General features: G+C 42.2%; 2 protein-coding genes, 2 long non-coding RNA genes and 7 pseudogenes across 9 annotated transcripts; 6 read left to right on the top strand and 5 right to left on the bottom strand.

The window, feature by feature from the left end:
- The first annotated feature begins 24,745 nt into the window (after positions 1–24,745).
- On the top strand, positions 24,746–40,026 carry LOC131834307 (uncharacterized). Of its 2 annotated transcripts, XR_009354818.1 has the most exons (5): positions 24,746–25,289; positions 25,671–25,871; positions 26,121–26,258; positions 27,041–27,347; positions 39,050–40,026. It is a non-coding gene; the product is annotated as an uncharacterized LOC131834307 (long non-coding RNA). The 2 variants fall into 2 exon arrangements; XR_009354817.1 differs by lacking the exon at positions 24,746–25,289 and having other exon boundaries at positions 25,347–25,871.
- Positions 40,027–43,222: 3,196 nt separating this feature from the next.
- LOC131834690 (CREB-regulated transcription coactivator 2-like) lies at positions 43,223–47,318 on the top strand (annotated as a pseudogene).
- A 1,956-nt stretch (positions 47,319–49,274) lies between these two features.
- Positions 49,275–50,267, top strand: LOC131834691 (CREB-regulated transcription coactivator 2-like; annotated as a pseudogene).
- A 14,010-nt stretch (positions 50,268–64,277) lies between these two features.
- Positions 64,278–109,944, bottom strand: LOC131834692 (CREB-regulated transcription coactivator 2-like; annotated as a pseudogene).
- A 14,225-nt stretch (positions 109,945–124,169) lies between these two features.
- LOC131834301 (endogenous retrovirus group K member 19 Env polyprotein) lies at positions 124,170–142,653 on the top strand. Of its 3 annotated transcripts, none has more exons than XM_059178786.1 (2): positions 124,170–124,330; positions 141,227–142,653. In XM_059178786.1, exons 1-2 carry the CDS (start codon positions 124,185–124,187, stop codon positions 141,726–141,728), a joined length of 648 nt encoding a protein of 215 aa, XP_059034769.1. In that variant the 5' UTR covers positions 124,170–124,184; the 3' UTR covers positions 141,729–142,653. The 3 variants fall into 3 exon arrangements, 2 of the variants coding, with proteins under 2 accessions (XP_059034769.1, XP_059034770.1); XM_059178787.1 differs by lacking the exon at positions 124,170–124,330 and adding an exon at positions 126,172–126,221; XR_009354813.1 differs by lacking the exon at positions 124,170–124,330 and adding an exon at positions 126,228–138,678.
- A 3,183-nt stretch (positions 142,654–145,836) lies between these two features.
- On the top strand, positions 145,837–154,063 carry LOC131834693 (H/ACA ribonucleoprotein complex non-core subunit NAF1-like; annotated as a pseudogene).
- Positions 154,064–155,775: 1,712 nt separating this feature from the next.
- On the bottom strand, positions 155,776–161,208 carry LOC131834694 (CREB-regulated transcription coactivator 2-like; annotated as a pseudogene).
- Positions 161,209–165,778: 4,570 nt separating this feature from the next.
- Positions 165,779–189,296, bottom strand: LOC131834299 (butyrophilin-like protein 1). Of its 2 annotated transcripts, XM_059178784.1 has the most exons (8): positions 189,008–189,296; positions 176,411–177,117; positions 176,096–176,296; positions 175,830–175,850; positions 175,712–175,738; positions 173,344–173,451; positions 166,229–166,358; positions 165,779–165,918 (listed from the first exon to the last, which is right to left on the bottom strand). In XM_059178784.1, the coding sequence occupies exons 2-7, from the start codon at positions 177,012–177,014 to the stop codon at positions 166,255–166,257; spliced, it is 1,065 nt and encodes a 354-aa protein (XP_059034767.1). In that variant the 5' UTR covers positions 177,015–177,117; positions 189,008–189,296; the 3' UTR covers positions 165,779–165,918; positions 166,229–166,254. The 2 variants fall into 2 exon arrangements, with proteins under 2 accessions (XP_059034767.1, XP_059034768.1); XM_059178785.1 differs by lacking the exons at positions 165,779–165,918; positions 166,229–166,358 and having other exon boundaries at positions 173,343–173,387.
- A 42,940-nt stretch (positions 189,297–232,236) lies between these two features.
- On the top strand, positions 232,237–234,035 carry LOC131834696 (CREB-regulated transcription coactivator 2-like; annotated as a pseudogene).
- A 15,181-nt stretch (positions 234,036–249,216) lies between these two features.
- Positions 249,217–255,091, bottom strand: LOC131834697 (CREB-regulated transcription coactivator 2-like; annotated as a pseudogene).
- Positions 255,092–258,299: 3,208 nt separating this feature from the next.
- LOC131834306 (uncharacterized) lies at positions 258,300–275,255 on the bottom strand. Of its 2 annotated transcripts, XR_009354815.1 has the most exons (6): positions 275,081–275,254; positions 266,442–266,543; positions 265,860–266,060; positions 265,473–265,610; positions 264,395–264,701; positions 258,300–259,251 (listed from the first exon to the last, which is right to left on the bottom strand). It is a non-coding gene; the product is annotated as an uncharacterized LOC131834306 (long non-coding RNA). The 2 variants fall into 2 exon arrangements; XR_009354816.1 differs by lacking the exon at positions 258,300–259,251 and having other exon boundaries at positions 263,674–264,701; positions 275,081–275,255.
- Positions 275,256–288,358: the final 13,103 nt, after the last annotated feature.

Below are 288,358 nucleotides of genomic sequence, written 5' to 3' on the forward strand. Positions count from 1 at the left end.
ATGATACATATCACATTTTGGTAAATCTAATTCTGTAATAAAAGGGTTTTCTTTCCCACTATCTGTGTGAAGGAAATTTCTCAGAGATTTCCTTTTAATTATATTTCCACAACATGACTGTAAGGACCTATTTAGAAACTGTCCCTGCTCCCCTTCCCCCAGGGGATTTACAGGTAACAAAGCCCAGATACAAAGGTGTGTCAGGCCAGGTGGAGACATCCGAACAGTGGGGGTCATGCATACTGTCTCCCTGGTTACCAAGGAGTATGGGCCCCGCCCTTTGGGAGCCCTTTTGGCGCCAATCCCAATCAAGGTGTAATAGGCTGGTTCAAATGTCTACTAGGGTAAGTTATAACTCAATTGGTCACCTAGCATCACTGTGGAGTTTCCTGTGTGTGTTACAATCTCATTGGCCACCTGTGCATGGCCAGGCCCGACCACATGGCCTTTGCCCTTAAAAGCTAGCCTGTGAAACAGAGAAGGGTCGCCCTCTCTTGGAAGAGGTGTGGCCCCGAACATTCGGTTAGATTCTTGATGCTTGGCGCGAAATAAAGCTTTGCTTGACCTTAGTTTTGTATCAGTCTCGCTTCTTTAATCACAGACCCATTATTGGGGCATAACAATGACCAATGATGTATGACCAAACCCAGCTAAGAGTAGATAAATACTGCTCCAAATGGCTAACAGACACATGAAAAAGTGTTTAACATCAATAGCCATCAGGGAAATAAATACCAAAATGACATTCAGGGGTGCCTGGATGGCTCACTGGGTTAAGCCTCTACCTTAGGCTCAGGTTGATGAAGTTCTTGAACCTAGGTGAGGTTCTGATGAAGTCCCAGAAACCAAGTCAGGTTCGGTGGGGTGAGGAGGTTCGGAGCCGACGACTAAAGAAAGAATTCTTAAGACGTCATTGGTGCAAAATGGTGGTTTATTAAAGCACGGGGACAGGACCCGTGGGCAGGAAGAGCTGCTGCCCCGGGTTGTGAAGGTGGGCATGTTATATACCCCACGGTTGGGGGGAGGTGGTGAAGGGATGGGAGATTTCGACAGAGTTCTCACATGCTAGGGAGGGTCTACAAGGTGCGGGGGGGGGGGGGAGTCTTTGCCATTATGGCTTGATTAATGTCGTCTTTAGGTCAAGCACTAACATCAAGATAATGGGGGATTCTTGGTGGGGCATTATGATCTGGCTATCATTTATATTCCTTTCTACCCCAGTCTCCTCCAGTTTATGGTGGGAGGGGGACATTAGGGCTTCAGGAACCAAGAGTTATTTGCCTCTGGAAATTTGTGCTATTGATAAGGTAACCTCCCTGTTCAGGTCTCTAGGACATCTTGTAGGGCAAGGGAGATTCCTGTTCTGCAGGATTGTGATCCCTGCAAGTTAACTATTTATCGTTTTATGGCAGTCATGGGTGCCTGAGGAATGCTACACATATGGAGGGGTGAAGAGGGGGTGCAAGGCACCAGCTTTTGTTTTGTCCTCAGCCACCCTCCTGCTCCCTCATCATTCCCCCCTGAACAATTTTGACCCTTGAATCTTTAAGGTGGTTGAAGGTGGAAGGTCTCATCTTCTGTAACTTCTTCGTGCTGAATAGGGGCGTAGAGCTGTCCCTACCTGCTCGGGTCAATATTGATCAGGGTAGGAACGTATAAGGGAGTTACAAAGGTGGAGGCAGCTGAATCCAGCGCTGACAGTGAAGAGGCGTCCTCACACGCAACAAGGATCGTCTGCTTGGTGTAGTCATTGTAGCAATGGAGTCTCGGCACCAAGTAGAGAAACATGGAACAAAGCAACATATTAAGATTAATAAGGCGATAAGAATAAGAAGCCCTAAAAGGAGATTTGGCCATAGTCCTCCTTCAAATTAGGAACTTAACAATTTACTGAGAGAGAAAGAGGGATCTTGTAGGGCCTTAATCTGGGTGTTCATATCCTTTATTATTCCTGTGACATTTTTGTGATAGTCTGGGATGTATACGCAACATTCTGTCTTGATAATTGCACATGTGCCACCCTGGGCTGCTGTCAGGACATCCAAGGCCATCCTATTTTGTAGGACTGCCTTGCATATCTGTGACACTTCGGTATTAAGCTGGGAGATGCCATTTAGTGGATCATTGAGTGCCTTTGTAGTATATTTATTAAGGGCTTCTACATGCCACATGACATCCTCTAGTCCCGCAGATGGAACAAAAATGGATGCTAAGTGATTATACCATTTAAAAACAGATCGTGTCCATCTTTGTTTCAAGTTGGGGAGATTAGCTGGAGTTGTAATGGTTTAAGTAATGCGCCCATGAATCCAGGCAAATCCTAAGGTACAGCGACCTATCTACCCTGGAGGAAGCCAGGGCCACAGGTTGGTTCCACATATCCAGTGGGTTCCGTTTGGAGCTGGCCACCTGATGCCAGGTCACCTTGCCCAGTCAGTAGCAAACCAGTCAGTAGCCTGGAGTACTATTACTTGGGAACACATTTCTAGTGAGCCATCCTAGACATCGTGTGTTATTTGCCCAAGTACCACTCGTATGATTCCTTTGTTCCCAGCATAAAACTGCCTTTTAACTGAGCTGTCCAATCGTGGGTGTGAACCACAAATATGTATCCCGGATCTGATATATGCCATCTTCAGTATAGCGATAAGGAGGGTTTTGTAACTTAGGCCCATATTTGATTGGGGAGTTATGGCTTGATAGCAATCCCCTTTCCTTCCAAATAGCTCCATGGGCATGTAGTACCAGGAAAGCATATTTGGAGTCAGTATAAATGTTAATTCTTAGACTTTGGCAATTGCAAAGTGCTAGTGAGCACTATGCCACACCTAGCTTTTCTTATTTTTTTCTATGAAAACTACTGTCATCAGAAAACCAACTGTCATTCATATTTTTAACAGGGGCATCTTAAATCTGGCCAGATAGAGTAAGCAAGATCAATAACCTTTTTTGCTCTATAGAGAAAGAAGTACAGTGGTCAGGTTCAGGCATACAGGTAACTAGGTTTAAAGTTTGACAAGTTTTAAGTATTATTTCTGGCATATCTGTTAGTGTAGCCCAGTATTTAATAAGTTGGCCTCCATCATCCATTGGTGGTCTTTGGCTTCTAAGACAAATCTGGACCTGATGTGACATCATTACAGTCAAGGACTGTCCCATAGTGAGCTTTGAGGCTCTTTTATAGGAGGGCTGTTCCATAGTAAGCTTTGAGGCTCCTTTTATTAGGGCTGTTCTATGCTTAGCTAAAGCATCTGTTTGCAATCACACCTCAACAGAGGAGGCCTCTAGGATAAATATGACTATGGGATGAAACCAATAAGAAGACCTTTGAGTGGTCCAGCCTTAACAATATCCTGATTACATAGGATCACTGGCAAGTGAGAAAACTTGTCAAGAGATAAGGGGAGTCCCCCAGGCATCATCGAATCCACTCATAAAGAAAGTGGGGTCATCCATTATCTCCACAAGTCCATAGTTAATCCTATGGAGTGTGGTATGGTGGCTTTTAGGCAATTTCATTATCCCAGCCACACATAAGGTGTTAGTTAAGTTATACAATTGTAGGGGAATCAATCCCATTTTCCAGTTGTTTAATCATGTGCTACGGGGTTCTGCTAATATCCCCACAAAATAATAAGATCGACTAAAGAAGCTATTGTGCAACTTCTCTGAAGTTTACCTCAAATTGTTTAGCTTAGGTAAACATTTAAAGACAATCAAATCTAGAATTTAACATCCATAAAGGTGTGTTACTAAAACAATTTTTCTCTCTAAAATAACCCTAATTTCCAGAGATAGCCAAATCAGGACTAATTCACTTGTGAAACAAGTCCAGTTTTAACAAACTTGGCCCATTATTTACATAAGCTCAGCAAGAACAGTGAGTGTGGTCAATAGATCTTTTAGAATCTGCTTTGCTGGAACTTTGTATAAGGAATCTCTAGGTTGAACTCTTTGTAGCCTCTCCAGGCCAGAAGCCAAGTCCTGTACTTGCCATGGGGCATGCCTGCAATACCTTTGGGAGAATTCCTCTTCCTGAGACTGCACCTACCAAGGAGTGACATTCTTTACTCACCTGGTGAGGCTGCTGGGAACTCTGTAAGCAAGGTATCAGGCCATCAGTCCCAAGGGACTTTATGGCTCCAGGTTTCATAAAGTCAACCTTAGTTCCTTAAAGCTGTCTGGTCATATCTGAGTCTTTTCAAATATGACATCCCAGTCAAAGCCTTGCTAAAATAACCAGTTTCCCATGCTTTCCTGTTACAAGGAGAACAGATTCTTATTGAACTTATGCAAATGACTGATTGCCATGGAAAATGAATACTTACTGAGACCTTTTGGTTTCAGAGGGTTCAGATAGAGAGAAAAGTTGAATGCTTTGATTTGTTTGCAAATCAATACTTTTACATATCTGTAAGTTACAGATAACTTAAGGAAAAGTATCCCTAGTTTGGAAGAGCAAACATTAAAGAACCAGCAATGTTTAAAGTAAGACAAAACATTAAGAGACACAACACTATAATATTTTAGTTCATTTAGTCCCATGTTACTAATTCTGGTGAATGCGGCTTTAGTCAGTTCTGGAAATTCTTACCCATTTCAGTTTTAGGATTTTCAAGTATATCAAATATCTGTATTTGTCCTGAAAGTCCTTTACAGGAATCTCCTTGAAGATAAAACTCATTTTACCAGAGAATTAAAACAATTATAAATGACAAAAACTCAGAATGGATATGGTTAGAGCTAAAGAGACACGGGAGTTTACAATTTAGCTGCAAGGAAATCAGGTTATTTCTGTGATACATAACATTTCCATAATTACAGTATCAAGTGATGATCTCTCAAAACGTTAAAACTTTAGGAAATGCGTAGAATCTCTAGAATAGTTATAGTATTTTCCCAAATGTAACCCAAGGTTTATCATTGGTTCAGTAGTACTTCATGAGCAACTTCACATACCAAGGAAAAGCCTGAGTTAAAGAGATTTACAATTTAAATCTTGTCAACATTTGCTAAAATCTTAGAAAGTTTTAAAGCACATGCCTAAATATAATTAGGGATGTTAAACACCTGATAAACAAAACATAGAAACTCGTTTTTCTGGGCAGGCAAAGAGAAAACCATTTACATTTTCTTAACAGATCAATTGATCTAAGAAAACATTGTCCTTTTGAACAGAGAATTTCAGTTTTGTACCAATGTACCTTTAAAACCCATTCATTTCAATCTTAATCCATTCTTGACCATAGCTAAAATTCCTTTTCTGAAGATTTCCCTTCACAAACTTTCTACAACTTTCCTTTTCATTCAGGTTTTGTCCCAAGTCATTTCCTTCCAAACAACCGTCTCATTTAGGACAAAATTACCTTCCTTTACCTTCAACAAAATGTATTCCCATTCCTTAAATCTTTCTTACATACCTCCTACTTTCCTACATACAGAGTTTCCCTTTATTTCCATCAGTCTTAGTTACACTAAGCAGAACTTCGTATTCTTAGAAACACCTTTAGTTATTAACCAATTGTGAACTGTTACAACAGAATTCTTCAGGTGGCAATTTATGAATCAGTTAAGTAGAAAACAAGCTTACCAGCAGATTTAAATACTCTTAGTTTCTTTGCAGTAAGAAGTCAAAAGCACAAACCTACATTCAGTAATTAACGACTTAGCATTTTATCCTGTTTGGTTAAGACCTAGATGTCCACAATTTAATTCCATTTGTCATCCAAGCAAAACTTTAAAACTTTCAGGTTACCAAAGACTTTGAAAGCTACTTCAGCAATTACCCATTAGAAATTTGAGATAGACAATTAACCATCAGTTTAGTCATTTCTTTGCTAACAAATTTTAACAAGTAACACAAGCTTATTTGACTTTCAGTAAACTTTGATAGAATAAAGCTTCACATTTACTGCTGTAAACTTAAAAGACAGGTCTTAATTAAACCAACAAACTTAACTTAGTTCCAATAGTGATTTATGTTCCACCTGGGCCCACTCCACTTTGAATGTTTACCTGAGACATGCGTGGGAAGATCTGGAGTGGGGGTGTTAGGTCCAGGGGGTACTCTTCTTGCTCCTTGACAGTGAAGAAAGAAGGAGCTGTCGTGCATGATCTAGAAGCTAGTCATGCAGGCTGCACGCACCTTGGTGCAGAAACAGAAGGGGAAAACAGAGGAAACAAAGTGCTGCCAGGAGGCAGAGAAGGGATTCCCGGTTTCAGAGCTCATAAGCCCCAACAGAGGAGCAGACACCATGCTTTCCCACCAGCAAGGGGGGAGGGTTTAGGCAGTCCAAGTCATGCCAGAGAACACAGGGAAGCTTCCCCAAAACAAAGAGAGTTTAGGCAGCTGCTTGGGAATATTCCTTATGGTCTCTGTCTCGAGTTAGACCAACCCCAGTTGGCTCCAGTTATAGCCATTAACACGGGAAGTGAGTGAGGGAGAAGCCCCCACATCTATTAAGAGAAACAGAGAAATAAAGCCAGAGTCCCCTTTGCTAGGGATGGCCCAGCAACCTGGGTTTACTAGAAGAAGGCTTATTTACGTAATTTCCATCCAATATGTCAGGAGAAAGTTTACTAGCTGACTCATTTGGGCAAACACATTCTGCAAAAGCCCCTTAGTCCAGGGTCCTGGTGCAGAGCAATAAAGGCCTAGGTATGAGCAGTGAAGGTATCCTAGGTCCATTTGCCCTGTTTCCTGCAGAGATCTAACTGATAGATCCCACTGAGGCCATGCAGTGTTACAGGAGCTCAGTCCTTTCCTAAGTTTTGCAATCCAAATTATTTCCAGTGGGTTAAAAGGCACCCCAAGGTAGAGTCCTTGGGAACTGAAGAAGCCTACTGAGGCCATGCTTCCAGAAAAGTAATGAAGGTCCATTACCAAATCCCCCGACTCCTGGGTGGCGTCCCACACAGGGTATGTCAGAGGTTTTAGGTGTCAAAAGCGACCAGAGGCGTCCCTCAAGATATCGCTATTGATCACCATCCTGCCTTCCCCAGAAGGCATTCCTGCCGTAAGAGGCCCTGGAGGGGTGCCGGCGTCCCTCCACTTCCCCATCGCATCCTAGGCTACAGATGGGTGCCTGGTGAATGGACTAAAATGCTTGTGCCATGCTATCATATGTCCTGAAGACTGCATACTGTTTTGCCATATTAACCCACAAAAACGCTAGAGAAGTTTTGGCAAAGGAAATTACTCAATTTCATAGCCTTAGGCGGTTTGCAGAAGACACTGATGAGAAACAGTAAAGATTGAAATCCATCATGGTCTATGCGACATTCCAACACATGTGGTCCTTACAGCCAACTTCCCTAGGAAACGGTCCCCGGTTGCGTTTTAATTCAATCGGGTACTGGTTTCGGCCGGCTCCCAGTGGAGGTCTCGCGGCCAGAAGTGGCTAGACCAGGGATGTGGAGGGGATCACATTAGATCAATCAGGAGGAAACCTCACATGGGAGTCTTAAGATTGGCAGCCGTCCTGGTGACTTAGGTGGCTGTCCCGTGCCCAAGAGAGACAACTTTCTATAAGAACAGGAATAAAGAGAGGCCATCAAGTTTCTGGGTCTTATTGCCATTCTGGCCAGGGTACTAGCTTACAGCCAAAAGGCAGACGCTCTCCTCCCCGTGGAGTAGCCACGGGCTAGAGGATTACAGCCTGAGCAATTGACATGCAAGTGTTCCAATAAGACCATACTCCTTGAAAAAGCCCTGGAATGAGAGTACAGGAAAAGGAGAGAAAGTACTCACCAATTTTGCACCGAAGCTCAGAGTCCAAATGTAAAGACTCACAATCCTCCTGGCTGGCTTGCCAAAAATGATGAAGTCCCAGAACCTAAGTCAGGTTCGGTGGGGTGAGGAGGTTCGGAGCCGACGACTAAAGAAAGAATTCTTAAGACGTCATTGGTGCAAAATGGTGGTTTATTAAAGCACGGGGACAGGACCCGTGGGCAGGAAGAGCTGCTGCCCCGGGTTGTGAAGGTGGGCATGTTATATACCCCACGGTTGGGGGGAGGTGGTGAAGGGATGGGAGATTTCGACAGAGTTCTCACATGCTAGGGAGGGTCTACAAGGTGCGGGGGGGGGGAGTCTTTGCCATTATGGCTTGATTAATGTCGTCTTTAGGTCAAGCACTAACATCAAGATAATGGGGGATTCTTGGTGGGGCATTATGATCTGGCTATCATTTATATTCCTTTCTACCCCAGTCTCCTCCAGTTTATGGTGGGAGGGGGACATTAGGGCTTCAGGAACCAAGAGTTATTTGCCTCTGGAAATTTGTGCTATTGATAAGGTAACCTCCCTGTTCAGGTCTCTAGGACATCTTGTAGGGCAAGGGAGATTCCTGTTCTGCAGGATTGTGATCCCTGCAAGTTAACTATTTATCGTTTTATGGCAGTCATGGGTGCCTGAGGAATGCTACACATACGGAGGGGAGCGGGTGAAGAGGGGGTGCAAGGTGCCAGCTTTTGCTTTGTCCTCAGCCAGCCTCCTGCTCCCTCATCAGTTCGATGGTGTGAGGTTTGGAGCCAACAGCTCAGAAAGAATTCTTAAGACGTCTTTGGTGCAAAAGGGTGGTTTATTAGAGCACAGGGACAGGACCCGTGGGCAGACGGAGATGATGTGCCAGGCATGTGAGGAGTGACAGATTATACACACAGGAGTTTGGTAGGTGAGGACAAAGGGGTGTTCAGAAGGGCTATTGGGATAAAGAAAACTATCAGGATATTGAAGTCCTGGTTACTATCAAGCCAAGGCCACTTTCCCTCTAATGAGGCACTAACATAAAGACAATTGGGAGTCTCCTGGTGGAATGTTACATTCCTGCTATCAAGCATCCTTGTTAGTGAGATTTAGGTTTAGAAAAAATTTAACTTTATTTACTTTTCCTTCTACCTCAGCCTCCTTCAGTTTTGTTAATGGCAGGGAGGGTAACATTAGGGCTTGAGGAACTGAGTTATATGCCTCAGGAAATTGGGCTATTGATAAGGTAACTTCTTTGTTGTAAATCTCAAGGACATTTGTAAACCAAGGGAGACTCCTGCCTTGCAGGATTGTGATCTCTGCAAGTTAACTATTTGTTTTTCTTTTAGGGCAGTCAGGGGTGCCTGAGGAATGTGACACATATTACTGAGGGGAGTGGGTGGGGAGGGGTTGCAAGGTGCCAGCTTTTGCTTTGTCCTCAGCCTGTCTCCTGCTCCCTGATCAAGGTCATGATCTCAACGTTCTAGGATAGAGCCCTGCATCTGGATTTCTGCTCAGTGAAAGGGTCCATAGACAAAAGGATGAGACTGATACAAAGCGAAGGTCAAGCAAAGCTTTATTTCACGCCAAGCATAGAGAATCAAACTGACCGCCCAGGGCCGTCTCTTGCAAAGAGGCGACCCCTCCCAGTCTCACAGACTAACTTTCATAGAGTAAAGGCCATGTGGTTGAGCCTAGCCACACACAGGTGGCCAACTGAATTACATTCTACCCCATGATAGTCTTCTAATTCAGCCTATGGCCTTGGCTAGAATTGGTGCCTTTGTCTGGTGCCTGATAGGCGGGCTCACACTCCTTGGCAGGTAATACGTGCGCTTTCCCTTGATTGAACGTTTCCACCTGGCCTGGCTCATCCTTGGCAAGTAGGGAGGTAATACATGCGCTTTTACTGATTGGACGTTTCCACCTGGCCAGAGACATCCTTGTATGTGGGCTCCGCTATCAGGGGCTGGTCAGTCATATTTCACCAGTTCTGTTTCTAAGCGCTTTTCTCTTGGCGGGAAGGGGGAGGTTCAATCTAAGTTTACTGCATAAACAACAAAATGGCTCGCTCTAAGTAGGCCCTTACACTCAGCAGGGAGCCTGCTAACCCACTCTTACAGTGCAAGGTGCCAGCTCTCTCTCTGCCTCCTGTTCTGCCTACTTGTAAACTCTCTCTCTCTCTCTGTGTCTAATGAAAAAATAAAATCTTTAAAAAAAAACCACATTGAGATACTACCTTATATCAGTTAGGATGGCAAAGATTAACAAGGCACGAAACAACAAATCTTGGAGAGGATGTGGAGAAAGGAGAACCCTCTGAGACTGTAGGTGGGAATGCAAGTTGGAAAAGCCACTTGGGAAAATAATGTGCCAATTAATGAATTAATAACAAAATAAGTGGTTAGATACCAATAGATTGAGGGAACAAGAAATGAGGGGAAATTCATTTTCATACTTTTCATAGTGAAATTCACATTTTTTACTTTATAAGACATACACTCCTCATTAGAGAACTGTCGTGCTCCTCTGCCCTTATTTTGCAGTTCTGGGATTCTTCTTATGCTATTCTTCAAATAGCAGTTGGGGATCTCCAGAATCTGTCCAGAGCCCGGGCCTCCACCAATAGCCATCTATCCTGATGGAGACACCAGCAGAGATCCAGGGGCTCTCACCCACACCAGGGACACACAGGGAGGGGGAGGGGACACACTCACCTGCAGAGGCCCCAGCAAGCAGCTGGAAGAGGAGAAGCAGGGAGGGGAGATGGGAGACCAAAGAGCCCCTGCAGCAATCCTCCATTTCCTCAGAGCTGGGGAGACACAGGGCAGGGGGCAGGTGACACATCCAGAGAGGAAGCAGGGCCATCTCAGAGCTCTGGGCCTCAGAGCAGATAGCAGGGCTCAGGGCTGGCAATAGTCCCCAGCAAGAGCACAGCCTTTCCTACTGTTCAGTATGCTGATAAAGTGGGGGCACCACAACCGTAATGCCAAGAAAGCCCACCCAGCCCTTTGGAAACATTCCCAGCCTGCTCTGCCCACAGGACCAGACCCTTCCCACCTCAGCACAGCGGCCTCCTTCATGTCTGCATGAGTCACAGGACACCTCGGAGGCACAGGGTCACAGGGCCCAGACACAGGCCCCTCCCCATGAATGACATGCCAGCTTCTGCATGCTTTTCTTCTCCTGATCCCTCAATATGACCAGGGAATCACTGAGAAGTATAAGAGTCAGATTACATTCTCCTAAAGGACACTGTGGATCCCACCACATACACCCTGTCCTGCAGCTCCCTAGCATTTTCCTGCTTGGGACCAATGACCTGGCCTTGCTCCCAGCAAAGTCTCTCTCAGCCTGTGTTCACTTTGGATTGTTCTGAATGATCTGCTACATTTGTTTTAATGAAACAAAGACTGACCCATCAATGCATGCAAGTTTCTGCCTAGATATCTGGTCGGACATATTAAAACTTTGGGTAACCCCAGGACTTCTAGATATACCTGAACACATCAATGCTTTTATCGCCAAATGTGCATTTCTGCCAATATCCACTTAGAGTCAGGAGTATTGGGAAAACCCATCTTAAATGAAAAAACAGAAGTGACTCTTAATCTCACAAAACTAACTGAGGGCTGCTGGGGAAGGGGGTTCTGGAGACGGGGGCGGGGTTATGGATATTGGGGAGGGTATGTGCTATGGTGAGTGCTGTGAAGTGTGTAAACCTGGCGACTCACAGACCTGTACCCCTGGGGATAAAAATGCATTATATGTTTATTAAAAAATAATTTTAAAATTTAATAAAATTTTTAAAAAATCCTTTTATTTCAACATTAGTCCTGACCATACATAAAATTCTTTCCCAATGATTTCCTTTCATAATCCTTCTATAGCTTTTTTTTTTTTTTTCCCTTATTCAGCTTTGGCCTAAGCTTTTCTCTCTAAACTACAAGTTTTATTTTAGGACAAAATTACCTCCCCCACCTCAACAAAATAAATTCCCATTCCTTATATCTTTCTCATCAAAAGCACATTTTTCCCCCTGCAAAGTTGCTTTCATTATCTCCGTCAGTCTTTTTTTTTTTTTTTTAAGATTTTATTTATTTACTTGGCAGACAGAGATGACAAGTAGGCAGAAAGACAGGCAGAGAGAGATGGGGAAGCAGGCTCCCTGCTGAGCAGAGAGCCCATGTGGGGCTGGATCCCAGAACCCTGGGATCATGACCTGAGCCGAAGGCAGAGGCTTAACCCACTGAGCCACCCAGGTGCTCCTATCTCCATCAGTCTTAATTACATTTAGCAGAATTTTAACACTTAGAAACCTTAGTGTCTAATGAAAACTAAGTAGTAACCAGTTGTGAACTGTGTGTTACACTGGAATTCTTTAGACCTGAAATTTATTGATACATTTTCTACTTTGTAAAAATGTGTTTTTCTATGGTACAGTCTTTTGATAAAGCATCAAGTATGTTTACCGATACACCCATGTGTCGCTCTCGCCAGCAAGAATGACCCGGAGACAAGGAGTGACAAGCTTGCGAATCTTTATTGTTCTCTCCTTACCCGGATCTTTACCCCTATTTGTATCCCCTCCCCTCCCATCAGCAGACTGGACATGTGAAAGGAAGCCTGATAGCATGATAAAAAGCACGCAGCGACCTAGGGCTTCCTGTTCTGGGCATAGCCAATCATCTTTCAGGTGGTGTGCAAGTCCTCTGTTTAGCCGCAGGCGCAAGCGCCATGTTGTCTGCTATGTACATAGCTGCCCCCGACAGGAGGGAGGTACTCAGTCCCGGAAAAGGGTTTTTTCCTGTTATGGAAGATCAGAACCAGCAGAGGTATCATCAGCCCTTAGACTTTAAACTGGTAAAACAGCTTAAAGAGGCGTTTATGCAATACGGGCCACAGGCTGCTTTCACAATTTCCCTGGCAGAAGCTGTGGGGAGCCTTTACCTCACTCCTGAAGATTGGGGAAATTTAGCTAAAGCTGTACTATCAGGGGGACAGTATTTGGAATGGAAAATACAAAATCAATCCTTGTAAATTCCAATGATGACTGGGCTATTTTAGTGACTTCTTACCCTGTAAAGTTTGATAATCACTATCCCTCTCATCCTCTAATTGACTTCTGTAAAGAAACATATTTCATATGGCCAAAGGTATGTCGCTTAGAACCTTTAGCAGGAGCTACCACTGTTTTCACTGATGGTAGCAAAGCTGGAACGGGTGCATATGTTATAGATGGACAAGTAACACCTGTGGTGGTACCGGCAGACACAGCACAAAGGACAGAATTGCTGGTAATTACTGTGGTCCTACAGTCATTTGCAGACACACCCCTCAACATAATATCAGACAGTAAATATGCAGTCGCTGTTACTCGCTCAATAGAAACAGCTATTATTTCTCCATCTCAGTCTTCCATTTCCTTATTATTATCAGACCTAAGAAATGTCATAAGAGCCCGATACGCACCCTTTTATATTGGCCATGTTAGAGCTCATTCGGGGCTGCCCGGACCTTTGACAGAAGGTAACAACTTGGAAGATGCAAATGCTAAGTTTGATCTCTGTTGTACTATAGAAGAAGCAAAGAGCTATCATCGAAAATGGCACGTGAACGCTGATACCTTGAAAATGCGTTTTAACATATCCAGAGCAAACGCGCGGGAGATTGTGCGAAGTTGTGGTAATTGTTCTGTACATCTTCCAATGCCCTCATGGGGTGTTAACCCTAAAGGCCTGCTCCCCAGTCATTTGTGGCAGATGGATGTGACACATGTTCCATCCTTTGGACTTCAGACATACCTGCATCTGTCCATAGATACTTGCTCAGGAATAGTAACGGCCACACCACTAAGAGGAGAAAATGTTAAAAATGTAATAACCCATTGTATACGAAGCTTTGCATGCTGGGGTGTACCTAAAAGTTTAAAAACAGATAATGGGCCTGCTTATACATCTAAAACATTCAAGAGCTTTTTAGCCTGCTATGGTATTCAACATAGCACAGGAATCCCTTATAATCCACAAGAGCAAGGAATAGTGGAGAGAGCCCACTTAACCTTCAAGACCACATTACAAAAAATAAAAAGAGGGGGAGTAGGGGAAGAATACACCACCCCCAGAGATCTCACCAATTTAGTAACATTTATTTTAAATTTTCTGACGCTAGATACGGATGGCCTGTCCGCCACAGAAAGGCACTGGGGCCAGCATAAGCAGTCACAGATGATGGTTAAATGGAAAGATATCCTTACCGGGATATGGAAAGGCCCGGACCCGGTGCTCCGGTCGCACCGAGGATCTCTCTGTGTTTTTCCACAGGATGCTGCAACTCCAGTGTGGGTTCCTGAGAGGCTCACGAGGATGGTGGCAATGGAGACTGTGGATGACGATGGTGATGATCCTGAGCCAGGACAGCACGATAGAGGCGAGCCAGTGACAGATGTGGGCGCTGGTGAAGGCCTGGCCTATCCCGATGCCACTGACAAATGAGTCGGAGATCCTCCCTCCTATCTTCGCCACCAATGCTACTACCGGCGTGCCTTGGGTGACAGGTGCTGGTTGTCTGAATGTTGGAACAGCTTGACAGGGGACTCTGCTTTGATAACAAGAATACCAACATACATTCCTATGCCGGTGTTGGTTAACACAGACGAGCTGCCTGTGTTGCTGCAACCTAGAAGGGACTTTGGAAGTGTCCCTAGCTTCTGTGGGAGACTGGGTAAAATTTTTCCAAAGCTCATTGTCCTTCTTGAAGGAATGGGCAGGCATAGGCGTATTTTGTGCCCTTATGGTGGGAGCGTCTATATTTATGCTAAGATACCTCTGCCGTCTAGGCCGCCAACAACGACATCAACGAGAAATGATTGTACAAGCTATGATGGCCCTCGAGGCTGGTACCCCCCCAAATATGGCTCAGCATGCTGGACCGGTAGTCAAAGACAGGTAAGACTGGTCCCACATCCATAGCAACCTAAGACAGGGGCTCCTCGACCAGGGGGACGGGTAAGCATGGAAGGTGAGGATCGGCAACCTAAGACAGGCACGATCCCTGCAATATATATAAAAGAAAAGGGGGAGCTGTTGGGGGCAGCTATGTACATAGTAGACAACATGGCGCTTGCGCCTGCGGCCAAACAGAGGACTTGCGCACCACCCGAAAGATGATTGGCTGTGCCCAGAACAGGTAGCCCGAGGACACTGCGTGCTTTTTATCATGCTATCAGGCTTCCTTTCACATGTCCAGTCTGCTGATGGGAGGAGGGGGATACAAATAGGGGTAAAGATCCGGGTAAGGAGAGAACAATAAAGATCGCAAGCTTGTCACTCCGTGTCTCCGGGTCGAAAAGGTATTTGAAATATCTCACCAAAAAGTATTTGAGGAATAGCCGTCTACGTGACTGTGTGAACATAATTGCTAACAGCAAAGAGAGTTGCTAATTTTATTACCTTCCAGATTAACCAAGGTGAGGAAGGGGAAGATTAAAACTCATTTATCTGGAATATTTCATAGGCGTTCTTATAAAATTTGGGAAACAAAATGGTAGTTTTCCATGTGTCTCTGCAGTGTGGGTTAACCAGAAAATTGGACATTGTAGTAATAGAACTTTATTCAGGAAAAATTAAAAAAAAAAAGAAAATTAAAAAAGGAGAGAACTTGACTCGGGCTGCCATTCTCTTATTTGTGATTACACCTTATTTTTCCAACTTGAAAATTTTATTGTGGTAATAATACCAAAATATTAGTAGAGTCTTTCTAGAGAATTGCTAGCAATTTGACCTTGATCAGATGGATATTAGGTCCCCCCCCAAAAATGGGTACCCCAATAATGGGTCCGTGATTAAAGGAGCGAGATGATACAAAGCAAAAGTCAAGCAAAGCTTTATTTCGTGCCAAGCATCAAGAATCAAACTGACCCTCAGACTGGTCGGGGCTGCCCCTTACAGAGGGGACAACCCCTCCCTGCTTTCCAGACTAACTTTCATAGAGTAAAGGCCATGTGGTTGGGCCTGGCCACACACAGGTGGCTAATTGAATTACAATTCATCCCACAATAGCCATGGAAACTAGCCATCACCTTGTTAGCTAGGAGACAGTATGCGCTCCTACTGATTGAATACCTCTACCTGGCCTGACCCACTTTTGTACTTGGACTTTCTTACCTGGGACTGGTTTCCAGAACTTGTTTTTAAGTAAGTTGCAGGGGGGGGGGGGCAAAGTCAATTGAAGTTTTACAACAAAATGGCAGTTCAACCTGGGTGGGGCTGCTCTGGCTGAATAGGCCCTTACAGATAAGGGTGTGCAGCTGCATGCTCTGTAGTTAGTCACTTATTTACTTTAAAAAGTGAGTTTCATCTGGTGTTTTTCTCAGAGAATCAGTTATACAGCCATGGCGAATCCTAATTGACTGAAAGCAAAAGCAGTGACTTCTTTGAGGTTCTCTTCTTGCAGGAAATTGCAGGGTTGATAAAAATTCAGGGTTCTGGGGCACTTCAATTTTTTATTACAATTTACTCGATGTACACAATTATTATGTATGCTAAACCTTTTTCTTCCTGTGGAAATAAAGTGTTGTTTTGTGATGCTGTATATTCTACTACCCTCCAGAAAAGACTCTGAAGAGCAGTTGTAGAAGTGCCTGGTGTGGGACCGGCAGTTGCTGTGGTGAATGAATATGGCCAAGGCAGGACACAGGAAATAAGGACTTTATGGAATGCACTGCAAGGGAGCAGTGGGCAGGACAGCAGAAGAGATACTGTCCGCCAGGGGGCAGTGGTGGTGTAGCTACAGGGAACTCAGGGAGTGAGGAGGTATGGAAAGGTATGGATTTTTCCTTTTTAGGTACCTGTGCCCAGCCATAAGTAGTCCATTGGTCAGAAGCTAGGGCGACCTCCTGTTTCCAGATCGGTTTCCTGATGTGCCTGTTTGTCCTCAGCCTGGCAGTCTCCGCGGGCCTTTCTTCCTTACTCAGAGTTCCAGGGCTCAAGCCTGCTGCCTCAAGGCGCCCTCTACACCAGGTTTTAAAGTACGTGAAAGTGCACAAAAATGAATTTATAAATAATTACTGTTTGTACAATTCTTCACAACAAACTGTTGCTTTAGCTCCCAGCAGGGGAGCTGGAGATAAGCAATAATAGAGCTTCCAGCGTGGACATCTGTGCAACTTTCGGGGATCCACTGGAGACTTTGACGGGGGATGGAAAGTGAAGGAGAAATGATTGAGAGACAGTTCATGCTGAGGAGATGGAAACAAAATGTGGACATGTCCAGGAAATAGTATCTTCTGTGCCAGTTAGGCCATGGATTGATTTAATGTTAAGTCTTTCTACAAACAGACATTAAGTTGGACCAGACAGAAAGTGGGATTTTGTCGCCTGTGTTACCTGAAAAGGTATTGACTTGTAAAGATGTCATTGCTGCTAACCGAAAAACAAGAGTACTTGAGAATGACTTTGAAAAGAGACCCTGAGACCTTATGGTGCCCTTTTAAAATCTAACCATTGCACAAACACCTGCCTTGTATTAAAACTAAAGAGTATAAACTAATGTTTTTTTTTAAGAGCTTGCCTACAGCTAATTTGCACACCTGAAATTCTTGGCCTCTGTTAATAGCATACCTGGAAATGAAAAGTTTGAGTTCTCCCTTTGCTTCAATTTAATATTTGGCGCTCCTTGGATTGAATTTAATATGTTAAATGTTTTCACTTTGATTTGTGGTAGAAGCTTTAGCATTTTCTACTTCTATGCAAATTTCTTACAGCAGAATTATTTGCATGTTTTTCTGCCTTCACAGAAGGCAAAGTTTCTTTTCTTTCCTTTTCTTTTAGTTTTTTTTTATAACAAAGTAGTCATTCAATTATTTATTCACGTCCTCCACACTAGATGTGGACCCGTGTTTATGTATTTCTCATTCATCATTATATTCCCAGCACTAGGTCAGTGTCTGGATTATAGTCACCACTCAAGAATATCTGTTGATTGAGAGATAAACAAACTTCATAAGCACAGAGAAAAATTTGGTGGTTGTCAGAAGGGAGAAGGTGAGAGGAATGTGTAAAATAGGAGAAGGGGATTAACATTTTAGGATAGAAGCAGATTTCTTAAACAGGACACAAAAAGCATCAACCATAAAAAAAGACTGATGAGGTGGACAACATTGAAATTAAAAGCTTCTGTTCATAAAAAAAAAAAAAAAAAACACATTAAGACAATGAAGAGGCCAGGCCAGACTGGGAGATGATGGTTGTAATACATACAACTGGCAAAGGACTCACATCCAGATATATAAAGAATGATCCAAATCAGTGAGAAATAAAGATTGGCAAACCAAACTTAAAAAAATGGCCAAGAGGCTAGAAAGTACTAATGAGGGCAGCAGAAAAGCCTACTGACAAGTAGACAAATGCTCCACCTCCTTTTTAGGGAAACATACTAGAAGCATGAGGAGATGGCCCTGAGCACCACCAGAGTGGTCAAAACTGCAAAGCTGACCAGGATGTGAAGCAGCTTTCTGAAGCCTTGATGGTGTGTGAATGGAAGAACATTTCTGAGCACTGCCTGCATTTGCTGCACAGCTAAACACTGGCATACCCAGTGATTCCAGAACTAGGCGTGCCCCCAGAAAATGCATTCACATGTGCACCAGAAGACACATACAAGAATCCTGCAATAGCATTATTCATAATTCCATTTGTATGAAACTTAAAAATCAAGAAATACTAATCAGGACAGTGATGACTTTGGGGGAGAAGTAGTGTACTTCAAAGGTACTTGGTCTAGATGGTGGTCACCAAGGTGTGTTTATTTTGTGATAATTCAGTAAGCTGTAAAACTTGTGACTTGTATACATTTATATATGTGTGTTATATTTCAATAAAATGTTAAGAAAAGTTTTAAATACTAATTGAATAATGAATGGATTAACAAATGAATATTAAGCAAGGTTTCTTTCTGATTTAACTGGGCATCAGCTGGACTTTGGCACTGTCCCTTACCATGATTAGTGAGGTTGTTAGTAAGTGCATGACCTGGGTTTGTAAATTGTACTTGTTTGTTGCATTGATGTTTGCCTATAGTGATTCTTCGTTTGTTTGTAAAATATTAACCTTGGGCTGAAATTAGCAGATACATTTTTTGCAAACTACTCCTAGATTTTAAAGCTTAAAAAAAATTGAAATGTATGGTTTTTTAATGTCTTCTTGAGCTCTCATGATTGAGTTTTGATCACATTTTAGAGTAGGTAACACATGGTTTAAAAAAAGACAAAAGAAAGAAGATTCCCATTCTTAAAGCTCATCAGCTCAGACAGAGGAGCAGATGTCCATTTCAGGCCAGAGAAGATAGGGAATGTCCTTGAAACAAAAGGAGTTTTGGCACCTGCATGGGAATATTCTTTCAGGGCCCTGTTCTGAGGTAGACTAACCAATAATTGGCTCCAATTATCATAACCATTAACCAGTAAATGAATGAGGAAGAAGGCCCCACATATAAGAAAAATAACCTGGGTCTATTAAGAGGAAGAACAATGAAAGAGTCAGTGTCCCCTTTATTAGCGTCATCTGGCAAACTGTGTTTATTAGGCAGAATACGCTTATTTAGATATCATCATCCAACATGTCAGAAGGGGGACTATTAGCCCCGTGAGTGGCCAAACATATTCTGTCAAGGTCAGAATCCTGATTTAGGGTCAGGAAGGCCTCGACATAGGGTACCTCAGTCAATTTGCCCTTTTTCCTGCAGAACAGATCTAAATGGTAGATTATACTGAAACTCAGCATCTCATGAATTGGCCATTTTTCCTCATCTAATAAGGAGTACGAAGGCCATGAACGGTTACAGAGAAAATCAGTTTTGTCTTTCTTAAATCTTGTGATCTGAAATGATGCTAGTGGGTTAAAAGACATCCCAAGGGAGAGACCTTGGGGACTGAAGAAGATCCCATGTTCCTAGAGAAGCAGAGAAGGTCCATTAACAAGAAAATACCCCATACTCCCCTGTAACATCCTATGCAAGATATATGTCAGAGGTTCCCAGTGTCAAAGTGACTAGAACAAAACTGCTGTGAACACTTACAGACTTGTAGGAGGGATGCTGTTGCCCCCCACCTCCCCATAGCATTCTAGACTACAAATTGATGCTGGTGAATTCACTGAAATACCATGACATGCCATGAAGAACCTGCCATTTTTAACCTATGGAAAACAATAGATGTTTTATGAGGAAAAATTACCCAACATTGTGATTCAAGCTGTGATTAGAGGACACTGATTAAAAATTGTAAAGATAGAAATCCATCATGGTCTAAGTAACATCCCAACGCATGTAGTCTTTACAGTCAACTTCCCTAGGTGTGGTCCAAAGTGGGTGAAGAGAATGGGAGATAGGCTCCCAGTTAGATGATAGGTACACTTTTGGAGAGCACAGAATAATGTTTAACTTGTTGAATCAGTGTATTGCCATCTGAAAAATAACATTGTCAATTACACTCATAAAAATGAGTCATAAAAAATTAAAATAAATTAAGTTTTACCTTATTAGAGGTTTTTAGGAAGTGGGTTTAATACTTTCTACCAACCGGTACATTAGAAATTCACAATTAAGGGCACCTGGGTGGTTCAGTTGGTTGAGCAACTGCCTTCTGCTCAGGTCATGATCCTGGAGTCCTGGGATCGAGCACTGTATCAGGCTCCTAGCTCCACAGGGAGTCTGCTTCTACTTCCTTTTTTTTTTTCCCACATTTTTCTTTTCTTTTTTTTATTTTTATTTTTATTTTTTTTCATTTATTTATTTTCAGCATAACTATCATTATTCTGCTTCTACTTCTGACCTTCTCCCCTCTCATGCTCTTTCTCACTGTCTCTCTGGCAAATAAATTAAAAAAAAAAATTAAAAAAAAAAGAAATTCACAGTTACTTTTACCTTACCATTGTTTTAAAGCCTAGTTTTTTGTCTGGAAGTGTTTTGAAAGCACTTGAAGGTATTATGTGCTATTATATTGTATGCTAACAGCTATTATATGGCTGTTAAAGTAAAGCTAAGTGCAATCTTAACACCCCACTAGATAATTTATATTTTAAGCGAGAAAAATCATTCATGGCCAGTGAATAGTGTTTGTTAAAAAATAGCTGGACTGTGAGCCTGAGTGTGTGGGTGGGGGGAATGAAGTTTGCTCTTTGGTGTCTTTCCTGCAATGTCTCCAGGTGTTTTTCCAGTGTCCTTCAGGAAAATCTTCCCTATGCTTTGTCATTCCTTCCCCTCCTCTTCCAACATGGGATCCAAGGGCCAGCATTCAAGGGAGATAAGCTTTCTGGCCCAATCATGGGGGGCCACTGTTGAATCCAAGGTCCCCTTCCTTCTCCTCTTTCATCCTGAGTTGTGTGGAGCTGGGGGCTGGGCTGGGCCTGAGGACTGGGGTGTGTGTCGGGGGCAGTGCTGGTGCAGCTCCAGCACTCCTACTTCTAGAAAGTTCCTGGAATAAGGATTATTACATGGTAGGGCTCATGTCTTCCTTCATCTCTGTTGCATGTGTGAGAATGAAGTGTCATAAAAACAACTTGTTTTGTTTTGTTTTGTTTTGTTTTCCCCTCTGTTCTTGTATAGAATTCCCCTAATGTCCCTCAGGCCTTGAAGAGTCTCCCTGTTAGGCAGGGAAAGTTGGTGGCACTGGGGAATGGACCTGGAGGCTAATATTGGTCCTTGTTCATTCATTATTTTTTCAATTAAGATGGGTTTTCTCAATATTCCTGACTCTAAGTGGATATTGGCAGAAATGCACATCTGGGGATAATAGCATGGGATGTGTTCAGGTATATGTAGATGTCATGGGTTTACACAGAGTCTTAATATGTCCAACCAGATATCTGGGCAGAAACTTGCATGCATTGATGGGTCAGTCTTTGTTTCATTAAAACAAATGTAGGAGATCATTTAGAACAATCAAAAGTGAACACAGGCTGAGACACTTTGCTGGGAGCAAGGCAGTGTCATTGCTCCTAAGCAGGAAAACGCTAGGGAGCAGCAGGACAGGGTGTGTGTGGTAGGATCCACAGTGTCTTCCCTGTTCCTCTTCCAGCTGCCTGCTGGGGGCTCTACAGGACAGTGCATCCCCTACCCCTCCCTGTGTCTCCCTGAGGTGGGTGAGAGCACCAGGGAGCTCTGCTGGTGTCTCTATCTGTCCTATTTTGGAGGCCCTGGCTCTAGAAAGATTCTTATGATCTTCCAACTGCTAGTAGTATCTAAATTTTAAGAAGATTTCCCAAATGTAAACAAGAACAAGGGACCATGATGCTTGTCTAATGAGGTTATGTTTTAGAAAATGAAAAATGTGAATTTCACCATGAAAAGTTTGAAAATAAATTTGCCCCAATTTCTTGTTTCCTGGCTTTGTTGGTATCCCAGCAGTAACTCTCCAATAAATTCAATGCACCCACAGCTATTTACAGGGTATGGAGTATGTGTTAGGAGCAGTCTATGTACAAAGCTGACAGAATCCCTATCTTCACAGAGTTTACATTCTGTCAGGAGACAGCAAACCACAATGCCATATAATCTACATGTATTAGAGAAGTGAGGAGCATGGGACAAAGAAGTAGAGCAGGTGGGACAGTTGTGGGGACAGGAGTTGCTGTGGGCAGGCAGTGGTGCTCCATAAGGTGACCAGTGTAGGCAGTGAGGTAGGAACACAGATGTGGAGGAGGTGGGGTACCAGCCTGTGAGGATCCCAATGGAAAGAGTGTCTCCACAGGGAAGAAAATCCTGGGTAGAGTTGGCAGAGTGCTTGGATGATCAAGGAGCAGAGGAGGCAAGTATTGGCTGGAGCAGACTGAATGAGAAGGAGAGAAGCAGGAGTAGAGAGTCAGAGAGCTCTGTGAGGTCTTCCTCTTGGGATTTCAGACCATGTGGGGAACTAGGGAGCCATTGCAGGGCTTTGAGTCAAGTAAGGACATGGTTTTACCTATAGGTTAAAAGGGTCACACACATGGGGTTGCAGAGAGCATAGTCCCAGGGAGACTAGGCACTGTCATCCCCCAGGTGAGACCGATAACTCAGCCACATTTGAGTAGCACAGGAGGTGATAAATTGCTCTTCAGAGGTCCAGAAGGGCTGGTCCTACAGAAGATTGTTTCATGGCTTGTCCACCCCTCCTCAGAAGGCCAAGGGCTGTCAGGGGTGGTGGTGGAGGGAACCTTCTGCTGTAGCTAGTACTGATTTGCTGCCTATCACCTACAGAATAGGGGAAGATTTTAATGGAAGCAGCTGTGGGCTCCAGTTTTCATTGCACATGGAATTCAGTAGAGGAAAAACACATGTACAGAAATAATGAACTTGGGAGCAGGTGTGGGGAAGTTGCTGGGTGTGGACCCATGAGCAGAGAGTTCCCACCTAGGCAACAGTAGTGCTCTTTGGTGCATTTTCAGTCATGTACCAAGAGGAGGCAGGTTAGAGCTGTGGTTCCCAGAATGTGGTCCCTGGAACACCAGTATCAACACCCCCGCCATCTCCTTAGAAATGCACATTCTTGGACCCACTCCAGAACTACTGAAACAGGAGCTCTGAGGGTGGAGCCCAGCAGTCTGTGTTTCATAGGCATTGCTGGTGATTGTGATGCCTGTGGAAGTTTAGAACTATTGCGTTGGAGTCCTTCATGGAAGGACCTCCTGGAACCAGAAGCACAGGCTGCTGAGGAGTCTTGTTGACACCATTTCTGGGTCTCAAAATTGTAAGATGATCTTTCCCTGATTCAGAATGGTCAGAGCTGAGTCCCTGCCTGACACTTAACTCCTCCTACCTGGGACTCCCAACTGACAGTTTGTTCCCTGCCCCTGGCCTTTCTCACTCCTATGTCTGTGTCTACAACAGAGTTCATGGCCTCACTGGTGAAGACCTTCCTCACCAGGGAGGAGGCAATCTTGCACATCCATAATGTCCAGGCTATCAACAACAGGCTGTGTGCCTGCTTCTTTCGACAAGGAAACGTCTGTGAATCTGTCTGTTCGGAGGTGAAGGTGACAGATGGGCTGTTGACCTATATTAGGTCCTGCAGTATTAGAGTTAGGAGCCACCTCAGAGCCAAGTAAATCAGCCCCTTATTTTTCAGATAAAGGAAAGGAAGTCTTTCACTTATTCAGATTCAGTTATTCAGTATAAATATAGAGAACCCGTACTAAGTACCAGGTTCCCTTTTAGATACCTGGACACATCAGTGAACCAAAGAACGGTCTCTGCACTGCAGCATTTATATTCTAGAGGCAAAAAAACAGATGCATGGATGGGGGCTAAAGGATGTTAGATGTTAATGAGTAGGCATTTTGAAGAGTGGATATCTGAGGGTGAGAGTTCCAAGAAGAGGAACATGCATGTGAAACACTTGAGGAAGGAGGGTGGTTTCTGAGTCTGTGCACACACAGAGTCCACATAGTTGGTAAGAAAGGTGAATGGGAGGATGGGGAGAAGTGACAATCCTGGAATAAAGAGGTGTTCCTGGTCCATGGGCACAGAGAAGAGATTGATCATGAAAAGCTCATGAGGAGGTCACACTTGAGCAGGTACCTGAGTGAAGCACATAGTGTTCCAAATAGTCCTGCAGGTTGATGAACTGGACTGTGAGGGGCACAGAGAGCATGGTTACTGTGGTTATTACAGTTAACCAAATAGTCCAGAGACTGGAATGCATGTGCTCTGTGGGGCACAGGTATGGAATTTAGGCTAGAAGTGCACAGGGATTTTGTTGGGTAGGGGTGGAGGCAGACATCAGCGTAGAGAAGTCTTTGTGTGCTGTGTAATGGAGTTTCGATGCAGACCTAAGGAAAATTTAAACAGAACTGTGCAGGAGTTTGCTTTAACAGCATGAAGGATGGAGACTGGAGGCATGGATGTAGTTACATAGAGGAAGTTTGGCTGTCTGACTCTGTGTAGGGGCAGCTGGGTAGAAGAGGAGGCGACTGGTTTCACAGAGGTTTGGAAAGCAGACTCAACTGAGTGTGAAGGTTTGGGGACAGAGTTTAGAGGTGGGACAGAAGACTACAGAGAGTCAGAGGGCTCACAGAATGTAAGGAAGGCTGAAGGATTGGGGATATTTTAATCATTGTCCTATCACAGATGGGTCCAATCATGAATTAGTTCAGGATTTGAGTTGGAAGTATCTGTGAGGAATGTCAGAGCTAACCCCCAGGGATGTGGATGTTAGGGAAACAGCTCAGGAGGTATGTAGGGTTGTCAATGGTGGAAATGATGACCAAGTGGCAGTGGGTGTGCAAGAGTGTGTGAGGTGAGAAGAGCAGAGAAGGATGGATCCTGGGACCAAATTCCTCCTTCTGTCACTCCAAAGGATGGACCGCTACCCTCATGTTCAGGGAGAGGAGCCCGCACTCTGTGCCTGCAGCAGTCCCTGTGCACTTTCCTTCTGTTCCCTGAGTTAGGGCTACTGTTTTGCTCCCTGTAGAGGCCACTCCTCAAAGAGACCCCAGAATGCAATGCTGTCCCTGGAGCTGTGCGCAGAAAGACTCTGCTGGGATTCCTGGATTCTCCAGCTTCTCTCTTGCAGGTATGGGCTCTACTCCTCAAGTGCACATCCAAGCAGCAGAGGAGGATGGGGTCCAAGTGCTGTGCATGGCCTTGGGGTGGCTTCTGAAGCCTCAGATATAGTGGAGAGTCTCAGAAGGTAGAAGTTCCTGATATTCTCTGAGATATATGCCCAAGACAGTGGGAGGCTGTTTAGTTTGGAGGCTTCTCTGGTGGGTGAAGAACAGCTCTTCAGGCAATGTGATCTGCCGTGTCTTCAGCCTCATTCTGGGCCAGGAGAAGGCAATGGCTCTTTTCATTTCAAGTCAGTGCCCTTTCTAGGAGGGAGGGGCAAGTGTTCCTGGGTATGCTTGGCTGGTCTGTTCTGGTCCGTGTCCCTGACAGGGTCTCTGGCTGGGCACAGAGGCCTTCTTTCCTAGGGCCTCTCCTTGGAAGCCAGCTTTCACAGTGAGCCTGAACTTGCTGATGTTCTTAACCCTTGGGACTGCCTACCACACCAAGAGAGAACATACCACAAAGTGGCAGGAGGTGCAGGAACAGGAGAAACTGCATGAGGACAAGCAAAAGGACCAGAACACAAAGGAAAGTGTTCTGAATGCCAGAGGTAAGGCAGGAAAGGGGCCATGGTCTGTGAATGTGGAAGCTGGTATGGAGGAAAAGTGGACAGGAAGGCCCTTGGCCTGAGTAGGTGGCCAAGTAGTTTCATAGAGGACAGTTGGGGCTGTGGAGGCTGGAGGGGTCTGGAGTTAGATCTTATTATAGGATACAGAGAGATATTCTGGTGGGTTCTGCAGGTGCAGTCTTTGCTGTTCTTAGTGATGGGAGTTCATGCCTATCTTTCAATTTCTTTCAGATGATCTGCAAGCAGTTCTTGGAAAGTTCTGTTCTTTCTCCAGAACTTTCTGCATCCCCTTTGTAGGAGGTGTTCTGGTTCTCACCTTCTGTTTCCTGTGTTACCTTTAAGACTGGAGGAAATCTATTTACCTGGCTGGTGAGTGACTTTCCAGATATCTTTTGTCTTCCATCTTAATTAAGCCAAGAGGTATCCCCTCTCCTTGTTTCATGCAGAGGCATGTGGACCCTTCCCTGGGGGCAGAAGTGGAAGCTGGTGGGAGGCAGACCCCACTCCGTGAGCTTTCCCGAATCTATGCCAGTGTTTCCTACACAGTGCTTGGGAATCTGGGGGTGATGGTGGTCCCTGGAGTCTGTTGTACATCTTGGCTTTATTCTAATACTGACCTACCCACCATATTGATTGCTTTTTAGCCTTTAATATAACTAGTTCTGTTAGCACGTGGAATCTGAAAGCCAACTGCTCTGAAATTTCATTAAAGAAGGTATAAAAATAAATGGGGTTCATTAAACAAAGGAGTGGTCCTGACCACATAATACCAACTGGGTAGAGTGTGTTTTCTCCAGTTCCTGGAAGTTGTGGTCACAAAGTGGTGGGTAGAGGACTGGAAAGACTATGTGTGAGAGTGCGGTGGGATGAATTGTCAATGCCCCCAAATAGCGATGTGTTATCTAAGATTGGCCACCTTTACCCCAGAGCTCACCTCACATCCCTGTCCTGAAGTCATCCTCCCTTTTGACTTCTTTCTTAAATATCTCTGTTATCGAAATCACTGAATGTAGTAATAACTTTTTTACAATTATGGAATAATGTATATTTTATTCCCTCAAATATTTTCCTATATTGTATAATTCTCAGTTAATAGGTGCAAAATCCAGTGCAAGTAGAATAAGTTTTTTTTTTTTTTTTTTTTTTTTAAGGTTTTGAGGCAAATGAGAGCTAAATGACTTGGCGAAGGACTCAAAATGGCTGTGGACAGGAGTGAAACTCAGCCTGCAATGCAGACTTCCTGACCTGTGGTCCAGGGACTTTCCCTCAATACCCTGCTGTCAGCACGTGGCAGGAGGTCATCTCCTCTCCAGATTTTCCCTGCTCTGCAGCTAGTGTCACCTATATTCCAGAGGGCAGACAAGGGTCTGTAGATGAATGCTGAGCAGGCTTGTTCTGACTGAGTTCTCACCAGGGTGTGCTCCCTTTCAGCCAGGAGGAAGGCACAGCTATATGCAGGTAAGTAACTCTGGGGTTCCTGGTGGCCTTACCTCCCCAGCCTCAACTCTGCCCCATTCTGTGTCATGTACCCCACATCAGGACAGGGTTGGTGTATATGCTGTCCTTGTCACTTCTGTCTTCTTCCTCTGGAAGACTGCAGGGACTGTTCTTGGGAACACAGATCTGCCTCCATTCTGACCCATTCTCTACTATAGGTGGCTGTTGGGGTTAGCAACACCCTCTGAACACACATTTTTAACTGATTATTTTGGTTTGTTCAATGTCAATAAAGGGGTCATTTATAAGGAGAGTCTGGAAAAGGGTAGTGATTGTATAGATTAGAAATTCCTATGTCAAAAGATTTCAGAAATCATGTTTGCCTGCTTAGTACTTAGGTCTTCCTAAGTGGATTCTTGGTCCTGAATCCATTTTCCCCTGAAATTCCTACTTTTCATAGATCTAAGTTTGGTTTTCCTGCTTCTTGCTGGTCCCATGTTCTTCATTTCACTTTCTCATGCACTGACTCCTTGTCCAAGCTGGGTTTTTTCCTTTAAACTTCTTAGTTGCTGAGGAATTAAATGCTTTAGAATAGGTGTTCTGAATGTGAGATCTAGAACCCCCTGGACAGTTATGGATTCCTGGGAGTGGGGTCTGTGAACCACCCTCAGTATATACAAAATCTTGTATATATATTTGTGTAGCTTGAAGAATAACATATTTTAAAATATATTACACTGCAATCTATAGTACATGTTTAATATATAACATTATGATAGATGATGTGTATAGATTTCAAAAACAGTCACTAATGATTGTTCCCAACCATTGTCATTCCTTTTAGGAAAATATTGCACTTGCCTGATGGGCTCCACCTTGTTTGGGTCTATTAGGGGCAATGTGTGAAGTTTGTAGAAGGACACATCTAGAGGAGTGAGAATTGTTTACCACAGAAAGGTGGGGAGCAAATCAGGGAAGGGAAAGCTGGTAGGGAAGAGAGGAGGAGATAAGAAGGAAAGTAGAGAGCCTGTGATTCCTCTTGGAGAGATTTTGGGCAGCTCAGAGCAGGGGAAGTGAGACCAGAAATCGCAGTCACAGTTGTTAAATTGGGAAGTACTACAAGGGTGTGCAAGGTATTTGGGTGCATGAAAAGTAATAAACTTTGACATCTGTCTGAGACATTTCTAAAAAGACATATTTATTTTAATTATCTGAGTTTGCTTCTGATAATGGGACCATCTCAATCTTCTAGTGGAATTGGGACCAGATTATGATCAGGGTGATCCTAATGCAATGAGAGTTTATCTAGAGCATCTTTTAACAATGGGGTGGGTTAAGATCTGGGCCCTTTGAACCTGTGTAACATGTGGTCTTCTGTGTTTGGCTGTTTGTGTTCAGCCTCAAGGATAATGACTGTGACAGCAGAGAAGGGGGAGCCATGGGTGAAGGAGGCCTGGGGGCCAGATGTATGAGGAAATCCCTTCACAGGGCCTTACTGGTTCTTGGGATTTATTTGTTAAAAATGGGGATCAACTATTCTTCTTTTAGCATCTCTCCCTTCTCTATTGAACTGAAGCACATGTGTTTCAAAGTATACCTTGTAACAGACTCTTAACTCTAGAGAAGAAAGTGAGGATTACTTTCTAGGTTGGCTAGATGAGGGACAGGGATTAAGGAGGGCACTTGTGATGAGCGCTGGGTGTTGTATGTAAGTGATGAGTCACCAAATGCTCCACTTGAAACTAATACTACACTGTATGGTAACTAACTGGAATTTAAATAAAAACTTGGAAAGAAAAAGAAGCCTATATGGGAAAATAATGTGAACTTTGTATACCTTTTTATTTTGTCAAGAGAGACACCCTTACAGTATATCAACATTTTCACATTGATGGGCTCATAGTGTGAGGTGAACTAATGTCTGATTTCATCTTATTCACGAAATTGGGAAAATAATCCATAATGAAAGACTTGCTATGGAATTGAAGTGAAGAATGCTCTTAAGCCTCTGAAATGGATCGCGTAGCTCTGGATGCATTGTAGGGTCTCAGAATGGAATGCCAACTCCCTTTTTTTCTTTTTCTTCTCCTTCTCCTTCTGATTCCTCTTCTTTGCTAATGTGTATCAGTATTTATATAGAAATGTGTTCACTGGGAGTCAACTAATCTCTCAGTGAAGAACAAGTAAACAAAGTTTTTTTTTCTCAGGGTCTCAGGGGTCAGCCCATTTTAAGTGATCTGTTTCCATCAAGCAAATCAACACAGACAGAAAAGCCCATTTATCTGAATAAATCTGTGTAAGTGGGAGTGGTGCTCACAGAATTACATCCCAAGTGTTCAAGAAAATGGCATTTCCTTATTTTTATGAAAGTTCTAATTTTGTTGCGGAATCTTTGCCCTATTGGAGGTAACAGCTCTCCCAGACATGTCTCCCAGACATTTCAGTCTTCTGACATTCGGAAGTTTTGCTTTGATCAGTTAGCTTCCTTTGTCTTCCCAACAGGGAGTATGAAGGTTTAAAGAGTTTATGTGTCCTTGGGCCACTGGGGGAAGAGGGCCCTGTGGTCTCCTCTTGCTCAACTCAGGACCTCAGGCTACAGAAGGTAACTTGATCTGGTCATAGGACACTTGGGCTTGGGGTTCCATTTAGGTGTTTGGGGACATTGTTTTCTCCCTCTGTCCCAACCCTATCTCACGTTCCTTAACTGTTATCACATCTCTAATGTTCTCATTTTTGCAACAATTTCATAACTTCTGAGGCATTGGACATGGCCATATTTGGAAACTATCACATAATGTGTCTCCTGGTGCTTTTGATCTCTGTGAGGTATTACAGAGAGAAATAGATGAGTAAACCCAATACTTCTGGGTTTCCCCATACATAGAGTGATGATATTCCTCTCAATACTCCATTGAAAAGGGAAGCAAATTCATTAGTGTCTGACTTCTCATTGTATGTATGTCATTCCTTCTTTGAACTTCTTTCTCTACCTTCCTTGACATCTCTCTGTTGCCTCCTGACAGGGCCAGATTTCTCTAATGGAGTATCCAGAGTTCTCCTCACCCATGGCTGATAGTCATCCTCAAAGTGCAGCTCCACCAAGGAGCATTCTCTGTATATTGTCAGCCTACAAGATCAGTTCATTCAGTTAAATAAATGGAGGCCTCAATAATTTTTTTTTTAGCATTGATATCTTTTTTTATATTTTTGTTGTGTTATGTTAGTCACTATACAATACATCATATTCTTTAATTTATTTTTTATTTATTTGTATCATAACAGTATTCATTATTTTTGCACCCCACCCAGTGTTCCATGCAATCTGTGCCCTTTATAATACCCACAACCTGGTACCCCAATCTGCCATCCCCCACCCCTTCAAAACCCTCAGATTGTTCTTCAGAATCCATAATATCTCCTGGTTCACCTCCACTTCCAATTTCCCCCAACTCCCTTCTCTCTAACTCCCCATGCCCTCCATGCTATTTGTTAGGCTCCACAAATAAGTGAAACCATATGATAATTGACTCTCTCTGCTTGACTTATTTCACTCAGCATAATCTCTTTCAGTCCCGTCCATGTTGCTAAAAAAGTTGGGTATTCATCCTTTCTGATGGAGGCATAATACTCCATAGTGTATATGGACCACATCTTCCTTATCCATTCATCTGTTGAAGGGCATCTTGGTTCTTTCCACAGTTTGGCAACCATGGCCATCATTGCTATAAACATTGGGGTACAGATGGCCCTTCTTTTCATGACATCTGTATCTTTGGGGTAAATACCCAGGAGTGCAATGGCAGGGTCCTAGGGAAGCTCTATTTTTAATTTCTTGAGGAATCTCCACACTGTTCTCCAAAGAGGCTGCACCAACTTGCATTCCCACCAACAGTGGAAGAGGGTTCCCCTCTCTCCACATCCCCTCCAACACATGTTGTTTCCTGTTCTGCTAATTTTGACCATTCTAACTGGTATAAGATGGTATCTCAATGTGGTTTTAATTTGAATCTCCCTGATAGCTAGTGATGATGAACATTTTTTCATGTGTCTGATAGCCATTTGTGTCTTCACTGGAGAAGTGTCTGTTCAGATCTTCTGCCCATTTTTTGATATGATTGTCTGTTTTGTGTGTGTTGAGTTTGAGGAGTTCTTTATATATCCTGGATATCAACCTTTTGTCAACCTTTGTACTGTACAACCTTTGTACAACCTTTTGTACTGTCATTTGCAAATATCTTCTCCCATTACATGGGTTGCCTCTTTGTTTTCTTGACTGTTTCCTTTGCTGTGCAGAAGATTTTGATGTTGATGAAGTCCCAAAAGTTCATCTTCGCTTTTGTTTCCTTTGCCTTTGGAAACATATCTTGAAAGAAGTTGCTGTGGCTGGTATCGAAGAGATTACTGGCTATGTTCTCCTCTAGGATTCTGATGGATTCCAGTCTCATGTTGAGGTCTTTTATCCATTTTGAGTTTAACTTTGTGGATGGTGTAAGAGAATGGTCGAGTTTCATACTTCTACATATAGCTGTCCAGTTTTCCCAGCACCATTTATTGAAGAGACTGTCTTTTTTCCACTGTATGTTTTTTCCTGTTTTGTCGTAGATTATTTGCCCATAGAGTTGAGGGTCCATATCTGGGCTCTCTACTCTGTTCCACTGGTCTATGTGTCTGTTTTTATGCCAGTACCATGCTGTCTTGGTGATCACAGCTTTGTAATAAAGCTTGAAATCAGGTAACGTGATGCCCCCAGCTTTATTTTTGTTTTTCAACATTTCCTTAGCAATTCGGGGTCTCTTCTGATTCCATACAAATTTTAGGATAATTTACTCCAGCTCTTTGAAGAATGCTAGTGGAATTTTGATCGGAATGGCATTAAAAGTATAGAGTGCTCTAGGCAGTATAGACATTTTAACAATGTTTATTCTTCTGCTCCAAGAGCATGGAATGGTCTTCCATCTTTTTGTGTCTTCTTCAACTTCTTTCATGAGTGTTCTGTAGTTCCTGGAATACAGATCCTTTACCTCTTTGGTTAGGTTTATTCCCAGGTATCTTATGGTTCTTGGCGCTATAGTAAATGGAATCAATTCTCTAATTTCCCTTTCTGTATTTTCATTGTTAGTGTATAAGAAAGCCACTGATTTCTGTACATTCTGTACATTGACTTTGTATCCTGCCACCTTGCTAAATTGCTGTATGAGTTCTAGTAGTTTGGGGGTAGAGTCTTTTGGGTTTTCCATATAAAGAATCATGTCATCTGTGAAGAGAGAGAGTTTGACTTCTTCATTGCCAATTTGGATACCTTTTATCTCTTTGTTGTCTGATGGCTATTGCTAGGACTTCTAGTACTACGTTGAACAAGAGTCGTGAGAGTGGGCATCCTTGTCGTGTTCCTGATCTCAACAGGAAGGCTGCAAGCTTTTTCCCATTGAGGATGATATCTGCTGTGGGTCTCTCATAGGTAGATTTGATGAAATTCAGAAATGTTCCCTCTATCCCTATACTTTGAAGCGTTTTAATCAGGAATGGATGCTGGATTTTGTAAATGCTTCTTCTGCATCAATTGAGAGGACCATGTGGTTCTCTCTTCTCATATTAATTTGTTCTATCACATTGATTGATTTGCAAATGTTCAACCATCCTGTATCCCAGGGATGAATCCCACCTGGTCATGGTGGATAATTTTTTTAATGTGCTGTTGGATCCTGTTTGTTAGGATCTTGTTGAGAATCTAGCATCCATATTCATCAGTGATATTGGTCTGAAATTCTCCTTTTTGGTAGGGTCTTTGTGTGGTTTGGGCAGGGTAATGCTGGCTTCATAGAAAGAGTCTGGAAGTTTTCCCTTGCTTCAATTCTTGAAACAGCCTCAGGAGAATAGGTGTTATTTCTTCTTTGAAAGTTTGGTAGAATTCCCCAGGGAATCCGTCAGGCCCTGGGCTCTTGTTTTTTGGGAGGTTTTTGATCACTGCTTCAATCTTTTTATTAGATATTTATCTATTCAGGTTGTCAATTTCTTCCTGGTTCAATTTTGGGAGTTTATAGTTTTCCAGGAATGCATCCATTTCATCTAGGTTGCTTAGCTTCTTGGCATATAACTGTTGATATTAACTTCTGATGATTGTTTCTACTTCCTTGGTGTTCGTTGTGATCTCTCCCTTTTCATTCATAATTTTATGAATTTGGGCTTTCTCTCTTTTCTTTTGGTTTAGTGTGGTCAATGGTTTATCGATCTTATTGATTCTTTAAAAAAAAACCAGCTTCTAGTTTCATTGATACGTTCTACTGTATCCCTGGTTTCTACCTCATTGATCTCAGCTCTAATCTTGATGATTTCCCTTCTTCTGTGTGGAGTTGGTTTGACTTGTTCTTGATTCTCCAGTTCTTTAAGTTGTAGAGACAGACGCTGTGTTCTGGATTTTTCATTTTTTTGAGGGAGGCTTGGATAGCTATGTATTTCCCCCTTAGAACTGCCTTTGCTGTATCCCATAGGTTTTGGACCAAAGTGTCTTCATTCTCATTGGTTTCCATGAATTGTTTCAGTTCTTCTTTGATCTCCTGGTTGACCCAAGCATTCTTAAGCAAGGTGGTCTTTAGCTTCCAGGTGTTTGAGTTCCTTCGGGACTTTTCCTTGTGATTGAGCTCCAGTGTCAAAGCATTGTGATCTGAGAATATGCAAGGAATAATCTCAGTCTTTTGGTATCGGTTGAGTCCCGATTTGTGACCCAGTATGTGGTCTATTCTTGAGAAGTTTCCATGTGCACTTGAGAAGAATGAGTATTCTGTTGTTTTAGGGTGGAGTGTTCTGTCTGTATCTATGAGGTCCCTCTGGTCCAATGTGTCATTCAATGCTCTTGTTTCTTTATTGATTTTTCTGCTTCGATGATCTATTTCTGAGAGAGGCGTGTTAAGATCTCCTACTATTAATGTATTCATATCAATATGACTCTTTATCTTGATTACCAGTTTTTTTATGTAATTGGATGCTCCCATATTGGGGGCATAGATATTTACAATTTTTAGATCATCTTGGTGGGTAGTCCCTTTAAGGATTATGTAGTGTCCTTCTGTATCTCTGACTACAGTCTTTAGTTTAAAATCTAATTTATCTGATATGAGAATCGCTACCCCATCCTTCTTTTGAGGCCCATTGACATGAAAGATGTTTCTCCATCCCTTCACTTTCAGTCTGGGTGTATCTTTAGGTTCAAAATGGGTCTCTTGTAGACAACATATGGATGGGTCCTGTAGTTTTATCCAATCTGCAACCCTGTGCTGTTTTATGGGTGCATTTAGGCCATTCACATTGAGAGTGATTATTGATAGATACGTTTTTATTGACATCAAGTTACCTTTGAAGACTTTCTTTCTGTAGATTGTCTCTATATTTCTGTTCAATGCTATTCCTAGGATTTTTCCTCTTTTATAGAACCACCCCTTAATATTTCTTGCAGTGTCAGCTTGGTTGTCGCATAGTCTTTTAAGCCTTGCCAGTCTTGGAAACTCTTCATTTCTCCATCCATTTTGAATGTCAGTCTTGCTGGATAAAGTATTCTTGGCTGCATGTTCTTCTCATTTAATGCCCTGAATATATCTTGCCATCCCTTTCTGGCTTGCCAGGTCTCTGTGGACAGATCTGACATTATTCTGATGGGCTTTCCTCTGTAAGTAAGGAGCCTCTTTGTCCTAGCGGCTTTCAAGAGATTATATGTACAATTATGATTCCTCAATTTGACTATCAGGTGCCTTGATTTTTTTTGGAATGTATAATCTTGGGAGGAGATCTTTCAGTCTCTAGTACATGAATGCTGGTTCCATTCGCGTGATTGGGAAAATTTTCATGAAGATCTTGTTCCACTATATCTTCTAGACTTCTTTCTTTCTCTTCCCCTTCAGGGATTCCAATAATTCTGACGTTGGAACCTTTCATGGTATCATTTATTTCCCTGATTCTGTTTTCATGGTTTCTAAGCTGTTTGTTCCAGGCTTCCTCCTGATCTTTTCTCTCTATCTGTTTGTCCTCCAGATCACTAATTCTATCTTCCGTCTCAGTTACCCTAGCTTTGAGAGAATTTAGATTAGATTGGAACTCATTGAGAGCATTGTGAACCTCACCCCTGGTAGCTTTTAACTCTGCCCTAACATTGTGAACATCATCTCTGGTTGCTTTCAGCTCAGCCCTAATCTATTCCGTTTGGTCATCCATGGCTTTCTCCAACCTAGCTATTGCCTGGATAATTGTTAGCCTGAATCCTCTTTCCGACATATTGTCTATGTTGATAGCCATTAGCTCTGTTGCAGAAGGTCCATCCTCTGTATTTTTCTTCTGTTAGGCATTTCTCCTCCTAATCATTTTGGTGAGAGACGACTGAACAGATGTAGCTGGATGTATCCACCATGGTGCAGTCAAGGTGCACCCTGGAACACTTCTGAATAATCAGGATTCCCCACCCATATGAGAGACAAAAGAAAAGAAAAAGAAAAAAAGAAAAAAGAGAGAGAGAGAGAGAGAAAGACAGGAAAGAAAGGAAAGATGAAAGAGAAAATTCAGCCCAAATGGGCCCCAAGGTAAGATTCATGACGTATACAAACAAAGACAGACAAACACAAAGACTGATAAAAGTATATGACAAGAGAAAAAAAAATATATATGCAAATAAAATAAGAACTTTGTCAAAAAGAACCCCAAGTGTAAGATTTATATACTATCAGGACAAACACAAAAACACAGAAACAGTGGTGGATGAAAAAGATGGGAGAGTGGTTATAAATTCTCAATGTGGGCAAGGAAGGTTGTTTTGATTCTTCCTGGATGTATCTTGATATCTTTGTTAAATGACTCAACTTTCCTAAGATAAAGGGGGATTAAAAATTGGCTTACCTATAGGGGTAGTATTGATAGGGTAACAGGGATTACTTTGACGTTTAACTCTATATGAATATTAGAAAATAAAAATAAAAAGGAATAAACTAGACTAAACTAAAGTGAAAAAAATTTAGAAAATAGAAATACAAAAGAAAAACACAGGTATATGTATCAAAAAGTTCAGGTTAGAAGGTTATTAAGGAATTTGAGGTACTGGACAGCTCACTGTGATGGTAAATAAGTTAAAAAATTATCTCTATAAAAAAAATGAACCAGAATAGTGGGAATGAGTTAAAAATTAATGTTGTCCTATGAAGTAGTGGTGGTTGTTCTCTTGTGGTCTTTTTTTTTTTTTTTTCCCTTTCTTAGTTGGTTTTCTGGGGGAGGGGCCTGCCACGTGCGTTTTCAGTCATTGATGTTCCCTGAGTTAAGTCCTCCCGCCCCCCTCAAGGGGGTGGGCTCTGAGGAAACTGGTTTTTTTTCAGACTTTTGTTCTCTGGCAGTTTTTATGTTTGTTCCTTTTTTTTTTTTTTTTTTTTCTCTCACCTTGACCGCTTTTGATGGTTTTTGTAGTTTTAGAGGAAAACAAACTGAACCCTTACCTCCCTCTCAGAGAGAAGCCTGAGTCTGGCTGCAGAGCCCAAATAAGTTCCCCTTTGGCCACTGGCAGAGCAGGTTCCAAGTCGTGGTCCCTGGGGATGCAGGATCTTCTGCTTGTACCCCAAACCACGGCAGCTGCGGCTGTCTGGGAAACTCCAGACCGCCAGAGAGGTTACAAGCAGTGATCACACACTGAGATTTTCCTGCTGGTCCGGGCTGGGAGTGCCCGGTCTTTCTGGGTCTAAGAGCGCCCGGCTTGCACACACCTCTTTCAGGGGAGGCTGTGGGTCATGCACGCATTTCAGGCTCTGAGAATGGGGCGCAGGTCCGAAAGCACCAGACTGGGCGTTCGCGCACCTCTTTCAGGGGAGATTTTGGGGCGCACGTCTTAAGCTCTGAAACAATGGTGCAGGTCGTACCTCTTTCAGGGGAAGATGAGGGGCATGCGCATCTCAGACTCTATAGCAGGGCTTTCACGTTCTGCCATCAGGCGTGGCTCCCATCCCCTCACAGGAGCCAGACCCCACGCGTTCTTGGGCGCTCTGGTGGCTCAGGGACCAAGACCTGGTTTCTCCACCGCACTCTCTCAGGCTCAGCACCAGGGGAGGCTGTCCTGGTCCACTGACTTAAGCCCCTGTCCCTAGCCGCCCTGATTCCCACAGTTTCCCCACTGTGATCCTTTGCTCTTTTGGAGTGCTTTCAACCAGTCTCCAAGTTAACGCTGGTCCCCAGATACAGGGCACTCTCACTCCTATTAGGGGTGTTACTTTTCAACCGGTCCCCTGGTGGCTCCCTCCCCCTTTTGTTTATCTTTCAATTTCAGTTCACTGTTCCCACTCTGCTTTACTGCCCACTGGTGTCTTCTGCCCCTGTAGAGATCCAGACGTGTATAATTCCGATCTCAGACTGATGTCATGGGTGATCGGAGTTCTTTGGTAGGTAATCACCTCACTTTAGGGTACAGGTTGAAAAGGCACCTTCTCCTACTTCCCCGCCATCTTGTCCCCCTGGCCTCAAGAATTTTAAAAGAAGTTTATTTATTTATATTAGAGAGACAGACAAAATGAGTGGGAGGAGGGGCAGAAGGAGACAGAGAGAGGGCGAGAATACTCGAGCAGACTCCCCACCAAGGGAAGAGCCCAACACAGAGCTTGATCCCATGACTGTTTGAGATCATGACCTGAGCGGAAATCAAGAGTCAGGTGCTTAACTGACTGAACCACCCAAACACCACCGAGAACTCAGAAATTTTGATTCCTCCAATTCTTTCTTAAGAAAACTTAGCTTTCAGGGTGGATGTGTAGCTAGGGATTAAGAAAGCATGAATCATGAGAGACTGTGGACTCTGAAAAACAATCTGAGGGGTTTGAAGTGGCGGGGGGGTGGGAGATCGGGGTACCAGGTGGTGGGTATTATAGAGGGCACGGATTGCATGGAGCACTGGGTGTGGTGAAAAAATAATGAATACTGTTATGCTGAAAATAAATAAACTAAAAAAAAAGAAAGCATAGTTTGATACTGAAAACTGGGAATAGAATCTTATTTTCAGATTGTTACCCAAACTCTCAGTGGTGTTAAGTTTTATGGCCTGTCTTTCCTGGGAAGGGTGTAGTAGGATGGCTCCAAGTGTGTGTGTGTGTGTGTGTGTGTGTGTGTGTGTAAAAGAAAAAAATTCATTGGTGGAATGTTTCCAAAGTATATTTCCCTATAATTCTTGCATCACTGTATTTCAGATGCCTAGATATTGACATTGTTGTGTACAATCTCCTCAAATCTCTAGTTTTTGTTCACTTTTGGGAAATGTGCTTCCCTTGTAGATTGGCAGAAGGAGAAGTTCCAGGCCTGTGAGTTACCTTTATTTCTTTCTGGGTGTTTTTACTGCTGCCCGATGGCTGCTGACATGTCCTTCAGCTTGCTGATGATACAGATGCTGGCACCATCAATGGTGGTGGGCTTGAATGGGGCAGTGAAAGTCATGTAGCTGAGACTGGTGAGTGTGAGTGATATTGGATGCTAAAGAGATATCCCTCAGTCCATGGAATATCATCTGATCCTTAAGTGTTCTGTGACATAGCTAACCCCCTAATCATTCTCATGGTTACTTCTCTTGTTTGGAGGGCTATGGGCTTGAGTCACAATGCTCTAATCTCAGAAGACTTAGACCTCCCTGCAGCTAGGTATCTTGGGGGGTGGTGGGGGTGGTGGTGTGCCTTCTTATAGGGCAGGGGAAGGCCTTGCATGATTGGCAACTCTCTCTGCAGTATCTGGCACTCTAGATCCAGAGTCTGCACATCCTGACCTTGATGTCTCTGATAAAAAGACTAATATGATCTGAATGGACACATTTGAGGATATAGGAGAGACACAGCATCCTGGACTGTGAGCTCCAAACATCACAGTGATGTTACTGGGAGGTGAAAATCAAGAGTAGAAACAGAAATGAGTGGGCTCTGGGGGTCTGTAGGGAAGGTGTGAAGAAGTAGGACTGGCACAAGAGTTCCCAGAAAAGGGGTTCTGGATTGTGGGCACTTTGCCAATATATATTATTCCTGCACCATCACTGTGAATCAACTAATCCTTGTGCAAGTTCTCCACAGGGTAGGGGTTTTCCTGGACCTCAATAAAGGTGTTGTCTGCTTTTATAACATGACTGATAGCTTCCACATTTTCTCCTTCTCTTTAGCTTCCTCCACTGGCTCTCTGTTTCTATATATCATGTCTCGGTCAGGAGATGTGTCCCTGACATTTTCTCTGTGGTGGGTGGGCCTGGAGAGGACCCTGTGCTTTATCCTTCTTTGGAAGAGACTGTGAACCTTTCAGGGCAGGGTTTTAGTCCAGGCTCTGGTGTTGATGGTGCTTTCCAAGGAGCCAAATCTTCATTACTTTCTTGTAGCCCAATGTTATATCCCCCTTACGGCCCAACATAGTCTCAAACTGCTCATGGTGGTTCTTATTGAAGCTGCAGACTCCCTGAAGCAAAAGGATTGAGGCTGGTACTGGGTGAGCTGGTGTCCTGCCCTCCTGTTCTGGATACAGACTCCTGGTGTGGTTATGAGAATAGTTAGTTTATACCTTATGCTCAGGTAGCAGAAGATAAAAGTTGACTCTTGTTTGAGCTGATTTGGGGTAGGCTGAATTTTACTGCCAGAGGTCATGTTTCTTTTGGTAATGAAAATTATTTCTTTTAAAAAGATTTTAATCATCATTTATATTTCATTTATATTATCAGTGCCCTTATGTAAATTCAGCAAAAAATGAATTTACAAAGTGTCCTAGAGTTTATTTCTTATTTATTTATATTTAAAAAAATTGTTTTCTAAATTCCAGTAGAGTTAATGTACAGGGTTAGATTAGTTTCACGTGTACCATATAGTGATTCAACAATTCTATACATGTCTCAGTTCTCATCTTGGTAATTGTACTCCATAACCCCCCTCACATATTTCACCCATCAGTCACCCACCAACCACCACTAGTTTGTTCCCTATAGTTGAGTCTTTTGTGTTTCTCTTTTTTTCTTAATTAGTGTGTGTGTGTGTGTTTTTTCATGGAGCCTTTATCCTGTTTGATATGAAGGAGATGAGGGCTGAATGAGTCTGCAAAATTTTATTTTCTCCACTTGATTTTTTTTTTTTGGTTATTTTTAAAAATTTATTTATTTTCAGCATAACAATACTCATTGTTTTTGCACCATACCCAGTCCTCCAGGCAATCGATGCCCTCTCTAATACCCACCACCTGGTTCCCCCAACCTCCCACCCCCCGCCCCTTCAAACCCCTCAGATTGTTTTTCAGAGTCCATAGTCTCTCATGGTTCACCTCCCCTTCCAATTTCCCTCAACTCCCTCTCCTCTCTAACTCCCCTTGTCCTCCATGCTATTTGTTATGCTCCACAAATAAGTGAAACCATATGATAATTGACTCTCTCTGCTTGAGTTATTTCACTCAGCATAATCTCTTCCAGTCCCATCCATGTTGCTACAAAAGTTGGGTATTCATCCTTTCTGATGGAGGCCTAATATTCCATAGTGTATATGGACCACATCTTCCCTATCCATTCGTCCGTTGAAGGGCATCTTGGTTCTTTCCACAGTTTGGCAACCGTGGCCATTGCTTCTATAAACATTGGGGTACAGATGGCCCTTCTTTTCACTACATCTGTATCTTTGGGGCAAATACCCAGTAGTGCAATGGCAGGGTCATAGGGAAGTTCTACTTTTAATTTCTTGAGGAATCTCCACACGGTTTTCCAAAGAGGCTACACCAGCTTGCATTCCCACCAACAGTGTAAGAGGGTTCCCCATTCTCCACATCCAATACAGAAAGGGAAATTAGAGAATCAATTCCATTTATTATAGCACCAAGAACCATAACATATCTGGTAATAAAGCTAATCAAAGAGGTAAAGGATCTGTACTCGAGGAACTACAGAACACTCATGAAAGAAATTGAAGAAGACACAAAAAGATGGAAGACCATTCCATGCTCTTGGATCAGAAGAATAAACATTGTTAAGATGTCTATACTGCCTAGAGCAATCTATACTTTTAATGCCATTCCAATCAAAATTTCCACCAGTAATCTTCAAAGAGCTGGAGCAAATAATCCAGAAATTTGTATGGAATCAGAAGAGACCCCAAATTGCTAAGGAAATGTTGAAAAACAAAGATAAAACTGGTGACATCACGTTACCTGATTTCAAGCTTTACTACAAAGCTGTGATCACCAAGACAGCATGGTACTGGCATAAAAACAAACACATAGACCAGTGAAACAGAGTAGAGAGCCCAGATATGGACCCTCAAGTCTATGATCAAATAATCTTTGATCATAGACTTGAGGGAAACAGGAAAAAATATACAGTGGAAAAAAGACAGTCTCTTCAATAAATGGTGCTGGGAAAACTGGACGGCTATATGTAGAAGAATAAAACTCGAACATTCTCTTACACTGTACACAAAGATAAACTTGAAATGGATAAAAGACCTCAACATGAGACAGGAATCCATCAGAATCCTAGAGGTGATCATAGGCAGTAACCTCTTCGATATCAGCCACAGCAACTTCTTTCAAGATATGTCTTCAAAGGCAAAGGAAACAGCAAGAAAACAAAGAGGCAACCCACAGAATGGGAGAAGATATTTGCAAATGACAGTACAGACAAAAGATTGATATCCAGGACCTATAAAGAACTCCTCAAACTCAACACACACAAAACAGATAATCATATCAAAAAATGGGCAGAAGATATGAACAGACACTTCTCTCAATGTGGTTTTAATTTGAATCTCCCTGATGGCTAGTGATGGTGAATATTTTTTCATGTGTCTGATAGCCATTTGTATGTCTTCATTAGAGAAGTGTCTGTTCATATCTTCTGCCCATTTTTTTTTTTTGATATGCTTATCTGTTTTGTGTGTGTTGAGTTTGAGGAGTTCTTTATTGATAGATCCTGGATATCAACCTTTTGTCTGCACTGAATGACTCTGCAAATTAAACACAGCTTGAGTTTTGCAGAGGAGCCAGAGGCTATGGGTGGGTCACTAGCTCTATTTTGGGAAATGTGCACTCTGGCCAGAGCCATTAGCCATCCAAAAATTTCTGGAGAAATGATGGTTGTTGGGTGTTTAAGAGGAGAACAGTCTAATATTCTACTTTATATACTTCCTATGCTGGAATGGATGAAACACACTTACCTGTCTCTTACATGTGAAACTTGTGCTAGTTACTTCAGGGAATGAAGGATGTGGGTCTGAATTCCCTGGTGTGCCAACAGCAGTTGGAAAGAACAGAACTGCTACAAGAATTAAGATGTATATGAAGAAGAGAATTTCAAACCCTTGGTGAACTGCCAAAAGTTTTGACCTTGAACACTGTACTATTTCTCAGTATTTCCAACTCCAAAGGTATAGGTGCATAGAAAACTACAGCAAATATAAGGAAATCAGACTATTGAGGACTCAGACTTTCAGGTGAAGTTGTGTTCACTTCCAAGATAGAGAACGCTGACCTGCTGTGGTTCTGGGAGAAATGAGAAGACACAGAATTGGAAGTGGAAGATGGAAGTCACAGATACCAGTTCCTGCATGTGACCAATAACAAAAAAAGAACTGTAGAAGCATTGCATATTTTCTCCTTCTTATCATGTAGATGTGTTATTTGTCTTTATTATCTACTTTCTTCCTGTCTCTTCTTATTAGGAATGTGATTTTATTCAGGTTGCTGTTGGTGATACTTAAAATATTGTCTCTATGTAACAGAATAGTCAAAGGGATTTTGGCTGAACTTGAGGAATAAATAATATAACAGTGTTGGATTCAATGTGTGTTTCATTTTGTAGAAAGAGAGAACTTCTTCATTTGTAGTGGTAGCTTTGTAGATGGGTGAAAATGTGGTTTTGTTGTGTTGTTATATGAAACTTCCAATGTGGGTAAATGGTGCATGTGGAAGCTGAGGAACTAAAGGTACAGACTGTGCCCATTATCAACTTATTGCCTTTTGGATTCAAATATGCCCTGTATTTGCCCTACTTGTTGATACTGGTGCTGGATCCCATAACAATTTCACTTTTGTCATGTGGAATAATACTGTTAGCCATGGTCAGTATAGTGCACCAGAGGGGAAACAACCAGACATAGCAGAAGAAATAATATGGGACCTCAACACCCCACTGTCAACAATGGATGGATTGTCCAGACAAACAACAACAAAACAAACAAACAAACAGAAAACCAACAAGGAAACATTGGAATGAAACCACCTTTTAGAACAAAAGACATATTTACAGAACATTCTGTCCAACAACAGATGTATACTCCTCTTACACACACATGAAATATTCTCCATGTTAGATCATATGATGGAGCACAGAAATCGTAGCAAATTTAAGAAGATTGAAATCATATTAACCAACTTCTTTTACCACGATGGTATGAAGGTAGAAATGAACAAGAGGATATCAACCCTTTGTCTGTAATATCATTTGTGATATCTTCTCCCATTCTGTGGGTGGCTGCTTTGTTTTGTTGACTGTTCCCTTTGTTTTGCAGAAGCTTTTTACCTTGATGAAATGCCAAAAGTTCATTTTCACTTTTGTTTCCTTTGACTTTGGAGACATGTCTTGAAAGAAGTTCCTCTGGCCAATGTCAAAGAGGTTACTGCCTATGTTCTTCTCTAGGATTTTGACAGCTTCCTGCCCCATGTTGAGGTCTTTTGTCCATTTCAAGATTATCTTTGTGTATGGTGTGCGAGAATAGCTGTCCAATTTTCCTAGCACTATTTATTGAAGAGACTGTATTTTTTCCACTGGATATTTTATCCTGCCTTGTTGAAGATTATTTGACTATAGATTGAGGGCTCATATATGGACTCTCTACTCTGTTCCATCATTAGCCATCAGGGAAATTGAAATCAAAATCACATTGAGATGGGGCGCCTCGTGGCTCAGTGGGTTAAAGCCTCTGCCTTCTGCTCAGGTCATGATCCTAAGGTCCTGGAATCCAGTTCCTCATCTGGCTCTCTGCTCAGCAGGGAACCTGCTTCCCCTTATGTCTCCACCTGCCTCTCTGCCTACTTGTTATCTCTCTCTCTCTCTCTCTCTCTGTCAAATAAATAAATGAAAACTTAAAAAAAAAAAACCCATTGAGATACCCCCACCTTATACCAGTTAGAATGGTAAAAATTAACAAGATAGGAAACATTAAGTGTTGGATGTAGAGAAAGGGGAATCCTCTTACACTGTTGGTGAGAATGCAAGTCAATGCAGCCACTTTGGAAAACAGTGTGGAGATTCCTCAAAAAATTAAAAATAGTGGTACCCTATAACCCTGCAATTGCATTACTGGATATTTACCCCAAAGATATAGATGTAGTGAAAAGAAGGGCCACCTGTACCCCAATGTTCATAGCAGCAATGACCACAATCACCAACCTGTGGAAGGAGCCAAAATGTCCTTCAACAGAAGAATGAATAAAGAAGATATGGTCCAAATATAAAATGAAATATTACGACTCCATCAGAAAGGATGAATACCCATCTTTTGTATCAACATAGATGGGACTGGAATTATGCTGAGTGAAATAAGTCAGGCAGAGAAAGTCAATTATCATATGGTTTCACTTACCTGTGGAGCATAAATAATGACAGGGAGGACATTAGGAGAAGGAATGGAAAAGTGAATTGGGGGAAATCAGAGGAGGAGGCAAAACACGAGAGACTGTGGACTCTGAGAAACAATCTGAGGATTTCAGAGGGGAGGGGTGTGGGAGGTTGGGTGAGTTTGGTGGTGGTATTAAGGAGGGCACATATCGCATAGAACCCAGGGTGTGGTGCATAAACAATGAATCTTGGAACACTGAAAAAAATAAAATTAAATTAATATGTTTAAAAAAAAAAGGAATGAACAAAAGGAAAGTGAGTAGACTAAAAATATGTGGAAAATAATTCTAAACAGCTGAGCGTGGACCCACGGTTTCTGGACTTGTTTTGTAAGCATATGTAGAACTATAGTTGCATTAGTTGCATTATCACTTTAGCTTCACATTGTGTTTTATTCTGTCCTTAATTATGTTTTATGTACCTCTCAACCTTACACATGATCAATCATTAACTTTTTTTTTTTTTTACCTCTGCTCCCATTCTCTTACTGATTATAGAAACTGAATGGGAACCAGATGGAAACATTTGTCTGGAAACTATGTGACATACCTAATCACACCAAGTCCTGAAGGTGCCTCATTTTCTGGAAGAACAGAGAGCTCCAGATGTTTCAAGACCCACGTTCCCAAGGTTTTTAGAAACACCTCACACACCTCTCATATATTCACCTCCTTCTCCAAACATATAGAAGCTGTCCCTCGGCTCCACAGGGGCAAGGCAACTTCGGGAAGGATCCCAAGCCTTCTCATTGGGCTGTCCTTGTGATAAAGAAACTTTCTTGGCTTCAAAGCCAGTGTTTCAGACATTGATTTACTGGGCATTGGGTGCTTGAATAATGTGATATTGGGGAAACAACCAATATGTCAAAGAGGTAGTTAGGTGATAGGTATTAAATTAAGGAGGCACATGTTGGATCAAGCACAGGGTGTTATATGGAATTAATGAGTCTTTGAACACCACCTCAAAAACTAATAATGTATGGTATTGTGACTAACATAAGATAATAAAATATAAATAAATAAAAGTGAAATAAATAATTATCTCTAGGAAGTGAAAATTAAAATGCAACATACCAAATTCTATGGCTTTTAGCAAAAGCAGTTCTGAGAGGATGTTTATAGCAATAAAAATTAGAAAGATCTCAAAGAAAATATTTAACTTTACAACTCAAGTAACTAGAAAAAGTGGAGCAAATTAAACCCAAGTCAACAAAAGGAAGGAAATATCATCATCATCATCAGAGTGGAAGTAAAAGAAATAGAGACCAGAAAAATAACAGGAAGGATTAATGAAATCTAAGGTTGTTCTTCTAAACGATGAAGAAAATGGCAAACTTTTACTTAGTCTAAGAAAAAAGTAAGATTTGAATAAAATTAGAAATAAAAGGGAGTTATTACAATTGAAGAGTCAGAAATATATAGAATCATAGGAGACTATGAACAATTAAATACCAATAACTTCATACCTAGAGGAAATGGGCACATTTCTAGAAACATGCACCAACCAAGACTGAATTAGGAAGATGTACAAAATCAGAACAGACCGGTTCCACCATCTGTAAGGTGCAGGTGGAAGCTGACGGGCAGGAAGACAGGCTTGCTGAGGTAGGTGGAGATGACAGAGAGCCTCGGGTTATGACATGTGGGGGCCTACATGTCCCCAAATTGTGACAGGCATACACAAGGATCTCTGGTTATGGTGGTTTTCTGCCCAGTGATAATGAGATTGGCTTTGGCCTGGCTGAGTTCCAGAGCCCCCTCCACTTGCCTCCATATTCATCCTGGAGCTCTGGACACCAGGGCTGTGGAACAGGTGCAGCAAGAACCCCAAAGAATGGTGTCCCCACTTCCCGCTATGCCCAACACAATGATTGCTGTCTCTGTGGTCCTGCCTATTTGTCACTTCCCCTGGAGTGCAGCTGGTGGAGAATGGTGCCCTGGGGCAATTTCCATACACAGAAGGATTGATTGTTTTGACTACCATCTGCACTGAACAGGAATCCTGCACTCTGCCCTTCACACCAGTGTGACAAAACCAGCCCTTAGGACACTTATCCAGACCCAAAGCCTCCCTGCACATGCCCAGCCACTGTGGAGGTTTTCTGAATGGTGAAGTGGACTCAAAAGTTCCTGCTAGGAGGAGAACTTGCTAGAGACAAACATTTGCTGAAGCCATAGGATGCTAGGAATCTATCTTCATGCTCCTCCTGACCTCAGTCCTGTGAATTTCCTGGATTTATAAAATACATAAAGAAAAACAGACAAAAAGACCGATAAAAGTAAAAGACAAGAAAGAAAAAAAAAAGGGAAAATACAGCCAAAATGAAGGCAAAGAATAAGATTTATATAGTACAAAAAAAAAAATACACAGAAGCAGTGACAGAAGAATAAATGGGAAGGTGTTTATAAAGCTTTGATGTAGGTGAGGAAGGTTATTTCAGTATTTCCTGGGTGTATCTTGTGATGTTTGTTAAAGGATTCAACCTTCCAGAGATATAGGGAAATTAAAACTGGTGTATATATATATGGGTGGTATTGAACAGGGAAAAAGGATTACCTTGATGCTTATATCTATATCTATCATGTATCTCTCTCTCTCTTTACCTATAAAGAAAAAGAAAAAGAAACATGGGTGTATGTTTGAAAAAAGTTCAAGTTATTATGTAGTATGCTGTATTAAACATCTAGTTGTAATGGTAAGTAGATTAAAAAAATAAAAGAAGAAGAATCGTGAGAACAAATTTAACTCATATAGCAATTCAGCAACGTGGCAGGAGAATGAATTAAAAAAAAAAGTTGTATCTATGAAATGTACAGGTTTGTGACAATACCAGAGGCTTAATATATTGTTTTCTTTTTCCCCTGATGTTGTGGTTTTATAGTTTAATGGAGACCCTGTGGTTATTGTTCTCTTATTCTTTGGGCTTGTCTTCTGGGGAAGGGACCTGCCTCCTTGTTTTTCAGTCAGTCTTGCATGGGCTGGGCTGTGGAAAACAGTTTTTCAGGCTTTGGTTCTCTGGAGGTTTTTGTTCTTCCGGGTTTTTTTTTTTGTAGCTTTTCAGAGGGTTAGTGCAAATAAACAGTCTGCACCTAGTCCTTGGCTTCAGAGAGAAGCCTTAGTCTGCTCCCCAATGTGTGGTCCAAAACACACAGGCTCCCCTTCTGCAAACTCCGCTGAACAGCACAACCTCCCACAGGTGGTGCTCACCTCCAGCCATCATCTCTGTGGTTGCCTGAGGCCCCCGATTGTCTCTGCATCCTTGTGCCACTAGAGCCACAACCGATATTGGTCTGGGCAAGCCCAATCCTGGTAGCTCCTGTGGCTGAGACTGCTGTCCGGGGTCCATGCCCACAGTGAGTGCACTTACACCTAGCAGCAGTGCAGGTCGCAGAAGGGTGTGGGTCCAGGGACCTATGGCAGGAGCCTGAGCCAAACTCTGTCAGGCGTGATGAGGGTGTGCCCAGTCTGTGCAGTGGTGCAAGCAGAGGAAAGCAGCAGGCTCAGGGACCACCAACTGGGGCCCCTGCCGGGCTCTCTCCGACATGAGTGGGTACTGGCTGTGACTTTATGTCCATTCCTGTGGCTGCCCAATTCCACCAATTGCTCCTTAAGACCCTTTGTTCTTTTTGAGTGCTTTTAACCAGACTCCAGGTAAAAGCTGGTCCCCAAGCACAGGGCACTTTCATATTGGGGTATTACTTTCTAATACATTGCTTCTGGTGGCTCCCTCCCCTTCTGTTTATCCTCCGATATCACTCCCAGCATTACCAATCCACTGACCTCTCCACTGATGCTCTTCTGCCCCCGTAGAGATCCAGAAGTGTATAATCTTACATCTCAGGCTGATTTCATGGGTGTTCACAGTGTTCTGGTAGATATTTAGCTCAATTCAGGGGACCTATTGAAACATGGTCTCCTACTTCTCTGCCATCTTGACCCCCTGGAACTTCATGGAATTAACATCTTTCCATCTCCTGACCAGCTTGCCAGTGTGCCTGTCCTTCCACCTGCCATGACCACAAGAGGCTCTTCTACGTGATCTCACCAACCACACTTTCCCCTGGCACTTTCCACCTGACAGGACCCTGAGGAGATGGCCTATCCCAGCCTGAGTGGGGCAATGGTACCTCCAATTTGAACCATAACATGATTACCCCTTGGCATCAGTGGGGGGCAGTGTCTGGGTCTGAGCCTGGGCTATGATGATTCATGACTTTATTCCCTGATCAGCGACTCATCCTGAAACACTTTGCCAGCAATCCTGACCTCTAGACTTTCTTGACCAGTCTCCCACCATAGGTCCAAGCTCCTACAACTATTGATCACTGTCTGACTCCTCCCTCTCATTCAGTGGATTAGCTGTCTCCTCCGTCAATTCCTCCTCCACTTCTTCATCTCCTATGCTGGGTTCCTCCTCTTACCCCGGTTCTACAACTGGGACCTACCCCCACCATCATGTGCCCCTCAGCCCCCTCAGTTTGCTCATGGACCCACCTGACACGAGAAAGTCCCAACAGTAGCTGCCCAAACAGTTTTTGCCAATAATGTAACCTACATCATCCTCTTTCACTCAGGATGCTCCCTAGATACCTGCAAACTACCCACTGACCAATGGCTGCCTCTATACCCATTTGGCCCCTGAGTATGGTTCTGACCACCCAGCCACCCACCCTGAAGCTTCTACCTCAGCTAGGGAAGTCTTCCAAGCCTGATCAATGCAGCTTTCTAGTGAGCAACCCCTGAGCAGACCATGGCACTATGGGACACTACCCATACAGCTCCATGGGTATAAGGAACAATCTTACCACCGGCCAATGAGTGACTTCAGCCTGGGTACTGTTTCCATATAGAATGCTCTCTGATGACTGCTGCTCTGACTCAAACTCTTCCTGGCATGCACAACTTGGACCCTGCAGCTGGATCAGTTCAGCAGGGAGAGCCCAGCAATTAGCCTTGTGCAGGATCTTCCATGTTTTCCTAAGGGCCTGGGCTTTTATGAGGTGAGGGACTAGTGAATGGCCTCAAGGACTCCCATGCTCTCAACCACCAGAACTTGTCCCACTATTCCTGCCATGGCTCAGGACCCAACATGATCCTCCCAGGAGAGTCCTCCCTAGGTTTCTCTAAGGAGATTGTGGCAGAGTTGGCTAGAGTGCCTGACCTGAGGTGTCCACAGCCTGGCTGTGGCTTATTTGGGGTTAGAGGAGGAGCTGGGCATGGAACAACTGGGACTGGATGGGCTCCACATGCTGAGCTAACCTTGTGCCCTGCTCTGTGATCCTGCTGTGTAGGATTTATTCTGCAGTGAGTAGCTGCAGTGAGGGGTTTCTCAGTATCATTCTTCTTGGACATGTCCCATCACTGTCCCTTTTCTCCCTTTCCCCTGGACAGTAGAGACTCCACTCTGCCTCCAGATCCTCTTTCTAACATGAACAAGGGATCCCAAGAATGAGAAAATGCAAGGGGTTTGTCCAGGTGGCACCTATTCCACACAAGGGGTGGGCCCGGGGAGCTCAATGGAGGGCCTAATGCACTTTTTACTTGTAATTCAAGATTTGAGTCAGTAACAAACAAACATAAAACCTCATAGTCAAATCACTTCACTAGTGAATTCTAACAAACATTTATAGCTATTTATTTTTATTTATTTTTAATAAGAACAATAGTTTTATTTTTATATAAAATCAGTTAATGGGACTGGAAGAGATTCTGCTGAGTGAAATAAGTCAACCAGAGAGAGTCAATTATCATACGGTTTCACTTATTTGTGGAGCATAACAAATAGCAAGGAGGACATGGGGAGTTTGGGAGGAGAAGGGAGTTGGGGGAAATTGGAAGGGGAGGTCAAGCGTGAGAGACTATGGACTCTGAAAAATAATCTGAGGGTTGTGAAGGGGCAGAGGGTGGGAGGTTGGGGTACCAGGTGGTGGGTATTATAGAGGGCACGGATTGCATGGAGCACTAGGTGTGGTGCAAAAATAATGAATACTGTTATGCTGAAAATAAATAAAAAATAAATTTAAAAAAACAAAACAAACAAAAAAATCAGTTAATACACATGTAGTGTATTATTAGTTTCAGAGGTAGAGGTTAGTGACTCATCAGTTGCAAGTGACACCCAGTGCTCATTACATCAAGTGCCCACCTTAATGTCCAACACCCACTTACCCCATATCCCCACACACCTTGCATCCAGCAACAGGGTTTGTTTCCTATAGTTAAGAGAGCCTTATGGTTTGTCTCCCTCTCTGATTTTGTCTTATTTTGTTTTTCCTTCCTTTCCCTACGTTCATCTGTTTTGATTCTTAAATTACACATATAATTGAAATCGTATGTTATTTGTTTTTCTCTGACTTATTTCACTTAGCATAAACCCACTAGTTCCATCCACATCACTGCAAATAGCAAGATTTCATTCTTTTAATGGCTGAGTAATATTCTATTCTTTTATCTACAACCACCTCTTCTTTATCCATTCATCTGCTGATGGACATCTGGGATCTTTTCATAGTTTGGTTATTGTGGACACCACTTTTGTAAACATTGGCGTACGTGTTCCCTTTCAGATCACCATGTTTGTAACGTTTGGAGAAATACCTAGTAGTACAACTTCTGGGTAGGGTAGGGTTGCTATATTTTTAACTTTTTGTGGAACCTCCATGCTGTTTTCCAGCATGGCTGTACTAATTTGCATTGCCACCAACAGTTTAAGAGATTTCCCCCTTCTCTGCATTCTCACCGACATCTGTTGTTTCCTGAGTTATTAATGGGATCCATTCTTGCTGGTGTGAGGTGGTGTCTCATTGTGGTTTTGATGTGTATTTCCCCAATGCCAAAGGATGTGGAGCAATTTTTCACATGTCTGTTGGCCATTTGTATGTCTTCTTTGCAGAAATGTCTGTCCATGTCTCTTGCCCATTTCTTGACTGGATTTTTAATTTTTGGGTGTTGAGTTTGATAGTTCTTTATGGACTTTGGATACTAGCCTTATATCTGCTTTAGTTAGCACAGACATTTCACAATATTTGTTCTTCCAATCCATGAGCATGGAACATTTTTCCATTTCTTTGTGTTTTCCTCAATTTCTTTCAAGAGTACTTTATAGTTTTCTGAGTATATATTCCTTGCCTGTTTGGTTAGGTTTATTCTTAGGTATCATATGGTTTTGGGTGAAATTATAAATGGGATTGATTCCTTAATTTCTCTTTCTTCTGTCTTGTTGCAGGTGTAAAGAAATGCAACTGATTTCTGAGCATTGATTTAGATACTATCCTTATATCTGGTAAGACATTTGCAAATATTTTCTCCCATTCTGTATGCTGTCTTTTAGTTTTCTCAACCTTTTCCTTTGCTGTGCAGAAACTTTTTGTCTTGATGACATCTCAATAGTTTATTTTTGCTTTTGTTTCCCTTGTCTTTGAAGACATGTCTAGCAGGTTGTTACTATGGCTGAGTATAAAGAAGATCCTACTTGTGTTCTCCTCTAGGATTTTTATGAAATCCTGTCTTACATTTAGCACTTTACCCGTTTTGAGTTTATTTTTGTGTATGGTGTAAGAAAATGGTCCAGTTTCATTCTCCCAATGTGGCTGTTCAATTTTCACTGCACCATTTAGTGAAGAGACTATCTTTTTTCCATTGGATATTCCTTCCTGCTTTGTCAAAGATTAGTCGGCCAGAGAGTTGAGGGTCCATTTCTGGGTTCTCTATTCTGTTCCATTGGTCTATGTGTCTGTTTTTGTGCCGATACCATGCGGTCTAGATGATGACAGCTTTGCAATACAGCTTGAAGTATGAAGTTATGATGGATGCCACCAGCTTTGGTTTTCTTTTTAAACATTCATTTGGCTATTCGGGTTCTTTTCTGGTTCTGTACAAATTTTAGCATTATTTGTTCCAGTGCTGTGAAAAATGTTGATGGTGTTTTTAATAAGGATTACATGGAATATGTAGATTGCTTTGGGTAGGATAGACATATCAACAATATTTGTTCTGTCATGCCTGGGTGGCTCAGTCAGTTAAGCATCTCCCTTTGACTCAGGTCATGATACCAGGGTCCTGAGATTGAGTCCCACATCAGGCTCCTTGCTCAATGGGGAGCCTTCTTCTTCCTCTGCCTGCCACTTTCACTGCTTGTGCTCTCTCTCTCTCTCAATTAAATAAATAAAATTGTAAAAAAGATTTTAAAAAAGACAAAGTAAAAACCAATATTTGTTCTTCCAATCCATGAACATGGAATATTTTTCCATTTCTTGGTGTCAGTCTCAATTTCTTTCATGAGAGCTCTATCAATTTCAGAGTACATATTATTTACCACTTTGGTTAGGCTACTTAGGTAAAATGATTTTTGGGTTTTGGTGCAATTGTTAATGGATTGATTCCTTGATTTCTTTTTCTTATTTCTCATTGTTAATGTGTAGTAATGCAACTGACTTCTGTGCCATGATTTTATATCCTCCCATTTTGCTGATTTGCTGTATGAGTTGTCATGATTTTGGAGTGGAGTTCTTTGGGTTTTCCACAGAGGGGATCATGTCATCTGTGAAGAACGAGGGTTTGACTTCTTTGCCAATTTGTATGCCTTTTATTTATTTATCTTTTAACTTTAAAACTTAAAAAAAAAAAACCTATGGATTTATTTATTTATTTATTTTAATTATTTTGTGTTTTTCTTGTCAGATTGCTGAGGCTACGATTTCCAGTACTATGTTGAATGGCAGTGGTGAGAAGGGACATCCCTGTTGTATTCCCAAGGGAAAAACTCTCAGTTTTTATCCACTGAGAATGATATTTGTTGTTGATTTTTCATAGATCGCTTTTATGATATTGAGGTATGTTCCCTCTATCACACCACTGTGAGAGAATTTTAATCAGGCAAAGATGCTGTATATTGTCAAATACTATTTCTGCATCTATTGAGAAAATCATATCATTTCCTGCCCTTAGTTTTATTAATGTAGTGTATTACATTGATTAATTTGCAGGTGTTGGACTACTCTTGTAACCCAGGAATAAATCCCACTTGGTCATGGTGAATAGTCCTTTTAATGTACTGTTGGATCTTGTTGGCTAGTATCTTGGTGAGAATTTTTGCATCACATTCATCAGGGATATTTGTCTGTAATTGTCTTTTGTGGTGGGCTCTTTGTATGGTTTTGGGATCAAGGTAATGCTGGCTTTCTAGAATGATTTTGGAAAATTTCCTTCCATTTCTATTTTTTTAAAAAGCTTCAGAAGAATAAGTATTGATTCTTCTTTAAATGTTTGATAGAATTCTGGGTGCATCTGGACTGAACTCTTGTTTATTGCTAGATTTTTTATTACTGCTTCAATTTCCTTGCTGGTTATGGGTCTGTTAAGTTTTCTTTTTCTTCCAGTTTCAGTTTTGGTAGTTGATACATCTCTCTTGAGACTGCATCTCAGTAATAGCTTTTTAAATTTCAGCCTGATTATATTTTTGTTGTTTTATTTCCCCAGTAAGAGATTCTCTACTGTCTTCTATGCTATTACCTTTATAATTGTTGTGTTGATTCCAGTTCTGACAATTTACTTGTATTCATATTGATTCAATCCCTGGCAGTGATTACTGTCTCCTGATCTTTCTTTTGGGTGAATTTCTCTGTCTAGTCATTATGTCCAGGGGAAAATAGATGAAAGACAGAGAAAAGACAAAAATAGCAATAAGTCAAGCAGAGAGAGTGAATTATCATATGGTTTTGCTTATTTGTGGAGCATAAAGAATTACACGGAGGACATGGGGAGATTGAGAGGAGAAGCGAGTTGGGGGAAATTAGAGGGGGAAATGAGCCATGAGAGACTGTGGACTCTGAGGAACTAACTGAGGGTTTTGGAGGGGAGGGGAGGGGGTTGGGAGGTTGGGTGAGCCTGGTGGTGGGTATTGTGGAGGGCACAATTCTCTCTTCTCAGCAGGGAGCCTGCTTCCTCCTCTCTCTCTGCCTGCCTCTCTGCCTGCTTGTGATCTCTTTTCAAATAAATACATAAAACCTAAAAAAAAAAAAAAAAAAAGAGCGAGCAGCAATGTATACAATAGCCAAACTATGGAAAGAACCTAGATGTCCATCAACAGATGAATGGATCAAGAAGATGTGGTATATATACACAATGGAATACTATGCAGCCATCAAAAGAAATGAAATCTTGCCATTTGCGACGACGTGGATGGAACTAGAAGGTATCATGCTTAGCGAAATAAGTCAATCGGAGAAAGACAACTATCATATGATCTCCCTGATATGAGGAAGCGGAGATGCAACATGGGGCGTTAAGGGGGTAGGAGAAGAATAAATGAAACAAGATGGGATTGGGAGGGAGACAAACCATAAGTGACTCTTAATCTCTCAAAAGAAACTGAGGGTTACTGGGGGGAGGGGGTTGAGAGAACAGGGGTGGGGTTATGGACATTGGGGAGGGTATGTGCCATGGTGAGTGCTGTGAAGTGTGTAAACCTGGCGATTCACAGACCTGTACCCCTGGGGATAAAAATATATTATATGTTTATAAAAAATAAAAAAATTTTTAAAAAGAGTCCACTTTAAAAAAAGAAGTGAAGAATTTAAAAAGAACTGATAAAACAAGAGAATGGATAAATAAATCCCCAAGACTACATCATCATCATCATCATCATCATTATCTTCATTGTCATCAAATACTCGCAGATGCTATGAACTGTTTTAGCCCAGGCTGAAGTTTTGGAGTTCTCTATGATCCATAACCTTGGTCTTAACTGGAAGTTCCTGCTGGTCTTCTGGGGGAGAAGCTTCTTGTGCTGATTCTTAGTGAACTTCTGGGGGGACGAATTTCCCCTCCCTTTCCAGGGGGTTGGGCTCAGTGCTGGTGGCTCCAGATTGCAGTATGTGCTCCTTGAAGGCTTTCAGCACCAGGTGGGAGATGAATATGACGGTGCCCCAATCTATACCTGAAGTTGAAAGTTTGCACCCTCCCCCACTCTTCAGTGAGCCCTCACGGATGAGTAGTCAATCACTTTTGTCAAACTGGATTCCTTACAAACTTTGTGTTTACCCACCCTATGACTGAACATTTTTATCTCAGGCATGAAATCCTGTTTTAAGTCTCAAACTTTACAGGCTCCTGTGGTGCATACCTGTGCTATTCCTCTCAGGGGAAGGAGGTGCATCTTGGCACACTTCTGCCTTTGCTGGGCCCCTGCCCAGAGAGCAATAGTAGGACCATGTAGCAGTTTGTAATTTATGACAAAACTGAGCAGAAAGCCAGTGCCTAGACTTGTTATTTTCAGTCATTTTCTCTAGTGTGATGCCTGGGAACTCTGCTGCACTCAGGCACCCCTGTTCTTGTAACCCCAGGGATCCTGAGGCCAAACTGTCCTACCTGGGATTTCCCAGCGTCCTTGACCTGAGCGTCTTTAAGCCAGGGACAGTCCCAGTCACTGTAGCAGACCTCTAAATGTTCTGATTTTGTGTTCTGCTGCTTAAAATGCTTTGTGGTACCTCCTTCAGCATCAAACAAATTGCCCAATCTCTTCCAAAATATTGAGGAAGAGGCAATGTTTCTAAACCATTCCACAAAATGAGTATTACCTTGATAGCAAACAAGATAATGATACTTTAAATCAATACGTTTGATGACTATAGATGTTAGCAAACCAAGTTGAAACACATTAAAAGGACCATACACTATGACCAGATGGGATTTATCAATGGGATGCAAAGATAATTCAACATATAAAATCTGCAAGTATAATTCAATACACCAATAAGATGAGGGATAAAAATCACATGGTCCTCCCAATAGTTGCCTAAAGAAATTTGACAAAATACACCATTCTTTCATGATAAAAACTCTTGATGGATTGGGTATAGAGAGTGAGGGCAGGTGATGTAATGAGCACTGGATATTATGTAAGACTGATGAATCACTGACCTCTACCTCTGAAACCAAGAAATAACACATTATATATTAATTGGATTTAAATAAAATTAAAAAGACTGTATCTCATCATAATAAAGACCATTATGAGAAATCTACAGCTAACATTGTACTCAATGAAGAAAAAGTGAAAACCTTTCCTCAAAGAACAGGAACATAACAGAGAAGGCTACTCACCCTTATTCAGTATAGTAGTGGAAGTCCTAGCTAGAACAATTAGGCAGGAGAGAGAAATAAAAAACATCCACATCAAGAAGGAAGAAGTAAAATTGTCACTATTTGCACATGATGCCATTTTGAGTATAGAAGAACTTAAGAAGTCAATCGAATTCTATTATAATCAGAGATTTGATAAAGTGAAATGTTACAAAATAAACTTACACAAATACATGACATTCATTTACACTAATGATGGAGCATGAGAAAAAGAAATAGAGAAAACTATTCTACTCATAACAGCATCAAAATACCATCCCTAGAAATATATGTAACCAAGGGGCTCAAAGATCTGTACAATTAAAACCACAACACTTTGAGAAAAGAAGATGAAGCCACAAGCAATTTGGACAGACAGCTCATGTTTTGGGTTGAAAGAAATTGTATTGTTAAAATGATGATATTACCCAAAGCCATTTACAGAGTTAATGCAATCTCAGTCCAAAAAAAAAAAAAAAAGGCATTCTTTTAGCACCACTCTGATAAAAATTCCACCGGTATTCCTCAAAGAGCTGTAGCAAATAATCCAAAAATTTGTATGGAATCAGAAGAGACCCCAAATCGCTAAGGAAATGTTGAAAACAAAAATAAAATGGGGACCATCTCGTTACCTGATTTCAAGCTTTATTACAAAACTGTGATCACCAAGACAGCATGGTACTGGCATAAAAACAGAGACATAGACCAGTGGAACAGAGTAGAGAGCCCAGATATGGACCCTCAACTCTACGGTCAATTAATCTTTGACAAAACAGGAAAAAATATACAGTGGAAAAAAGACAGTCTCTTTAATAAATGGTTCAGGTAAAACTGGACAGCTATATGTAGAAGAATAAAACTCGACCATTCTCTTACACCATACACAAAGATAAACTCAAAATGGATAAAAGACCTCAACGTGAGACAGGAATCCATCAGAATCCTAGAAGAGAACATAGGCAATAATCTCTTCGATATCAGCCACAGCAACTTCTTTCAAAATATGTCTCCAAAGACAAAGGAAACAAAAGCGAAATTGACTTTTGGGACTTCGTCAAAATCAAAAGCTTCTGCACAGCAAAGGAAACAGTCAAAAAAACAAAGAGGCAACCCACGGGATGGGAGAAGATATTTGCAAATGACAGTACAGACAAAAGGTTGATATCCAGGATCTATAATGAATTCCTCAAACTGAACACACACAAAGCAGACAATCATATCAAAAAATGGGCAGAAGATCTGAACAGACACTTCTCCAATGAAGACATACAGATGGCTATCAGACACATGAAAAAATGTTCATCATCACTAGCCATCAGGGAGATTCAAATTAAAACCACATTGAGATATCACCTTACACCAGTTAGAATGGCCAAAATTAGCAAGACAGGAAACAACATGTGTTGGAGGGGATGTGGAGAAAGGGGAACCCTCTTCCACTGTTGGTGGGAATGCAAGATGGTGCAGCCTCTTTGGAGAACAGTGTGGAGATTCCTCAATAAATTAAAAATAGAGCTTCTTTATGACTCTGCCATTGCACTCCTGGGTATTTACCCCAAAGATACAGATGGAGTGAAAAGAAGGGCCATCTGTACCCCAATGTTTATAGCAGCAATGGCCACGGTCACAAAACTATGGAAAGAACCAAGATGCCCTTCAACGGACGAATGGATAAGGAAGATGTGGTCCATATACACTATGGAGTATTATGCCTCCATCAGAAAGGACGAATACCCAACTTTTGTAGCAACATGGATGGGACTGGAAGAGATTATGGTGAGTGAAATGTCAAGCAGAGAAAGTCAATTATCATATGGTTTCACTTATTTGTGGAGCCTAACAAATAGCATGGAGGACATGGGGAGTTAGCGAGGAGAAGGGAGTTGAGGGAAATTGGAAAGGGAGGTGAAACATGAGAGACTATGGACTCTGAAAAACAATCTGAGGGGTTTGAAGTGAAGGGAGGTGGGAGGTTGGGGTACCAGGTGTTGGGTGTTATAGGGTCACAGATTGCAGGGAGCACTGGGTGTGGTGAAAAGAAAATGAATACTGTTATGCTGAAAATAAATTCAAGAATATATATATATATATATATATATAATAAAAAATAAAAATAGAGCTTCCCTATGATCCTGCCATTGCACTACTAGGTATTTACCCCAACGATACTGATGTAGTGAAATGAAGGGCCATCTGTACCCCAATGTTTATAGGAACAATGGCCACGCTCGCCAAACAGTGGAAAGAACCAAGATGCCCTTTAACGGACAAATGGATAAAGAAGATGTGGTCCATATACACTATGGAGTATTATGCCTCCATCAGAAAGGATGAACACCCAACTTTTGTAGCAACATGGACGGGACTGGAAGAGATTATGCTGAGTGAAATAAGTCAAGCAGAGAGAGCCAATTATCATATGGTTTCACTTATTTGTGGAGCATAACAAATAGCATGGAGGACAAGGGGAGTTAGAGAGAAGGGAGTTGGGGGAAATTGGAAGGGGAGGTGAAACATGAGAGACTATGGACTCTGAAAAACAATCTGAGGGTTTTGAAGGGGTGGGGGGTGTGAGTTTGGGGGAACCAGGTGTGGGTATTGGAGAGGGCATGGATTGCATGGAGCACTGGGAGTAGTGCAAAAACATTGAATACTGTTATGCTGAAAATAAATTAAAAATTAAAAAAGAAGAAAAGAAAGAACAGGAACCATGTGATCCTCTCCATAGATGTTGAAAAAGCATTTGACTAAGTATAGAATCCCTTCCTGATCAAAACTTATCAAAGTGTAGGGATAGAGGGCACATAACCCAATATTATCAAAGCCATTTATGAAAAACCCACCAGAAATATCATTCTCAATGGAGAAAAACTGAAAGCTTTTCCGCTAAGGTCAGGAAGATGGCAGGGATGTCCAGTATCACCACTGCTATTCAACATTGTACTAGAAGTCCTAGCCTCAGCAATCAGACAAGAAAAGGAAATTAAAGGCATCAAAATGGGCAAAGAGGAAGTCAAACTATCATTCTTCGCAGATGATATGACACTATATGTGGAAAACCCAAAAGACTCCACTTCGAAACTGCCAGAACTTGTATAGGAATTTAGTAAAGTGTCAGGATATAAAATCAATGCACAGAAATCAGTGCATTTCTCAACAACAACAAGACAGAAGAAAGAGAAATTAAGGAATCAATCCCATTTACAGTTGCACCCAAAACTATAAGATACCTAGGAACAAACCTAACTAAAGAGGTTAAGAATCTATACTCAGACAAATATAAAGTACTCATGAAAGAAATTGAGGAAGACACAAAGAAATGGAAAAATGTTCCATGCTCCTCGATTGGATGAACAAATATTGTGAAAATGTCTATGCTACCTAAAGCAATCTACACATTTAATGCAATCTCTATCAAAATCCCTCCCCCCCTTTTTTTTCAACGAAATGGAACAAATAATCCTAAAATTTATATGGAACCAGAAAAGACCTTGAATAGCCAAAGGAATATTGAAAAAGAAAGCCAAATTGGTTGCATTACAATTCCAGACTTCAAGCTCTATTACATAGCTGTCATCATCAAGACAGCATGGTACTGGCACAAAAACAGACAAATAGATCAATGTAACAGAATAGAGAGCCCAGAAATAGACCCTCAACTCTATGGTCAACTAATATTCGACAAAGCAGGAAAGAATGTCCAATGGAAAAAAGACAGCCTCTTCAATAAATGGTGTTGGGAAAATTGGATGGCCTCATGCAGAAAAAAAAAAAAAAATTGGACCATTTCCTTACACCACACATGAAAATAGACTCAAAATGGATGAAGGATTCAATGTGAGAAAGGAATCCATCAAAATCCTTGAGGAGAACATAGGCAGCAACCTCTTCCACCTTCGCTTCAGAGAATTCTTCCTAGAAACATCACCAAAGGCAAGGGAAGTAAGGGCAAAAATGAACTATTGGGAATTCATCAAGTTTAAAAGCTTTCACACAGCAAAGGAAACAGTTAACAAAACCAAAAGACAAATGACAGGATGGGAGAAGACATTTGCAAATGACATATCAGATAAAGGACTAGTGTCCAAAATCTATAAAGAACTTAGCAAACTCAACACCCAAAGAACAAATAATCCAATCAAGAAATGGGCAGAAGACATGAACAGACATTTCTGCAAAGAAGACATCCAGATGGCCAAAAGACACATGAAAAGGTTCTCCACATCACTCGGCATCAGGGAAATACAAATCAAAACCACAATGAGATATCACCTCACACCAGTCAGAATGGCTAAAATTAACAAGTCAGGAAATGACAGATGCTGGTGAGGATGTGGAGAAAGGGGAACCCTTCTACATTGTTTGTAGGAATACTAGCTGGTACAACCGCTCTGGAAAACAGCATGGATGTTCCTCAAAATGTTGAAAATAGAGCTACCCTAGGACCCAGCAATTGCACTACTGGGTATTTACCCTAAAGATACAAACGTAGTGATCAGAAGGGGCACGTGCACCCAAATGTTTATAGCAGCAATGTCTACAATAGCCAAACTATGACAAGAACCTAGATGCCCATCAAAAGATGAATGGATAAAGAAGGCACGCCTAAAGTGCCACAGATAAAGGCATGGATAAAGAAGAAGTGGTATATATACACAATGGAATACTATGCAGCCATCAAAAGAAACGAAATCTTGCCATTTGCGATGATATGGATGGAACTAGAGGGTATCATGCTTAGCGAAATAAGTGGGAGTAAGACAACAATCATATCATCTCCGTGATATGAGGAAGCTGAGATGCAACATGGGAGGTTAAGGGGGTAGGGGAAGAATAAATGAAACAAGATGGGATTAGGAGGGAGACAAACCATAAGTGACTCTTAATCTCACAAAACAAACTGAGGGATGCTGGGGGGAGGGGTGTTGGTAGACAGGGGTGTGCTTATGGACATTGGGGAGGGCATGTGCTACGATGAGTGCTGTAAAGTGTGTAAACCTGGCGATTCACAGACCTGTACCCCCGGGGATAAAAATACATTATATGTTTATTTAAAAAAATAAATAGATATATAAATTTTATTTTTTATTTTATTTTTTATTTTTCATTTATTTTCAGCATAACGGTATTCATTATTTTTGCACCACACCCAGGGCTCCATGCAATCCGTGCCCTCTATTTACCCACCACCTGGTTCCCCCAACCTCACACCCCCCGCCACTACAAACCCCTCAGATTGTTTTTCAGAGTCCATAGTCTCTCATGGTTCACCTCCCCTTCCAATTTCCCCTAACTCCCTTCTCCTCTCTAACTCCCCATGTCTTCCATGCTATTTGTTATTCTCCACAAATAAGTGAAACCATATGATAATTGACTCTCTCTGCTTGACTTATTTTTTTAAAAAAAGGGAACTTCTATTATAAAAGCTTTGAACTTAACTTTCTTAACATGTTTGAATTTCTTTTTATAATCTGTATCATGTCTGTACATATTTATTAGCTGCATATTAAAAACATATTCTGAAAGGAGTAGATGATCCAAAGAGTTTATTGATCTGCTTGTGTTTCTCCAGTGTTCCCAGCACCATTTCTTGAAGGGACTATCCTTTTCATTGAGTGTTCCTGACTTCCTTACCTATTATTGGTTGGCCACATTGTTGGGATTTAATTCTGGGCTCTCTATTCTGTTCTATTGGTGCACATGTTGCTTTTTGTGCCATTACCATGTTGTATTCTGTTACTATGCCTTTGGGGTATGGTTTGAAAGGAGGAAATGTGCTACTTCCAGCTTTGCTCTCTTTTTGCAGGATTCCTTTGGCTATTTGGAATCTCCTATGTTTCCACACAAATTTCAGAATGATTTCTTCTATTTCTATAAGAAACTCCTTTGGTATTTTGATTGAGGTCACATTGACTCTGTAATGGCTTTGTGTAATATGGTCATTTCAACAGTATTAATTCTTCGAATCATAAACATGGACTGTGTTTCCATTTGTTTGTGTCTTCAACTTCTTTCAGAAAAGTCTTGTAGTTTTCATTGTACCAGTTCTTACTTCCCTGGTTTCTTCTGTTCCTATTTTGTTGCTTTTGATGCTGTTTTCATTTTCTGATGCTTGACCGTTAGCATACAAGGATGCCACTGATTTTTGTAAGTCAATTTGTATTATGTCACTTTATTGAATCATTGATTACTTTCAACAGATTTTTTTTATTGACTCCAGACTTTTCTGTATGTAAGATGATATTTGCAAAGAGTGATATTTTCACATCTTCCTTCCTGATGTGGAAGGCTTTTGTTTCTTTCTCTTGCCTAATTGCTCTAGCTAGGACTTCCACTACTATATTGAATAGAGGTGGGGAGTGTCCTTCCTTGTTATGTTCCTGTTCTTAGAGGAAATGCTTTCAATTTTTCTTCATTGAGTAGGATGTTTGCTGTGGGGTTCCTGTAGGTGGCCTTTATTATGTAGAGGTATGCTCCTTCTATAGCCAATCTATTAAGAGTTTTTATCATAAAAGAATGGTATATTTTGTCTAATTTCCTTGGGCAACTTTTGAGATGATCATGTGATTTTTATCTTTCCTTTTCTTGGTGTATTGAATTACACTTATTGATCTTTGTAGGTTCAACTACCCTTGCATCCCACAGATAAATCCCATTTAGCCATGCTGCCTAATTTGTTTAATGTGTGAACTCAGTTTGATAACATTTTTTGAGAGTTTTCCCATCTGTATTCATCAAGGATACTGGTTTATTGCTTTTTTTTCTTGTGGTGGTGTCCTTATGTGGTTTGCTATCAAAATGATACAGCCTTTGTAGAATGAATTCAAAATTGTTGCCTCTTCCTTAACATTCTGGAAGACTTTGAGGAGTATTGGTATTAGTTTTCCACTGCATGTTCATAGAATTCACTAGTGAAGCCATGAGACTAGTGACCATGAGATTTTCTTTTGGGAGTTTCTTGATTGCTTACTCCATCTCTTGAGTTACAGGTTATAAGTGTTAGGCCCCCCCTTGAGCTTCACTGGACCCAACCCTTATGCAGAATTCAGGGGCCACCAGGACAAACCCCTGACTTTTCCTCATTCTTGGGATCCCTCATTCAGGTTAGACAGAGGCTCTGTGGGCAGAGTAGAGTCTCTCCTTGCCCAGGGGAAGGGAGAAAAGGAACAGTGATGGGGCAGTGCTAAGAAGAGGGAGGTTGAGAAGGCTCCTCACTGCAGATGCTGACTTTGAAATGAGTCCTCCACAGCAGGATCACACAGCAAGCCATCGGGGTCACTCAGCATGTGGAACCATTCCAGGCCCAGTGTTGTCATGTGCAACAACTCCTCCAGCCCCAACCCGACCCCAGCTAGGTTGATAACCCCTCAAAGCCAGGCACTCCAGTCAGAGTTGCCACAATCTCCTTACAATAACCTGGGGAGGACCCTCCTGGGAGGATGCTTTTGGGCCCTGAGCCATGGCAGGAACAGAGGGTCAAGTTCTGGTGGTTGAGGGCATGGGGGTCCTGTAGGCCACTAATTGGCCCCTTGTTTCCTAAAAATAAAGGCCCCTCAAAAAAGCTGGGGGATCCAATATCAGGATGGTTGATGGGATTCCATGCTAAACCGTTCTTGCTGCTGAGACAGAGTGTGTGCATGCCAGGGGGCGAACAAGTCCTAGCAGCAATCATCAAAGAGCACGCTGTGAGGAAACAGGTTCCCCAGGCTGAAGTCCCTCACTGGATGATGGTGAAATTCTTGCTCACGCCCATTGAGCTGGGTGGGTATAGTGTCCCACAGTGTGGTGGGCTACCCAGGGGCTGCCCACCTGAAGGTTCCTTTAAGCAGGCCGGAGAGGACATCACGGGATGTTATAGAGACTTTGGTGTAGGTGGCTGGGTGGGCAGAACCAAATTTGGGGGGCTGTATGGGTATGGAGGAAGCCTCTGGTCAGTGGACAGTTTGCTGGTATCCAGGGGGACACCCTGAGTGATGGAGGACAAGGCATGTGGCATTGTTGTCACAAATTGGGCAGTTGATCTTGGGTGTCAGCTGAGTCCTTGGGCAATCTCAGGAGGCTGAGGGGAACATGGTGGTGGCAGGAAGGGATTCCAGGGGAAGAAGTTGGGTAAGGGGGGTACCCAGCACAGGAGATGAAGCAGAGGGGGAGGAATTAGAGGATGAGAGAGCCAGAGCACTGAATGAGGGGTGGCCCAGGGAGGAGGCTGACAGTGAGGGGTGGCTATCAGAGCCTTGAACACTGGGTTAGGGACTGCTCCAGGAGGCCCAGGGGTTGGGATTGCCCAGAGAAGACCACAGGATGGGTAGCTGAGCAGGGAGTAAAGTCCTGCCTCATCATAGCCCAAACTTGGTCCGGGCACTGGCTCCCACTGATCCTGAGGTGGATCATGCTGTGTCTTAATTTGGAGGTACTGATAGCCTCACTCAGGCTGGGATAGGCTGTCTCCTCATGGCCCTGGGGGGTGGGAAGTGCCAGGGGAAAGTGCAGGTTGGTGAGATCAGGTAGGGAGCTTCCCGTGTTCATGGCTGGTGGAAGGACATGCACATTGGCAGGCTGGTCAGGAAGCACATTTTGCTCTGATTAACATCAGAAAGGTGTTCATTGCAGGGATTTCACAGGACTAAGATCAGGAAGAACATCAGGACAGCTTCCAAGCATGGCATGACTTCAACAAATTTTTGTCCTCTAACAAGTTCTCTTCAATAGCAGGGACTTTGGAGTGCACATTGCCATTCAGAAAAGCTCCCTGGTGGCTGTGCAGGATGCTAGGAGGGGCAGGGCCTGGATAAGTGTCCTGAGGGCTGGGGTTCCTCACACTGGTGTGAAGGCAGAGTCCCTACTTGTCCTATTCAGTCAGATGGTAGTAGAAAGACCTGCCCCTTTGCAGCAGCGACATTGTCCCAGGGCACATCCTCCACCAGCTGGGCTCTGGGGGAAGAGACAAATAGGCAGGTCCACAGGGAGAGCTGTCTTTCTGGCAGGGATAACAGTGGAGAGAGGTCGCCATTTTTCTGGAATCTCACTGTAACTTTTCCAAAGCTCCTGGTGCCCAGTTCTCCACAATGAAAACAGAGGCTAGTTGAGGGGGCTCTTGGAACTCAGCCAGGTCAGAGCTTATCTGGTTATCAGATAAATGGCCATAAAGAGAGCTCCTTGTGTATGTCAGTCACAATGTGGGGGCCTGTAGGCCCATGTGTTCCTCAACCCCAGGCTCTCTGGTGTCTGTGCCTCCCCTACAAGCCTGTCTTCCTGCCCTTCAGCCTCCACCTGTGCCTCTCAGATGACTAGACTGATCTGTGCAGGTTGTCTACATCTTCCTAAGTCAGTCTTGGTCAGTTGTGTGTTTCTAGGAATGGACTCATTTCCTTTAGATATATAATTGGTTGGTATGCAATTATTCATAGTCTTTCATGTTTCTACATATTCCTGTGCTACCCGTTGTAATAACCCTCTTTTATTTCTTCTTTTTTAATTATATTATATTAGTCACTGTACAGTCTATGTCTCTTTTTTTCTTAGACTAGCTAACTTTTTGCCAGTTTGTGTTCATCATCTTCTAGAACCACCTTGTAGTTTCATTGATCCTTTTGATTGTTTTTCTGGCCTCTATTTCATTTAATTCTGATCTGATTTTTTATTATCTCTTTCCTTTTGTTAACTTTGGGCTTAATTTGTCCCTCTTTTTTTAGTTCACTGAAGTGTAAAGGCAAATTGACATCTTTGTAAGAATGTTTTGTTGCTCTAAACTTCCTCTCAGAACTGCTTTTACTGCAACCCACAAAATTTGATATAATGTATTTTCATTTTCACTTGTTTTGAGACCATTATTTTATTTCCCTTTTGATTTCCTCTTTGACCTATTGATTGTGTTACCAAACTCAGACTAGTTGAGCACCCAGTGCCCAGTAAGCCAATGTCTGAGACATGGGTTTTGAGGCAAAGCAAGCTTCCTTATCACAAGAAAAGCCTAGTGAGAAGGCTGGCTATCATTCCCGAAGCTGCATTGCCCTCTGGTGGAAAATGGACAGCCACTACTTGTTTGGGGAAGGAGGTGAATGTAGGTAGGTGAAGGAGGGCAATGAGGTGTTCCTGGAAACCTTGAGAGAGTGGGCCTTGAAAGAATCTGGAGCTGTATATTCTTCTGGAAAATAAGGCACCCCATTAGGGACATGGAAAGATCAGGTATGTCAGATAATTTTGAGACAAATGTTTCTTTCCACTCCCCATTAGGTTTCTATAATCAGTGGGTAAACTGGGAGTAGGGGGTAAAAAGCAAAGTAAATGACTGATCATGCATGAGGTTAAGACATGCAAAAACATCCTTAGTAGGGAATAAAACGTGACATGCAGCTAAGGTAATATTGCAACTAATACAATGTAGTTCTGCATATGCTTTCAAGACTAGTCCAAGAATCTGGCCTCAGGTGTCTGGCCTCAGTTGTTTAAAATGTTGTCACCTCTTTCCCACATATTTTTAGGTCTACTCAGTTTCCTCTTGTTCATTTTTACTTTCATACCAATGTAGTCAAAGAAGTTGGCTGATATGATTTCAATCTTCTTAATTTTGTTAAGATTTCTGTGTTCCATCAGGGATCTATCCTAGAGAACATTCAAGGTACACATGAGAAGAATATGCATTCCTCTGCAGGTGAACAGAATGTTCTGTAAATGTCTGTCATTTTTTTTTTGAAGTGTGGTTACATTCTGTTTCCTTGCCAATTCTGTATCTAGATGATCCATCCATTGTGGACCATGGAATACTGGGGTCCTTATTACTGGATCATTGTCTATTTCTCCCTTATGATCTGTATTTGTTTAATGTATTTCAGTGCTCAGGTGTTGAGGGCACATGTATTTACAATTGTTATATCTTCTTTCTGGCTTGAAGTCTATCTTGTCTGAATGTACATACGGTTGCACCTGCTTTCTTTTTGGTACTATTTGCTTGGGTTATCCACATCCATTCCTACACTATAAACCTACATTTGTCCTTACAGCTAAAATGAGCCTTCTGAAAGCGTCACAAACTTGGGCCTATGTTTTTAATTTATCAAGGCACTCTCTGTCATTTGATTGGTAAAGTCATCCATTTACGTTTAAGTGATTATTGATGCTATTGTCATTTTATCTTTTCTTTTCTGGTTGTTTTGTATCTTTATTATTTCTTCTTCTTTGTGTTTCTGTCTACTTTTGTCAGTTGCTGGTTTTCCATGATGATTCCCTCAGTTTGCCCTTTTTCAATGTTCTCTCTGCTCTAGATATTGTTTTGTCTTATCATGAGGTTTGTATAAACTGTCTCATAGATTAAATGGTGCTTTTCCTGCTGTTGGCAACTTTTCTTCATATGCCTACATGGCTATTCTCATTTTTCTCCTCCCCTTTTGCATTTTTGCTGTCGCAAACTCTTTTTTTGGTATGGGTTTGTTACCAACTGTAGTAGCTCTAGTTATTTTTAATAATGTTAACCATTGCCATTATCATAAAGTGTTTAGTGCCCTATTCTAAAATAAGGTTACAGTTTCTGACTCTGTCTGCCAGCTAACTCAGAGTCTCATCTCATCTGTTCATTACAGTATTAATTTACCTTCCTCTCTTCATTACAGTATTAAAGTTCTGTTCAATATGTCTTGGAGGCAGGACTAGTGGTGGGGAATTCCCTCAAGTGTTCTTTGTCTGGGGAAGTCTTTATTTCTCCTTCATGTCTGAAAGATAAATCCTGGATACAGATTTCTTGACTGACAATATTTATTTTTCAATGCTATGAGTATGTCATTCCACTCTCTCCTGGACTGCAGAGTTTCTGCTGAGAAATCTGCTGGTGTTCTCTCTTATGGGGACTCAGTTTTAGGTTACTTTCTTCTACCCTTTCAAGTTTCCTTCTTTATCATTGACATTTGACAGTGTCATTGGAAAGTGTCTTGGAGATGGTATTTTTGTATTGAGATAGGAAGGTTATCTATTAACTTCACAGACTTCTATGTCCACTTCTTTCCCCAGGATTGGGAAGTTCTCAGACAACACTTTTGTGATAACAACTCTGTCCCTCTTCTCCTTCTCTTCTCCTTTTGGTATACCCACTATTCTTAACTGGCTCTTCTAATGGAGACTGGTAGCTCCTCCAGGATTTCTACATTTTCTTTTTTTTTTTTTTTTTAAGACTTTATTTATATATTTGACAGAGAGATCACAAGTAGGCAGAGAGGCAGGCAGAGAGAGAGAGAGAGAGAGAGGAGGAAATAGGCTCCCCGCTGAGCAGAGAGCCCGAGGCGGGACTCAATCCCAGGACCCTGAGATCATGACCCGAGCCGAAGGCAGTGGCCTAACCCACTGAGCCACCCAGGTGCCTTATTTCTACATTTTCTAAGCTTGCTTTTCTTTATCTTTTTTTTTTAATTTATTTTCAGCAAAGCAGTATTCATTATTTTTTCAAGACACCCAGTGCTCCATGCAATCCGTGCCCTCTGTAATACCCAACACCTGGTACCCCAACCTCCCACCCACTGCCCCTTCAAAACCCTCAGATTGTTTTTCAGAGTCCATAGTCTCTCGTGGTTCACCTCCCCTTCCAATTTCCCTCAACTCCCTTCTCTCTATCTCCCCATGTCCTCCATGCTATTTGTTATGCTCCACAAATAAGTGAAACCATATGATAATTGACTCTCTCTGCTTGACTTATTTCACTCAGCATAATCTCTTCCAGTCCCGTCCATGTTGCTACAAAAGTAGGGTATTCGTCCTTTCTGGTGGAGGCATAATACTCCATAGGGTATGTGGACCACATCTTCCTTATCCATTCATCCGTTGAAGGGCATCTTGGTTTTTTCCACAGTTTGGCGACCTTGGCCATTGCTGCTATAAACATTAGGGTACAGATGGCCCTTCTTTTCACTAATCTGTATGTTTGGGATAAATACCCAAGAGTGCAATGGCAGGGTCATAGGGAAGTTCTATGTTTAATTTCTTGAGGAATCTCCACACTGTTCTCCAAAGAGGCTGCACCAACTTGCATTCCCACCAACAGTGGAAGAGGGTTCCCCTTTCTCCACATCCCCTCCAACACATGTTGTTTCCTATCTTCCTAATTTTGGCCATTCTAACTGGTGTAAGGTGGTATCTCAATGTGGTTTTAATTTGAATCTCCCTGATGGCTAGTGATGATGAACATTTTTTTCATGTGTCTGATAGCCATTTGTATGTCTTTATTAGAGAAGTGTCTGTCCATATCTTCTGCCCATTTTCTGATATGATTGTCTGTTTTGTGTGTGTTCAGTTTGAGGAGTTCATTATAGATCCTGGATATCAACCTTTTGTCTGTACTGTCATTTGCAAATATCTTCTCCCATTCCGTGGGTTGCCTCTTTGTTTTCTTGACTGTTTCCTTTGCTGTGCAGAAGCTTTTGATTTTGATGTAGTCCCAAAAGTTCATCTTCGCTTTTGTTTCCTTTGCCTTTGGAGACATATCTTGAAAGAAGTTGCTGTGGCTGATATCGAAGAGAAGGAGCACAAGTTTTTGGTTGCTCTTTCCAGAGTAGCCCTGGTGTCTGTATAGACCAGGCTTAAAGAAAAAAAAAAAAAGTAGGAGGCTGGCACACTGGAGGGGCCAGTATGTATTAAGCCCTTGGGCTTTGGGTGTGTCCCACACTCCAGGCGGAGGATCCTCAAGTTCAGGAATCCCTCAGACCTGGGAGTTCTCTTGTTGAACTCTCAGGTCAGACAGTGCATAAAGTGTTGCTTCTTGTCTGCCTCTCTCCCTTGCCTTTTCCTTCCCCCCACTGTTCCCTCCAGGTCACAGATACCTTACCTCAGAGGACACTGCTCTGTGGCTTCATAACTAGGGGGTCCTCCAGCCACAGCCCACAGGGCCAAATAGACTTTCACTCACCCCTTTCCAGCCCCACCTTCTCCACCACAGGAGTCACTGGTGAGCATTACCACCACTGTAGAAGCCAAGGTAACAGACCTCACCAAGCTGCCTGGGCTCTGGTCTCCGTGAGGCACAATCCACACTCCTTCAAATGTAAACATGGATGGATCTCTTTGGTGTCTCATGTGCTGTGCAGAGGAACCTTTGTTGGGTTTTGGAATCCTACTAGTTGTAAACAGAAAGGGGGAGACAAATGGAAGGACTCATTCTGCCATGATGCTGATCTCACTCCTCCCAAGAATGATGGTTTTAACCATTCTTTCTGGAATTACATGGGCAGCTGGTGTATTTGTTTCAAAGGATACCTCTTTTTTTGTGTGGATAATCATATCCCATCCATACCTTCCTTTCCTCTCCATTTCAATGCAAATATACCCATCGCCCATCTAAAAGTAATCCACTGTCATAAAGGCACAAGCCATACGGAAAGAGGAGATGAACATGTCATATAATGTATTATCATGTAAAGTATTTAAAATATATGCACAGATACCAACGAGTATATTTATGGCTTTATTTTTTTTTTAATAAATTTGAACATTCCTCCATTACTGTTTCCCATATACTATGAGAACATAGAGTTCAGTTTAGATGTTTGTATCACTCAGTGTCCGGTCAGAAGGGAGAAACCATATCACTCATTTTAACATGGATATAAAGAATTATTAAACAAAGGTTTTAAAGAAGTAAAAGAAAGCTCTAAGGAAACCAGAAGTAGGAGATACAGGAAGTAGACGCTACCTCTAAAAACAGAAGACATTTGAGAGAATAAGTCTGATACTCTGTTTATTGGAGAAGGTGGAACTGGGGTCCTCAGGTAGGGAAAGAAGTTCACCAACATGCCACAGACCAAGGCTACTGGGCAGGAAAACTCTCACTAGAGTACTGGCAAGATTCCCTGGGAGGCAGCCTTCTAGAACTGCTACAATGTACAATTGTAGCCTGCTACAATGCCATACCCTTTTACTTAAAGGCGAGAGAAACTAGGTCTCCTCCAGGCCACTGGCAGTAACACTGTAAGATCAATGGGTGAAAACACTGACAGTGGGACATCTGAGTGGCTCAGTGGGTTAAGCATCTGACTTTGGCTCAGGTCATGATCCCAGAGTCCTGGGAGCAAATCCCACATGGGGCTCCTTGCTCAGTGGGGAGCCTGCTTTTCCTCTGCCTGCCACTCCCCCTGCTTATGCTTGCTCACTCTCTCTCTATCTCTGAGAAGTAAATTAATAAAATCTCTTTAAAAACACAGCAAAAGAAGAAAGCTTTTTCCCCAGCTATGTCTTGCTGTATTCCCTCTGGTGCCCGCTACGAATTCACAGTGCTGACACAGCCAAAATCTGACTTGTATATGCCTCCATGGATGAAACCAACTGAAAAACAAAGAAGGAATGCCCAGAACGCAGGCCTCCTTTGAAGATTCTTGGGTGAAAGCAGTCAGATTCTTACTTCGACTCAAGGTTCTCATGTAGGAAATAAATGTTTAAATTTCGAGGAGAAACAGGCACAAGTGGTGCTCACGTAATTCATGAACTCCTAGCCTCCTTGACCTTATCACCCACTGACCCATATATTATTGTCCTGACCCTTAAGGTTACACTGTCCTCCTTGCTTTGTGATTGTGCTTGGTGTATTGATGTGACCCCAGTGAAAGTGGAGTCAAAGCTTGGCATGAGGCCTTTTGCCACTAAAGTGTCTGGTCCCCAGGCCTCTCCTTTCTCCTAGGAAGGTGTCTGGAGAAATTTTTTTCATTTGCCATCTCAGGGTTTGCTAGCCAAACCCAGCAGTGCACTAACTGACAAAGGCTGTGCCAAGTGTGCCACATATCAAAAATGAAACATTTATGACATCCAGTATCAGCAAGTAGGGCACATACAGGGTAGATTTGAATCAAAAGGCAAAGAACAGATAATGGGCAGATTTCACACCTTTAAATCCTCAGCTTCCCCATACACCATTTTACTCATATTGGAGCTTTTTTTTTTTTTTTTTGATTTACATTTCCAGTTTTATTTTATTTTTTTTTAAATTATTTATTTTTTATAAGCATATATTTTTATCCCCAGGGGTACAGGTCCGTGAATCGCCAGGTTTACACACTTCACAACACTCACCAAAGCACATACCCTCCCCAATGTCCATAACCCCACCCCTCTCTCCAGACCGCCCTCCCCCCAGCAACCCTCAGTTTGTTTTGTGAGATTAAGAGTCACTTATGGTTTGTCTCCTTCCCAATCCCATCTTGTTTCATTGATTCTTCTCCTACCCACTTAAGCCACCATGTTGCATCACCACTTCCTCATATCAGGGAGATCATATGATAGTTGTCTTTCTCTGCTTGACTTATTTCGCTAAGCATGATACGTTCTAATTCCATCCATGTTGTCGCAAATGGCAAGATTTCATTTCTTTTGATGGCTGCAAAGTATTCCGTTGTATATATATACCACATCTTCTTTATCCATTCATCTGTTGATGGACATCTAGGTTCTTTCCATAGTTTGGCTATTGTGGACATTGCTGCTATAAACATTCCAGTGCACATGCCCCTTTGGATCACTACATTCGTATCTTTACGGTAAATACCCAGTAGTGCAATTGCTGGGTCATAGGGTAGCTCTATTTTCAACATTTTGAGGAACCTCCATACTGTTTTCCAGCGTGGTTGCACCAGCTTGCATTCCCACCAACAGTGTAGGATGGTTCCCCTTTCTCCGCATCCTCGCCGGCATCTATCATTTCCTGACTTGTTGATTTTAGCCATTCTGACTGGTGTGAGGTGATATCTCATTGTGGTTTTGATTTGTATTTCCCTGATGCTGAATGATATGGAGCACTTTTTCATGTGTCTGTTGGCCATCTGGATGTCTTCCTTGCAGAAATGTCTGTTCATGTCCTCTGCCCATTTCTTGATTGCATTATTTGTTCTTTAGGTGTTGAGTTTGCTAAGTTCTTTATAGATTCTGGACACTAGTCCTTTATCTGATATGTCGTTTGCAAATATCTTCTACCATTCTGTCAGTTGTCTTTTGATTTTGTCAGCTGTTTCCTTTGCTGTGCAAAAGCTTTTGATCTTGATGAAATCCCAATAATTCATTTTTTCCCTTGCTTCCCTTGCCTTTGCCGATGTTCTTAGGAAGATGTTGCTGCGGCTGAGGTAGAAGAGGTTGCTGCCTGTGTTCTCCTCAAGGATTTTGATGGATTCCTTTCTCACATTAAGGTCCTTCATCCATTTTGAGTCTATTTTTGTGTGTGGTGTAAGGAAATGGTCCAATTTCATTTTTCTGCATGTGGCTGTCCAACTCTCCCAATACCATTTATTGAAGAGGCTGTCTTTTCTCCATTGGATATTCTTTCCTGCTTTGTCGAAGATTAGTTGACCATAGAGTTGAGGGTCTATTTCTGGGCTCTCTACTCTGTTCCATTGATCTATGTGTCTGTTTTTGTGCCAGTACCATGCTGTCTTGATGATGACAGCTTTGTAATAGAACTTGAAATCCATTTCTTTGTGTCTTCCTCAATTTCTTTCATGAGTACTTTATAGTTTTCTGAGTATAGATTCTGTGCCTCTTTGGTTAGGTTTATTCCTAGGTATCTTATGGTTTGGGGTGCAATTGTAAATGGGATTGACTCCTTAATTTCTCTTTCTTCTGTCTTGTTCGTGTAAAGAAATGCAACTGTTTTCTGTGCATTGATTTTATATCCTGACAATTTACTGAATTCCTGTACAGGTTCTAGCAGTTTTGGAGTGGAGTCTTTTGGGTTTTCCACATATAGTATCATATCATCTGCGAAGAGTGATAATTTGTCTTCTTCTTTGCCGATTTGGATGCCTTTAATTTCCTTTTGTTGTCTGATTGCTGAGGCTAGGACTTCTAGTACTATGTTGAATAGCAGTGGTGATAATGGACATCCCTGCCGTGATCCTGACCTTAGCAGAAAAGCTTTTTCAAAGCTTTTCTCCATTGAGAATGATATTTGCAGTGGGTTTTTCATAGATGGCTTTGATGATATTGAGGTATGTGCCCTCTATCCCTACACTTTGAAGAGTTTTGATCAGGAAGGGATGCTGTACTTTGTCAAAGGCTGAAAAAGCATCTATTGAGAGTATCATATGGTTCTTGTTCTTTCTATTACTGATGTGTTGTATCACATTGACTGATTTGTGGATGTTGAACCAACCTTGCAGCCCTGGAATAAATCCCACTTGGTCGTGATGAATAATCCTTTTAATGTACTGTTGAATCCTATTGGCTAGTATTTTGGTGAGCATTTTCGCATCTGTGTTCATCAAGGATATTGATCTACAGCTCTCTTTTGATGGGATCCTTGTCTGGCTTTGGGATCAAGGTAATGCTGGCCTCATAAAATGAGTTTGGAAGTTTTCCTTCCATTTCTATTTTTTGGAACAGTTTCAGGAGAATAGGAATTAGTTCTTCTTGAAATGTTTGGTAGAATTCCCCCGGGAAGCCGTCTGGCCCTGGGCTTTTGTCTATTTGGAGATTTTTGATGACTGTTTCAATCTCCTTACTGGTTATGGGTCTGTTCAGGCTTTCTATTTCTTCCTGGTTCTGTTGTGGTAGTTTATATGTCTCTAGGAATGCAACCATTTCTTCCAGATTGTCAAATTTGTTGGCATAGAGTTGCTCATTATATGTTCTTATAATAGTTTGTATTTCTTTGGTGTTAGTTGTGATCTCTCCTCTTTCATTCATGATTTTATTTATTTGGGTCCTTTCTCTTTTCTTCTTGATAAGTCTGGCCAGGGGTTTATCAATTTTATTAATTCTTTCAAAGAACCAGGTTCTATTTTCGTTGATTTGTTCTATTGTTTTTGGTTTCTATTTTATTGATTTCTGCTCTGATCGTTATGATTTCTCTTCTCCTGCTGGGCCTAGGGTTTCTTTGTTGTTCTTTATCCAGCTCCTTTAGGTGTAGGGTTAGGTTGTGTACCTGAGACCTTTCTTGTTTCGTGGGAAAGGCTTGTACCACTATATATTTTCCTCTCAGGACTGCCTTTGTTGTGTCCCACAGTTTTTGAACCGTTGTATTTTCATTATCATTTGTTTCCATGATTTTTTTCAATTCTTCTTTAATTTCCAGGTTGACCCATTCATTCTTTAGAAGGATGCTGTTTAGTCTCCATGTATTTGGGTTCTTTTCAAACTGCCTCTTGTGGTTGACTTCAGCTTCAGAGCATTGTGGTCTGAAAATATGCAGGGAATGATCCGAATTTTGATACCTGTTGAGTCCTGATTTAGGACCGAGGATGTGATCTATTCTGGAGAATGTTCCATGTGCACGAGAGAAGACTGTGTATTCTGTTGCTTTGGGATGAAATGTTCTGAATATATCTGTGATGTCCATCTGGTCCGGTGTGTCCTTTAAGGCCTTTATTTCCTTGTTGATCTTTTGCTTGGATGATTTGTCCATTTCAGTGAGGCGAGTGTTAAAGTCCCCTACTATTATTGTACTATTGTTGACGTGTTTCTTTGATTTTGTTTTAATTGGTTTATATAGTTGGCTTCTCCCAAGTTGGGAGCATAGATATTTAAAATTGTTAAATCTTCTAGTTGGACAGACCCTTTGAGTATGATATAGTGTCCTACTTCATCTCTTATTATAGCCTTTGTCTTAAAATCTAATTGATGTGATATAAGGATTGCCACTCCTGCTTTCTTCTGATGTTCCATTAGCATGGTAAATTGTTTTCCACCCCCTCACTTTAAATCTGGAGGTGGCTTCGGGCTTCAGATGAGTTTCTTGTAGGCAACATATCGATGGGTTTTGTTTTTTTATCCATTCTGATACCTGTGTCTTTTGATTGGGGCATTTAGCCCATTCACATTCAGGGTAACTATTGAGAGATATGAATTCAGTGCCATTGTATTGCCTGTAAGGTGACTGTTACTGTATATGGTCTCTGTTCCTTTCTGATCTACCACTTGTAGGCTCTCTCTTTGCTTAGAGGACCCCTTTCAATATTTCCTGTAGAGCTGGTTTGGTGTTTGCAAATTCTTTCAATTTTTGTTTGTCCTGGAAGCTTTTAATCTCTCCTTCTATTTTCAATGATAGCCTAGCTGGAAATAGTATTCTTGGCTGCATGTTTTTCTCGTTTAATGCTCTGAAAATATCATGCCAGCTCTTTCTGGCCTGCCAGGTCTCTGTGGAGAAGTCTGCTGCCAATCTAATATTTTTACCTTTGTATGTTACAGACTTCTTTTCCCAGGCTGCTTTCAGGATTTTCTCTTTGTCACTGAGACTTGTAAATTTTACTATTAGGTGATGGGGTGTGGGCCTATTCTTATTGATTTTGAGAGGCGTTCTCTGAACCTTCTGAATTTTGATTCTCATTCCCTTTGCTATGTTGGGGAAATTCTCCCCAATAATTTTCTCCAATATACCTTCTGCTCTCCTCTCTCTTTCTTCTTCTTCTGGAATCCCCATTATTCTAATGTTGTTTCATCTTATGGTCTCACTTATCTCTCGAATTCTCCCCTCGTGGTCCAGTAGCTGTTTGTCCCTCTTTTGCTCAGCTTCTTTATTCTCTGTCATTTGGTCTTCTATATCACTACTTCTTTCTTTTGCCTCATTTATCCTAGCAGTGAGAGCCTCCATTTTTGATTGCACCTCATTAATAGCTTTTTTGATTTCAACTTGGTTAGATTTTAGTTCTTTTATTTCTGCATAAAGGGCTTTTATATCTCCCGAGAGGGTTTCTCTAATATCTTCCATGCCTTTTTCAAGCCCGGCTAGAACCTTGAGAATTGCCATTCTGAACTCTAGATCTGACATAATACCAATGTCTGTATTGATTAGGTCCCTAGCCTTTGGTACTGCCTCTTATTATTTTTTTTGTGGTGTTTTTTTCCACCTTGTCATTTTGTCCACATAAGAGTATATGAGGGAACAAGTAAAATACTAAAAGGGTGGCAAAAACCCCAGGAAAATATGCTTTAACCAAATCAGAAAAGATCCCAAATCGTGTGAGGGGAGAAAGGGGATAAAAAGAGATTCAAAAAGAAAGAAAATAGAAAAATAAAAGAAAAGAATTAAAAAAAAACGAATTAAGTAAAGTATAAAAAAGAAAAAATATATATATATTAGATAAACTAGTTAAAAAACTTTAAAAACGAAAAGGGTAAAAGTTTAAAAAAATTAGCAGAAGAAGGGAAAAAATGAAAGAGAAAAAATTTAAATTAACTCCAAGCCTAAAAAATCAGAGGGAGAAAGCCATTAGTTCCGTGCTTTGCTTTCTCCTCCTCTAGAATTCTGCTGCTCTCCTTGGTATTGAAACCGCACTCCTTAGTAGGTGAACTTGGTCTTGGCTGGATTTCTTGTTGATCTTCTGGGGGAGGGGCCTGTTGTAGTGATTCTCAAGTGTCTTTGCCCCAGGCAGAATTGCACCGCCCTTACCGGAGCCCAGGCTGAGTAATCTGCCTGGCTTTGCTTTCAGGAGCTTTTGTTCCCTGAGCGCTTTCCGTAGAGTTCTGGAGGACGGGAATACTAATGGCGGCCTCCTGGTCTCTGGCCCGGAGGAGCAGAGATCCCGGGGCCCCACTCCTCAGTGCGCCCTCAGAGAACAGCGACCAGTAACTCCCAACCCCGAGCTGTGAGCTTACTCTCGGCTCTGTCTCTGTAGCCGGCTTTCCCTTTCCAATACCTGCAAGGTCTGCGACACTCAGACAACCCGATCCTTCTGTGACCCTGCGGGACCTGAGGCCACGCTGACCCCTTGTGGGCTTTGCCCCGGTTTAGCCTCTGGAGCGATGTCCCTCACCAGAACAGACTTAAAAGTCCTGGTTTTGTGCTCCGTTGCTCTGCCATTTGCCGGGAGCCGGCCCCTCCCCCCAGGGTCTATCTTCCCATCGCTTTGGATTCACTTCTCCGCCAGTACCTTTCAGAAAGTGGTTGTTTTTCTGTTTTTGAATTGCTGTTCTTCTTCTCCTCGATCTGCCGATGGATTTGTAGGTGTTTGCAATCTTTCGATAAGCTATCTAGCTGATCTCCTGCTAGCTGAAGTAGTCTCAGCCTGCTACTTCTCCGCCATCTTGACTCCCCATATTGGAGCTTCTATGTGACAACACAACAATTCCACCTTTCACCTATCTACATGGCTACACTTACAAGTGAAAAACTTCTCACTCTTTCCCCAAAATGGAAAAGACAGGCAGTCCCAAGCATTGAATTAATCAGTTATATTTAGTTTCTTCAGTCCAGACACAATCATTTGATTATTCTGTTACCTAGAGATTATATTTGAAATATTACCATGGACAACTTGCATAAAATCACACTTGTAAGAAGAAGGAAGAAAGAAAATACATAATTAATACAAATGACATGACCAGAAACAAAAAATATACAAAACTACCACAGTCCTTGTCCTACTTTTGGTTACAGGCAGGAACTGAGATCTGTGACTTCCTTCTTCCACTTCCGATTCTGTGTATTCTCATCTCTCCCAGAAACACAGCAGGTCAGAGTTCTGTACCTTGGAAGTAGACACACATTCATTCCTGAAGGTCTGAGTCCTCAAGAGTCTGGCTTCCTTGCATTTCCTGTGGGTTCCATCCACCTTTGAAATTGGACTAGAAGTACTGAGAAGCAGTACATAGATCCTGGAACTGTGCTCATGGTCAAAGCTTTCTTCAATTCATCTGGGGTCTGAAAACGCTCTTCTTCATTCACATCTTTATTCTGGCAGCAGTTCTGTTCTCTCCAACTGCTGTTGACTCACAAGGGAACCCAAATTCTCATCTTCCCTTCCCTGAATTAATGCAGCACTAGTATTTCAGAAATAACAGATATTTATTAAGGTTCATTAAGATAAGTAGGTCTTGGGGTGCCTGAGTGGCTCAGTTGGTTGGGCATCTGCGTTTGGCTCAGGTCATGATCCCCGGTCCTGGGATCGAGCCCCACATTGGGTTTCCTGCTCAGTGGGGGACCTGCTTCTCCCTCTGCTCCTTCTTCTCCCTCTGCTCCTCCCTGACTCATGCTCTCTTAAAAAAAAAAAAGGTAAGTAGGTCTCGTCCATTCCAGAATAAGAAAGATATACAAGAGAATATTACACTCAACTCTTCTTAAAGTCCACCAACCATACATTTATTCAGAAATGTTGAGACAGAGAACATTTCTAGTCAGACTCCACATTTCCTAAAATAAAGCTGGTGACTCACTCATAGCCTCTGGGTTTATCTGCACAACACAAACTGCATAAAATAAACACCATTTAATTCTTCAGAGTAATTCAGACCTCATCTCATTTAATATCAAAACAATGTAAAGATTCCATGAAATAATGTTCATGATCCAAAGAAACACGACTTTCAGTAGCAAAATTCAGTCTATCCCATATATGCTCAAACAGTCAACATTTATCTTCTAATACCTGAGCATAGGCATGAATTGCCTATTCTCATAACCACACCCCAGCAGTCTATACCCAGAAGAGAAGGGCAAGACACCAGGTCTTCCAGGACTAACTTTAGAGCCATTAACCTCAGGGATTCTGCAGCTCTGGTAAGAGCCACCGTGAGTAATCTAGAACCCTGTTGGGACCCTATGGGGACATAGCTTCATGGCCCCAGGGGAGGAATGGGGATTTGGCCCCTGGGAGAGCACCATCAACACCACAGCCTGAACTGAAGCCCTGCCCTGAGAGGCTCACAGGCTACTCTGAAGAACAAAGAGGGTTGTTAAGGGGTACAGGTGTCTGCACAGGCCCACCCACCCCAGAACAGATGGGCAGGGATACATCTCCTGAACTCAACCTGAAGTATAGAAACAGAGTCCCAGAGGCTAGTGGGAAGGAGAAAAGGTGGGAACCATCAGTCATGTTGTAGAATGAGACATCCCCTTCCTTCAGGTCCAGGAAAACCCCTACCCTGTGGGGAATTGGCACAAGGAGTCCTGAATTATCAGGCAGGGAATAGAGTTTATGTTCATACATCCCCACAACCCAGAACCCCTTTTCTGGGGATTCCTTGTACCAGCCCTTCCTCTCCACATCTCTCCTACAGACCCCCAGAGCCCACTCACTTCTCCATTCCTCATCTCCACCACCCAATAACAGCGCCCTGATTAATACCCTCCTGAACTAAGATGCTACACTGTTTTCTGGGTCCTTAGTTGTATACTTCCAGGTCAAACAAGACTTTTCATCAGAAACGGCAAGGTTTGGATCTGCAGACCCCAGATCCAGAGTGACAGACACTGCAGAGACAATTTCCAATCATTTGAGGTCTCCCATTGCCCTATAATAAAGCACACATCAACCACCTCCACCACCAGACACCTAGATGCATTTGGGTAGGGTTAAGCCTCGTGAGATTAGAATCTTGTGACTCAAGCACACACCCCACCAACCTGGAGAAGGAACTAAAGACTGATCTGGGAGGACAAGACTGGACTCCAACACTGAAGGGTATCTCTTTAGCATCTGAAATCATCCACAACCACCAACCCACCTACGTGACTTTCACCACCCCATCTGCACCCGCCACCACTGATGGGGCCTACATCTGTGTCACCACAGCAAGCTGAGGAGAGGTAAGCCACCCTGGAGCAGCAGTAGGAGGACCCAGAAAGAACTCAAAGTAAGTCACAAGGCAGGAACTTCTCCTTCCACCAATCTACAAAAGAACCACATGTTTCTTGTTAAGGCTTTGAGAAGTCTGAATACACTGGAGTCTGTATCTAGTCTTCTGAAATACACTGATGCAAGGGTTACAGGGAAATATGTTTTGGAAACATTCCCTGATGCATTTATTACACACACACACACACACACACACACACACACACACACGGGCATCACCCTACAGACTTCCCATAAAAGCCAAGCCATAAAGCTTAACACCACTGAGAGGCTGTGTAACAACCTGAAAAGAAGAATTTATGCCCAGATTCCACTCAAATTATGTTTTCTCAATCCTTAACCACATATCCATCTTAAAAATTAGGTTTTATTGAAAAGGATGGGGGAGATCAAAATACAAGTATACAAGGCGTACTTTAAAACACATACTTTAAACAATTGCACCTGCAACAGTCAGTTGAGCATCTGGCTCCTGATTTGGGCTCAGGTCATAATCTCAGAGTGGTTGGATTCAGCCCCCCTATCAGCCTCCAGATTCAGCATAGAATCTGCTTGAGATTTTCAACACTCCACCCACTCCAATGGCTCTAAATAAATAACTAGATAAATACAATTTTTTTTAAAGATTGTATTTATTTGAGAGAGAGACAGAGATAGTGAGAGACAGCAAGAGCAGGGAGGAGTGGGAAAAGCCATGTCCCCATTGAGCAGGGAGTCCAATGCAGGGTTCAATCTAAGGAACCTGGGGTCATGACCTGAGCCAAAGGTAGCTGCTTAAGAAACTGAGTCACCAGGTGCCTGGGTGGCTCAGTGGGTTAAGCCGCTGCCTTCAGCTCAGGTCATGATCTCAGGGTCCTGGGATCGAGTCCCGCATCGGGCTCTCTGCTCAGCAGGGAGCCTGCTTCCCTCTCTCTTTCTGCCTGCCTCTCCATCTACTTGTGATTTCTGTCAAATAAATAAAATAAAATCTTTAAAAAAAAAAAAAGAAACTGAGTCACCCAGGGGCCCCTAAATTCTTTTTTTTTTAATTCAAGAAAAATATAGCCAAACTGTGGAAGGAGCCAAGATGTCCTTCAGCAGATGAATATATAAAGCAGATGTGGTTCATATATACAATGAAATATTATTCGGCCATCAGAAAGGATGAATACCCACCATTTGCATTGACCTGGATGGAACTGGAGGGGATTATGCTAAGTGAAATAAGTCAAACAGACAACAATCACATGGTTTCACTCATATGTGCAACATGAGGAATACCATGGAAGACTTTAGGAGAAAGAAGGGAAAACTGAAGAGTTGGGGGAATAAGAGAGGGAGACAAACTATGAGAGACTATGGACTCCAAGAAACCATCTGAGGATTTCAGAAGGATGGGGGTGGGAGAATGGAGTAGCCTGGAGATAGATATTAAGGAGGGAATGTATTGTGATGAGCACTGGGTGTTACATGCAAATAATGAATCACAGAACACTAAACTAATGATGTACTGTATGATGACTAACATAACATAATAAAAAATATTTTTTAAGACTTTGTTTATTTGACAGACAGAGATCACAAGTAGACAGAGAGGCAGGCAGAGAGAGAGAGGAGGAAGCAGGCTCCCTGCTGAGCAGAGAGCCCGATGCGGGACTCGATCCCAGGACCCTGAGACCATGACCTGAGCTGAAGGCAGCGGCTTAACCCACTGAGCCACCCAGGCACCCAATAAAAAATATTTTATTACTATGCTTCATGGGAAAAATATTTTTAAATTAATTAATTAATTAAATCATGCACATCAATTCAGCAGAGAAGAGGAAATGCTAAATATGATTATTTAATCATCACTTTTCACATACATCCCAAGAATCAGCTAGGCTCTCTAAGGAGCCTCACACATCGGGGCCCCTGGTTTCCATCATCTCTGGCTTCCCTTTCTCTACATTGACAGTTTATATCCCTGATCATAAATACAAATAGCCAAAAAGAAAAAGCACATATTACACAGGTTCAAAGGGCCCAGATTCTTAATCTACCCCAGTACTAAAGGAACCTCTGGATAACTTTTCATTGCTTTAGGATCCTCAGACCACTCTCATGTCCCCACACCACTGGAAGATCAAGATGATCTCATTATCAGAGGCAAATCTGGTTACATGATTACTTTCAAACAGCTTAAAACACGTGTAAGTCCTCTCAGAAATCTCTCAAACAGGTATCAGGAGTTTATTACTTTTCATACATGCAAATAACTTGCACACTCTCTTGTATAATGCCTCTGTATACTTCTACCACTCACAGATTTGTGGTCTCACTTCTACCACTCTTATCTGCCAATAATCTCTCCAAAGGAATCTCAGTCTCTCCACTTTCCTTCTCCACTCTTCTTTTTTTCCTAACACATTTTTTCTTTCCTGATTTGAACTCCACTTTTCCCTAGTAAAGTATTTTAACTCTTCTCGTTTTCTCCTTTTGCATCTTCACACTTGGCCTCCAATATTCTTCTTAAAAGAGGGATAACGGTTGTGAATAATTATCAGTAGCTGTTTTTAAAAACACATACATATCACATATCATAATGTTAAATATTTAATATATAACATATGTTAAATAATATAATATTATTATAACATATGTAAGTTTTTGCTCTTCTTATTTAACAATATACAAAAGATGTTGTATATAATTTCAGGTGGTTCACAGATCCCACCCCAAGGAATCCATAAATATTCTGGTAGCTCTGCATCTCAGATTCAGATCACCTGCTCTAAAATATTTAATTCCTCAACACCTAAAGAGGCTTAAAGGAAGAAACCCAGTTCCAACAGGGAGTCAGAGAATGAGGAAGCAAAATAAAGACCAACATACCAGAGGTTTAGCAAGAAACGGGAAAATCAAAACCAGAGACCAAAAAAGTAGGAATATCAGGGGAAAATGGATTCAGAACCAAGAATCCACTAGGAAGACCTGAGTTCTAAGCAGGCAAGCTTGTTTTCTGAAATCCTTCTCACACAACAGTTTGTGATTTAGAAAGTCACTATCCTGTTCCAGACCTCTCTGTTGTCAATGCACCAATTAAAAGTATGAATTGAGCAGTGGGTTCAGAGGGTGTTGGTAACCCTAACAGTGACCTGCAGTAGAGAGTGGGGCAGAATGGAGGCATATCTGTGTTCCCAAGGACAGTCCTTACAGTATTAAGAGAAGGAAGACAAAAGTGACAAGGATAGCAGGACACCAACCCCATCCTGGTGTAGGGTCTGTGACATAGAAGGTGGCTGGGTTGAGCCTGGGGATAAAGGTAACAGGAAACTGAGTAGCTTACCTTCCTCCAGAATGAAAGGGAGCACACCCTGGTGAGACCTCAGTCAGAACAAGCCTGCTCAGCTTTCATCTACTGACCCTTGCCTGCCCTCTGGGCTACAGGTGACACTAACTCCAGAGTGAGGAGAGGCTGGAAAGGAAATGATCTCCTGCCATGTGCTGACATACACTGTATAAAAAAATTATAGGGATAAAATATATAAAATTCCATAATTATAAAAACATCATTACTATACCTGGTGATGTTGAACACAGAGATCTTTGAGAAATAACCCAAAAGGAGAGATAATTTCAGGTAGGGATGTGAGGTAAACTCTAGAGTAACAGTGGCCAATCCTTCTCAGATAACACAATCACTATCTGGGGACATTGACAGCTCATTCCACCACATTCTCACACATAGTCTGTCCAGTCCTCTACCCATCACCTTGTGATCACAACTTCCAGGAACTGGAGAAAACACACTCTCCCTAGTTGGTATTATGGAGCTAAGGTCACACTCCTAAACTTGGTGACCCATTAATTTATATAGTTCTTTTCTTGAAATCTCAGAGCAACTGGCTTTTGGATTCCAAGTGCTAACAGAACTAGTTGCACTGAACGCTAAAGAGCTAGCAATATGGCACGCAAGTCAACATTGGAATAATCTCAAGATGCATGACAGACTCCAGGAACCACCATCACCCCCAGGTTTCCAGGAACTGGGTGGGAAATAGTGGCCCAGATTGGAGAAAGCTCATGGAACAGGGCTCTTCCTCCCACCAGCTTCTGCTTCTGCCCCAGAGAAGGGTCCACATGTTTCTGCCTGAAACAAGAAGAGACACCTTGACCTAGGTGGAACAAAAACACAAGGACACCTGGACAGTCACTCACCAGTCAGGTAAACAGATTTCCTCCAGTCTGAAAGGCAACACAGGAAACAGGTGAGCTAAGAACCAGAAGGTCTCCTTCAAAAAAGACACGGAAATGTCTAGAGAAAAAGCAGAGCTTACTGAGATCTGCTTGGAGTTCTTCTGAAAGAAAGTGAGAAATGAGCATGAACCCCCATCTTTAAGAACAGCAAAGATTGCACCTGACAAACCCACAAATGCACATGTCAGTATCCTAGAAGTCATAGATCCAGATCCATCGAGCCTCCACAGCTCCATGTCCTCTCTCGACCTCCTCAGCCACCTGCTCCAGGGCAAGGGCCCTCTGTCCACTTTTCCTCTGCACTGGCTGTCACACTCACAGACCATGGCCACTGCCCTGCCTTACCTCTGGCTTTCAGTGCCTCCTCCTTTGCCCGCTGGTTCTCGTCCTTTTCCCTATGGAGTTTCTCCCATTCCTTCATCTCCTGGCACTTAGCAGTTTGTTCTCTCTTGGTGTAGTAGGCAGTCCCAAAGAGTAAGAATATCAACAAGGTCAGGATCACCATGAAAGCTAACATCCAGGGAGAAGTCCAGGGAAAGAAGTCCTCTGGGACCGGCCAAAAACACAGTCAGGAGCATGGCCCAGAACAGTCCACCCAGCACACCCAGGGAATCCCAGTCCCTCCCTATGGCCCTACTGGGAGAGGGAAACAGCACACCTGGAATAAAAATGGCCATTGCTTTCTTTTGGCTCAGGATTGGGTTAAGAAGGAAGCAGGTCACATTTTCCGAAGAGCTATGTTTCACCACCAGCGCAACCTCCACACTGAACAGCCCTTTAGCATTTTGGACATGAGTCTCAGAAATGTCAAGAACTTCTCTCCACTGAGGGCTCTCCACTGTACCTGGGGCTTTGGGAACCACCCCGACGCCTTACACTTGGACCCCATCCTCCTCTGGCCCTGTGATAAGCACTGGAGCGGCAGAGCCCATACCTTCAAGAGAGTACAGGGAGGCCTCCTAGAGCCCAGGGATGCAAGAAAAGCCTTCCTGTGCACACCTCAAATGGCAGCATTACACTCTGGGGTCTGCACTGGGGAATGATCATGGCAGGGAGCAAAGCAGGGGTCCTACCACAAAAAAAGAAAAAGAAGGATCATGGGGACATGTGGTAGGCACAGAAGGCAGGTTTCTTCTCCCTAAACATGAGGGTGGGAAGTGTGTTGTCCAGAGTGACAAAAGGAGGAATTTGCTCTCAGATTCCATCCTTCTCTGCTCTTCTCACCTCACACACTCTCTAGGTCATATGCACGTACACTGCCACTTGGTACATCACTTCATCTTCAAAAAATCTAACTACCTGCTGAGCATCCCCCCTAATATCCACATCCCTGAGGGTTACCTCTGCCTGAATTCCTCTCAGATGCTTCAAAATCAAATCCCGAACAGGTTCATACTTGGTCCCATCTTTGATAGCCTGATGATGAAAACATCCCAATCCTTCAGCCTTCCTCACAGCCAGCCTACCCTAGGCTACATACTGTTAGTGCCTTCATACACTGCTTCTAGGCTCCATCAGGTGACTTGGCTCAGCCACTGAGAGTCCAGGGAATATGACTCCAGCAGTGTTTGGAAACTGCTTTTGCCATTTGCCTTGCCCTCTCCCATAAAATGGACACGTTCAGGCTAGCACTGCCTTCCTAGCTAAAGTTGTCCTAGACCAGCCAAGAGCCAGCTAAACAACACCCATGTGAGCAAACCAGTCAAGGTCCACTGTCAGGACAAATAAAAATTAAGGCAAAAAGGCTTAATAGTCCCTGTTGAAAATAAAGGAAGGAAGTCCCTTCCTTTTTTTTTTTTTTTCATCATTTTTTGAGAAAACCTGTGACTGTGGGTGCCTTCTCTCCTCTTTGAAATGTACATAAGTCCACTGAAAAGCACAGATAGGCCTTTTGCCAGCTTTGTGATCCAGGAATGTCTTTCTCAAAGATCTGGGAAACTTCTCTTTGAACGGCTCACTCAAGGAAGACAACACCCCTCTCTCCTCCTTCCTATGCCAGGGTATGGGCCTTACCTCAGTGGGAAACAGGATCCTCGTGTAAAACCACTTCCTGTTTTAAAAATGGGAGACTTAGTTTTTCTTCTGGATGAGGTCAACTAGCTAACATAGATCGTCACCCTATTACTATGTAAATCTAGGGTGAACTGTTTGTGACAGATGATGCTGTCATGTCCACTTACTTGAGAGCTAGTAACCATCTATCCTGAGTATATATGTGTAATGAGCTGTGTCTGCATGGCTATGGAAAAGAGTGATTTTCTTTGTCTTTGCATCTCTTCAAAGATTGCCTATGAAACACATCACATTTTGGTAAATCTAATTCTATAATAAAAGGGTTTTCTTTCCCACTATCTGTGTGAAGGAGATTTCTCAGAGATTTCCTTTTAATTATATTTCCCCAACATAACCAAAGATGCATGAGCAAGCCCATTTAAGGTAGGCGAATACTGCTACAAATGGCTAACAGACACATGAAAAAATGTTCAACATCACTAGCCATCAGGGAAATAAATATCAAAAGAACATTGAGGGGTGCCTGTGTGGCTCACTGGGTTAAACCTCTACCTTCAGCACAGTTCATGATCTCAGGGTGCTAGGATCCAGCCCTGCACCTGGATTTCTGCTCAGTGGGGAGTCTGCTCCCCCCCCCCCCGTTACCTGCTGCTCTGCCTACCTATGATCTCTCTTTCTCTGTGTCCAATAAATAAATAAAATCTTAAAAAAAAACACACACACACACATTGAGGGGGAGGAGTCAAGATGCGGAGAAGTAGCAGGCTGAGACTACTTCAGCTAGCAGGAGATCAGCTAGATAGCTAATCTAAAGATTGCAAACACCTACAAATCCAACAGCAGATCGAAGAGATGAAGAGCAGCAATTCTAGAAACAGAAAATCAACCACTTTCTGAAAGGAAGGACTGGCGGATAGGTGAATCCAAAGTGATGGGAAGTTAGACCACGGGGGGAGGGGCCAGCTCGCAGCAAGCAGCAGAGCAACAGAGCACAAAATCAGGACTTTTAAAAGTCTGTTCCACTGAGGGACATCACTCCAGAGGCTAAACGGGGTGAAGCCCATGTGCAGGTAGTGTGGTCCCAGGTCCCGCGGGGTCAGTGAAGGATCAGGGGTGTCTGAGTGTTGCAGAGCTTGAAGGTATTAGAACGGGGAAGCTGGCTACAGAGACAGAGCCGTGGAGTGAGCTCCCAGCTCAGGGTTACCTTGAACCAGTCACAGGCTCGGTGAGCTCAGAGCATGGCTGGAGGCCAGGGAGACGGGAGTAATTGGGTGATGTTCTCTGAGGGCACATTGAGGAGTGGGGCACTGGGCTCTTGGATCCTCAGGCCAGAAACTGGGAGGCCGCCATTTTTATTCCCGTCCTCTGAAAATCTACAAAAAGCGCTCAGGGAACAAAAGCTCCCGAAAGCAAATCCAAGAGGATTACACAGCCCGGGCCCTGGTAAGGGCGGTGCCATTCCACCTGGGGCAAAGACACTTGAGAATCATACAACAGGCCCCTCCCCCAGAAGATCAACAAGAAATCCAGCCAGGACCAAGTTTACCGACCATGGAGTGCAGTTTCAATATCAAGGAGAGAAGCGGAATTCCAGAGGAGGAGAAAGCAAAGCACAGAACTCATGTCTTTCTCCCCATGATTCTTTACTCTTGCAGTTAATTTAATTTTTTTTCTTTTTCAATTTTCTTTCTCCTGCTAAATTATTTAAACTTTTGCCTGTTTCTTTTTTAACGTTTTTAAACTAGTTTTTCTAACATATATATTTCTTTTCTCTATCTTTATTCGTTTTCCCTTTTCTTTTTTTAATTGTTTCTTTTTTTTCTTTGTTTTTTTTCTTTTTTTTGTCTGAACTGCTTTTTTCTTTCTCACCCCTCACGACTTGGGATCTCTTCTGATTTGATTAAAGAATATTTTCCTGGGGTTGCTGCCACCCTTTTAGTATTTTACTTGCTCCTTCATATACTCTATCTGGACAAAATGACAAGGCTGAAAAATTCACCACAAAAAAGGGAACAAGATGCAGTACCGAAGCCTAGGGACCTAATCAATACATACATTGGTAATATGTCAGATCTAGAGTTCAGAATGACAATTCTCAAGGTTCTAGCCGGGCTCGAAAAAGGCATGGAAGATATTAGAGAAACCCTTTCGAGAGATATAAAAGCCCTTTCTGGAGAAATAAAAGAACAAAATCTAATCAAGTTCAAATAAAAAAAAGCTATTAATGAGATGCAATAAAAAATGGAGGCTCTCACTACTAGGATAAATGAGGCAGAAGAAAGAATTAGCAATATAGAAGACCAAATGACAAAGAATAAAGAAGCTGAGCAAAAGAGGGACAAACAGCTACTGGACCACGAGGGGAGAATTCAAGAGATAAGTGACACCATAAGATGAAAAAAGATTAGAATACTTGGGATTCCAGAAGAAGAAGAAAGAGAGAGGGGAGCAGAAGGTATATTGGAGAGAATTATTGGAGAGAATTTCCCCAATATGGCAAAGGGAACAAGCATGAAAATCCAGGAGGTGCAGAGAACCCCCCTCAAAATCAACAAGAATAGGTCCACACCCCATCAGATAATAGTAAAATTAACAAGTCTTACTGACAAAGAGAAAATCCTGAAAGAAAAATCCCGGGAAAAGAAGTTTGTAACATACAATGGTAAAAATATTAGATTGGCAGCAGACTTCTCCACAGAGACCTGGCAGGCCAGAAAGAGCTGGCATGATATATTCAGAGCACTAAACAAGAAAAACATGCAGCCAGGAAGACTATATCCAGCTAGGCTATCATTGAAAATAGAAGGAGAGATTAAAAGCTTCCAGGACAAACAAAAACTGAAAGAATTTGCAAACACCAAACCAGCTCTACAGGAAATATTGAAAGGGGTCCTCTAAGCAAAGAGAGAGCCTACAAGTGGTAGATCAGTACGGAGCAGAGACAATATACAGTAACAGTCACCTTACAGGCAATACAATGGCCCTAAATTCATATCTCTCAATAGTTACCCTGAATGTGAATGGGCTAAATGCCCCTGTCAAAAGGCACAGGGTATCAGAATGGATATAAAAAACAAAACCCATCTATATGTTGCCTCCAAGAAACTCATTTTAAGCCCGAAGACACCTCCAGATTTAAAGTGAGGGGGTGGAAAAGAATTTACCATGCTAATGGACATCAGAAGAAAGCAGGAGTGGCAATCCTTATATCACATCAATTAGATTTTAAGCCAAAGATATAATAAGAGATGAGGAAGGACACTCTATCATACTAAAAGGGTCTGTCCAACAAGAAGATTTAACAATTTTAAATATCTATGCCCCCAACCTGGGGGCAGCCAACTATATAAACCAATTAATAACAAAATCAAAGAAACACATCAACAATAATACAATAATAGTAGGGGACTTTAACACTCCCCTCACTGAAATGGACAGATCACCAAGCAAAAGATCAACAAGGAAATAAAGGCCTTAAATGACACACCGGACCAGATGGACATCACAGATATATTCAGAACATTTCATCCCAAAGCAACAGAATACACATTCTTCTCTCGTGCACATGGAACATTCTCCAGAATAGATCACATCCTCGGTCCTAAATCAGGTCTCAACAGGTATCAAAAGATTGGGATCATTCCCGGCATATTTTCAGACCACATGCTCTGAAGCTAGAACTCAATCACAAGAGAAAAGTTGGAAAGAACACAAATACATGGAGACTAAACAGCATCCTTGTAAAGAATGAATGGGTCAAAAAGGAAATTAAAGAAGAATTGAAAAAATTTATGGAAACAAATGATAATGAAAACACAATGGTTCAAAACCTGTGGGACACAAACAAAGGCAGTCCTGAGAGGAAAATATATAGCGGTACAAGCATTTCCCAAGAAACAAGAAAGGTCTCAGGTCCACAACCTAATCCCACACCTAAAGGAGCTGGATAAAGAACAACAAAGAAACCCTAAACCCAGCAGGAGAAGAGAAATCATAAAGATCAGAGCAGTAATCAATGAAATAGAAACCCAAAAAACAGTAGAACAAATCAACCAAACTATGAGCTGGTTCTTTGAAAGAATTAATAAGATTGATAAGCCCATGTCCAGACTTATCAAAAAGAAAAGAAAAAGGACCCAAATAAATATAATCATGAATGAAAGAGGAGCGATCACAATTAACACCAAAGAAATACAGACAATTAGGGGGGAGGAGTCAAGATGGTGGAGAAGTAGCAAGCTGAGACTGCTTCAGCTAGCCGGAGATCAGCTAGATAGTTTATCTAAAGATTGCAAACACCTGAAAATCCACCAGCAGATCGAAGAGAAGAAGAACAGCAATTCTGGAAACAGAAAAACAACCACTTTCTGAAAGGTAGGACCGGCGGAGAAGTGAATCCAAAGCGACGGGAAGATAGACCCCGGGGGGAGGGGCCGGCTCCCGGCAAGAGGCGGAGCAACCGCGCACAAAATCAGGACTTTTAAAAGTCTGTTCCGCTGAGGGACATCGCTCCAGAGGCTAAACTGGGGCGAAGCCCACGCGGGGTCAGCGTGGCCTCAGGTCCCGCAGGGTCACAGAAGGATCGGGGGTGTCTGAGTGTCGCAGAGCTTGCGGGTATTGGAACGGGAAAGCTGGCTACAGAGACAGAGCTGACAGTAAGCTCGCAGCTCCGTGTTACCTTGAACCGGTCGCAGGCTCGGTGAGCTCGGAGCGCGGCCAGAGGTCAGGCAGACGGGAGTAACTGGGCGCTATTCTCTGAGGGAGCACTGAGGAGTGGGGCCCTGGGCTCTCGGCTCCTCCGGGCCGGAGACCAGGAGGCCGCCATTTGTATTCCCGTCCTCTGGAACTCTACGGAAAGCGCTCAGGGAACATAAGCTCCTGAAAGCAAACCTGAGGGGATTACTCACCCCGGCCCCGGGTAAGGGCGGTGTAATTCCGCCTGGGGCAAAGACACTTGAGAATCACTACAACAGGCCCCTCCCCCAGAAGATCAACAAGAAATCCAGCCGAGACCAAGTTCACCTACCAAGGAGTGCGGTTTCAATACCAAGGAGAGCAGCAGAATTCCAGAGGAGGAGAAAGCCAAGCACGGAACTCATGGCTTTTTTCCTGTGATTTTTTTTAGTCTTGCAGTGAATTTAATTATTTATTTTTCATTTTTTTTTTTTCTCGCCTTCGGGTAAAATTTTTTTTAACTGTTACCTTTTTCTTTTTTAACGATTTTTTACTAGTTTATCTAATATATATATATATATATTTTTACATTTTTCTTAGGTGTTTTCTTTTTTTTTTAAATTCTTTTCTTTTCTTTTCTTTTTTTTCTTTTTCTTTTTCTTTTTGTTTTTTTTTTTTTCCTTCTTCCTTTTTGAACCTCTTTTTATCCCCTTTCCCCCCACTCACGATTTTGGATCTCTTCTAATTTGGTTAAAGCATATTTTCCTCGGGTTGTTGCCACCCTTTTAGTATTTTACTTGCCCCTTCATTTACTCTTATCTGGACAAAATGACAAGACGTAAAAATTCACACAAAAAAAAGAACAAGAGGCAGTACCGAAGGCTAGGGACCTAATCAATACAGACATCGGTAATATGTCAGATCTAGAGTTCAGAATGACAATTCTCAAGGTTCTAGCCGGGCTCGAAAAAGGCATGGAAGATATTAGAGAAACCCTCTCGAGAGATATAAAAGCCCTTTCTGGAGAAATAAAAGAACTAAAATCTAACCAAGGTGAAATCAAAAAAGCTATTAATGAGGTGCAATCAAAAATGGAGGCTCTAACTGCTAGGATAAATGAGGCAGAAGAAAGAATTAGTGATATAGAAGACCAAATGACAAAGAATAAAGAAGCTGAGCAAAAGAGGGACAAACAGCTACTGGACCACGAGGGGAGAATTCGAGAGATAAGTGACACCATAAGACGAAACAACATTAGAATAATTGGGATTCCAGAAGAAGAAGAAAGTGAGAGGGGAGCAGAAGGTATACTGGAGAGAATTATTGGGGAGAATTTCCCCAATATGGCAAAGGGAACGAGCATCAAAATTCAGGAGGTTCAGAGAATGCCCCTCAAAATCAAGAAGAATAGGCCCACACCCCGTCACCTAATAGTAAAATTTACAAGTCTCAACGACAAAGAGAAAATCCTAAAAGCAGCCCGGGAAAAGAAGTCTGTAACATACAATGGTAAAAATATTAGATTGGCAGCTGACTTGTCCACAGGGACCTGGCAGGCCAGAAAGGGCTGGCATGATATTTTCAGAGCACTAAACGAGAAAAACATGCAGCCAAGAATACTATATCCAGCTAGGCTATCATTGAAAATAGAAGGAGAGATTAAAAGCTTCCAGGACAAAAAACAACTGAAAGAATTTGCAAATACCAAACAAGCTCTACAGGAAATATTGAAAGGGGTCCTCTAAGCAAAGAGAGAGCCTACAAGTGGTAGATCAGAAAGGAACAGAGACCATATACAGTAACAGTCACCTTACAGGCAATACAATGGCACTAAATTCATATCTCTCAATAGTTACCCTGAATGTGAATGGGCTAAATGCCCCTGTCAAAAGACACAGGTATCAGAATGGATAAAAAAACAAAACCCATCTATATGTTGCCTCCAAGAAACTCATTTTAAGCCCGAAGACACCTCCAGATTTAAAGTGAGGGGGTGGAAAAGGATTTACCATGCCAATGGACATCAGAAGAAAGCAGGAGTGGCAATCCTTATATCAGATCAATTAGATTTTAAGCCAAAGACTATAATAAGAGATGAGGAAGGACACTATATCATACTCAAAGGGTCTGTCCAACAAGAAGATTTAACAATTTTAAATATCTATGCCCCCAATGTGGGAGCAGCCAACTATATAAACCAATTAATAACAAAATCAAAGAAACACATCAACAATAACACAATAATAGTAGGGGACTTTAACACTCCCCTCACTGAAATGGACAGGTCATCCAAGCAAAAGATCAGCAAGGAAATCAAGGCCTTAAATGACACACTGGACCAGATGGACATCACAGATATATTCAGAATATTTCATCCCAAAACAACAAAATGCACATTCTTCTCTAGTGCACATGGAACATTCTCCAGAATAGATCACATCCTCGGTCCTAAATCAGAACTCAACCGGTATCAAAAGATTGGGATCATTCCTGGCATATTTTCAGACCACAATGCTCTAAAGCTATAACTCAACCACAAAAGGAAGTTTGGAAAGAACCCAAATACATGGAGACTAAACAGTATCCTTCTAAAGAATGAATGGGTCAACCGGGAAATTAAAGAAGAATTGAAAAAAATCATGGAAACAAATGATAATGAAAATACAACGGTTCAAAATCTGTGGGACACAACATAGGCAGTCCTGAGAGGAAAATATATAGCGGTACAAGCATTTCTCAAGAAACAAGAAAGGTCTCAGGTACACAACCTAACCCTACACCTAAAGGAGCTGGTGAAAGAACAAGAAAGAAACCCTAAGCCCAGCAGGAGAAGAGAAATCATAAAGATCAGAGCAGAAATCAATGAAATAGAAACCAAAAAAACAATAGAACAAATCAACGAAACTAGGAGCTGGTTCTTTGAAAGAATTAATAAAATTGATAAACCCCTGGCCCGACTTATCAAAAAGAAAAGAGAAAGGACCCAAATAAATAAAATCATGAATGAAAGAGGAGAGATCACAACTAACACCAAAGAAATACAAACTATTATAAGAACATACTATGAGCAACTCTACGGCAATAAATTTGATAATCTGGAAGAAATGGATGCATTCCTAGAAACATATAAACTACCACAACTGAACCAGGAAGAAATAGAAAGCCTGAACAGACCCATAACCAGTAAGGAGATTGAAACAGTCATTAAAAATCTCCAAACAAACAAAAGCCCAGAGCCAGACGGCTTACCGGGGGAATTCTACCAAACATTTAAAGAAGAACTAATTCCTATTCTCCTGAAAATGTTCCAAAAAATAGAAAAGGAAGGAAAACTTCCAAACTCACTTTATGACGCCAGCATCACCTTGATCCCAAAACCAGACAAGGATCCCACCAAAAAAGAGAGCTATAGACCGATATCCTTGATGAACACAGATGCGAAAATACTCAACAAAATACTAGCCAATAGGATTCAACAGTACATTAAAAAGATTATTCACCACGACCAAGTGGGATTTATTCCAGGGCTGCAAGGTTGGTTCAACATCCGCAAATCAGTCAATTTGATACAACACATCAATAAAAGAAAGAACAAGAACCATATGATACTCTTCATAGATGCTGAAAAAGCATTTGACAAAGTACAACATCCCTTCCTGATCAAAACTCTTCAAAGTGTAGGGATAGAGGGCACATACCTCAATATCATCAAAGCCATCTATGAAAAACCCACCGCAAATATCATTCTCAATGGAGAAAAACTGAAAGCTTTTCCGCTAAGGTCAGGAACACGGCAGGGATGTCCATTATCACCACTGCTATTCAACATCGTACTAGAGGTCCTAGCCTCAGCAATCAGACAACAAAAGGAAATAAAAGGCATACAAATCGGCAAAGAAGAAGTCAAATTATCACTCTTCGCAGATGATATGATACTATAGGTGGAAAACCCAAAAGACTCCACTCCAAAACTGCTAGAACTTATACAGGAATTCAGTAAAGTGTCAGGATATAAAATCAATGCACAGAAATCAGTTGCATTTCTCTACACCAACAGCAAGACAGAAGAAAGAGATATTAAGGAGTCAATCCCATTTACAATTGCATCCAAAACCATAAGATACCTAGGAATACACCTAATCAAAGAGACACAGAATCTATACTCAGAAAACTATAAAGTACTCATGAAAGAAATTGAGGAAGACACAAAGAAATGGAAAAATGTGCCATGCTCCTGGATTGGAAGAATAAATATTGTGAAAATGTCTCTGCTACCTAAAGCAATCTACACATTTAATGCAATTCCTATCAAAGTACCATCCATCTTTTTCAAAGAAATGGAACAAATAATTCTAAAATTTATATGGAACCAGAAAAGACCTCGCATAGCCAAAGGGATATTGAAAAAGAAAGTCAACGTTGGTGGCATCACAATTCCGGACTTCAAGCTCTATTACAAAGCTGTCATCATCAAGACAGCATGGTACTGGCACAAAAACAGACACATAGATCAATGGAACAGAATAGAGAGCCCAGAAAAAGACCCTCAAATCTATGGTCATCTAATCTTCGACAAAGCAGGAAAGAATGTCCAATGGAAAAAAGACAGCCTTTTCAATAAATGGTGCTGGGAAAATTGGACAGCCACATGCAGAAAAATGAAATTGGACCATTTCCTTACACACAAAAATAGACTCAAAATGGATGAAGGACCTCAATGTACGAAAGGAATCCATCAAAATCCTTGAGGAGAACACGGGCAGCAACCTCTTCGACCTCTGCCGCAGCAACATCTTCCTAGGAACAACGCAAAAGGCAAGGGAAGCAAGGGAAAAAATGAACTACTGGGATTTCATCAAGATAAAAAGCTTTTGCACAGCAAAGGAAACAGTTAACAAAATCAAAAGACAACTGACAGAATGGGAGAAGATATTTGCAAACGACATATCAGATAAAGGACTAGTGTCCAGAATCTATAAAGAACTTAGCAAACTCAACACCCAAAGAACAAATAATCCAATCAAGAAATGGGCAGAGGACATGAACAGACATTTCTGCAAAGAAGACATCCAGATGGCCAACAGACACATGAAAAAGTGCTCCATATCACTCGGCATCAGGGAAATACAAATCAAAACCACAATGAGATATCACCTCACACCAGTCAGAATGGCTAAAATCAACAAGTCAGGAAATGACAGATGCTGGCGAGGATGTGGAGAAAGGGGAACCATCCTACACTGTTGGTGGGAATGCAAGCTGGTGCAGCCACTCTGGAAAACAGCATGGAGGTTCCTCAAAATGTTGAAAATAGAACTGCCCTATGACCCAGCAATTGCACTATTGGGTATTTATCCTAAAGATACAAACGTAGTGATCCAAAGGGGCACGTTCACCCGAATGTTTATAGCAGCAATGTCCACAATAGCCAAACTATGGAAAGAACCTAGATGTCCATCAACAGATGAATGGATCAAGAAGATGTGGTATATATACACAATGGAATACTATGCAGCCATCAAAAGAAATGAAATCTTGCCATTTGCAACAACATGGATGGAACTAGAGCGTATCATGCTTAGCGAAATAAGTCAAGCAGAGAAAGACAACTATCATATGATCTCCCTGATATGAGGAATTGGTGATGCAACATGGAGGCTTAAGTGGGTAGAAGAAGAATAAATGAAACAAGATGGGATTGGGAGGGAGACAAACCATATGTGACTCTTAATCTCACAAAAGAAACTGAGGGTTGCCGGGGGGAGGGGGTTTGGGAGAAGGGGGTGGGATTATGGACATTGGGGAGGGTATGTGATTTGGTGTGTGCTGTGAAGTGTGTAAACCTGGTGATTCACAGACCTGTACCCCTGGAGATAAAAATATATGTTTATAAAAAATAAAAAATTAAAAAAAAAAAAGAAATACAGACAATTATAAGAACATACTATGAGCAACTCTATGCCAACAAATTTGACAATCTGGAAGAAATGGATGCATTCCTAGAGACATATAAACTACCACAACTGAACCAGGAAGAAATAGATAGCCTGAAAAGACCCATAACCAGTAAGGAGATTGAAACAGTCATCAAAAATCTCCAAACAAACAAAAGCCCAGGGCCAGACGGCTACCCGGGGGAATTCTACCAAACATTTAAAGAACTAATTTCTATTCTCCTAAAACTGTTCCAAAAAATAGAAATGGAAGGAAAACTTCCAAACTCATTTTATGAGGCCAGCATTACCTTGATCCCAAAACCAGACAAGGATCCCATCAAAAAAGAGAACTACAGACCAATATCCTTGATGAACACAGATGCGAAAATTCTCACCAAAATACTAGCCAATAGGATTCAACAATACATTAAAAGGATTATTCACCACGACCAAGTGGGATTTAATCCAGGTCTAATAGCATGGTTCAACATCAGCAAATCAATCAATGTGATACAACACATCAAAAAAAGAAAGAACAAGAACCATATGACACTCTTCATAGATGCTGAAAAAGCATTTGACAAAGTACAGCATCCCTTCCTGATCAAAACTCTTCAAAGTGTAGGAATAGAGGGCACATACCTCAATATCATCAGAGCCAATAATGAAAAACCCACTGCAAATATCATTCTCAATAGAGAAAAACGGAAAGCTTTTCTGCTAAGGTCAGGAACACGGCAGGGATGTCCATTGTCACCACTGCTATTCAACATAGTACTAGAAAACCTAGCCTCAGCAATCAGACAACAAAAGGAAATTAAAGGCATCCAAATCGGCAAAGAAGAAGTCAAATTATCACTCTTCACAGAAAATATGATACTATATGTGGAAAACCCAAAAGACTCCACTCCAAAACTGCTAGAACTTATACAGGAATTCAGTAAAGTGTCAGGATATAAAATCAATGCACAGAAATCAGTTGCATCTCTCTACACCAACAACAAGACAGAAGAAAGAGAAATTAAGGAGTCAATCCCATTTACAATTGCACCCAAAACTATAAGATACCTAGGAATAAACCTAGCCAAAGAGGTTAAGAATCTATACTCAGAAAATTATAAAGTACTCATGAAAGAAATTGAGGAAGACACAAAGAAATGGAAAAATGTTCCATGCTCCTGGATTGGAAGAATAAATATTGTGAAAATGTCTATGCTACCTAAGGCAATCTACACATTTAATGCAATTCCTATCAAAGTACCATCCATTTTTTTCAAAGAAATGGAACAAACAATCCTAAAATGTATATGGAACCAGAAACACCTCCAATAGCCAAAGGAATATTGAAAAAGAAAGCCAAAGTTGGTGGCATCAGAATTCCAGACTTCAAGCTCTATTACAAAGCTGTCATCATCAAGATAGCATGGTACTGGCACAAAAACAGACACGTAGATCAATGGAACAGAATAGAGAGCCCAGAAATAGACCCTCAACTCTATGGCCAACTAATCTTCGACAAAGCAGAAAAGAATATCCAATGGAGAAAAGAAAGCCTCTTCAATAAATGGTGTTGGGAGAATTGGACAACCACACGCAGAAAAATGAAATTGGACTATTTCCTTACACCACACACAAAAATAGACTCAAAATGGATGAAGGACCTCAATGTGAGAAAGTAATCCATCAAAATCCTTGAGGAGAACACAGGCAGCAACCTCTTCAACCTCAGCCGCAGCAACATCTTCCTAGGAACATCGCCAAAGGCAAGGGAAGCAAGGGCAAATTGAACTATTGGGATTTCATCAAGATCAAAAGCTTTTGCACAGCAAAGGAAACAGCTAACAAAATCAAAAGACAACTGACAGAATGGGAGAAGATATTTGCAAATGACATATCAGATAAAGGACTAGTGTCCAAAATGTATAAAGAACTTAGCAAACTCAACACCCAAAGAACAAATAATCCAATCAAGAAATGGGCAGAGGACATGAACAGACATTTCTGCAAAGAAGACATCCAGATGGCCAACAAACACATGAAAAAGTGCTCCATATCACTCGGCATCAGGGAAATACAAATCAAAACCACAATGAGATATCACCTCACACCAGTCAGAATGGCTAAAATCAACAAGTCAGGAAATGACAGATGCTGGCGAGGATGTGGAGAAAGGGGAACCATCCTACACTGTTGGTGGGAATGCAAGCTGGTGCAACCACTCTGGAAAGCAGTATGGAGGTTCCTCAAAATGTTGACAATAGAGCTACCCTATGGCCCAGCAATTGCACTACTGGTTATTTACCCTAAAGATACAAACGAAGTTATCCAAAGGGGCACGTGCAACTGAATGTTTATAGCCGCAATGTCTGCAATAGCCAAACTATGGAAATAACCTAGATGTCCATCAACAGACGAATGGATAAAGAAGATGTGGTATATATACACAATGGAATACTATGCAGCCATCAAAAGAAATGAAATCTTGCCATCTGCGACAACATGGATGGAACTAGAGCATATCATGCTTAGAGAAATAATTCAAGCAGAGAATGACAACTCTCATATGATCTCCCTGATATGAGGAAGTGGTGATGCAACATGGGGGCTTAAGTGAGTAGGAGAAGAATCAATGAAACAAGATGGGATTGGGAGGGAAACAAACCATAAGTGATTCTTAATCTCACAAAACAAACTGAGGGTTGCTGGGGGGAGGGGGGTTGGGAGAAGGTGGTGGGTTATGGACATTGGGGAGGGTATGTGCTTTGGTGAGTGCTGTGAAGTGTGTATACCTGGCGATTCACAGACCTGTACCCCTGGGGATAAAAATGTATGTTTATAAAAAATAAAAAATTAAAAAAAAAAAGAAAAGAAATGGGCAGAGGACATGAACAGACTTTTCTGCAAAGGAGACATCCAGATGGCTAACAGACACATGAAAAAGTGCTCCATGTCACTCGGCATCAGGGAAATACAAATCAAAACCATAATGAGATATCACCTCATACCAGTCAGAATGGCTAAAATTAACAAGTCAGGAAATGACAGATGCTGGCGAGGATGTGGAGGAAGGGGAACCCTCCTACACTGTTGGTGGGAATGCAAGCTGGTGCAACCACTCTGTAAAACAGCTTGGAAGTTCCTCAAAATGTTGAAAATAGAACTACCTTATGACCCAGTAGTACCATGCACTACTTGGTATTTACCCTAAGGATACAAATGTAGTGATCCAAAGGGGCACATGCACCCGAATGTTTATAGCAGCAATGTCCTCAATAGCCAAACTATGGAAAGAACCTAGATGTCCATCAACAGATGAATGGATAAAGAAGAAGTGGTATATATACACAATGGAATACTATGCAGCCATCAAAAGAAATGAAATCTTGCCATTTGCAACGACATGGATGGAACTAGAGGGTATCATGCTTAGCAAAATAAGTCAAGCAGAGAAATGCAACTATCATATGATCTCCCTGATATGAGGAAGTGGAGATGCAACATGGGGGGTTAAGGGGGTAGGAGAAGAATCAATGAAACAAGATGGGATTGGGAGGGAGACAAATTATAAGTGACTCTTAATCTCACAAAACAAACTGAGGGTTGCTGGGGGAGGGGGGTTGGGAGAAGGGGGTGGAGTTATGGACATTGGGGAGGTATGTGTTATGGTGAGTGCTGTGAAGTGTGTAAATCTGGCCATAGAGAGACCTGTACCTCTGGGGTAAAAATATATTATATGTTTATGAAAAATAAAAAATTAAAAAAAAACACATTGAGATATTCTCTCCATCCGGTAGAATGGCAAAGATCAACAAGGCAGTAAACAACAAATCTTGAGAGGATGTGGAGAAAGGGGAATCCTCTGACACTGTTGGTTGGAATGTAAGTTGGAGCAGCCACTTGGGAAAATAGTGTACCAATTCTTCAAAAAATTAAAAATACAGCTACCCTATGACCTCACAATTTCACTGCTGGGTATTTATCCCAAAGATACAGATGTAGTGAACAGAAGCCAATATTCATAGCAGCAATGTCCACAACAGCCAAACTGTGGAAGGAGCCGAGATGCCTTCAACAGATGAATGGATGAACAAGAAGTGATTCATATACAAGTGGAATATTACTCAGCCATCAGAAAGGATGAATACTCACCATTTGCACTGACATGGATGAAACTGGAGGGGATTATTCTAAGTGAAATAAGTCAAGCAGAGAAAGACAATTATATAGTTACTCATATGTGCAACATAAGGAATAGCATGGAAGACATAGGGGAAGGAAGGGAAACCTGAAATGGGGATATTGTAGTTGAAGATGAACCATGAGAGACTATGGACTCTGGGAAACAATCTGAGGGTTTCTGAGATGAGAGGGTGAGAGGATGGTTTAGCCCAGTGATGGGTATTAAGGAGAGGATGTGTTGTGATAAGCACTGGGTATTTTACAGAAATAATAAATCACTGAACACTACATCAAAAACTAATGATGTACTATCCATACTCGAGGAACTACAGAACTCTCATGAATGAAGTTGAAGAAGACACAAAAACCGGAAAAGCATTCCATGCTCATGGGTTGAAAGAATAAACATTGTTAAAATGTCTATACGGGGAGTGGAGTCAAGATGATAAAGTAGCAGGCTGAGATTACACCAGGTAGCAGGAGATCAGCTAGATAGCTTATCAAAAGATTGCAAACACCTACAAATCCAACAGGAGATCGAAGAGAAAAAGAATAACAATTCTAGAAACAGAAAATAAACCACTTTCTGAAAGGTAGGACTGGCAGAAAAGTGAATCCAAAGTGACGGGAAGATAAACCTTGGAGGGAGGGGCCAGCTCCCAGCAAGTGGCGGAGCAACGGAGCACTAAGTCAGGACTTTTAAAAGTCTGTTCCACTGAGGGACATGGCTCCAGAAGCTAAACCAGGGTGAATCCCACGTGGTGTCAGTGAGGCCTCAGGTCCCGCAGGGTCACACAAAGAAGGGGGCATCTGAGTGTCCTAGAGCTTGCAGGGATTAGAGCGGGGAAGCTGGCTTCAGAGACAGAGCCAAGGAGTGAGCTCCTAGCTCGGAGTTACCTTGAACTGGTCCCAGGCTCGGTGAGCACTGAGGGCGGCCGGAGGCCAGGGAGACGGGAGTAATTGGGTGCTATTCTCTGAAGGCACAGTGAGGAGTGGGGCCCGAGCTCTCGGCTCATTCGGGCTGGACACTGGGAGGCCGCCATTTTCACCCCCACCCTCCGGAATTCTACGGAAAGCATTCAGGGAACAAAAGTTCCTGAAAGCAAACCCGAGCGATTACTCAGCCCAGCCCTGGTAAGGGCGGTGCAATTCCGCCTGGGACAAAAACACTTGAGAATCACTACAACAGGCCCCTCCCCCAGAAGATCAACAAGAAATCCAGCCAGGACCAAGTTCACCTACCAAGGAGTGCAGTTTCAATACCAAGGAGAGCAGCGGAATTCCAGAGGAGGAGAAAGCAAAGCACGGAACTCATGGCTTTCTCCCCATGATTCTTTAGTTTTGCAGTTAATTTAATTTTTATTTGAATTTTTTTTCTCCTTCTGCTAAATTTTTTTAACATTTACCCTTTTCTTTTTAAACATTTTTTAACTACTTTATCTAATATACATATTTTTTGTTTTTTATATTTTTTCTTTATTCATTTTCTTTTTTTGTTTCTTTTTTTTTCTGAACCTCTTTTTATCCCCTTTCTCCCCATCATGATTTGGGATCTCTTCTGATTTGGTTAAAGCGTATTTTCCTGGGGTCTTTGCCACACTTTTAGTATTTTACTTGCTCCTTCATATACTCTTATCTGGACAAAATGACAAGGCAGAAAAATTCACGACAAAAAAAAGAAAAAAAAGAAAAAAAAGAAAAAACAAGAGACAGTACCAAAGGCTATGGACCTAATCAATACAGACATTGATAATATGTCAGATCTAGAGTTCAGAATGATGATTCTCAAGGTTCTAGCCAGACTCCAAAAAGGCATGGAAGATATTAGAGAAACCCTCTCGGGAGATATAAAAGCCCTTTCTGGAGAAATAAAAGAACTAAAATCTAATCAAGTTGAAATAAAAAAAGCTATTAATCTCTAAAGGGGAGTTAGAGAGGATAAGGGAGTTGAAGGAAATTGGAAATGGAGGTGAACCCTAAGAGATATGGACTCTGAAAAACAATCTGAGGGTTTCAAGAGCCGGGGAGGTTGGGGGAACCAAGTGGGAATTAGAGAGGGCACGGATTGCATGGAGCACTGGGTGTGGTGCAAAAACAAGGAATAGTGTTATGCTGAAAATATTTTTAAAAGTTTTTTTTTTAAAAAGCTATTAATGAGGTACAATAAAAAATGGAGGCTCTCACTGCTAGGATAAATGAGGCAGAAGAAAGAATTAGCAATATAGAAGACCAAATGACAGAGAATAAAGAAGCTGAGCAAAAGAGGGACAAACAGCTACTGGACCACGAGGGGAGAATTCAAGAGATAAGTGACACCATAAGATGAAACAACATTAGAATAATTGAGATTCCAGAAGAAGAAGAAAGAGAGAGGAGAGCAGAAGGTATACTGGAGAGAATTATTGGAGAGAATTTCCCCAATATGGCAAAGGGAACAAGCATGAAAATCCAGGAGGTGCAGAGAACCCCCCTCAAAATCAACAAGAATAGGTCCACACCCCGTCACCTAATAGTAAAATTTACAAGTCTTACTGACAAAGAGAAAATCCTGAAAGCAGCCCGGGAAAAGAAGTCTGTAACATACAATGGTAAAAATATTAGATTGGCAGCAGACTTCTCCACAGAGACCTGGCAGGCCAGAAAGAGCTGGCATGATATATTCAGAGCACTAAACGAGAAAAACATGCAGCCAGGAATACTATATCCAGCTAGGCTATCATTGAAAATAGAAGGAGAGATTAAAAGCTTCCAGGACAAACAAAAACTGAAAGAATTTGCAAACACCAAACCAGCTCTACAAGATATATTGAAAGGGGTCCTCTAAGCAAAGAGAGAGCCTACAAGTGGTAGATCAGATAGGAACAGAGACCATATACAGTAACAGTCACCTTACAGGCAATACAATGGCCCTAAATTCATATCTCTCAATAGTTACCCTGAATGTGAATGGGCTAAATGCCCCTATCAAAAGACACAGGTATCAGAATGGATAAAAAAACAAAACCCATCTATATGTTGCCTACAAGAAACTCATTTTAAACCCGAAGACACCTCCAGATTTAAAGTGAGGGGGTGGAAAAGAATTTACCATGCTAATGGACATCAGAAGAAAGCAGGAGTAGCAATCCTTATATCAGATCAATTAGATTATAAGCCAAAGACTATAATAAGAGCTGAAGAAGGACACTATATCATACTCAAAGGGTCTGTCCAACAAGAAGATCTAGCAATTTTAAATATCTATGCCTCCAACGTGGGAGCAGCCAACTATTAAACCAATTAAAACAAAATCAAAGAAACACATCAACAATAATCCAATAATAGTAGGGGACTTCAACACTCCACTCACTGAAATGGACAGATAACCCAAGCAAAAGATCAACAAGGAAATAAAGGCCTTAAATGACACACTGGACCAGATGGACATCATAGATATATTCAGAACATTTCTTCCCAAAGCAACAGAATACACGTTCTTCTCTAGTGCACATGGAACATTCTCCAGAATAGATCACATCCTGGGTCCTAAATCAGGTCTCAACTGGTATCAAAGATTGGGATCATTTCCTGCATATTTTCAGACTACAATGCTCTGATGTTCGAACTCAATCACAAGAGAAAAGTTGGAAAGAACCCATATACATGGAGACTAAACAGCATCCTTTTAAAGAATGAATGGGTCAACCAGGAAATTAAAGAATAATTGAAAAAATTCATGGAAACAAATGATAATGAAAACACAACAGTGAAACCATATGATAATTGACTCTCTTTGCTTGACTTATTTCACTCAGCATAATCTCTTCCAGCGTAACAAATAGCATGGAGGACAAGGGGATTTAGAGAGTAGAAGGGAGTTGAGGGAAATTCGAAGGGGAGGTGAACCATGAGAGACTATGGACTCTGAAAAACAACCTAAGGGTTTTGAAGGGGCGGTGGGTGGGAGGTTGTGGGCACCAGGTGGTGGGTATTATAGAGGGCATGGATTGCATGGAGCACTGGGTGTGGTGCAAAAACAATGAACACTGTTACACTGAAAATAAATTTTTAAAAAATTTTATAAAAACACAATAGTTCAAAATCTGTGGGACACAGCAAAGGCAGTCCTGAGAGGAAAATATATAGCAGTACAAGCCTTTCTCAAGAAACAAGAAAGGTTTCAAGTACACAACCCAACCCTACACCTAAAGGAGCTGGAGAAAGAACAAGAAAGAAACCTTAAACCCAGCAGAAGAAGAGAAATCATAAAGATCAGAGCAGAATTCAATGAAATAAGTCAAGCAGAGAGAGTCAATTGTCATATGGTTTCACTTATTTGTGGAGCATAACAAATAGCATGGAGGACATGGGGAGATGGAGAGGAGAAGGGAGTTGGGGGAAATTGGAAGGGGAGGTGAACCATGAGAGACTATTGACTCTGAAAAACAATCTGAGGGTTTTGAAGGGGCGGAGGGTGGGAGGTTGAGGGAGCCAGGTGGTGGGTATTATAGAGGGCATGGATTGCATGGAGCACTGGGTGTGGTGCAAAAATGATGAGATTTTTTGTATTTCATCTTTGAAAATGTCTTTTCACAAAGAAAGGACTGACAGATACTATTATAAATCAATGAGGATATGATTTTAACTAAGCTTATTCAAGACTTGGAAGGCACATACCAAATACTCTTAGGTTCTTCTATTGATTTTTGCTTTTTAGCACATCATTATATTGCAGATTAATCACTTTGGATTACAAATTAGGTGCAAGCATTTCATTTGAATGGTTAAATGTATTTTGAATTATGGAAATTTACTTTGCATTTTCATGCATATCTGAAAAAATAAAGCTTTAGTTTGAGCTCAAAAAAAAAAAAATAATGAATGCTGTTACGCTGAAAATAAATAAAAAACAAATTTAAAAAAAGGATCATGGTTTGGTTCAGTAATGCCTCCAGGTATCCAGAAAGGGAGCTGACACTTCATGGGGATTCTATATGCACACTGAATTAATGAATAAGTGAAGACACCTCCTTTCCTTCAGCTGTAAAATGAGGGGCTGATTTACTTGGCCCCAAGTTCGTTCACAGCTCCAATACTATAGCACTCTAAATATAGATCAATGACCCACCTGCCACCTTAGCTCTAAACTGGCAGATTCATAGAAGCTTCCCTTTCTGAAGAAGCAGGTATATAGCCCGTTGTCAAAAACCTGAACCTTGTGGATGTGAAGGATGGCCTCTCCCCAGGTGAGAAATTCCTTCACCAGTGAGATCCACCCTGTGTACTGGGCCAACTGCGCCTCTCTCTGCTCCTGCTGGTTTTGACAGATGAACACTGCTTCTGAGAAATTTGAGCAGAACCACCACAGCTCCATGTTCTCCACATTCATGGCTGGGAACACACGACATGACAGCATGATGTCCCCACCCAGAGCTGCCGCAATAGGTTCTGAGGAGCCAATCACCACAAACTCCTCTGTGGACACAAACATAAGGGTGAGAAAGCAGGAGAGATGCAGGACAGGGAAGGGAACACACTGTCAGGTGGAAGGCCCAAACAAGTGGGGTAAGTGTCAGATAGGAGATCTTAACCTGAAGGACTCAGCTTTAACCACTCTGTACCTGGGCAAGATCCTTTTACCACATACTTGAGACCCAGCAATGATGTCAAAGAGACTTCCTCAGCGGCCTGTGCTCCTGACTCCAGGCCCTTCCATGAAGGACTCTCTAACTCAGTGGTTCTAACTTTCCACAGGCATCAGAATCACCAGAAAGTCCTGTGAAACACAGAAGGTTGTGCTCCACCCCCAGAGCTCCTGGTTCAGTAGTTTTGGGTGGGTCTAAGAATGTATATCTCTAAGGGGGTGGTGGGGACTCTAACTAATGCTCCAGGGACCACACTCAGATCCATAGCTCTAACCTGCTTCCACTTAGGACAGGACTGAAAACTGACCACAAAACACCTGTTGCCTAGGTGGGAACTCTCTGCTCATTCAGCCAACTCAGGAACTTACCCACACATACTCCTAAGTTAGATATCTGTCCCCATATTTTAGTACTCTGGTGAATTACATTTGCACTAAACCTAGAGTCCACAGCTATTTATGTTAAAGCCTGCCCCACTCCATCACCTATAGGACAAAAATCATGACTTCTTACAACAAGTTTCACTTCAATGCTGCACCCTTTCACAGTCTTTGGTCTTCTGAGAACTGATGGGCATGTCACAACAGGACACTTCTCCAAGAAACACCCATGCTGGACCTCAGAAGAGTGACTTCTCACCCCTTGTGCCACTCAACTTTGGCTGACTCACTATATGCCTCACCTGTGGGATAAGAGTGACTACACTCCCTGTGACTATTCTCTCCCAAACCTCTGTGCGTGACTTTCAATCCACAAGCAAAACCATGTCCCTCCTCTGCTCAAAGCCCTGCAATGGCCCCACAGTTCCCCACATGGCCCATAGGCCCTATAAGGATGACCTGCCAATGCTCTCTGACCCCCCCCAACCCTTGCTTCTCTCCCTCACTCTGATACAGCCAACACTAACTTCCTTGGCTCCCTGAACACACAAGCACACTTCCAGGTTTGCTCTGGCAGCTCCACATGATAGAATCCCTCAATCCTGGGTGATCCTCACAGGATGACACACTGCCTCCACCCCGCTTCATTCCCATCTCACTACCTACATGAGCCACCTTATAGAGCATTACAGCCTGCCCACAGCCCTCCTGCATCTCTCCCTTCCACACTCTCCTCTATTTCACTGTCCCATGCTCTCTACTCCATCAGTCATACATAGTACAGGGTTGTGGTATTTACTACTCCCTGTCACCTGCAGAATGAGCTCTGTGAAGACAGATACTCTGTCATTTTGTACGTAGAGTAGCACCTAACACACACTGGACACCCTGTCAGTATTCGTGGATGTAATCAATTAATAACAAAATAAGTGGTTAGATACCAATAGAGATAGGGAACAAGAAATGAGGGGAAATTCATTTTCTACTTTTCTTAGTGAAATTCACATTTTTTACTTTATAAGACATAAACTCATTAGAGAGCTGTTATGCTGCCCTGCCCTTATTTTGCAGTTCTGGGATTGTCCTTATGTGTTTAATTTCAAATAACAGTTGGGGCATCTCCAGAATCTGTCTAGAGCCAAGGCCTCCACCAATAGCCATCTGTCCTGATGGAGACAGCAGCAGAGCGCCAGGGGCTCTCACCCACCCCAGGGACACACAAGGAGGGGGAGAAGATACACTCACCTGCAGAGCCCCCAGCAGGCAGCTGCAAGAGGAGAAGCATGGAGGGGAGATGGGCGAGCAAAGAGCTCCTGCAGCAATCCTCCATTTCCTCAGAGCTGGGGAGAAACAGGACAGGAGGCAGGTGAACACCTCCAGAAAGGAGGCAGGGCCATCCCACAGCTCTGGGCCTCAGAGCAGACAGCAAGGCTCGGGACTTGCAACAGTCCCCAGCAAGAGCACAGCCTTTCCTACAGCTCAGTATGCCGATGGGTGGGAGCCCCACAACCCTGATGACAAGAAAGCCCACCCAGCCCTTTGGAAACATTCCCAGCCTGCTCAGCCCACAGGACCAGACCCCTATCACCTCAGCATAGGGGCCTCCTCCATGCCTGCGTGAGTCATAGGCCAGCACAGAGGCCCAGGGACACAGGGCCCAGACACAGACCCCTCACAATGAATGACATGCCAGCTTCTGCATGCTTTTCTTCTCCTGATCCCTCAATATGACCAGGGAATCACTGAGAAGTATAAGAGTCAGATTACATTCTCCTAAACGACACTGTGGATCCCACCACACACACCCTGTCCTGCAGCTCCCTAGCATTTTCCTGCTTGGGACCAATGACCTGGCCTTGCTCCCAGCAAAACCTCTCTCAGCCTGTGTTCACTTTTGATTGTTCTGAATGATCTGCTATATTTGTTTTGAAACAAAGACTGACCTTGAAACAAAGACTGATGCATCAATGCATGCAATTTCTACCCAGATATATGGCCAGAAATATTAAAACTCTGGGCAAACCCAGGACTTCTAGATATACCTGAACACATCCCATGCTGTCATCCCCAAATGTGCATTTCTGCCAATATCCACTTAGAGTCAGGAGTATCGGGAAAACCCATCTTCATTGAAAAATAATGAATGCACAAGGACCAATATTAGCCTCTAGGTCCATCCCCCACTGCCACCAAATTTCCCTGCCCAACAGGGAGTCTCCTTGGGGCCTGAGAGACATTAGGGGAATTTTATATAAGAACAGAAGGAAAAAAACTAATTTATTGAGTACCTAGTAAGTGCCAGGAACTGGGCTACACAAGTTGTTCTTATGACACTTCATTCTCACACGTGCAACAGAGATGTAGGAAGACATGAGCCCTGCCATCTAATAAGCCTTCATCCAGGAACTTTCTAGAAGAAGGAGGTCTGGAGCTGCACCAACACTGCCCTGCACACACCCCAGTCCTCAAGCCCAGCCCAGCCCCCAGCTCCATACAACTCAGTGAGAGAGATTAGAAGGAAGGGGACCTTGGATTCAACAATGGCCCAGCATGATTGAGCCAGAAAGCTTATCTCCCTTGAATGCTGGCCCTTGGATCCCATGTTGGAAGAGGAGGGGAAGGAATGACAAAGCACAGGGAAGATTTTCCTGAAGGACACTGGAAAGACACCTGGACACATTGCAGGAAAGACACCAAACAGCAAACTTCCCTCCCCTCACCCACACACTGCCAGCTCATCAGGCTCACAGTCCAACTATTTGTTAACAAATACTATTCACTGGCTATGAATGATAGTTCTTGCTCAAAATAAATTATCTAGTGAGGTGTTAGGATTGCACTTTCTACTTGAACAGCCATATAATAGCTGTTAGCATATAGTATAATAGCACATAATAGCTTCAAGTGCTTTTAAAACACTTCCAGACAAATAACTAGGCTTTAAAACAATGGCTAAGGTAAAAATAATTATGAATTTGTAATGTGCCACTTCGTAGAAAGTATTAAACCCACTTTTTAAAAACCTCTAATTAGGTAAAGCTTAAATTATTTTAATTTTTTATGACTCATTTTTATCTGAGTGTAATTGACAGACAATGTTGTTATTTTTCAGATGGCAACACACTGATTCAACAAGTTAAACATTATTCTATGCTCTCCACAAGTGTACCTATCATCTAACTGTGAGCCTAGCTCCCATTCTCTTCACCCACTTTGGCCCACACCACACTCCATCTCCCATCTGGCAAGCATGGGTTTGTGCTCTGTGTTCACAGGTCTGGTTCTACCTTTTGTTTGTGTACTTATTCATTTGGTTTGTTTGTATTCCAAATATGAGTAAAATCATGTAGTATTTGTCTATCCCAGTCTGACTTCTTTCACATAGTATAAAACCTTCTAGATCCATCCATGTTATCGCAAGTAGCACAATCTCATTCTTTCTTCTGGCTGCATACAATTCTATTCTGTTTATGCATACTGCCTCCTCCTTGTCTGTATGTCAACGGACCTGTAGATTGTTTTCATATCTTTGCTATTATAAATAATGTTACAATAAATATGGGGGTGTTTATGCCTTACCAAATCCATATTTTCATTATCTTTGGATAAACATTTGATGATAGAAAACAGAACAAAGCATAGAATTTGCTGTGGCTCATAGGTTACAGGTGTACATATTACAAGACTTCTGCAGCACCCTCAAGGACTTCCTTTCACGTTTGACCACTATAGCTTTGTTCTTTGTAGTTTTACTTCCCTGTGATAATCATAAGCAGCCCACCCAAAATATGGTAGCAATTACCTTGTGAACTTTGGTCCACTGATATACATCCCAAGGGTCTCACAATTAATGTTTTTCTAGAAAGTAGTAAATAGCTTTATCTTTTTGTTTTGTATTGTTTTGTTTTTTTTTCATATTTTTTATTTTATTTTATTTTTTTATTTCTTTTCAGTGTAACAGTATTCATTGTTTTTGCACCGCACCCAGTGCTCCATGCAATCCGTCCCCTCCCCAATACCCACCACCTGGTTTCCCCAACCTCACACCCCCCACTCCTTCAAAACCCTCAGAAGGTTTTTCAGAGTCCATAGTCTCTCATGATTCACCTCCCCTTCCAATTTCCCTCAACTCCCTTCTCCTCTCCGTCTCCCCATGTAATCCATTTTGTTATGCTCCACAAATAAGTGAAACCATATGATAATTGACTCTCTCTGCTTGACTTATTTCACTCAGCATAATCTCTTCCAGTCCCATCCATGTTACTACAAAAGTTGGGTATTCATCCTTTCTGATAGAGGCATAATACTCCATAGTGTACATGGACCACATCTTCCTTATCCATTCATCTGTTGAAGGGCAACGTGGTTCTTTCCACAGTTTGGCAGCCAGGCCATTGCTGCTATAAACATTGGGGTACAGATGGCCCTTCTTTTCACTATATCTCTACGTTTGCGGTAAATACCCAGTAGTGCAATGGCAGGGTCATAAGGAAGTTCTATTTTTAATTTCTTGAAGGAATCTCCACACTGTTCTCCAAAGAGGCTGAACCAACTTGCATTCCCACCAACAGTGTAAGAGGGCTCCCCTTTCTCCACATCCTCTCCAACACATATTGTTTCCTGTCTTGCTAATTTTGGCCATTCTAACTGGTGTAAGGTGGTATCTCAATGTGGTTTTAATTTGAATCTCCCTAATGGCTAGTGATGATGATAGTACCAAGAACCATAAGATACCTGGGAATAAACCTAATCAAAGAAGTAAAGGATCTGTAATCAAGGAACAACAGAACACTCATGAAAGAAATTGAAGAAGACACAAAAATATGGAAAACAATTCCATGCTCTTGGATCAGAAGAATAAACATTGTTAAAATGTCTATATTGCCTAGAGCAATCTATACTCTTAATGCTATTCCGATCAAAATTCCACTTGTATTTTTCAAAGAGCTGGAGCAAATAATCCTAAAATTTGTAGGGAACCAGAAGAGACCCTGAATCACTAAGAAAATGTTGAAAAACAAAAATAAACCTGGCAGCATCACGTTACCTGATTTCAAGTTTTACTACAAAGCTGTGATCACCAAGACAGAATGATACTGGCATAAAAACAGACACATAGACCAGTGGAACAGAGTAGAAAGCCCAGATATGGACCCTCAACTCTATGGGCAAATAATCTTCGATGAAACAAGAAAAAAATATCCAGTGGAAAACAGACAGTCTCTTCAATAAATGGTGCTGGGGAAATTGGGCAGCTATATGCTGAAGAATGAAACTGGACCATTCTCTTACACTATACACAAAGATAAACTCAAAATGGATAAAAGACCTCAACATGAGACAGGAATCCATCAGAATCCTAGAGGAGAACATAGCCAGTAATCTCTTCGATACCAGCCACAGCAACTTCTTTCAAGATATGTCTCCAAAGGCAAAGGAAACAAAAGCGAAGATGAACTTTTGGGACTTCATCAACATCAAAAGCTTCTGCACAGCAAAGGAAACAGTCAAGAAAACAAAGAGGCAACCCACGGAATGGGAGAAGATATTTGCAAATGACAGTACAGACAAAAGGTTGATATCCAGGATCTATAAAGAACCCCTCAAACTCAACACACACAAAACAGACAATCATATCAAAAAATGGGCAGAAGATCTAAACAGACACTTCTCCAGTGAAGACATACAAAAGGCTATCAGACACATGTTCATCATCACTAGCCATCAGGGAGATTCAAATTAAAACCACATTGAGATACCACCTTACACCAGTTAGAATGGTCAAAATTAGCGAAACGGGAAACAACATGTGTTGGAGGGGATGTGGAGAGAGGGGAACCCTCTTCCACTGTTGGTGGGAATGCAAGTTGGTGCAGCCTCTTTGGAGAACAGTGTGGAGATTCCTCAATAAATTAAAAATAGAACTTCCCTATGACCCTGCCATTGCACTATTGGGTATTTATCCCAAACATACAGATATAGTGAAAAGAAGGGCCATCTGTACCCCAATGTTTATAGCAGCAATGGCCAAGGTCGCCAACTGTGGAAAGAACCAAGATGCCCTTCAACGGACGAATGGATAAGGAAGATGTGATGCATATACACTATGGAGTATTATGCCTCCATCAGAAAGGACGAATACCCAACTTTTATAGCAACATGGGCGGGACTGGAAGAGATTATGCTGAGTGAAATAAGTCAAGCAGAGAGTCAATTATCAAATGGTTTCACTTATTTGTGGAACATAACAAATAGCATGGAGGACATGGGGAGATGGAGAGGAGAAGGGAGTTGGGGGAAATTGGAAGGGGAGGTAAACCATGAGAGACTATGGGCTCCAAAAAACAATCTGAGGGTTTTGAAGGAGTTGGGGGTAGGACGTTGCAGTACCAGGTGGTGGGTATTATAGAGGGCACTGATTGCATGGAGCACTGGATGTGGTGCAAAAATAATGAATACTGTTATGCTGAAAATAAATAAAAAATATATATTTTTAAAAAGTGCAGAGTCCAGGGCCCCACATCAACTAAATTGCTTGGGAGTGGGGCCAGGAAGCAGCTTCTATGATCCTCACTGCTGGTGCTAAGGTACCGACATCTAAGAGCCTCTTTTTTTTTTTTAATTTATTTTTTATTTATTTTCAGCATAACAGTATTCATTATTTTTGCACCACACCCAGTGCTCCATGCAATATGTGCCCTCTATAATACCCACTACCTGGTACCCTGACCTCCCAACCACCCCCCATTCCTTCAAAAACCCTCAGATTGTTTTTCAGAGTTCGTAATCTTTCATGGTTCACATCCTCTTCCAATGTCCCCCAACTCCCTTCTCCTCTCCATCTCCCCATGTCCTCCATGCTATTTGTTATGCTCCACAAATAAGGGAAACCATATGATAATTGACTCTCTCTGCCTGACTCATTTCACTCAGCATAATCTCTTCCAGTCCCATCCATGTTGCTACAAAAGTTGGGTATTCATCCTTTCTGATGGAGGCATAATTCTCCATAGTGTATATGGACCACATATTCCTTATCAATTCATCGGTTGAAGGGCATCATGGTTCTTTCCACAGTTCGGCGGCCATGGCCATTGCTGCTATAAACATTGGGGTACAGATGGCCCTTCTTTTCACTACATCTGTATATTTGGGATAAGTACCCAGTAGTGCAATGGCAGGGTCATAGGGAACTTCTATTTTTAATTTATTGAGGAATCTCCACACTGTTCTCCAAAGAGGCTGCACCAACTTTTATCCCCACCAACAGTGGAAGAGGGTTCCCCTCTCTCCACATCCCCTCCAACACATGTTGTTTCCCGTTTCGCTAATTTTGACCATTCTAACTGGTGTAAGGTGGTATCTCAATGTGGTTTTAATTTGAATCTCCCTGATGGCTAGTGATGATGAACATGTGTCTGATAGCCTTTTGTATGTCTTCACTGGAGAAGTGTCTGTTTAGATCTGCCCATTTTTTGATATGATTGTCTGTTTTGTGTGTGTTGAGTTTGAGGGGTTCTTTATAGATCCTGGATATCAACCTTTTGTCTGTACTGTCATTTGCAAATATCTTCTCCCATTCCGTGGGTTGCCTCTTTGTTTTCTTGACTGTTTCCTTTGCTGTGCAGAAGCTTTTGATGTTGATGAAGTCCCAAAAGTTCATCTTCGCTTTTGTTTCCTTTGCCTTTGGAGACATATCTTGAAAGAAGTTGCTGTGGCTGGTATCGAAGAGATTACTGGCTATGTTCTCCTCTAGGATTCTGATGGATTCCTGTCTCACGTTGAGGTCTTTTATCCATTTTGAGTTTTTCTTTGTGTACGGTGTAAGAGAATGGTCGAGTTTCATTCTTCTACATATAGGTGCCCAGTTTTCCCAGACAAATTATTGAAGAGACTGTCTTTTTCCACTATATATTTTTTCCCGTTTTGTCGAAGATTATTTGCCCATAGAGTTGAGGGTCCATATCTGGGCTCTCTGCTCTGTTCCACTGGTCTATGTGTCTGTTTTTTATGCCAGTACCATGCTGTCTTGGTAAACACAGCTTTGTAGTAAAGCCTGAAATCAGGTAGTGTTGTGCCCCCTGTTTTTTTTTTTTTTTTTTTTTTTTTTTTAGTTTTTCAATATTTCCTTAGTGATTCATGGTCTCTTCTGATTCCATACAAATTTTTGGATTATTTGCTCCAGCTCTTTGAAAAATACCAGTGGAATTTTGATCGGAATGGCATTAAAAGTATAGATTGCTCTAGGCAGTATAGACATTTGAACAATGTTTATTCTTCCGACCCATGAGCATGGAAGAGTCTTCCATCTTTTTGTGCCTTTTTCAATTTTTTCATGAGTGTTCTGTAGTTCCTCACATACAGATCCTTTACTTCTTTGGTTACGTTTATTCCCAGGTATCTTATGGTTCTTGGTGCTATAGTAAATGGAATAGATTCTTAATTTCTCTTTCTGTATTTTCATTGTTAGTGTATAAGAAAGCCACTGATTTCTGTACATTGACTGTATCCTGCCATGTTCTGAATTGCTGTATGAGTTCTAGTAGCTTGGGGGTGGAGTCTTTTGGATTTTCCATATAAAGAATCATTTCATCTGCGAAGAGAGAGAGTTTGACTTCTTCCATTGCCAATTTGGATACCTTCTATTTCTCTTTGTTGTCTGAGGGTCGTCGCTAGGACATCTAGTACTATGTTGAACAAGAGTGGTGAGAGTGGGCATCCTTGTCTTGTTCCTGATCTCAGTGGGAATGCTGCAAGCTTTTTTTCATTGAATATGAAATTTGCTGTGGATTTTTCATAGATTTTATGAAGTTCAGGAATGTTCACTCTATCCTTATACTTTGAGGCGTTTTAATCAGGCACGGATGCTGGATTTTGTCAAATGCTTTTTCTGCATCAATTGAGAGGACAATGTGATTCTTCTCTCTTCTCATATTAATTTGTTCTATCACATTGATTGATTTGCGAATATTGAACCATCCTTGTAGCCCAGGGATGAATCCCACCTGGTCATGGTGGATAATCTTCTTAATGTGCTGTTGGATCCTGTTTGCTTGGATCTTGTTGAGAATCTTAGCATCCCTATTCATCAGTGATATTGGTCTGAAATTCTCCTTTTTGGTAGAGTCTTTGCCTGGTTTGGGGATCAGAGTAATGCTGGCTTCATAGAAAGAGTCTGGAAGTTTTCCTTCTGCTTCAGTTTTTTGAAACAGCTTCAGGAGAATAGGTGTTATTTCTTCTTTGAAAGTTTGGTAGAATTCCCCAGGGAATCCGCCATTTCCTGGGCTCTTATTTTTTGGGAGGCTTTTGATGACTGCTTCAATCTTGTTACTAGATATCGGTCTATTCAGGTTGTCAATTTCTTCCTGGTTCAATTTTGGGAGTTTATAGTTTTCCAGGAATGCATCCATTTCATCTAGGTTGCTTAGCTTATTGGCATATAACTGTTGATAATAACTTCTGATGATTGTTTCTACTTCTCTTCCCTTTCATTCATAATTTTATGAATTTGGGCTTTCTCTCTTTTCTTTTGGATTAGTGTGGTCAATGGTTTATCGATCTTATTGATTCTTTCAAAAAACCAGCTTCTAGTTTCATTGATACATTCTACTGTATCCCTGGTTTCTACCTCATTGATCTCAGCTCTAATCTTAATGATTTCCCTTCTTATGTGTGGAGTTGGTTTGATTTGATGTTGTTTCTCCAGTTCTTTAAGGTGTAGAGACAGCTGCTCTGTTCTGGATTTTTCAATTTTTTGATGAGGCTTGGATGTATATGTGTTTCCCCCTTAGGACTGCTTTTGCTGTATCCCATAGGTTTTGGACTGAAGTGTCTTCATTCTCATTGGTTTCCATGAATTGTTTCAGTTCTTTGATCTCCTGGTTGATCCAAGCATTCTTAAGCAAGGTGGTCTTTAGCTCGAGGTGTTTGAGTTCTTTCAGGACTTTTCCTTGTGATTGAGCTCCAGTGTCAAGGCAGTGTGATCTGAGAATATGCAGGGAATAATCTCAGTCTTTTGGTATCAGTTGAGTTCTGATTTGTGACCCAGTATGTGGTCTATTCTGGAGAAGTTTCCATGTGCACTTGAGAAGAATGAGTATTCTGTTGTTTTAGGGTGGAATGTTCTGTATATATCTATGAGGTCCATCTGGTCCAAGCAGTCATTCAATGCTCTTGTTTCTTTATTAATTTTCTGCTTCGATGATCTTTCTGTTTCTGAGAGAGGTGTGTTAAAATCTCCTACTATTAATGTATTCATATCAGTATGATTCTTTATCTTGATTACCAGTTTTCTTATGTAATTGGCTGCTACCATGTTGGGGGCATAGATATTTACAATTGTTAGATCATCTTGGGGGATAGTCCCTTTTATAATGGTGTAGTGTCCTTCTGTATCTCTGACTATGGTCCTTAGTTTAAAATCTAATTTATCTGATATGAGAATCGCTACAGCTTTTTTTTTTTTTTATGGATTGTCCAGTTTTCTTTCTTTTTTTTTATTTTTATCATTATAATTTTTTTATTTTTTATAAACATATATTTTTATCCCCAGGGGTACAGGTCTGTGAATCACCAGGTTTACACACTTCACAGCACTCACCAAAACACATACCCTCCCCAATGTTCATAATACCACCCCCTTCTCCCAAACCCCCACCCCCCAACAACCCTCAGTTTGTTTTGTGAGATTAAGAGTCACTTATGGTTTGTCTCCCTCCCAATCCCATCTTATTTCATTTATTCTTCTCGTACCCACTTAAGCCCCCATGTTGCATCACCACTTCCTCATATCAGGGAGATCATATGATAGTTGTCTTTCTCTGCTTGACTTATTTCGCTAAGCATGATACGCTCTAGTTCCATCCATGTTGTTGCAAATGGCAAGATTTCATTTCTTTTGATGGCTGTATAGTATTCCATTGTGTATATATACCATATTTTCTTGATCCATTCATCTGTTGATGGACATCTAGGTTCTTTAACTGACAGAATGGGAGAAGATATTTGCAAACGACATATCAGATAAAGGACTAGTGTCCAGAATCTATAAAGAACTTAGCAAACTCAACACCCAAAGAACAAATAATCCAAACAAGAAATGGGCAGAGGACATGAGCAGACATTTCTGCAAAGAAGACATCCAGATGGCCAACAGACACATGAAAAAGTGCTCCATATCACTCGGCATCAGGGAAATACAAATCAAAACCACAATGCGATATCACCTCACACCAGTCAGAATGGCTAAAATCAACAAGTCAGGAAATGACAGATGCTGGCGAGGATGCGGAGAAAGGGGAACCCTCCTACACTGTTGGTGGGAATGCAAGCTGGTGCAACCTCTCTGGAAAACAGCATGGAGGTTCCTCAAAATGTTGAAAATATAACTGCCCTATGACCCAGCAATTGCACTATTGGGCATTTACCCTAAAGATACAAACGTAGTGATTCAAAGGGGCACGTGTACTCGAATGTTTATAGCAGCAATGTCCACAAGGGCCAAACTATGGAAAGAACTTTACTGAATTCTTGTATAAGTTCTAGCAGTTTTGGAGTGGAGTCTTTTGGGGTTTCCACATATAGTATCATATCATCTGCGAAGAGTGATAATTTGACTTCTTCTTTGCCGATTTGGATGCCTTTAATTTCCTTTTGTTGTCTGATTGCTGAGGCTAGGACCTCTAGTACTATGTTGAATAGCAGTGGTGATAATGGACATCCCTGCCGTGTTCCTGACCTTAGCGGAAAAGCTTTCAGTTTTTCTCCATTGAGAATGATATTTGCGGTGGGTTTTTCATAGATGGCTTTGATGATATTGAGGTATGTGCCCTCTATCCCTACACTTTGAAGAGTTTTGATCAGGAAGGGATGCTGTACTTTGTCAAATGCTTTTTCAGCATCTATGAAGAGTATCATATGGTTCTTGTCTTTCTTTTATTGATGTGCTGTATCACATTGACTGATTTGCGGATGTTGAACCAACCTTGCAGCCCTGGAATAAATCCCACTTGGTCGTGGTGAATAATCTTTTTAATGTACTGTTGAATCCTATTGGCTAGTATTTTGTTGAGTATTTTCGCATCTGTGTTCATCAAGGATATCGGTCTATAGCTCTCTTTTTTGGTGGGATCCTTGTCTGGTTTTGGGATCAAGGTGATGCTGGCCTCATAAAACGAGTTTGGAAGTTTTCCTTCCATTTCTATTTTTTGGAACAGTTTCAGGAGAATAGGAATTAGTTCTTCTTGAAATGTTTGGTAGAATTCCCCCGGGAAGCCGTCTGGCCCTGGGCTTTTGTTTGTTTGGAGATTTTTAATGACTGTTTCAATCTCCTTACTGGTTATGGGTCTGTTCAGGCTTTCTATTTCTTCCTGGTTCAGTTGTGGTAGTTTATATGTCTCTAGGAATGCATCCATTTCTTCCAGATTGTCAAATTTATTGGCGTAGAGTTGCTCATAGTATGTTCTTATAATAGTTTGTATTTCTTTGGTGTTAGTTGTGAGCTCTCCTCTTTCCTTCATGATTTTATTTATTTGGGTCCTTTCTCTTTTCTTTTTGATAAGTCGGGCCAGGGGTTTATCAATTTTATTAATTCTTTCAAAGAACCAGCTCCTAGTTTCGTTGATTTGTTCTATTGTTTTTTTGGTTTCTATTTCATTGATTTCTGCTCTGATCTTTATGATTTCTCTTCTCCTGCTGGGCTTAGGGTTTCTTTCTTGTTCTTTCTCCAGCTCCTTTAGGTGTAGGGTTAGGTTGTGTACCTGAGACCTTTCTTATTTCTTGAGAAAGGCTTGTACCGCTATATATTTTCCTCTCAGGACTGCCTTTGTTGTGTCCCACAGATTTTGAACCGTTGTATTTTCATTATTATTTGTTTCCATGATTTTTTTTCAATTCTTCTTTAATTTCCCGGTTGACCCATTCATTCTTTAGAAGGATACTATTTAGTCTCCATGTATTTGGGTTCTTTCCAAACTTCCTTTTGTGGTTGAGTTATAGCTTTAGAGCATTGTGGTCTGAAAATATGCAGGGAATGATCCCAATCTTTTGATACCGGTTGAGTCCTGATTTAGGACCGAGGATGTGATCTATTCTGGAGAATGTTCCATGTGCACTAGAGAAGAATGTGTATTCTGTTGCTTTGGGATGAAATGTTCTGAATATATCTGTGATATCCATCTGGTCCAGTGTGTCGTTTAAGGCCTTTATTTCCTTGCTGATCTTTTGCTTGGAAGACCTGTCCATTTCAGTGAGGGGAGTGTTAAAGTCCCCTAGTATTATTGTATTATTGTTGATGTGTTTCTTTGATTTTGTTTTAATTCGTTTATATAGTTGGCTTCTCCCACGTTGGGGGCATAGATATTTAAAATTGTTAAATCTTCTTGTTGGACAGACCCTTTGAGTATGATATAGTGTCCTTCCTCATCTCTTATTATAGTCTTTGGCTTAAAATCTAATTGATCTGATATAAGGATTGCTACTCCTGCTTTCTTCTGATGTCCATTGGCATGGTAAATTCTTTTCCACCCCCTCACTTTAAATCTGGAGGTGTCTTCGGGCTTAAAATGAGTTTCTTGGAGGCAACATATAGATGGGTTTTGTTTTTTTATCCCATTCTGATAGCCTGTGTCTTTTGACAGGGGCATTTAGCCCATTCACATTCAGGGTAACTATTGAGAGATATGAATTTAGGGCCATTGTATTGCCTGTAAGGTGACTGTTACTGTATATTGTCTCTGCTCCGTACTGATCTACCACTTGTAGGCTCTCTCTTTGCTTAGAGGACCCCTTTCAATATTTCCTGTAGAGCTGGTTTGGTGTTTGCAAATTCTTTCAGTTTTTGTTTGTCCTGGAAGCTTTTAATCTCTCCTTCTATTTTCAATGATAGCCTAGCTGGATATAGTATTCTTGGCTGCATGTTTTTCTCGTTTAGTGCTCTGAAAATATCATGCCAGCTCTTTCTGGCCTGCCAGGTCTCTGTGGATAAGTCAGCTGCCAATCTAATATTTTTACCATTGTATGTTATAGACTTCTTTTCCCGGGCTGCTTTCAGGATTTTCTCTTTGTCACTGAGACTTGTAAATTTTACTATTAGGTGATGGGGTGTGGGCCTATTCTTATTGATTTTGAGGGGCATTCTCTGAACCTCCTGAATTGTGATGCTCATTCCCTTTGCCATATTGGGGAAATTCTCCCCAATAATTCTCTCCAGTATACCTTCTGCTCCCCTCTCTCTTTCTTCTTCTTCTGGAATCCCAATTATTCTAATGTTGTTTTGTCTTATGGTGTCACTTATCTCTCGAATTCTCCCCTCGTGGTCCAGTAGCTGTTTGTCCCTCTTGTGCTCAGCTTCTTTATTCTATGTCATTTGGTCTTCCATATCACTAATTCTTTCTTCTGTCTCATTTATCCTAGCAGTGAGAGCCTCCATTTTTGATTGCACCTCATTAATAGCTTTTTTGATTTCAACTTGGTTAGATTTTAGTTCTTTTATTTCTCCAGAAAGGGCTTTGATATCTCTCGAGAGGGTTTCTCTAATATCTTCCATGCCTTTTTGAGCCCGGCTAGAACCTTGAGAATTGTCATTCTGAACTCTAGATCTGACATATTACCGATGTCTGTATTGATTAGGTCCCTAGCCTTCGGTACTGCCTCTTGTTCTTTTTTTTTGTGTTGAATTTTTACGTCTTGTCATTTTGTCCAGATAAGAGTAAATGAAGGGGCAAGTAAAATACTAAAAGGGTGGCAACAACCCCAGGAAAATATGCTTTAACCAAATTAGAAGAGATCTAAATCGTGAGTGGGGAGAAAGGGGATAAAAAGAGGTTCAAAAAGGTAGAAAGAAAAAAAAAGAAAAAAGAAAAAAAAAGAAAAGAAAAGAATTTTTTTTTAAAGATTTTATTTATTTATTTGACAGGCAGAGATTACAAGTAGGCTGAGAGGCAGGCAGAGAGAGAGAAGGAGGAAGCAGGCTCCCTGCCGAGCAGAGAGCCCAATGCGGGGCTCGATCCCAGGTTCCTGGGATCATGACCTGAGCCGAAGGCAGAGGCTTTAACCCACTGAGCCACCCAGGCGCCCCAAAAAAGAATGTTTAAAAAAAGAAAACACCTAAGAAAAATGTAAAAAAGAAAAAATATATATATTAGATAAACTAGTAAAAAATCGTTAAAAAAGAAAAAGGTAACAGTTAAAAAAAAAAAACTTTTTACCTGAAGGCGAGAAGAAGAAAAAGAAAAAAAAATGAAAAAGAACAAATTAAATTAACTGCAAGACTAAAAAAAAATCACAGGAAAAAAGCCATGATTTCCGTGCTTGGCTTTCTCCTCCTCTAGAATTCTGCTGCTCTCCTTGGTATTGAAACCGCAATCCTTGGTATGTGAACTTGGTCTCGGCTGGATTTCTTGTTGATCTTCTGGGGGAGGGGCCTGTTGTAGTGATTCTCAAGTGTCTTTGCCCCAGGCGGAATTACACCGCCCTTACCTGGGGCCGGGTTGAGTAATCAGCTCGTGTTTGCTTTCAGGAGCTTTCGTTCCCTGAGCGCTTTCCGTAGAGTTCCGGAGGACGGGAATACAAATGGCGGCTTCCTGGTCTCAGGCCGGAGGAGCCGAGAGCCCAGGGCCCCACTCCTCAGTGCGCCCTCAGAGAACAGCGCCCAGTTACTCCCGTCTGCCTAACCTCCGGCCGCGCTCCGAGCTCACCGAGCCTGTGACCGGTTCAAGGTAACACCGAGCTGTGAGCTTACTGTCGGCTCTGTCTCTGCAGCTGGCTTTCCCATTCCAATACCCGCAAGCTCTGCGACACTCAGACATCCCCGATCCTTCTGTGACCCTGCGGGACCTGAGGCCACGCTGACCCTGCGTGGGCTTCGCCCCGGTTTAGCCTCTGGAGCGATGTCCCTCAGCGGAACAGACTTTTAAAAATCCTGATTTTGTGCGAGGTTGCTCCGCCGCTTGCCGGTAGCCGGCCCCTCCCCCCGGGGTCTCTCTTCCCCTCGCTTTGGATTCACTTCTCCGCCGGTCCTACCTTTCAGAAAGTGGTTGATTTTCTGTTTCCAGAATTGCTGTTCTTCTTCTCTTCAATCTGCCGATGGATTTTCAGGTGTTTGCAATCTTTAGATAAGCTATCTAGCTGATCTCCGGCTAGCTGAAGCAGTCTCAGCTTGCTACTTCTCTGCCATCTTGACTCCTCCCCTCGCTACAGCCTTTTTTTGAGGCCCATTGGTATGAAAGATGCTTCTCCAATCCTTCACTTTCAGTCTGGGTGTAACTTTAGGTTCAAAATGGGTCTCTTGTAGACAACATATAGATGGGTCCTGTTGTTTTATCCAATCTGCAGCCCTGTGCCGTTTTATGGGTGCGTTTAGGCCATTCACATTGAGAGTGATTATTGATAGATACGTTTTTATTGACATCGAGTTACCTTTGAAGTCTTTCTTTCTGTAGATTGTCTCTATATTTCTGTTCAATGCTATTCTTAGGATTTTTCCTCTTTTATAGGACCCTCCCCCCCAATATTTCCTGCAGTGTTGTCTTGGTGGTTGCATAGTCTTTTAAGCCTTGTCAATCTTGGAAACTCTTTATCTCTCCATCCATTTTGAATGTCAGTCTTGCTGGAAAAAGTATTCTTTGCTGCATGTTCTTCTCATTTAGTGCCATGAATATATCTTGCCAGCCCTTTCTGGCTTGCCAGGTCTCTGTGGATAGGTCTGACATTATTCTGATGGGCTGTCCTCTCTAAGGAAGGAGCCTCTTTGTCCCAGCCCCTTTCAAGAAATTATACGTATAATTATGTTTCTTTAATTTGAAAATCAGTTGCCGTGATTTATTTTGGAATGTATAATCTTGGGTGGACACCGTTCAGCCTCTAGTACATGAACGCTGGTACCATTCGCGCGATTGGGAAAATTTTCATGAAGAACTTGTTCCACTATATCTTCTAGACTTCTTTCTTTCCCCTCCCCTTCAGGGATCCCAATAATTCTGACACTGGAACGTTTCATGGCATCATTTATTTCCCTGATTCTGTTTTCATGGTTTCTAAGCTGTTTGTTCCAGGCTTCCTCCTGATCCTTTCTCTCTATCTGTTTGTCCTCCAGATCACTAATTCTATCTTCTGTCTCAGTTACCCTAGCTTTGAGAGAATTTAGATTAGATTGGAACTCATTGAGAGCATTGTGAACCTCTTCCCTGGTAGCTTTCAGCTCAGCCCTAACATTGTGAACTTCCTGTCGGCCCTAATCAATTCTGTTTGGTCCTTCATGGCTTTCTCCAACCTAGCTATTGCCTGGATAATTGTTAGCCTGAATTCTCTTTCTGACATATTGTCTATGTTGATAGCTGTTAGCTCTGTTGCTGAAGGTCCATCCTCTGTATTTTTCTTCTGTTGGGCATTTCTCCTCCTAGTCATTTTGGTGAGAGATGACTGAACCGATGTAGCTGGATGTATCAACCGTGGTGCAGTCAAGGTGCACCCTGGAATACTTCTGAATAATCAGGATTCCCCACCCATACGAGAGACAAAAGAAAAGAAAAAGAAAAAAAGAAAAAAAGAGAGAGAGACAGGAAAGAAAGGAAAGATGAAAGAGAAAGTTCAGCCCAAATGGACCCCAAGGTAAGATTTATGATGTAAACAAACAAAAACAGACAAACACAAAGACTGAATAAAGTATATGACAAGAGGAAAAAATATATATATATGCAAATAAAGGAAGAACCTCGTCAAAAAGAACCCCAAGCATAAGGTTTATATACTATCAGGACAAACACAAAAACAGAGAAACAATGGTGGAAGAAAAATACGGGAGAGTGGTTATAAGTTCGCATTGTGGGCGAGGACGGTTGTTTTGATTCCTCCTGGATGTATCTTGATATCTTTGTTAAATGACTCAACTTTCCTAAGAAAAAGGCGGATTAAAAATTGGTTTACCTATAGGGGTAGTATTGATTGGGGAAAGGGGATTATTTTGAATTTTAACTCTATATGAATATTAGAAAATAAAAATAAAAAGGAATAAACTAGACTAAACTAAACTAAAATTTGTTTTAAAAAATTCAAAAAATAGAAATCCAAAAGAAAAACACAGGTGTATGTATCAAAAAGTTCAGGTTAGAAGGTTATTATGAAATTTGATGTACTGGACATCTCACTGTGATGGTAAATAGGTTAAAAAATTATCTATATATAAAAAAAAAAGAACCAGAATAGTGGGAAGGCATTAAAAATAAAAGTTGTCCTATGAAGTAGTAGTGGTTGTTCTCTTGTAGTCTTTTATTTTTTTTCTCCTTTCTTGGTTGGTTTTCTGGGGGAGGGGCCTGCCATGTGGGTTTTCAATGACGTTCCCTGAGTTAAGTTCCCCTGCCCCCCTCAAGAGGGTGGGCTCTGAAGAAACTGTTTTTTTTCAGGGTTTTGTTCTCTGGCGGTTTTTATGTTTATTCACTATTTTTTTTCCTCTCACCTTGACCGCTTTTGATGGTTTTTGTAGTTTTAGAGGAAAACAAACTGTATCCTGGCCTCCCTCTCAGAGAGAAGCCTCAGTCTGGCTGCAGAGCCCAAACAAGTTCCCCTTTGGCCACTGGCAGATTAGGTTCCAAGTCGCGGTCCCTGGGGACGCAGGATCTTTTGCTTGTACCCAAAACCATGGAAGCTGTCTGGGCAGCTCCAGACCGCCAGAGAGGTTACAAGCAGCAACTGCACACTGAGATTTTCCTGCTGGCCCGGGCTGGGAGTGCCTGGTCTTTCTGGGTCTAAGAGCGCCCAGCTTGCGCGCTTCGATTTCAGGGGAGGTTGTGGGTCACGCATGCTTTTCAGTCTCTGAGAATGGGGCGCAGGTCCAAAAAAACCAGGCTGGGCCTTCATGCACCTCTTTCAGGGGAGATTTTGGGGTGCTCGCCTTAGGCTCTGAAACAATGGCTCGGGTCAAAGAGCAATGGCAGGGCCTTTGTGTACCTCTTTCAGGGGAGAATGAGGGGCATGCGCAATTCAGGCTGTATAGCAGGGCTTGCGCATTCTGTCCTCTGGTGAGGCACCCAGCCCCTCCCAGGAGCTGGACCCCAGGCATTCAGGGGCGCTCTGGCAGCTTAGGGACCAAGACCTGGTTTCTCCACCGCACTCTCTGGCTCAGAGGCAGGGGAGGCTGTCCTGGGACCAAGGACTTAAGCCCCTGTCCCTAGCCGCCGGATTCCCACAATCTTTTGCTCTTTTGAAGTGCTTTCAACCAGTCTCCAAGTTAATGCTGGTCCCTAGACACAGGGCACTCTCGCTTGTATTAGGGGTATTACTTTCCAACCGGTCGCCTCTGGTGGCTCCCTCCCCCTTTTGTTTATCTTCTGATATCATTTTGCCATTCCTGATGAAGTCCCAAAACCTAGGTCAGGTTCAATGGGGTGAGGTTCAGAGCCCACGGCTAAGAAAGAATTCTTTAGACATCTTTGGTGCAAAACGGTGGTTTATTAGAGCACGGGGACAAGACCCGTGGGCAGACGGAGATGCTACTGCCCAGGGCCTGTGAGGAGTGGCTGGTTATATACACAGGAGTTGGGTAGGTGAGGACAAAGGGGTGTTCAGAAGGGCTATTGGGGTAAAGAAGACTGCCAGGATATTGAAGGCCTGGTTACTATCAAGCCAAGGCCACTTTCCCTCTAATGAGGCACTAACATAAAGACAATTGGGAGTCTGCTGGTGGAATGTTACATTCCTGCTATCAAACGTCCTTGTTAGTGAGATTTAGGTTTACAAGAAATTTAACTTTATTTACTTTTCCTTCTACCTCAGTCTCCTTCAGTTTTTATGGAGGGGAGGGTGACATTAGAGCTTGAGGAATTGAGTTATGTGCCTTTGGAAATTGAGCTATTGATAAGGTAACTTCTTTGTTGTAAATCTCAAGGACATTTGCCATCCAAGGGAGACTCCTGCTTACAGGACTGTGATCTCTGCAAGATAACCATTTGTTCTTCTTTTAGGGCAGTCAGGGGTGCCTGAAGAATGTCACACATATTACCAAGGGGAGTGGGTGGAGAGGGGGTGCAAGGAGCCAGCCCCTGCTCTGTCCTCAGCCAGCCTCCTGCTCCCTCATCAATTCCCACTCTGCTTTACCTGTCCACTGGCATCTTCTGCCCCTGTAGACATCCAGACGTGTATAATTCTGATCTCAGGCTGATTTCATGGGTGATCGGAGTTCTTTGGTTGGTAATCAGCTCACTTTAGGGTACAGGTTTAAAAGGCGCCTCCTCCTACTTCCCTGCCATCTTGTCCCCCTAAGAGCCTCTTTTTATTCACATTTGCTTCAATAGGCACTGCCAAGATGCTTCACTTCCTCTCACTTACCATGTCCACCAATTATGCTGGCTTCAATACATAGCTATAGCAACACAATGAATACATGCCATGCATTTGTACACATACATTTTCTAGAGCCATGAGACACAGGCTAAGCCTCTCAGGTGCCACTTGAAAGAGATCACTGGTTTGGTTTCACAAGACTTTCAATGTTATGGGTCTGGACACTGGTTCCAGTTCCCCAGAGAAGGTGAGGATGATAAAATGCAATAGCATATTTAGAGTGAGGTCCCCACACTTTGGAGATCATAAAGGAATCAAAATGGGAAGTGGTAGGCTAAGCATGAGGTGGTATCTGGGAAGCCATGTGACTTCAGAGCACTCAGATGCTGCAATGTAGACTGACACCCAGCACGATGGAGGCCCAGCTGAGCTGGCCCAGGTAGGTAGGGATCCTGTAGTAGGGTTGGCTGAGACCCCACTGTCCCTCAGAGCACCGCTGTCCATCATCCTGTGCTTTAGAACTGCTGAGGAATGGGACCAGGTGCCCTATCTGTAGGAAGTAGTGTCCTTTTTCAACCTGGATTCACCAGCTGAGGATAGATGTTGAGGCAAGAAAAGGCTGGCGTTATTTCCCGGCCACTGCCCATGTGGAAGCAGTATCATGCGCTTCTCTACAAACCATGCATGTTTTGCTCAGTGCCAGGCCAAACTATCCTTGGCTGATGATGTCTCTTAACCACAGGAAAGGCTTTCTGATTTTAACACTTCTCACAGGGCAATGTCTATGGTGCCTCTGGGACCTCTAGCAAGTGTGGAGGAATGGACTCTCATCTTTGCAGCAGATTGGGAGCTGCAAATGGGAGAAAGCCCATTCTTCCTGCTGCTTCAAGCAGCTCTGCTGACTCATCTTTTCATGTGACTCTTGATAGCTTGGTCACAAGCCTAGGGTGCACAGCAGAGCCCTTACTGACTTCACTGGGAGAAAAAACTACAAGGTGAGAGTCCATTATCTGGCCTGCTAGGGGCTCCCTAAGCTGCAGTGAGCACTGGGCTGTGGCAGAGCCAAGGGCGCAGGGAGAGCCTGTCAGGAGGATGAGCTGAGGGGAGGTGCTGCTGTCCTGAGGAGCCACTGGTGCCACCAGGCTAGAGGCAAATGTTCCCCACCAGCAGGGCTGCTGATGTCCCTGCTCAGAGCTGTTGCACATGAGGCAGCTAGATCCCACCACTCTCTCTGCTCAGGGACCGGTGCACTCCCAAGTTCACTTTGGAGCGAAATGATGACTTCTGTACCTTCCCAGAAACAGAAATCTTAATATGAAACATGCACATGTAGAAACAGCTTGTTGTAGGAAGGAGGGAACATCATGCAGGAAAGTCCCCTGTTCAGGCATGTCCCATTTACTTAGTGAGGAGAGGGAGGGGCTTGGATATGTCCTAAGTCTAGTACCACCTCTTACAGATGAGGGACAGGAGCTTGCAGAGACTGGGGTCCAGATAGAGTCATACGGCTGGTTAATGGCAAGCCCAGGATTAGAACTGAGGTCTCCAGCCCTCTCCCGTGGCCTAGGAGAAGGTGAAGGTACCCATGGACATTGCCAGAACTGAGAGATCACATTTATTTTATTGAGGAAGTACTCATGTTTCCTATGTGAGTAAGGCACAAATATTGGCCTGGGAGAACTCATGAAACGCTTTTCTAACCTGGAAGTTCAGGATCTCCCAACTCAGCTGTGACTAGCCTGATCAGGGCTGGGTGGCTAGCTGGTATGCCTACTTGCAAGCACCAAGTCTTAACACAATAAAGAGTGTACCCATTTCCCCTGCAGGCAAATTTGGAGGATAGTGGACTTCCTAGTCCACAAGAGGCAGGATGACTGGCCAGTGACTCCTCCAGTAAGAGAGACCCAAAGCCCTGGATCCTAAACAGGCAACAGCTTCAAATGAGGACTGACTCACCAGTTTGCAACTGCTGCTTCAGAATGATTTATGGGGGCTGGGCTTCCACTATCCTCTAGTCTCAACCAACATTTGGAGACAGGCACTAACTCCCCAGGCCTAGAGGGCCCTGACACCTATGGTCTGCTGAAGGTATGTGTGCTGGACATGTGCTGCTGTGCAGATTGGTGCTGTCAGGGATCCAGAAAGACAAGGGTCTGAAGAGCCCAGGTCACAGGATTCAGCTCTTTGCAGGACCCAGTGTGTGCCTAATTGCAAGCTCTACTCTGCACAAATGTGCATAATCCCCCTGAAGGCAGAGATGGAGGAAATGGTTCTGCCTTCGCAGGATCAGCCCAGCTGACTGCCTAGAGTATCCTTCACAAGAAAGTTGATTACTGGTGAGCCCAGGACACCATCAGGCAGCCAGTCCCAATTAGGACTGATGGTCCTCAGTTGAAAATTGCCACCTCAGGAAGATTTTGGGGGAGTAGGCTCTGTCTACTCTGGATGCTATGCAGTTTTGGGGTCCAGACTGAGCTCAACAGGCCTGGGGGGCCCCAAGAGCCAAAGGCCAACTATCAGAGTACAGACCACAAAACCATGGGTGACACAGTTCAGAAGAGTCTGGAATCTGAACCAGGCCATCTGTAGGGAGAGGCTGGGTTCCAGTAGTGGGATATTGGGTGTTCCTGGCCACTGCCTCATTCCAAGAGCTAATCTACACAAATGTGGTTATTTTTGTTCCTGAAGACACACCTGGAGGGCTCTGGGTTGCCTTGTCAGAGCAGGGCAGTGCAGGATGGTTTGAGATATTCTCTAGTAGGAGATAGCCACGAGTCTTGATTATAGAATGCCCAGAACTTCATCAGGGAGCCAGTCCAAGTGGGGAGTAACTGTGCTGGCTGAAAGCTGCCACCCCAGAAAGATTTTCTGGGTATCAGCCTTGTCCACACTGGTGACCCTGCAGGTTTGGGAATCCAGCCTGAGCCCAGCTGGCATGGAGGTCCTAGCAGCCCAATGTTGCTGGCTGACACAGTACAGACCCTCTTAGAACACACTGCTTGTCCCTCCTGCTTTAGTATTTAAAGGGCTGACTAAACTCCCATTTCCTCTCCTATTGTGTTATTAGTCACCATTCAGTGCACCATTAGTTTTTGATGTAGTGTTCCAAGATTCATTGTTTGCATGCTATACCCAGTGCTCCATGCAATCCTTGCCATCCTTAATACCCATCACCAGGATAACCCATTGCCCCATCCCTCACCACCCTCCCCTCTAAAATCCTGAGTGTGTTTCCTGAAATCCATAGTCTCCAATGGTTCATCTTGCACTCCAATTTCTCCCCCTTCATTTTTCCCTTCTCCTGATGTCCTCCATGCTATTCCTTGTATGTTTCACAAATAAGTGAAACCATATGATAATTGATTTTGTCTGTTTGACTTATTTCACGTAGCATAATCCTCTCATATCTTTACCAGATGGACCTAAATGGTGATCATCTGCATGTCTCCGTACTTATTCTCTGTATTATATTATGGGTACAGCTTGGATTTAGGGACTCTCTGGGTTTTCCTTCTCACCTCCTGCTTTTCCTTCCTCCTTGCCTGCTAAGTTGGTTCTGTCCACTCCTCATCTACTCTTCCATCATCCCCTCCACACACATCAGCTCCGTGCCTGTTGTGTGTAGTCAGCATGACAGGCACTGAGCATACTGACCTCTAGGAATACCTGTTTACCATTTTTTCTAACAGCCAAGTTGGGTATCTAGGCTTTCTACCAGTAACTAAAACTAATTGAATTTAAGCTAGAAAGTTACTAACATTTTCATTTAGGTCGAATTAATTAATTTAATTAAAATGTGACAATCAGTTGTCAAGCTAGAATGATCTTTTTATAGAACTTGTGTTGGTAGAATACCAATTCCTATTTTTGTCCAGCTGATTTCAAAATAGAAATGATAATACAGTAACCCTGAGCTTCTAAATAGACATTTCACTGAAAAAGATACAGGAAATAGAAAATTTTACTACTCTGTTCATTCCTGTTTTTGCATTATAAATAATAACCTGATGCTAATAAAATTTATTATTAAGGAACCATTAGGGAAGAAACAAATAAGTATGGCTTATGACTTGACAGCTGTAGGAAATAATTTTAGTAGCTGAAAGTGTCCTAGGTCTTTTTTATATTAAAAAAATAAGTATGAGGGCACCTGGGTGGTTCAGTGGGTTAAAACCTCTGCCTTCAACTCAGGTCATGGTCCCAGGATCCTGGGATCGAGCCCTGCGTCAGGCTCTCTGCTTAGTGGGGAGTCTGCTTCTTCCTCTCTCTCTCTCTCTCTCTGCCTGCCTCTCTGCCTACTTGTGATCTCTGTCTGTCAAATAAATAAATAAGATCTTTAAAATATATATGTATAAGTATGCTTAAAATATGACTTCTAACCTTTTGAAATGTGTGAGAGGTGAAAAGAAATGGGGTCACTTATGTTGAGAGGTTTTAAAATGGAGCCCAAGACCATTAAGGAGGTGGGTCTTACACTTGTCGTCACTGAGTGGAAAAATGAACTTTTGAACAAGGCCAAACCAGGAATATTCCAGGGTCTCTGTAGGAACTTCTGCAACTTGCAGCAGTAATGGACTTTTGCTCAATGATGGCTCTAGCCATCAGAGAACCAGTTCTGTTTAGCTGAGATTAGTTTTCTACCACCAACACCAATCATAACTATTTTTAACAATGTATATAAGCATTCCTTGTTGTTGTAAAAACCCTCAATTTTTTTGTTCCCTAGTGGGACACAATTTGGGTTACTACCTGAATCTATATTCCTGAATTGCAATTCTTTTTTAAAAATTTATTATTTATTTTCAGCATAACAATATTCATTATTTTTGCACCACACCCAGTGCTCCACGCAATACGTGCCCTCTATAATACCCACCACCTGGTACCCCGACCTCCCACACATCCCCCGCTCTTTCAAAACCCTCAGATTGTTTTTCAGAGTCCATAGTCTCTCATGGTTCACCTCCACTTCCAATTTCCCCCAACTCCCTTCTCCTATCTCCCCATGTCCTCCATGCTATTTGTGATGCTCCACAAATAAGTGAAACCATATGATAATTGACTCTCTCTGCTTGAGTTATTTCACTCAGCATAATCTCTTCCAGTCCCATCCATGTTGCTACAAAAGTTGGGTATTCGTCCTTTCTGATGGAGGCATAATACTCCATAGTGTATATGGACCACATCTTCCTTATCCATTTGTCCGTTGAAGGGCATCTTGGTTCTTTCCACAGTTTGGCGAGCGTGACCATTGCTGCTATAAACGTTGGGGTACAGATGGCCCTTCTTTATTGAAATTCTAAGACCCCAAATAAGTGCTTTTGTTTTATTTCAATTTTGCTTCTTTTTTCAAGTGACAAGGGGTAGTTAGTAAAGCAAGGTATTATTACATCCAAGCTTTAACTGCAAATAGAGTTATTGAGTGCTCTAAGAGGATGCTAACCATCCTGGAGAATTGTTACCTTTGATACCTGCTCACTGTGGATGAGAGACAAAGGAAATGTATGTCTTCCTCCTTTCCAAGCATGTCCTTGGAGGTGTTGAATGGATAGGAAGGGAGCTGCCACTCTACTGTGATCTGGTGTCCACACACCCTGGGCCCACTGCAATATTTGTTATCTGTGATGCCAGACCTGCAAGGGGCTGAAAATAGTCCTTATATTTTTAAGGGGACAGAATACTTTGTTGAGATGAGTAAGCCTTAATGGTGTTTTCAAATTATGCCTCAAAATGCTTACACACTACTCTGTTGGGTCTTTGAGCAGAAGGGTTCTTTGTTGTAGTATGCAGTGAGGGAGTGGACATGTATGGAAAATAATTTTGTGGCTTTACACAGAATTATATACAGAGAGTCAAAATAATGATGTTTATCAGTAAGTCTATAGCAAGGTTATGGCAATAATGCAGGCTTACAGTCCTTTGACTTGCCTTTCTTTTAAGGTACCCCCCTGATCTCTTCTTAGTACCCTGGTTTCCCAGGTACAAAAGTGAATCCAGTCTCACTAGGAAGCTGCTCCCTCCACATCTCATCCATCGGTGACTCTACAGAAATGTCAGTTGCAGCAACTACCTTTTCTCCTAGTAGTGATACTCTGCATCTTTAGAGCTTTTCTTTATCATTAGAGCTGAAGAAAATCCCCATGCTGCAGGATCCATCCATACAGTGGTGTGAAGGTGCTTTGGGTGTTCATAATAGTTGCTGCTGAGAACAGTGATTTTTGTTTGTTTGTTTTGGTTTGGTGTTTTGAGAGAGAGGGAACATGCAGGTAGTGAGAGATAGAGGGAGAGAGAGAATCCTAAGCTGGCTCCACACTCACCATGGAGCCACCACAGGCCTCCATCTCACAACCTGGAACATCATGACTTGGGTTGAAATCAAGAGTCAGATGCTTAATCAACTGAGCAACCCAGGTGCCATAAGATCTTGATAGTTCTGATCAATCATTATTTGTTGCTGAAGGGGATTTGGATTTGTTGCTGAAGGGGATGGACTGCCAATACCTGATGTGAAATTGGAAACTTGTGTTTATGAACACTAAAACGGTGGATGTTTGTGCAGTGGATGGTGACTTAGTTTATGTAAATACAGGGAAGGGAAACCTGTGTTGCACAATGTGTGACCCAAGGCTTTAGAGTATATGGAGTCCTTCCATAGGACTGAACAAGATCTGTTAATTCATTATGTATGATATAAGTCACCTCCTCTTCTTGCATGGATTATAGAATTGCATTTTGGGGAGGGAGGCAAGATGGCAGAAGAGTAGGGGACCTCATTTTATCTGGTCCCCAGAATTTAGGTAGATAACTATCAAATCATTCTGAACACCTATGAATTCAAACTGAGATGTAAGGAAAGAATTACAGGAATTCTACAAACCAAAAAGTGACTACTTTTTGAGAAGTAGGATGTCTGGAGAATCTGAGGGGATATCTCAGAAGATAATCAGTGGAGGGAGGGAGCCTCTGTAAACTGTCTACTAGAAAGTGATATAGCCCCAGAGCCCAATATTAGAACCTTTATAAATCTGCTCCAATGAGAGACATCTGTGCCTGAAAGGTGCTCAGGTTGGGAAGCAGGGCAGAATCCTAGGTGTGACAGTATGGTCTTAGAATCTCCAGGGTCACAGAAAGAACAGGGGTGCATGAGCAGACAGAGTTCCTAAGCATTGGAATGAAGAAAGAAGTGAGGGTCAGCAAACCCGGGAGAGGACCCTCAACTCAGTTCGCCATAAACCATGAACTGCAGCATGATCCGGTGACAGCACTCCTGCAGGCGTCCTGCAAAGGAGGGAAAAGTGGCAGCCCTGTGACTTCCTCCAGCAGGGATGGCATGGGAGTGTGCACAATTGGGCAATTCCTCAGAGTGTAGGGGTACTGAAAAGGACAGAAAACCTGTAGCCATATGCATTCCCCAGGAAGGACAGCATGGAGGAGTGCATGACCAGGTGACCACTCTCTGTGTGGAGATCCTACAAAGGACAGAAATTCAGGGAGCTTTTGCATTCTGCTAATATGATCCGAGCAAGCACACACCACAGGAGTCTCTAGACTTTGGCACACACAAAAGTGAAGACTACTTATCCCAGAGGGTTTAGTGAAGAGAGGGGACTGCCATCTCTTGGCTCCAGGACTCAAAATCAGGCAAGGCCTTACTTGTTTTCATCCTCTAGCGAGACGCAGAACACCTTTGGGAAACAAAAGCCACACAGAGCAATCAGTAACAGCTCAGCCCAAGTCCAGCCCCCTGACAAGGGGCTGTGCAATTCTGCCCAGGCAAAGGCACCTGAGATTCAGGGCAGCAGGCCCCTTCCCCAGAAGACCAGATGAAACAACTGGGAACACCAAGTTTACAGAGCACACAGGACTGCAAAACTCTAGGACTAGGGGAAAATAATACAGAGAATTTAAGGTGTTTTTTCTTTTTTTTGTGATTTGTTTACCTTTCATTTAAAATTTTTCCTTTTCTTATTTCTTTTATTTCCTTTTCAATTAGTTTCTTACTTTATTGATCCTTTGTTTTTGCCTTTTTTTTTTTAAAGGCAGACTGCCATGTGCAGAGCCTCATTTGGGTGTGTCTGGGGTGTTGGAAGCTTGACTACCCTATGTTCTCCTACAAATGGACCTTGAGAGCTTGTTGGAGGTTCTAGCAGGGGAGCGCAGCTACTTGTATACCCTTGACACAAGAGCGGTCCTCTCCTCTATTGGGAAAGGTCATCCTCTTTGACTGCATGCACAACTTTGGGAGGGATGTACATGGAGTGGTGAGGGAGAAAGGGGACACCCGCCTAGCCAGCCAGATCAGCCGAATCAACTCTGGCGAACATTGGGGTGACAGATGCTGTAGTCAGATCGCCCTCACATCTTTAAGTTTTTTTAATGAACATATAATGTATTATTTGTTTCAGGGGTACAGGCCTGTGATTCACCAGTCTTAACACAATTCACATCATTCACCATAGCACATACCCTCCCCAATGTCCACCACCCAATCATCTTACCCCTCCCAGTGTCCACCACTCCAGGAACCCGCAGTTTTTTCCTGAGATTAAAAGTCTTTTATGGTTTGTCTCCCTCACTGGTTTCATCCCATTTTATTTCATTTTTTCCTCTCATCCCCCATGATCCTCTGCCCTATTTCTCAAAATCCACACATCAGCGAAATAATACAATAGTTGTCTTTCTCAGGTTGACTTATGTCTCTTAGCATAATACCCCCTAGTTCCAGCCATGTCATTGCAAATGGCAAGATTTCTTTTTTTTATTGGCTGCATAATATTCTAGTGTGTGTGTGTGTGTGTGTGTGTGTGTGTGTGTGTAGATATATAGTTAGATAGATAGGTGAATATAGATATAGATGATATAGATATAGATATATCAAGCACATCTTCTTTCCCCATTCTTCTGTTGATGGACATCTAGGCCCTTCCCTAGTTTGGTATTGTGGACATTGCTGCTATAAACATCAGGGTGCATGTGCCCCTTTGGGTAACTATGTTTGTATCTTTGGGATAAATACCCAGTAGTACGATTGCTGGGTCAGAGTAACTCTTATTTTCAACTTTTTGAGGAACCTCCATACTGTTTGCCAGAGTGGCTGCATCAGCTTGCATTTCCACCAACAGTGCAAGAGGGTTCCCCATTCTCTACGTCCTCGCCAACATCTGTCGATTCCTAAATTGTTTGTTTTAGCCTTTTTTTTTTTTAACCATTTTTGACTGGTATGAATTGGTATCTCATTGTGGTTTTGAATTGTATTTCCTTCATGCCAAGAAATGTTGGGAATTTCTTCATGTGTTTGTTGGCCATTTGGATGTCTTCTTTGTACTTCCTTCACCTCCTTGGTTAGGGTTTTTGCAAGGTAACTTGTGGAGAGCCATTCAGCAGATGCAAGGAGTCACGTAGACGGCAGTGCCTGTAGATTGAGGAAATGAGAATGATTGGTTTAGGAGGATGTGGGTGCGCTCGTGGCTGACGCATGAGCAGCACCAGGAGCCAAGAGAGAAACGCATGATCACCGCTAGAGAACAATAGAGTCCTGTATGGTTACATAAGAGTGCCACGAGGACGCTGCGTGCACGGCATTGTGATTGGGCGAGAGGGGAGGGGTGAACGCGCGTGCATAAATATCGCTGTGTGCTTGGTTTGCGCGCGGCCGCCATTATTAAAAAGAAGCTTGCCACTCACCTCGTCTGTGGGTCGTTCTTGTGGGCCGAGAGCGACAACTGGTGCCGAAACCCGGGATCCCTACCTTTAGACGCAGAACGAGGATCGAGGTAAGAGCAACGATAAGGTAAAGAGTGCACCAATAACTGTCTGTTGACAGGGAAGTTCCCCGTAGACGATCGGACGTTAGGTTGCTTGTGACGTTCTACAGGGATGATAAGGTAAGTTTCCTCGGAATGGGGAACGATCTTGCTCGCTTGGAGGACTCCTTAAAAGATGTCCTCAAGACGAACGGTACCCCCCTTAAAGGCAAAAACAGCGAGGGCCTTTTTGAAAGAAGTAGAAGAGATTGCCCCCTGGTTTATAGAAGAAGGGCTCCTAAATGTGCCACAATGGGAAAACCTGGGTGAGGACTTAAAACGCTGCCCCTCTACATCCCCAGGGACTCTAGCTGTGTGGTCCTTGGTGAAGGTATGTTTGCAATCCCCCCGAGGGCCCTTGCAGCGAGCTGTACAACAGGGGGGCAAAGTCCTTGAGCAAATGAAGGAAGAGTCCCGTAAGGGCTCCTCCCGAGATTCTGAATCCGAAAGCGAAAGCTCAGAAGGGATGTCCGAACGCGAGTTACAGGAGCTAGGAAAGATAGAGGCAAGTAACAAGAAAAGGGAATCTCCCGGTCTCCAGACAGACTTGGAGACCGTGAGGCAGCAACTTGAGGAAAAGAAGGCGGAATTGCAAAAGGCATTAGGAGAATTAAGAGTGCAGGGAGAAGTAATGGCGCAGCTGAAAGCAGGGGCGGAAGCTGCAGTTGTGGCGCAGTCGAAATTAAAAACAGAAGTTACACCGCTTCCGCATTCTAGCCCCATGGCGCCACCCCATGAGTGGCCCCCGCCTTATAGGCCCAGTTGCACCAAGACGTGCTATTGTTCGGGCTGTACCGCGGAAAATTGGAGAGAGGTCCTTGGCCCGGGAAAAGGCTTTTTTCCAGTGTTAGAAGATCAGAATCAGCAGAGGTACCACCAGCCACTAGATTTCAAGTTGGTAAAGCAGCTTAAGGAGGCAGTCAGCGCCTATGGACCCCAGGCAGCTTTCACTGTCTCCCTTGTGGAGTCGCTGGGAACACTTTACCTCACTCCTGAGGATTGGGCTAACTTGACCAGAGCGGTATTAAGTGGAGGACAATATCTAGAATGGAAAATACAGGAGCACTATGGCAGGGAGAACCCCTGTTATGGATTTACCTGCCCCATAATCTTAGCCGTGTCATCACCCCGTATGCTACAGCTGTAGCTATGATAGCAAGCAAAATATTCAAAGCTAGCATACAGGTCCTCGGGAGACTGCCCGATGCGTGTATAGTCCCTTATGACAAAACCCAAGTGAACATTCTAACACATGAAAATGATGATTGGGCCATTTTGACGATCGCTTATCCTGTCACATTTGATAATCATTATCCCTCACACCCCCTAATTGGATTTTACAAAAATACACCCCTCATATGGCCTAAATCCTGCCGATTAGAGCCATTGGTTGATGCCCTCACGGTGTTTACAGATGGTAGCAAATCTGGAACTGGTACCTACGTGGTGGAAGGAGAGGTAATTCCGGTTGTTGTGCCATCAACCTCAGCTCAAAGAACAGAATTGTTGGTAATTATGTGTGTTTTACAAAGGTTTCAAAATCAGCCTATCAATATTATTTCAGACAGTAAATATGCAGTTGTAGCTACCAGATCTGTTGAGACTGCCATTATCTCAGCCAGTCAATCAGAAATTTCCTCCCTGCTGATTGAATTGCAAGACCTCATTCTCTCTCGTGGTGCCCCTTTTTATATCGGACATCTCAGAGCACACTCAGACCTCCCAGGGCCTATGGCTAAGGGAAACCAAATAGCTGACACGGCCGCACGCTTTCATGTCTGTAGCGCCTTGGAAGACGCGAGAACCTATCATAAAAGGTGGCATGTCAATGCCCAAACTTTAAAGATGCGTTTTAACATCTCAAGAGCTGATGCACGAGACATCGTGAAGTCTTGTGGTAATTATGTAACATATTTGCCTATGCCCTCCCTAGGGGTAAATCCCAAAGGGCTCTTACCTAACCATCTATGGCAAATGGATGTAACACATGTTCCTTCCTTCGGACAACAAAGATACGTCCATTTAAGTGTAGACACTTGCTCGGGGATTGTTAGCGCGACCCCCTTGCGAGGGGAAAATGTCAAAAATGTGATGTCCCATTGCCTGTGCAGCTTTGCCTGCTGGGGAGTGCCAAAGCACTTGAAAACAGACAATGCCCCTGCTTACACTTCTGCAGGTTTTCGCAGCTTCATGGCCTGCTACAATATCCAGCATGTTACAGGCATACCATATAATCCTCAAGGCCAGGGCATTGTGGAACGCGCGCACCTGACCTTTAAGACTACCTTGCAAAAAATACAAAAAGGGGGAATTGGAGAGGAGTATCGTACACCCAATGACCTCACCAATCTGGTCACCTTTATTTTAAATTTTCTCACGGTTGACAAGGACGGCACTTCGGCCGCGGAACGTCATTGGGGCCAACAGAAAATGCAGCAGTCAATGGTGAAATGGAAAGATGTCCTTACTGGCTTATGGAAGGGACCTGACCCGGTGCTTCGATGGCACCGAGGTTCCCTTTGTGTTTTCCCACAGGATGCGCCTGCTCCACTCTGGGTGCCGGAATGCCTCACCAGGCTGGTGGCCGTGGAACCTGTGGAGGATGCTGGTGATGATGATGATAGCGACGACGACTGTCCTGCAGCCTGTTCCCATGAAGGCGGAGCCAGTTCAACTGTGGCCAAGACAAGAGACTGCCCAGCTTCAGGCCCTTCTTCAAATGGCTCAGCATAGAGTGCATTCTTCTCACCCGAACTCATGTTTGCTACTGACGCTTATTTTAATGCAACAGGTGTTGGCAGCCCAGGGCTCATTATATTGGGCATACGTCCCCGATCCACCCCTGTTACAGCCCGTGGGTTGGGATGTGAGTTCTATTCCTGTATATGTTAATGATACTGTCTTGCTAGGCCCTCCCTCTTCTGTTCATCTCCGGCCACAGCAGGCTGCCATATCTTACAAGGGCTATTCTGATGTATATCCCATATGCTTTGCGATGAAGCGCACAATACCACACTGTTTAAGTGTTTCCCCGTGATCTGGTTATAGTGATGTGAGTATAGCTGGCGTGACGCATGGTATGTTGTAGGAACAATTATAGGAGTGCTAGTGGTAATTGTTCTTTTCATGTGCCTCTTGCCTTGTGCGGTTAAAATTATACTCGCAGAAGTTTATAAGTTAAGAGCCATCATACGTAACCATCAGCTAATCAACCGCGGTGGGCTCAGAATGTCACCTTGAACACCACCCAGGTATCTCTTGGCTCCGTCAGTGATTTGGTTAGTATGTTATAACAATCAGCCTCATTCCTCAAAAACTGGGCAGGCATAGGAGCCCTGATTATGTTGATGATTCTGGCTCAAGTGCTCCTTCTACAATGCATCGCGTGACAACAACGGCTACAGCAACGGGCTTTGGTCTAAGCCATGATGGCTCTGGAGGCTGGCACCTCCCCCCCCAAATATGGCTTAGTATGCTGGATCGGTAGCCAAAGACGGGTAAGACTGATCCCTCACCATAGCAACCTAAGACAGGGGCTCCTCGGCCAGGGGGAGTACCCGATGATGGGTAAGCATGTGTGCTGAGGATTGGCAACCTAAGACAGGCACGATCCCTGCCATATAAACAATAAAAAAGGGGGAGCTGTGGAGAGCCATTCAGCAGATGCAAGGAGTCACGTAGACGGCAGTGCCTGTAGATTGAGGAAATGAGAATGATTGGTTTAGGAGGATGTGGGTGCGCTCGTGGCTGACGCATGAGCAGCACCAGGAGCCAAGAGAGAAACGCATGATCACCGCTAGAGAACAATAGAGTCCTGTATGGTTACATAAGAGTGCCACGAGGACGCTGCGTGCGCGGCATTGTGATTGGGCGAGAGGGGAGGGGTGAACGCGCGTGCATAAATATCGCTGTGTGCTTGGTTTGCGCGCGGCCGCCATTATTAAAAAGAAGCTTGCCACTCACCTCGTCTGTGGGTCGTTCTTGCGGGCCGAGAGCGACAGTAACTTATGGTTTTTGGTGCTCTTATAAATGGAATGGATTCCTTAAATTCTCTTTCTACAGTTACATTGTTAGTGTATAGGAAAGCAACTATTTTTCTCTGCATTGATTTTGTATCCTGTCATATTACTGAATTGCTGTATGAGTTCTAGCAATTTGGGAATAGATTCTTTTGGGTTTTTCATATAAAGTATCATATCCTATGTGAAGAGAAAAAGTTTGACTTCTTTGCCAATTTAAATACACTTTCTTTCCTTTTGTTGTCTGATTGCTGAGGCTGGAACTTCTAGTATTATGTTGAACAACAGTGGGGATAGTGGGCATCCTTCTTGTGTTCCTGATCTTAAGGGAAAGGATCTCAGCTTTTCCCCATTGAGAATGATATTCTTTGTGGACTTTCCATAAACGGTTTTTATAAAATTGAGGAATGCTCCCTCTATCCCCATACTCTGAAAAGTTTCAATCAGGAAAGGATGCTAAATTTAGTCAAATGCTTTTTCTGCACCAATTGAGAGAACCATATGGTTCTTCCCTCTCCTCTAATTAACGTGTTCTATCACATTGATTTGCCAATGTTGAACCACTCTTGCATCCCAGGGATAAATCCCACCTGGTCCTGATGGACCAGAAGCTTTACTTCTGTTTCTATGTTTTGAAACAGCTTCAGGAGAATAGGTGTTATTTCATCCTTTAATGTTTGGTAGAATTCCACAGGGAATCCATCATGTCCTGGACTCTTGTTTTTTGGGAGGTTTTTGATCACTGCTTCAATCTTGTTACTGGTTATAGCTCTCTTCAGGTTGTCCATTTCTTCCAGCCTCTGTCTTGGTAGTTCATGGGTTTCCAGGAAGGCATGCATTTCTTCCACGTTGCTTACTTTATTGGCATGTGTTTGTTGATAATGATCTCTATTAATTGTTTCTATTTCCTTGGTGTTCATTGTGATCATCCCCTGTCATTCATAATGTTATTCATTTGTGTCCTTTCTCTGTTCTTTTAGATAAGTCTGGCCAGTGGTTTATTGATCTTATTAATTCTTTCAAAGAACCAGTTTCTAGTTTTGTTGATCTGCTCTTGGCATTTCTGGTTTCTAATTCATTGATCTCTCCTCTAATCTTAATTAGTTCTCTATCGTGTGTGCCTTAGGCTTCATTTGTTGTTTTTTCTTCAGTTTCTTAAGGGGTAAAGTTAGGTGGTGAATTTGGGAATTTTCTATTTTTCTGAGTCTTGACTGGCTATGTATTGCCCCCGAAGACTGCCTTTGCCATATCCCATATGTTTTATAATGATGTGTTTTCATTCTCATTGGTTTCCATATTGTTTAATTTCTTCTTTGATTTCCTGGTTGATCCCAAATTTTTGAGCAGGATGATCTTTAGCTTCCAAGTGTTTGAACTTTTTCCAAACTTCTTATTGTGGCTCAGTTCCAGTTTCAAAGAAAGCATTGTGGTCTGAGAATATGAAGGAAATCAACTCAGTCTTTCAGTATGGGTTGAGACCTGATTTGAGACCCAGTATGTGATCTATTCTCAAGAGCAGTAATCTCTTCGATATCAGCCACAGCAACTTCTTTCAAGATATGTCTCCAAAGGCAAAGGAAACAAAAGCGAAGATCAACTTTTGGGACTTCATCAATATCAAAAGCTTTTGCACAGCAAAGGAAATAGTCAAGAAAACAAAGAGGCAACCCACGGAATGGGAGAAGATATTTGCAAATGACAATACAGACAAAAGGTTGATATTCAGGATCTATAAAGAACCCCTCAAACTCAACACACACAAAAAAGACAATCATATCAAAAAATGGGCAGAAGATATGGACAGACACTTTTCCAGTGAAGACATACAAATGGCTATCAGACACATGAAAAAATGTTCATCATCACTAGCCATCAGGGAGATTCAAATTAAACAATGAGGTATCACCTTACACCGGTTAGAATGGCCAAAATTAGCAAGACAGGAAACAACATGTGTTGGAGGGGTTGTGGAGAAAGGGGAACCCTCTGACACTGTTGGTGGGAATGCAAGTTGGTGCAGCCTCTTTGGAGAACAGTGTGGAGATTCCTTAAGAAATTAAAAATAGAGCTTCCCTATGACCTTGCCATTGCACTACTGGGTATTTACCCCAAACATACAGATGTAGTGAAAAGAAGGGCCATCTGCTCCCCAATGTTTATAGCAGCAATGGCCACGTTCGCCAAACTGTGGAAAGAACCAAGATGCCCTTCAAGAAACGAATGGATAAAGAAGATGTGGTCCATATACACTATGGAGTATTATGCCTCCATCAGAAAGGATGAATACCCAACTTTTGTAACAACATGGATGGAACTGGAAGAGATTATGCTGAGTGAAATAAGTCAAGCCGAGAGAGTCAATTATCATATGGTTTCACTTATTTGTGGAGCATCACAAATAGCATGGAGGACATGGGGAGATAGGAGAAGGGAGTTGGGGGAAATTGGAAGTGGAGGTGAACCATGAGAGACTATGGACTCTGAAAAACAATCTGAGGCTTTTGAAGGGGCGGGGGGTGGGAGGTCAGGGTACCAGGTGGTGGGTATTATAGAGAACACGGATTGCATGGAGCACTGGGTGTGGTGCAAAAATAATGAATACTGTTATGCTGAAAATAAAAATAAATTTTTTAAAAAAAGAAAGTTCTTTTTGTGCTTGAGAAGAATGAGTATTCTGTTGTTTCAGGGCATGTTCTGTATATATCTATGAGGTTCTTCTGGTGCAGTGTGTCTGTCATTCAAGACTCTTGTTTCTTCTTTGATTTTCTGCTTAGATGCTTAGATGATCTGTCTATTGCTGAGAGTCGAGTGTTGAGGTCTCCTACTATTAAGGTGTTATTATCTATCTATCTATCTATCTATCATATATATATATATATACACACACACACACACACACACACATATATATATATGTGTATATATATGTAACAGTTGGCTTATGTAGTTGGCTGCTCCCATGTTGGGGACATAAATATTTATAATTGTTAGATCCTCTTGTTGGATGGACACTTTAAGAATCATATAGTGTCCTTCTGTATCTCTAACTACAGTCCTTATCTTAAAATCTAATTTGATAAGAGAATTGCTACCTCAGCTTTCTTTTGAGTTCTGATGGCATGAACAATGGTTATCAATCCCTTCACTTTCGATCTAGAGGTATCTTTAAGTTCAACCGTAGTCTCTTATAGAAAGCATATGGATGGGTCCTTTTTATCTAATCTGCAACTCTGTGCCATTTTATGGGAGCATTTTGGGCATTCACGTTGAAAGTAATTATTGAAAGATGGGATTTTATTGTCTTCAGGCTGCCTGTCCTTGTTTCTGTAGATTGTCTCTGTATATTTCTGTTCTATATCACTCTTGGGGACTTTCTCCTTTTATCTAATTGCCCTTAGTATTTCTTGCAGGGTTGGCTTGGTGATCACATATTCTTTCAGTTTCTGCCTGTCCTGGAAGCTCTTTGTCTCTCCATCTGTTCTGAATCACAGCCTTGCTGGATAAATTCCTCTTGGCTGCATGTTTGTGCCACCAAGACCATGAGTGATCTCAGTCTGGGTGGGTGAGGGTGGCAGCTGCAGAAGCTGCCCTGGCGAAGGTCAGACCCCCAGATCCACAGGCACAGGTCTCACAAGTGCCTCTCCTGGTCCAGCAAGTTCACCTTAAGCTCCTGGATTCTGTTTGAATGCTGTTATATTGGGCACTTTCTGTCCCACCACCACCCCTCTGAAAACACTCATTGGTCCTCAGTGCAGGATGTTTTTGCACTGGGATATTAATTTACTTCCCAGTGGGTAGCTTCTGGTGGGTCCTTCCCCCTTCTGTTTATCCTCTGATATCGGTCTGCACAATCACAGCTCCATCCTTTGTACTTCACGACTGAAGATTCTCTGTCCCCAGAGAGATCCAGACATATAATCTTACATCTCAGGCTGATTCCATCGGTGTTCAGACAGCTTGGTAGATATCCAGCTAAATTCAGGGCATCTGTTGAAATGGAGTCCTCTACTCCTCTGCCATATTGCCCCCCTCTATCATGATGGCATTTTGACAGGGACTGCATTAAATGTGTAGATCGCTCTAAGTAACATACACATATTAACAATATTTGTTCTTCCAATCCATGAGCATGGAATGTCTTTTCATTTTTTTTGTGCCTTCCTCAATTTTTTAAGTCTTTTTCTATTTTCATTTTTCATGTTTACATTTTATCAATATATTCTGCCTTTTTTGTTTCCTTTCACTGTATTCATTTAATTTTTGTGTGTATATAAGTTTTGTTTTCTTCACAATTTTGGGATTTAGTGTCTTCTAACAAATGGACTAAAATACACCCAGGAGAAGTGGATCGTCCTGTTTTGTCCATCTGGGAAATTATATTGTCTTCTCTTCCTCTCTTTTGTTTTCTTTATTTCTTTTTTGTTTGTTTGTTTTGATCTCTTTGGATTTGTCTGGTGTGTATTTCACATGGCTCATGGTTGATTTTGATTTATTTCACTTGTTCATCCATTCTTCTCTGAACAAAATGACTAGAAGGAGGAATTCACAACAAAAGAAAGAACCAGAGTTAATGCTGTCATGGATCTAATCAATATGCATATAAGTAGAGTGTTGAAGATGGAATTCAGGATAATAAGTAAAAAGTTACTAGCTGGGCCTGAAAAAAAGAATAAAAGACACTAGACAGTCTCATAGTGCAGAAATGAAATCCAGTAAGGCCTAAATTTAAAATGCTTTAAGTAAGATGCAGTCTAAACTGGATGTCTGAACAGCTAGGATAAGTGAGGCAGAAGAGAGAGTAAGTAACATAGAAGACAAGTTGATGGAAAGGAAAGAAGTTGAGGAAAAGAGAAAAGAACAACTAATGGACCATTAGGGGAAACCTTGAGAAATCAGCCAAGCCATCAAATGAAACAATATTAGAATTTGGGTGGGGGACCTGAGAGAGAAGAAAGAGAAAGAGAGGGCCAGAAGGTATATTTAAGCAAATCATAGCTGAGAACTTCCTGAATCTGGGGAAGGAAATGGGTATTCAAGTCCAAGAGATAGAGAGGACCCTCCCAAAATCAATAAAAATAGATCCACACCCCAACATGTAATAGTGAAGCTTGCAAATTTCAGAGATGAAAGCAAAATCCTGAAAGCAGCTTAAGACAACAGGTTCTTTTTTTTTTAATTTTTTTTATTTAAAAGATTTTATTTATTTATTTGACAGAGAGAGAGATCACAAATAGGCAGAGAGACAGGCAGAGAGAGAGATGAGGAGAAGCAGGCTCCCTGCTGAGCAGAGAGCCCTATGCGGGACTCGATCCCAGGCCCCTGGGATCATGACCTGAGCCGAAGGTAGAGGCTTAACCCACTGAGCCACCCAGGAGCCCCAAGACAACAGGTTCTTAACCTACAATGGTAGAAACATTAGGCTGGCAACAAACCTACCTTAATGCAACAGAATACATGTTCTTCTCAAGTGCACATGGAGCATTCTCCAAACAGATCACATCCCAGGTCACAAATCAAGTCTTAAGCAATACCAAGACTGGGGTAATTCCCTGCATGTTTTCAGACATCAGTGATCTTGAATTCAATCACAGGAGGAAATTTGGAAGGAAACAAAACACTTCGAGGTTAAAGAGCATCCTACTAAAGAATGAAGAGTCAACCAGGAAATTAAAGATCTTTAAAATTTCATGAAAACTAATGAGAATGAAAACACACTGTTCAAACCTTTGACAAACAGCAGAAGCAGTCTTAAGAGGGAGCTGTATTTCAATACAAGCCTCTCTCAAAAATTAGAAAAATCTCAAATACACAAGCTCTCCTTACACCTAAAAGAACTGGAGAAAGAACAGCAAATATGGCTTAAACCAAGCAGGAGAAGAGAAATAAGAAAGACTAGAGCAGAAACCAATGAAATAGAAACCAGAGGAATAGTAGAACAGATCAATGAAAGTAGAAGCTGTTTCACTGAAAGAATTAATAAGATTGTTAAACTCCCAGCCAGACAAAAAAAAAAAAAAAAGAAAGAAAAGAAAAGAAAAAGGACCCTTGAGCACCTGGGTGGCTTTGTCAGTTAAGCACTTGCCTTCAGCTCAGGTCATGATCCCAGGGTCTTGGGATCAAGGCTCTAGGCTTTGCAGAGTCTGCTTCTTCCTCAGCCCCTCCCCCTGCCTTGTTCTCTCTCTCACTCACTTACACGCTCTCTCTCACAGAAATGAATAAATAAAGCCAAATAAATTTGTTTAAAAGAAAACAGAAAGGACTCAAATTAAGAAAACCATAGGTGAAAGAGGAGAGATCAAAACCAACACTAAGGAAATAGAAACAATTTAAGAACTTATTATAGCAGCTATATGCCAACTAGCAAGGAAATTGAAATAGTAATCAAAGATCTTTTGACAAACAAGAATCCAGGGCCAGATGACTCCAGGGGAATTCTACCAAACATCTAAAGAAGAACTAATACCTACTCTTCTGAAACTGCTTTAAAAAAAAAATAGAAATAGAAAGAAATTTTCCGATCATTCTATGAGACCAGTTTTACCTTGATCCCAGAACCAGATAAAGATCCCACCAAAAAGGAGAGTTACTGACAAATATCCCTGATAAACAGAGATGCCAGAATTCTCACCAAGACACTACTCAATAGGATGCAACAGTACATTAAAAGGATTATTCACCACGACCAAGTGGGATGTATTCCTGTGATGCAAGAGTGGTTCAACATTCACAAATCAATCAATGTGATAGATCACATAAATAAGAGAAAAGACAAGAACCATATGATCCTTTCATTTGATGCAGAAAAAGCATTTGATAAAATACAGCATTCTTTCTTCATTAAAACTCTTCAAAATGTAGGGATAGAAGAACCATACATCAGTATCATAAAAGTCATTTATGAAAAGCCCACAGCAAATATCATTCTCAATGGGAAGAAACTTAGAGATTTTCCCTTAAGGTCAGGAACATGACAGGGATGCCAATCTCACTACTATTGTTCCACATAGTACTAGAAGTCCTAGCTTCAGCAATCAGACAACAAAAACAAATAAAAAGCATTCAAATTGGCAAAGAAGTCAAACTTTCTCTCTTCCCAGATGGCATGGTACTTTATGTGGAAAACCCAAAAAACTCTACCCCAAACTTGCTAGAACTCATACAGCAATTTGGCAACACGACAGGATACAAAATCAATGCACAGAAATCAGTTGCATTTCTATACATTAATAATGTGACTGAAGAAAGAGAATCACACACCATACCCAAAGATAAACTCAAAATGGATGAAAGACCCAAATGTGAAGCAGGAATCCATGAAAATCTCTGAGAATAAAGGCAGTAACCACTTCAACCTTGGCCAGAGCAAAGTCTTGCAAGACATGTCTCTAAAGTCAAGAGAAACAAAAGCAAAAATGGACCATTGGGACACAGACTGAGGGTTGTGGAAGGGGAGGTTGGTGGGGGTATGGTGTAACAGGGTGATGGGTAATTGGCTAATTGAATTCAAATTTTAACAAAATGCTTTCCCTGTGTTCAAAGATTATTTTTTACCATTGTCTCATTTTCATTATTTTAATGTTATTTATTATATAGAGAGGATATTTTTTGTTTTTCATGTTTCCACTTTTTGTAGATATTTATATATATTTCCCATTTTTTTATTACATTAGACTGCTTTGTTGAATCACTGTTTGTTTAGTATCATGTTGTTTAGACTCCACGTGTTTGTGTGTTTTCCAGTTTTTCTCTTTTTAAATTTACTGAGGCTTGTTTTATGCCCTAACATGTGATATACTCTAGATGTTCCATATATACTGGAAGAAAATGTGTATTCTGTTGTTTTGGGATGGAATGTTCTGTATACATCTGTGTTGTCTGCATGGTCTCATTTCTCATCCAAAGACATGATTTCCTTATTGATTTTCTGCCCTGATGCTCTATCCATTGATGTACTTTGGGGTTAAAGCCCAATACCCTTGCTGTGCCATATCATCTTGGCTCCTTATGTCCATTAATATTTGATTTATGTATTTAGGTGCTTCAGTGTTGGGTGCATAGATATTTAGAATTGTTTTATCTCTCTGTTGGATTTACCCCTTTGCATTATGTAATGTCTTTTTCTATAGCTCATTACAGTCTTTCTTTTAAATTCCTTTTTTTCTGATATAAGCATTTCTTCTCTGGGTTGTTTTCATTTTGTTTTGATTTTTGTTTGTTTGGTTATTTTTTTGCTTCCAAACACATGCATCTATGTTTTCCATACCTTAGCTTTTACTCTGCATGTATCTCCACATCTGAGATGATCACTTCTGGGCACCATATAGATAGGTGTTGCTTATTTATCCATTCTCTACCTTGTCATTTGATTGGAATATTTAAGTCCTTTACATTTAACATAATTATTGAGACATATGTCCCTATTGAAATTTTGTTATTTGTTGTCTGGTTGTTTGTAGTTTTCTGTTCCTGTCTCCTTATCTTCCTCTATTTCTTTGTGATTGACGAGTTTCTGTAGGGTTGTTTCACTTTTTCTTTTTTTAATTTTGTGTATCCACTACAGGTTTTAGGTTTGTTGTTACTCAGAAGTTCTTATATAATATCCTGCATTATAGCAGTGTATATTAATTGGACAGTCACTTGAGTCTAAATACATTCTTTACACATCCCTGGGTGGCTCAATTGCTTAAGCGTCTGTCTTCAGCTCAGGTCTGATCCCAGGGTTCTGGGATCAAGCCCTACATCTAGCTCCCTGCTCAGCGGCCTGCTTCTCTCTCTTCCTCTGCCTGCTGCTTCCCCTTCTTGTGCTCTCTCTCTGTCTCTCCCTGAAATAAATAAATAAATACTTTAAAAAATAAATAAACACATTCTTTTTTAGAAAAACTTCTCTTCCTTTTTCCTTATCTCTTCCATATTTTATGTACATGCTATCATATTTACATATTTTTTGTATTTTACATCTTTTTACTCATAACTTATTATGCATTTTCTGGTCGCTCGTTTTCCATTTCATTTTTTATTTATTTATTTATTTTACAGACAGAGATCACAAGTAGGCAGAGAGGCAGTCAGAGAGAGAGAGAGGAGAAAGCAGGCTCCCTATGGAGCAGAGATCCTGATGTGAGGCTCGATCCCAGGAGCCCGGGACCATGACGTGAGCCAAAGGCAGAGGCTTTAACCCACTGAGCTACCCAGGCACCCCTCATTTTCCCTTTTCAAAAAGTCAGTTTCACTGACTTTTCACTGACTGTAATACTGTTTTAGTGGTGATAAACTCTTTTAGCTTTCGTTTCTCTAGGAAAATGTTGATCTCTCTTTCAAATCTGAACGAAAGTCTTATCAAGTACATTCTTCTTGGTTGTAGTTCTTTTTCCTTTCAGCACTTTGCATATATCATGTCACTCATTCTGGCTTGCAGAGAGTTTCATTTCTTTTGACACTTTTAAGAAGAAGGGTTCACTGGGTTATCTTCCTCTGCGGGGTAAAGTTTTTGGCTTGTTTGCTACCTGGAAAGATGTGGAATATGACAGCACACACACACACACACATACATGATAGTATTCTTTTGGCCTTTCAAAATTTTCCTTCATCCTCTAACCAGCATTTACTCTAGCTGGTGGTCTGAGTTTTGCCCTGACAGCCTGCTATGAGCTGTCAAAGGGTACAGTGGAAATGTTCACCATCCTCTGAGTCCACACATCCGTCCCTCTGGTGAGCACAGCCCCTCCAAAGAGATTGTCATCCCATATCCGAAGTATCAAAACAAAGGTGCCTCTGAGAATTCCTTAAGGAACTCCCAAGGGTTGGAGCATGTGGATGTCCACCCAGAGGTCAGCTGCACAGTGTATGTGACAATGGGCACCTGTCCCAGCACGCTCTGAGTAGGAGATCCACTCTAATTCTAATGTCTGAGATTCCAAGAAAAGTGAGGAGGCATCACTCCCACCAGAGCCCTGAGCTATATAAAGGCAAAGGACTCAAGGAAAAAGACATTCGTATAGACACTTGGAGAAATTTTATTATACTCATTAATTAACAATGAGTAAATAAGAAATTAAAAGAAAAGCAAATGCAGAGTAGACTCCCCTGAAGTGCCCCTGTGTAAGCAGTGGGGCGTGTTTCCAGGCAGGTCCCCATGCAGTTACCCTAGAAACACGGGAAATCTGGCCCAGATGCGATTACAACCCCCCACAGTTCTTTTTTTTTTTCCTAACGAGGTGTAAGCCTGTCAGTGCCCTCTGGCGTGACACCTTAGAAGTAGTTGAGGCCACCGCGGCTCAGCGGGAAACTCTGAAATTTAATGGCACTGGTTTGGGGGATGGCCAAGGTCAGGCGGTGCAGTCTCGGGGCTGTATACCTGTTCCAGCGTCACGGCCGTCACTGCAGTCGGAAGTGGTGTCCCAGGACACCAGACAGGCCAAGGAGGTTCAGCCTGCCAAGGAGCAGCCACCTGAATTCGCTCCACAGTCAAGCCCAGAACTTCCCATGGAGGGAACTGCATCACCGCCCCAGGCGTGGCAGAGCCGGCGGGGACCCCGGACTCTCTAAACTCTTCGGACTCGGATTCCGACTTGGACAGTGCAACAGATTCAGATAGTTCAAGCGCCTCCTCATTCTCATCATCTTCCTCCACTGCTGTCAGGTGGAGAAGATGATTGACAAACTGGGAAGGAAAATAATAATTTTCCTCTTAAAACTGAAGATGAGTTACTTCTTAATGAACTACCTTCTCTTGAAAAACTTGCTATTATTCTGCCTGAATATACTGATCTAAAGCCCCTTGGGGTGGTTTCAAGTATTATTGAGCAATTAGTAATAATTCCATCTATGATTAACCTACCTCCGGTTAATGGGACTAATTTATTTTTTGAGACTGTAATTTTTAAAAGCAATGGACAGACAGCAGGAAAGATATTTGAAACATTTGAACCTGTTGCACATCCATTTATGTGTCACGATTTAATTCTTCAGAGCACATTGAGAGAAAAGGTATGATAATACAGGACACTATGTATTTTGCTCTATCAGTGAAAGACTTCACTCAGTACATAGTCACAGAAATGCCCAGAGTGTCTCAATCGCATTCCTCAGTCCCTGCGATGTCAGTGAATCATTTGCAGAGAGCAAGTGTGACCTAGAAGAATGTACTCACTCTCTCAGTCCCATGTAGTTCAGGCCCATTCAAGGTCAAGGCTAAAATGGGCAAATCCTAGGGGGAGGGATGTGAGTGCCAAGTTAAGGGAAAAGGCCTGGAGAACTGGCACTTTGGCCTCTCACCTTGAAAGCATCAAGGGAGAGAGGCCTGGGCACCATTAGCGTACAAGGATGCCACTGATTTTTGTAAATCAATTTGTAATATGTCACTTTATTGAATCATTGATTACTTTCAAAAGATTTTTTTATTGACTCTTCAGATTTTTCTGTATGTAAGATGATATTTGCAAAGAGTGACATTTTTGCTTCTTCCTTCCTAATATGGAAAGCTTTTATTTCTTTCTCTTGCCTAATTGCTAGCTAGGACTTCCACTGCTATATTGAATAGAGAGTTGGGGAGAGTGTCCTTCCTTGTTATGTTCCTGCTCTTAGAGGAAATGCTTTCAATTTTTCTTCATTGAGTAGGATGGTTGCTGTGGGTTTCCTGTAGGTGGCCTTTATTAGGTAGAGGAATGCTCCTTCTACATCCAATTGATTAAGAGTTTTATCATAAAAGAAGGGTATATTTTGTCTAATTTCTTTGGGCAAGTTTTGAAATGATCATGTGATTTTTTACCTTTCATTCTCTTGGTGTATTGAATTACACTTATTGCTCTTTGTAGGTTCAACAACCTTGCACCCCACAGATAAATCCCATTTAGCCATGGTGTCTAATTTGTCCAATGTGGGAACTCAGTTTGATAACACTTTGCTGAGGATTTTTCCATCTGTATTCATCAAGGATACTGGTTTATTGCTTTTTTTGTCATGGTGGTATCCTTATCTGGTTTGCCATCAAAATAATACTGCCTTTGTAGAATGAATTTGAAATTGTTGCCTCTTCCTTAACATTCTGGAAGAGTTTGAGGAGTATTGGTATTAATTTTCCACTGCATGTTCATTAGAATTCACTAGTGAAGTCATTTGACCATGAGGTTTTCTTTTAGGAGTTTTGGGGGTTTTGTTTTGTTTTGTTTTTAATTTTTTAATTTTTTAATAAACATATAATGTATTGTTAGCCCCAGGGGTATAGGTCTGTGAATCACCAGGTTTACACACTTCACAGCATTCACCATATCACACATCCTCCCCAATGTCCATAACCCAACCGCCCTCTCCCTATCCTCCTCCCCCCAGTCACCCTCAGTTTGTTTTATGGCAGTAAGAGTCTCTTATGGTCTGTCTCCTTCCTGATCCCATCTTGTTTCATTTATTCCTTTCCTACCCTGCCAAACACCCTACGTTGCATCTCCACTTCCCAATATCTGAGAGATCATATGATTGTTGTCTTTCTCTGGTTGACTTATTTAGCTAAGCATAAAACCCTCTAGTTCCACCACATCATCTCAAATGGAAAGATTTCATTTTTCTTTGATGGCTGCATAGTATTCTATTGTACATATATACCACATCTTCTTTATCCATTCATCTCTTGATGGACATCTATGTTCTTTCCATAGTTTGGCTATTGGGGACAATGCTGCTATAAACATTCGGGTGCATGTGCCCCTTCAGATCACTACATTTGTATTCTTAGGGTAAATACACAGTAGTGCAATTGCTGGGTCATAAGGTAGCTCTATTTTCATCTTTTTGAGGAACCTCCATGCTGTTTTCCAGAGTGGTTGCACCAGATTGCATTCCCATCAACAGTGTAGGAGGGTTCCCCTTTCTCCACATCCTTGCCAGCATCTGCCAGGCACTCAAGCCAGGGCTGCCACAATCTCATTACAATAACCTGGGGAGGACTCTCCTGGGAGGATGATGTTGGGCCCTGAGCCATGGCAGGAACAGAGGGTCAAGTTCTGGTGGTTGAGGGCATGGGGGTCCTGTAGGTCACTAAAAAGCCCCTTGTCCCCTAAATATAAAGGACCCTCAGAAAATCTGAGGGGTCCAACACCAGGCTGGTTGGTGGGCTTCCATGCTAAACCATTCCTGCTGCTGAGACAGAGTGTGTGCATGCCAGGGGACAAACAAGTCAGAGCAGCAGTCATCAAAGAGCATGCCCTGAGGAAACAGGTATCCCAGGCTGAAGTCCCTCACTGGCTGATGGTAAAATGCTTGCTTATGCCCATTGAGTTGGGTGGGTATAGTGTCCCACAGTGTGGTGGGCTACCCAGGTGCTGCCCACCTGAAGGTGCTTTAAGCAGGCCTGAGAGGACATCGCTGGATGCTATAGAGGCTTTGGGGTAGGTGGCTGTGTGGGCAGAACCAAATTTGGGGGGCTGTATGGGTATGGAGGCAGCCACTGGTCAGTGAACAGTTTGCTAGTATCCAGGTGGACTCCTGAGTGATGCAGGAGAAGGCAGGTGACATTGTTGTCACAAACTTTTGGGGCAGCTGCTTTTGGGTGTCAGCTGAGTCCTTGGGCAAGCTCAGGAGGCTGAGGGGAACATGGTAGTGGCAGGAAGGGATTCCAGGGAAAGAAGCTGGGTAAGGGGGTTACCCAGCACAGGAGAGGAAGCAGAGGGGCAGGAACTGGAGGATGAGAGAACCAGAGCACTGAGTGAGGAGGAAAGAGGCTGACAGTCAGGGATGGCTATCAGAGCCTTGAATGTGGGGGTGGGGAATGCTCCAAGAGGTCCAGGAGTTGGGATTGCCCAGGGAAGACCACAGGATGGGTAGCTGAGCAGGGAGTAAAGTCCTGTCTCATCATAGCCCAAGCCTGGTCCAGGCACTGGCTCCCACTGATCCTGAGGTAGATCATGCTGTGTCTTAATTTGGAGGTACTGATACCCTCCCTCAAGCTGGGATAGGCTGTCTCCTCAGAGCCCTGGGGGGTGGGAAGTGCCAGGGGAAAGTGCAGGTTGGTGAGATCAGGTAGGGAGCTTCCTGTGTTCATGGCTGGTGGAAGGGCAGGCACATTGGCAGGCTGGTCAGGGAGCACATAGTGCTCTGATTAACATCAGATAAGTGTTAATTCCAGGGAGTTCACAGGACTAAGATAGGAAGAACATCAGGACAGCTTCCAAGCATGGCATTTCTTCAACAAATCTTTGTCCTCTAACAAGTTCTCTTCAATAACAGGGACTTTGGAGTCCACTTTACCATTCAGAAAACCTCAATGGTAGCTGAGCAGGATGCTAGGAGGGGTGGGGCCTGGATAAATGTCCTGAGGGCTGGGGTTCCTCACACTGGTGTGAAGGCAGAGCCAGTACTTGTCCTATTCAGTCAGATGGTAGTAGAAAGACCTGCCCCTTCTCTGCGGGGACATTATCCCAGGGCACATCATCCACCAGCTGGGCTTTGGGGGAAGAGACAAATAGGCAGGACCACAGGGAGAGCTGTCTTTCTGGCAGGGATAGCAGTGGAGTAGGGATGCGATTTTTCTGGAATCTCACTGTAACTGTTCAAAACTCCTGCAGCCCAGTTCTCCACAATGAATACAGAGGCAAGTTGAGGGGGCTCTTGGAACTCAGCCAGGTCAGAGCTTATCTGGTTATCAGTGGGCAGAGAACGGCCATAAGGAGAGCTCCTTGTGCATGTCAGTTACAATCAGGGGGCCTGTAGGCCCCATGTGTTCCTCAACTCCAAGCTCTCTGGTATCTGTGCCTCCCCTACAAGCCTGTCTTCCTGCCCTTCAGCCTCCACCTGTGCCTCTCAGATGACTACACTGGTCTGTTCAGGTTGTCTACATCTTCCTAAGTCAGTCTTGGTCAGTTGGGTGTTTTTAAGAATGTACCCATTTCCTTTAGATATATAATTTGTTGATATGCAATTATTCATAGTCTTTCATAATTCTACGTATTCCTGTCCTATGCATTGTAATAACCCTCTTTTATTTCTTCTTTTTTTATTATATTAGTCACCGTACAGTACTATGTCCCTTTTTTTTCTTAGACTAGCTAACTTTTTGCCAGTTTGTGTTCATCATCTTCTAGAACCAGCTTTTAGTTTCATTGATCCTTTCTATTGTTTTTCTGGTCTCTATTTCATTTACTTCTGCTCTGATTTTTAGTATTTCTTCCTTTTTGTTAACTTGGGGATTAATTTGTTCCTCTTTTTCTAGTTCATTGAAGTGTAAAGGTAGATTTTTTTTTGAGATCTTTCTAATTTTTGTTACTCTAAACTTCCTCTCTGAACTGCTTTTACTGCAACCCGCAAAGTTTGATATATTGTATTTTCATTTTCACTTGTTTGAGACCATTATTTATTTTCCTTTTGAGTTCCTCTTTGACCTATAAATTGTGTTACCAAACTCAGACTAGTTGAGCACCCAGTGCCCAGTAAGCCAATGTCTGAGACATGGGTTTTGAGGCAAGAAAGTCTCACTCATTATCACAAGGAACGCCCAGTGAGAAAGCTGGCTATCATTCCCGAAGCTGCATTGCCCTCTGGAGGAACAGGGACAGCCACTACTTGTTTGTGGAAGGAGGTTAATATATAAGAGGAGGATGAGGTGTTTCTGGAAACCTTGAGAGGGTGGGCCTTGAAACAGTCTGGAGCTCTGTATTCCTCTGGAAAATAAGGCACCCCATTCAGGACCTGGAATGATCAGGTATGTCAGATAATTTTGAGACAAATGTTTCTTTCCACTCCCCATTAGGTTTCTATAATCAGTGGGTAAACAGGGAGTAGGGATAAAAGGCAAAGTAAATGATTGATCATGCATGAGGTTAAGTGATGTGAAAACGTCCTCAGTAGGGAATAAAACGTGACGTGCATCTAAGGTAATAATGCAACTAATACAATGTAGTTCTGCATATGCTTTCAAGACTTATCCAAGAATCTGGCCTCAGGCGTCTGGCTTCAGTTGTTTAAAATTTTGTCATCTCTTTCCCACATATATTTAGGTCTACTCAGTTTCCTCTTATTCATTTTTACTTTCATACCAATGTGGTCAGAGAAGTTGTCTGATATGGTTTCAGTCTTCTTAATTTTGTTAAGATTTCTGTGTTCCATCAGGGGATCATTCGCTTGGGTTATCTACAACCATTCCTTCACTATAAAACTACATTTGTCCTTACAGCTAAAATGACCCTTCTGAAAGCATCACATACTTGGGTCTATGTTTTTAATTTATCAAGGTACTATCTGTCATTTGATTGGTAAAGTCATCCCACTTACATTTAAGTGATTATTGATATGAAAGGACTTACTATTGTCATTTTATCTTTTCTTTTCTGATTGTTTTGTATCTTTATTATTTCTTCTTCTTTGTGTTTCTGTCTACTTTTATCACTTGTTGGTTTTCCATGATTATTCCCTCAGTTTGCCCTTTTTCAAGGTTCTCTCTGCTCTCGATATTGTTTTGTCTTACCCTGACAAACTGTATAAACTGTCTCCTAGATTAAATGGTGATTTCCTGCTGTTGGCAACTTTTCTTCATTTGCCTACATGGCTGTTCTCATTTTCCTCTTCCCCTTTGACATTTTTGCTGTCACAAACACTTTTCCTGGTATAGGTTTGTTACTAACTGCAGTAGCTCTAGTTATTTTTAATAACTTTAGCCATTGCTGTTATCATTAAGTGTTTAATGCCCTATTCTAAAATAAGGTTACAGTTTCTGACTGTCTGCCAGCTTACTCAGAGTCTCTGTACCTTCATCTTTTCATTACAGTACTAAAGTTCCGCTCAATATGTCTTGGAGGCAGGACTAGTGGTGGGGAATTCCCTCAAGTTTTCTTTGTGTGGGAAAGTCTTTATTTCTCCTTCATGTCTGAAAGATAAATCCTGGATACAGATTTCTTGTCTGGCAATATTTATTTGTCAATGCTATGATTATGTCATTCTGCTCTCTCCTGGCCTACAGAGTTTCTGCTGAGAAATCTGCTAATGATCTCTCCTATGGGAACTCATTTTTACGTTACTTTCTTTTATACTTTCAAGATTCCTTCTTTATCTTTGACATTTGACAGTGTCATTGGAAAGTGTCTTGGAGATGGTATTTTTGTATTGAGATAATGAAGTTATCTGTTAACTTCCCAGACTTCTATGTCCAGTTCTTTCCCCAGGATTGGGAAGTTCTCAGTCAACACTTTTGTAATAACAATTCTGCCCCTCTTCTCCTTCTCTTCTCCTTTTGGTATACCCACTATTCTTAACTGGCTCTCCTAATGGAGTGTGGTAGCTCTTGCAGGATTTCTTCAATTTTTAAGCTTGTTTTTCTTTTAAGTAATCTCTACATGCAACATAGGGCTCTAGGTCACAATCCAAAGATCAAGAGTCGGATGCTCCACTAACTGAAGCAGCCAGGCACTCCAGGGTTTTTTCACTTTAAAAAATAATAAGAAACCGGGCATCTGGGTGGCTTACTGGTTAAGCCTCTGCCTTCGGCTCGGGTCATGATCTCAGGGTCCTGGGACCAAGCCCCACATCGGGCTCTCTGCTCGGTGGAGAGCCTGCTTCCCCCTCTCTCTCTGCCTGCCTCTCTGCCTACTTGTGATCTCTGTCTGTCAAATAAATAAATAAAATCTTTTAAAAAAATAATAAGAAGAAGAAACCTTAGTTCTCTTCACTTCTACCTGAATCATTTCTAGATTCCACCTTTCAGACCATGTATTCTCCCTTCCACCTGATCTGCTCTATTTCCAATGTTTCTAATGCATTCTTCATCTCATTTACTGAGTTCAGCTCCAGAATTTCGGTTTGGTGCTTTTTTAGAAATTCAGTCTCTTGGGTAATGTACTCCTTCTACCCATTCATTTTATTACTGAGTTCATTGAATTGCCTGATTCTCGTATATCTTGTTGAATTCCGTTCTGGCCGTTATTTTGAATTCTCTATTACTTAGATCACAGTCTTCTGTAAATGTAGGGTTGGTGGCTGGAGAAGTGTCATTTCTTTTTAGCAAAACCATATTACCATGATTTCTCATGCTCTTTAATGAGATTTTCCTCTGCCAAATAGTCTGAAGTAGCCAACACCTTTTGAATGTAGGCAAAAATTTGTTAACTTTGATGCTAACAGTTCATGGGGAGGCCCTATTTTAGTATTACAGCAGGTGGCAGAAGAGCACAATCTTTTCCTTTCTCTTACTAGAGTAGCCCTGGTGGCTGTATAGACCAGGCTCAAAGGAAAAAAAAAAAAAAAGGAGGAGACTGGCAACTCTGGAGGGGCCTGTATGTACTAAGTCCCTTGGGTTTGGGGTGTGCCCCACACTCCAGGAGGAGGATCCTCAAGTTCATGAGTCCCATGGAGCTGGGAGCTCTCTTGCTGAACTCTCAGGGCAGACAGAGAATAAAGTGTTTCTTCTTCTCTGCCTCCTTCCCTTGCCTTTTACCTTCCCCCACTGTCCCCTCCTGGTCAGATGCCCTACCTCAGACGACCCTGCTCTGTGGCTTCACAGCGATGGGGTCCTCCAGTCATAGCCCACAAGGTCAAGTAGCCTTTCACTCACCCCTTTCCACCCCAACCTTCTGGACCACAGGAGTCACAGGTGAGCATTACCACCACTGTAAAAGCCAGGGTAACAGGCCCCACCAAACTGCCTGGGGTCTGGTCTCCCTGAATACCAATCCACACCCTCTCAAATGTAAACATGGGTGGATCTCTTTGGTGTCTCATGTGCTGTCCAGAGGAACCTTTGTTGGGTTTTGGAATCTTACTAGTTGTAAACAGAAAGGGGGAGACAAATGGAAGGACTCATTCTGCCATGATGCTGACCTCACTCCTCCCAAGAATGATGGTTTTAACCATTCTTTCTGGAATTACATGGGCTGCTGGTCCACTAGTTTCAAAAGATTCCTTTTTTTTTTTAAGATTTCATTTATTCATTTGACAGAGAGAGATCACAAGTAGGCAGAGAGGCAGGCAGAGAGAAAGGAAGGGAAGCAGGCCCCCTGCTAAGCAGAGAGCCCGATGCGGGACTCGATCCCAGGACCCTGAGATCATGACCTGAGCCGAAGGCAGCGGCTTAACCCACTGAGCCACCCAGGTGCCCAAGATTCCTTTTTTGTGTGTGGATAATTCGTATCATATCCATACCTTCCTTTCCCCTCCATTTCAAAGGAAATATACCCATAGCCCATCTAAAAGGAATCCAGTGTCATAAAGCCACAAAGTATACTGTAAAAGGATATGAACATGTCAGATAATATATTAACACATAGAGTATTTTTTAAATATACAAAGATCCCAAAGAGTATATTTATGACTTTATTGTTGGGATAAATATTTTGACAAATTTGAAAATTCCTCTACTACTCTTTCCCACGTCCTGTGAGCAGTGCAATGCCCTCCTCCAACATACAGTTCAGTTTAGATATTTGTATCACTCAGTGTCTGGTCAGAGGCAGAAACCACATCACTCAGGTTAACAGGGAAAATCTGATATAAAGAATTATTAAGAAAGATGTATTTAATTATGAAAGAGATAAAAGAAAGCTCTATGGAAACCAGAAATAGAAGATATAGGAAGCAGACTTTACATCTAGGGCTGAGGTAGAGCATCCAAAAAACGGAATATGTTTGAAAGAATAAGACTGACATTCTGTTTATTGGACAAGGTACACCAGAGTCCCCAGGAAGGAAAGAAATGCACCAACACGCTGCAGACCAAGCCTGTTGGGCAGGAAAACTCTCACTAGAGAACTGACAAGATTCCCTGGGAGGCAGCCCTCTAGAACACAACCTGCTACAAGGCCATATTCATTCACCCAAAGGCAAGGGAAACTAAGTCTTCTCAGCCACTGACAGTAGCGTCGTAAAGTCAAGGGGGAAACAACATCAAAAGTGGGACACCTAGGTGGCTCACTCAGTTAAATGTCTTCCTTCAGCTCAGGTCATGATCCCAGAGTCCTGGGATGGAGTCCTGCTTTAGGTTCTCTGCTCAGCAGGGAGTCTGCTTCTCTCTCTGCCTACCACTCTCCCTACTTGTGCTCACTCAATCTCTCTCTGACAAATACATAAATAAAATCTTTTTTAAAAAACATGAAAAAAAAAAAAGCTTTTCTCCTGCTATGTCTTGCTGTGTTACCTCTGGTGCTATGTAGGGAAAATCTTGCATATGCCTCCCTGGATGAGACTAATTGAAAAACAAAGGAGTAATGCCCAGAAATTTATGCCTCCATTGAAATTTCTTGCAATCTGAGGGTTTTGAAGGGGGGGGGAGGTTGGGGGAACCAGGTGGTGGGTATTGGAGAGGGCACGGATTGCATGGAGCACTGGGTGTGGTGCAAAAACAATGAATACTGTTATGCTGAAAAAAAAAACCAGATTCATGTAATTTAAAACAGTATATGAGCAATAATAAGTTTTCTCTGACGACCATGTAATCACTGTGCTCATTGGCAAAAAGTCCTCAGAAAGAACTGGGAAAGGAGACACAGGCTTCTGGATATGAAATGAATAATCACAGGAATAAAGAGTACAGCATAAAAATATAGTCAATGATATTATAATGGTCTTGTATGCTGCTAGATAGTAACTACGCTTATGGTGAGTGTAGCATATACATAAATTTGTCAAATCACTATGCTGTACACAAAAACTAATGCCATATTGTGTGTCAAGCATACTCAAATAAAAAATACATTTTTTACTTTGTAAAAAAAAAAAAAAGAAAGAAAGAAAAAGAGATTTCTTGGCTGAATGTGGCCACATTTTTACCGCGGCTCAAGGCTCTCATCTAGGGAGTAAATGTTTAAATTTCAAGGGGAAACAGGCACATGCAGTGCTCATGTACTTCATGAACTCCTAGCCTCCTTGCCCTTACCACATGATGTACCATATATTACCGTCCTGAACCTTATGGCTACACTTTCCTCCTTGCTTTGTGCTTGCACATGGTGTATTGATATGACCCCAATGAAACTGGAGACAGAACTTGGCTGGAGCCCTTTTGCTGCTAGAGTGTCTGGTCCCTAGGCTTCTCCATTCTCCTGTGAATGTGTCTGGAGTAATATTTTCACTCACCATCTCAGTGTTTTCTGGCCAAACCCAACAGTGCACTAACTGACAAAGGCGGTACCAACTGTGCCACATGGCAAAAATGAAACGTTTATGACCTCCAGTATCAACAAGTAGGTCACATACAGGGTAGATTTAAATCAAAAGGCAATAAATTGATAAAGGATAGATTTCACGCTTTTAGTTCCTCAACTTCCAGATAAACCATTTACTCACATTGAAAATTCCATATAACAACACAACTCCAATTTTCACCCATCTACAGGGCCACACTTACAAGTGAAAAAGTTCTCACTCTTTCCCCAAAATGGAACAAACAGGCAGTCTCAGGCAATGAATCAGTTGTATTTATTCCTTAAGTCCAGCCACACTCATTTGACTCCTCTGTTACCCAGACATTATATTTGAAATATTACCAGGGACAACTTGCATAAAATCACACTGGTAAGAAGGGAGAAGGAAAATAGATAATTAATACAAAGGACACATCTACATGCCAAGATAGAAAAATATGCAAAGGGACGCCAGTCCTTTTCCTACTTTTGGTCACAGGCAGGAATTGAGATCTGTGACCTCCTTCTTCTACTTCCAATTCCGTGTCTTCTCATCTGTCCCAGAATCACAACAGGTCAGTGTTCTCTACTTCAGGAGCCAACAAACCTTTATTCATTAATGTCTGAGTCCTTAACAGTCTGGCTTCCATCTGTTTCCTGTGGGTTCCATCAACCTTTACAATTGGACTAGAAGTACTCAGAAGCCATACATAGTTCTGGAACTGGGCTCATGGTCAAAGCTTTCTGCAATTCACCCAGGGTCTAAAAACATTCATCTTCATTTACCTTTATTCTGGTAGCAGTTCTGTTCTTTCCAACTGCTGTTGACTCACAAGGAAACCCAAACTCTCATTTTCCATTCCCTTAATTAATGCAGCACCAGTATTTCAGAAATAACAAATATTTACTAAGGTTCATTAAGATAAGTATATCTCATCCATTCCAGAATAGGAAGCACGTACAATAGAATATTACACTCCACTCTTCTTTAAGTCCATCAGAAATGTTCAGATGGACAATGTTTTTTAGTCACAGTGCACATTTCCTAAATAGAGCAGGTAACCCACCTGTAGCCTCTGGGTTCATTTGCACAACTCAAACTATATAAAATAAAAATCATTTAATTCTTCAGAATAATTTAGACCTAATCTCATTTCATATCAAAACAATACAAAGACTCCATGAAATAATGCTCATGATCTAAAGAAACATGACTTCCAATAGCAAGATTCAGCCAACTCCATTACAGCTGAAAAAGTCAACATTTATCTTCTAATACCTGAGCATAAATCATGAACCGACTATTTTCATAACCTCACCCTAGCAGTCTATACCCAGAAAAGAAGGGCAAGACATCCAGTCATTCAAGATTAACTTCAGAGGCTATCATCCCTGGGAATCTACAGCTCCAGGAGAAGCCACCATGAGGAATCTGGGACAGTGTTGGAGCATTATGGGGACATAGCTTCAGGACCAGAGGGGAGTAATGGAGATTCAGCCCCTGCGAGATCACCATCAACACCACAGCCTGAACTGAACCCCTGCCCTGGGAGGCTCACAGGCTCCTCTGAAGAACAAGGAGGGTTGTTAACAGGAACAGGGGTCTGCAGAGGCCCACCCACCCCAGAGAAGATGGTCAGGGACACATCTCCTGACCTCAACCTGAAGTATGGAAACAAAGTCCCAGAGGAGTAAGTGAGAGGGAAGGAGAAAATGTGGGAACCATCAGTCATGTTGTAGAATGAGACATCCCCTTTCTCCAGGTCCAGGTCCCCTACCCTCTGGGGAATTGGCACAACATGTTCTGAAATATATGGAAGGGAAGAGAATGTATATCCATACATCCCCACAACCCAGAACCCTTTTTCTGGGGATTCCTGGTTCCAGCCATTCTTCTCCACATCTCTCCTGCAGACACCAAGGGCCCACTCACTTCTTTCTGCATTCCTGATCTCCACCTCCCATTAACAGCACCCTGATGTGATGCCTTCATGACCCAAGACACTATAGACTCCATGTTCTGAGCCCTTGGGTAAGTTTTTCCAGGTCACACTAGTCTTGTTATCAGAGACAGCAAGGCTGGAATGGGCAGACTCTGGATCCAGACTGACAGTCACTGCAGAGACAGTTACCAATAATTTAAGGACTTGCCCTACCACATAACAAGGCACACAACCACCACCCCACTCCCAGACACCTAGCTCCATGCAGGGAGGGCTAAACCTCAGGAGATGAGAGCCTTTTGGCTCAAGCACACAGCCTCTAACTGGAAGAAGTAAGCATAAGACTGATCTGGGGGTTAGACATGTCACAGGGCACTTGAGGGCCAGACTGGACTCCAACACTAAAGAATATCCATCTATATCCAGTATCAGTCACACCCAGTAATCTCAGCTACATGACTTTCACCGCCCCATTCCACTCACCACCATTGATGATGCCAGCATCTGTATCACCACAGCAAGCTGAAGGAGGTATCAGCAGCCATGGGATAGCAGTAGGAGCAACCAAACAGCAGAAGTAACTCACAGGCCTGAAACTTCTCCTTCTGCCAATCTACAAGAAAACCACATTGCACAAATGTGGACAACAAATCAGAGACTTGAGGAGACTGTACAGACCAGTGTTGGTACCTATCTCTGAAATACACTGAACCAAGAGATATAGGGGAAATGTTTTGGAAGCATTCACCTGTGAATTTATTTTTCACATACATTAATTCTCTCTCTCTCATGCTCACCCTCCCTCTCGCTGTCTCTCTCTGTCCTCTCTGACACACACACACGCACACATACATGCACACACTCTCTCTCATACATCCACAGCCATCAAGCTACACTGTTTCCATGAAACCCAAGCCAAAAAGCTTAACACCACTGAGGGAGTGTGTACTGACCTAAAAAGAAGGCTATTTGCACAGATTTCATTATCAAAGTAAGCTTTCTCTATCCCTAGCCACACATCAGTCCCAAAAACTAAGTTTTCTTTTGAGAAAGAACTGAGGAGACCAAAATTTCTGAGGTCTCCATTTACTTTTAAAGAACTGGCTGAACTGAACTTGCAGGTTGACTCCAAACCATGGTAGGGGCAATACAACTGGGTGGAGCTGCACTTGGAGGATGACTCTCAGCCATGGATGAGGAGAACTCAGGACATGGCACCAGAGAAATCTTGCCCCATCAGGAGGTAATGGAGAATATTCAAGGAAGGAGAGAGAGAAGTTCAAAGCAAGAAAGTAATGAATTTGCTTCCCTTTATTATGGAATATTGCAAGGAAAAACATCCCTGTGTAAGGGGAAACCCCAAAACATTAGGTCTAGTCATCTGCTTCTCCTTATAATCACCTAGAGAGATCAAAATCAGCAGGAGACACCACACATAATCAGCCCCCAAGTATGGCTGTGTCTTATGCCCCAGAAACTGTGAATATGTTTGACAGAAGGACTTTACAGGGTGCCTGGGTGGCTCAGTGGGTTAAGCCGCTGCCTTCGGCTCAGGTCATGATCTCGGGGTCCTGGGATCAAGTCCCGCATCAGGCTCTCTGTTCAGCAGGGAGCCTGCTTCCCTCTCTCACTCTCTGCCTGCCTCTTTGCCTACTTGTGATCTCTGTCTGTCATATAAACAAATAAAATCTTAAAAAAAAAAAAAGAAAAAGAAGGACTTTACAGATGTGAGGAAGATTAACGAAGATTAACGAATGGAAATAACGAATGCAGCAGGGGTAGAATAACAATTTCTCCATAAACCTAGATGGAACCTCAAACCCCAATTAGTCTAAGGACCATATCAAGCTATCCTCTATAAAGTGAGGTCCTGAAATGAGCAAGAGAAGAATAGAGGGACCCTGTCCCTCAGTGACACAAAGTATGAACTCCTCCAACCTTCATACTCCCCTTTGGGAAGAAGAAAGGAAGCTAACTGATCACAGAAAATGTATATCTGTCATAAGACCCTGAAAAGTCTGCACAGTAAAGCTGTGACCTCCAATAGGACAGAGACTCCAGAACAAAATTAGAATGATTATAAAACAAGAACAGGACACTTTCTTGAATATTTGCCAACAACATGGGACCCCTATTATCACACAGGTTTTTTCAGATAAAGTAGCACGTCCAGCTCTGTTGATTTGCTTATACCAACAGATCACATGAAGTGGGTAGACATGTCACATTTTGAGAAAAGGGAACTTTACTTGTTCTTCACTAAGACATTAGCTTACAGCAAACTCTACATTTCTATATGACAACTGACACAGATTAGCAAAGAAGAGGAATCAGGAGGAGGAGAAGAAGGAAGAGGAGAAAGGGAGTTGGTGTTCCATTCTTAGACTCTACAGTGCACCCAGAGCTATGCTGTGCACTTCAGTGGTCCAAGCACACTCTTCACCTCATTTCCACAGCAAGCTGTTCATTAGAAATTATTCTTCCAATTTCATGAATAAGATTAAATCAGACATTTGTTCACATCACATTATGAGCCCACCAATGTGAAAGTGTTGATTTTACTGTAAAGGTGTCTGTCCTTACAGAATAAAAAGAACATATATAAGGTATACTTTAAAACACAGACATTTCAATCCAACAGAGAATGGGGTGATGCTAAAAGAAGACTATTTAATCCACATTTTTAACAGATAAGTCCCAAGATTCAGTGAGACTCTCTAAAGAGTTTTCCTCACACATCTGGTCCCCATAGACTCTTACACCCCTGGCTACCCCTTCTCTGCTCTCACAGGCTTTATCCCTTACCATAAATAGAAACAGCCAGGACAGAAAAGGCACATGTTATGGATTCAGATGGCCTAGATTCATAACCCGCCCCGGTGCTACAGAGTGCTCTGCTAATGCTCTTTCATTGCATTAGCAATCCTAGGATCATACTCCTGCCCCCAGCTACTACAGGAAGGGTGAGATGGCCTTATTATCAGAAGCAAACCCAGTTAGAAAATTACTTCTGAACACCTTAAAATAAATATAAGTCTTTTCAGAAAACTCTCAAACATGTATCAAGGAGCCTATTACTTTTTGCACATCCAATAACTTGCATGTCCTTTGTGTACTTCCAACTCTAACCATCATAGCTGTCATTTGTGGTCTCTCTTCTACCCAAAGCCACCCAAAGTGTCTCTTCTACTCTCAGCCACACAAAGTGTCTCTGAGAGGAATCACAGGCTCCCTACTTTCCTTCTCATCTCCTCCTCTCTTTTCCAACCAGCTTTTCTTTCCCTGATTTACTCCCAAATTTTCTCTGGTAAACAATTTTCACTCCTCTGAGCTTCTGTTATTGCAATCCTCACACATTGCCCCTAATAAATCTAACCAGGACTGAGCCCATCAGCTAAACCCAGAATTCTCCTAAAAGGGGAGATAATGGTTGTGGAAAAACTGTAAGTTACTGTCCTTTAAAAAATTAATTTCTTAACCCTTCAATACAAACATGTACATAGGATTTTTTATGTAATGGTCCGAATCTCACAAACCCACTACCAGGACTCCCTAAACATCCTGGAGGCTCTGGATCTGAGAATTAGAACAGCTGATCTAGAGATAACTACTTCCAAAACAACCATGGAGGTTTAGAGGAAGATACCTGGTTTGGACAAGATGTCAGAGCATGCAGAAGCAAAATGAAGACCATCATTCCAGAAAAACAGAAAAAGAAAAAAAAATGGGAAAACCAAAGCAAGATCCAAAAAGAGGTAGGAATTTCAGGATAAAATGGATTCAGAAACAAAGATCCCTTAAGGAAGACCTGAGTCCGCAAATCAGTCAATGTGATACAACACATCAATAAAAGAAAGAACAAGAACCATATGATACTCTTCATAGATGCTGAAAAAGCATTTGACAAAGTACAGCATCCCTTCCTGATCAAAACTCTTCAAAGTGTAGGGATAGAGGGCACATACCTCAATATCATCAAAGCCATCTATGAAAAACCCACCACAAATATCATTCTCAATGGAGAAAAATTGAAAGCTTTTCCACTAAGGTCAGGAACACGGCAGGGATGTCCATTATCACCACTGCTAATCAACATAGTACTAGAGGTCCTAGCCTCAGCAATCAGACAACAAAAGGGAATTAAAGGCATCCAAATCAGCAAAGAAGAAGTCAAATTATCACTCTTCGCAGATTATATGATACTATATGTGGAAAACCCAAAAGACTCCACTCCAAAACTGCTAGAACTTATACAAGAATTCAGTAAAGTTCTTTCCATAGTTTGGCTATTGTGGACATTGCTGCTATAAACATTCGAGTACACGTGCCCCTTTGGATCACTACGTTTGTATCTTTAGGGTAAATGCCCAATAGTGCAATTGCTGGGTCATAAGGCAGTTCTATTTTCAACATTTTGAGGAACCTCCATGCTGTTTTCCAGAGAGGTTGCACCAGCTTGCATTCCCACCAACAGTGTAGGAGGGTTCCCCTTTCTCCGCATCCTCGCCAGCATCTGTCATTTCCTGACTTGTTGATTTTAGCCATTCTGACTGGTGTGAGGTGATATCGCATTGTGGTTTTGATTTGTATTTCCCTGATGCCGAGTGATATGGAGCACTTTTTCATGTGTCTTTTGGCCATCTGGATGTCTTCTTTGCAGAAATGTCTGCTCATGTCCTCTGCCCATTTCTTGATTGGATTATTTGTTCTTTGGGTGTTGAGTTTGCTAAGTTCTTTATAGATTCTGGACACTAGTCCTTTATCTGATATGTCGTTTGCAAATATCTTCTCCCATTCTGTCAGTTAAAGAACCTAGATGTCCATCAACAGATGAATGGATCAAGAAGATGTGGTATATATACACAATGGAATACTATGCAGCCATCAAAAGAAATGAAATCTTGCCATTTGCGACAACATGGATGGAACTAGAGCGTATCATGCTTAGCGAAATAAGTCAAGCAGAGAAAGACAACTATCATATGATCTCCCTGATAAGAGGAAGTGGTGATGCAACATGGGGGCTTAAGTGGGTACGAGAAGAATAAATGAAAGAAGATGGGATTGGGAGGGAGACAAACCATAAGTGACTCTTAATCTCACAAAACAAACAGAGGGTTGTTGGGGGGAGGGGGTTAAGGAGAAGGGGGTGGTATTATGAACATTGGGGAGGGTATGTGTTTTGGTGAGTGCTGTGAAGTGTGTAAACCTGGTGATTCACAGACCTGTACCCCTGGGGATAAAAATATATGTTTATAAAAAATAAAAAATTATATTAAAAAAAAAAGAATTCAGTAAAGTGTCAGGATATAAAATCAATGCACAGAAATCAGTTGCATTTCTCTACACCAACAGCAAGACAGAAGAAAGAGATATTAAGGAGTCAATCCCATTTACAATTGCATCCAAAACCATAAGATACCTAGGAATAAACCTAACCAAAGAGACACAGAATCTATACTCAGAAAACTATAAAGTACTCATGAAAGAAATTGAGGAAGACAAAGAAATGGAAAAATGTTCCATGCTCCTGGATTGGAAGAATAAATATTGTGAAAATGTCTATGCTACCTAAGGCAATCTACACATTTAATGCAATTCCTATCAAAGTACCATCCATCTTTTTCAAAGAAATGGAACAAATACTTCTAAAGTTTATATGGAACCAGAAAAGACCTCGAATAGCCAAAGGGATATTGAAAAAGAAAGCCAACATTGGTGGCATCACAATTCCGGACTTCAAGCTCTATTACAAAGCTGTCATCATCAAGACAGCATGGTACTGGCACAAAAACAGACCCATAGATCAATGGAACAGAATAGAGAGCCCAGAAATAGACCCTCAACTCTATGGTCAGCTAATCTTCGACAAAGCAGGAAAGAATGTCCAGTGGAAAAAAGACAGCCTCTTCAATAAATGGTGCTGGGAAAATTGGACAGCCACATGCAGAAAAATGAAATTGGACCATTTCCTTACACCACACACAAAAATAGACTCAAAATGGATGAAGGACCTCAATGTGCGAAAGGAATCCATCAAAATCCTTGAGGAGAACAGGGGCAGCAACTTCTTCGACCTCTGCCGCAGCAACATCTTCCTAGGAACAACGCAAAAGGCAAGGGAAGCAAGGGCAAAAATGAACTATTGGGATTTCATCAAGAACAAAAGCTTTTGCACAGCAAAGGAAACAGTTAACAAAATCAAAAGACAACTGACAGAATGAGAGAAGATATTTGCAAACGACATATCAGATAAAGGACTAGTGTCCAGAATCTATAAAGAACTTAGCAAACTCAACACCCAAAGAACAAATAATGCAATCAAGAAATGGGCAGAGGACATGAACAGACATTTCTGCAAAGAAGACATCCAGATGGCCAAAAGACACATGAAAAAGTGCTCCATATCACTTGGCATCAGGGAAATACAAATCAAAACCACAATGCGATATCACCTCACACCAGTCAGAATGGCTAAAATCAACAAGTCAGGAAATGACAGATGCTGGCGAGGATGCGGAGAAAGGGGAACCCTCCTACACTGTTGGTGGGAATGCAAGCCGGTGCAGCCACTCTGGAAAACAGCATGGAGGTTCCTCAAAATGTTGAAAATAGAACTGCCCTATGACCCAGCAATTGCACTATTGGGTATTTACCCTAAAGATACAAATGTAGTGATCCAAAGGGGCACATGCACCCGAATGTTTATAGCAGCAATGTCCACAATAGCCAAACTATGGAAAGAACCTAGATGTCCATCAACAGATGAATGGATCAAGAAGATGTGGTATATATACACAATGGAATACTATGCAGCCATCAAAAGAAATGAAATCTTGCCATTTGCGACAACATGGATGGAACTAGAGCGTATCATGCTTAGGGAAATAAGTCAAGCAGAGAAAGACAACTATCATATGATCTCCCTGATATGAGGAAGTGGTGATGCAACATGGAGGCTTAAGTGGGTAGGAGAAGAATAAATGAAACAAGATGGAATTGGGAGGGAGACAAACCATAAGTGACTCTTAATCTCACAAAACAAACTGAGGGTTGCTGGGGGGAGGGGGTTTGGGAGAAGGGGGTGGGATTATGGACATTGGGGAGGGTATGTGCTTGGGTGAGTGCTGTGAAGTGTGTAAACCTGGTGATTCACAGACCTGTACCCCTGGGGATAAAAATATATGTTTATAAAAAATAAAAAATTAAAAAAAAAAAGGAAGACCTGAGTCCTAAACAGGCTAGCTTGATTTCTGAAATCTTCCAGAGACAGCAAATTCTGAAGTACACCATCAATGCCATGGTCCAACTGCCCTTATAAATGGCCACTCTGTTGTCACTTGACCAACAAACTATCAGTTGAACAAGGTGTGTTCAGAGGGTGTTGCTAATTCTAACAGCAACCTACAGTAGAGGATGGGTCAGAATAGAGACAGATCTGTGTTCCCAAGGACAGTCCCTGCAGTCTTCAGAAGGACACAACAAATATAACAAGGAGATCAGGAACACCAACCCCATCCTGGTGTGAGGTCCAGTGACAGAGAAGGTGGCACAGTGGAGGCTGGGGAGGTAAAGCCACAGAAAACTGAGTCACTTACCTGCATACAGTTTTGCCTTCTTCAGGGTTGAAAGGGAAGACACCCTGGTGAGACAGGAGCCAGAACAAATCTGCATATTATTGACTCCTCTCTGTGTTACAGGTGACACTATAACAGAGTAAGGAGAGAGGCTAGAGAGGAGATACCCTCCTGACTTGGCTGACAATAGGATGTTCTGGGAAATTCCCTGGACCACTGGTCAGAGAGCCAGCATTGCAGGCTGAGTTCCATGCCTGCCAATTGCTGCTGTGTGACCTTGCCAAGCTAGTGTCCTGAGTCTTAAAAACCACAACATTAAAATAAAAACTCTGAGAAACAAATGGAGGGTTTTGGAGGGGAGAGGGTGGGAGGTTGTGTGAGCCTGGTCTTGGGTATTATAGAGGGCACGTATTACGTGGAGCACTGGGAGTGCTGCATAAACAATGAATTCTGGAACACTGAAAAAAAATTAGAAAAATAAAAGATACATGTAGTTGAATAATAAAACCATCACAATGAGAGTTAAATTAAAAATCAAAAGAAATTTTTGTTTGTTTGTGTTTGTTTCTATTTTTAAAGATTTTATTTATTTCTTTGACAGAGAGTGATCACAAGCAGGCAGAGAGGCCGGGAGAGAGAGAAGAGGAAGCAGGCTCTCTGCCAAGCAGAGAGCCCGATGTGGGGCTCGATCCTAGGACCCCGAGATCCTGACCCTAGCAGAAGGCCGCATCCCAACCCACTGAGCCACCCAGGCATCCCAAAAGAACTTTTAAATATTCAACTTCTATTCTCCTACAGACAAGTAGACTTAAGAGTCAACCAAGAGAAACAATTTTAACCAGAAGAGACAAAATTTAAAAAATAAACAAATAAATTCAGCAGAGTCCAAAGAGACAAATGAAAATAACATAGAACTGAACGATTGATTATAACATTAAGAATATCTAAGGTGAGGGACGCCTGGGTGGCTCAGTTGGTTGAGCCGTTGCCTTCGGCTCAGGTCATGATTTCAAGGTCCTGGGATCGAGTCCCACATCGGGCTCCTTGCTGGGCGGGGAGCCTGCTTCTCTCGTCGCTGCCTCTGCCTGCCTCTCTGCCTGCTTGTGTGTACTCTCTCTCTCTATCTCTGGCAAATAAATAAAATCTTAAAAAAAAAAAAATATCTAAGGTGAAAAACTCTTAAGTTATTCATTCAATTTTATGCACACAAGCATTGCAAGACCAGTTATCTATATGAATTTGGTTTTCTGAACAATAGAAGAGACACAACTTCTGTGGAAACACAGAATCCATAAGAGTCAGGTAGATCTCCTGGGGCCAGTGGAGAAGAATTTTAATATCTAAAGAAATTTCATGTTTAAAAAAATTGGTAGCAGTGTGGGAGGCACTCAGCATACATACAGTCAACATCTAAATCTGATTCTTCCTTTTTTTATGGTGTGCAGGGGGATTCAACAATAAGTCAAAATGCGCATTTCAAGTAAATTTTCAATGAAAAATAGTATTCCTTCAAAGAAAAATACTCTATGTCCAACCATTCTTGATTAACAAAAGAAAACGCATAATACTAACAAATTTCATCCACAGAATTTTTCTGAAATGAATCCCAATATCAATTGCATCCCAAAATAAAGAAATTTTCACATGAAAAAAAACCACACAAAATTTTTATCCCATCTGCTTTCAATTGACTTTAAAGGTCAAAAATTATACAATGTATGAAAATGTTTTAGGGAATAAAGTATACGTTATTCCATGAATGCAAGAAATCATTATTACATCCAATGACTTTCAGGAAAGAGAGATATGGGAAATAACACAAAAGGGGAGATGAATTAAGAACTGGGGTGTTAGCTGAGCACTAGGGTAAAAGTGTCCAAACATTCTCAGAAAATACAACACTGGACCACTGACAACTTACCCCATGACATTCCCACCCAAGGTCTGTCTATCCTCTACCCAACAATTTGTGATCAGTACCTCCAGAACTGTAGAAAAAAGACTCTCCCACGATGGTGTTATGTGGAGGGAACATACTCCTAAATTTAATGACCCCATTTATTTATATAGTTTCTCTAAAACATTCCAGAGTATTCAGGTTGACTGAGAACCAGTTGCAGTGAAGACTAAAAGGCTACAAAGGAGGTGGGTAGGTGGGTAGATCAACCCAAGATGCACCACAGACTCCAGTGACCACCATCATTCCAGGTTTCAAAGCACTGTGTGCGAAAAAATAGCCCAGATGGGGAAAGCCCATGGAACAAGTTCTGCCTCTGGCCAGTTTCCACTTCTGCACCAGGGACGGGTCCACATGTCTCTGCATGAAACACAGAAGGGACACTATAGCTTAGGGGGTAAGAGACCCAAGGATATCTGGACAGTCACTCACCAGGCAGGTAAACAGATTTCCTCCAGTCTGCAAGGCAACACAGGAAACGGTGAGTTAAGAATCAGAATGTCTCCTACAAACGTGACACAGAAACTTCTGGGAAAAGGATGTAACATACCAAGATCTCCTTGGAGTTCATCTGAAAAAAGGTGAAAAATACTCTTAAACTCCCATCACTAAGAGCAGCAAAGACTGCACCTGAAAAACTCACAAGAGCATCTGTATGTCTCCTAGAAGATCTAACTCCAGACCCCTCAAGCCTCCAGAGCCCTACCTGTCCTCTCTGGTCCTCCTCAGCCCCCTGCTCCTGGCCAAGGGCCTACTGTCTGCTTCTCCTCTGCACCAGCTTCCACAAATGTTGGCCTTGGCCCTGTCCTGCCTTACCTCTGGCCTTCAGTGCCTCCTCCTTTATCTGCTGGTCCTCCTCCTGTTCTCTGTGTGGTTTCTCCCATTCCTGCATCTCCTGGAGCTTTGCAGTATGTTCTCTCATGATGTAAAAGGCAGCCCCAAGGAGTAGGAGCATCAGCACAGTCAGGATCACCATGAAAGCTAGCTTCCAGGGAGAACTCCAAGAGAAGAAGGGTTCTGTGCCCAGCCAGACACCCCATCAGGGCACTGCTCAGGACGGCCCAGCCCAGCACACACAGGGACCCCCAACCAGATAATCCCACCCTTCTAGGAGCGGGAAGTAGTACTGACCTGGGATGAACATGGCCATTGCCTTCTCCTGGCCCAAGATGGGGTTGAGGACTGAGCAGGTCACATTCCCTGAAGAGCTGTCCCTCACCACAAGAATTGCCTTTATGGTGAACAGCCCTTGGGCTTGGGTCTCAGAGAACGTCAGGAACTTCTCTCCACTTAGAGCTCTCCACTGCACTTGGGGCTTTGGGAACCACCCCGAGGCCATGCACACAATTCGAACCCATCCTTCTCTGGCCCTGTGATGTGCACTTGAGGGGCAGAGCCCGCACCTGAAGAGAAAAGCTGGAGAACCCAGGGAGGCCACCCAGAACCCAGAGATTCCAGCAGAACCTTCCTGTACACAACTCCAGGGAAGCATTGCATTTTGGGGGCTTCTTGGGGGAGTGATCCCTACAAGAATTAATGTAAGGGGTCCTGCCATGGGGATCATGGGGACCTGTGACAGGTCCAGAGGACAGGCACTGCTCCCTACCATGAGGGTGGGAATTCCATCACCCAGAGGGGTAGGAGGAATTTCATTCCATGATCCATCTTTCTCTGCTCTTCTCAACTCACACACTCTCCAGGGCATCTTCAGGAACACCCACTGCCACTCGGTCATCACTTCCACGAACCCACATACCTCCTGAGCTCGCTCCCTAATATCCACATCTCTGGTTTAGCTGTGCCAGGATTCCTCACAGATATTTCATGTTTGGCCCCATCTGTGACAGGATAATGAGGAAAATACCCCAATCTTTCAGTCTTCCTTACATCCAGCCAGCCCTCTGCCACATATTGTTAATGCCTTCACACTCTGCTTCTGGGCCCCAACCTGTGACTTGACTTAACCCACTGAGAGTTCAGGGAATGGGACTCTAGCAGAGGTGGAAACTGCTTGTGCCATTGCACTGTCCTCTGCCACAGGACAGACATCTTCAGGCTAGTGCAGCATTTCCAGCTGAAGCTGTCCTAGATTAACCAATAGCCACCTGGACAACACCAGCTGAGCAAACCCAGCCAAGGTTTACTGGCAGGACAAAATAGATTTAAAGTAAGAGGCTTATTGTCCCTGTTGCAAATAGGGAAAGAGAGTCCCTTCCCATCCTTTTTTTGTAACATTTACTTGAGGAAACTTGTAATTCTGGGTGTTTTCTCTAATCTTTGAAATGTATATAAGTACTTTAAAACAAACAAACAAAAAAACAAAGAGGTCTTTTGCCAGCTCTGTGATCCAAGAATGTGTTTCTCAAGGACCCAGGAGCCCTCTCTTTGAACTGCTCACACCAAGGAGGACAGCAGACCTCGCTCTCCTTTCTTTGCCAGGGTAGGAGCCTATCCTCAGTGGGCACCTTGATCCACATGTAAAATCACCGCCTTTCATCATGATGGGAGAATTGGTAATAAATAAATAAATAAATAAATAAATAAAAACACTACTGTAAGTTTTATTTGTCTGCAAAGCTCTTCATCTCTCCTTCTATTCTGAATGATTCCCTTGCTGGATTCTTGGCTGCAGATTTTTTTTTTCCTTTTAGCACATTTGAATATATCACACGGCTCCATTCTGGCCTGCAGAGTTTCTGTTGAAAATTCCACTGAGTATATGTGAAAGTGTTGAATCACTATATTGCACACCTGAAATGAATATAACACTCTGTGTTAACTACACTGGAATCATATTTCATTTTATTTTTAAGCTAGGAGAATTTGGTTTTCCTCATAATAAAGCCAATTAGCTAACTTACATGCTCACCCAATTCCTAGGTGGTGCAAATATTTGCACCACCTAGGACAAATTGTGCTGGCAAGTCCAGCTACTTGAGAGATCATAACTGTTGATCCTGAGAATGTATATAGAATGAGTTTTGTCTGCATATGGAAAAGATGAGATTTCTTCTGTCCTTGCATTTCCTTTTTTTTTTTTTAAGATTTTATTTATTTATTTGACAGAGAGAGATCACAAGTACGCAGAGAAGCAGGCAGAGAGAGAGAGAGGAGGAAGCAGACTCCCCGCTGAGCAGAGAGCCCAATGCAGGACTCAATTCCAGGATCCTGAGATCATGACCCGAGCTGAAGGCAGTGGCTTAACCCACTGAGCCACCCAGGCACCCCTGTCCTTGCATTTCTTGATAGAATCTCTGTGATGTACAGCACATTGTAGTTAATGCTAATTTAATAATAAAAAGGAGCTTTCTTCCTACTACCCTAGAGACAAGATTCTGAGTTGAAAGATTATGGGTTTTTTTGGGAGATTTTGGGGGGTTCTTTTTTGTTTTGTTTTGTTTTGTTTCAGCGTAACAGTATTCATTGTTTTTGCACCACACCCAGTGCTCCATTCAATACCTGGCCTCCCTAATACCCACCACCTGGTTCCCCCAACCTCCCACCCCCCGCCCCTTCAAAACCCTCAGGTTGTTTTTCAGAGTCCATAGTCTCTCTCATGGTTCACCTCCCCTTCCAATTTCCCTCAACTCCCTTCTCCTCTCCATCTCCCCTTGTCCTCCATATTATTTCTTATGCTCCACAAATAAGTGAAACCATATGATAATTGACTCTTTCTGCTTGACTTATTTCACTCAGCATAATCTCTTCCAGTCCCGTCCATGTTGCTACAAAAGTTGGGTATTCATCCTTTCTGATGGAGGCATAATACTCCATAGTGTATATGGACCACATCTTCCTTATCCATTCATCTGTTGAAGGGCATCCTGGTTCTTTCCACAGTTTGCTACTATAAACATTGGGGTACAGATGGCCCTTCTTTTCACTCCATCTGTATCTTTGGGATAAATACCCAGTAGTGCAATTGCAGGTTCCTAGGGAAGCTCTATTTTAATTTCGTGAAGATAGAAGACCATTCCATGCTCTTGGATCAGAAGAATAAACATTGTTAAGATGTCTATACTGCCTAGAGCATTTGTCATTCTGATCAAAATTCCACCAGTATTTTTCAAAGAGTTGGAGCAAATAATCCAAAATTTTGTATGGAATCAGAAGAGACCCCAAAACACTAAGGAAATGTTGAAAAACAAAAATAAAACTGGTGGCATTATGTTGCCTGATTTCAAGCTTTACTACAAAGCTGTGATATCCAACACAGCATGGTACTGGCACAAAAACAAACACAAAGACCAGTGGAACAGAGTAGAGAGCCCAGAAATGGACCCTCAACTCTATGGGTGTCACGCTCTCCCTGCCTGCAGAGATGACGCAACACCAACACACACACAGGTCGATGCACAAGCTCTTGTTTATTCCCTGGTCGATCTTTCTCCTCCCCCTGCGGGGAAGTTCCCTTGCCTTATATAGGACATAACATCCAATCACAGAGGTGTTCACGTGAACAGGAGGTATCTAGAGCTTGTAGACAGTGGTGGCATAACAGCCAATCACAGAGGTGTTCACATGACAAGCATGAGGTCATGTGTGGCCAGGGCAGCTGTCCGTGCTGCTCGGGCTATGTAGCCAGCGCCATCTTAGGGGCACGACCCCGACATATGGGCAAATAATCTTTGACAAAACAGGAAAAAATATACAGTGGAAAAAATACAGTCTCTTCAATAAATGGTGCTGGGAACTCTGGACAGCTATATGTAGAAGAATGAAACTCGACCATTCTCTTACACCATACACAAAGATAAAATCAAAATGGATAAAAGACCTCAATGTGAGATGAGAATCCATCAGAATCCTAGAGAAGAACATAGGCAAGAACTTCTTCAATATCAGCCACAGCAACTTCTTTCGAGATATATCTCCAAAGGCAAAGGAAACAAAAGCAAAAATGAACTTTTGGGAGTTCATCAAGATCAAAAGCTTCTGCACAGCAAAGGAAACAGTCAACAAAACAAAGAGGCAACGCACAGAATGGGAGAAGATATTTGCAAATGACAGTACAGACAAAAGGTTGATATCCAAGATCTATAAAGAACTCCTCAAATTCAACACACACAAAACAGACAATCATATCAAAAAATGGGCAGAAGATCTGAACAGACACTTCTCCAATGAAGACAGACAAATGGCTATCAGACACATGAAAAAATGTTCATCATCACTAGCCATCAGGGAGATTCAAATTAAGACCACATTGAGATACCACCTTACACCAGTTAGAATGGCCAAATTAGGAAGACAGGAAACAACGTGTGTTGGAGAGGATGTGGAGAAAGGGGGACCCTCTTCCACTGTTGGTGGGAATGGATGTTGGTGCAGCCTCTTTGGAGAACAGTGTGGAGATTCCTCAAATTAAAAATTGAGCTTCCCTAGGACCCTGCAATTGCAGGGTATTTATTTATTTATTTATTTATTTATTTATTTTGGGTATTTACCCCAAAGATACAGATGTAGTGAAAAGAAGGGCCATCTGTACCCCAATGTTTATAGCAGCAATGGCCACGGTCGCCAAACTGTGGAAAGAACTAAGATGCCCTTCAATGGATGAATGGATAAGGAAGATGTGGTGCATCTATACTATGGAGTATTATGCCTCCATCAGAAAGGATGAATACCCAACTTTTGTAGCAACATGGACAGGACTGGAAGACATTATGTGGAGTGAAATAAGTCAAGCAGAGAGAGTCAATTATCATATGGTTTCACTTATTTGTGGAGCATAGCAAATAACATGGAGGACAAGGGGAGATTGAGAAGAGAAGGGAGTTGAGGGAAATTGGAAGGGGAGGTGAACCATGAGAGACTATGGACTCTGAAAAACATTCTGAGGGTTTTGAAGGGGTGAGGGTGGGAGGTTGGGGGAACCAGGTGGTGGGTATTAGAGAGGGCACATATTGCATGGAGCACTGGGTGTGGTGCAAAAACAATGAATACTGTTATGCTGAAAAGAAATAAAAAATTTTTTTTAAAAATACACAACCTAACCCTACACACAAAGGAGCTGGAGAAAGAACAACAAAGAAACCCTAAACCCAGCAGGAGAAGAGAAATCATAAACATCAGAGCAGAAATCAATGAAATAGAAACAACAACAAAAAAATAGAACAAATCAATGAAACTAGGAGCTTGTTCTTTGAAAGAATTAATAAGATTGACAAATCCCAGGCCAGACTTATCAAAAAGAAAAGAGAAAGGACCCAAATAAATAAAATCATGAATGAAAGAGAAGAGATCACAAACAACACCAAAGAAATACAAACAATTATAAGAACATACTATGAGCAACTCTATGCCAACAAATTTGACAATCTGGAAGAAATGGATACATTTCTAGAGACATATAAACTACCACAACAGAACCAGGAAGAAATAGAAAACCTGAATAGACCCATAACCAGTAAGGAGATTGAAACAGTCATCAAATATCTGGGGACTAAAAATATATGTTTATAAAAAATAAAAAATTTATAAAAAAAAAAGACTGAGTTCTAAAAATTAAATATCTCACCATGAAAATGAAAAAAAAAAATCTCCAAACAAACAAAAGCCCAGGGCCAGACGGCTTCCCAGGGTAATTCTACCAAACATTTAAAGAAGAATTAATTCCTATTCTCCTGAAAATGTTCCAAAAAATAGAAATGGAAGGAAAACTTCCAAACTCATTTGATGAGGACACCATCACCTTGATCTCAAAACCAGACAAGGATCCCATCAAAAAAGAGAATTATAGACCAATATCCTTGATGAACACAAATGAGAAAATTCTCACTAAAATACTGGCCAATAGCATCCAACAGTACATTAAAAGGATTATTCACCACGACCAAGTGGGATTTTTTCCAGGGCTGCAAGATTGGTTCAACATCAGCAAATCAATCAATGTGATACAATACATTAAGAAAAGAAAGAATAAGAACCATATGATACTCTCATAGATGCTGAAAAAGCATTTGACAAAGAGGAGCATCCCTTCCTGATTAAAACTCTTCAAAGTGTACGGATACAGGGCACATACCTCAATATTATCAAAGCCATCTATGAAAAAAGACTGCAAATATCATTCTCAATGGAGAAAAATTGAAAGCTCTTCCGCTAAGGCCTGGAATATGGCAAGGATATCTGTTATCACCACTGCTGTTCAACATAGTATTAGAAATCCTAGCCTCAGCAATCAGACAACAAAAAGAAATTAAAGGCATCCAAATTGGCAAAGAAGTCAAACTATCATTCTTTGCAGATGATATGATACTATATGTGGAAAACCCAAAAGGCTCTGCTCCAAAAATGCTAGAACTTGTACAGGAATTCAGTAAAGTATCAGGATATAAAGTCAATGCACAGAAATCAGTTGCATTTCTTTACACTAACAACAAGACAGAAGAAAAAGAAATTAAGGAGTCAGTCCCATTTACAATTGCACCCAACACCATAAGATACCTAGGAATAAACCTAACCAAAGAGGCACAGAATCTGTACTCAGAAAACTATAAAGTACTCATGAAAGAAATTGAGGAAGACACAAAGAAATGGAAAAATGTTCCATGCTCCTGGATTGGAAGAACAAATATTCTGAAAATGTCTATGCTCCCTAAAGCAATCTACATATTTAATGCAATCCCTATCAAAATCCCATCCATTTTTTTCAAAGAAATGGAACAAATAATCCTAAAATTTATATGGAACCAGAAAAGACCTTGAATACCCAAAGGAATATTCAAAAAGAAAGCCAAAGTTGGTGGCATCACAATTCCAGACTTCAAGCTCTATTACAAAACCAGACACACAGATCAATGGAACAGAATAGAGAGCCAGAAATAGACCCTCAACTCTATGATCAACTAATCTTCAACAAAGCAGGAAGGAATGTCCAATGGAAAAAAGACAGCCTCTTCAACAATGATGCTGGGAAAATTGGACAGCCACATGCAGAAAAATGAAATTGGACTATTTCCTTACATGACACACAAAAATAGACTCAAAATGGATGAAGGACCTCAATGTGAGAAAAGAATCCATCAAAATCCTTGAGGAGAATGCAGGCAGCAAGCTCTTTGACCTCAACTGTAGCAACTTCTTCCTAGGAACATCACCAAGACAACAGAAGCAAGGGCAAAAATGAACTATTGGGTTTTCATCAAGATCAAAAGCTTTTGCACAGCAAAAGAAACAGTTAACAAAACTAAAAGACAACTGACATAATGGGAGAAGATATTTGCAAATGATATCTCAGATAAAGGTCTAGTATCCAAAATCTATAAAGAGCTTAGTAAACTCAACACCCAAAGAACAAATAATCCAATCAAGAAATGGGCAGAGGACATGAACAGACATTTCTGCAAAGAAGACATCCAGATGGCCAACAGACACATGAAAAAATGCTCCATTTCACTTGGCATCAGGGAAATACAAATCAAAACCACAATGAGATACCACCTCACCAGTCAGAATGGCTAAAATTAACAAGTCAAGAAATGACAGAAGCTGGCCAGGATGCGGAGAGAGGGGAACCCTCCTACACTGTTGGTGGGAATGCAAGCTGGTGAAACCACTATGAAAACAGCGTGGAGTTTCCTCAAAATAATGAAATTGGAGCTACCCTATGACTCAGCGACTGCACTACTGGATATATATCCTAAAGATACAATCATGGTGCTCCAAAGGGGCACGTGCACCCGAATTTTTATAGCAGCAATGTCCACAACAGCCAAACTAGAAAGGAACCTAGATGTCCATCAACAGATGAATGGATAAAGAAGATGTGGTATATATATACAATGGAATACTATGCAGCCATCAAAAGAAATGAAATCTTGCCATTTGCGCGACGTGGATGGAACTAGAGAGTATTGTGCTTAGTGAAATAAGTCAATCGGAGAAAGACAACTATCATATGATCTCCCTGATATGAGGAAATGGAGATGCAATGTGGGGGGGGTTGGGAGGGTAGGAAAGGAAAAAATGAAAGAAGATGGGATTGAGAGGGAGACAAACCATAAAAGACTCAATCTCAGAAAGCAGACTGAGGGTTGCTGGGGAGAGGGGGGATGGAGAGGGTAGTGGGGATATGGACAATGGGGAGGGAATGTGCTATGATGAGTGCTGTGAAATGTGTAAACCTGGCGATTCACAGACTTGTACCCCGGGAATAAAAATACATTATATGTTTATTAAAGTAAATACATAAATTAATTTGTTAAAAAAAGATTAGCCAAACATGGCACAGATGAGCTGAACTCCCTGAATGCCAGATTTAAAAAATCCTTGTTCTTATAGGCCACTGAGATCTCTATCTCTGCATTACACAACATTATGGCAGCAATCTGCAGCTTACACATAAAATCCATATATCTACCACTAAACAACCAATTAAAAAAAATAATAACCTGTGAGTACCTGAAGTCCCTTGTCCCCAAATCTCCTCACTCAGCTGGGTCTATATCCAAACCTCTCTGACACTAGAGTGCTCCTTTCCCACCACACTGCCCCTACATGAATGCAGAGGGCCATCCTCTTCACCCCATAACTACATCCAGGCCTCCAATCTTGTTCACCTTCCATACACCGTCCATTACAGCTGCCAAAGCAAACCTGCCCTCACACACCTCGCTCCACTGCTCTGTTGAAAATTCCCTCAACCCTGCATCTAAATGGCATAAGAGCACACAAAGCCTTTGATGGTCTGGTATTACCACCCCCACTACCCCGCAAACGAAACTCCTATCCACTTCCTCCTCAATCCCACCATCTGCACCTGTCAGGGAGTACACAGTCCAGACCTGGGACAATTCGGTTGATTGCTCAGAACCACAATCATCATGCTGTGTATGCGCCACACAGATCCATCAACCGAAGGCCATTTCAGAACACTGTCTGCTTCACTCAAATATCTGCTCAAGTGTGTGTTACTCATGGGCTTCTCCTGACAAATCCCGTCTCTGTGCACCTGGACAAGGAACACCTCTATATTCCGGAGAGTCACCTCTAACCACCCTCCCATTCACCTCCACACCAATCATGTGGCCTCTCTCTATGCCCAGACTCACCAGCCACACTCCTTCCTCAGGTGTCTCATGTGGGTGTTCTTCTGCTTGGAACTCTCATTCCTAAAATATTTATTTGGCTAAATCTCTACACACCACCATCTAACATTATCTATAACCTATTTGGCTATTTATTGTCTGTATAATATAAACTCTACAGGGCATGGACCTTTATTTGTTACACCAAGATACCCAGGTGCAGAGAACATAGCTATCATGTACCAGGAGTTCTATATATTTAAACTGAATAAATGAAGAGTGAAAGACCCACTTTCCCTCTTGTATAAATTGAGGGCTATTAACTTAGACCCTGAGGTGGCTCTGAATTCCAATACTGCAGATCTCTAAATATAGACCAACAATCCACCTGCCACCTTCAGTTCCACACTGGCCTCTTCATAGAAGATTCTCATTTGGAAGAAGCAGGTATACAGCCTGTTGTCAAAAGCCTGGACATGGTGAATGCGCACAGCAGCCTCCCCCTGGGTGAGGAAATCCTTCACCAGTGAGGTTTGCCCTCTGTACTCAGCCAACTGCTCTTCTGTCTGCTCCCGCTGGTTTTGATAGATGAGCACTGCTCCTGAGAACTTGGAGGGGAACCACCACAGCTCCATATTCTCCACATCCATGGCTGGGGACACAAGACACGGCAGTGTGATGTCCGCACCCAGCACTGCCACAATGGGTTCGGAGGGGCCAATCACCATAAACTCCTCTGTGGACACAGACATAGGAGTGAGAAAGCTGGAGAGATGCAGGACAGGGAAGGAAACATGCTATCAGGAGGGAGACCCTGACTGAGGGACTCACTCAGCTGTGACAACTCCTAATGGGACAATTTTATCCTACAATTTTAAAACACACAAATGGTGTCAAAGATTCTCCTCAGCAGCAAGTGCTCCTGACTCCAGGACCTTCCATGAAGGACGCTTTGACTCAGTCGTTCTAAACTTCCACAGGCATCACAATCACCAGGAAGGCCTGTGAAACACAGACTGCTGGGCTCTACCCCCAGGCCTCCTGGTTCAGTAGGTCTGGAGTGGGTCCAAGACTGTGCATTTCTAAGGAGGTGGTGAGAAGCTGATACTGATGTTCCAGGGACCACACTCTGAGAACCACAACTCTAACTTGCCTCCTCTTAGGACAGAACTGAAAACTTATCAAAGAGCACTACTATGGCCGAGTGGTAACATCCTATTCATTGTAGCACACCTAAAACTTTCCTACACTTGCTCCTAAATTTATTATTTCTGTTTGTGTCTTTGTTCTCTGCTGAATTCCATGTGCACTAAAAACTAGACCTCACAGCTACTTGCATTAAAACCTGCCTTCACTCCACTGCTCACAGGACCCAACTCACTACCTGTTACCAAAGAGGGTTCATCACATTGCTCCCAGCCCCTCGAAACCCTGGTCTTCTGAGACCTGGTAGATATGTCACAGCAGGACACTTCTGCAGGACAAACCCCACCTGACAACCAAACACTGACTTCCCAGCTCCTGTGCTATTCAAATTTGGCTGAGTCACCATCTGTTTCACCTGGGGGATGACAATTACTAGTCTCCCTGTGACATCCTCCCTCCAGTCAGTGTCTGTGATCCTTTAAACCTAGAACCAAAACCATGTGCCTCCTCTACCAAAGCCCTTCAATGATTCTGCAGTTGCCCAAGTGATCCTGAGCCCATTAAGGAAGACCCTCCCTGCTCTCTGATCCCCAACTCCTGCTACTCTCCCCCTCATTCACTCTGCTCGGGCCAACACTCACCTCCTCTGCTCCTGCACACTGCCAGCTTTGTCTGGCTGCTCCTCACTATTGAAAAGCTTTATCCATGGGATCCAGACAAGCTCCTCCCACCTCCTCTATGACTTGGTTCCCACCACACTGCATACAGTGACCACCTTATGGAGCACTGCTGCCTGCCCACTTGCCATCCTGCTCTACATCCTTGTCCCATGCTCTCTACTCCTCTAACAGATGTAGACTCTATGGGGTATTTCATACTCGCTGTCCCTGCCAGAATGTAAGCTCTATAAAGACAGAGACTGTCTGCTTTGTACACAGCGTAGCACCTAACATGTACTCAGTGCCCTATAAATATTTGTGAAATATACGTACCAGTAAAGCTAGGAAACAAAAAGCCAATAAAGCCAGGAACCCCCCCTCCCCAAAAAGAGAGAGAGAAACAATTACTTTCATAGTGAAATTCACATTTTACTTCAGAGACATAAACTCATTAGAGAACTGTCATGCTCCCCTGCCCGTATTTTGTAGTTCTGGGATTCTTCTTATGTGTTTAATTTCAAATAGCAGTTGGGGCATCTCCAGAATCTGGGTAGAGCCAGGGACTCCACCAACAGCCATCTGTCCTGATGAGACACCAGCAGAGCTCCAGGGCTCTCACCCACCCCAGGGAGACACAGGGAGGGGGAGGGGACACATTCACCTGCAGAGCTACCAGCAGGCAGCTGGAAGAGGAGAAGCAGGGAGGAGAGTTGGGACAGCAAAGAGCCCCCGCAGCAACCCTCCATTTCCTCAGATCTGGGAAGACACAGGGCAGGAGGCAGGTGAACACCTCCAGAGATGAAGCAGGGCCAGGCCAGAGCTCTGGTCCTCAGAGCAGACAGGAGGGCTCAGGGCTGGCAACAGTCCCCAGCAGGAGCACAGCCTTTCCTACAGCTCAGTATGCTGATGAGGTGGGGGCCCCACAACCCTGATGTGAGGAAAGCCTGCCCAGGCCTTTGGAAACTTTCCCAGTCTGCTCTGCCCACAGAACCACACCCTTCCCGCCTCAGCACAAAGGCCTCCTCCATGTTTGCGTAAGTCACAGGCCACCACAGAGGTCCAGGGACACAAGGTGTAGACTCGGGGCCCTCCCAAAGAAGGACACACCAGCTCCTGTGTGTTGTTCTTCTGCTGCCCCCTAATTATGACCAGGGAATGACTGAGAAGCATGACAGCCAGACTGCGTCGTCCTCAAGGACACTGTGGCTCCCACCACAGGCACGTTGTTCTGGGGTCCTTTGATAGGTGAGTTCACCCTGATTTCCCCTCCTGCCTCCTGCAGCTCTTTTCTGCTCAGGACCAAGGATGTGGACTTGCTCATAGCTGAAGCCAGACAATTCCCCTCAATGGTTAATCATCATCTTCTCTATGTTTGAGGAGTTTCTGACTCATGGTAAAGGATCCCAGCAGAGCAGTGGGAATCACAGGATAAAATGAGACCTGGTCAAAAAGAAGGGCTTCAAACCACTGACCCTGAGTGGGGAGGGGGCAGCCAGTGGTCCTGGGACAGATTCTGGGGCTGACTGCTAAGGTCTCCTCCACACTCAGCCACCTGCTGTGGAAATCACCTGAGGCAAGGTTCTTGACCTGCTCTGCCCCAGGTCCTATCTGCAGAGTAATAAGATCTCATCCCACTGTATAAGAAGTATCCTATGAATGTATGTATGGAGAGTTAGTGCACATTAGAACAGTGCCTGTTCCTAGGAAAGCTATAGAAATGTCATTAAGTAAATGAGTAAAGTGGAGTCCGCACTGTAGTTGGGTCATCTCAGAGCCTCATTATTATTTGCACCAGTCTCTCAGCACATCCAGGACCTCAACGTCCTCCTCCCAAGCATCTACTCCCCCACTTTCCTCTTCTTGTCCAGCAAGTGTCTTCAGAACCCACTCACCTGTTGAAAACCTGGGACTTCTGGAGCTCTATACTGTGAGACCTCAGCCAGCCCCAAATCTGCTCTCAGAGATTGCACATGCTCAAGCCCTGAAGCCTGCTCCAGATCCAACGTTGGTGCCACAGGCTCCTCTTGTCTGAGAGGCAGGTGGTTCCAGTAGAGCAGAGAAGCACAGCCGAACACAGGTTGCAGAGGTCTCAGTTGACCAGGAACTGGGACACTCAGCACTCCCAGACAGAAGAATCCTGCACTGATTCCTTCCACCATTTGAAAGTGAAAGCTTACAAAATGCAACCCTAGCAGACTCTGCCCTGCCCACTGGACAGTGCACTCTAGTTATCAGGAAGGAAACAGCATGATCAGAGCCACAGAAACAGGGCAGGTACAGATACATGGACCCACTCCGCAGGGCAACACACAGAGGCAGAGACTCCATAATCCTTTGTTGATCAACTGCTACTCTCCAGGTTGACTAGCTTCTAGACCAGAAGCAAGGTGTGTATGCGGCACAGCCAAGATTTAAAAAGCCCTATGCTTGGGGCTACTAGTACTTTCTTTTCACTACCAAAACTATTCTGTTGGTTGGTGAATCCTGTCAGCTGGTGAATGCTATGTGGCAGAAGACTTTGAAATGCCCCAGTGTAGCTGCTTTGCTTTTTATCACCAGGAGATAACCCAGGTGCTCCCCACAGTGGGGCAATAGAGGGGTTAAGCCTGAGCATCACAGAATCTTCCAGGACCAGCTCCAGGACACTGGCCCTGCCCCAGCTGAATGGACAGCACCCTGTGGCTTCCTAATACTATACTATCACACAAGACCTGGGTAGACCATTCAGCCCCTCCGCAACAGGCCACAGTATGCACCAGGCAAGGTGGATTCTGTGGTCTCTGAAGGAACACTGTGGAGCACTAGGGCTTCCGTTCCAGCCCCTCCCTTCCTGCAGTTCCCCATCTCAGTAAAAGATACCTGGGGTCACCCAGTTATGTCTGCCAGATTCTGGAGGGCCATTCCACCACACACACCACTTTCCCACCCAGTCTTCTGCCAGTGCACCAGAAAGTTCAAGACTCTTCTCTAATCCATATCTGTGGCTACCTTCTAGCTCCACATCCATCTCACTTCCCCCTCACCCAGACATGGTGTCCCTGCTTCCCCATGGGCCTCCCCTGCCCACCTCCAGCCTCGCCCTCTCAAGTTCATTTTCCATCCAAGGTTATAACCTCTCAAACCATCTTTTATCAGCTCTGCTTCACCCCTTCCAGGGATCCCCCTGCTAAACCTCTTCTCTGTGGCTCCTGGGCCCAGCTTCCTCTCTGACTTCATTCCACTGCTCCCAGTGCTCCCTCCTGGCCTGGCAGCGTTCCTCCAGTTCACAGAGCTTTCCTAGCCTCAGATCTTCTCACAAGCCCTGGATGTTCCTGTTCTCTCTCATCCCCCAAACTGGTCACCATTCCAGTCTCACCTAAAGTGACCTCCCTCAGAGGGGCCTTCGACAACCTGCTCATCCCCATATGTGCCCCACACACATGCTTGTTGGGATTTAGTGGTGCCCTGTGCTCCTCCACAGCCCTGACATGTGATCTCCTGTGGAATGTCCATGGCATCCACAAAGGGAGGCACTGTGTGTCCTGGTCACGGGTCCATGCTTTTGGCAGCCTGTGTTCACTCTCAATTGTTCTGAATGATCCACTCCATCTGTTTTCATGAAGCAAGGACTGATGGACCCACTGGTGCATGGGAGTGATTGGTTTCCACCCAGATGTCTGGTCTGAGATATTAAACTCTGGGCAAACCCAGGGCTTCTACATATACCTGAGTATATCCCACATTATCATTCCCAGAGGTCTATTCTGCCAATATCCACTTAGACTCAGGAGTATTGGGAAAATCTATCTCAAGTGAAACAAAAACAGAAGGGCCAATATCATCCTCCAGGTCCACCCTCCATTGCCACCACCAATCTCTGCCCAATGGAGAGATTCCTTACGTCCTGAGAACATAGTGTAATTTTGCAAAAAAGTCAGAGGGAAGAAAGCCAAATTTTATTGAGTACCTACTAAGTGCCAGGAACTGCACTACACAAGCTGTACTTATGACACTTCATTCTCACACATGCAGAGATGAAGGAAGACAGGAGTCCTGCCATCTAGTAATCTTTCATCCAGGAACTTCCCGGACAAGGTTCCCCGCACCCTCACACACCCCAGTCCTCAAACCCAGCCCAGACCAGGCTCCACACAACTCAGGGTGAAAGAGGAACAGGAAGGGGACTTTGGACTCAGACATGACCCAGCATGATTGGGCCAGAAAGCTTATCTCCCCTGAATGCAGCCCCTGGGTCCCATGTTGGGAGAAGAGGGGAAGGAATGACAAAGCACAGGGAATGTTTTCCTGAAGGACTCTGGAGAGACACCCGAAGACACTGCAGGAAGAACACTAAACAGCAGGCTTCACTGTCCTCCCCCCACTCAGCAGGCTCAAATTCCAGCTGCTTTATCCACAAACACTGTTCATTGTCCATGAATGATTTTTCTTGCTCAAAATAAATTATCCTGATGGAAGTAGGATTAATATTATACTTTCGACTTTCACAGCCATATAATAGATCATATGTTTAGTTGCTTCAAGTTCTTCTGAGCAGTTCCAGAAAACATGCCATAAAACATGGGCTACGGTAAAATGAAATGTGATTTCATAATGTGCCAGTTGGAGGAAAGGATTAAACCCACATATTACAGACATCCAATAACACAATGTTTAATTTAGTTTTGGTGGCGGAGAACATCATTTTCTTTTAGCAAGATCATGTAACTACATTTTTCATGGTCTTTCATGAGATTTTCCTCTGCCAGATCATTTGAAGTAGCCAACACCTTTTTCATGTAGGTCAAGATTTATTAACTTGAATTCTCACTGTTCATACATATGCAGTTAGAGACCCTTCTTTAGTATTACAGTAGGTGGGAGAATAGCACAAGTGTTTGGTTTCTCTTCCCAGAACAGCCCTGATAGTTTAGACCAGGCTCAATATAAAGAAAAAAAGTAGGGGGCAAGCATGTACTAAAATCCTGGGCTTGGGGCATGCCCCAACTCCACGAGGAGGATCCTAAAGTTCAGGAGTCCCAAGGAGCAGGGAGTTCTCCTGCTGAACTCTCAGGGCAGACAGTGCATAAAGTATTTTTTCTTCTCTGCCTCTTTCCCTTGTCTTTTCCTTCCTCCCACTGTCCCTCCTGGTCACAGATGTCCTACCTCAGAGGACTCTGCTCTGTGGTTTCACATCTATGGGGTACTCCAGCCACAGCCCACAGGACCAAGTAACCTTTCACTCATGCCTTTCCACCCACACCTTTTCGACCACAGGAGTCACGGGTGAGCGTTACCATCACTGTAAAAGCCAGGGTAACAGGCCCCACCAAGCTGCCTGGGCTCTGGTCTCCCTGAGAACCAATCCACACCCTCTTGGATGTAAACATGGATAGATATCTTTGGCATCTGGTGTGCTGTGCAGAGGAACCTTTGTTGGGTTTTGGAATCCTACTAGTTGTAAACAGAAAGGGGGAGACAAATGAGACAAAGGACAAAGGACTCATTCTGCCATGATGCTGACCTCACTCCTCCCAAGAATGATGGTTTTAACCATTCTTTCTGGAATTACATGGGCAGCTGGCCCACTAGTTTCAAAAGATTCCTCTTTTTTTGTGTGTGGATAATTCATATCACAACCATACCTTTCTTTCCTCTCCATTTTAAAGGAAATATACACATAGCCCATCTAAAAGTAATTCAGTGTCATAAAACCACAAGGTTTACTGAAGGAGGAGATGAACATGTCAGATAATATATTAACATATAGAGTATTTAAATATATACAAAGATCCCAAAGAGTATATTTATGACTTTATTGTTGGGGTAAACATTTTGTTAAATTTGAAAATTCCTCCACTACACTTACAATGTACTGTGAGCAGTGCAGGGCCCTCCTCCAAGACACAGTTCAGCTTAGATGTTTGTATCACTCAGTGTCCGGTCAGGAGGCAGAAACCACATCACTCATTTTAACATGGAAAATATGATATAAAGAATTATTAAGCAAAGGTTTTAACTATGAAAGAAGTAAAAGAAAGTTCTAAGGAAACCAGAAGTAGGAGATACAGGAAGTAGACATTACCTCTAAAAACAGAAGACATTTGAGAAAATAAGCCTGACACTGTTTATTGGAGGAGTTGGAACTGGTGTCCTCATGTACGGAAAGAAGTTCACCAACATGCTGCAGACCAAGGCTGCTGGGCAGGAAAACTCTCACTAGAGAACTGGCAAGAGTCCCTAGGAGGCAGCCTTCTAGAACTGCTACAATGTACAATTGTAACTTGCTACAATGCCATACCCTTTTACTTAAAGGCGAGAGAAACTAGGTCTCCTCCAGGCCACTGGCAGTAACACTGTAAGATCAATGGGTGAAAACACTGACAGTGGGACATCTGAGTGGCTCAGTGGGACATCTGAGTGGCTCAGTGGGTTAAGCATCTGACTTTGGCTCAAGTCATGATCCCAGAGTCCTGGGAGCAAATCCTGCATGGGACTCCTTGCTCAGCGGGGAGCCTGCTTTTCCCTCTGCCTGCCACTCCTCCTGCTTATGCTTGCGCTCTCTCTCTCTCTCTCTCTCTCTGACAAATAAATAAAGTCTCTTTGAAAACATAGCAAAAGAAGAATAAAGCTTTGTCCCCAGCTATTGTCTTGCTGTATTCCCTCTGCTGCCTCCTAGGAATTCACAGTGCTGAGACAGCCAAAATCTGACCTGTATAGGCCTTCGTGGATGAAACCAACTGAAAAACAAAGAAGGAATGCCCAGAACTCTGGCCTCCTTTGAAGATTCTTGGCTGAAACTGGCCAGATTCTAACTGTGGCTCAAAGTTCTCATCTAGGGAGTAAATGTTTAAATTTCGAGGAGAAACAGGCACACGTGGTGCTCATGTACTTCATGAACTCCTAGCCTCCTTGCCCTTATCAACACGCTACCCCACATATTACTGTCCTGCCCATTAAGGCTACACTTTCCTCCTTGCTTTGTGCTTGCACTGGGTGTATTGATATGACCCCAATGAAGTGTGGACAAAGCTTGGCCTGGTGGCCTTTTGCCACTAGAGCATCTGTCCCCAGGCCTCTCCTTTCTCCTAGGAAGGTGTCTGGAGTAATCTTTTCTTTTGTTGTCTCAGGGTTTGCTAGCCAAACCCAACAGTGCCCTGACTGACAAAGGCTGTGCCAAGTGTGCCACATGGCAAAAAAGAAATGTTTATGACATCCAGTATCAGCAAGTAGGGCACATAGAGGGTAGATTTGAATCAAAAGGCAAAGAATGGATAATGGGCAGATTTCACACCTCTAGATCCTCAGCTTTCCCATACATCAGTTTACTCATACTGGAACTTCCACATAACAATATAACAACTCCACATTTTCACCCATTTACATGGCTACACCTACAAGTGAAAAACTTTTCACTCTTTCCCCAAAATGGAAAAGACAGGCAGTCCCAAGAATTGAATTGAACAGTTATATTTAGTTTCTTAAGTCCAGCCACAATCATTTGACTATTCTGTTACCTAGAGATTACATTTGAAATATCCCCATGGACAACTTATATAAATCACACTGATAAGAAGAATGATGAAAGAAAATACATAATTAATACAAATGACCTGACAAGAAAGAAAAAAATATACAAAACTACTGCAGTCCTTTTCCTACTTTTGGTTACAGGCAGTAAGTAAGATCTGTGGCTTCCTTCTTCCACCTCCTATTCTGTATATTCTCATCTCTCCCATACCACAGCAGGGCAGAGTTCTGTATCTTAGAAGTGGACACACATTTATTCCTGAATGCCTGAGTCCTCAGTAGTCTGGCTTCCTTGTGTTTCCTGTGTTTTCCATCCACCTATACAAGTGAACTAGAAGTACCCAGAAGCCGTACATAGATCCTGGAACTGTGCTCATGGTCAAAGCTTTCTTCAATTCATCTGGGGTCTGAAAACGCTCTTCTTCATTCACATCTTTATTCTGGTAGCAGTTCTGTTCTCTACAACTTCTGTTGAGTCACAAGGGAACCCAAATTCTCATCTTCCCATCCCTGAATTAATGTAGCACTAGTATTTCACAAACAACAGATATATACTAAGGTCCATTAAAATGAGTAGGTCTCATTCATTCCAGAATAGGAAAGATATACAATAGAATATTACACTCCACTCCTCTTAAAGTCCATCAGCCATACATTTCTTCAGAAATGTTTAGATAGACAACACCTCTAGTCAGAGTGCACATTTCCTAAAACAAAGCTGGTAACTCACTCATAGCTTCTGGGTTCATCTGCACAACACAAACTGCATAAAATAAACACCATTTAATTCTCCAGAGTAATTCAGACCTCATCTCATTTCATATCAAAACAACACAAAGACTCCACAAAATAATATTCATGATCAAAAGAAACATGGCTTCCTATAGCAAAATTCAGTCAGCCTTATTACAGCTGAAAAAGTCAACATTTATCTTCTATTACCTGATCATAATCTCAGAGTGGTTGGATCCAGCCCCCCATCTGGCTCCAGATTCAGCATGGAATCTGCTTGAGATTTTTAACCTTCTACCCACTCCAATTGCTCTAAATAAATAAATAAATAAATAAATAGAATCTTTTTATTTTTTTAAGATTTTATTCATTTGAGAGAGAGACAGAGATAGTGAGAGACAGCAAGAGCAGGGAGGAGAGGGAGAAGCAGTGTCCCTACTGAGCAGGGAACCCAATGTGGAGCTTGATGCAAGCACCCTAGGGTCATGGCCTGAGCCAAAGGCAGCTGCTTAAGAAACTGAGCCACCGAGGGGCCCCTACAATCTTTTTTTTAATTCAAAAAAAAGGAAAGGAAAGGAAAGAAACCAAACTGTGGAAGTAGCCGAGATGTCCCTCAACAGATGAATATATAAAGAAGATGTGGTTCGGGCGCCTGGGTGGCTCAGTGGCTTAAGCCTTTGCCTTCGGCTCAGGTCATGATCTCAGGATCCTGGGATAGAGTCCCGAATCAGGTTCTCTGCTCAGCAGGGAGCCTGCTTCCTCCTCTCTCTCTCTCTGCCTGCCTCTCTACCTACTTGTGATCTGTGTCTGTCAGATAAATAAATAAAATCTTAAAAAAAAAAAAAAGAAGATGTGGTTCATATATACAATGGAATATTATTCAGCCATCAGAAAGGATGAATACCCACCATTTGCACTGACCTGGATGGAACTGGAGGGGATTATGCTAAGTGAAATTAAGTCAAGCAGACAAAGGTCATATGGTTTCACTCATATGTGCAACGTAAGGAATAGCATGAAAGACATTATGGGAAGGAAGGGAAAACTGAGGAGAGGGAATAAGAGAGGGAGAAAAACTTTGAGGAACTATGGACTCCAAGAAACCATTTGAAGATTTCAGAAGGGTGGGGGGGGAGGATGGGGTAGCCTGGTGGTAGATATTAAGGAGGAGATGTGTTATGATGAGCACTGGGTGTTAAATGCAAATAATAAATCACAGAACACTAAACTAATGATGTACTGTATGATGACTAACATAATATAATAAAAAATATTTTATCAGTATGCTTCATGGGGAAAATATTTTAAAATTAATTAATCTGATTAAATCATGCACATCAATTCAGCAGAGAAGGGGAAATGCTAAATATGATTATTTGATCATCACTTTTCACATACATCCCAAGAATCAGCGAGGCTCTCTAAGGAGCCTCACACATCTGGACCCCTGGTTTCCTTCACCTCTGGCTTCCCCTTCTCTGCTCTCACAGTTTATATCCCTGATCATAAATAGAGGGTGCCTAGGGGCACCTGGGTGGCTCAGTGGGTTAAAGCCTCTGCCTTCGGCTCAGGTCATGGTCCCAGGGTCCTGGGATCGAGTCCTGCATCAGGCTCTCTGCTCAGCAGGGTGCCTGCTTCCTCCTCTCTCTCTGCCTGCCTCTCTGCCTACTTGTGATCTCTGTCTGTCAAATAAATAGATAAAATCTTTAAAAAAAATAGAGGGTGCCTAGGTGGCTTAGTGGGTTAAATCCTCTGCCTTCGGCTAAGATCATGATCTCAGGGTCCTGGGATCGAGTCCCACATCGGGCTCTCTGCTCAGTGGGGAGCCTGCTTCCTCCTCTCTCTCTCTGCCCGCCTCTCTCTGCCTACCTGTGATGTCTCTCTGTCAAATAAATAAGTAAAATCTTAAAAAAAAAAAGAAATCTGACTACCTCCTGAGCATCCTCTCTATTTTCCACATCCCCGAGGGTTACCTCTGCCTGAATTCCTCACAGATGCTTCAAACTCAAATCCTGAACAGATTCATACTTGGTCCCATCTTTGATAGCCTGATGATGAAAATATTCCAATCCTTCAGCTTTCCTCACAGCCAGCTCACCCTCGGTCACATACTGTTAGTGCCTTCACACACTGCTTCTAGGCTCTATCATGTGACTTGGCTCAGCCACTGAGAGTTCAGGGAATATGACTCCAGCAGGGGTTGGAAACTGCTTTTGCCATTTGCCTTGCCCTCTCGCATGAAAAGGACATGCTCAGGCTAGCACTGTCTTCCTAGCTAAAGTTGTCCTACACCAGCCAAGAGCCAGCTAAACAAACCCATGTGAGCAAACCAGCCAAGGTCCACTGTCAGGACAAATAAAAATTAAGGCAAAAAGGCTTAATTGTCCTTGTTGAAAATAAGGGAAGACAGTCCCTTCCCTTTTTTTTTTTTTTCATCATTTATTGAGAAAACTTGTGACTGTGGGTGCTTTCTCTCCTCTTTGAAACGTATGTAAGTCCATTGAAAAACACAGATAGGCCTTTTGCCAGCTTTCTGATCCAGGAATGTCTTTCTCAAAGATCTGGGAAACTTCTCTTTGAACGGCTCACTCAAGGAGGACAACACCCCTCTCTCCTCCTTCCTGTGCCAGGGTACAGGCCTAACCTCAGTGGGCACCTGGTGGGCACCAGGATCCTCGTGTAAAACCACTTCCTGTTATAAAAATGGGAGAATTTGTTTTCTTCTAGTGAGGCCAACTAGCTAACATAGATGGTCACCCTATTACTATGTAAATCTAGGGTGAACTGTTTGTGACAGATGGTGCTGTCAGGTCCACTTACTTGAGAGCTAGTAACCATCTATCCTGAGAACATATGTGTAATGAGCTGTGTCTGCACGGCTATGGAAAAGAGTGATTTTCTTTGTCTTTGCATCTCTTCAAAGATTGCCTATGATACACATCACATTTTGGTAAATCTAATTCTATATAAAAGGGTTTTCTTTCCCACTATCTGTGTGAAGGAGATTTCTCAGAGATTTCCTTTTAATTGTATTTCCCCAACATGACCATAAATGCATGAGCAAACCCAGTTAAGAGTAGCCAAATACTGCTCCAAATGGCTAACAGACACATGAAAAAATGTTCAATATCAATAGCCATCGGGCAAATAAATATCAAAACGACATTGAGGGGCACCTGGGTGGCTCACTGGGTTAAGCCTCTACCTTTGGCTCAGGTTATGATCTCAGGGTGCTGGGATTGAGCCCTGCATAGGGCTTTCTGCTCAGCGGGGAGCCTGCATCCCCCTCTCCCTCTGCCTGCTGCTCTGCCTACCTATGATCTCTCTCTCAGTCCAATAAATAAATAAAATCTTTTTAAAAAACACATTGAGATACTACCTTACATCAGTTAGAATGGCAAAGATAAACAAGGCAGGAAACAACAAATCTTGGAGAGGATGTGGAGAAAGGGGAACCCTCTGACACTGTTGGTGAGAATGCAAGTTGGAGCAGCCACTTGGGAAAATAGTGTGACAATTCCTCAAAAAATTAAAAATAGGGCTACCCTATGACTCCACAATTGCACTACTGGGTATGTACCCCAAAGATACAGATGCAGTGTTCCCAGGGCACCAGGATCGAGTCCAGCATTGGGCTCCCCACTGAGCCTCTCTACCTACTTGTGCTCGCTCGCTCTCTCTCTCTCTGTCAATTAAATAAATAAACTTTTAAAAATTATCCTATAAAAAAAAGACACAGGAAAGAAAGGCATATTTTATTGAGTACCTCCTAAGTGCCAAGAAATAAGCTATAAAAGTTATATTCACAAAACACGATTCTCACACATGCAAACGTAGATGAAGAAGTCAGTCCTGTCATCTAATAACCTTTTATGCAGGAACTTTCCAGAGGAGGGAGGGCTAGAGCTCCAGAAACTCTGCTCCACACACCCCTCCACACCTCAGTCCTTAAGCCCACCCCAGCCCCCAACTCTGTACAATGCAGGGTGAAAGAGGAGGAGGAAGGGGACCTTGGACCCAGCAGTGATGCAGATGATAGAGCCTGAAAGCTTATCCCCCTGCATACCCACCCTTGGACCCCATGTTGAAAGGGGAGAGGAAGGAACAACAAAGCACAGGGAAGATTTTTCTGAAGGATAGTGGAAGGATATCTGAAGACACCTTGGAAAGGAAACAAAACAAAAAAGGCAACAAACTCCACTGCCTCCTCCAGCTCATCAGGCTTACATTCTGGCTGCTTTATCTATAAACACTGTTCATTGACCATGAATGACTTTTCTTGCTCTAAATATAGATTATTCTGATGCTAATTGAGTTAATATTATACTATCTACTTTAACAGACATACAATTCTTTTTTTTTAATTTTTATTTACTTTTTAATTTCTTTTCAGTGTTCCAGAATTCATTGTTTATGCACCACACCCAGTGCTCCACGTAATATGTACCCTCCACAATACCCACCACCAGGCTCACCCAAACCCCCACCCACGTTCCCTCCAAAACCCTCAGTTTGTTTCTCAGAGTCCACTGTCTCTCATGGTTCATCTCCCCCTCCAATATTTGTTTTAATTCAATTATTGACATATAGTATATTATAAATTTCAAAGGTAGAATTAAGTAATTCATCAATTACATATAACACCCAGTGCTCATTATATCAAGTGTTACCCTTAATGCCCAACACTCAATTACCTCTTTCCCCCAACTCCCCTCCTCTCCAGCAATCTTCAGTTTCTTTCCTTTGGTTAAGAGACTCTTATGGTTTCCCGCCTTTCTGATGTTTAGTTGCTTCAAGTGCGTTTGAAACAGTTTCAGAGAAATACCTAAGGCAGAAAACTAGAGCTAAGATAAAATGAGTTATGATTTTATAATGTGCCAGTTGGTGGAAAGGTTTAAACCCACTTATTAAAAACATGAAATAAAGTTTAATTTATTCTAAATTTTTATTAATTTTTTAATTTGAGTATACTTGACAATGACACATTCATTTCAGGTGTACAACATTGTAACTTACAAGTTAAACATTATGCTATGCTCACCATGAGTGTACCTCCCATCTAACTGGGAGCCTATCTCTCTCTCTTCACCATGTTGGCCCGTCTGCCCACCCCACCTCCCTCCTGCAACCAAGGGCTTGTTCTCTGTGTTTATAAACCTGATTCTGCTTTTGTTTTTTGTTTATTTATTTGTTTGGTGTTTTAGATTTCACATATGAGTGAAATCATATATTTGTCTTTCCCAGTCTGACTTATTTCACTTAGCTTAATACCTTCTATGTCTATCCATGTTGTCACAAACAGCAAGATTTCATCATTTTCTTGGCTGCATACATAATATTGCATTGATTATAGACCTCCTCCTCCTTATCCATTCATCTGTCAGTGGACTCCTAAGTTCCTTCCGTATCTTGGCTATGATAAATAATGCTGCAGAACACATAGGGATGCATACATCTTTTCCAAATTAGTGTTTTCATTGCCTTTGGGTAAATACCTGATGAGAGAAAACAGAACAAAGGCTCTACTTTGCGGCAGCTTGTAGTCTCCAGGCTTATAGATGTAACACTCCTGCAGCTCCCTCAAGGACTTCCTTTCATGCTTTACCGCTATAGCTTTGTTCTCAGTGTTGCTTCCCTAGTAGCAAGCCCCTCAAAGTCCTGGAAGACTTGCTTCCAAATTCCTTAGAGACTTCATATTATTGCTAACCACCACTAAATAAAAAAAATATATGATCAATTGCACCTCACAATACCCATGCAACTCTTTCTGCCCATGGGTCCTGTCCCTGTGCTAAGCATCTTTTTGCACCAAAAACATTTCAAGAATTATTTCTTGACTGTTTGCTCTCTGGCCCCACATCAATATCCATAGTAACATTATTGGAGCACATGGTCTTTCTATTGTTAATTTTTTGAGGAACCTCCATACTCTTTTTTCACACTGGCTGTACCAATTTACAATCCCACCATCAATGTACAATGTTCCTTTTTCTCCTCATCCCCACCAATACTTCTTATTTCTTGTATTGGTTTTTGCCATTCTGACAGGTGTGAGGTGATCATCTCCTTGTGGTTTTGATTTGTATTTCCCTAATGATGAGTGATATTGAGCATCTTTTCATGCGACTACTGGTGATCTGTATGTCTTCTTTGGTAAATATCTGTTTAGGTCCTCTCTGCATTGGTTAATTGGATTGACTGGGGGTTTTGGGGGGTTGACTTGTATGGGTTCTTTATATGTTATGGATATTAACACCTTATGGGATAGATCATTTCCAAATATCTTCTCCCAAAGAAGGTTACCTTTGTTTTGTTGATGGTTTCCTTAGCTATGCAAAAGCATTTTGTTTTCATGTATTCCCAATACATTGTATTTCTTACCATATCCCTTGTCTGAGAAGATATATCTAGAAAAATATTTCTATGGCTGATGTCAGAGAAATTATTCTCTATATTTTCTTTTTCATTTATTTACTTGAGAGAATGAGAAAGCAGAGACAGAGCACAAGTGGAGGAGGAGGGGCTGAGGGAGAGGGAGAAGCAGACTCGTCCCTGAGCAAAGAGCCCAAAGCAGGGCTTGATCCCAGGACCGTGAGATCATGACCCGAGCCAAAGGCAGACTCTCAGTGGAGTGAAACATGCAGGCACCCTCTGTATTTCCTTCTAGGAGTTTTATTGTTTCAGGTCCACTGAAATATGTTTTTAATCCACTTTGACTTTTTCTTCTACACTGCACCACAAAGTGATCCAGTGTCATTCACTGATATGCAGCGCCCACTTTTCCAAGCATCTTTTTGGAAGAGACTCTCTTTTCCCAGCTGTATGTTCTTGCTTTCTTTGTAATAGAGTCACGTACCATAGATTTGTGAGTTTATTTCTGTGCTCTCTATTTTCTTGCATTAGTCTAGGTGTCTATGTTTTTCAAAGTATTGTACTGCTTTCATTACTACAACCTTGTACTATATCTTGAGACCTGAAATTGTGATACCTCCAGCTTTGTTCTTCTTTTTCAAGAATGCTTTGGCTATCAGGGTCTTTTGTGGTTCCATCAAAATTTTAGTATTGTTTGTTCTAGTTTTGAGAAGAATGCTATGGATATTTTTATAAGGATTGCCTTGAATCTGTAGACTGCTTTGGGCAGTAGGTATGGACATTCTAACAATATTAATGCTTCCAATTCACAAGTGTGTATATCAGTGGGGAATCTGCTTCTCCCTCTTCCACTCTCCCTGCTTGTACTCTCTCTCTCTCTTTCAAATAAAGAAATACAATCTTTTTAAAAAGAATAGAAGGGGACGCCTGGGTGGCTCAGTCAGTTAAACAGCTGCCTTTGGCTCAGGTCATGATCTCAGGGTCCTGGGATTGAGTCCCACATTGGGCTCCTGGCTCAGTGGGGAGCCTGCTTCTCTCTCTACCTCTGCCTGCCACTCTGCCTGCTTGTGAACACTCTCTCTCTTTCTGAAAAATAAATAAATTTAAAAAATTTTTTAAAAAGGATAAAAGGATGTTGAATTTTGCCAGACGAGTTCTTTCTATATCTATTGACATGATCATACAATATTTTCCTTTATTATGTAGCTGAAATTTATCACATTCATTGACTTGCAAATATTGAACTATCCTTGTATCCCCAAACTAAATTTCACTTCATAATGGTGAACGGTTATTTTAATGTATTGCTAAATGTGGTTTACTAATATTTTCTTGAGGATTTTTCCTCTATGTTCATTTGGGATTATGGCCTGTCTATTCTTTTTCTATGATGTTTTTCCCTGGCTTCAATATCAGATTAATTTTGCCTTCCTTGAATTTATTAGGAGTGTTTTCCTCTTCTGTGGTTTGGAATAATTTGAGGAGAATTGTTGAAAGCTATTCTGTAAATGTTTGGTAGAACTCACCCATGAAACCACCTGTCCTGGATGCTTGTTTTTTGGTAGTTTTTTTTTTTTTGCATTTTTTAAATTAATTTATTTATTTTCAGCATAACAGTATTCATTATTTGTTCACCACACCCAGTGCTCCATGCAATTCGAGCCCTCTATCATACCACCCACCTGGTACCCCAACATCTCACCCTCTCGCCACTTCAAACCCCTAAGGTTGTTTTTCAGAGTCCATAGTCTCTCATGATTCACCTCCCCTTCCAATTTACCGCAACTCCCTTCTCCTAACACCCCTTGTCCTCCATGACATTTGTTATGCTCCACAAATAAGTGAAACCATATGATAATTGACTCTCTCTGCTTGACTTATTTCACTCAGCATAATCTCTTCCAGTCCCATCTATGTTGCTACAAAAGTTGGGTATTCATCCTTTCTGATAGAGGCATAATACTCCATAGTGTATGTGGACCACATCTTCCTTATCCATTCGTCTGTTGAAGGGCATCTTGGTTCTTTCCACAGTTTGGCAACCATGGCCATTGCTTCTATAAACATTGGGGTACAGATGGCCCTTCTTTTCACGACATCTCTTTGTGGTAAATACGCGGGAGTGCAATGGCAGGGTCATAGGGAAGCTCTATTTTTAATTTCTTGAGGAATCTCCACACTGTTCTCCAAAGAGGCTGCACCAACTTGCATTCCCACCAACAGTGGAAGAGGGATCGCCTTTCTCCACATCCCCTCCAACACATGTTGTTTCCTGTCTTGCTAATTTTGGCCATTCTAACTGGTGTAAGGTGATATCTCAATGTGGTTTAAATTTGAATCTCCTTGAGGGCTAGCAATGATGAACATTTTTTCATGTGTCTGATAGCCATTTGTATGTCTTTATTGGAAAAGTGTCTGTCCATATCTTCTGCCCATTTTTTGATATGATTGTCTGTTTTGTGTGTGTTGAGTTTGAGGAGTTCATTATAGATCCTGGATATCAACCTTTTGTCTGTACTGTCCTTTGCAAATATCTTCTCCCATTCCATGGGTTGCCTCTTTGTTTTCTTGACTGTTTCCTTTGCTGTACAGAAGCTTTTGATTTTGATGAAGTCCCAAAAATTGATCTTCGCTTTTGTTTCCTTTGCCTTTGGAGACATATCTTGAAAGAAGTTGCTGTGGCTGTTATCCAAGAGATTGCTGCCTATGTTCTCCTCTAGGATTCTGATGGATTCCTGTCTCATGTTGAGGTCTTTTATCCATTTCGAGTTTATCGTTGTGTACGGTGTAAGAGAATGGTTGAGTTTCATTCTTCTACATATAGCTGTCCAGTTTTCCCAGCACCATTTATTGAAGAGACTATCTTTTTTCCACTGTATATTTTTTCCTGTTTTGTCGAAGATTATTTGACCATAGAGTTGAGGGTCCATATCTGGGCTCTCTACTCTGTTTCACTGGTCTATGTGTCTGTTTTTATGCCAGTACCATGCTGTCTTGGTGATCACAGCTTTGTAATAAAGCTTGAAATCAGGTAACGTGATGCCCCCAGCTTTATTTTTGTTTTTCAACATTTCCTTAGCAATTCGGGGTCTCTTCTGATTCCATACAAATTTTAGGATAATTTACTCCAGCTCTTTGAAGAATACCAGTGGAATTTTGATCAGAATGGCATTAAAAGTATAGATTGCTCTAGGCAGTATAGACATTTTAACTATGTTTATTCTTCCGATCCAAGAGTATGGTCTTCCATCTTTTTGTGTCTTCTTCGATTTCTTTCATGAGTCTTCTGTAGTTCCTCAAGTACAGATTCTTTGCCTCTTTGGTTAGGTTTATTCCCAGGTATCTTGTGCTTCTTGGCGCTATAGTAAATGGAATCGATTCTCTAATTTCCCTTTCTGTATTTTCATTATTAGTGTATAAGAAAGCCACTGATATCTGCACATTGACTTTGTATTCTGCCACGTTGCTGAATTGATGTATGAGTTCTAGTAGTTTGAGGGTGGAGTCTCTTGGGTTTTCCATGTAAAGAATCATGTCATCTGCGAAGAGAGAGAGTTTGACTTCTTCATTACCAATTTGGATACCTTTTATTTCTCTTTGTTGTCGATTGTTGTTGCTAGGACTTCTAATACTATGTTGAACAAGAGTGGTGAGAGTCAGCATCCTTGTCGTGTTCCTGATCTCAGTGGGAAGGCTGCAAGCTTTTTCCCATTGAGGATGATATTTGCTGTGTGTCTTTCATAGATAGATTTGATGAGTTTCAGGAATGTTCCCTCTATCCCTATACTTTGAAGCGTTTTAATCAGGAACGGTTGCTGGATTTTGTCAAATGCTTTTTCTGCATCAATTGAGAGGATCATGTGGTTCTTCTCTCTTCTCATATTAATTTGTTGTATCACATTGATTGATTTGCGAATGTTGAACCATCCTTGTAGCCCAGGGATGAATCCCACCTGGTCATGGTGGATAATCTTTTTAATGTGCTGTTGGATCCTGTTGGCTAGGATCTTGTTGAGAACCTTAGCATCCCTATTCATCAGTGATATTGGTCTGAAATTCTCCTTTTTGGTAGAGTCTTTGCCTGGTTTGGGGATCAGGGTAATGCTGGCTTCATAGAAAGTGTCAGGAAGTTTTCCCTCTGCTTCAATTTTTTGAAACAGCTTCAGGAGAATAGGTGTTATTTCTTCTTTGAAAGTTTGGTAGAATTCCACAGGGAATCCGTCAGGTCCTGGGCTCTGGTCTTGGGGGACATTTTTGATCACTGCTTCAATCTCATTACTAGATATCGGTCTATTCAGGTTGTCTATTTCTTCCTGGTTCCATTTTGGGAGTTTATAGTTTTCCAGGAATGCATCCATTTCATCTAGGTTGTTAAGCTTATTGGCATATAACTGTTGATAATAACTTCTGATGATTGTTTCGACTTCCTTGGTGTTCGTTGTGATCTTTCCATTTTCATTCATAATTTTATGAATTTGGGCTTTCTCTCTTTTCTTTTGGATTAGTGTGGCCAATGGTTTATCGACCTTATTGATTCTTTCAAAAAAACAGCTTCTAGTTTCATTGATAGGTTCTACTGTATCTCTGGTTTTGTACCTCATTGATCTCAGCTCTAATCTTGATGACTTCCCTTCTTATATGTGGAGTTGGTTTGATTTGTTGTTGATTCTCCACTTCTTTAAGTGTAGAGACAGCTGCCGTGTTCTGGATTTTTCAATTTTTTTGAGGGAGGCTTGGATGGCTATGTATTTCCCCCTTAGCACCGCCCTTGCTGTACCCCATAGGTTTTGGACCAAACTGTCTTCATTTTCATTGGTTTCCATGAATTGTTTCAGTTCTTTGATCTCCTGGTTGATCCAAGCATTCTTAAGCAAGGTGGCCTTTAGGTTCCAGGTGTTTGAATCCATTCTGAACTTTTCTTTGTGATTGAGCTCCAGTTTCAAAGCATTGTGATCTGAGAACATGCAGGGAATGATCTCAGTCTTTTGGTATCGGTTGAGTCCTGATTTGTGACCCAGGGTGTGGTCTCTTCTGGAGAAGGTTCCGTGTGCACTTGAGAAGAATGAGTATTCTGTTGTTTTAGGGTGGAATGTTCTGTATATATCTATGAGGTCCATCTGGTACAATGTGTCATTCAATGCTCTTGTTTCTTTATTGATTTTCTGCTTTGATGATCTGTCTATTTCTGAGAGAGGCGTGTTAAGATCTCCTACGATTAGTGTATTCATATCAATATGACTCTTTATCTTGATTAACAGTTTTCTTAAGTAATTGTCTGCTCCCATATTTATAATTGTTAGATCATCTTGGTGGATAGTCCCTTTAAGGATTATGTAGTGTCCTTCTGTATCTCTGACTACAGTCTTTAGTTTAAAGTCTAATTTATCTGATATGAGAATAGCTACCCCAGCCTTCTTTTGAGGCCGATTAGCATGAAAGATGCTTCTCCATCCCTTCACTTTCAGTCTGGGTGTATCTTTAGGTTCAAAATGGGTCTCTTGTAGACAACATATGGATGGGTCCTGTCGTTTTATCCAATCTGCAACCCTGTGCCATTTTATGGGCACATTTAGGCCATTCACATTGAGGGTAATTATTGATAGATACATTTTTATTGACATTGAGTTACCTTTGAAGTCTTTCTTTCTGTAGATTGTCTCTATATTTCTGTTCAATGCTATTCTTAGGATTTTTCCTCTTTATAGAACCCCCATTAATATTTCCTGCAGTGTTGGCTTGGGGGTTGCATTGTCTTTTAAGCCTTGCAGGTCCGGGAAACTCTTTATCTCTCCATCCATTTTGAATGTCAGTCTTGCTGGATAAAGTATTCTTGGCTGCATGTTCTTCTCATTTAGTGCCCTGAATATGTCTTTCCAGCCTTTTCTGGTTTGCCAGGTCTCTGTAGACGGGTCTGATATTATTCTGATAGGCTTCCCTCTGTAAGTAAGGAGCCTCTTTCCCCTGCGGCTTTCAAGAGATTATACCTACAATTATAATTCCTCAATTTGACTATCAGGTGTCGTGATGTTTTTTTGGAATGTATAATCTTGGGTGGACACCGTTCAGCCTCTAGTACATGAACGCTGGTTCTACTCGTGAGATTGGGAAAATTTTCCTGAAGAACTTGTTCCACTATATCTTCTAGACTTCTTTCTTTCTCCTCCCCTTCAGGGATTCTAATAATTCTGAGTTGGAACGCTTCATGGCATCATTTATTTCCCTGATTCTGCTTTCATGGTTTCTAAGCTGTTTGTTCCAGGCTTCCTCCTGATCCTTTCTCTCTATATGTTTGTCCTCCAGATCACTAATTCTATCTTTTGTCTCAGTTACCCTAGCTTTGAGAGAGTTTAGATTAGATTGGAACTCATTGAGAGCATTGTGAACCTCCTCCCTGGTAGCTTTCAGCTCAGCCCTAACATTGTGAACATCCTGTCTGGTCGCTTTCAGTTCGGCCCTAATAATTCTGTTTGGTCCTTCATGGCTTTCTCCAACCTAGCTATTGCTTGGATAATTGTTAGCCTGAATTCTCTTTACGACATATTGTCTATGTTGATAGCCGTTAGCTCTGTTGCAGAAGGTCCATCCTCTGTATTTTTCTTCTGTTGGGCCTTCCTCCTCCTAGTCATTTTGGTGGGAGATGACTGAACAGATGTATCTGGATGTATCAACTGTGGTGCAGTCAAGGTGCACCCTGGAACACTTCTGAGGAATCAGGATTCCCCACCAAAACGAGAGACAAAAGAAAAGAAAAAGAAAAAAGAGAGAGAGAGAGACAGGAAAGAAAGGGAAGATGAAAGAGAAGGTTCAGCACAAATGCACCCCAAGGTAAGATTTATGGAGTAGACAAACAAAAACAGACAAACATAAAGACTGATACAAGTATAAGAGAAAAAAAATATATATGCAAATAAAGGTAGAACCTCATCAAAAGGAACCCCAAGTGTAAGATTTATATGCTATCAGGACAAACCCCAAAACACAGAAACACTGGTGGAAGAAGATGGGAGAGTTCTTATAAAGTCTCAGTGTCTGCGAGGAAGGTTGTTTTGATTCTTCCTGGATGTATCTTGATATCTTTGTTAAAGGACTCAAGTTTCCTAAGATAAAGGGGGATTAAAAATTGGTTTACCTATAGGGATAGTATTGATTGGGGAAAGGGGATTACCTTGAAGTTTAACTCCATATGAATATTAGAAGATAAAAATAAAAAGGAATAAACTAGACTAAGCTAAACTAAAATTTAAAAAAAGAATTCAAAAAATAGAAATGCAAAAGAAAAACATAGTGTATGTATCAAAAAGTTCAGGTTAGAAGGGTATTATGAAATTTGATGTACTGTACAGCTCGCTGTGATGGCAAATAGGTTAAAAAAATTACCTATGTATAAAAGAAAATGAACCAGAATAGTGGGAACGAGTGAAAAATAAAAGTTTTCCTATAAAGTAGTGGTTGTTCTCTTGTAGTCCTTTTTTTTTTTTCTCTTTTTTTTTTCTTTCTTGGTTTGTTTTCTGGGGGCCCTCCCTGCCACGTGGGTTTTCAGTCAATGATGTTCCCTGTGTTAAGTCCTCCCGGCCCCCTCAAAGGGGTGGGCTCTGAGGAAACTGGTTTTTTTTTTTTTTTTTTTCAGGCTTTTGTTCTCTGGCGGTTTTTATGTTTGTTCACTTTTTTTTTTTCCTCTCTCACTTTGACTGCTTTTGCTGGTTTTTGTAGTTTTAGAGGAAAACAAACCGCACCCTGATCTCCTTCTCAGAGAGAAGCCTCAGTCTGGCTGCAGAGCCTAAATAAGTTTCCCCTTGGCCGCTGGCAGAGCAGGTTCTGAGTCGCGGTCCCTGGAGTTGCAGGATCTTTTGCTTGTACCCAAAGCCAAGGCAGTGGTGGCTGCTGGGCAGCTCCAGACCACCAGAGAGGTTCCAAGCAGCAATTGCACACTGAGATTTTCCCGCTGGCCTGGGCTGGGAGTGCCTCGTGTTTCTGGGTCTAAGCGCGCCCGGCTTGTGCGCACCAATTTCAGGGGAGACTGTGGGTCGTGCGCAGGTCTCAGGCTCTGAGAATAGGGCGCAGGTCCGAAAGCTCCAGGCTGGGCCTTCCACACACCTCTCTCGGGGGAGTGTTTGGTCTGAAACAATGGCGCGTATCAAAGGGCGCCAGCTGGGCCTTTGTATCTCTCTCAGGGGAGTATCTCATGCTCTATAGCAGGGCTCTCGCATTCTGCCACCCAGTGTGGCTCCCATCCCCTCACAGGAAATGGACCCCACACATTCTAGGGGCGCGCTGGTGGCTTAGGGACCAAGAGCTGGTTTCTCCGAGGCACTCTCTCTGCCTCAGCGCCAGGGGAGGCTGTCCTGGGACCTGGGACTTAAGCCCTTGTCTCTAGCCGCCTGGATTCCCACAATCCCCCCCCCCCCCCCCCCCCCGCAATCCTTTGCTCTTTTGGAGTGCTTTCAACCAGTCTCTAAGTTAATGCTGATCCCCAGACCCAGGGTACTCTCGCTTGTATTGGGGTATTACTTTCCAACCGGTCTCCTCTGGTGGCTCCCTCCCCCTTTTGTTTATCTTCTAATATCAGTCGTCATTTCCACTCTGCTTTACCTGCTCACTGGCATCTTCTGCCCCTGTAGAGATCCAGATGTGTATAATTCTGACCTCAGGCTGATTTCATGGGTGATCAGAGTTCTTTGGTAGGTAATCAGCTCACTTTGAGGTACAGGCTGAAAAGATGCCTCTTCCTACTTCCCCGCCATCTTGTCCCCCCTGTATTTTACAACTTTTACTCATTATACTGAGCTCAATTTATGAATATTTTTTTCCAGGTAAAAAAGTCCCACTAACATTTATTGTAAGGCTGTTTTGTTGGTAATAACCTCCTTTGTCCTTTGTTTATCTAAGAAATTATTTATCTCTCTCTCAGATATGAAGGATAATCTTCCTGGGTAGATTATTCTCGGTTGTAGGGTTTTTATTTTTCCCTTTCAACATTGTGAATATATTATGTCACTTGCTTCTGACTTAAAAAGAACTTCATTTCTTTTGACCCTGTGAAGATGAAGGATTCACTGGATTATCTTCCACTGCAGGCAAATGCTTAAAGAATGGTTTTCTGCTTTTTTGCTATTGGAAACAGGTGGAATATGACAGGACACACACACACACACACACACACACACACACACACACACAGTGAGAGTATCTGTTTGGACATTCAGATTCATCCTCCTCTTAACCAGCATGACACTCGTTGGCGAGCTGAATTCTACCCTCGAAGCCTGCTAAGGAGAAACTCAAGGGCACAACAGGAAGAATCAGGATCCCCTGAGCCCACAAATCTGCCCCTCAAGTGTGCACAGCCACTCCCAATGGAGATTGTCTTCCCATAACTGAAATAACCCACCAAAGGTACCTTTAAGAACTCCTTAAGATCCTTATCTCTCCCAAGGGTTGGGGCCTGCCCAGACCCACCTAGAGATAGGCTACAGGTGCACAAGGCCAGGGGCTCCTGCCCCAGCACTCTCTAAGTGGGCAGTCCACTCTGCTTCCAAAGTCTCAGTTTCCAGAGGAAGTGAGGATACAACATTCCCACTCAAGCCCTGAGTTTATGAAGGCAAAGGACTTAGACCAAGGACAAAGTCATTGTGATAGAAACTTCAGTAAATTTATTATACTCATTAGTCAGGAATAGGTAAATAAGAAATTACCAGAAAAAGAAGCAGAGAGAAAGATGATGTAAGAATGGCAATAGGAGGAGGAAGGAAGAAGGGAGGGATTAAGGGAGAATGAAGAGAGGGAGGTAGAAAGAACAGAGGGAGGGAGGGGAGAAAAGGTAAAAAAGAAGTAGCAAATTCCTCCTAACATTCATCCCTGATATATCTGGGGACAAAACACCTGGATCAGACTCAGGTCTGCTCAAGTGTCTCAAGCACATTCCCCAGGTGCTGCAATGTCAGTAAATGATTTGCTGAGAATGAGTGCACCTATTGCCCATGTGGGTGACCAAGTCAGTGACCTGGGATGAATTTACTCCTTCTCCCTTTGTAAATACTGAATCAAGTAAGTGCTGGTGGGAAGGATGTGAGTGCCGAGTTATGGGAAAGGGCTTGGAGACCTGGCACTTTCGTCTCTCACCTTGAAAGAATGAGAGGAGGGTGGCCTTGGGCAGAAAAGGCAGGAGAGTCCCTGACCAACCCTGAGAGGTTGATACCAACCATCCCCAGGATGTCCCACACCTTGTTACTTTATGTCAGGGCGACTTGTCTCCATAGGCTGAACTGTAGGTAAAGTTCTGAGACCAGGCTCCCACTTGCTACTGACCTTCACCAAATATTCAGGCCCACTATATGCCAGTGCTATTTTATGCTGAACTTTAGCTAATTTATTTCAGCAAATTACTTCCTTGAATCTTGAGAGGAAAGTCTCTCCTCATTTGAAAGTTGTGAGACAGAAGCTCAACAATAGGAGGGGACTTACCCAGGGTCACATGGTTAGGTGGCCTAAACCTGCAGGAGCAGGGTCCATGCTATAGCTCAGCTAGGCTCTAATCAAATGGCACCAGACAGGGGTTACCAACACTAAGACTGCTCCAGAAGTTTGGGGCGCAGGAGGATAGAAAGAAATCATATTAGAACGTCTTTTTTTTTAATTTATTTTTTATTTATTTTCAGCATAACAGTATTCATTGTTTTTGCACCACACCCAGTGCTCTATGCAATCCGTGCCCTCTATAATACCCACCACCTGGTACCCTCCTCCCACCCCCTGCCCCTTCAAAACCCTCAGATTGTTTTTCAGAATCCATAGTCTCTCATGGTTCACCTCCCCTTCCAATTTCTCCCAACTCCCTTCTCCTCTCTGTCTCCCCATGTCCTCCATGCTTTTTCTTATGCTCCACAAATAAGTGAAACCATATGATAATTGACTCTCTATGCTTGACTTATTTCACTCAGCATAATCTCTTCCAGTCCCGTCCATGTTGCTACAAAAGTTGGGTATTTGTCCTTTCTGATGGAGGCATAATACTCCGTAGTGTATATGGACCACATCTTCCTTATCCATTCATCCGTTGAAGGGCATCTTGGTTCTTTCCACATTTGGCGACCGTGGCCACTGCTGCTAAAAACATTGGGGTACAGATGGCCCTTCTTTTTACTACATCTGAATCTTTGGGGTAAATACCCAGGAGTGCAATGGCAGAGTCATAGGGAAGTTCTATTTTTAATTTCTTGAGGAATCTCCACACTGTTCTCCTAAGTGGCTGCATCGACTTGCATTCCCATCAACAGTGTAAGAGGGTTCCCCTTTCTCCACATCCCCTCCAACACATGTTGTTTCCTGTCTTGCTAATTTTGGCCATTCTAACTGGTGTAAGGTGATATCTCAATGTGGTTTTAATTTGAATCTCCCTGAGGGCTAGTGATGACGAACATTTTTTCATGTGTCTGATAGTCATTTGTATGTCTTGATTGGAAACGTGTCTGTTCATATCTTCTGCCCATTTTTTTTAATGTTATGTTAGAACTCCTATTATATAAACTTTTAATATTATCTCTTTTACACATGCTGGTTGTGTTTCTTTTTATAATCTGTACAATGTTATGACAAACGTGTTTGTTAATCCCTCCCTGATGCTTTATGTATATGCTCTTGCATTTTGTATCTTTTCCAAAGGTGTGCATGATCCAACGAGTCCATGGTTCTACTTGTGTTTTTCTAGTTTTCTGAGCACCATTTCTTGAAGAGACTATCGTTTTCCCATTGGGCATTCTTGACTACTTTATCCAATATTTGTTGACCATATATGTTGGGATTTAATTCTGGACTCTCTATTCTGTTTTATTGGTTGATATGTCTCTTTTTATGCCACCGCTAGGCTGTATTTTGTTACTATGATTTGGAATCATCTAGAATCAAGAAGTACGAAACCTCCAGCTTCATTTTATTTTTGCAGGAATTTTTGGGGTATTTGGAATCTCCTGCAGTTCCACACAAATTTCAGAATTATTTCTTCTATTTCCATCAAGAATGCCTTTGTTTTTTTGGATTGAGATCACATTAACTCTGTAAATGGCTTTGGGTAATATCATCATTTTAAAAGTACTTTTAAATACATTTTAAAAATTTCTTTCAACCCAAAGCATGAGCTGTCTGTCCATTTGCTTGTGGCTTCATCTTCTTTTCGCAAAGTGTTGTGGTTTCAATTGTACAGATCTTTGAGCCCCTTGATTACATATATTTCTAAGGATGGTATTTTGATGCTGTTATGAGTAGAATAGTTTTCTCTATTTCTTTTTCTCATGCTCCATTATTAGTGTAAAGGAATGCCACGTATTTGTGTAAGTTTATTTTGTAACATTTCACTTTATCAAATCTCTGATTATAATAGAATTCAATTGACTTCTTAAGTTCTTCTATACTCAAAATGGCATCATGTGCAAATAGTGACAATTTTACTTCTTCCTTCTTGATGTGGATGATTTTTATTTCTCTCTCCTGACTAATTGTTCCAGCTAGGACTTCCACTACTATATTGAATAAGGGTGAGTAGCCTTCTCTGTTATGTTCCTGTTCTTTAAGGAAAGGTTTTCACTTCTTCTTCATTGAGTACAATGTTAGCTGTAGATTTCTCATAATGGTCTTTATAATGATGAGATACAGTCTTTGTTATTTTATTTAAATTCAGTTAATATATAATGTGTTATTTCCTGGTTTCAGAGGTAGAGATCAGTGATTCATCAGTCTTACATAATACCCAGTGCTCATTACATCACCTGACCTCACTCTCTATACCCAATCCATCAAGAGTTTTTATCATGAAAGAATGGTGTATTTTGTCAAATTTCTTTAGGCAACTATTGAGAGGATCGTGTGATTTTTATCTCTCATTTTATTGGTGTATTGAATTATACTTGCTGATTTTATATGTTGAATTATCTTTGCATCCCATTGATAAATCCCATCTCATCATTGTGTATGGTCCTTTTAAAGTGTTTCAATTTGGTTTGCTAACATGTTGCTGAGAATATTTGCAACTATAGTCATCAAACATATTGATTTAAAGTATCATTATCTTGTTTGCTATCAAGGTAATACTCATTTTGTGGAATGGTTTAGAAACATTGCCTCTTCCTCAATATTATGAAAGATATTGGGTAATTTCTTTGATGCTGAAGGAGGTACCACAAAGTATTTTAAGCAGCAGAACACAAAATCAGAACATTTAGAAGTTTGCTACAGTGACTGGGATGGTCCACGGCTTAAAGACGCTCAGGTCAAGGACACTGGACAGTTTGGCCTCAGGATCCTGGAGGTTACAACAAGAACAGGGGTGCCTGGGTGCAGCAGAGTTTCCAGGCATCACAGCGGAGAAAATGACTGAAAACAACAAGTCTAGGCACTGGTTTTCTGCTCATTTTTGTCATAAATTACAAACTGCTACATGGTCCCACTATTGCTCTCTGGGCAGGGGCCCAGCAAAGGCAGAAGTGTGCCAAGATGCACCTCCTTCCCCTGAGAGGAACAGCACAGGTCTGCCCCACAGGAGCCTGTAAAGTTTGAGACTTAACATGGGATTTCATGCCTGAGATAAAAATGTTCAGTCCAAACGTGGAAAGAACCAAGATGCCCTTCAGCAGATGAATGGATAAGGAAGATGTGGTCCATATACACTATGGAATATAATGCCTCCATCAGAAAGGATGAATACCCAACTTTTGTAGCAACATGGATGGGACTGGAAGAGATTATGCTGAGTGAAATAAGGCAAGCAGAGAGAGCCAGTTATCATATGATTTCACTTATTTGTGAAGCATAACAAATAGCATGGAGGACATGGGGAGTTAGAGAGGAGAAGGGAGTTGGGGGAAATTGGAAGGGGAGGTGAACCATGAGAGACTATGGACTCTGAAAAACAATCTGAGGGGTCTGAAGTTGCGGGGGGGTTGGGAAGTTGGGGTACCAGGTGGTGGGTATTATAGAGGGCACGGATGGCATGGAGCACTGGATGTGGTACAAAATTAATGAATACTGTTATGCTGAAAATAAATAAATAAATTTAAAAAGTTCATTCACAGGCTGAGTAAATGCAGAGTTTTTAAGGAAACCAGGTTGACAAAAGTGATTGACTACTCATCTGTGAGGGCTCACTGAAGAGTGGGGGAGGGTGCGAAATTTCAACTCCAGGTACAGATTGGGGCACCATCATATTCATCTCCTTCCTACCCCCATTGGTGCTGAAAGTCTTCAAGGAGCACATACTGCAATCTGGAGCCACCGCACTGAGCCCAGCGCCCTGGCAAGGGAGGGGAAATCCTCCCCCAGAAGTTCACTAAGAATTAGCACAAGAAGCTTCTCCCCCAGAAGACCAGCAGGAACATCCAGCTAAGACGAAGGTTATGGATCATAGAGAACTCCAAAACTTCAGCCTGGGCTAAAACAGTTCATAGCATCTGCGAGTATTTGATGACAATGATGATGATAATGATGATGATGATGTAGTCTTGGGGATTTGCTTATCCATTCTCTTATTTTATCAATTCTTTTTAAATTCTTCACTTTTTTTTTTAAAGTGGACTCCTTTTTTAAAATTTTTTTATTTTTTCAGTTTTTATAAACATATATTTTTATCCCCAGGGGTACAGGTCTGTGAATCGACAGGTTTACACACTTCACAGCACTCACCATGGCACATACCCTCCCCAATGTCCATAACCCCAACCCCCCTCCCTCAGCAACCCTCTGTTTGTTTTGTGAGATTAAGAGTCACTTATGGTTTGTCTCCCTCCCAATCCCATCTTGTTTCATTTATTCTTCTCCTACCCCCTTAACCCCCCACGTTGCATCTCCACTTCCTCATATCAGGGAGATCATATGATAGTTGTCTTTCTCCGATTGACTTATTTCGCTAAGCATGATACCTTCTAGTTCCATCCACGTCGTCACAAATGGCAAGATTTCATTTCTTTTGATGGCTGCATAGTATTCCATTGTGTATATATACCACATCTTCTTGATCCATTCATCTGTTGATGGACATCTAGGTTCTTTCCATAGTTTGGCTATTGTATACATTGCTGCTCACTCTTTTTTTTTTTTTTTTTTTTAGGTTTTATGTATTTATTTGAAAAGAGATCACAAGCAGGCAGAGAGGCAGGCAGAGAGAGAGGAGGAAGCAGGCTCCCTGCTGAGAAGAGAGAATTGTGCCCTCCACAATACCCACCACCAGGCTCACCCAACCTCCCAACCCCCTCCCCTCCCCTCCAAAACCCTCAGTTAGTTCCTCAGAGTCCACAGTCTCTCATGGCTCATTTCCCCTCTAATTTCCCCCAACTCGCTTCTCCTCTCAATCTCCCCATGTCCTCCGTGTAATTCTTTATGCTCCACAAATAAGCAAAACCATATGATAATTCACTCTCTCTGCTTGACTTATTGCTATTTTTGTCTTTTCTCTGTCTTTCATCTATTTTCCCCTGGACATAATGACTAGACAGAGAAATTCACCCAAAAGAAAGATCAGGAGACAGTAATCACTGCCAGGGATTGAATCAATATGAATACAAGTAAATTGTCAGAACTGGAATCAACACAACAATTATAAAGGTAATAGCATAGAAGACAGTAGAGAATCTCTTACTGGGGAAATAAAACAACAAAAATATAATCAGGCTGAAATTTAAAAAGCTATTACTGAGATGCAGTCTCAAGAGAGATGTATCAACTACCAAAACTGAAACTGGAAGAAAAAGAAAACTTAACAGACCCATAACCAGCAAGGAAATTGAAGCAGTAATAAAAAATCTAGCAATAAACAAGAGTTCAGTCCAGATGCACCCAGAATTCTATCAAACATTTAAAGAAGAATTAATACTTATTCTTCTGAAGCTTTTAAAAAAAATAGAAATGGAAGGAAATTTTCCAAAATCATTCTAGAAGGCCAACATTACCTTGATCCCAAAACAAGACAAAGAGCCCACCACAAAAGACAATTACAGACAAATATCCCTGATGAATGTGATGCAAAAATTCTCACCAAGATACTAGCCAACAAGATCCAACAGTACATTAAAAGGACTATTCACCATGACCAAGTGGGATTTATTCCTGGGTTACAAGAGTAGTCCAACACCTGCAAATTAATCAATGTAATACACTACATTAATAAAACTAAGGGCAGGAAATGATATGATTTTCTCAATAGATGCAGAAATAGTATTTGACAATATACAGCATCTTTGCCTGATTAAAATTCTCTCACAGTGGTGTGATAGAGGGAACATACCTCAATATCATAAAAGCGATCTATGAAAAATCAACAACAAATATCATTCTCAGTGGATAAAAACTGAGAGCTTTTCCCTTGGGAATACAATAGGGATGTACCCTCTCACCACTGCCATTAAATTGTGTTTATTTTATGCAGTTTGTGTTGTGCAGATAAACCCAGAGGCTATGAGTGAGTCACCAGCTTTATTTTAGGAAATGTGGAGTCTGACTAGACATGTTCTCTGTCTCAACATTTCTGAATAAATGTATGGTTGGTGGACTTTAAGAAGAGTTGAGTGTAATATTCTCTTGTATATCTTTCTTATTCTGGAATGGACGAGACCTACTTACCTTTTTTTTTTTTTAAGAGAGCATGAGTCGGGGAGGAGCAGAGGGAGAAGAAGGAGCAGAGGGAGAAGCAGGTCCCCCACTGAGCAGGAAACCCAATGTGGGGCTCGATCCCAGGACCGGGGATCATGACCTGAGCCAAACGCAGATGCCCAACCAACTGAGCCACTCAGGCACCCCAAGACCTACTTATCTTAATAAACCTTAATAAATATCTGTTATTTCTGAAATACTAGTGCTGCATTAATTCAGGGAAGGGAAGATGAGAATTTGGGTTCCCTTGTGAGTCAACAGCAGTTCGAGAGAACAGAACTGCTGCCAGAATAAAGATGTGAATGAAGAAGAGCGTTTTCAGACCCCAGATGAATTGAAGAAAGCTTTGACCATGAGCACAGTTCCAGGATCTATGTACTGCTTCTCAGTACTTCTAGTCCAATTTCAAAGGTGGATGGAACCCACAGGAAATGCAAGGAAGCCAGACTCTTGAGGACTCAGACCTTCAGGAATGAATGTGTGTCTACTTCCAAGGTACAGAACTCTGACCTGCTGTGTTTCTGGGAGAGATGAGAATACACAGAATCGGAAGTGGAAGAAGGAAGTCACAGATCTCAGTTCCTGCCTGTAACCAAAAGTAGGACAAGGACTGTGGTAGTTTTGTATATTTTTTGTTTCTGGTCATGTCATTTGTATTAATTATGTATTTTCTTTCTTCCTTCTTCTTACAAGTGTGATTTTATGCAAGTTGTCCATGGTAATATTTCAAATATAATCTCTAGGTAACAGAATAATCAAATGATTGTGTCTGGACTGAAGAAACTAAATATAACTGATTAATTCAATGCTTGGGACTGCCTGTCTTTTCCATTTTGGGGAAAGAGTGAGAAGTTTTTCACTTGTAAGTGTAGCCATGTAGATAGGTGAAAGGTGGAATTGTTGTGTTGTCACATAGAAGCTCCAATATGGGGAGTCAAGATGGCGGAGAAGTAGCAGGCTGAGACTACTTCAGCTAGCAGGAGATCAGCTAGATAGCTTATCGAAAGATTGCAAACACCTACAAATCCATCGGCAGATCGAAGAGAAGAAGAACAGCAATTCAAAAACAGAAAAACAACCACTTTCTGAAAGGTACTGGCGGAGAAGTGAATCCAAAGCGATGGGAAGATAGACCCTGGGGGGAGAGCAACGGAGCACAAAACCAGGACTTTTAAGTCTGTTCTGGTGAGGGACATCGCTCCAGAGGCTAAACCGGGGCAAAGCCCACAAGGGGTCAGCGTGGCCTCAGGTCCCGCAGGGTCACAGAAGGATCGGGTTGTCTGAGTGTCGCAGACCTTGCAGGTATTGGAAAGGGAAAGCCGGCTACAGAGACAGAGCCGAGAGTAAGCTCACAGCTCGGGGTTGGGAGTTACTGGTCGCTGTTCTCTGAGGGCGCACTGAGGAGTGGGGCCCCGGGATCTCTGCTCCTCCGGGCCAGAGACCAGGAGGCCGCCATTAGTATTCCCGTCCTCCAGAACTCTACGGAAAGCGCTCAGGGAACAAAAGCTCCTGAAAGCAAAGCCTAGCAGATTACTCAGCCTGGGCCCCGGTAAGGGCGGTGCAATTCTGCCTGGGGCAAAGACACTTGAGAATCACTACAACAGGCCCCTCCCCCAGAAGATCAACAAGAAATCCAGCCAAGACCAAGTTCACCTACTAAGGAGTGCGGTTTCAATACCAAGGAGAGCAGCAGAATTCTAGAGGAGGAGAAAGCAAAGCACGGAACTAATGGCTTTCTCCCTCTGATTTTTTAGGCTTGGAGTTAATTTAAATTTTTTCTCTTTCATTTTTTTCCCTTCTTCTGCTAATTTTTTTTAACTTTTACCCTTTTCGTTTTTAAAGTTTTTTAACTAGTTTATCTAATATATATATATATTTTTTTCTTTTTTATACTTTACTTAATTCGTTTTTTTTTAATTCTTTTCTTTTATTTTTCTATTTTCTTTCTTTTTGAATCTCTTTTTATCCCCTTTCTCCCCTCACACGATTTGGGATCTTTTCTGATTTGGTTAAAGCATATTTTCCTGGGGTTTTTGCCACCCTTTTAGTATTTTACTTGTTCCCTCATATACTCTTATGTGGACAAAATGACAAGGTGGAAAAAAACACCACAAAAAAAATAATAAGAGGCAGTACCAAAGGCTAGGGACCTAATCAATACAGACATTGGTATTATGTCAGATCTAGAGTTCAGAATGGCAATTCTCAAGGTTCTAGCCGGGCTTGAAAAAGGCATGGAAGATATTAGAGAAACCCTCTCAGGAGATATAAAAGCCCTTTATGGAGAAATAAAAGAACTAAAATCTAACCAAGTTGAAATCAAAAAAGCTATTAATGAGGTGCAATCAAAAATGGAGGCTCTAACTGCTAGGATAAATGAGGCAAAAGAAAGAAGTAGCGATATAGAAGACCAAATGACAGAGAATAAAGAAGCTGAGCAAAAGAGGGACAAACAGCTACTGGACCACGAGGGGAGAATTCGAGAGATAAGTGAGACCATAAGATGAAACAACATTAGAATAATGGGGATTCCAGAAGAAGAAGAAAGAGAGAGGAGAGCAGAAGGTATATTGGAGAAAATTATTGGGGAGAATTTCCCCAACATAGCAAAGGGAATGAGAATCAAAATTCAGAAGGTTCAGAGAACGCCTCTCAAAATCAATAAAAATAGGCCCACACCCCATCACCTAATAGTAAAATTTACAAGTCTCAGTGACAAAGAGAAAATCCTGAAAGCAGCCTGGGAAAAGAAGTCTGTAACATACAAAGGTAAAAATATTAGATTGGCAGCAGACTTCTCCACAGAGACCTGGCAGGCCAGAAAGAGCTGGCATGATATTTTCAGAGCATTAAACGAGAAAAACATGCAGCCAAGAATACTATTTCCAGCTAGGCTATCATTGAAAATAGAAGGAGAGATTAAAAGCTTCCAGGACAAACAAAAATTGAAAGAATTTGCAAACACCAAACCAGCTCTACAGGAAATCTTGAAAGGGGTCCTCTAAGCAAAGAGAGAGCCTACAAGTGGTAGATCAGAAAGGAACAGAGACCATATACAGTAACAGTCACCTTACAGGCAATACAATGGCACTGAATTCATATCTCTCAATAGTTACCCTGAATGTGAATGGGCTAAATGCCCCAATCAAAAGACACAGGTATCAGAATGGATAAAAAAACAAAACCCATCGATATGTTGCCTACAAGAAACTCATCTGAAGCCCGAAGCCACCTCCAGATTTAAAGTGAGGGGGTGGAAAACAATTTACCATGCTAATGGAACATCAGAAGAAAGCAGGAGTGGCAATCCTTATATCACATCAATTAGATTTTAAGACAAAGGCTATAATAAGAGATGAAGTAGGACACTATATCATACTCAAAGGGTCTGTCCAACTAGAAGATTTAACAATTTTAAATATCTATGCTCCCAACTTGGGAGAAGCCAACTATATAAACCAATTAAAACAAAATCAAAGAAACACGTCAACAATAGTACAATAATAGTAGGGGACTTTAACACTCGCCTCACTGAAATGGACAAAACATCCAAGCAAAAGATCAACAAGGAAATAAAGGCCTTAAAGGACACACCGGACCAGATGGACATCACAGATATATTCAGAACATTTCATCCCAAAGCAACAGAATACACATTCTTCTCTCGTGCACATGGAACATTCTCCAGAATAGATCACATCCTCGGTCCTAAATCAGGACTCAACAGGTATCAAAATTCGGATCATTCCCTGCATATTTTCAGACCACAATGCTCTGAAGCTGAAGTCAACCACAAGAGGCAGTTTGAAAAGAACCCAAATACATGGAGACTAAACAGCATCCTTCTAAAGAATGAATGGGTCAACCTGGAAATTAAAGAAGAATTGAAAAAAATCATGGAAACAAATGATAATGATAATACAACAGTTCAAAAACTGTGGGACACAACAAAGGCAGTCCTGAGAGGAAAATATATAGTGGTACAAGCCTTTCCCACGAAACAAGAAAGGTCTCAGGTACACAACCTAACCCTACACCTAAAGGAGCTGGATAAAGAACAACAAAGAAACCCTAGGCCCAGCAGGAGAAGAGAAATCATAACGATCAGAGCAGAAATCAATAAAATAGAAACCAAAAACAATAGAACAAATCAACGAAAATAGAACCTGGTTCTTTGAAAGAATTAATAAAATTGATAAACCCCTGGCCCGACTTATCAAGAAGAAAAGAGAAAGGACCCAAATAAATAAAATCATGAATGAAAGAGGAGAGATCACAACTAACACCAAAGAAATACAAACTATTATAAGAACATATAATGAGCAACTCTATGCCAACAAATTTGACAATCTGGAAGAAATGGATGCATTCCTAGAGACATATAAACTACCACAACAGAACCAGGAAGAAATAGAAAGCCTGAACAGACCCATAACCAGTAAGGAGATTGAAACGGTCATCAAAAATCTCCAAATAGACAAAAGCCCAGGGCCAGACGGCTTCCCGGGGGAATTCTACCAAACATTTCAAGAAGAACTAATTCCTATTCTCCTGAAACTGTTCCAAAAAATAGAAATGGAAGGAAAACTTCCAAACTCATTTTATGAGGCCAGCATCACCTTGATCCCAAAGCCAGACAAGGATCCCATCAAAAAAGAGAGCTGTAGATCAATATCCTTGATGAACACAGATGCGAAAATGCTCACCAAAATACTAGCCAATAGGATTCAACAGTACATTAAAAGGATTATTCATCACGACCAAGTGGGATTTATTCCAGGGCTGCAAGGTTGGTTCAACATCCACAAATCAGTCAATGTGATACAACACATCAGTAAAAGAAAGAACAAGAACCATATGATACTCTCAATAGATGCTTTTTCAGCCTTTGACAAAGTACAGCATCCCTTCCTGATCAAAACTCTTCAAAGTGTAGGGATAGAGGGCACATACCTCAATATCATCAAAGCCATCTATGAAAAACCCACTGCAAATATCATTCTCAATGGAGAAAAGCTTTGAAAAAGCTTTTCTGCTAAGGTCAGGATCACGGCAGGGATGTCCATTATCACCACTGCTATTCAACATAGTACTAGAAGTCCTAGCCTCAGCAATCAGACAACAAAAGGAAATTAAAGGCATCCAAATCGGCAAAGAAGAAGACAAATTATCACTCTTCGCAGATGATATGATACTATATGTGGAAAACCCAAAAGACTCCACTCCAAAACTGCTAGAACCTGTACAGGAATTCAGTAAATTGTCAGGATATAAAATCAATGCACAGAAAACAGTTGCATTTCTTTACACGAACAAGACAGAAGAAAGAGAAATTAAGGAGTCAATCCCATTTACAATTGCACCCCAAACCATAAGATACCTAGGAATAAACCTAACCAAAGAGGCACAGAATCTATACTCAGAAAACTATAAAGTACTCATGAAAGAAATTGAGGAAGACACAAAGAAATGGATTTCAAGTTCTATTACAAAGCTGTCATCATCAAGACAGCATGGTACTGGCACAAAAACAGACACATAGATCAATGGAACAGAATAGAGAGCCCAGAAATAGACCCTCAACTCTATGGTCAACTAATCTTCGACAAAGCAGGAAAGAATATCCAATGGAGAAAAGACAGCCTCTTCAATAAATGGTATTGGGAGAGTTGGACAGCCACATGCAGAAAAATGAAATTGGACCATTTCCTTACACCACACACAAAAATAGACTCAAAATGGATGAAGGACCTCAATGTGAGAAAGGAATCCATCAAAATCCTTGAGGAGAACACAGGCAGCAACCTCTTCTACCTCAGCCGCAGCAACATCTTCCTAAGAACATCGGCAAAGGCAAGGGAAGCAAGGGAAAAAATGAATTATTGGGATTTCATCAAGATCAAAAGCTTTTGCACAGCAAAGGAAACAGCTGACAAAATCAAAAGACAACTGACAGAATGGTAGAAGATATTTGCAAACGACATATCAGATAAAGGACTAGTGTCCAGAATCTATAAAGAACTTAGCAAACTCAACACCTAAAGAACAAATAATGCAATCAAGAAATGGGCAGAGGACATGAACAGACATTTCTGCAAGGAAGACATCCAGATGGCCAACAGACACATGAAAAAGTGCTCCATATCATTCAGCATCAGGGAAATACAAATCAAAACCACAATGAGATATCACCTCACACCAGTCAGAATGGCTAAAATCAACAAGTCAGGAAATGATAGATGCCGGCGAGGATGCGGAGAAAGGGGAACCATCCTACACTGTTGGTGGGAATGCAAGCTGGTGCAACCACGCTGGAAAACAGTATGGAGGTTCCTCAAAATGTTGAAAATAGAGCTACCCTATGACCCAGCAATTGCACTACTGGGTATTTACCGTAAAGATACGAATGTAGTGATCCAAAGGGGCATGTGCACTGGAATGTTTATAGCAGCAATGTCCACAATAGCCAAACTATGGAAAGAACCTAGATGTCCATCAACAGATGAATGGATAAAGAAGATGTGGTATATATATACAACGGAATACTTTGCAGCCATCAAAAGAAATGAAATCTTGCCATTTGCGACAACATGGATGGAATTAGAACGTATCATGCTTAGCGAAATAAGTCAAGCAGAGAAAGACAACTATCATATGATCTCCCTGATATGAGGAAGTGGTGATGCAACATGGTGGCTTAAGTGGGTAGGAGAAGAATCAATGAAACAAGATGGGATTGGGAAGGAGACAAACCATAAGTGACTCTTAATCTCACAAAACAAACTGAGGGTTGCTGGGGGGAGGGCGGTCTGGAGAGAGGGGTGGGGTTATGGACATTGGGGAGGGTATGTGCTTTGGTGAGTGTTGTGAAGTGTGTAAACCTGGCGATTCACGGACCTGTACCCCTGGGGATAAAAATATATGCTTATAAAAAATAAATAATTTAAAAAAAAATAAAATAAAACTGGAAATGTAAATCAAAAAAAAAAAAAAAAAAGCTCCAATATGAGTAAAATGGTGTATGGGGAAGCTGAGGATTTAAAGGTGTGAAATCTGCCCATTATCTGTTCTTTGCCTTTTGATTCAAATCTACCCTGTATGTGCCCTACTTGCTGATACTGGATGTCATAAATGTTTCATTTTTGATATGTGGCACACTTGGCACAGCCTTTGTCAGTTAGTGCACTGCTGGGTTTGGCTAGCAAACCCTGAGATGGCAAATGAAAAAAATTTCTCCAGACACCTTCCTAGGAGAAAGGAGAGGCCTGGGGACCAGACACTTTAGTGGCAAAAGGCCTCATGCCAAGCTTTGACTCCACTTTCATTGGGGTCACATCAATACACCAAGCACAATCACAAAGCAAGGAGGACAGTGTAACCTTAAGGGTCAGGACAATAATATATGGGTCAGTGGGTGATAAGGTCAAGGAGGCTAGGAGTTCATGAATTACGTGAGCACCACTTGTGCCTGTTTCTCCTCGAAATTTAAACATTTATTTCCTACATGAGAACCTTGAGTCGAAGTAAGAATCTGACTGCTTTCACCCAAGAATCTTCAAAGGAGGCCTGCGTTCTGGGCATTCCTTCTTTGTTTTTCAGTTGGTTTCATCCATGGAGGCATATACAAGTCAGATTTTGGCTGTGTCAGCACTGTGAATTCGTAGCGGGCACCAGAGGGAATACAGCAAGACATAGCTGGGGAAAAAGCTTTCTTCTTTTGCTGTGTTTTTAAAGAGATTTTATTAATTTACTTCTCAGAGATAGAGAGAGAGTGAGCAAGCATAAGCAGGGGGAGTGGCAGGCAGAGGAAAAGCAGGCTCCCCACTGAGCAAGGAGCCCCATGTGGGATTTGCTCCCAGGACTCTGGGATCATGACCTGAGCCAAAGTCAGATGCTTAACCCACTGAGCCACTCAGATGTCCCACTGTCAGTGTTTTCACCCATTGATCTTACAGTGTTACTGCCAGTGGCCTGGAGGAGACCTAGTTTCTCTCGCCTTTAAGTAAAAGGGTATGGCATTGTAGCAGGCTACAATTGTACATTGTAGCAGTTCTAGAAGGCTGCCTCCCAGGGAATCTTGCCAGTACTCTAGTGAGAGTTTTCCTGCCCAGTAGCCTTGGTCTGTGGCATGTTGGTGAACTTCTTTCCCTACCTGAGGACCCCAGTTCCACCTTCTCCAATAAACAGAGTATCAGACTTATTCTCTCAAATGTCTTCTGTTTTTAGAGGTAGCGTCTACTTCCTGTATCTCCTACTTCTGGTTTCCTTAGAGCTTTCTTTTACTTCTTTAAAACCTTTGTTTAATAATTCTTTATATCCATGTTAAAATGAGTGATATGGTTTCTCCCTTCTGACCGGACACTGAGTGATACAAACATCTAAACTGAACTCTATGTTCTCATAGTATATGGGAAACAGTAATGGAGGAATGTTCAAATTTATTAAAAAAAAAATAAAGCCATAAATATACTCGTTGGTATCTGTGCATATATTTTAAATACTTTACATGATAATACATTATATGACATGTTCATCTCCTCTTTCCGTATGGCTTGTGCCTTTATGACAGTGGATTACTTTTAGATGGGCGATGGGTATATTTGCATTGAAATGGAGAGGAAAGGAAGGTATGGATGGGATATGATTATCCACACAAAAAAAGAGGTATCCTTTGAAACAAATACACCAGCTGCCCATGTAATTCCAGAAAGAATGGTTAAAACCATCATTCTTGGGAGGAGTGAGATCAGCATCATGGCAGAATGAGTCCTTCCATTTGTCTCCCCCTTTCTGTTTACAACTAGTAGGATTCCAAAACCCAACAAAGGTTCCTCTGCACAGCACATGAGACACCAAAGAGATCCATCCATGTTTACATTTGAAGGAGTGTGGATTGTGCCTCACGGAGACCAGAGCCCAGGCAGCTTGGTGAGGTCTGTTACCTTGGCTTCTACAGTGGTGGTAATGCTCACCAGTGACTCCTGTGGTGGAGAAGGTGGGGCTGGAAAGGGGTGAGTGAAAGTCTATTTGGCCCTGTGGGCTGTGGCTGGAGGACCCCCTAGTTATGAAGCCACAGAGCAGTGTCCTCTGAGGTAAGGTATCTGTGACCTGGAGGGAACAGTGGGGGGAAGGAAAAGGCAAGGGAGAGAGGCAGACAAGAAGCAACACTTTATGCACTGTCTGACCTGAGAGTTCAACAAGAGAACTCCCAGGTCTGAGGGATTCCTGAACTTGAGGATCCTCCGCCTGGAGTGTGGGACACACCCAAAGCCCAAGGGCTTAATACATACTGGCCCCTCCAGTGTGCCAGCCTCCTACTTTTTTTTTTTTCTTTAAGCCTGGTCTATACAGACACCAGGGCTACTCTGGAAAGAGCAACCAAAAACTTGTGCTCCTTCTCTTCGATATCAGCCACAGCAACTTCTTTCAAGATATGTCTCCAAAGGCAAAGGAAACAAAAGCGAAGATGAACTTTTGGGACTACATCAAAATCAAAAGCTTCTGCACAGCAAAGGAAACAGTCAAGAAAACAAAGAGGCAACCCACGGAATGGGAGAAGATATTTGCAAATGACAGTACAGACAAAAGGTTGATATCCAGGATCTATAATGAACTCCTCAAACTGAACACACACAAAACAGACAATCATATCAGAAAATGGGCAGAAGATATGGACAGACACTTCTCTAATAAAGACATACAAATGGCTATCAGACACATGAAAAAATGTTCATCATCACTAGCCATCAGGGAGATTCAAATTAAAACCACATTGAGATACCACCTTACACCAGTTAGAATGGCCAAAATTAGGAAGATAGGAAACAACATGTGTTGGAGGGGATGTGGAGAAAGGGGAACCCTCTTCCACTGTTGGTGGGAATGCAAGTTGGTGCAGCCTCTTTGGAGAACAGTGTGGAGATTCCTCAAGAAATTAAACATAGAACTTCCCTATGACCCTGCCATTGCACTCTTGGGTATTTATCCCAAACATACAGATTAGTGAAAAGAAGGGCCATCTGTACCCTAATGTTTATAGCAGCAATGGCCAAGGTCGCCAAACTGTGGAAAAAACCAAGATGCCCTTCAACGGATGAATGGATAAGGAAGATGTGGTCCACATACCCTATGGAGTATTATGCCTCCACCAGAAAGGACGAATACCCTACTTTTGTAGCAACATGGACGGGACTGGAAGAGATTATGCTGAGTGAAATAAGTCAAGCAGAGAGAGTCAATTATCATATGGTTTCACTTATTTGTGGAGCATAACAAATAGCATGGAGGACATGGGGAGATAGAGAGAAGGGAGTTGAGGGAAATTGGAAGGGGAGGTGAACCACGAGAGACTATGGACTCTGAAAAACAATCTGAGGGTTTTGAAGGGGCAGTGGGTGGGAGGTTGGGGTACCAGGTGTTGGGTATTACAGAGGGCACGGATTGCATGGAGCACTGGGTGTCTTGAAAAAATAATGAATACTGCTTTGCTGAAAATAAATTAAAAAAAAAAGATAAAGAAAAGCAAGCTTAGAAAATGTAGAAATAAGGCACCTGGGTGGCTCAGTGGGTTAGGCCACTGCCTTCGGCTCGGGTCATGATCTCAGGGTCCTGGGATTGAGTCCCGCCTCGGGCTCTCTGCTCAGCGGGGAGCCTATTTCCTCCTCTCTCTCTCTCTCTCTCTCTCTGCCTGCCTCTCTGCCTACTTGTGATCTCTCTGTCAAATATATAAATAAAGTCTTAAAAAAAAAAAAAGAAAATGTAGAAATCCTGGAGGAGCTACCAGTCTCCATTAGAAGAGCCAGTTAAGAATAGTGGGTATACCAAAAGGAGAAGAGAAGGAGAAGAGGGACATAGTTGTTATCACAAAAGTGTTGTCTGAGAACTTCCCAATCCTGGGGAAAGAAGTGGACATAGAAGTCTGTGAAGTTAATAGATAACCTTCCTATCTCAATACAAAAATACCATCTCCAAGACACTTTCCAATGACACTGTCAAATGTCAATGATAAAGAAGGAAACTTGAAAGGGTAGAAGAAAGTAACCTAAAACTGAGTCCCCATAAGAGAGAACACCAGCAGATTTCTCAGCAGAAACTCTGCAGTCCAGGAGAGAGTGGAATGACATACTCATAGCATTGAAAAATAAATATTGTCAGTCAAGAAATCTGTATCCAGGATTTATCTTTCAGACATGAAGGAGAAATAAAGACTTCCCCAGACAAAGAACACTTGAGGGAATTCCCCACCACTAGTCCTGCCTCCAAGACATATTGAACAGAACTTTAATACTGTAATGAAGAGAGGAAGGTAAATTAATACTGTAATGAACAGATGAGATGAGACTCTGAGTTAGCTGGCAGACAGAGTCAGAAACTGTAACCTTATTTTAGAATAGGGCACTAAACACTTTATGATAATGGCAATGGTTAACATTATTAAAAATAACTAGAGCTACTACAGTTGGTAACAAACCCATACCAAAAAAAGAGTTTGCGACAGCAAAAATGCAAAAGGGGAGGAGAAAAATGAGAATAGCCATGTAGGCATATGAAGAAAAGTTGCCAACAGCAGGAAAAGCACCATTTAATCTATGAGACAGTTTATACAAACCTCATGATAAGACAAAACAATATCTAGAGCAGAGAGAACATTGAAAAAGGGCAAACTGAGGGAATCATCATGGAAAACCAGCAACTGACAAAAGTAGACAGAAACACAAAGAAGAAGAAATAATAAAGATACAAAACAACCAGAAAAGAAAAGATAAAATGACAATAGCATCAATAATCACTTAAACGTAAATGGATGACTTTACCAATCAAATGACAGAGAGTGCCTTGATAAATTAAAAACATAGGCCCAAGTTTGTGACGCTTTCAGAAGGCTCATTTTAGCTGTAAGGACAAATGTAGGTTTATAGTGTAGGAATGGATGTGGATAACCCAAGCAAATAGTACCAAAAAGAAAGCAGGTGCAACCGTATGTACATTCAGACAAGATAGACTTCAAGCCAGAAAGAAGATATAACAATTGTAAATACATGTGCCCTCAACACCTGAGCACTGAAATACATTAAACAAATACAGATCATAAGGGAGAAATAGACAATGATCCAGTAATAAGGACCCCAGTACTCCATGGTCCACAATGGATGGATCATCTAGATACAGAATTGGCAAGGAAACAGAATGTAACCACACTTCAAAAAAAAAATGACAGACATTTACAGAACATTCTGTTCACCTGCAGAGGAATGCATATTCTTCTCATGTGTACCTTGAATGTTCTCCAGGATAGACCCCTGATGGAACACAGAAATCTTAACAAAATTAAGAAGATTGAAATCATATCAGCCAACTTCTTTGACTACATTGGTATGAAAGTAAAAATGAACAAGAGGAAACTGAGTAGACCTAAAAATATGTGGGAAAGAGGTGACAACATTTTAAACAACTGAGGCCAGACACCTGAGGCCAGATTCTTGGACTAGTCTTGAAAGCATATGCAGAACTACATTGTATTAGTTGCAATATTACCTTAGCTGCATGTCACGTTTTATTCCCTACTAAGGATGTTTTTGCATGTCTTAACCTCATGCATGATCAGTCATTTACTTTGCTTTTTACCCCCTACTCCCAGTTTACCCACTGATTATAGAAACCTAATGGGGAGTGGAAAGAAACATTTGTCTCAAAATTATCTGACATACCTGATCTTTCCATGTCCCTAATGGGGTGCCTTATTTTCCAGAAGAATATACAGCTCCAGATTCTTTCAAGGCCCACTCTCTCAAGGTTTCCAGGAACACCTCATTGCCCTCCTTCACCTACCTACATTCACCTCCTTCCCCAAACAAGTAGTGGCTGTCCATTTTCCACCAGAGGGCAATGCAGCTTCGGGAATGATAGCCAGCCTTCTCACTAGGCTTTTCTTGTGATAAGGAAGCTTGCTTTGCCTCAAAACCCATGTCTCAGACATTGGCTTACTGGGCACTGGGTGCTCAACTAGTCTGAGTTTGGTAACACAATCAATAGGTCAAAGAGGAAATCAAAAGGGAAATAAAATAATGGTCTCAAAACAAGTGAAAATGAAAATACATTATATCAAATTTTGTGGGTTGCAGTAAAAGCAGTTCTGAGAGGAAGTTTAGAGCAACAAAACATTCTTACAAAGATGTCAATTTGCCTTTACACTTCAGTGAACTAAAAAAAGAGGGACAAATTAAGCCCAAAGTTAACAAAAGGAAAGAGATAATAAAAAATCAGATCAGAATTAAATGAAATAGAGGCCAGAAAAACAATCAAAAGGATCAATGAAACTACAAGGTGGTTCTAGAAGATGATGAACACAAGCTGGCAAAAAGTTAGCTAGTCTAAGAAAAAAAGAGACATAGACTGTACAGTGACTAATATAATATAATAAAAAAAGAAGAAATAAAAGAGGGTTATTACAACGGGTAGCACAGGAATATGTAGAAACATGAAAGACTATGAATAATTGCATACCAACCAATTATATATCTAAAGGAAATGAGTCCATTCCTAGAAACACACAACTGACCAAGACTGACTTAGGAAGATGTAGACAACCTGCACAGATCAGTCTAGTCATCTGAGAGGCACAGGTGGAGGCTGAAGGGCAGGAAGACAGGCTTGTAGGGGAGGCACAGACACCAGAGAGCCTGGGGTTGAGGAACACATGGGCCTACAGGCCCCCACATTGTGACTGACATACACAAGGAGCTCTCTTTATGGCCATTTATCTGATAACCAGATAAGCTCTGACCTGGCTGAGTTCCAAGAGCCCCCTCAACTAGCCTCTGTTTTCATTGTGGAGAACTGGGCACCAGGAGCTTTGGAAAAGTTACAGTGAGATTCCAGAAAAATGGCGACCTCTCTCCACTGTTATCCCTGCCAGAAAGACAGCTCTCCCTGTGGACCTGCCTATTTGTCTCTTCCCCCAGAGCCCAGCTGGTGGAGGATGTGCCCTGGGACAATGTCGCTGCTGCAAAGGGGCAGGTCTTTCTACTACCATCTGACTGAATAGGACAAGTAGGGACTCTGCCTTCACACCAGTGTGAGGAACCCCAGCCCTCAGGACACTTATCCAGGCCCTGCCCCTCCTAGCATCCTGCACAGCCACCAGGGAGCTTTTCTGAATGGCAATGTGCACTCCAAAGTCCCTGCTATTGAAGAGAACTTGTTAGAGGACAAAAATTTGTTGAAGTCATGCCATGCTTGGAAGCTGTCCTGATGTTCTTCCTGATCTTAGTCCTGTGAAATCCCTGCAATGAACACCTTTCTGATGTTAATCAGAGCAAAATGTGCTTCCTGACCAGCCTGCCAATGTGCATGTCCTTCCACCAGCCATGAACACGGGAAGCTCCCTACCTGATCTCACCAACCTGCACTTTCCCCTGGCACTTCCCACCCCCCAGGGCCATGAGGAGACAGCCTATCCCAGCCTGAGTGAGGCTATCAGTACCTCCAAATTAAGACACAGCATGATCCACCTCAGGATCAGTGGGAGCCAGTGCCCGGACCAAGTTTGGGCTATGATGAGGCAGGACTTTACTCCCTGCTCAGCTACCCATCCTGTGGTCTTCTCTGGGCAATCCCAACCCCTGGGCCTCCTGGAGCAGTCCCTAACCCAGTGTTCAAGGCTCTGATAGCCACCCCTCACTGTCAGCCTCCTCCCTGGGCCACCCCTCATTCAGTGCTCTGGCTCTCTCATCCTCTAATTCCTCCCCCTCTGCTTCATCTCCTGTGCTGGGTACCCCCCTTACCCAACTTCTTCCCCTGGAATCCCTTCCTGCCACCACCATGTTCCCCTCAGCCTCCTGAGATTGCCCAAGGACTCAGCTGACACCCAAGATCAACTGCCCAATTTGTGACAACAATGCCACATGCCTTGTCCTCCATCACTCAGGGTGTCCCCCTGGATACCAGCAAACTGTCCACTGACCAGAGGCTTCCTCCATACCCATACAGCCCCCCAAATTTGGTTCTGCCCACCCAGCCACCTACACCAAAGTCTCTATAACATCCCGTGATGTCCTCTCCGGCCTGCTTAAAGGAACCTTCAGGTGGGCAGCCCCTGGGTAGCCCACCACACTGTGGGACACTATACCCACCCAGCTCAATGGGCGTGAGCAAGAATTTCACCATCATCCAGTGAGGGACTTCAGCCTGGGGAACCTGTTTCCTCACAGCGTGCTCTTTGATGATTGCTGCTAGGACTTGTTCGCCCCCTGGCATGCACACACTCTGTCTCAGCAGCAAGAACGGTTTAGCATGGAATCCCATCAACCATCCTGATATTGGATCCCCCAGCTTTTTTGAGGGGCCTTTATTTTTAGGAAACAAGGGGCCAATTAGTGGCCTACAGGACCCACATGCCCTCAACCACCAGAACTTGACCCTCTGTTCCTGCCATGGCTCAGGGCCCAAAAGCATCCTCCCAGGAGGGTCCTCCCCAGGTTATTGTAAGGAGATTGTGGCAACTCTGACTGGAGTGCCTGGCTTTGAGGGGTTATCAACCTAGCTGGGGTCGGGTTGGGGCTGGAGGAGTTGTTGCACATGACAACACTGGGCCTGGAATGGTTCCACATGCTGAGTGACCCCGATGGCTTGCTGTGTGATCCTGCTGTGGAGGACTCATTTCAAAGTCAGCATCTGCAGTGAGGAGCCTTCTCAACCTCCCTCTTCTTAGCACTGCCCCATCACTGTTCCTTTTCTCCCTTCCCCTGGGCAAGGAGAGACTCTACTCTGCCCACAGAGCCTCTGTCTAACCTGAATGAGGGATCCCAAGAATGAGGAAAAGTCAGGGGTTTGTCCTGGTGGCCCCTGAATTCTGCATAAGGGTTGGGTCCAGTGAAGCTCAAGGGGGGGCCTAACACTTATAACCTGTAACTCAAGAGATGGAGTAAGCAATCAAGAAACTCCCAAAAGAAAATCTCATGGTCACTAGTCTCATGGCTTCACTAGTGAATTCTATGAACATGCAGTGGAAAACTAATACCAATACTCCTCAAAGTCTTCCAGAATGTTAAGGAAGAGGCAACAATTTTGAATTCATTCTACAAAGGCTGTATCATTTTGATAGCAAACCAGATAAGGACACCACCACAAGAAAAAAAGCAATAAACCAGTATCCTTGATGAATACAGATGGGAAAACTCTCAAAAAATGTTATCAAACTGAGTTCACACATTAAACAAATTAGGCAGCATGGCTAAATGGGATTTATCTGTGGGATGCAAGGGTAGTTGAACCTACAAAGATCAATAAGTGTAATTCAATACACCAAGAAAAGGAAAGATAAAAATCACATGATCATCTCAAAAGTTGCCCAAGGAAATTAGACAAAATATACCATTCTTTTATGATAAAAACTCTTAATAGATTGGCTATAGAAGGAGCATACCTCTACATAATAAAGGCCACCTACAGGAACCCCACAGCAAACATCCTACTCAATGAAGAAAAATTGAAAGCATTTCCTCTAAGAACAGGAACATAACAAGGAAGGACACTCCCCACCTCTATTCAATATAGTAGTGGAAGTCCTAGCTAGAGCAATTAGGCAAGAGAAAGAAACAAAAGCCTTCCACATCAGGAAGGAAGATGTGAAAATATCACTCTTTGCAAATATCATCTTACATACAGAAAAGTCTGGAGTCAATAAAAAAAATCTGTTGAAAGTAATCAATGATTCAATAAAGTGACATAATACAAATTGACTTACAAAAATCAGTGGCATCCTTGTATGCTAACGGTCAAGCATCAGAAAATGAAAACAGCATCAAAAGCAACAAAATAGGAACAGAAGAAACCAGGGAAGTAAGAACTGGTACAATGAAAACTACAAGACTTTTCTGAAAGAAGTTGAAGACACAAACAAATGGAAACACAGTCCATGTTTATGATTCGAAGAATTAATACTGTTGAAATGACCATATTACACAAAGCCATTACAGAGTCAATGTGACCTCAATCAAAATACCAAAGGAGTTTCTTATAGAAATAGAAGAAATCATTCTGAAATTTGTGTGGAAACATAGGAGATTCCAAATAGCCAAAGGAATCCTGCAAAAAGAGAGCAAAGCTGGAAGTAGCACATTTCCTCCTTTCAAACCATACCCCAAAGGCATAGTAACAGAATACAACATGGTAATGGCACAAAAAGCAACATGTGCACCAATAGAACAGAATAGAGAGCCCAGAATTAAATCCCAACAATGTGGCCAACCAATAATAGGTAAGGAAGTCAGGAACACTCAATGAAAAGGATAGTCCCTTCAAGAAATGGTGCTGGGAACACTGGAGAAACACAAGCAGATCAATAAACTCTTTGGATCATCTACTCCTTTCAGAATATGTTTTTAATATGCAGCTAATAAATATGTACAGACATGATACAGATTATAAAAAGAAATTCAAACATGTTAAGAAAGTTAAGTTCAAAGCTTTTATAATAGAAGTTCCCTTTTTTTAAAAAAATAAGTCAAGCAGAGAGAGTCAATTATCATATGGTTTCACTTATTTGTGGAGAATAACAAATAGCATGGAAGACATGGGGAGTTAGAGAGGAGAAGGGAGTTAGGGGAAATTGGAAGGGGAGGTGAACCATGAGAGACTATGGACTCTGAAAAACAATCTGAGGGGTTTGTAGTGGCGGGGGGTGTGAGGTTGGGGGAACCAGGTGGTGGGTAAATAGAGGGCACGGATTGCATGGAGCCCTGGGTGTGGTGCAAAAATAATGAATACCGTTATGCTGAAAATAAATGAAAAATAAAAAATAAAATAAAAAATAAAATTTATATATCTATTTATTTTTTTAAATAAACATATAATGTATTTTTATCCCCGGGGGTACAGGTCTGTGAATCGCCAGGTTTACACACTTTACAGCACTCATCGTAGCACATGCCCTCCCCAATGTCCATAAGCACACCCCTGTCTACCAACACCCCTCCCCCCAGCATCCCTCAGTTTGTTTTGTGAGATTAAGAGTCACTTATGGTTTGTCTCCCTCCTAATCCCATCTTGTTTCATTTATTCTTCCCCTACCCCCTTAACCTCCCATGTTGCATCTCAGCTTCCTCATATCACGGAGATCATATGATTGTTGTCTTACTCCCACTTATTTCGCTAAGCATGATACCCTCTAGTTCCATCCATATCATCGCAAATGGCAAGATTTCGTTTCTTTTGATGGCTGCATAGTATTCCATTGTGTATATATACCACTTCTTCTTTATCCATGCCTTTATCTGTGGCACTTTAGGCGTGCCTTCTTTATCCATTCATCTGTTGATGGGCATCTAGGTTCTTGTCATAGTTTGGCTATTGTAGACATTGCTGCTATAAACATTTGGGTGCACGTGCCCCTTCTGATCACTACGTTTGTATCTTTAGGGTAAATACCCAGTAGTGCAATTGCTGGGTCATAGGGTAGCTCTATTTTCAACATTTTGAGGAACATCCATGCTGTTTTCCAGAGCGGTTGTACCAGCTAGTATTCCTACAAACAATGTAGAAGGGTTCCCCTTTCTCCACATCCTCACCAGCATCTGTCATTTCCTGACTTGTTAATTTTAGCCATTCTGACTGGTGTGAGGTGATATCTCATTGTGGTTTTGATTTGTATTTCCCTGATGCCGAGTGATGTGGAGAACCTTTTCATGTGTCTTTTGGCCATCTGGATGTCTTCTTTGCAGAAATGTCTGTTCATGTCTTCTGCCCATTTCTTGATTGGATTATTTGTTCTTTGGGTGTTGAGTTTGCTAAGTTCTTTATAGATTTTGGACACTAGTCCTTTATCTGATATGTCATTTGCAAATGTCTTCTCCCATCCTGTCATTTGTCTTTTGGTTTTGTTAACTGTTTCCTTTGCTGTGTGAAAGCTTTTAAACTTGATGAATTCCCAATAGTTCATTTTTGCCCTTACTTCCCTTGCCTTTGGTGATGTTTCTAGGAAGAATTCTCTGAAGCGAAGGTGGAAGAGGTTGCTGCCTATGTTCTCCTCAAGGATTTTGATGGATTCCTTTCTCACATTGAATCCTTCATCCATTTTGAGTCTATTTTCATGTGTGGTGTAAGGAAATGGTCCAATTTTTTTTTTTTTTCTGCATGAGGCCATCCAATTTTCCCAACACCATTTATTGAAGAGGCTGTCTTTTTTCCATTGGACATTCTTTCCTGCTTTGTCGAAGATTAGTTGACCATAGAGTTGAGGGTCTATTTCTGGGCTCTCTATTCTGTTCCATTGATCTATTTGTCTGTTTTTGTGCCAGTACCATGCTGTCTTGATGATGACAGCTATGTAATAGAGCTTGAAGTCTGGAATTGTAATGCAACCAATTTGGCTTTCTTTTTCAATATTCCTTTGGCTATTCAAGGTCTTTTCTGGTTCCATATAAATTTTAGGATTATTTGTTCCATTTCGTTGAAAAAAAAGGGGGGGAGGGATTTTGATAGAGATTGCATTAAATGTGTAGATTGCTTTAGGTAGCATAGACATTTTCACAATATTTGTTCATCCAATCGAGGAGCATGGAACATTTTTCCATTTCTTTGTGTCTTCCTCAATTTCTTTCATGAGTACTTTATATTTGTCTGAGTATAGATTCTTAACCTCTTTAGTTAGGTTTGTTCCTAGGTATCTTATAGTTTTGGGTGCAACTGTAAATGGGATTGATTCCTTAATTTCTCTTTCTTCTGTCTTCTTGTTGTTGAGAAATGCACTGATTTCTGTGCATTGATTTTATATCCTGACACTTTACTAAATTCCTATACAAGTTCTGGCAGTTTCGAAGTGGAGTCTTTTGGGTTTTCCACATATAGTGTCATATCATCTGCGAAGAATGATAGTTTGACTTCCTCTTTGCCCATTTTGATGCCTTTAATTTCCTTTTCTTGTCTGATTGCTGAGGCTAGGACTTCTAGTACAATGTTGAATAGCAGTGGTGATACTGGACATCCCTGCCATCTTCCTGACCTTAGCGGAAAAGCTTTCAGTTTTTCTCCATTGAGAATGATATTTCTGGTGGGTTTTTCATAAATGGCTTTGATAATATTGGGTTATGTGCCCTCTATCCCTACACTTTGATAAGTTTTGATCAGGAAGGGATTCTATACTTTGTCAAATGCTTTTTCAACATCTATGGAGAGGATCACATGGTTCCTGTTCTTTCTTTTCTTCTTTTTTAATTTTTAATTTATTTTCAGCATAACAGTATTCAATGTTTTTGCACTACTCCCAGTGCTCCATGCAATCCATGCCCTCTCCAATACCCACACCTGGTTCCCCCAAACTCACACCCCCCACCCCTTCAAAACCCTCAGATTGTTTTTCAGAGTCCATAGTCTCTCATGGTTCACCTCCCCTTCCAATTTCCCCCAACTCCCTTCTCTCTAACTCCCCTTGTCCTCTATGCTATTTGTTATGCTCCACAAATAAGTGAAACCATATGATAATTGGCTCTCTCTGCTTGACTTATTTCACTCAGCATAATCTCTTCCAGTCCCGTCCATGTTGCTACAAAAGTTGGGTGTTCATCCTTTCTGATGGAGGCATAATACTCCATAGTGTATATGGACCACATCTTCTTTATCCATTTGTCCGTTAAAGGGCATCTTGGTTCTTTCCACTGTTTGGCGAGCGTGGCCATTGTTCCTATAAACATTGGGGTACAGATGGCCCTTCATTTCACTACATCAGTATCGTTGGGGTAAATACCTAGTAGTGCAATGGCAGGATCATAGGGAAGCTCTATTTTTATTTTTTATTTTATATATATATATATATTCTTGAATTTATTTTCAGCATAACAGTATTCATTTTCTTTTCACCACACCCAGTGCTCCCTGCAATCTGTGACCCTATAACACCCAACACCTGGTACCCCAACCTCCCACCTCCCTTCACTTCAAACCCCTCAGATTGTTTTTCAGAGTCCATAGTCTCTCATGTTTCACCTCCCTTTCCAATTTCCCTCAACTCCCTTCTCCTTGCTAACTCCCCATGTCCTCCATGCTATTTGTTAGGCTCCACAAATAAGTGAAACCATATGATAATTGACTTTCTCTGCTTGACATTTCACTCACCATAATCTCTTCCAGTCCCATCCATGTTGCTACAAAAGTTGGGTATTCGTCCTTTCTGATGGAGGCATAATACTCCATAGTGTATATGGACCACATCTTCCTTATCCATTCGTCCATTGAAGGGCATCTTGGTTCTTTCCATAGTTTTGTGACCGTGGCCATTGCTGCTATAAACATTGGGGTACAGATGGCCCTTCTTTTCACTACATCTGTATCTTTGGGGTAAATACCCAGGAGTGCAATGGCAGAGTCATAAAGAAGCTCTATTTTTAATTTATTGAGGAATCTCCACACTGTTCTCCAAAGAGGCTGCACCATCTTGCATTCCCACCAACAGTGGAAGAGGGTTCCCCTTTCTCCACATCCCCTCCAACACATGTTGTTTCCTGTCTTGCTAATTTTGGCCATTCTAACTGGTGTAAGGTGATATCTCAATGTGGTTTTAATTTGAATCTCCCTGATGGCTAGTGATGATGAACATTTTTTCATGTGTCTGATAGCCATCTGTATGTCTTCATTGGAGAAGTGTCTGTTCAGATCTTCTGCCCATTTTTTGATATGATTGTCTGCTTTGTGTGTGTTCAGTTTGAGGAATTCATTATAGATCCTGGATATCAACCTTTTGTCTGTACTGTCATTTGCAAATATCTTCTCCCATCCCGTGGGTTGCCTCTTTGTTTTTTTGACTGTTTCCTTTGCTGTGCAGAAGCTTTTGATTTTGACGAAGTCCCAAAAGTCAATTTCGCTTTTGTTTCCTTTGTCTTTGGAGACATATTTTGAAAGAAGTTGCTGTGGCTGATATCGAAGAGATTATTGCCTATGTTCTCTTCTAGGATTCTGATGGATTCCTGTCTCACGTTGAGGTCTTTTATCCATTTTGAGTTTATCTTTGTGTATGGTGTAAGAGAATGGTCGAGTTTTATTCTTCTACATATAGCTGTCCAGTTTTACCTGAACCATTTATTAAAGAGACTGTCTTTTTTCCACTGTATATTTTTTCCTGTTTTGTCAAAGATTAATTGACCGTAGAGTTGAGGGTCCATATCTGGGCTCTCTACTCTGTTCCACTGGTCTATGTCTCTGTTTTTATGCCAGTACCATGCTGTCTTGGTGATCACAGTTTTGTAATAAAGCTTGAAATCAGGTAACGAGATGGTCCCCATTTTATTTTTGTTTTCAACATTTCCTTAGCGATTTGGGGTCTCTTCTGATTCCATACAAATTTTTGGATTATTTGCTACAGCTCTTTGAGGAATACCGGTGGAATTTTTATCAGAGTGGTGCTAAAAGAATGCCTTTTTTTTTTTTTGGACTGAGATTGCATTAACTCTGTAAATGGCTTTGGGTAATATCATCATTTTAACAATACAATTTCTTTCAACCCAAAACATGAGCTGTCTGTCCAAATTGCTTGTGGCTTCATCTTCTTTTCTCAAAGTGTTGTGGTTTTAATTGTACAGATCTTTGAGCCCCTTGGTTACATATATTTCTAGGGATGGTATTTTGATGCTGTTATGAGTAGAATAGTTTTCTCTATTTCTTTTTCTCATGCTCCATCATTAGTGTAAATGAATGTCATGTATTTGTGTAAGTTTATTTTGTAACATTTCACTTTATCAAATCTCTGATTATAATAGAATTCGATTGACTTCTTAAGTTCTTCTATACTCAAAATGGCATCATGTGCAAATAGTGACAATTTTACTTCTTCCTTCTTGATGTGGATGTTTTTTATTTCTCTCTCCTGCCTAATTGTTCTAGCTAGGACTTCCACTACTATACTGAATAAGGGTGAGTAGCCTTCTCTGTTATGTTCCTGTTCTTTGAGGAAAGGTTTTCACTTTTTCTTCATTGAGTACAATGTTAGCTGTAGATTTCTCATAATGGTCTTTATTATGATGAGATACAGTCTTTTTAATTTTATTTAAATCCAATTAATATATAATGTGTTATTTCTTGGTTTCAGAGGTAGAGGTCAGTGATTCATCAGTCTTACATAATATCCAGTGCTCATTACATCACCTGCCCTCACTCTCTATACCCAATCCATCAAGAGTTTTTATCATGAAAGAATGGTGTATTTTGTCAAATTTCTTTAGGCAACTATTGGGAGGACCATGTGATTTTTATCCCTCATCTTATTGGTGTATTGAATTATACTTGCAGATTTTATATGTTGAATTATCTTTGCATCCCATTGATAAATCCCATCTGGTCATAGTGTATGGTCCTTTTAATGTGTTTCAACTTGGTTTGCTAACATCTATAGTCATCAAACGTATTGATTTAAAGTATCATTATCTTGTTTGCTATCAAGGTAATACTCATTTTGTGGAATGGTTTAGAAACATTGCCTCTTCCTCAATATTTTGGAAGAGATTGGGCAATTTGTTTGATGCTGAAGGAGGTACCACAAAGCATTTTAAGCAGCAGAACACAAAATCAGAACATTTAGAGGTCTGCTACAGTGACTGGGACTGTCCCTGGCTTAAAGACGCTCAGGTCAAGGACGCTGGGAAATCCCAGGTAGGACAGTTTGGCCTCAGGATCCCTGGGGTTACAAGAACAGGGGTGCCTGAGTGCAGCAGAGTTCCCAGGCATCACACTAGAGAAAATGACTGAAAATAACAAGTCTAGGCACTGGCTTTCTGCTCAGTTTTGTCATAAATTACAAACTGCTACATGGTCCTACTATTGCTCTCTGGGCAGGGGCCCAGCAAAGGCAGAAGTGTGCCAAGATGCACCTCCTTCCCCTGAGAGGAATAGCACAGGTATGCACCACAGGAGCCTGTAAAGTTTGAGACTTAAAACAGGATTTCATGCCTGAGATAAAAATGTTCAGTCATAGGGTGGGTAAACACAAAGTTTGTAAGGAATCCAGTTTGACAAAAGTGATTGACTACTCATCCGTGAGGGCTCACTGAAGAGTGGGGGAGGGTGCAAACTTTCAACTTCAGGTATAGATTGGGGCACCGTCATATTCATCTCCCACCTGGTGCTGAAAGCCTTCAAGGAGCACATACTGCAATCTGGAGCCACCGGCACTGAGCCCAACCCCCTGGAAAGGGAGGGGAAATTCGTCCCCCCAGAAGTTCACTAAGAATCAGCACAAGAAGCTTCTCCCCCAGAAGACCAGCAGGAACTTCCAGTTAAGACCAAGGTTATGGATCATAGAGAACTCCAAAACTTCAGCCTGGGCTAAAACAGTTCATAGCATCTGCGAGTATTTGATGACAATGAAGATAATGATGATGATGATGATGATGATGATGTAGTCTTGGGGATTTATTTATCCATTCTCTTGTTTTATCAGTTCTTTTTAAATTCTTCACTTCTTTTTTTAAAGTGGACTCTTTTTAAAATTTTTTTTATTTTTTATAAACATATAATATATTTTTATCCCCAGGGGTACAGGTCTGTGAATCGCCAGGTTTACACACTTCACAGCACTCACCATGGCACATACCCTCCCCAATGTCCATAACCCCACCCCTGTTCTCTCAACCCCCTCCCCCCAGTAACCCTCAGTTTCTTTTGAGAGATTAAGAGTCACTTATGGTTTGTCTCCCTCCCAATCCCATCTTGTTTCATTTATTCTTCTCCTACCCCCTTAACGCCCCATGTTGCATCTCCGCTTCCTCATATCAGGGAGATCATATGATAGTTGTCTTTCTCCGATTGACTTATTTCGCTAAGCATGATACCTTCTAGTTCCATCCACGTCGTCGCAAATGGCAAGATTTCATTTCTTTTGATGGCTGCATAGTATTCCATTGTGTATATATACCACATCTTCTTGATCCATTCATCTGTTGATGGACATCTAGGTTCTTTCCATAGTTTGGCTATTGTATACATTGCTGCTCACTCTTTTTTTTTTTTTTAGGTTTTATGTATTTATTTGAAAAGAGATCACAAGCAGGCAGAGAGGCAGGCAGAGAGAGAGGAGGAAGCAGGCTCCCTGCTGAGAAGAGAGAATTGTGCCCTCCACAATACCCACCACCAGGCTCACCCAACCTCCCAACCCCCTCCCCTCCCCTCCAAAACCCTCAGTTAGTTCCTCAGAGTCCACAGTCTCTCATGGCTCATTTCCCCCTCTAATTTCCCCCAACTCGCTTCTCCTCTCAATCTCCCCATGTCCTCCGTGTAATTCTTTATGCTCCACAAATAAGCAAAACCATATGATAATTCACTCTCTCTGCTTGACTTATTGCTATTTTTGTCTTTTCTCTGTCTTTCATCTATTTTCCCCTGGACATAATGACTAGACAGAGAAATTCACCCAAAAGAAAGATCAGGAGACAGTAATCACTGCCAGGGATTGAATCAATATGAATACAAGTAAATTGTCAGAACTGGAATCAACACAACAATTATAAAGGTAATAGCATAGAAGACAGTAGAGAATCTCTTACTGGGGAAATAAAACAACAAAAATATAATCAGGCTGAAATTTAAAAAGCTATTACTGAGATTCAGTCTCAAGAGAGATGTATCAACTACCAAAACTGAAACTGGAAGAAAAAGAAAACTTAACAGACCCATACCCAGCAAGGAAATTGAAGCAGTAATAAAAAATCTAGCAATAAACAAGAGTTCAGTCCAGATGCACCCAGAATTCTATCAAACATTTAAAGAAGAATCAATACTTATTCTTCTGAAGCTTTTTAAAAAAATAGAAATGGAAGGAAATTTTCCAAAATCATTCTAGAAAGCCAGCATTACCTTGATCCCAAAACCATACAAAGAGCCCACCACAAAAGACAATTACAGACAAATATCCCTGATGAATGTGATGCAAAAATTCTCACCAAGATACTAGCCAACAAGATCCAACAGTACATTAAAAGGACTATTCACCATGACCAAGTGGGATTTATTCCTGGGTTACAAGAGTAGTCCAACACCTGCAAATTAATCAATGTAATACACTACATTAATAAAACTAAGGGCAGGAAATGATATGATTTTCTCAATAGATGCAGAAATAGTATTTGACAATATACAGCATCTTTGCCTGATTAAAATTCTCTCACAGTGGTGTGATAGAGGGAACATACCTCAATATCATAAAAGCGATCTATGAAAAATCAACAACAAATATCATTCTCAGTGGATAAAAACTGAGAGCTTTTCCCTTGGGAATACAACAGGGATGTCCCTTCTCACCACTGCCATTCAACATAGTACTGGAAATCGTAGCCTCAGCAATCTGACAAGAAAAACACAAAATAATTAAAATAAATAAATAAATAAATCCATAGGTTTTTTTTTTTTTTAAGTTTTAAAGTTAAAAGATAAATAAATAAAAGGCATACAAATTGGCAAAGAAGTCAAACTCTCGTTCTTCACAGATGACATGATCCCCTCTGTGGAAAACCCAAAGAACTCCACTCCAAAATCATGACAACTCATACAGCAAATCAGCAAAATGGGAGGATATAAAATCATGGCACAGAAGTCAGTTGCATTACTACACATTAACAATGAGAAATAAGAAAAAGAAATCAAGGAATCAATCCATTAACAATTGCACCAAAACCCAAAAATCATTTTACCTAAGTAGCCTAACCAAAGTGGTAAATAATATGTACTCTGAAATTGATAGAGCTCTCATGAAAGAAATTGAGACTGACACCAAGAAATGGAAAAATATTCCATGTTCATGGATTGGAAGAACAAATATTGGTTTTTACCTTGTCTTTTTTAAAATCTTTTTTACAATTTTATTTATTTAATTGAGAGAGAGAGAGAGAGAGCACAAGCAGTGAAAGTGGCAGGCAGAGGAAGAAGAAGGCTCCCCATTGAGCAAGGAGCCTGATGTGGGACTCAATCTCAGGACCCTGGTATCATGACCTGAGTCAAAGGGAGATGCTTAACTGACTGAGCCACCCAGGCATGACAGAACAAATATTGTTGATATGTCTATCCTACCCAAAGCAATCTACATATTCCATGTAATCCTTATTAAAAACACCATCAACATTTTTCACAGCACTGGAACAAATAATGCTAAAATTTGTACAGAACCAGAAAAGAACCCGAATAGCCAAATGAATGTTTAAAAAGAAAACCAAAGCTGGTGGCATCCATCATAACTTCATACTTCAAGCTGTATTGCAAAGCTGTCATCATCTAGACCGCATGGTATCGGCACAAAAACAGACACATAGACCAATGGAACAGAATAGAGAACCCAGAAATGGACCCTCAACTCTCTGGCCGACTAATCTTTGACAAAGCAGGAAGGAATATCCAATGGAAAAAAGATAGTCTCTTCACTAAATGGTGCAGTGAAAATTGAACAGCCACATTGGGAGAATGAAACTGGACCATTTTCTTACACCATACACAAAAATAAACTCAAAACGGGTAAAGTGCTAAATGTAAGACAGGATTTCATAAAAATCCTAGAGGAGAACACAAGTAGGATCTTCTTTATACTCAGCCATAGTAACAACCTGCTAGACATGTCTTCAAAGACAAGGGAAACAAAAGCAAAAATAAACTATTGAGATGTCATCAAGACAAAAAGTTTCTGCACAGCAAAGGAAAAGGTTGAGAAAACTAAAAGACAGCATACAGAATGGGAGAAAATATTTGCAAATGTCTTACCAGATATAAGGATAGTATCTAAATCAATGCTCAGAAATCAGTTGCATTTCTTTACACCTGCAACAAGACAGAAGAAAGAGAAATTAAGGAATCAATCCCATTTATAATTTCACCCAAAACCATATGATACCTAAGAATAAACCTAACCAAACAGGCAAGGAATATATACTCAGAAAACTATAAAGTACTCTTGAAAGAAATTGAGGAAAACACAAAGAAATGGAAAAATGTTCCATGCTCATGGATTGGAAGAACAAATATTGTGAAATGTCTGTGCTAACTAAAGCAGATATAAGGCTAGTATCCAAAGTCCATAAAGAACTATCAAACTCAACACCCAAAAATTAAAAATCCAGTCAAGAAATGGGCAAGAGACATGGACAGACATTTCTGCAAAGAAGACATACAAATGGCCAACAGACATGTGAAAAATTGCTCCACATCCTTTGGCATTGGGGAAATACACATCAAAACCACAATGAGACACCACCTCACACCAGCAAGAATGGATCCCATTAATAACTCAGGAAACAACAGATGTCGGTGAGAATGCAGAGAAGGGGGAAATCTCTTAAACTGTTGGTGGCAATGCAAATTAGTACAGCCATGCTGGAAAACAGCATGGAGGTTCCACAAAAAGTTAAAAATATAGCTACCCTACCCTACCCAGAAGTTGTACTACTAGGTATTTCTCCAAACGTTACAAACATGGTGATCTGAAAGGGAACACGTACGCCAATGTTTACAAAAGTGGTGTCCACAATAACCAAACTATGAAAAGATCCCAGATGTCCATCAGCAGATGAATGGATAAAGAAGAGGTGGTTGTAGATAAAAGAATAGAATATTACTCAGCCATTAAAAGAATGAAATCTTGCTATTTGCAGTGATGTGGATGGAACTAGTGGGTTTATGCTAAGTGAAATAAGTCAGAGAAAAACAAATAACATACGATTTCAATTATATGTGTAATTTAAGAATCAAAACAGATGAACGTAGGGAAAGGAAGGAAAAACAAAATAAGACAAAATCAGAGAGGGAGACAAACCATAAGGCTCTCTTAACTATAGGAAACAAACCCTGTTGCTGGATGCAAGGTGTGTGGGGATATGGGGTAAGTGGGTGTTGGACATTAAGGTGGGCACTTGATGTAATGAGCACTGGGTGTCACTTGCAACTGATGAGTCACTAACCTCTACCTCTGAAACTAATAATACACTACATGTGTATTAACTGATTTTTTTGTTTGTTTTGTTTTTTTAAATTTATTTTTTATTTATTTTCAGCATAACAGTATTCATTATTTTTGCACCACACCTAGTGCTCCATGCAATCCGTGCCCTCTATAATACCCACCACCTGGTACCCCAACCTCCCACCCTCTGCCCCTTCACAACCCTCAGATTATTTTTCAGAGTCCATAGTCTCTCACGCTTGACCTCCCCTTCCAATTTCCCCCAACTCCCTTCTCCTCCCAAACTCCCCATGTCCTCCTTGCTATTTGTTATGCTCCACAAATAAGTGAAACCGTATGATAATTGACTCTCTCTGGTTGACTTATTTCACTCAGCAGAATCTCTTCCAGTCCCATTAACTGATTTTATATAAAAATAAAACTATTGTTCTTATTAAAAATAAATAAAAATAAATAGCTATAAATGTTTGTTAGAATTCACTAGTGAAGTGATTTGACTATGAGGTTTTATGTTTGTTTGTTACTGACTCAAATCTTGAATTACAAGTAAAAAGTGCATTAGGCCCTCCATTGAGCTCCCCGGGCCCACCCCTTGTGTGGAATAGGTGCCACCTGGACAAACCCCTTGCATTTTCTCATTCTTGGGATCCCTTGTTCATGTTAGAAAGAGGATCTGGAGGCAGAGTGGAGTCTCTACTGTCCAGGGGAAAGGGAGAAAAGGGACAGTGATGGGACATGTCCAAGAAGAATGATACTGAGAAACCCCTCACTGCAGCTACTCACTGCAGAATAAATCCTACACAGCAGGATCACAGAGCAGGGCACAAGGTTAGCTCAGCATGTGGAGCCCATCCAGTCCCAGTTGTTCCATGCCCAGCTCCTCCTCTAACCCCAAATAAGCCACAGCCAGGCTGTGGACACCTCAGGTCAGGCACTCTAGCCAACTCTGCCACAATCTCCTTAGAGAAACCTAGGGAGGACTCTCCTGGGAGGATCATGTTGGGTCCTGAGCCATGGCAGGAATAGTGGGACAAGTTCTGGTGGTTGAGAGCATGGGAGTCCTTGAGGCCATTCACTAGTCCCTCACCTCATAAAAGCCCAGGCCCTTAGGAAAACATGGAAGATCCTGCACAAGGCTAATTGCTGGGCTCTCCCTGCTGAACTGATCCAGCTGCAGGGTCCAAGTTGTGCATGCCAGGAAGAGTTTGAGTCAGAGCAGCAGTCATCAGAGAGCATTCTATATGGAAACAGTACCCAGGCTGAAGTCACTCATTGGCCGGTGGTAAGATTGTTCCTTATACCCATGGAGCTGTATGGGTAGTGTCCCATAGTGCCATGGTCTGCTCAGGGGTTGCTCACTAGAAAGCTGCATTGATCAGGCTTGGAAGACTTCCCTAGCTGAGGTAGAAGCTTCAGGGTGGGTGGCTGGGTGGTCAGAACCATACTCAGGGGCCAAATGGGTATAGAGGCAGCCATTGGTCAGTGGGTAGTTTGCAGGTATCTAGGGAGCATCCTGAGTGAAAGAGGATGATGTAGGTTACATTATTGGCAAAAACTGTTTGGGCAGCTACTGTTGGGACTTTCTCGTGTCAGGTGGGTCCATGAGCAAACTGAAGGGGCTGAGGGGCACATGATGGTGGGGGTAGGTCCCAGTTGTAGAACCGGGGTAAGAGGAGGAACCCAGCATAGGAGATGAAGAAGTGGAGGAGGAATTGACGGAGGAGACAGCTAATCCACTGAATGAGAGGGAGGAGTCAGACAGTGATCAATAGTTGTAGGAGCTTGGACCTATGGTGGGAGACTGGTCAAGAAAGTCTAGAGGTCAGGATTGCTGGCAAAGTGTTTCAGGATGAGTCGCTGATCAGGGAATAAAGTCATGAATCATCATAGCCCAGGCTCAGACCCAGACACTGCCCCCCACTGATGCCAAGGGGTAATCATGTTATGGTTCAAATTGGAGGTACCATTGCCCCACTCAGGCTGGGATAGGCCATCTCCTCAGGGTCCTGTCAGGTGGAAAGTGCCAGGGGAAAGTGTGGTTGGTGAGATCACGTAGAAGAGCCTCTTGTGGTCATGGCAGGTGGAAGGACAGGCACACTGGCAAGCTGGTCAGGAGATGGAAAGATGTTAATTCCATGAAGTTCCAGGGGGTCAAGATGGCAGAGAAGTAGGAGACCATGTTTCAATAGGTCCAAAGAATTGAGCTAAATATCTACCAGAACACTGTGAACACCCATGAAATCAGCCTGAGATGTAAGATTATACACTTCTGGATCTCTACGGGGGCAGAAGAGCATCAGTGGAGAGGTCAGTGGATTGGTAATGCTGGGAGTGATATCGGAGGATAAACAGAAGGGGAGGGAGCCACCAGAAGCAATGTATTAGAAAGTAATACCCCAATATGAAAGTGCCCTGTGCTTGGGGACCAGCTTTTACCTGGAGTCTGGTTAAAAGCACTCAAAAAGAACAAAGGGTCTTAAGGAGCAATTGGTGGAATTGGGCAGCCACAGGAATGGACATAAAGTCACAGCCAGTACCCACTCATGTCGGAGAGAGCCCGGCAGGGGCCCCAGTTGGTGGTCCCTGAGCCTGCTGCTTTCCTCTGCTTGCACCACTGCACAGACTGGGCACACCCTCATCACGCCTGACAGAGTTTGGCTCAGGCTCCTGCCATAGGTCCCTGGACCCACACCCTTCTGCGACCTGCACTGCTGCTAGGTGTAAGTGCACTCACTGTGGGCATGGACCCCGGACAGCAGTCTCAGCCACAGGAGCTACCAGGATTGGGCTTGCCCAGACCAATATCGGTTGTGGCTCTAGTGGCACAAGGATGCAGAGACAATCGGGGGCCTCAGGCAACCACAGAGATGATGGCTGGAGGTGAGCACCACCTGTGGGAGGTTGTGCTGTTCAGCGGAGTTTGCAGAAGGGGAGCCTGTGTGTTTTGGACCACACATTGGGGAGCAGACTAAGGCTTCTCTCTGAAGCCAAGGACTAGGTGCAGACTGTTTATTTGCACTAACCCTCTGAAAAGCTACAAAAAAAAAAACCCGGAAGAACAAAAACCTCCAGAGAACCAAAGCCTGAAAAACTGTTTTCCACAGCCCAGCCCATGCAAGACTGACTGAAAAACAAGGAGGCAGGTCCCTTCCCCAGAAGACAAGCCCAAAGAATAAGAGAACAATAACCACAGGGTCTCCATTAAACTATAAAACCACAACATCAGGGGAAAAAGAAAACAATATATTAAGCCTCTGGTATTGTCACAAACCTGTACATTTCATAGATACAACTTTTTTTTTTAATTCATTCTCCTGCCACGTTGCTGAATTGCTATATGAGTTAAATTTGTTCTCACGATTCTTCTTCTTTTATTTTTTTAATCTACTTACCATTACAACTAGATGTTTAATACAGCATACTACATAATAACTTGAACTTTTTTCAAACATACACCCATGTTTCTTTTTCTTTTTCTTTATAGGTAAAGAGAGAGAGAGATACATGATAGATATAGATATAAGCATCAAGGTAATCCTTTTTCCCTGTTCAATACCACCCATATATATATACACCAGTTTTAATTTCCCTATATCTCTGGAAGGTTGAATCCTTTAACAAACATCACAAGATACACCCAGGAAATACTGAAATAACCTTCCTCACCTACATCAAAGCTTTATAAACACCTTCCCATTTATTCTTCTGTCACTGCTTCTGTGTATTTTTTTTTTTGTACTATATAAATCTTATTCTTTGCCTTCATTTTGGCTGTATTTTCCCTTTTTTTTTTTCTTTCTTGTCTTTTACTTTTATCGGTCTTTTTGTCTGTTTTTCTTTATGTATTTTATAAATCCAGGAAATTCACAGGACTGAGGTCAGGAGGAGCATGAAGATAGATTCCTAGCATCCTATGGCTTCAGCAAATGTTTGTCTCTAGCAAGTTCTCCTCCTAGCAGGAACTTTTGAGTCCACTTCACCATTCAGAAAACCTCCACAGTGGCTGGGCATGTGCAGGGAGGCTTTGGGTCTGGATAAGTGTCCTAAGGGCTGGTTTTGTCACACTGGTGTGAAGGGCAGAGTGCAGGATTCCTGTTCAGTGCAGATGGTAGTCAAAACAATCAATCCTTCTGTGTATGGAAATTGCCCCAGGGCACCATTCTCCACCAGCTGCACTCCAGGGGAAGTGACAAATAGGCAGGACCACAGAGACAGCAATCATTGTGTTGGGCATAGCGGGAAGTGGGGACACCATTCTTTGGGGTTCTTGCTGCACCTGTTCCACAGCCCTGGTGTCCAGAGCTCCAGGATGAATATGGAGGCAAGTGGAGGGGGCTCTGGAACTCAGCCAGGCCAAAGCCAATCTCATTATCACTGGGCAGAAAACCACCATAACCAGAGATCCTTGTGTATGCCTGTCACAATTTGGGGACATGTAGGCCCCCACATGTCATAACCCGAGGCTCTCTGTCATCTCCACCTACCTCAGCAAGCCTGTCTTCCTGCCCGTCAGCTTCCACCTGCACCTTACAGATGGTGGAACCGGTCTGTTCTGATTTTGTACATCTTCCTAATTCAGTCTTGGTTGGTGCATGTTTCTAGAAATGTGCCCATTTCCTCTAGGTATGAAGTTATTGGTATTTAATTGTTCATAGTCTCCTATGATTCTATATATTTCTGACTCTTCAATTGTAATAACTCCCTTTTATTTCTAATTTTATTCAAATCTTACTTTTTTCTTAGACTAAGTAAAAGTTTGCCATTTTCTTCATCGTTTAGAAGAACAACCTTAGATTTCATTAATCCTTCCTGTTATTTTTCTGGTCTCTATTTCTTTTACTTCCACTCTGATGATGATGATGATATTTCCTTCCTTTTGTTGACTTGGGTTTAATTTGCTCCACTTTTTCTAGTTACTTGAGTTGTAAAGTTAAATATTTTCTTTGAGATCTTTCTAATTTTTATTGCTATAAACATCCTCTCAGAACTGCTTTTGCTAAAAGCCATAGAATTTGGTATGTTGCATTTTAATTTTTACTTCCTAGAGATAATTATTTATTTCACTTTTATTTATTTATATTTTATTATCTTATGTTAGTCACAATACCATACATTATTAGTTTTTGAGGTGGTGTTCAAAGACTCATTAATTCCATATAACACCCTGTGCTTGATCCAACATGTGCCTCCTTAATTTAATACCTATCACCTAACTACCTCTTTGACATATTGGTTGTTTCCCCAATATCACATTATTCAAGCACCCAATGCCCAGTAAATCAATGTCTGAAACACTGGCTTTGAAGCCAAGAAAGTTTCTTTATCACAAGGACAGCCCAATGAGAAGGCTTGGGATCCTTCCCGAAGTTGCCTTGCCCCTGTGGAGCCGAGGGACAGCTTCTATATGTTTGGAGAAGGAGGTGAATATATGAGAGGTGTGTGAGGTGTTTCTAAAAACCTTGGGAACGTGGGTCTTGAAACATCTGGAGCTCTCTGTTCTTCCAGAAAATGAGGCACCTTCAGGACTTGGTGTGATTAGGTATGTCACATAGTTTCCAGACAAATGTTTCCATCTGGTTCCCATTCAGTTTCTATAATCAGTAAGAGAATGGGAGCAGAGGTAAAAAAAAAAAAAAGTTAATGATTGATCATGTGTAAGGTTGAGAGGTACATAAAACATAATTAAGGACAGAATAAAACACAATGTGAAGCTAAAGTGATAATGCAACTAATGCAACTATAGTTCTACATATGCTTACAAAACAAGTCCAGAAACCGTGGGTCCACGCTCAGCTGTTTAGAATTATTTTCCACATATTTTTAGTCTACTCACTTTCCTTTTGTTCATTCCTTTTTTTTTTTAAACATATTAATTTAATTTTATTTTTTTCAGTGTTCCAAGATTCATTGTTTATGCACCACACCCTGGGTTCTATGCGATATGTGCCCTCCTTAATACCACCACCAAACTCACCCAACCTCCCACACCCCTCCCCTCTGAAATCCTCAGATTGTTTCTCAGAGTCCACAGTCTCTCGTGTTTTGCCTCCTCCTCTGATTTCCCCCAATTCACTTTTCCATTCCTTCTCCTAATGTCCTCCCTGTCATTATTTATGCTCCACAGGTAAGTGAAACCATATGATAATTGACTTTCTCTGCCTGACTTATTTCACTCAGCATAATTCCAGTCCCATCTATGTTGATACAAAAGATGGGTATTCATCCTTTCTGATGGAGTCGTAATATTTCATTTTATATTTGGACCATATCTTCTTTATTCATTCTTCTGTTGAAGGACATTTTGGCTCCTTCCACAGGTTGGTGATTGTGGTCATTGCTGCTATGAACATTGGGGTACAGGTGGCCCTTCTTTTCACTACATCTATATCTTTGGGGTAAATATCCAGTAATGCAATTGCAGGGTTATAGGGTACCACTATTTTTAATTTTTTGAGGAATCTCCACACTGTTTTCCAAAGTGGCTGCATTGACTTGCATTCTCACCAACAGTGTAAGAGGATTCCCCTTTCTCTACATCCTCTCCAACACTTAATGTTTCCTATCTTGTTAATTTTTACCATTCTAACTGGTATAAGGTGGGGGTATCTCAATGGGTTTTTTTTTTTTAAGTTTTCATTTATTTATTTGACAGAGAGAGAGAGAGAGAGAGAGATAACAAGTAGGCAGAGAGGCAGGTGGAGACATAAGGGGAAGCAGGTTCCCTGCTGAGCAGAGAGCCAGATGAGGAACTGGATTCCAGGACCTTAGGATCATGACCTGAGCAGAAGGCAGAGGCTTTAACCCACTGAGCCACGAGGCGCCCCATCTCAATGTGATTTTGATTTCAATTTCCCTGATGGCTAATGATGGAACAGAGTAGAGAGTCCATATATGAGCCCTCAATCTATAGTCAAATAATCTTCAACAAGGCAGGATAAAATATCCAGTGGAAAAAATACAGTCTCTTCAATAAATAGTGCTAGGAAAATTGGACAGCTATTCTCGCACACCATACACAAAGATAATCTTGAAATGGACAAAAGACCTCAACATGGGGCAGGAAGCTGTCAAAATCCTAGAGAAGAACATAGGCAGTAACCTCTTTGACATTGGCCAGAGGAACTTCTTTCAAGACATGTCTCCAAAGTCAAAGGAAACAAAAGTGAAAATGAACTTTTGGCATTTCATCAAGGTAAAAAGCTTCTGCAAAACAAAGGGAACAGTCAACAAAACAAAGCAGCCACCCACAGAATGGGAGAAGATATTCACAAATGATATTACAGACAAAGGGTTGATATCCTCTTGTTCATTTCTACCTTCATACCATTGTGGTAAAAGAAGTTGGTTAATATGATTTCAATCTTCTTAAATTTGCTACAATTTCTGTGCTCCATCATATGATCTAACATGGAGAATATTTCATGTGTGTGTAAGAGGAGTATACATCTGTTGTTGGACAGAATGTTCTGTAAATATGTCTTTTGTTCTAAAAGGTGGTTTCATTCCAATGTTTCCTTGTTGGTTTTCTGTTTGTTTGTTTGTTTTGTTGTTGTTTGTCTGGACAATCCATCCATTGTTGACAGTGGGGTGTTGAGGTCCCATATTATTTCTTCTGCTATGTCTGGTTGTTTCCCCTCTGGTGCACTATACTGACCATGGCTAACAGTATTATTCCACATGACAAAAGTGAAATTGTTATGGGATCCAGCACCAGTATCAACAAGTAGGGCAAATACAGGGCATATTTGAATCCAAAAGGCAATAAGTTGATAATGGGCACAGTCTGTACCTTTAGTTCCTCAGCTTCCACATGCACCATTTACCCACATTGGAAGTTTCATATAACAACACAACAAAACCACATTTTCACCCATCTACAAAGCTACCACTACAAATGAAGAAGTTCTCTCTTTCTACAAAATGAAACACACATTGAATCCAACACTGTTATATTATTTATTCCTCAAGTTCAGCCAAAATCCCTTTGACTATTCTGTTACATAGAGACAATATTTTAAGTATCACCAACAGCAACCTGAATAAAATCACATTCCTAATAAGAAGAGACAGGAAGAAAGTAGATAATAAAGACAAATAACACATCTACATGATAAGAAGGAGAAAATATGCAATGCTTCTACAGTTCTTTTTTTGTTATTGGTCACATGCAGGAACTGGTATCTGTGACTTCCATCTTCCACTTCCAATTCTGTGTCTTCTCATTTCTCCCAGAACCACAGCAGGTCAGCGTTCTCTATCTTGGAAGTGAACACAACTTCACCTGAAAGTCTGAGTCCTCAATAGTCTGATTTCCTTATATTTGCTGTAGTTTTCTATGCACCTATACCTTTGGAGTTGGAAATACTGAGAAATAGTACAGTGTTCAAGGTCAAAACTTTTGGCAGTTCACCAAGGGTTTGAAATTCTCTTCTTCATATACATCTTAATTCTTGTAGCAGTTCTGTTCTTTCCAACTGCTGTTGGCACACCAGGGAATTCAGACCCACATCCTTCATTCCCTGAAGTAACTAGCACAAGTTTCACATGTAAGAGACAGGTAAGTGTGTTTCATCCATTCCAGCATAGGAAGTATATAAAGTAGAATATTAGACTGTTCTCCTCTTAAACACCCAACAACCATCATTTCTCCAGAAATTTTTGGATGGCTAATGGCTCTGGCCAGAGTGCACATTTCCCAAAATAGAGCTAGTGACCCACCCATAGCCTCTGGCTCCTCTGCAAAACTCAAGCTGTGTTTAATTTGCAGAGTCATTCAGTGCAGACAAAAGGTTGATATCCAGGATCTATCAATAAAGAACTCCTCAAACTCAACACACACAAAACAGATAAGCATATCAAAAAAAAAAAATGGGCAGAAGATATGAACAGACACTTCTCTAATGAAGACATACAAATGGCTATCAGACACATGAAAAAATATTCACCATCACTAGCCATCAGGGAGATTCAAATTAAAACCACATTGAGAGAAGTGTCTGTTCATATCTTCTGCCCATTTTTTGATATGATTATCTGTTTTGTGTGTGTTGAGTTTGAGGAGTTCTTTATAGGTCCTGGATATCAATCTTTTGTCTGTACTGTCATTTGCAAATATCTTCTCCCATTCTGTGGGTTGCCTCTTTGTTTTCTTGCTGTTTCCTTTGCCTTTGAAGACATATCTTGAAAGAAGTTGCTGTGGCTGATATCGAAGAGGTTACTGCCTATGATCACCTCTAGGATTCTGATGGATTCCTGTCTCATGTTGAGGTCTTTTATCCATTTCAAGTTTATCTTTGTGTACAGTGTAAGAGAATGTTCGAGTTTTATTCTTCTACATATAGCCGTCCAGTTTTCCCAGCACCATTTATTGAAGAGACTGTCTTTTTTCCACTGTATATTTTTTCCTGTTTCCCTCAAGTCTATGATCAAAGATTATTTGATCATAGACTTGAGGGTCCATATCTGGGCTCTCTACTCTGTTTCACTGGTCTATGTGTTTGTTTTTATGCCAGTACCATGCTGTCTTGGTGATCACAGCTTTGTAGTAAAGCTTGAAATCAGGTAACGTGATGTCACCAGTTTTATCTTTGTTTTTCAACATTTCCTTAGCAATTTGGGGTCTCTTCTGATTCCATACAAATTTCTGGATTATTTGCTCCAGCTCTTTGAAGATTACTGGTGGAAATTTTGATTGGAATGGCATTAAAAGTATAGATTGCTCTAGGCAGTATAGACATCTTAACAATGTTTATTCTTCTGATCCAAGAGCATGGAATGGTCTTCCATCTTTTTGTGTCTTCTTCAATTTCTTTCATGAGTGTTCTGTAGTTCCTCGAGTACAGATCCTTTACCTCTTTGATTAGCTTTATTACCAGATATGTTATGGTTCTTGGTGCTATAATAAATGGAATTGATTCTCTAATTTCCCTTTCTGTATTGGATGTGGAGAATGGGGAACCCTCTTACACTGTTGGTGGGAATGCAAGCTGGTGTAGCCTCTTTGGAAAACCTTGTGGAGATTCCTCAAGAAATTAAAAGTAGAACTTCCCTATGACCCTGCCATTGCACTACTGGGTATTTGCCCCAAAGATACAGATGTAGTGAAAAGAAGGGCCATCTGTACCCCAATGTTTATAGAAGCAATGGCCACGGTTGCCAAACTGTGGAAAGAACCAAGATGCCCTTCAACGGACGAATGGATAGGGAAGATGTGGTCCATATACACTATGGAATATTAGGCCTCCATCAGAAAGGATGAATACCCAACTTTTGTAGCAACATGGATGGGACTGGAAGAGATTATGCTGAGTGAAATAACTCAAGCAGAGAGAGTCAATTATCATATGGTTTCACTTATTTGTGGAGCATAACAAATAGCATGGAGGACAAGGGGAGTTAGAGAGGAGAGGGAGTTGAGGGAAATTGGAAGGGGAGGTGAACCATGAGAGACTATGGACTCTGAAAAACAATCTGAGGGGTTTGAAGGGGCGGGGGGTGGGAGGTTGGGGGAACCAGGTGGTGGGTATTAGAGAGGGCATCGATTGCCTGGAGGACTGGGTATGGTGCAAAAACAATGAGTATTGTTATGCTGAAAATAAATAAATTTTTAAAAATAACCAAAAAAAAAAAAAATCAAGTGGAGAAAATAAAATTTTGCAGACTCATTCAGCCCTCATCTCCTTCATATCAAACAGGATAAAGGCTCCATGAAAAAACAAACACACACACACTAATTAAGAAAAAAAGAGAAACACAAAAGACTCAACTATAGGGAACAAACTAGTGGTGGTTGGTGGGTGACTGATGGGTGAAATATGTGAGGGGGGTTATGGAGTACAATTACCAAGATGAGAACTGAGACATGTATAGAATTGTTGAATCACTATATGGTACACGTGAAACTAATCTAACCCTGTACATTAACTCTACTGGAATTTAGAAAACAATTTTTTTAAATATAAATAAATAAGAAATAAACTCTAGGACACTTTGTAAATTCATTTTTTGCTGAATTTACATAAGGGCACTGATAATATAAATGAAATATAAATGATGATTAAAATCTTTTTAAAAGAAATAATTTTCATTACCAAAAGAAACATGACCTCTGGCAGTAAAATTCAGCCTACCCCAAATCAGCTCAAACAAGAGTCAACTTTTATCTTCTGCTACCTGAGCATAAGGTATAAACTAACTATTCTCATAACCACACCAGGAGTCTGTATCCAGAACAGGAGGGCAGGACACCAGCTCACCCAGTACCAGCCTCAATCCTTTTGCTTCAGGGAGTCTGCAGCTTCAATAAGAACCACCATGAGCAGTTTGAGACTATGTTGGGCCGTAAGGGGGATATAACATCGGGCTACAAGAAAGTAATGAAGATTTGGCTCCTTGGAAAGCACCATCAACACCAGAGCCTGGACTAAAACCCTGCCCTGAAAGGTTCACAGTCTCTTCCAAAGAAGGATAAAGCACAGGGTCCTCTCCAGGCCCACCCACCAGGGACACATCTCCTGACCGAGACATGATATATAGAAACAGAGAGCCAGTGGAGGAAGCTAAAGAGAAGGAGAAAATGTGGAAGCTATCAGTCATGTTATAAAAGCAGACAACACCTTTATTGAGGTCCAGGAAACCCCTACCCTGTGGAGAACTTGCACAAGGATTAGTTGAGTCACAGTGATGGTGCAGGAATAATATATATTGGCAAAGTGCCCACAATCCAGAACCCCTTTTCTGGGAACTCTTGTGCCAGTCCTACTTCTTCACACCTTCCCTACAGACCCCCAGAGCCCACTCATTTCTGTTTCTACTCTTGATTTTCACCTCCCAGTAACATCACTGTGATGTTTGGAGCTCACAGTCCAGGATGCTGTGTCTCTCCTATATCCTCAAATGTGTCCATTCAGATCATATTAGTCTTTTTATCAGAGACATCAAGGTCAGGATGTGCAGACTCTGGATCTAGAGTGCCAGATACTGCAGAGAGAGTTGCCAATCATGCAAGGCCTTCCCCTGCCCTATAAGAAGGCACACCACCAGCCCCACCACCCCCACCACCCCCCAAGATACCTAGCTGCAGGGAGGTCTAAGTCTTCTGAGATTAGAGCATTGTGACTCAAGCCCATAGCCCTCCAAACAAGAGAAGTAACCATGAGAATGATTAGGGGGTTAGCTATGTCACAGAACACTTAAGGATCAGATGATATTCCATGGACTGAGGGATATCTCTTTAGCATCCAATATCACTCACACTCACCAGTCTCAGCTACATGACTTTCACTGCCCCATTCAAGCCCACCACCATTGATGGTGCCAGCATCTGTATCATCAGCAAGCTGAAGGACATGTCAGCAGCCATCGGGCAGCAGTAAAAACACCCAGAAAGAAATAAAGGTAACTCACAGGCCTGGAACTTCTCCTTCTGCCAATCTACAAGGGAAGCACATTTCCCAAAAGTGAACAAAAACTAGAGATTTGAGGAGATTGTACACAACAATGTCAATATCTAGGCATCTGAAATACAGTGATGCAAGAATTATAGGGAAATATACTTTGGAAACATTCCACCAATGAATTTATTTCTTTTACACACACACACACACACACACACACACACACACACACACACTTGGAGCCATCCTACTACACCCTTCCCAGGAAAGACAGGCCATAAAACTTAACACCACTGAGAGTTTGGGTAACAATCTGAAAATAAGATTCTATTCCCAGTTTTCAGTATCAAACTATGCTTTCTTTTTTTTTTAGTTTATTTATTTTCAGCATAACAGTATTCATTATTTTTTCACCACACCCAGTGCTCCATGCAATCCGTGCCCTCTATAATACCCACCACCTGGTACCCCGATCTCCCACCCCCCCGCCACTTCAAACCCCTCAGATTGTTTTTCAGAGTCCACAGTCTCTCATGATTCATGCTTTCTTAATCCCTAGCTACACATCCACCCTGAAAGCTAAGTTTTCTTAAGAAAGAATTGGAGGAATCAAAATTTCTGAGTTCTCGGTGGTGTTTGGGTGGTTCAGTCAGTTAAGCACCTGACTCTTGATTTCCGCTCAGGTCATGATCTCAAACAGTCATGGGATCAAGCTCTGTGTTGAGCTCTGCACTTGGTGGGGGTCTGCTCGAGTATTCTCTCTCTTTCTTTGTCTCCTTCTGCCCCTCCTCCCACTCATTTTGTCTGTCTCTCTAAAATAAATAAATAAATTTCTTTAAATTTTTTTTTAATTTATTTATCTACAGCATAACAGTATTCATTATTTTTTCACCACACCCAGTGCTCCATGCAATCCATGCCCTCTATAATACCCACTACCTGGTACCCCAACCTCCCACCCCCCCCCAGCACTTCAAACTCCTCAGGTTGTTTTTCAGAGTCCATAGTCTCTCATGATTCACCTCCCCTTCCAATTTACCCCAACTCCCTTCTCCTCTCTAACACCCCTTGTCCTCCATGCTATTTGTTATGCTCCACAAATAAGTGAAACTATTTGATAGTTGACTCTCTCTGCTTGACTTATTTCACTCAGCATAATCTCTTCCAGTCCCGTCCATGTTGCTACAAAAGTTGGGTATTCATCCTTTCTGATGGAGGCATAATACTCCATAGTGTATATGGACCACATTTTCCTTATCCATTCGTCCATTGAAGGACATCTTGGTTCTTTCCATAGTTTGGCGTGAGACCTCCATTTATTTAACTGATTGAACTGATCTTGTAGGCTGACAATGTACAGACAATGCTCCTTGGTGGAGCTGCACTTTAAGGATGACTATCAGCCATGGGTAAGGAGAACTCTGGATACTCCATTAGAGAAATCTGGCCCAGTCAGGAGGCAACAGAGAGATTTCAAGGAAGATAGAGAAAGAAGTTCAAAGAAGGAATGACTTACATCCAATGAGAGGTCAGACACTAATGAATTTGCTTCCCTTTTCAATGGCATATTGAGATGAATATCATCACTCTATGTATGGGGAAACCCAAAAGTACTGGGGTTACTCATCTACTTCTCTCTGTAATACCTCACAGAGATCAAAAGCACCAGGAGACACATTATGTGATAGGTTTCAAATATGGCCATGTCCAAATCTTTAGAAATTATGAAATTGTTGCAACAGAGAGAATATTACAGATGTGATTATGATTAAGGAACTTGAGATGGGGTTGGGACAGAGGGAGAAAACAATGTCCCCAAACTCCTAAATGGAACCCCAAGCCCAAGTGTCCTAGGCACCAGATCAAGTTACCCTCTATAGCCTGAGGTCCTGAGTTGAGTAAGAGGAGAGCACAGGGCCCTCCTCCCCCAATGGCCCAAGGACACATAAACTCTTTCAACCTTCATACTCCCTTTTGGGAAAACAAAGGAAGCTAACTGATCAAAGCAAAACTTATATATGTCAGAAGACTGAAATGTCTGCAGTGGGAGAGCTATTACCTCCAGTAGGGCAGAGACTCCGGAACAAAATTAGAACATTCATAAAAATAAGGAAATGACATTTTCTTGAACATTTGGGATGTAGTTCTGTGACCACCACTCCCACTTACATAGATTTATTCAGATAAATGGGCTTTTCTGTCTGTGGTGATTTGCTTGATGGAAACAGATCACTTATATGGTTTCACTTATTTGTGGAGCATAACAAATAGCATGGAGGACATGGGGAGTTAGAGAGGAGAAGGGAGTTGGGGAAAATTGGAAGGGGAGGTGAATAATGAGAGACTATGGACTCTGAAAAACAATCTGAGGGGTTTGAAGTGGCGGGGGGTGGGAGGTCGGGGTACCAGGTGGTGGGTATTATAGAGGGCACGGATTGCATGGAGCACTGGGTGTGGTGAAAAAATAATGAATACTGTTATGCTGAAAATAAACAAATTTAATTTAAAAAATGGGCTGAACCCTGTCACCCTTTGAGAAGAAGAAACTTTGTTTACTTGTTCTTCACTGACAGATTAGTTGACTCCCAGTGAACACATTTCTATATAAATACTGATATGCATTAGCAAAGAAGAGGAATCAGAAGGAGAAGGAGAAGAAAGAGAAAAAGGGGAGTTGGCATTCCATTCTGAGACTCTACAATGCATCCAAATCTATGCTATCCATTTCAGAGGCTTAAGTGCATTCTTCACTTCATTTCCACAGCAAAAGTCTTTCATTATGGATTATTTTGACAATTTCATGAATAAGATGAGATCAGACATTAGTCCACCTCACACTATGAGTCCATCAATGTGAAAATGTTGATTCTACTGTAAGGGTGTCTGTCCTGACAAAATAAACAGGTATACAAAGTTCACATTATTTTCCCACATAGGCTTCTTTTTCTTTCCAAGTTTTTATTTAAATTCCAGTTAGTTACCATACAGTGTAGTATTAGTTTCAAGCGGAGCATTTGGTGACTCATCACTTACATACAACACCCAGCGCTCACCACAAGTGCCCACCTTAATCCCTGTCCCTCATCTAGCCAACCTAGAAAGTAATCCTCACTTTCTTCTCTAGAGTTAAGAGTCTGTTACAAGGTATACTTTGACACACATGTGCTTCAGTTCAATAGAGAAGGGAGAGATGCTAAAAGAAGAATAGTTGATCCCCATTTTTAACAAATAAATCCCAAGAACCAGTAAGGCTCTCTGAAGGGATTTCCTCATACATCTGGTCCCCAGGCCTCCTTCACCCATGGCTCCCCCTTCTCTGCTGTCACAGTCATTATCCCTGATGGCGAACACAAACAGTCAAACACAGAAGCCCACATGTTACACAGGTTCAAAGGGCCCAGATCTTAACCGACCCCATTGTTAAAGGATGCTGTGGATAAACTTTTGTTGCATTAGGATCACCCTGATCACAATCTGGTCCCAATTCCATTAGAAGGTTGAGATGATCCCATTATCAGAAGCAAACTCAGTTAGATAATTAAAATAAATATGTCTTTTTAGAAATGGCTCAGACAGATGTCAAAGTTTATTACTTTTCATGCACCCAAATACCTTGAACACCCTCATAGTACTTCCCAATTTAACCACTGTGACTGCGATTTCTGGTCTCACTTCCACTGCTCTGAGCCACCCAAAACCTCTTTAAGAGGAATCACAGACTCTCTACTTTCCTTCTTATCTCCTCCTCTCTTCCCTACCAGTTTTCCCTTCCCTGATTTGCTCCCCACCTTTCTGTGGTAAACAATTCTCACTCCTCTAGATGTGTCCTTCTAGAAACTTCACACATTGCCCCTAATAAACCCAAACAAGGCAGAGCCCATCAGGCAAGTGCAATATTCTAAAACGAATGACAATGGTTGGGAACAATCATTAGTGACTGTTTTTTGAAATCTATACACATCATCTATCATAATGTTATATATTAAACATGTACTATAGATTGCAGTGTAATATATTTTAAAATATTTTATTCTTCAAGCTACACAAATATATATACAAGATTTTGTATATACTGAGGGTGGTTCACAGACCCCACTCCCAGGAATCCATAACTGTCCAGGGGGTTCTAGATCTCACATTCAGAACACCTATTCTAAAGCATTTAATTCCTCAGCAACTAAGAAGTTTAAAGGAAAAAACCCAGCTTAGACAAGGAGTCAGTGCATGAGAAAGTGAAATGAAGAACATACTAGGGGACCAGCAAGAAGCAGGAAAACCAAACTTAGATCTATGAAAAGTAGGAATTTCAGGGGAAAATGGATTCAGGACCAAGAATCCACTTAGGAAGACCTAAGTACTAAGCAGGCAAACATGATTTCTGAAATCTTTTGACATAGGAATTTCTAATCTATACAATCACTACCCTTTTCCAGACTCTCCTTATAAATGACCCCTTTATTGACATTGAACAAACCAAAATAATCAGTTAAAAATGTGTGTTCAGAGGGTGTTGCTAACCCCAACAGCCACCTATAGTAGAGAATGGGTCAGAATGGAGGCAGATCTGTGTTCCCAAGAACAGTCCCTGCAGTCTTCCAGAGGAAGAAGACAGAAGTGACAAGGACAGCATGTACACCAACCCTGTCCTGATGTGGGGTACATGACACAGAATGGGGCAGAGTTGAGGCTGGGGAGGTAAGGCCACCAGGAACCCCAGAGTTACTTACCTGCATATAGCTGTGCCTTCCTCCTGGCTGAAAGGGAGCACACCCTGGTGAGAACTCAGTCAGAACAAGCCTGCTCAGCATTCATCTACAGACCCTTGTCTGCCCTCTGGAATATAGGTGACACTAGCTGCAGAGCAGGGAAAATCTGGAGAGGAGATGACCTCCTGCCACGTGCTGACAGCAGGGTATTGAGGGAAAGTCCCTGGACCACAGGTCAGGAAGTCTGCATTGCAGGCTGAGTTTCACTCCTGTCCACAGCCATTTTGAGTCCTTCGCCAAGTCATTTAGCTCTCATTTGCCTCAAAACCTTAAAAAAAAAAAAACTTATTCTACTTGCACTGGATTTTGCACCTATTAACTGAGAATTATACAATATAGGAAAATATTTGAGGGAATAAAATATACATTATTCCATAATTGTAAAAAAGTTATTACTACATTCAGTGATTTCGATAACAGAGATATTTAAGAAAGAAGTCAAAAGGGAGGATGACTTCAGGACAGGGATGTGAGGTGAGCTCTGGGGTAAAGGTGGCCAATCTTAGATAACACATCGCTATTTGGGGGCATTGACAATTCATCCCACCGCACTCTCACACATAGTCTTTCCAGTCCTCTACCCACCACTTTGTGACCACAACTTCCAGGAACTGGAGAAAACACACTCTACCCAGTTGGTATTATGTGGTCAGGACCACTCCTTTGTTTAATGAACCCCATTTATTTTTATACCTTCTTTAATGAAATTTCAGAGCAGTTGGCTTTCAGATTCCACGTGCTAACAGAACTAGTTATATTAAAGGCTAAAAAGCAATCAATATGGTGGGTAGGTCAGTATTAGAATAAAGCCAAGATGTACAACAGACTCCAGGGACCACCATCACCCCCAGATTCCCAAGCACTGTGTAGGAAACACTGGCATAGATTCGGGAAAGCTCACGGAGTGGGGTCTGCCTCCCACCAGCTTCCACTTCTGCCCCCAGGGAAGGGTCCACATGCCTCTGCATGAAACAAGGAGAGGGGATACCTCTTGGCTTAATTAAGATGGAAGACAAAAGATATCTGGAAAGTCACTCACCAGCCAGGTAAATAGATTTCCTCCAGTCTTAAAGGTAACACAGGAAACAGAAGGTGAGAACCAGAACACCTCCTACAAAGGGGATGCAGAAAGTTCTGGAGAAAGAACAGAACTTTCCAAGAACTGCTTGCAGATCATCTGAAAGAAATTGAAAGATAGGCATGAACTCCCATCACTAAGAACAGCAAAGACTGCACCTGCAGAACCCACCAGAATATCTCTCTGTATCCTATAATAAGATCTAACTCCAGACCCCTCCAGCCTCCACAGCCCCAACTGTCCTCTATGAAACTACTTGGCCACCTACTCAGGCCAAGGGCCTTCCTGTCCACTTTTCCTCCATACCAGCTTCCACATTCACAGACCATGGCCCCTTTCCTGCCTTACCTCTGGCATTCAGAACACTTTCCTTTGTGTTCTGGTCCTTTTGCTTGTCCTCATGCAGTTTCTCCTGTTCCTGCACCTCCTGCCACTTTGTGGTATGTTCTCTCTTGGTGTGGTAGGCAGTCCCAAGGGTTAAGAACATCAGCAAGTTCAGGCTCACTGTGAAAGCTGGCTTCCAAGGAGAGGCCCTAGGAAAGAAGGCCTCTGTGCCCAGCCAGAGACCCTGTCAGGGACACGGACCAGAACAGACCAGCCAAGCATACCCAGGAACACTTGCCCCTCCCTCCTAGAAAGGGCACTGACTTGAAATGAAAAGAGCCATTGCCTTCTCCTGGCCCAGAATGAGGCTGAAGACACGGCAGATCACATTGCCTGAAGAGCTGTTCTTCACCCACCAGAGAAGCCTCCAAACTAAACAGCCTCCCACTGTCTTGGGCATATATCTCAGAGAATATCAGGAACTTCTACCTTCTGAGACTCTCCACTATATCTGAGGCTTCAGAAGCCACCCCAAGGCCATGCACAGCACTTGGACCCCATCCTCCTCTGCTGCTTGGATGTGCACTTGAGGAGTAGAGCCCATACCTGCAAGAGAGAAGCTGGAGAATCCAGGAATCCCAGCAGAGTCTTTCTGCGCACAGCTCCAGGGACAGCATTGCATTCTGGGGTCTCTTTGAGGAGTGGCCTCTACAGGGAGCAAAACAGTAGCCCTAACTCAGGGAACAGAAGGAAAGTGCACAGGGACTGCTGCAGGCACAGAGTGCGGGCTCCTCTCCCTGAACATGAGGGTAGCGGTCCATCCTTTGGAGTGACAGAAGGAGGAATTTGGTCCCAGGATCCATCCTTCTCTGCTCTTCTCACCTCACACACTCTTGCACACCCACTGCCACTTGGTCATCATTTCCACCATTGACAACCCTACATACCTCCTGAGCTGTTTCCCTAACATCCACATCCCTGGGGGTTAGCTCTGACATTCCTCACAGATACTTCCAACTCAAATCCTGAACTAATTCATGATTGGACCCATCTGTGATAGGACAATGATTAAAATATCCCCAATCCTTCAGCCTTCCTTACATTCTGTGAGCCCTCTGACTCTCTGTAGTCTTCTGTCCCACCTCTAAACTCTGTCCCCAAACCTTCACACTCAGTTGAGTCTGCTTTCCAAACCTCTGTGAAACCAGTCGCCTCCTCTTCTACCCAGCTGCCCCTACACAGAGTCAGACAGCCAAACTTCCTCTATGTAACTACATCCATGCCTCCAGTCTCCATCCTTCATGCTGTTAAAGCAAACTCCTGCACAGTTCTGTTTAAATTTTCCTTAGGTCTGCATCGAAACTCCATTACACAGCACACAAAGACTTCTCTACGCTGATGTCTGCCTCCACCCCTACCCAACAAAATCCCTGTGCACTTCCAGCCTAAATTCCATACCTGTGCCCCACAGAGCACATGCATTCCAGTCTCTGGACTATTTGGTTAACTGTAATAACCACAGTAACCATGCTCTCTGTGCCCCTCACAGTCCAGTTCATCAACCTGCAGGACTATTTGGAACACTATGTGCTTCACTCAGGTACCTGCTCAAGTGTGACCTCCTCATGAGCTTTTCATGATCAATCTCTTCTCTGTGCCCATGGACCAGGAACACCTCTTTATTCCAGGATTGTCACTTCTCCCCATCCTCCCATTCACCTTTCTTACCAACTATGTGGACTCTGTGTGTGCACAGACTCAGAAACCACCCTCCTTCCTCAAGTGTTTCACATGCATGTTCCTCTTCTTGGAACTCTCACCCTCAGATATCCACTCTTCAAAATGCCTACTCATTAACATCTAACATCCTTTAGCCCCCATCCATGCATCTGTTTTTTTGCCTCTAGAATATAAATGCTGCAGTGCAGAGACCGTTCTTTGGTTCACTGATGTGTCCAGGTATCTAAAAGGGAACCTGGTACTTAGTACGGGTTCTCTATATTTATACTGAATAACTGAATCTGAATAAGTGAAAGACTTCCTTTCCTTTATCTGAAAAATAAGGGGCTGATTTACTTGGCTCTGAGGTGGCTCCTAACTCTAATACTGCAGGACCTAATATAGGTCAACAGCCCATCTGTCACCTTCACCTCCGAACAGACAGATTCACAGACGTTTCCTTGTCGAAAGAAGCAGGCACACAGCCTGTTGTTGATAGCCTGGACATTATGGATGTGCAAGATTGCCTCCTCCCTGGTGAGGAAGGTCTTCACCAGTGAGGCCATGAACTCTGTTGTAGACACAGACATAGGAGTGAGAAAGGCCAGGGGCAGGGAACAAACTGTCAGTTGGGAGTCCCAGGTAGGAGGAGTTAAGTGTCAGGCAGGGACTCAGCTCTGACCATTCTGAATCAGGGAAAGATCATCTTACAATTTTGAGACCCAGAAATGGTGTCAACAAGACTCCTCAGCAGCCTGTGCTCCTGGCTCCAGGTGGTTCTTCCATAAAGGACTCTAACGCAATGGTTCTAACCTTCCACAGGCATCACAATCACCAGGAAGGCCTATGAAACACAGACTGCTGGGCTCCACCCTCAGAGCTCCTGTTTCAGTAGTTCTGGAGTGGGTCCAAGAATGTGCATTTCTAAGGAGGTGGTGGGGATGTTAATACTGGTGTTCCAGGGACCACATTCTGGGAACCACAGCTCTAACCTGCCTCCTCTTGGGACACGACTGAAAATGCACCAAAGAGCACTACTGTTGCCTAGGTGGGAACTCTCTGCTCATGGGTCCACACCCAGCAACTTCCCCACACCTGCTCCCAAGTTCATTATTTCTGTACATGTGTTTTTCCTCTACTGAATTCCATGTGCAATGAAAACTGGAGCCCACAGCTGCTTCCATTAAAATCTTCCCCTATTCCGTAGGTCACAGGCACCAAATCAGTACTAGCTACAGAAGAAGGTTCCCTCCACCACCACCCCTGACAGCCCTTGGCCTTCTGAATACGGGTGGACAAGCCATGAAACAATCTTCTGTAGGAACAGCCCTGCTGGACCTCTGAAGAGCAATTTATCACCTCCTGTGCTACTCAAATGTGGCTGAGTTATCGGTCTCACCTGGGGGATGAAAGTGACTAGTCTCCCTGGGACTATCCTCTCCCCAACCCCATGTGTGTGACCCTTTTAACCTGTAGGTAAAACCATGCCCTTACTTGACGCAAAGCCCTGCAATGGCTCCCTAGTTCCCCACATGGTCTGAAATCCCAAGAGGAAGACCTCACAGAGCTCTCTGACTCTCAACTCCTGCTTCTCTCCTCATTCAGTCTGCTCCAGCCAATACTTGCCTTCTCTGCTCCTTGATGATCCAAGCACTCTTCCAGCTTTGCCCAGGATTTTATTCCCTGTGGAGACACTCTTTCCATTGGGATCCTCACAGGCTGGTACCCCATCTCCTCCCATCTTTGTTCCTATCTCACTGCTTACACTGGTTACCTTATGGCACTGCTGCCTGCCCAAAGCTACTCCTGCCCCCACAACTGCCCCACCTGCTCTACTTCTTTGTCCCATGCTCCCCACTCCTCTAACAGATGTAGATTATATGGCATTGTGGTTTGCTGTCTCCTGACAGAATGTAAACTGTGTGAAGATGGGGATTCTGTCAGCTTTGTATGTAGACTACTACCTAACACATACTCCATAACCTGTAAATAGCTGGGTGCATTGAATTCATTGGAGAATAACTGCTCAGATACCAACAAAGCCAGGAAACAAGAAATTGGGGCAAATTTATTTTCACACTTTTCATGGTTAAATTCATATTTTTCATTTTCTAAAACATAACCTCATTAGACAAGCATCATGGTCCCTTGTTCTTGTTTACATTTGGGAAATCCTCTTAAAATTTATATACTACTAGCAGTTGGAAGATCACAAGAATCTTTCTAGAGCCAGGGCCTCCACTAATAGGACAGATGGAGATACCAGCAGAGCTTCCTGGTGCTCTCACCCACCCCAGAGAGACACAGGGAGGGGTAGGGGATGCACTGTCCTGCAGAGCCCCCAGCAGGCAGCTGGAAGAGGAACTGGGAGGACACTGTGGATCCTACCACACACACCCTGTCCTGCTGCTCCCCAGCGTTTTCCTGCTTAGGAGCAATGACATGGCCTTGCTCCCAGCAAAGCATCTCTCAGCCTGTGTTCACTTTTGATTGTTCTGAATGATCTGCTACATTTGTTTTAATGAAACAAAGACTGACCCATCAATGCATGCATGTATCTGCCCAGATATCTGGTCGGACATATTAAGACTCTGTGTAAACCGACTTCTACATATATCTGAACACATCCCATGAACAAGGACCAATATTAGCCTCCAGGTCCATTCCCCACTGCCACCAACTTTCCTTGCCCAACAGGGAGACTCCTCAAGGCCTGAGAGACATTAGGGGAATTCTATACAAGAACAGAGGGAAAAACAAAAACAAAAACAAAAAACAAGAACAGAGGGGGAAAAAAACATTCTTACGACACTTCATTCTCACACATGCAACAGAGATGAAGGAAGACATGAACCCTGCCATCTAATAATCCTTATTCCAGGAACTTTCTAGAAGTAGGAGTGCTGGAGCTGCACCAGCACTGCCCCCAACACACACCCCAGTCCTCAGGTCCAGCCCAGCCCCCAGTTCCACCCAACTTAGGATGAAAGAGAAGGAAGGGGACCTTGGATTCAACAGTGGCCCAGCATGATTGGGCCAGAAATCTTATCTCCCTTGAATACTGTCCCTTGGATCCCATGTTGGAAGAGGAGGGGAAGGAATGACAAAGCATAGGGAAGATTTTCCTGAAGTACACCGGAAAGACACCTGGAGACATTGCAGGAAAGACACCAAACAGCAAACTTCATTCCCCCCACCCACACACTGCCAGTTCATCAGGCTCACGGTCCAGCTATTTGTTAACAAACACTACTCACTGGCCGTGAATGATTTTTCTTGCTCAAAATATAAATTATCTAGTGGGGTGTTAAGATTGCACTTTCTACTTTAACAGCCCTATAATAGCTGTTAGCATACAATATAATAGCACATAATACCTTCAAGTGCTTTCAAAACACTTCCAGACAAACAACTAGGCTTTAAAACAATGGTAAGGTAAAAATAATTGTGAATTTCTAATGTGCCAGTTGGTAGAAAGTATTAAACCCACTTTTTAAAAACCTCTAATAAGGTAAAACTTAATTTATTTTAATTTTTTATGACTCATTTTTATAAGTGCAATTGACAATGTTATTTTTCAGATGTCAATATGCTGATTCAACAAGTTAAACATTATTCTGTGCTCTCCAAAAGTGTACCTATCATCTAACTTCTCTTCACCCACTTTGGCCCACACCTAGGGAAGTTGACTGTAAAGACTACATGCATTGGGATGTTACTTAGACCATGATGGATTTATATCTTTACAATTTTTTATCAGTGTCCTCTAATCACAACTTGAATCACCATGTTGGGTAATTTCTCCTCATAAAACGTCTATTGTTTTCCATAGGTTAAAAATGCCAAGTTCTTCATGGCATGTCACGGTATTTCAGTGAATTCACCAGCATCAATTTGTAGTCTAGAATGCTATGGGGAGGTGGGGGGCAACAGTATCCCTCCTACAAGGCTGTAAGTGTTCACAGCAGTTTTGTTCTAGGCACACCCCCAGTCACTTTGACACTGGGAACCTCTGACATATATCTTGCATAGGATGTCACAGGGGAGTATGGGGTATTTTCTTGTTAATGGACCTTCTCTGCTTCTCTAGGAACATGGGATCTTCTTCAGTCCCCAAGGTATCTCCCTTGGGATGTCTTTTAACCCACTAGCATCATTTCAGATCACAAGATTTAAGAAAGACAAAACTGATTTTCTCTGTAACCGTTCATGGCCTCGGTACTCCTTATTAGATGAGGAAAAATGGCCAATTCATGAGACGCTGAGTTTCAGTATGATCTACCATTTAGATCTGCTCTGCAGGAGAAAGGGCAAATTGACTGAGGTACCCTATGTCGAGGCCTTCATGACTCTAAATCAGGATTCTGACCTTGACAGTATGTCTAGCCACTCACCAGGCTAATAGTAACCCTCCTGGTGTGTTGGATGATGATATCTAAATAGGCCTACTCCTCATAATAAACACAGCTTGCCAGGTGAAGCTAATAAAGGGGACACTGACTCTTTCACTGTTCTTCCTCTTAATAGACCCACGTTATTCTTCTTGTATGTGGGGCCTTCTTCCTCGTTCATTTACTGGTTAATGGTTATGATAATTGGAGCCAATTATCAGTTAGTCTACCTCAGAACAGGGCCCTGAAAGAATATTCCCATGCAGGTGCCAAAACTCCTTTTGTTTCAAGGACATTCCCTATCTTCTCTGGCCTGAAAAGGACTCCCTGAAATGGACATCTGCTCCTCTGTCTGAGCTAAGGAGCTTTAAGAATGGGAGTCTTCTTTCTTTTGTCTTTTTTTAACCATGTGTTAGCTACTCTAAAATGTGATCAAAACTCAATCATGAGAGCTCAAGAAGACATTAAAAAACCATACATTATGCTGAGTAAAATAAGTCAAGCAAAGAGAGTCAACTATCATATGGTTTCACTTATTTGTGGAGCATAACAAATAGCATGGAGGACATGGGGAGATAGAGAGGAGAAGGGAGTTGGGGGAGATTGGAAGGGGAGGTGAACTATGAGAGACTATGGACTCTGAAAAACAATCTGAGGGTTTTGAGGGCTGGGGTGGGAGGTCAGGATACCAGGTGGTGGGTATTATAGAGGGCATGAATTGCATGGAGCACTGGTGTAGTGCAAAAATAATAAATACTGTTATGCTGAAAATAAATAAAAAATAAATTTTAAAAACCATACATTTTAATTTTTTTATAAGCTTTAAAATCTAGGAGTAGTCCAAGGTTAATATTTTACAAACCAACGAAGAATCACCACAGGCAAACATCAATGCAACAAATAAGTACAATTTACAAACCCAGGTCATGCACTTACTAACAACCTCACTAATCATGGTAAGGAGCAGTGCCAAAGTCCAGCTGATGCCCAGTTAAATAAGAAAGAAACCTTTCTTAATATTCATTTGTTATGGGACGCCTGAGTGGCTCAGTTGGTTAAGCAGCTGCCTTCGGCTCAGGTCATGATCCCAGCGTCCTGGGATCGAGTCCCACATCGGGCTCCTTGCTCCGCAGGGAGCCTGCTTCTCCCTCTGACTCTGCCTGCCTCTCTGCCTGTGCTCGCTCTTGCTCTCTCTCTCTGACAAATAAATAAATAAAATCTTTAAAAAAAAAAAAAAAAATATTCATTTGTTAATCCATTCATTAGTCAATTAGTATTTAAAACTTTTCTTAACTTTTTATTGAAATATAACACACATATATAAATGTATACAAGTCACAAGTTTTACAACTCACTGAATTATCACAAAATAAACACACCTTGGTGACCACCATCTAGACCAAGTACCTTTGAAGTACACTACTTCTCCCCAAACTCATCACTGTCATGATTAGTATTTCTTGATTTTTAAGTTTCATACAAATGGAATTATGAATAATGTTATTGCAGGCATTCTTGTATGTGTCTTCTGGTGCACATGTGAATGCATTTTCTGGGGGCATGCCTAGTTCTGGAATCGCTGGGTATGCCATTGTTTAGCTGTACACCAAATGTGGACAGTACTCAGAAATGGTCTTCCATTCACACCCCATCAAGGCTTCAGAAAGCTGCTTCACATCCTGGTCAGCTTTGCAGTTTTGACCACTCTGGTGGTGCTCAGGGCCAGCTCCTCATGCTTCCAGTATGTTTCCCTAAAAAGGAGGTGGAGCATTTGTCCACCTGTCAGTAGGCCTTTCTGCTGCCCTCATTAGTACTTTCTAGCCTCTTGGTCATTTTTTTAAGTTTAGGTTGCCTATCTTTATTTCTCACTGACTTGGATCATTCTTTATATATCTGGATGTGAGTCCCTTAGCCAGTTTTATGTATTACATCCATCATCTCCCAGCCTGGCCTGACCTTTTCATTGTCTTAATGTGTTTTTTTATGAACAGAAGTTTGTAATTTCAATGTTGTCCACCTCATCGGTCATTTTTTAATGGTTGATGCTTTTTGTGTCCTATTTAAGAAATCTGCTCCTATCCTAAAATTTTAATCCCCTTCTCCTATTTTGCCCATTCCTCCCACCTTCTCCCTTCTGACAACCACCAAATTTTTCTCTGTGCTTATGAAGTCTGTTTATCTTTCAATCAACAGATATTGTTGAGTGGTGACTATAAGCCAGACACTGATCTAGTGCTGGGAATATAATGATGAATGAGAAATACATAAACACGGGTCCACGTCTAGTGTGGAGGACGTGAATAAATAATTGAATGACTACTTTGTTATAAAAAAAAAAGAAAAGGAAAGGAAAGGAAAGAAAAGAAAAGAAACTTTGCCTTCTGTGAAGGCAGAAAAACATGCAAATAATTCTGCTTTAAGAAATTTGCATAGAAGTAGAAAATGCTAAAGCCTCTACCACAAATCAAATTGAAAACATTCAACATATTAAATTCAATCCAAGGAGTGCAAAATATTAAATTGAAGCAAAGGGAGAACTCAAACTTTTCATTTCCAGGTATGCTACTAACAGAGGCCAAGAATTTCAGGTGTGGAAATTAGCTGTAGGCAAGCTCTTAAAAAACACTAGTTTATACTCTTTAATTTTAATACAAGGCAGGTGTTTCTGCAATGGTTAGATTTTACAAGGGCACTATAAGGTCTCAAGGTCTCTTTTCAAAGTCATTCTCAAATACTCCTTATTTTTGGTTGGCAGCAATGACATCTTTACAAGACAATACCTTTTCAGATACACAGGCGACAAAATTCCACTTTCTGTCTGGTCCAACTTAATGTCTGTTTGTAGAATGACTTGACATTAAATCAATCCATGGCCTAACTGGCACAGAAGATACTATTTCCTGGACATGTCCACATTTTGCTCCCACCTCCTCAGCCTGAACTGTCTCTCAATCATTTCTCCTTCACTTTTCATGCCCCGTCAAAGTCTCCAGTGGATCCCCGAAAGTTGCACAGATGTCCACGCTGGAATCTCTACTATTGCTTATCTCCAGGTCCCCCTGCTGGGAGCCAAAGCAACAGTTTTTTGCAAATTACAGTTTGTTATTATTTATAACTTCATTTTTGTGCACTTACCCGTACTTTAAAACCTGGTGTAGAGGGCGCTTTGAGGCAGCAGGCTTGAGCCCTGAACTCTGAGTAAGGAAGAAAGGCCCACAATGACTGCCAGGCTGAGGACAAACAGGCACATCAGGAAACCCATCTGGAAACAGGAGGTAGCCCTAGTTTCTGACCAATGGGCTACTTATGGCTGGGCACAAGTACCAAAAAAGGAAAAAATCCATACCTTTCCATTTCTCCTCCCTGAGTTCCCTGTAGCTACACCACCACTGCCCCCTAGCGGACAGTACCTCCTTTGCTGTCCTGCCCACTGCTCCCTTGCAGTGCATTCCATAAACTCCTTATTTCCTGTATCCTGCCTTGGCCGAATTCATTCACCACAGGAGCTGCCGGTCCCACACTGGGCACTTCTACAACTGCTCTTCAGAGTCTTTTCTGGAGGGTAGTAGAATATACAGCATCACAAAACGACACTTTATTTCCACAGGAAGAAAAAGTTTTAGCATACATAATAATTGTGTGCATCGAGTAAATTGTAATAAAAAATTGAAGTGCCCCAGTGAAATGCCAATAGAGTATTACCCCCACCTTAAAAGACCACCAGAGACATGAGTCAAAGCCAATCAGCAAGGGTCGTTTATTGCAGGTTCGAACCTGGACCTCTGCGCTGCTCGTTGCCGAGAGGTCCAGAGCTGGGTTGGTGCAGGGTTTTTATAGACAGGTACAAACAAGTTTCGGGTGGGGCTGAGCTGATTGATTGACAGTTTGAACAGGCATACTTGGCGTCAGTGAATTGGGTCAGGGGACCCCGCGAGAAAGCAGACAAAGCAATCTTACAGAAGCAGAACTGGCCGGTTAGCCCACGCATGCGGAAAAAAGCACTATCAGGATATTGAAGGCCTGGTTACTATCAAGTAAAGACAATTGGGAGTCTCCTGGTGGAATGTTACATTCCTGCTATCAAGCATCCTTGTTAATGAGATTTAGGTTTAGAAGAAATTGAACTTTATTTACTTTTCCTTCTACCTCCGCCTCCTTCCGTTTTCATGGAGGGGAGGGTGACATTAGGGCTTGAGGAACTGAGTTCTGCGTCCCTGGAAATTGGGCTATTGATAAGGTAACTTCTTTGTTGTAAATCTCAAGGACATTTGCAAACCAAGGGAGACTCCTACCTTGCAGGACTGTGATCTCTGCAAGTTAACTATTTATCGTTTTATGGCAGTCAGGGGTGCCTGAGGAATGCTACACATATGGAGGGGAGCGGGTGAAGGGGGTGGTGCAAGGCGCCAGCCTTTGCTTTGTACTCAGCCAGCCTCCTGATCCTTCACCAGAACCCTAAATTTTTATCAACCCTGCAATTTCCTGCAAGAAGAGAACCTCAAAGAAGTCACTGCTTTTGCTTTCAGTCAATTAGGAGTCGCCATGGCTGTATAACTGACTCTCTGAGAAAAGCACCAGATGAAACTCACACTTTTTTAAAGTAAATTAGTGACTAACTACAGGGCACGCAGCTGCACACCCTTATCTGTAAGGGCCTATTCAGCCAGAGCAGCCCCACCCAGGTTGAAATGCCATTTTGTTGTAAAACTTCAATTGACTTTGCGCCCCCACCCCCCCCCAGGAACTTACTTAAAAACAGGTCCTGGGGGCACCTGGGTGGCTCAGTGGGTTGGGCCGCTGCCTTAGGCTGGGGTCATGATCTCAGGGTCATGGGATCAAGTCCCGTATCGGGCTCTCTGCTCGGCAGGGAGCCTGCTTCCTCCTCTCTCTCTCTCTCTGTCTGCCTGCCTCTCTGCCTACTTGTGATCTCTCTCTGTCAAATAAATAAATAAATAATCTTAAAAAAAAAAAAAAAAACAGGCCCTGGAAACCAGTCCCACGAAACAAAGTCCAAGTACAAAGGTGGGTCAGGCCAGGTGGAGGTATTCAATCAGTGGGAGCACGTACTGCCTCCTAGCTAACAAGGTAATGGGATAGTTTGCATGGCTACTGTGTGTGTCCAGGCCCAACCACATGGGCTTTGCTCTATAGAAATTAGTCTGGAAAGGAGGGAGGGGTTGTTCTCTCTGTAAGGGGCAGCCCCGACCAGTCTGACGGTCAGTTTGATTCTTGATGCTTGGCGTGAAATAAAGCTTTGCTTGACTTTTGCTTTGTATCATCTCGCTCCTTTAATCATGGACCCATTATTGGGGTACCCATTTTATGGGGAGACCTAACATCCATCTGATCAAGGTCAAATTGCTAGCAATTCTCTAGAAGTACTCTACTAATATTTTGGTATTATTACCACAATAACTAAAATTTTCAAGTTGGGAGAATGACGTGTAATAACAAATAAGAGAATTGCAGCCTCAGTAAAGTTCTCTCTCTCTCTTTTTTTTTTTTAATTTTCTTTCTTTCTTTCTTTCTTTTTTTCCTGAATAAAGTTCTATTACTACAATGTCCAATTTTCTGGTCAACCCATAGTGCAGAGACACAAGGAAAACTACCATTTTGGTTCCCAAATTTTACAAGAACTCCTATGAAATATTCCAGATAAATGAGTTTTAATCTTCCCCTTCCTCACCCTGGTTAATATGGAAGGTAATACAATTAGCAACTCTTTGCTCTTAGCAACTATGTACACACCATCAAGTAAATGACTATTCTTCAAATACTTTTTGGTGAGATACTTCAAATACCTTTTTGGAAAAAGGCACCTCAGAAGCCACAGTGATCTTGTTATTGCTCCTTTCAATGGTTACAACCCCTCTACCTGTAAAGTTCTTCCGATGAGATAAACGCAACACCAGGCAAAGTGGGTGTAAGGCAAGGTTTATTAAAGGTTCTCTCCGGTGAAGATTCAGGGCCCAGGTGAAGGGGAGCCAAGAAAGTTGCACCGGGAGGAGGTGGGCACCCTCGGGCGAGGTTCCTTGACTCTGGAAGACAGAGTGGGGGAAGTCGCGCCCAAGGCAGGGAGGAGGGGGCTTAGGGGTCTTTTTGCAAGTTTCCCTTATTCGGATATCTCACCTGCTCGTCAGGATCTCATTGGTTCACAGGAGCCCGGGGCAGGGGTCTCAGATTCCTGCTTGGGCCTTTGTTCTCCTGTCCAAATTCAGGTCTTGTGGCGGGAAATTTCGCCATCTTGGGTCTTTGTTCTTTGGTCTGAGTTCAGTTCTTGTGGCGGGAGATTTCACCATCTTCTTCTTCTTCTTTTTTTTTTTTTAAGATTTTATTTATGTATTTGACAGAGATTACAAGTAGGCAGAGAGGCAGGTAGAGAGAGAGGGGGAAAGCAGGCTCCCTGCTGAGCAGAGAGCCCAATTCGGGGCTCAATCCCAGGACCCTGGGATCATGACCTGAGCCAAAGGCAGAGGCTTTAACCCACTGAGCCTCCCAGGCGCCCGAACTTTCGCCATCTTAAGTAGCCTTTCCTACCAGCCCAACACTACCAAGACTCCCAGGTTTTCCACCCACTGATTCTCTCTTGAAGAAAATGCTTACAGGGATGTCTGGGTGTCTCAGTTGGTTAAGCAGCTGCCTTCAGCTCAGGTCATGATCCCAGCCTCCTGGGATCGAGTCCCACATCGGGCTCCTTGCTCAGCAGGGAGCCTGCCTCTCCCTCTGCCTCTGCCTGCCACTCCATCTGCCTGTGCTCACTCTCTCTGTAAAATAAATAAATAAAATCTTTTTTAAAAAATGCTTACAATTGGCAGCATCCAGGATTCCATCTTCTACTGGATGGGTACACTCAAGGGTAAACTTCAGAACTTGCTTCTTTCCCCTTCTCTCCCTTCACCACAAGCTTTTCAAAGGATGCAATAGCAGCAGCAGAGGCAGAAAGGAAGTTCCCTTCTGTCTGAGCTTTTATCCACCTCCAGCCTTGCTGGCAGCCCGTCCCCTCTCCTGCCTCCCTTACTCCCTCCTCCTGTATCTGCACCACCCTGGGTGTAGCTTGTACCACCAGCTCCTATACCCTTCTGGGTATCATCATCCATCAGCTGCTGCTTTTCCTACCTACCCTATCAGGGAACAAATAGCACCCTCTTGGACCTAAACCACCCACTTCAGATTTCCCTATAGGTACCCCAGATTGAAAAGAAATGACAACGAGGAACAAATCGATTGAATTTTAAGTGGACATAGGTGCAACATATTCTGTATTAAAGTTCATTTGAGTTTGTTGGTTTAATTAAGATAGGCTAGTCTATCTCAATTAGCTCCCAACATTAAATATAACACTTTTATTCTACAAAGGTTTCCTGAAAATCAAATAAGTTCATGTTATCTCTTGCAATTTTTCAAAAAAAGATGGTTTCGAATGATGGTTAAATTTGTCTTTGACTCTTAATGTCATTAAACAAACTGAGTGTGGCTGGGGGTAGGGGGTAGGGAGAGGGTGGTGGGGTTATGGACATTGGGGAGGGTATGTGCTATGGTGAGTGCTGTGAAGTGTGTAAACCTGGTGATTCACAGACCTGTACCCCTGGGGCTAATAATACATTATATGTTTATAAAAAATAAGTTTTTATTAAAAAAATTCATCTGTCTCAAAGTTTTTATGGATAATTGCTAAAACAGCTTTCAGTCTTTGGTAACCTCAAACTTTACAGTTTTACTTGTTTTGGGTCCCCCCAAAATTGGGTACCCCAATAATGGGTCCGTGATTAAAGGAGCGAGACTGATACAAAGCGAAGGTCAAGCAAAGCTTTATTTCATGCTGATGAGGGAGTAGGAGGCTGGCTGAGGACAGAGCAAAAGCTGGCGCCTTGCACCCCCCTCTCCACCTGCTCCCCTCTGTAATATGTGTAGCATTCCTCAGGCACCCCTGACTGCCATAAAACAATAAATAGTTAACTTGCAGAGATCACAATCCTGCAGTACAGGAATCTCCCTTGCTCTACAGATGTCCTAGATATCTACAAACAGGGAGGTTACCTTATCAATAGCACAAATTTCCAGAGGCAAATAACTCTCAGTTCCTGAAACCCTAATATCCCTCCCCACCATAAACTGGAGGAGGCTGAGGTAGAAGGGAATGTAAATGATATCAGGATCATAACACCCCACCAAGAATCTCCCAACTATCTTGATGTTAATGGCTGAGGTAAAGACGACATTGATCAAGCCACAAGGGCAAGGCCTCCTCCTGGCACCTTGTAGGCCCTCTTTAACATATTAAACCTCCATTCCCCTCACCTTCCCAACCTCAAGGTATATAACCTGCCTACCCTCAACAACCCGGGGCAGCAGCAGCTCTTCCTGACCACGGGTCCTGTCCCCGTGCTTTAATAAACCACCATTTTGCACCAAAGATGTCTCAAGAATTCTTTCTTGGTCATCAGCTCCAGACCTCAGCCCACCAAACCTCACCTAGGTTCTAGAATTTCATTAGTGCCAAGCATCAGGAATCAGACCGACTGTCAAACAAACCAGTGGGGGCCACCCCTATAGAGAAGACGACCCCTCCCTGCTTTCCAGACTAACTTTTATAGAGCAAAGGCCATGTGGTTGGGCCTGGCCACACACAGGTGGCTAAAGAGATTGTAACACACACAGGAAACTCCACAGTGATGCTAAGTGACCAACTGAATTACAATTTACCCTAGTAGATATTTGAACCAGCCTATCACATCTTGGTTAGGATTGGTGCCAAAAGACTCCCAAAGGGTAGGGGCCCATACTCCTTGGTAGCTAGGAGACAATATGCGCACCCACTGATTGAATACCTCCACCTGGCCTGACCCACCCTTGTACTTGGGCTTTGTTACTTGGGACTGGTTCCCAGGACTTGCTTTTAAATAAGTTCCCCTGGGGGTGGGGCCAAAGTCAATTTAAGCTTTACAGCAAAATGGCAGTTCAACTGGGGTGGGGCTGCTCTGGCTGAATAGGCCCTTACACTTGGATGAAAAATCAGATTGAATTCGTTGGATAGCTAAGTCTTTTCCAAATTGGACTAAATACTGAATCATTAATTACTAAACATAAGGTTTACTTGCTTTTGGTTTCCTATTGCTGAGGGAAGAGAGGGCTGGCTGATGACAAACCAAAAGCTGACAGGCAGCAACCTTCTCCCACCCTCACTCCTGGGTGGGGGCATGTTATGACATTCTTTAGGAATCACCCAACTATCTTAATGTTAATACCTTGCTAGAGGAAAAAATGACCTTGACAATGGCAAAGCCTCAAGTCCTCTTTAGCATATGAAAGTTCTATTGAAACCTCCCTTTTCCTTACACCACCCCCCATGGTACATAACCTGCCACTCCTCACAACCCCTAGGCAGCAGCTCTTTCTGCCCACTGGTCCTGTCCCCTTGTTTTATTTAATAAACCACCATTTTGCACCAAAGATGTCTCAAGAGTTCTTTTTTGGTCATCGGCTCTGGACATCAACCCACTGAACCTCATGTATATTCTAGAACTTCATCACTGTTGCAAGGAAGCTGAGGATACTTGGGTCTATCGGTAAACATATTTGATGCTTTATCAAAAGACTGTACCACAGAAAAACATATTTTTACAAAGTAGAAAATGTATCAATAAATTTCAGGTCTAAAGAATTCCATTGTAACACACAGTTCACAACTGGTTATTACTTAGTTTTCATTAGACACTAAGGTTTCTAAGTGTTAAAATTCTGCTAAATGTAATTAAGACTGATGGAGATAGGGGCACCTGGGTGGCTCAGTGAGTTAAAGCCTCTGCCTTTGGCTCAGGTCATGATCCCAGGGTCCTGGGATCCAGCCCCACATCAGGCTCTCTTCTCAGCAGGGAGCCTGCTTCCCCATCTCTCTCTGCCTATCTCTCTGCTTACTTGTGATCTCTGTCTGCCAAGTAAATAAAATCTTAAAAAAAAAAAAATGACTGATGGAGATAATGAAAGCAACTCTGCAGGGGAAAAAATGTGCTTTTGATGAGAAAGATATAAGGAATGGGAATTCATTTTGTTGAGATGGGGGAGGTAATTTTGTCCTAAAATAAAATTCGTAGTTTAGAGAAAAAAGCTTAGGCCAAAGCTGAATGAGGAAAGGAAAAAAAAAAAAAAAGCTATAGAAGGATTATGAAAGGAAATCATTGGGAAAGAATTTTATGTATGGTCAGGACTAATGTTGAAATAAAAAGATTTTTTTTAATTTTATTTAATTTTTTAATTATCTTTTAAATAAACATATAATGCATTTTTATCCCCAGGGGTACCCACTGTCTGTGAATCACCAGGTTTACACACTTCACAGCACTCACCATAGCACATACCCTCCCCAATGTCCATAACCCCACCCCCACTCTGGAACCCCTTCCCCTAGCAGCCCTCAGTTTGTTTTGTGAGATTAAGAGTCACTTCTGTTTTTTCATTTAAGATGGGTTTTCCCAATAATCCTGACTCTAAGTGGATATTGGCAGAAATGCACATTTGGGGATAAAAGCAGGTATATCTAGAAGTCCTGGGTTTACCCAGAGTTTTAATATGTCCGACCAGATATCTGGGCAGAAACTTGCATCCATTGATGGGTCAGTCTTTGTTTCATTAAAATAAATGTAGCAGATCATTCAGAACAATCAAAAGTGAACACAGGCTGAGAGAGGTTTTGCTGGGAGCAAGGCCAGGTCATTGGTCCCAAGCAGGAAAATGCTAGGGAGCTGCAGGACAGGGTGTGCATGGTAGGATCCACAGTGTCCTTTAGGAGAATGTAATCTGACTCTTATACTTCTCAGTGATTCCCTGGTCATATTGAGGGATCAGGAGAAGAAAAGCATGCAGAAGCTGGCATGTCATTCATGGGGAGGGGCCTGTGTCTGGGCCCTGTGTCCCTGTGCCTCCATGGTGTCCTGTGACTCATGCAGACATGAAGGAGGCCGCTGTGCTGAGGTGGGAAGGGTCTGGTCCTGTGGGCAGAGCAGGATGGGAATGTTTCCAAAGGGCTGGGTGGGCTTTCTTGGCATCACAGTTGTGTGGCCCCCACTTTATCAGCATACTGAGCAGTAGGAAAGGCTGTGCTCTTGCTGGGGACTATTGCCAACCCTGAACTCTGCTATCTGCTCTGAGGCCCAGAGCTGTGGGATGGCCCTGCCTCCTCTCTGGAGGTGTTGACCTGCCTCCTGCCCTGTGTCTCCCCAGCTCTGAGGAAATGGAGGATTGCTGCAGGGGCTCTTTGGTCTCCCATCTCCCCTCCCTGCTTCTCCTCTTCCAACTGCTTGCTGGGGCCTCTGCAGATGAGTGTGTCCTCTCCCCCTCCCTGTGTGCCCCTGGGGTGGGTGAGAGCCCCTGGAGCTCTGCTGGTGTCCCCATCAGGACAGATGGCTATTGTTGGAGACCCAGGCACTGGACAGATTCTGGAGATCTGCAACTGCTATTTGAAATTAAAACACATAAGAAGAATCTCAGAAATGCAAAATTAGGGCAGAGGAGCATGACAATTCTCTAATGAGGAGTGTATGTCTTATAAAGTAAAAAATGTGAATTTCACTATGAAAAGTATGAAAATGAATTTCCCCTCATTTCTTATTCCCTGTCTCTATTGGTATCTAACCACTTATTTTGTTATTAATTCATTATACCCACGAATACTGACAGGGTGTCCAGTGTGTGTTAGGTGCTATTCTATGTACAAAACGACAGAGTATCTGTATTCACAGAGCTTTTTCTGGCAGGTAACAGGGAGTACTAAATAACACAATCCCATACAATCTACAACTGTTGGAGGAGTGGAGAGCATGGGACAAGGAAGTAGAGGAGGATGTGGAAGGGAGAGATGCAGGAGGGCTGTGGGCAGGCTGTAATGCTCCATAAAATGGCCAATGTACGTAGTGAGATGGGAATGAAGCATGGTGGAGGCAGTGTGTCATCCTGTGAGGATCCCCCTGGATTGAGGGTTTCTATGATGCGGAGCATCCAGAGCAAAGCTGGGAGTGTTCTTGTGTGTCTAGGGAGGCAAGGAAGTTAGGGTTGGCTGTAGCAGAGAGAGGGAGAGGGAGAGAAGCAAGGGTTTGGGGTGTCAGAGAGCAGTGATAGGTCATCCCTATAGGGCCTACGGGCCATGTGGGGAACTGTGGAGCCATTGCAGAGCTGTGAGCAGAGGAGGGACATGGTTTTGTTTGTCAATTGAAAGAGTCATGCACAGAGGCTTTGGAGAGAATAGTCATAGGGAGCGAGTCACTCACATCCCACAGGTAAGACATATAGTGACTCAGCCAAAGTTGAGTAGCACAAGGGGTGAGAAGTCACTCTTCAGAGGTCCAGCATGGGTTTTTCTTGCAGAAGTGTCCTGTTGTGACATGTCCATCATTTCTCAGAAGACCAAAGACTGTGAGGGTGTGGCGACAATGAAGTGAATGAAGTTGTAAGAAGTAGTGATTTTCGGCCTATAGGTGATGGAGTGGGGGCAGGCTTTAACATAAATAGCTGTGGAAGGATGCCTAGGCTGCTCAGTGGGTTAAAGCCTCTGCCTTCAGCTTAGGTCATGATCCCAGGGTCCTGGGATCGAACCCCGCATCGGGCTCTCTGCTCAGTGAGAAGCCTGCTTCCTCCTCTCTCTGTCTCTGCCTGCCTCTCTTCCTACTTGTGATTTCTGTCTGTCAAATAAATAAATAAAATCTTAAAAAAAAAAAAGAAATAGCTGTGGACTCTAGGTTTAGTGTAAATGTAATTCACCAGAGTAGTAAGATATGGGGACAAATATCTAACTTAGGAGTAGATGTGGGTAAGTTCCTCAGTTGGCTGAATGAACAGAGAGGTCCCACCTAGGCCACAAATGTTTTGTGGTCAGTTTTCAGTCCTGTCCTAAGTGGAAGCAGGTTAGAGCTGTGGATCTGAGTTTGGCCCCTGGAGCATTAGTAACAGAGCCCTCACCACCCCCTTAGAAATACACATTCTTAGACCCAGGCCAAAACTACTGAACCAGGAGCTCTGGAGGTGGAGCCCAGTCTTCTGTGTTTCACAGGACTTTCTGGTGATTCTGATGCCTGTGGAAAGTTAGAACCACTAAGTTAGAGAGTCCTTCATGGAAGGGCCTGGAATCAGGAGCACAGGCTGCTGAGGGAGTTTCTTTGACATCATTGCTGGGTCTCAAGTATGTGGTAAGAGGATCTTGCCCAGAGTGGTAAAAGCTGAGTCCTTTGGGTCAAGACCTCCTATCTGACACTTATCTCCACTTGTCTGGGCCTCCCACCTGAGAATGTGTTCCCTTCCCTGTCCTGCATCTCTCTTGGTTTCTCACCCTTACATCTGTGTCCACAGAGGAGTTCATGATGATTGGCTCCTCAGAACCCATTGTGGCAGTGCTGGGTGGGGACATCATGCTGCCATGTCATGCATTCCAGCCATGAATGTGGAGAACATGGAGCTACGGTGGTTCTGCTCAAATTTCTCAGAAGCAGTGTTCATCTATCAAAACCAGCAGTAACAGAGGGAGGTGCAGTTGGCCCAGTACACAAGGTGGACCTCACTGGTGAAGGAATTCCTCACCTGGGGAGACACCATCCTGCACATCCACAAGGTTTAGGCTTTTCGCAATGGGCTATATACCTGGGCTATATATACCTATATACCTATCTGTTTTGTGTGTGTTGAGTTTTAGGAGTTCTTTATAGATCTTGGATATCAGTCTTTTGTCTAGAGTGTCATTTGCGAATATCTCTCCCATTTCGTGGGTAGCCTCTTTGTTTTGTTGACCGTTTCCTTTGCTGTGCAGAAGCTTTTGATCCTGACGAAGTCCCAAAAGGTCATTTTTCCTTTTGTTTCCTTTGCCTTTGGAGACATGTCTTGAAAGAAGGTGCTGTGGCCTATGTTGAAGAGATTATTGCCTATGTACTCCTCTGGGATTTTTTTTTATTTATTTTTTATTTATTTTCATCATAACAGTATTCATTATTTTTGCAACACACCCAGTGATCCATGCAATCCGTGCCCTCTATAATAACCACCACCTGGCACCCCAACCTCCCACCCTCCGCCCCTTCAAAACCCTCAGATTGTTTTTCAGAGTCCATAGTCTCTCATGGTTCACCTCCCCTTCCAATTTCCCCCAACTCCCTTCCCCTCTCTAACTCCCCATGTCCTCCATGCTATTTGTTATGCTCCACAAATAAGTGAAACCATATGATAGTTGACTCTCTCTGCTTGACTTATTTCACTCAGCATAATCTCTTCCAGTCTCGTCCATGTTGCTACAAAAGTTGGGTATTCGTCCTTTCTGATGGAGGCATAATACTCCATAGTGTATATGAACCACATCTTCCTTATCCATTCATCCGTTGAAGGGCATCTTGGTTCTTTCCACAGTTTGGCGAGCGTGGCCATTGCTGCTATAAACATTGGAGTACAGATGGCCCTTCTTTTCACTCCATCTGTATCTTTGGGGTAAATACCCAGGAGTGCAATGGCAGGGTCATAGGGAAGTTCTATTTTTAATTTCTTGAGGAATCTCCACACTGTTCTCCAAAGAGACTGCACCAACTTGCATTCCCACCAACAGTGTAAGAAGGCTCCCCTTTCTCCACATCCCCTCCAACACATGTTATTTCCTGCTAATTTTGGCCATTCTAACTGGTGTAAGGTGATATCTCAATGTGGTTTTAATTTGAACCTCCCTGAGGGCTAGTGATAGATTCCTGCTTCATGTTGAGGTATTTTATCCATTTTGAGTTTATCTTTGTGTATGTTTAAGGAAATGGTCAAGTTTTATTCTTCTACACATAGCTGTCCAATTTTCCATTTATTGAATAGACTGTCTTTTTTCCACTGGATATTTTTTCCTGCTTTGTCAACAATTAGTCAGTCATAGAGTTGAGGGTCCATATCTGGGCTCTCTACTCTCTTCCACCTGTCTATGTGTCTGTTTTTGTGCCAGTATCATGCTGTTTTTGTGACCACGGCTTTGTAGTAAAGGTTGAAATCGGGGAACATGATGCCCCTACTTTTGTTTTTCTTTTTCAACATTTCCTTAGCAATTCGGGGTCTCCTCTGGTTCCATACAAATTTTAGGATTTTTTTTTTAGCTCTTTGAAAAATGCTGGTAGAATTTTGATTGGGATGGCATTGAAAGTATAGAGTGCTCATGGTAGTATAGACATTTTAACAATGTTTATTCTTTCATGAGCATGGAATGCTTTTCCACTTTTTGTATCTTCTTCAACTTCTTTCATGAGTGTTCTGTAGTTCCTTGAGTATGGATAGTACATCATTATGTATACAAGAGGCATTATACAAGAAGGTGTGCAAGTTATTTGCATATATGAAAAGTAATAAACTCCTGATACCTGTTTGAGAGATTTCTGAGAGGACTTATACTTGTTTTAAGCTGTTTGAAAGTAATCATGTAACCAGATTTGCCTCTGGTTATAATGAGATCATCTTGATCTTCCAGTGATGTGGGGACAGGAGAGCGGTCTGGGGATCCTAAAACAATGAAAAGTTATTGAGAGGATTCTTTAGTACTGGGGTAAATTAAGAATCTGAGCCCTTTGAACCTGTGTAATATGTGCTTTTTCTTTTTGGCTGTTTCTATTTATGATCAGAGATATAAACTGTGAGAGTAGAGAAAGGGATGTGTGAGGCTCCTTAGAGATCCTTGCCGATTCTTGGGAAGTATGTGAAAAATGATCAAATAATCATATTTAGCATTTCCCCTTCTCTGCTGAATTGATGAGCATGATTTAATTAATTTATTAATTATAAAATATTTTTCCATGATGCATACTGATAAAAGATTTTTATTATATTATGTTAGTCATCATATAGTACATCATTAGTTTAGTGTTCCATGATTCATTATTTGCATTTAACACTCAGTACTCATCACAACACATCCCCTCCTTAATACCTATCACCAGGCTATCCCATCCTCCAACCCCCACCCTTCTGAAATCCTTAGATGGTTTCTTGGTGTCCATAGTCTCTCATAGTTTGTCTCCCTCTCTTATTCCCCCTACTCTTCAGTTTTCCCTTCCTCCCCCTATTATCTCCCATGCTATTCCTTATGTTGCACATATGAGTGAAACCATATGATCTTTGTGTGCTTGACTTATTTCACTTAGCATAATCCCTTCCAGTTCCATCCAGGTCAGTGCAAATGGTGGGTATTCATCCTTACTGATGGCTGAATAATATTTCATTGTATATATGAACCACATCTGCTTTATATATTCATCTGTTGAAGGACATCTCAGCTACTTCTACAGTTTGGCTTTTTTTTTTTTTAATTAAAAAAAAAAAGATTGTAGGGGCCCCTGGGTGCCTCAGTTTCTCAAGCAGCTGCCTTTGGCTCAGGTCATGACCCTAGGGTGCCTGGACCAAGCTCCACATTGGGTTCCCTGC

Source organism: Mustela lutreola, chromosome 6 (genome assembly GCF_030435805.1).
Source record: "Mustela lutreola isolate mMusLut2 chromosome 6, mMusLut2.pri, whole genome shotgun sequence".
Classification (NCBI taxonomy): domain Eukaryota; kingdom Metazoa; phylum Chordata; class Mammalia; order Carnivora; family Mustelidae; genus Mustela; species Mustela lutreola.

Excerpts from the sequence above, each read along its gene's own strand:
- LOC131834301 (XM_059178786.1), top strand. The coding sequence starts at position 124,185 with ATGGCGGCTTCCTGGTCTCAGGCCGGAGGAGCCGAGAGCCCAGGGCCC. Across the intron at positions 124,331-141,226 it reads GAGCCTGTGACCGGTTCAAG|GATGCGCCTGCTCCACTCTG; the intron begins GTAACACCGAGC and ends GTTTTCCCACAG.
- LOC131834299 (XM_059178784.1), bottom strand. The coding sequence starts at position 177,014 with ATGACCGAGTGGCAGTGGGTGTTCCTGAAGATGCCCTGGAGAGTGTGT. Across the intron at positions 173,452-175,711 it reads GAAATCTGTTTACCTGCCTG|TGTCACCTGTAACACAGAGA; the intron begins GTGAGTGACTGT and ends ACTCTGTTATAG. Across the intron at positions 166,359-173,343 it reads GAAGGCAAAACTGTATGCAG|ATTGGCAGAAGGAGAAGTTT; the intron begins GTAAGTGACTCA and ends GTTTTCTTGTAG.